The sequence below is a fragment of the Columba livia genome, chromosome 3 (genome assembly GCF_036013475.1).
Source record: "Columba livia isolate bColLiv1 breed racing homer chromosome 3, bColLiv1.pat.W.v2, whole genome shotgun sequence".
In the NCBI taxonomy this organism is placed as follows: Eukaryota; Metazoa; Chordata; class Aves; order Columbiformes; family Columbidae; genus Columba; species Columba livia.
Genome location: NC_088604.1, coordinates 100,414,959 through 100,676,674, shown reverse-complemented (window position 1 = coordinate 100,676,674; position 261,716 = coordinate 100,414,959). Strand labels below are relative to the sequence as shown.

Below are 261,716 nucleotides of genomic sequence, written 5' to 3'. Positions count from 1 at the left end.
GCTTTTGCTATAAAACCAACTAAACCCCTCACCAAATTCTAAAAGTAATCTGTAAAAATAATAAAAAAAAACCCTCCCCTGCACCAAAACCAACATAAAAACAATGTGCCTGAATTTCCATTGCAATATTTTGACATTTTTTTTACAGCTGAGGCTGTAAACATCTTCATAAGTGCTGTTAACACAGTCCATGTTCTGAAAGGCCTTCCGTATGAAAAGTACTTTGGAAGGCACTTGGTGGGTCATATGTCTGTGTCCGGGAGGCCCTTACGTGCTTGTGAAAGGTCATGGATTGTCATTTATTACCTATATTTATAGGTTTTATATATATGTGCCTATATTTCTATGTAAACACACTAAATAGAGTATTTTTAGTTCTGGCTGTGCTAGTTCTGGAGTGATTCAAGAGGTGCCCCCAGCTCCTCAGCGCTGGTTAGCCAACAGTGGAGTTCTCCATGGGTCCGGGAGAACAGCTCTTCCTGTGTAGCTGATGTAGGCACAGGCAGAGAACATCCCCACATTGTACAAGCAGTGCAACTGGGCTCGCTCTTTGCACGTTCAGCATCACGTTGCTCTGAGCAGGCGTGATTTGTCTGTCTGGTATGATGGAGGTTCCCAGCTAGTCCATGGCCCAAAGCCTCCCAAATCCTCGCAAGGGCCTCTGTGACCTCCTGGCTCTCTCTTCACATAGCTGTGGATATTACAGCTGCAAAGGAAATTTCCAGGTCCTTCATTTTCCTGGGAAGAAAATCCAAGATTGGGTTTACTTGGGGTAAACAGACATGGTCTAGCCAGCATGCCAAAACAAGTTTGTTGACAAACTGGATATTAACCCAGTTTGGTTGCTTAGCTCATCGAAATGCGTTCACTTTTATCCCAAATAAGAACAAGGCTGTGTCTGGGGCTCTGCGTGGGGCCTGACTCTGCAACAGTTACTTGGTCAAAACTCTCGATGCAAGCCAGTCGTGGTATGGATTTGTGTACGTGCTTGTGGTCGGAGAGGCGTGTAAAATCAAATGTCTTCTAAATGTGTTTAATGGCACCACTAAGAGAAAGCTTAGAAAGACTTCCTGCCTTAGGATTTGAATATGTTTTGGTCAGTTATTCATAGGATAATGTTGGTTCAGCAGAAATTAAAAGTGTAGTAATGGAATAATTCTTGTTAGCTGAAGATCTGCTTTGCAGTTGTTTTGGCCATAGTTGCTACTGTTATCATCTTCTTTCACATTAATAAGGTCACTCATTCATTTACTAGCTTGTTTTACTTTTGTTCGGTTATTACTACAGGCCTCTCGTTTCCCCGAGTGAAAAAGTGCAGGAACTGAGGAGCTGTGTGGAGGAGAAGGTAACCACAGAGATGGTCCTGTCGTTCCCCAGCTGCTCTCCAAAGAGACAAAACAGACAGTGGGCAATGGGCTGAGTGCCAGAATGGCCTGGAAGAAGGATGCTCCAAACTGTCTGAGGCCTGTGCTAAAATATGCAGAAAGTTATTGCTGCTTCAAACAGCATTAAGTCCTGCTTGGTGCCAGTGTGAGTCAGAGAGCACAAGCAGGGCTCAGTTGGCAGCAGCAGCACAGCTTCTTTGGCTGTGGAGGGGTGCAAACAGCAGGCAGCAAGGGAAAGGCTGTCATTTTGGGAAGGTGGGAACTAGCAGGAGTGTTTTGCTTGGGATCCATGTTTTTAGGGTCTGGAGGAAGCCTTGGTTCTTCATATCAGAAGTGAAAGGGACAGTCTTGTATCAATAGAAAGACTGGGCAATGGTTGAGATCTTTTACCCCAAGCTCTGAGAAACCTGCACAGGCCCGTGCTTGAGCCTGAGTGAGTACCGGGTTGTTTTGTTCCTGGTTAGTTGTTCAGGCAAAGAGAGAGGATGCGGAGTGCACGACTTGAGCTCTTACACCATTGTTATTATTATTCTGAAATGCACTCATTCTCTGCATTTTTTTGCCAGAAATGACATGTTTATTTACGACTAGACAACTTTGTTCAGTGAGGAAACTAAGGTGTCAGTCAGCTTTGTAGGCACTGGTCCCTCCCAAGGGAAGCTCCAGCAGTGAGTCAGCTGCAGCTTCCACGCACACAGGCAGAACAGACTCATTGCTTCGTGCCTTGTCAAAGCCAAGCCCATGTGCCTCCTCCTTCTCCTCCATGAAGCCGGCTGGCGGGTGGTACGCTCGCTTTTCTTTTTGTTTGCAGGGTTGTGCTGGATGAGAGCAGCGCAGCCAGGTGACCACAGAAACCCTGGTCCCTCCAGCCTGGCACAAGTCTCCAGCGCTCCCTCTGGACCCACCTCAGATGATCTGCGGTTCATTTAATGACCTGCTTGAACTTCAGCCCTGTCCACCATCTTAACAGTAACTGAATCCCATCCACAACTGTAATTGCAATTTCAGACACTAACTTGAGTGAAAGCTTTTCCTGCAGTTTTCAAATTGAATACTCAACAGTGAAAGGGTGAGAGGTTCAAAAATACTGCAGGAACAGATGACCATTAAGATGTTAATAAAACAGAGCAAAATCTTGGTCTTTATTGCCTTTCATTGCACCAGGACATGTACTGTATTGTGGAAAATTAAATTAAAGACCTGGCAAATATGCAAGAGTGATGCACCTCCATCTGCATGTAATAAGACTGCAATAGCATTGAGGACTCCTGAGGTCATTACAAACTGCAGATACAGGGCTTCATGGATTATTTACTTTCATGAGGGACACAGGACAAAATTATATATGTACCCTGAATAGATGTAGACTTTGTAAATATATAATTAGTTACAGTCAAGATTCCAGTTTTGCCATAAGAATCATTAGGAAGTACAGTCTTGGTTAAAAGTTAAATAATGTATAATTAGCCCCAAATACCTTAAGCCTTCAAACGAGCTTTTTTTTTTTTTTTTCCATTTTAATAGGAACACATATGTTTTGTGAATACTCTTATGAAGTATATGCAATACATTTAATAGGCCAGAATTTGCCTCAAGTTCAGTTGTACTGAAATTTGTCACTATATGTAGATAAGTTTGTGTCTTCACATTTTCTGGGTAACGATTTTTATAGTTTTGATGCTATTATGAGGAACAACTATAAGAATGTTCATGTAAGAACTTTGTATGAAAACAGTAAATAAAAGCAGAATTTGCCACTGATCAGCCCAGATCTCTGGGAGGAGTATAATAAAATCATAATACAGCTTTGTAGTTCTAGAGCTTTCTTGCACATCCCCAAGGCCTCTAGCATGGTATCAGCCAGTGTATTTTACAGAAGCCAATCTATTTCACCACCTATAGAACAAGTGGGTTGGCAATGGTCTGAAGAATCTAATAAGGACTTTTGCTCCATCCCTAGGTATGGCTTGAAAAAAACAGAAGGGTGTTATAAATCGGTCCTACATTGCTAAAGATCTCTGTACTGGCTCTTCATAATCATTGCTAAAAATAACTAGTTTTGATTGTTTCCTTCAGCTTTGATATCTCATCTTTCTTTTGACGCCCCCAGTTGCTACAGCCACAGCCAACTTCTTCCCACATCTGAAGAGTTTCAGAAAGGAAACTATCAAGCCGCTGTAGCGCTGAGGTACAACCACAATGAAACCTGGGGCAATGGCAACTGCATGAATTTCAGCCCTTGTTTCCATTTGCTGCAGTATTTTTTTTACTGTTGTGGCTTTCAATAGTGGTTTCAAACTTGCTTTAGAAAAAAATCTCATTTTCTTTCTTTCCTTTTTGTAGCTCGAGTTTAGATTAAGTATATTGGCAGAGGAGGTAAGGCTTTAATCATTTTCATGTGTCAGCACTGACCATATATTTTTTGATTTTTTTTTTTTTTTTTTTTAATATTAGCATTCTTAGGCTATGTATTAGAGAGTAATAACAATTAAAACATAGTGTAGCATGTTGGGAATACCTGCAACTTAATGCAATGTCTCAGTATTCCTTTTATGTGAAAAATGTTTACTTGTTACAAAAGCATGTTAAAGAGTAAAATAACTATTTAAAGCAGGTACTTGCGTGATTCCTGTCACAGCTGTATCTGAGCTATCACACAAGACATAATGCACCACTGCACTGGACATGGGAAGCTTCCCTAGCTGGTGCTCAGCTGTAGATCTGAGGAGTGAAGGGACTAAGTGGTCTATCCAGGAACAGAGAGGAAGCCAGGGACAAAGGAGACAGCAGACTCTGTATGAGTAGTCCTTTGGGACCCGCTGGGTACAGATTTAAAACCGGCTTTAGATAACCCCAGGAGATGGGGCAGGATGGCAGAAAGCCTGCAACAAGATGTCTGGTGATCTGCCATTGATCTTCAGAGGGCCATCAGAGACCAGCAGTGGGGGAAGAGTTGGGAAAGGCAATTAACCTAAGTGGTCACAGATGTTCTCACTCTACATATGCCCTCTGCAGACTTCAGTGGTGTGGTTTCTGTGGAAACAGAAACTCTGTGCTAAATGGAGCTGCTCTCCCTGGCAGGATCTAATTTTTTTCCAAAGATGCATTCTACAGTAGCACAACAAGAGCTTGTTGATGCAGAAAGGTGCCAAGCTATCCCACAGCAGCATTGCATATTCTCATGCAAATTAGAACAGCTTTCAGTCCAGTTTTGATAAGAGTTAATCCAATAAATGATTCTGTAACTGTTGCAAAGACCCTGTATGATCCCCAGTTAGTGCCACATCAGTTCCAGCACTCTTTTGTCTCCCGTGTTTAAGATGACCAAGGAAAGAAAGATTTGAACTCAACTTCTGACTGCAAGATTTAAGCATGCGTGTGTGTGCCTGTGTGAGTGAATGTTTTTTACTTATTTAGTACAACTTTCATTTAATCTTTTTGTAATATCTTATTTGGTTAAGATACCTTGTTGAGTGGACTGGCTTTCATTTTTTACTGAGTCATTCTACCACTTCAGAGGCATAAAATGGCTTGGGATGCTGGGTACTTTTTTCTTTTTTTCATCTTCCCCCCTGTTTTGTTTTCTGCTGACTGCACTGAACTGGCAGAACAGCCTTAAAGATAATTGACAAAATGACAGGATAGAATAAAATGTTGGAAGGGAAGAACTGACACAGGCATTCCTGGACTTTTTAACAGTTAAACCACAATGGCCTGTTCAAATGAATGTATTCCTTCCAGAAGAGAAAGTGTATTTTATCCCTCCCACAATTTGTATGTGGAACAAAATGGCAAACAACGGCGTATTGCCGTGAGTCATACTGACTACCTCTTAGAGGAAGCTAAAGACTAAGCTGAAATCCATCCCTGCTTCTCTGAGGTTACTAGGGGCAAAGAAAGGCCATCTGGACCTCCTGTAACAGGCATGAACTGGAGCTGGCAATAACCTTGGCTGCAGTAGCTTCAGCGGTGGATTTAGAAGAACACAGATTCTAGAGGTCTCTTTTAAAGAGTCCTAGGAGGGTGTAAAATGACCTGGGCAGCAGGGCTCACTTTGCATGGACTGAATGACTGCACAAAACCAACACCCTGAAGTCAGGTGCAGGGAGATCAAAGAGGACCTTACTCTGAGTTACGTGGTCACCCCGAGTTGTGATAACCGAGCATACGGGGCTGTAGTCTGACACGAGCGCCCTCATCTTGCAAAACCACATCATCTTGCTTGCCCGGCCTGTGAAAGGAGCATTCCTGGAAACAAATAGGAAAACACAGCAAACAAGAAAAGAAGCACATAGTCGGATTTTACTTTTTAAGTTAGCAAGAGAAGTAAGAAACAATGTCAACCCGATTTCCAGAATGAGCTAAAAATAGACCAAAGAATTTATTTTTAGATGTACCAAGCTATCCAATAACAGCTCAGCTTTACGGCATGTAGGAATAGGATCAAGATTCTGATTTTGGTTATATTGCTGGAAGTTTTCCATTGACTTCAAAGATAATTAGCAGTTTCACCAAAGTAATTTGATCAGAATTTGGCCGTAGATCTATTGTTCCTTGATGTCATGCACTTACACATAAGTTTTAGTGGAAAAGTAATGATTAAAAAAAAAAATGGAAGCGACATACTGATCTACCTCACAGCTTTTTGACATTTAAATGATTTTAAGTGCTTTGAGAGTGAACAGTGCTATATGTATGCTAAGCATTATTATGCATTACATAAATGCATAATATCAGGCACGCTATTTTCATCTTTGCCCACAGCACGATAATGACGTATCCGCAGTGGGATGAAAGGCAACACTATATTTAATAAAGGTTATGGATTATGTTTGTATTTCATGTTTAAGGTGATATGCTGCTTCTGATATCTAGGTCACTGTTCAAATCTGTCAGGGGTTAACCATGGCCAGTTGTTCTGATCTGACACCTGGTATGCTTCTCCTGCTAGAGGAAAAGTTGTTCTTCTCTGTAACTCATCAACTTAGTTTAGAGCCACTGAAAACACTGTGATGATGCCAGTGCTTACAGGGGTGGAAGAAAATGCGAGTCTTTATTCTGAGATAACCTATTCAAAACTCAGCTAAACAGTGTTAGGGATAGTGATGTAAAATCAATTAAGGACATATGGGTAAAATAATGTAAAGTCCAGTACTTTTTCGGAGCATGAAAAAGCTAACTAACATATCTGAGAATAAGATTAGTAAGCTAATGGTTTACTTAAGATAATAGTTCCTTTTCTTTTTTTTTTTTTTTAACAGAGATCTGATAAGGTTGCAACGAAGTATGGGACAAAAGATCTCACTGGAGTACCAAAACATTTTCCAGTATGGTTTGCAAGTCCATCTTTGAGAATACCAAAATCTACTTCAGTTGCAAAACTGAAATATATATTCAAATTTTTCAGGGTAGGTTTGTGTCTCCAGCCTAACTTTTGGCCCTGCTCCTGTGTCGCCAATATTTACCTTCACAGGAGTACATTGAAAATCCACTGTATCAAATCTTAGGGCCTTCTGGTCAGTTTTTATTGAGCTCTTACCAGAAAGAGAACTCGCAGTAGTTCAAATCCTGATGGCTGAAAAGCAGCTGAACACGCACCATTCCCTCTGATTTCCACAGCAGTTCTTGCTGAGTAAGGGCTGGATGCGTCTCCTGCTCCTGCCTCAGAACTGCTGACATGAACAAGTGGGAGGAATATCAAGCTTTGGTGAGGACGGACCTCAGGAGCTGGTCCATTCTTCTTTCACACGAATGGGAGTGTCACAGCGCGCTTTCCTGCCTAATCGGTCTCCACACAGCCTTGCACAACTCAGCCTGTTTTAAGCTTTTAACCAGGGTGTAGGAGTTCAGAAAAAAAAAAAAAAAGGCAAAAAAAACCCCAAACCGAACAACACAAACCACACCTCCCTTCCCCCAAGAAAAATGTAATTGCAAAGATTTGTTTTGATGTAGCATGTACAGTACACTTGAGTCACTGAAAGTGAACCACACATCTGTGTGAGTATTTTTTCTTCTCCTAATTTTCATTCCTAGTTAGCTATGCATTTTATTTACCTCTGAGAGAAAACACTCCAGAGACTGGATCCGACTCCCAAGTGAGGCTCATGATGGAGCTGCCAAGGCCATAATCCCCAGGGATGCAAGACAGCTCCTCTCTGTTGGCCTCACTGGGGCCATCCCAGTATATACCAGCAGACAAACTGGTCCCCACCATTGTTAATGCAGACAGTCCTTTGTGTGACTCACCTTATGGGCCAAAGCAAATGTTAATTCATAGGAACAATATCAAAATAGTGCATGGTGATAGTTTCCACTCCCATTGTAATTGTATTACTAATTATCAGTGCTACTTATTCTTTATAGCACTTGTATTAATAATCTCAGGGAGATCAGGGGCCTAGTGTATTAAAAGCTTCACATGAACAAAAGCCTTGATGTTGTGACATGATTCGTGCTAAAAGCCACACATAAATGCAACTTCAACGTCAAGATCATGGTCCTTGCAAGCTCTAGAGAAGAACAGTCTAAAATTCAAATTATGCAATAAATGGACATAGTAAATAGCAGGGTGAGAATGGAATGCCTAGGGACAAAGCCAAGAAAATGAATGTTCAGTTAGGGTAGGTGGTCCAACAAAATTGACTAATACTTAACAATCACATACTCACTGTAGAGTCACTTACTGTGACCAGCAACAAGTAAAACACTAATGAATGGTGAGAGAAATGTACTGATTGGGCCCCTTAGTATAGACTTAAAATGCCATCAATGAATATGGGAATACCTTGACAAGATGAAAAGTCTCCAGTACTTATACAGCCTCTTTTACTGTGGCACGTGAGTATCTTGCTCATAATGGCCCTCATATTCCGTGCAATTGGAAAGCTTTAGATCAGGTCCACAGCAGCAGGCATCCTTGGGTGTCCTCGCCTGAGTGGCTGAGCCAAACTTCATACTAGCACAGCTGCTGGCGCCATCACCCAGCAGTAGCTCTCCAAGCCTTCTCCATCCCATCCCATCCCATCCCATCCCATCCCATCCCATCCCATCCCATCCCATCCCATCCCATCCCATCCCATCCCATCCCATCCCATCCTTCTCTTCACCTTTGCTCTTGGTTTCCCTGCAACAAGACCACCCCACAGTCTCAGCCATCTTTCCTTCTATTCCCACCAGCATGAGAGATGCAGGAGAGAATGCTGGGATTGCTGGTTCTCAGGGAAAATGCTTTTTGGAGAGAGAAAGAAAGTAAACTCTTACTCTTCCTACTCATCTGCATTTCACTGGTCTTACCAATCCTGCTCCCTTCAGATCTGCTCAATGCACTTTTGCCCATCTGTCTTAAGATTCTTGGGAAATCTTACGCCCTTCACACTAGTGAGAACAGAAGCATGAAAAGAATAAGTGAGGCTATCCAGAAAGTCTACAGTAGCGAGAGACCAAAAAAATAAATTGTCTCACGTGCAGTCTGTTACGCTAGCTATTGAGCCTTTTTTTTTTTTTTTTGGTGAAGCTGTGCTTTCTACCTGTTAATTCAGGCTTCATTGGTCTTTTTTCATTATGTTTTTGGGTCTTGAGTTCAGTAAGAATATGTTTTTGCTTCGTCTGACAATGCTGATCAACAGAATTTTACTTACAAGCATCTCTAGGTAGCACAAAAGTTTTTCAAACATTTGTGCAAATGTTCATCCAGTTCATAAACTGCACAACTGGACCATCTAGAAACCATCGTATGGTTTGGAAAGTTGTGCAGACAGGGGTTAGAAACTGTGCCATATGACAAATCAGGCCCAACTTTAGGCAGCTGGTATTCTAAGCAATCGTCCTAATGCATAGTTCATGAGCAAGCCATTGGCTACAATATGTTTGTGTTAGTCATTCATCAAATAATAATGAGCACCAAAGTCAGGATCCTGTAAATGGATGAATGAGGCTGATTCCTGCACCTTGGTATGAGGAATGTGTCTCGAGGCCCATGTTTATGGAGCTACAAATCTGTTCTTTGATCTCTTACCAATAAGAAGACTGAAGGAATGCTATTTTTGCTGTTAATATTTTGCTTAATGTTAGTCTAGGGAAAGGTCGTTAGTATTCTATAGCTATCAAGTTAGTCCGAAGAGACATGTCATATACATTAAAGAACACAAATCAATAATTAACGTAAAGCCATCCTAATCCTAAAGTCAAATATTAACATCCTCCCTTCCTTTCTTTTCCTCTTTTTTTTTCCCCCTTGGCTTCTGGAAAATTCCTAAAGAACCCAAGGCTGAGAGTAGTAGAATTTTGCCCAGAGATGGCAGAAAAAAAGAGACAGTTACGTGCCTACCTGTCTGTGCCAGATTTCAGGCATATAAGTCCGCAGTAAGCTCAAAAGTTACGTATGCAGGCAAGTGCTTTATGATGTGTCATAATCCTGCAGTTTGCTCTAATCAAGAGAAGGTTCAATACCTAGTACCTATAAAACAAGAAATTTTTGAGACAAAAGGTATTCTCTGGATTAAAGATGCTTCTTTCTAAAAGTCTTAAAAAAAATCCCCTAATTGTCATTTATAGAAACAATTCCATTTATATAATCCTTTAAAATATGCCTATTTAATTGTTTTCAAAATTAAATATTGATAGATCTTGCAGCGTTAACCTTTAGAGCATTTTAAAAGTTGCAATAGTGACACATGTTCAAAGCAATTCCAAATTCCAATTAAAGCAGAACATCACATTAAACAGTAAAGTTGTAAAGATAAATACATGTGCATAATTTATTATGTATAGGCATGAACTTTTTTCCAAATGTCTACACACATCTGAAAATTATACCTGTCACTATATATTTATACTTGTATGCATAATAAACTGCAGACCCATAGATATGCAAGGTACAGGCATATAGATAGTTTAGATACATTCCCAAGGCATCTTCAATTACTAATATTTTTGTCAGTGGGAAGGAACGTGATCTTTCATAACAATGAAGTAATTGTTTATTTTCTCCTTGCCATCTTGTTGCAGGAATTAGACATTTTGGGTTACTTATTACCATGAGATAATTCCTGCCGGTCTGCTGAAGGCACAAGCAGAGCAAAGTGTTTCCTAATTCCCAGAAGGCGTGTGTTATCTCATGGTAACACATGCACACACATTTCAGTGTGACATTTCTTCTTGATACAGGTAAATGGACCTTACTGTATCCAGGATACACTTTTGTGCTTCCCATTAAAATCTCACTTGTGTTTCCCTGCTTGCAAAATACTTTATCAAGCTATATAGTACAGAATAAAAATTTCACAGAGTGCATGTACCACTGTGATTTTAATAAAATCCAGAGGAAAAATTAAACAGAAACATATAACTGCTAAAAAGCAAAAGGGCTGACAGTTAGGTGAGAGTTGCTGTCTTTACTCTTCTGCATGTGGGAATAGATATTGATAATCTCATGCTGCTGATGTGCAACAGTGTGTGTCTAGCTGTCTTATAACATCTTGTGAATATAATGGAAACGTATTATTGCTAAATGTTTTCAGGATGTTGCTGTTTGGGCCTGACTATAACGAGGTTTCCCAACAGCAGTCAGCAAATCAGACGAAGAGCCTTCTGCAAGTCTTCTCCTCCCTGTCTGTCTGTATTTCCCAATGTTCTCAGTCAGGAACGCATCCAGGATGTATCCCAGCTTTCAGCGGGCTCTTTTGACTGCCGGTTCTGCAGTTAGTCGCTTAGAAAGATGGACAAGTCTGTGCGGTGGGCAGCTGTCTTGTATCATGTCAACTGCTCTCTGGACCAGCTCTGACTTATTTTTCCACACATTGGTTTATTCTGAGGCAGAGATTCTCCACGCTGTGAACGTCTGCTCAAGGGAGATGTAAAATCTCCCTTGTACGAGATGCAGGAGAAGGAAACATAGGAAAGGCAAGCCCTCAAATCCATTATTAATTTCTGATTGTAGTCCACTGAGATCATTGTACAATGAATGTGGACATGAGAGGACAGATTAATGATGGAACAGAGAGAGGACAGTGAAAATGACTTACTAATTATTGCACTTGGGGATTTCCTCCAGAAACTGTGATCCTTCCAGATTCCCTCTAGAAGGGAATTTGCAGCTACTGGGCACATACTCTTTGTGTCAATAATTTATTGTATATTGCCAATGAAGCAACACAGCCCTTCCTTTATGTACAATTAGCTATTACACTTGCAAATGAAGTCACGCATATCGCATTATAAATGTGATCTTTAAACCCCAAGTTCTTCCGTGTTATAGAATCATCAACAGAAGAATCTCTTTCTTCTATTAAATGGGGACTCGGATATGGGAAAATTATCCATGGGGATCTCCCATGTACCATAAAAATGATCATGAATCTGGTTATCTTCTAAACACAGCCATAAATCATATTTTCCTTTTTGTTAGTAAAAATCCCCTTGATTAGTTTGAGACATTAGCAGGCAAATTTTTAGCAACAGCTTCTGGTACTTCAAATGCTTTCATTCAAGAAAACGGGGAAAAAGACATTGTTTTTGGGGGAACTGGAGAGGCATGCTGACTCAAACACAGTTAGCTGCAGTAGCAAGACCAACATGAAAAACAGATTTTTTTGTTTGTGGCTTTCTTTTTCCCTCAGGTTGTCTGTGGGACTAGCTCCCCTACAAATGTATTTCTCAAGATGTCATCCTCTGCTTTGCATCTGTTGCATACAGAGCTGAACATGGGCTCTGAAGTTTGAAACTGGATTTTCAGTCAGTTGGAGTATAAGGAAGACTTGGGATTTTGGTTTGGTTTCATATCCCATTACATGGGGTAAAATCCTGGCTGTCTTGAAGTCAGTGGCACAAATCCCACCAGTTTCAAGGGGGCAAGAATGTCTCCCCTTGCAGTTTAGAGGTCAACTACAAAAAAAATAGAATTATGATTCTGACCATACAGTAATTATATTATCTTTATTCTTGTCCATGCTTGTCATGGGTTTAGTTTACTGGATCTATCCATTTCCCTTACTATACATTTATAAAGGTTTCCTTGCCTGCCTCTTTTTGGAGTTCCTGTGATCTGTTCAAGGAGTGTGATCTTCAAATCCAAGAGACAGAAAAACTACTAGGAAGTACATAAGCTTGTGATAAAATGCTGATAGCATTCTGGCATGTAAATCCCAAATCCCGATGGAGTTACAAGACAGATTCCATTTATTTTAATTGTCTCTACATCAGTTCTTTTTAGTGCTTGAGGAGTGCTGGACACTATCAGCTGAGATGTGCCAAAAGTGTTTGTCAGAACAAGTTGGCAATAATCTCTGTAGCTTTTTTTTTTCTTTTAATCAGCATGTCTTCGTCAAATGTTCCTGTCCATATACGGTATGAACTTTTTGCCTTTATTCAGGAATTTCCTTTTCAATTTCTGCTTTTCTTAAGGCAGCCTGTACTGTGACAACAGGAAAAAATTCTGGACTGTGATCCAGTCCCTTGCATTTGTATCTGATAAACAGATGGTTCTGTGAGCCTCAGGCAGTGGAGGAATATCATCACATTTATAGAGTTTTAGTGATAACGCAGATAGTTATTCCAAAACATCATATGTTACACCAATATTTTGCACCAACTGAGTAACGTGGGGTGTTCTGCCAAGGCTCCTCAGTGTGCTTTTTCACAGCTGTGATGCTGTCAGCCCAAAGACAATGCTTGCAGTGAGGAGCCCAGTGCTCCTGCAGACGCTCGGCTGTCTCGAGGCTGTATCTCAGCCAAAAGGCTCCTGGAACATTTTCCAAGGGCTGTGTCCTAATGTATATTGCCTGTGCAAGGTCTTTCTAGTGGGAGGATGGTTTTCAGGATAGCTGCTGGGCTGGCTTATAGTCCCCTCTGGAAGTGTGTGAGGCAGACGCCCCCACTGTAGAACTAGCATTGCATTATTTTCTATGACAGCTATGAGTTTACACATAGATACTGTGTTGCATTACTTTGTTTGCTCAAACCTCATTAAACTATGTGGTGTTTAAACAAATCCAAGCCATGATGGTTTATAGTATCCTCCTTGTTGACCACTGTGTTGACCATGACCTTGTTTGACTGCACGGCATGGTGTTCTGGGAAGACAGCCCCTGGTGTGATGACATGCCTCTTCGTTCTGCATCCACCAAAGGGTGGCCACCACAAAGTACAGGGTCTGGGGGCTTGGAGATTCATGTCCCTGCTTCTTCTCTAGGTGTTATGAAGAAACCAAGCGAGTATTTCAGCAGAGCATTTATCTGCAACAGCTCTGCTCAGCGCGGCACCGCTTCGGGTTCAGTGGTGGGTGCAGCAGGGTACAGATGCCATCCTGGGGTCACCAAAGAGAGTGACCATTGCACAGAAAGGCTAAAAGCGCCACTCACGCCTGCATCAACAGCTGCCATGCACATAGAGCTTCTCTCCAATTGCTACTGCTAATGGAATCATAGAATAATGGGTGTAGCAAGCCAGTTTTGCAATGACTGATCAACAGTGGAGGTTGTTGTTATATAGACATCTGTGATTTTGTGAGAAGGTTGCTGCTATATCACTTAAGAAGACATAGCAATGCAAAGGAGTTTATTAGTTGCACTACGTTTCAAACAGTTTAGAAAAAAATCCTTACTGATAAGTGGGCTTTATCAGGTGTCTATAACAGGTGACGCATTCATATTTTGATTACTAATAATAACAAATATAAGATGACTACAAAAAATTGAATCACATACCCCCAGTAACAGGCTTCTTCTTTGGTGAAGAGGTAATTTATGCAGATCTGAGTTGCTTTCACACCCTTCATGCAAAGATATAATCAGTAAGAATGGTTATTTCCTGAACAATTTTGACATATGTTGGTTTAGAGTTCCGTGTCATTATAGAAAAAACACCTTGTGTTATGCTTCTCTGCTTTCTAAAACTTTTGATCTGTTGGCTGGACAGGAGAAAACAGTGGTCTAATTCTGAACTGTGTGTTTGCAGAGTGCGATGAATACACACTGGAATTGCTGAAGTCAGTAGCAACATCTGTGTAAAAGCTGATGTTTCTTGACATCATGAGTCTGTCATGCTAACTGCCTGATGGCTTTTGCACATTTGTGAGTGTAAGAGAAAGAAGCTGAAGGACTGCTGGGAACAGGAGGTCAAGAGATGCTCTGGACATATGTAAGCCAAAGAAGGTATGTTAGCGAGCTGCCTCATGTGGTCAGAGAAACAGGATCAGGAAAGTGTTGTGCTCCCATTTAGAGACCAGAAAATAGTTGGAGGGAAGGAATGTTGTGTAACCAAGAATATGTGTTCGCATTTGTTCATATTTGGAGTTAACAGCATGGAAGGATATTATGCCAGGTGGTACCACAATGAAGTTTTGCAGCTGAGTGGTATCAGGATATGTTTGTTTTGCAATAAAAAATAACAGAAAATAAATGTAAAAATATAGGTAGCACACTGTTTCTTGAATAACAAGCCCCTGGTGAACTGTGCTTTCGGTAATTAGATAGGTAAGTAATAAAGCAAGCAGATGGTATAAGTTAATTGAATACAAATCAGGACTTCTGCTGGAAAAGTCCGCGAACCACAGACCACAGGTTAAGAATGACCAGTGTAGGTAACGCATTTGTTCTTGTTCACCTTCTGAGGAGTGGGATTGCACAGTGCATGCTGTGGAAGGGCCCTCCAGTTACCCCTGAATGGTGTATCTTCTCCAGATTGCAGCCCTCAGGGATGCAATCGTTAGAGCTGATTACAAAATAAGTTAATCCGTGACATTCCTCCACTGCAGTGCCTGTGTCAGGGCTCTTCTCAGGGCAATGAGCTCCACTTCAGTCCTCTGAGGATTCTCCGGGAAATGCTTTAGGGCCTTCTGTTGGGTTAAGTCCAGTAGTTGCTGGAACAGATCCCTCTCTTGCTCCTTTTTCTTTTTGAGCTGCCTGTTGGCCATTCTGTCTGCGTGCACTGCTTACCGCTTTGGAGGAGCTGTGGCATCAGAAAGCCTGAAGCAGATTTAAAAAAAGAGGAAAGAGTTTAAAACTGTGCATTCTTAATATCAGTCCTCATGCTAAATGCAACAAAACTGCTCCCTTAACACTACCCCATCTTCAGTTCATACTCTGTAGTGAAGCAGTAAACTGTCATACAAAGTGCTTTCGCTTGCTGTAGGTCTTCACGTAGCAAAGACAAGATGCTTTGGAATATGGCAAGACAGGGAGCAATTAGCAGTGATGGGGCTGTGGTGGCTCATGTAAACAGAGGACATCAGTCTGCAGGTTAACAATTCCATTGTACCCCAGGTTCTCTTTGTACAGGAGGATGTTACAGCCTCAGGAATCAGAAAGAAACTTGCAAGGGTCTTGTGCAAGAGAAAGGACTTTGTCACGACAGTGGCTTGGTGGCTTCAGTATTCCTCTCTGCACTGGACTCTTGTGCAATTCTCAGCCCTGTTGGATTGTGCAGCGTTGGCCACTCTCATAAATCTCCCCACTGAATCCCAATGCACACACAAGATCAAAGGAGCTTGCAGCGGGTTTTATGCTGTTTGTTTGGCTGCCTTCAGTGCCTGTGCTGCAGCCTTGGGTGCTTTGCGAATAGATAACCACCACCTAAGATTCAGAGCCTCTGCATGCAATACTTACAAAAAGGTGGTTCAGCTTGTCCTTGGGTAACTCGCCTGCAGCTCTCTAGCTTTGCCTTGTTAGAGCGGCCAGCGCGGTGTATTTATTATTCCCTATTTGCCTTGAAAGTGTTCTCTAATGGTGTCTGCACTCTGGTGGTTCTTCTGAGAGAGACCACAAAGGTCTGTACGAATGCCAGTAAAACCTTATCTCAGAAAAGTCACACTATGGCATAGTTGCTACAGCGCTGGCAGTAACTCTTCTTTAAAATATTGAATAGTAGTAAATTCACACATGATAGTCCAGCCTGGGGGCTTTATATACCCCAAAACTAGCCCCATGGGAAATGCGGACCCCAAATCCTCTAGCTCCTAACCTAAGTCTAGCCTGGGAAACTTGGCAAGTCCCAGCCATAACCACAGCTTGCCAACTCTTCCATACCATGGAGCTGTGTAGGGTGAAGTGGTAGTGACTGTGGCCTATATGTGAGTCCATGAGCTATAGCGACAGTTTTGGGAACTAGAGGTATGGAGAATGTGACCATAACATCCGAGGTTTTTTTGCTAAGTTGTTCCTGATGATAACTAACCTTGCATGACACATCTGCTTGCTGCTTTTCTAGTTTTCATTTAACCTGAGAAAATTTGTTTTAAACTGGAAGACATCACAAGACAATTCAACTTTGCTCCACTGCAAGACTGCAATCCAGCATTTTGTATGGCTGCTTGTGATGGTCACAAGCCACACACTGCAACTTTACAGTCTGCACTTCTGTTAAAAGAGCAGCTAGTTCTGATTTCTTCAGACTGAATATTTGCATGTGTGTAGCAACCTGCTCCCTGCCTGCCTGTGTGAAAATACAGGTTCTGTAATCTTATAAACAGCTATCCACATGTTCAGTGTTTTCTGGAGACTTAAAGCTAAGTGATCAATGCAAGCATCTCCTATTCCAATCCAAAAAGTACAACTTTGCTGTTTTGTTAAAATCACAAATGACCATTATATATTACCCTTTCCCTGTGCAAGTTATAGGGAAATCGGTGGAGGCTGGTGATGAGGTTTCTACCACCATGTTGGACAACCTTGTCCGCAACAGTGGCCTGTTGGGCATTCTCAAGCAGGAAGCAGTAGTATACCAGCACATAGGAACGCTTAATTACATTTTAACATCCATAAAGGGGACATTTCCATCTCTTCTGAAAAAATGAACGGTGACTATCATTCAATGAAGTAATTTGACAAGCACACAGGGTTATGGCAACAAAAAATATTGCAGCAATTATCTTTGCCAGATGATTATTACAGTGGAAGAGAGTGAATTAGGAAGTTGAACAAATTATCACAGAAATATATATCGTAGAACCGTAATTTTCAAGTGGTGTTGTTCTCTTCCAACAGCACCATGTACATAATTTAGCAGAAGAAACTAAGACAAATATAAGCAGTTACTGCTAGAGGTGAGCAACATATCAGTCTCTTAAAAATACCACTGACTGACTTCACATTCCAGAGACTCCACATAGCTTATTCCCTGGATAGTGTTATGAATCATTTACCCATCCCAACATTTTGTTCGAACAACAACTCTACTAGTCATCTGATTTGTCAGACAACTGGATGATGTCAAATTTCTCCTCTGTGTCTCACTTTGTGCCCCCGAGGTTGAGAAAATTGATTTTAAAATGGGATCTATTGTGCCAAATTTCCTGAGCACTTCAAATGAGTACTCTCACTTGGTCATGACTAATGCTCTCTCTGATTCTGAGAACATGTCCATGGCTTGTGCGCTCCCCTTTTGGTTGAATAACAAAGAACCTCCATTCATAGAGACATCTTTCAAGAAACTTCTTGTAAATCAATCACTGACAACTGCATAAGTCAAGTCTTCTTGGTCTTGTCAGTTTTTAATTAAAAAGCAATGAGTGATGACAGACATGAGCAGCACAGCCTGCTTCAGAATGTCCAAATATGTCTGAGGGTGAACACACAGGATGGGTTACTGTGCCACTCACAGAATACCAGCTGAAAATGACCTGCCATGGAGGAATAAAAAACAAACATTAAAAGGCAGATTTTAGTCCTTTGCAATTTGCATGTATGCAAAATGTGCTCTCTAACTTTCTGCCCTAATCAAGGCCTAGATGTAGCCCCAGAACAAACAAGGTGACTGTACTGATTCTTCCGTCATTTGATGGCACGACAACAGCATTCACGTGGTGGTGCTAGCTTACAAGGAGTGAGGGAATGATGGCTTTGTGTTTCCATCCATGTATTCTCATGAAAAGCACTTTTCTTTTTGATTTTAAATTAATTAATTTGCTGGAGGAAGGAAGCCTTGGTTACAAAGCTATCCAGCACCGAGCGTGTCTTTCCCTTCACATCACAATTTTAACCAGCATGTGAGAAGTATTGATACGCATCCTTAGAGGATGCCAGCAGATGTTCATGCAGAGTTAGTGAAGACCCAGAACTGACAATCCAGATGATATAAGGTGAAAGGAAAGGCAATATCATTTGAAGGTTAAATCTTCTCAGGCTGCATTTGAACATCATAAAGAGGGAAAGGGAGAGAGAAAGGACAACTCAGTTTAAAATCATTTATTTCAAGGCAGATAACCTTAAAAATTAAGAGGAGAAACCTAGTGATTTGGGGCTTGTGAAATCTTCTGTCCCTAGACTCGCAACTCATGTAGTTTTCTGCTTGCTCAGGGAGCAGAGATTAAGAGAATTGGACCAGAATCACAAGAAAACTTGAAGCTCATTTGGAGACTTTTTTTATCTTTGACCACAAATATGAAAGTTTACTTTTTTATCATTCAGCTAGTCAGTTCCAGATTACTTAAGATATAGGGGCTTACTGAGGATTTGTAGAAGTCTTTTCAAAAGGATTTTGTTTCTATGCTGTCAAGTAGTTCAGGCTGGCAATTTCAGAATTTCCCACTGGTTTTATTGCTGTTTTATGTCAAGAGGTGTGTCATACAGCTTAATATGAATGTTATTATTTGATGTCCATTAATAATTCAATGTCCTAAGAAAATGCCATGATTTTGTCTATTTTTATCTTTCAATTCTTTGTAGCAATGTCTGAGAGTAAAGTAACTGGAGGAGAGTGGAGAAAAAAAAGCTGTTTTCTTGACTTTATTTTATCCCAGCACGTTGCATAGCTTTTACTTTCTCACTTTTTATGGTATTTCACCTGCACTGCCAGTTAGGGCTCAGTTCTACCCATGGATCCAGCAGTATTGACTACAGCAGATTTGTGGTATTTTATTCCCTGAACCCCGTTTTCCTTGCATTCTGAGTAGATCATGGCCTTAAAATGTAACTTTCTGCCTATTCTTTCACTACAAGAACATCCTTTTAGACTGTGCATGTTTCCAGCAGTGCTTGATGCTTGGTGTACCAAATATATGCAGTGAATATATGTGAGGTATATTACTTGCATGGCCCAGCACATTTTACAGCTTATACTATTTGAGAAATATATTTCACTGTAGGAAAGGCAGAACACAGTATTAAGCAGGCACGTAGATCTTCTGGGAAAGCAAATGAAAATATTAAAAAGAAAGAAAAAAGAGGAGAGAAAAGGTAAAAGACTAAATCAATGCTATGTAGTTAACTGCATAATGATCAATAAAACCCTGCACTTCGCAGAGACAGGCAGGGCAACCACAAGAACACTTACAGAAAAAATTCAATAATTACAGATCAAGAAACGACATGCTTATTCATAACTTTGTCATTACAAATAAGTGATATATTTGTAGGAAGAAGCCAAACATATTACCCTTCTCCCAATAAATTACTTTGCCCCTCTTTAAATAGCCAGTAACTTCCCAGACAGAGAACTACTCGTCCATATCTACCATACTTTATTTTCCTGAGGTTTGCATTATTGCTTAAAAAAAAAAAAATTGAAACATTTTGGCTTGACCCACAGCTTCTAGACTTTTCTGTAACTTGAGGAAAGGATAGTATTATTGTTAAGGCAGCAATTCCCTACCAGTTATCCCAGGCCTCCTTTGGCAGAGAGCTGTAGGGCTTGTTTTCAAAACTGGCTTCTAATTTTTGTTGTGTTTGGTTTTGTTTGCCCAGTTGGAGGCCTGGCCTTTAAAGCCTCCAACTTCATATGAAGTCCATGGGTCCCAGGGCTTTTACTATGTGCAAACCAAGATCAAAATGCTCCTGGAACAACCAGAAATGGCATCTCCTCAGATTAGAAGCCATGCTTGAAAGTCAGGGTTTTAATATCTTTGCAATAATTCAGAATACCGAATTTAGGTGACTGTGGACTTGACTGATGCTATAAGGACCCCAAGGCTCCCATGTGCCAAGCCAGGAGCTTAAAGGTTGGCAATGTGAATATGCAGTCCCCTGTAGAAGGGGATATCCTCCCATCACACAAGGCTATTGTGAGGTTGAACCCTTGCATGCTTTTGAAGTGCTTGGACACTACCATGTGTACATCAACAACAATATATAGAAAAAGTAGAATAGGGCTCTGATGAGCCTTCAGTTATGCCAACTACAGGCACAGAGCAATATGCCACCAATTTCCCCCAACAAAATCCCTTGAATAGGCCCCCATTTAGCTACATGCAGAAATCACAGCAGCATCAATGTCTGCATGGGAGGGATAAGGAATGATGGTGGGTAGCCAAGCAGGAGGTTAATTTATTAATATTAGGGTACTGATTCTCATCCTTTTTCTGTACTTGTTCAAACCAAGAGCATCTCTCCTGAAACTGATGGATTTGCCTCTGTGAAATTCCTTCAGTTAAAATGAAAAAGAGGCTCTGACTGACAGAGACTCTTCTCAGCTTCAGATGCCAGTACATAGGCAATAGATATTGACAGTGAGAAAGAGCTTAAATTTGGTTTAATCCTCTTACTGACTTATTATATGTTCTAGTTAGCTTGATGTCATTTTGGGATATTATCCAAGACTAATAATAATTATGATACTATCGCAGGAAGGTTGGCTTTTACCCTTACAGAGCCCATCACAGCAGCAAGGAGGAGAGAGGAAAGACCCTTAATGACTTTTCCCCATCAATGCAGAGCACAGGCATTCAGGGAAAACTCACTCTGTCTTCTGCAGCACAAACATGCTTTGGATGCAGGTCAAAGAGAGAATAATGGCACTGCCATTGGCTATGACTCTGCCAAATCCCTTCCTGATGCGGGATTTACAAAGGTTATCATAGAGTAGGGAATAATTTCAAAGGACTTCTTTATTGCTATGGCCTGAGGTCAGGGGAATAAACCTTCTGGAGCAGAGGAGGATTCCCTTTACCTTAGGCTATTCACTCTAACTGTGAAAACAGAGCAGAATTGGACCCACCAGTCTCTCCCCTCCAGAGGATCCCCAAAGTCTCTTCTCACAGCACCTAAAGAAAATCAGCTGCTTCTGGAGATGAAAAGATTAGAGCTGAATTTGCCACTACCCAAAGCACATTGTGTAACACTGTGGAGGGAAAAGGCTGGGCCAATATCAGAGGAAATACATGCTCCTATAAAGGCAACGCCAGCAGAGAGAAGCCAGGAACTGATTTCCAAAAAAAAGACAACAAAAAACTGTACAAATAAACTGAACAGGTTTTTTTGTTGTTGGTTTGTTTGTTTGTTTGTTTTTAATTCTCTGGAATCTGTGGTCAGAGTCAAACAGCTTGTCACCTCTTTCAAAATTTTAAAAATTACTTATATTTGTTAGCAGATGGTTATTACTTTTTTTTTTTTTTTTAAGTCAGACATCACCTAAAGCTCAAGCTGGGCAGTTATTATAAATACTGAGCTGTTTTCTTCTTCCTAAAATCAAAGTCTGGGTGCTTCAGAGTAGACACAATTATACTGAGGCAACAAATGGGAAACTCCTGGAGAAGGTGTCTGATGCTAGGAGACCATCCTTGCCAGCAGGACCTCTGCAAGGGGTCTGGCCTCGTCACAGCATTTCTGTTCCCTTTTTTCCCTCAGCCCCTTGTTTCATTGAACTCTGGAGACTGCTGGATCACCATGGCTGGTTGAACTCAGTATATGCCTTTTTTTGCTTTCTAATGGAGATGCCGTGAGCTTGTGTGATCTCTGCATCCTAGGCAGGCCGACATAGTTATGGTTTGTAAATGAAAGAAGGCTGGAAACTTACTTTCTTTGCTGTTAGTCAAATGGCTACAGCACTGTCACTCTGTTTTGATTGTGCTCTACATTCTAACGTTGCAGAAGTGCTCAGAGGCTGATTTCTGGTTTATTGTGGAAGATACCAAAGCCACATTTTTTTCTCATATCCTTTATTCACTTTTCCGGTGTCTTCTTTACGTGACTATCACAACTGCCATCACTCTGCCTAAAAAAACACCCCATCCAGTCAGGAAACAGACTGAAATCCTGGGAGTGGCCACATGGTGCTGTCAGCTTTAACGCACATCCTTCTCATCCGCGTTAAAGCTGAAGATCACGAGGAGCAGATCATCGCGGACCAAGGACAGGGTATGAATGTGCGTGTGCAATCACAGGATTTACCCCTCAGTGGGAATATGAAGCCCATCCCCAGGACATCATTCATTTGGAGTCCTGCCTTTTGATCAGTTAATTAAGACCTACATTTGGATGATGCTAAGTACATCTAAACTCCAAGTAACTTCAACAGAACCTAAGACCAAGCCTTCCAGACACTGAAGACAGAAGGATAACAAGAAAACTCACCTCTGACCAGGTCTCGTTACTTTGTTGATTCCCTGCTCAGAAATGAGCTTGTGACACAGCCTCAGAGCAGATCGTCTACTTGTCTTACATGGTAAGACAGATGCAAAAGAGGGTTTCTGCTGCAGATTCCAGCCCGAGCAGCTCCTTCTTGGAATGGCTTCTGAAAATGAATTTACAGCTTCAAGACTACACCTGCACAGGAGATGCCTGTGGCACTTTTAGGGAATGTGGCTAATTAAATAGGAACAGATTTTCAAAGATTACTTCATCCAAGAAGCGAAAGCTAATAATTATATGGAACATGATGATTACCTGGAACAAGATGATAAAACTGCTAATGTTCCTGTTTATAATATGACTGTGAAGCTTCCCTGTTAAAGCTGCACTGCAATGCATTCCAGTTTATTGTCTAATAGTACAAGGAATAATGCTGGTGGTATTCTGACAGAATCATGCTTTTTTTCCAAATAAAATTCCACCTGGAACTGACATGCTCAAGTAATTCCCATGGTTTTCCATGGGTTATCCTCACTCGGGGGGAAAGAAGGCTTAAGAAGGGAGAACTCTGGCCGCACACAATAAATGTATCCAGGAAGTTTGGCAGATACTGAAAGATTGATCCTTTCTTTACAGGAAAAAGAAAAAAAAAGAAAAAAAATAGGCAGATTTCTATGAGACAGCAAGTTGTGATCAGTGGGGTAGATCTGTGTTCCTTTGCCTTCTCTTTTGTGTGATGAAAATGTGCTGATGCAGTGGCCAGAGCTACCCCTGTCTCCTGGATGTTGTTTTAAATGTAGGGATCTTCCACTGTGTGGGCACAATCCAAAACTATAATACCAGAGATCTTTTGTTCACTGTCAGCTGGGGGTGTGATTGCAGGGTGTGCCTGGTCCACGCATCCAGCCATTATACAGGAAAATATAGCAGTTAAAATGTTGATATTTCATCTATAGTTGCTGAGCTAATTCCTCTGATCTCTCTGTGGCAGAGTCCCAAACTCTGTGCAGGCTCCAGTCTGGTCTCCACACAGCCTTTATGCCTTTTTATTTATATTCACTTTTTTTCCTACATTTCTGTATTTCTTTTAAAGAAACCTGAGATTCTGGAGAACAAAACAGAAGGTCGCAAGAGGTGCCTATGTGTCATACCACGAGCATAGCTCAGTACTAGTGCTGTCTAGACTCAATCACAGTACTCTCTATATTTTACCCATGACCCTCTGCAGAACATGAAATTACGGCTTGTCTCAAGACTAACTCTTTCTCCTGCTTTACTGTCTCCCACATCTTCCCTGAAGCCATTTATAATGACTTCCGCAGGTTGGCTCCAAAAATTTGAAAGCATCTTGGTATCTACTAGCTTAAGTGGCCTCAATGCTGTGGCTGCACACCCATGTGAAACCCCTCAAGTGAACCTGGGCAGTAGGGGTCAGCACCACTGAGGTTTCAATGCATCACTTAGGTCTTTGGAAATTCTTTAATTCTTTCAATTTCCATCAGAAAGTTCACATCTTGAGAGCTAAGTATGACTTGAAAAGGCTTCTTGGACCAGTACTTAAGGCTTTACCTGAGACAGTATCCCAGAATTGGGTTCTATATTTCTATATGGCCTTTAATGTGCCTGTGTAAAATCTCCTACAGGCAAGGATCCAGGATTCTCTGCATTTATAGGGCTGAGCAGCCTATTTCAAGTTAAAAAAAACTTTGATAAGTAATAGCTCTGTTTCAGTTGCTGTTTGTTTTTAACCATTTGTGCAATACCTCAAGCCAATTGGCAGGATTAATAAGTTAATAATGCTATAATAATTAATATCATAAAATTGCTTTACAGGAGGGAAGAGCTAATTAACTACGAAGCATTAATACTCCAACCAAGAGGGAACCCAAGGGAAAAAGTCTATGGTGTAATTAAGAGAGAATACATTTTTATTCCCGCCCTACTGTCTCCCCATTGTCACAGTCACTAATGACTTTTGCTTGGCTTTCTGAAAGGTTTTCTGCTCTCTGTCAACCTGTGCCACACATAAAAATACCCAGAGGTGATTTGTATAATTTTTCTTTCTCAACTTTTTTTTTTTTTTTCTGATGATACCCTGGGTGCAAGCTATGAACTCTCCTCTTCCATTTCCTACTGTGAAACACTTGTGAAGCAGCTTCTTTCTTCCAAGAGAATGGCCGTGCTGGTTAAGATCCAGTCTCCAGCTGTCAGTAACACAGGCACGGCAGGAGAACAGGGCATGCCACAGCAAACCTTGCCATTCGCTACTTTCCCTTCCTACTGTACATCCCACATTTTTCCTGCGAATGTCAGATGACTCACTGATTTATTACAGCCTTTTAATTATTTTTATCTAGTTGGCAGTCAATCTGCTTCAAACCACACTGCATTTTATTCATTTGCCGTTCTCTAGTAACAATCCTCGAGAAACAAACAAACAAAATGACAAATTATAGGCAATTAAGGGGGTAAAAGAAAATAACAAATATGTGCTTGCTTCTATAAAATTCCAGCTGTCTTGAGACAGGGTTTGAAATGAAAGCTTAATGACCTGCTTTTTGTGTTTGGACTTCAACCACCTGCACAGCAAATGTTTGTGAAGGTGCCCCTGAGTGAGGAGCTGGGGAAGGGCACAAGGAGAATTGTCAAAATAAACATCACATAAAGCGAAAATAGCTACCTTCTCACTGTAAAAATATCTCCATGCGAGAGTTTGGGCTCAGTTAACTGATGGCATCCAGGAAACAAATGTTTATAAATGTCTAAACCAGAATTTACAAACATTGAATAGCAGCTTCAGTGAAATAGCCATCAAAAACTAAAACCTTTGTCCAGACAAGAAAAGCTTTAGCTACATCAGTATAATTGAAAGAGTAGAACAAACAAACTAATAAAACCCAACTGTAATACTGAAGCATTTCCACAATATCTAGGTTATTCCTTGGTAAGAAGTATTTTCATGCATCTGCAGCAGTGATTATGTCTGATTTTTCACTTCACAAAAATAAATCACAATAATCAATTGAATTTATCTTAAAAAAGCCCAGGACTCCTTCTACACAGTCCTTAGAAGTTATTAAGTATCCTCCATCTCTGTTTTCTTACTGGAAAGCAATTAGTACAATCCACACACCTGAGTCAGGAGGTTCAGGTCTGAGTCCAACATGGAAAATACAGCTGTGTGGTATCGCCAGGAGAGTACTGTGTCATTAAAGAGTCCATCCTTCAAAGGAGAAGTTAAATCAGGCTCCCTAATTTCTGGATGAACAATCTCATTATTTTCCTGAGAAAACATCTCACTGAGCAATTACAGTTGAGTCTTGTCCAGACTTGTTTTCTATAGGTGGGAATTGATAATACGTGGATGAGGGTGTGGAACGGCCCTTCTTGATGAAGTCTTTCTACATTAATCATTACATGTCTCATACACTACAAAAAGTGTTGATGGAATAGGTTTGGACATACTTTTGAGTTAGAACAAAACCCATGTCACACCACCTCAACTAACATTAGTTTTCATGTTGGTGGTTGTCTGGTATGATGCAATGGAAAATTGCTTATAAAGTTCTGATGCACTGCCAGCTCCCGTGAACTTTATCTGCAGGCAGTAGGGTGTCACAGAACCAGAGCAGCTCCCCAGATCTTGCTACAGACACTTTCTTAGGACAGGAGGATGGGAAGACTAAGATCACCATTGTGAGAGAGGAATTTTCTCACAAAAGGGAGTTTGACTTTGAGGGGTTTGCATCTTTATTTTATTTACCTAAGGTTGGATTTCCTTTGTCACCTTCTGTTAGTCTGTTTAATCCACGTAGGCCAAATTCACCTGTGAGCTTTATAGAGATAGGCAATGCACCGTGATCCCTGTCACTGGGCTAACACTTCATGCAGTGAAAGGTTCCTGCCACCTATTCTGAGTAGCTCCAGCACCTTTCTTTTTTGTCTCATGCTTTGAAATCTGGCAGGAAGAAAGTGATCAGCACAGAAAAATACCTCGTTTTTCTTCTGTGAATTTCTCTTCAGGTGTTGCCACAAAAGAAATGATTGAAAACTTACTATTTCCTCACTCCTGGAGGAATTGCTGAAAGAAAAAGCATTGGCAGCGCATCAAAATCATAGCTGACTACAGATATTCTCAAGAGAGGGATTCACGTACCACCAACGCAGCTGCAAGAACTGATACGGCACTGGCAGTGCCTGGAACCTGCCGGAGCAGATGGAGCAGCAGGTCTGGGAAGGAAGAGCGAGTCCAGGCTTCTCCAGTCATCACCTGGTGGTGTTCACTGCCTGAAAGACACACAGGATCCTCCAAGCTATTGCCTCCCCCATCCTCTCCCCACATTACTCCTTACCACGTCCCTGGAATAGAGTTCTCCTGGTATGGCAGACAGGCTGCAGGCTCTACTGCCTGATACTAGGTCCTTATACCTTTTTATAGAATCTTGCCTATTCTGTGGGCCACAAAAAGCCCAAGCTTCAGTCCAACCCCAAGCTTCTCACTCATTTTACTCTGGGCTGAGTGGTCATTGCCTGAGGGAAGAGCGTTGCAATCTGGCACTTAACCTCTTATCCTGGCCATCAGCCCAACTGGCAGGTCATCTGTAGCAGCCTTGGGAGAGAGCTGGAGTAAGGGTTTGGAGAGGAAATCGTATGAGGAGCAGCTAAAGTAACTTGGTTTGTTCAACCTGGAGAAGAGGAGACTGAGATGAGACCTCATTGTGATTTACAGCTTCCTCACAAGGGGAGGAGGAGGGGCAGGCAACAAACTCTTCTCTTTAGTGACCAATGACAGAATCCGAGGGAATGGCAGGAAGATGAGCCAGGGCAGGTTTAGGTTGGACATTAGAAAAAGGTTCTTCACCTAGAGGGTGCTGGAGCACTGGAACAGGCTTCTCAGGGAGGTGTCACGGCCCCAAGCCTGACAGTGTTCAAGAAGAGACTGGACAATGCCCTCAGACACATGGTGTGAACTGTGGGGTTGTCCTGTGCAGGGACAGGAGTTGGACTCAATGATCCTTGTGGGTCCCTTCCAACACAGGACATGCTATGATTCTATGAATAGGTTTGGGACTAGTGCCAGCTTTCCTTGGTAGGGTCAGGGAGGTAGAAATAGCCTTGTTTGTGGAAGTAACTGAAGGTGGAGCTGATAGTCCCCTCCACTGGGCTGAACAAGTGTCTGTGCAAGATAAGGAGTAACCATGGCTCACGGGGATGTTTGCACCTCCCATCTTGAGCTGCCTTGACACACAGCTCACAAGGTGGCAGGTTCAAAAACCAAACTTTTGACAAGCCCTTTTGTGATATTTCCTTACAATGCTGTTGTTATCATGTGTTATTTCCTGGAGTCCTTACAAAGTGGAAGTACAAAATGGGTAGAAATCCCTTCAAAACAAAGCAAACCAGTGGAATAACAGAGTTCATCTCAGCCACGAGCAGCACAAAAGCCATGGCTTGCTTTATCTTCACAACCCACCCCCCGGGCTTCCCCAGCTTGTCAAGTTTAGTGCAGTTGCACACCTAACAGCTATGCCGAAAGCATGTTCATTTAAACTCTAAAACCAGGAAACAGTTATGCAAAAACTTCTTGCAATATTCACCCAATTCTAGGGCTGCTTTTCTGTATTTATTACAAGGGAAGAAAAACAGGTAGAAAAATCTATGTTGTATGCAATGTTCAATACCATTTTTAAAATGTGGGATTTGAGCCTAAGGAAGCAAGCCACATCTTCTGCTCCTCCTACATTTTTGCAAGATCTGCATGATTCAAGTTCGAGTGTATGGCCAAAAAATAATGCAGATTTGTGAGCCAAATGTAATATCCCCAACTTGCTGGCACAAAGCACCTTTTCCCTGCAGATACTCTACACTGCTTCATCATTTGGCTCTTTATTTTTAGCAGCTTCCAAAACTGATAAAATATCTATTGTTACAAACATTTTTGGATGTACATCTTCAAGGCCTTATGACCATGAAGTCATGCTTGTGTATGTCATTCTTTCCATTAGTGATGAGCTCAAGGTGCTGAGTTTATTTCTGAATCCAGATGGGTATTTGGAGCCTGATTTTTCATCTGGGCACATGATCAGATATATTTCCTGGCTAAACATATATCAATATCTGTATTTTTTGAGTATTCCGAGAAAACTATGGTCAGCTTTATGTTACTACTGAATGGGACGATCAGTATTTCTTTCCATGCAGAGGACAAAATAATGTGTAACTGTAATAAATGAACATAAAAAGCGGAATCCCCATGACCTTTTGAAAGTTTTTGTCTGTTATACATCTGTCTGGGTTTAGCATCTTTTCACACTTCCTTATTTTTAGCTTGAGAAAGACAGAGAAAGTGTTGTCTAGACTGCATCCTTAGAGCTGATTAACTGTTCAGGGGCAAATACACAGCAGGCTGTGGGATGGGAACCTTGTTATGGATTTGCACACTGTCTCCTGCAAAATACTTCATTCCTTTGGGAATCCACAGAGTGCAGACCACTATATTGTGCTACGAAGTTATACTGAAGTTGGTATTCAGGTCTGTTGAGACTGCTCTGGCTCTGCAGCAAGAGCCTGGGCAGTCTCTTGGTTCTTGTCCTTGAATCAAAAGTTGCAGTTCCTAAAATCAGGAAAATGAATGTGTGTGATATTTTCTGCTGTATATATGCCAGGCAAGCTCCCTTTGCCCTCAGCTTCAAAATTTATGACTTGCTGCAGAGTCCTGGTTTCAGCTGCTACCCAGATCAGTGTTTTATCTGGGTAAGAGCTAGCTAGGGACCCAGAACCCTGGGTACAGGGTTTTTTACTTACACCACCAGCAGGGAGCACACCAGCCTTCTGGAGAAAACAGCAGCACACATCTGTAAAATGGTCATAATAATCCTTACTTGTCTCTGGTGTAGGAAGCTTAATCAGCAATTTCAAATCATCTTGAGATCCTCAGAGGGATGGCACATACGCTAGTAGAGTGAGTAATTTGGCGCAAATGTGTTATCACACCTACAACATTATTACCATGCAGATACGCTAGGGCAAATGGAGCAGCGTGTGCCCCAAATGCCGTGGAGACAAATAGCTCTGGAACTGCCCAAATGCCTCTAGCAGAAGAGAGCACACAGCACACAGGCTTTATCATAGCACATACCGATCTATCAGTAGCCCACAACTTTTCGGTCATATAGACAAAAACATCCACAACCACAGGCTTTCTGGCAGCACAGGGATACACCTACAGTACAAAACCTTTCGGGAACCCTTAGGGATACAGCCACAGCCACAACTTACTGGCAACGCACAAAAGATATTTCTATGGTGTGCAGACTTTCTGGCAACACAGCTGCATCCCCAGAGCCTGGTTTCCTGCGAGCAGTGATACACCAATCATACCACATCCCTTAAGGCAGAGAGATGATACAGATGCCTTTGAAAAAGAAAAAGACTTTAAAAAAAGTACACTGGATAACAGGGGCTCTTATTGTTACTTAAGTGCCAACAATGTCAAAAGCTATCTGAGCGTGAGGTGAATGCTCAATGTTAATAAAATACATCCAAACTGAATAGTCTGTACATTCTGCTGAACTGTACAAACCATGAGAACTCTCTGCTCCCGTGGTTTATGTTTCCATCAAGAACCCATAATAATGAAAGCACTAACCTAGCAATCAGCCTTTGGAGTGCAGGCCCTGAGATTGCTCAGCTGGGTGTAGTTTCTTTCTCTAGAAGAGAGCATGTAATGCATTAATCCAGCCAGTGGTACATGGCATGTTAGGGGATGGCCACTCCTCTGTGTGAAATAAACAGCTGGCGTTTGAGTATTTCCTTATTTCTGAGTACTTGACTGTCAAAGCTTATGATGTTTTTTGACATAGGGGAGACAAAAAGTAAGGGATGACTTATTTAATATTATACAACAGATCCAGATTTGTTGTTATTTAGGATTATAGACAGAATAAAATACTCTGGGATTCACTTTAATCTCCACAAGTGAGTAGGACTGTTTGGAAATGTCAATGTTTGTGCTATAGCTGATCCACTGAGGATCACCTAGATCCAGAGCTTTTCTCATGGTGATTGTCATCATGTTACACCCAAGAACTATGCAAAATGGGGTCTGATTTCCAGGTATTTTGCAGGCTGCAGCTAATCTACGTAGAGGAAATGTAAAGGAGTTTTCTGCTACTTTGTGGCTTCTGCTCTCAGCTGGGAGGACAGCCAGGAGGGCTGGAGGCAAGCAGCTGCCAGATTGCTGTTTGTCATCTTGCTCAGTGCAGAGCAGCCATGCGTCTCCTCCAGCACCATGTCCTTCAAGGACTCCAGGAGCGGACAGAGCAGGATATCTCTGCTACGTTCACACCACCAAAGCAGGAGGAGAGTGGAGCTAGCACTCTCTGTGCAGAGGAGAAAATTATCAGAAGTCATTATTAATGGCTTGCCAAGTAGTAAATAAAAATCACTTGAATTTTGTCTATCACGCTGCAATAAAAGACGCCCATTACCCTGCAGGACGTGACTACACAAGGCTTCTGGAGAAATCCAGGTTAGGATGGGGAGTTTCTTGCTCAGGCTTGTCTCCAGCAGCCGTAACTCACCAAGAGTGACTCTGCCTTCTCTCTGGCTCATTGCTATAGCCCAGTGGTCGATTAGCTGCATTGCACACGTTAGTGAGAAGACACTTTTCCTGGAGTATGCCTTCAGGTGTGTGACTGTGTGTCAGGGGTGGCATGTTCTTACGGTTGGTGCAGATTTTTCTGTAGCCGATGCTTATTCACCTTCTGTGGAATGAAAGGCAGGAAAAGGCTCCGTCTGTAGGCACTGAGGAGTCATAGTGCAGAAGAAATGTCCCATGGAGGCTCAAGCATTGCAGATAGAGGACTGTGAAGACCTATATGGTTACAACTGAAGAGTATGTTGCTTCTCTCAAGAGCCTGCATAGACATATATGCCTTGAACCATGAAATAAACCTTTTCAAGTATATTTGACAGGTCTGGAAAATGCCACTTGGCATGACTGCTTGCAGCGCTGTCACTTGTATGAGAAGTTCTACGTGAAGATGAAAATGGAGGTGGATGAAAGGAGACTGCTAAGTGCACTGAGGCACTTACGTCCTGACACCTTCTCTTGGCCTTTATTGATCTTTCTGCTGCACGGTGGCTTTGTGGGGGCACTGACAGCATTCGTTGTGTGCTAGTGGAGCTGGGGAACTGTATTGGTCTTCTCTATGGTAAAACGCTATCAACAGTGTTTACAAAAAAGAAAATAGAGTTCATATATTTCTGGAAAGCTTGTAAAATAAGTTACTAGCACAGCTTGTACTTAATGGCACTGAGAAACAAAAGATGCAATAATAATAATAACAATAATAATAATAAAGTAAGTCTTAAGGCTGGTATCTTGGACAGGAAATTGAAAATGAAATATTTCCAGTTTGTTGGGTTATGCCTAAGTACAGTATGTCTTGCTAGTCTATGTCAGGCTCTATTCCTACTTCAAAGTTTACTTTGATCTTCCTTTATTTACATTAGCCTTTGCCACAGTACTCACAAAGAGTTTTCAATGACTGCTCCGAGTCATGTATTAAACTCTGCTAAGCCAAATTTTAAGTCAGTATTGTGGTGGTGCACATTATCTGGAATAATGATAATACCCTCAGCATTATGAAGTATTATTCTTATTCTTCTATTGCACTCAGATCAGAAATTATACTCGATGGTTGTTCCAGATAATCAGTAACAGTTTCTATCCAAAACTCCCCAAAATTCTGTGAAGGTTGCCTTATTGATCCAAATCTTGTACTCAGTATGGTTTTCACAGAGTATGTTCCCTCAGAATGATACATAATGGTACATAATGAGCAAACTCATAGATTTCTTTGCCCAAGAGAGGTACATAACCGATCGCACTGGGATAACCAGCCAAGTAAGGATCAAGCTAGGCACCAAGCACGGTGTCAGAAAGTGACTCTATCCCGGCAATAGGCATCAGCAAGGCAGAAAATGGGCAGTCTTTGCACCTTTTTCACTTAGGTGTAAGCAACCCATATGTTTGAGGGAAACAGAATATCAAGTTCTAAATGCAGAATCTCTTTTGAATCTCTTAGCCCTCCCTTGCCTGACACCATGGGCCAAGGGCAGAGAGAATGGTGGCTCGCCGGATTGTTCCTGTGGAAATCACAAGAAAATATGGCTTCTCCATATTTCTAAATGTCCTGAGGACAAGGCAGGAAGTTTCAAAGTGTTAGATCTTCATTATTTCATTACTTATAGCCAGGTCTATTTAGGAAGTATCGTAATAATAGCATTGTAACAAGTGTCATGATAAATTAGGTAGCATTTTGCAATGCAAAATTTTTTCCCTGCCTTTGACTTTGGCTGGGTAGTTGAAAGGGTTACATAATGGAGAAGCTAATGAGATGATCAAAGCATTACACCATGAGCTTCATTTTCATTAAAGCCTTCTTAGGCTCCTGTAGAGCAAGGGAATCCTAAATCAAGCAGGTATACCGGCAGAGACAGACAGTGTGAGAGGGCTACGGGTGACTTCAAATGCAGATTTTATTCTGTAATTTACACTAGTCAGAATGCTACAGTAACTATATCGGTCATGTAGGGTGTGGAGCATGAATATTCAACCACATTTTCCAGAAACCAGACAGCTGCTACAGAAGACATTCTGTAAACATGGAGCTTCTCACTCCCATTAAGAATCTGTTGCAATCCAAGTAATGTTCCTAAATTCAATATGCTTAGGAAAACACAGAATTCTTTAGATTAAAAATCTTAGTTTTACTTATGTAGCAATCTACCATGTTTCCATCACCATTTAGAATAACAATAGGAAACTGAGTAATGTGTTCTGCCAGCCACACTGAAGGGTGAAGGGGAGAAAGCCAACCTGACACCTTGCCACATATGCATAGAAGAATGCCTAGGAAAATACACTCTTTTCCATAATGCCATTTTAAGAACAATTGTATTCTTACCAGTTAAAAACAAAAACGTCACATTAATTACTGCAAAATGACCAAATAGTACTAAATCAAGAACGAGAAGCTATGGCAAAATATTTGGATGGTTTTATTTAAAAAGTGAGTTGGAATTACTACTTTATGAGCTGCTGATTTTTCAATTGATTGCATTGTTAAAAATGGAGTGTTAAATGCTACGTAATTTTTATTTGAAATACTGTCGTGTGTGCAAACTGTGAAAGGAATGAACAGACCAGTAGAAATCCAGGAATTTAGATGTGATATTGGACCCTGTTCATTTTTCTATAATTCTCTTAAACTTCCTGTGTCCTAATTTTTCTGTCTTTCAATCTGAGAAAATAATGTATTCTTATTTTAATAAAGCTCCACGAGATCATTATATACAATTTTATTGATAAATACAAACCATTCTAATTTTACATACAGAAAATATGGTCAGTATTTACAGTGAATACGGACAAGTGGTTTTTCACTTCTCCTCTTTACCAACATCACTAACAGAGGATTGGGAGCGATGCTGTGTATAAACAAAAGTCACACCCTTTCTGCTTTCATCGTGTGCTCAAGGGGATGGCATGCACTTTGGTGAAAAGACTCTATTACAGTGAAGTGCTGTAAAAATTAAGCAGAACGAGAGATGACTACGATATTCCAAACTGGAGGTCAAAGGGGAGCGGAACACTTTGCTTTTGTTGCCACTGAAACCACTCTATCAGTAAGGAAAATAAACAAGTGGAGAGATGCAGCTGATGCTGGATATTAGAAGTCTGTGTCTGCTGTGTTGTTCTGGGCTGACTGGTTATAAAATCAGCAGAGCAGCTGGAAAAAGAGACTATAGGAGGTATTGTCTGTGGGAAAGGAGACCGCAAATCCTGCAGAGCACAGAGGCACCACAAATTAAAGAAAGGATGTACTCCTCAAGCTCAGATGGGTACATAAACATTTATAGACTTCAGGATATTCAGATTCCAGATTTGGATGCTCCCCACTGGAAAATCCAGAACATTTTTTTTTTTGGGATCTAAATCCAAACTCCATCAAGCTCATAAAAGCATGAACCAAATGCTTTTTATACTTAAAGGCCTAATCTGCAGTGGCTATAAATCTTTGTAGGTCCATTGATCTCACTGAGAATCTGACCTAGAAGTTTTAATGCTCTATTTTTTCCTAAACATTTGTTTAGGAGATGTTAAGAGCATTATCGGTCATAAACTGAAAATGTCAGAAATGGTTCATTAAAACTCACGGTACTGAAAATTTAATTTTAGAGAGGCATTAGTTGAAAAAATGTAAAGATGAGATCTCTGAGTTTGAGAATGCATTGTAGCCTACAGCAGGCAGGTAATCTCTTTTCTGAGATGTCTTTATTGCATTGGATGAAATTATATTGCTCCTGCTTGTATACATTTTTCTCCTTCAAAACAAAAAAAGCATCACAATGCCCATGAAAACTGAATTGTGCTGTCAGGTCACCATCCCAGGTCGCTGTGATCAACAGGGGTTCTTGGAAAGCAGTATTAATCTGGGAGGCTTTTCCATAGTAGGATCAAAGCTTTGCTGACCTGCCTTGAAATCATCTTGGGATGTACAACTATAAAGCAGCACCAATGTTGTGTTAAGAGCCGTATAAAACAGAAAACCTGTTATCCGGTCTGGGTGAAATGCCAGCCCATTTGGGTATCCCCATGCAGTAAGCCAGCACAGATTCAAAGTAAACTTCAACTGGGGAGAGGTTTAGTCAGAGAAAATACAAAGCTAACAATTCCCAAGCAACAAGCTGAAAAGTTTCAAGGACCTGTGCCAATGAAATGTCCAGCACCATCTTGTGGCATTATCATTAATTCAACCAGTTGGTCTTTCTGCTATGGTAACTACATAACTCCCGTGTTTTCCTCCCCTAAGAGAGCTGATCAGAGATTTCTTGTTATAAAGCAAGCGTACGGCTACAAATCTGCTGACAAAAAGGAAGAGCTTAGGACTAGAAGTGTCATTAAAGATAAGATATGCTCCTCAACTTCAGATGGAAATGTAAACATTTCAACACTTGTCATTATTACTTGAAAAGTACTTAAAAGCTAAAATTAAGGAGTGTTTGTAAAATGCTGTTAAGCAGGAACTAGAAGAGGTGGCATCGCACATACCCAAAGCACGATGGGGCAAAAGGTGAGAACACCAATACCCAGGGTGAGATTTTGCAGCGCCTGCGCCTGTGATCTGGATCCTGCCTTCCCTTGCACTCCAAGGGTCCAGGAGGAGGCTGGGAATCAATCACTCCTTAAAAATAAGCTGGGGAATAATTCTCCTTCTGATGGCCCGGCCAACATTCCATTCTCCGTAGGATGGGATCGACTTTGTGCCAGCTATTAGTGAAACAGAGCTTCTGCCACATTTGCTTACATAGCTGATGCATTACCAGTATCTAAGTCATTGTTCGTAGAGCACTATGCAAGATGTTTTGCACAAATGTGTATATAAAACCACATCATGCTCTCAGCTAAGTTTATAAAATACACCCATGCAGCTTCACAGATTCAGTCCAGAGTTAAACCGGGCCAAAGAATGGAAAGAGTAATTTACAGGAAGTTTTCAATATTCTGTACTAGTATTTCTTCATCTTTCTTTGTTCAAACAACAAAACCACCCAGCTGAATCGCTTTGTTTTCTCCACATCCATGTGTGAATTAAATTCCACTGTGAGGTGCTTGGTTCACAGATGTGAAGGTTTTATCCAATTCAGAGGAAACTCTGAATGCTCCCTCTATTATTGCTTGAAAGTTGGAGTTTCTCTCTCTCTTCTGTCACAGCGCCTCTCAGCTTGTACTCTAAAAGCCTGTATTTACGAATAAGATTTTTAGTTCACTCAGTCTTTGGCCTCTTCTGAGACTGATAAAACATTCCAACTTTAAACAGCACCTGGCAGGGAGATTGTTTCTTTAATACAGTTTGTTGCGGCAGAAGCTGCATTATCATTACCAGATTTATTTCAGGGGTCATTGGATTCTTTGACCTCCACCCACAGCTAGTGCAAACTGGTATAGCTCCACAGACATAATATTTCCTGAGGATCTGGCTACATTTCTGCAGAGTGTTCATAGCTATGCTGCAGGTGTTGCTAATGCAGAATGCACATGTGCGTAAATATCCACGTATTTTTAAAGCCTTTGCTTTAAATTTTGAAGCTCATCCAAATAACTTTTATGACCACTTAAATGGCAAAAAATAAAAAAGGCAAAAGGAGGTAGTACTTTCTCTAATTCTGTAATTATTAGTTAATCAGAAAGCCATGATCATGCCCTGAATTCAAATGATGGAGATGATGTCCTTCTTATAACAAAGACCTGCTCAGGTTATCTAACCTCTGACAGCCGGGAGTGTCCTTGTATTATAGCGGGCTGTACCCTTGCAGCCGGCTGCTGCACTCTCTGGTGTGCCCTTCCCCAGAAACCAAGAATGGGATTTCAAAGGGAATTAAAATGGGTCCTTAGAGTCAGCACTTCAGAGAGTATCCTTCTCCCCTCTGAGACTGCATTCAGAGCCACGGAGGATGCTGCGTCAGAACCTGGAGACACAGAACACAGGGAACCTGTTATGAACTCGCGGTGGCTTGCTCGTGCTCCAGTCACAGCAGTGGTGGATACTGGATAGATGCCTAAAATGCCTCCTAAAGGCTTGATAATTTAGATTTAATGCTTTGTTTTGTAATGGCCTTTTCAAGCCAGGAGTAAATGCAGGTTCTCAAGGTGCACCCTGGCAGTGTTGGCACCTGCAGTCTGGTGCAGCTACTTTTAAAAGAATAAATTAATATTTTGGGATAAAACCAGTTGTTGACCAAAGGTAAATGTACACAGATATTTTTTGACAAAACAAAGTTAATAGATATTGAATTTCAGGTGTACTTGATATTTAGTTTAGCTATCAGTGTACATACTATTTAAGCAAGACAAGGCTGCACTTTGCTGTTAAACTTCAGTCCGTAGCTACTCCTTCTTTACATTTCACAATAAATCAGGTGAAATAGAACTCTGAAATAAGACACATGCAGACACATGATTTGTTGTGAGTGGCCACTGCAAGGTATTTTAAGTCTCAAAGCAAGTGGATAAGATTACTTTACCAGAAACTTGAAATATAGTTGGGAATATATATATTAACCAGATGGGTGCCAGGAAGACTTCTCTGTGCTTTTATAAAAAATTACTTTATGAACAGATGTCTGATCTCTAGCTGAAGGGATTACAGAATAAATAGCAGATTTGTCCTTCTAACTGCAGCTTAGTGAATCATTGGTAATATGTCAAACTTGATGCACATCAATAAATTCACTTGATGTTTAAGTTGTTGGATGCGTTGTTTAGTTTTGGTTTTTGGCAAATGTGATTTCAGTCTGTCAGAAATAAAGTAACCTGAACTACAGCAACAAAGTACCTTGATGTGCATGAAAAAATAAGGAAGAATTATAAAAATTTAGCATAGGCAAAAGCAATTATCTGCTTTAGGCTAGGAGAGCAAAGTGTGGTCTTACTAACTTATGCAGGATAACTAAATGAATTTATATTCAGAAAACAGTGCTAGAGCTATAAAATAATACATAATAATAATGGATAACCTCAGTGAAGAAAAAGTAATAGTTTTATTTGCAAAACTGTTAGAAAAAGATACACTATTCAGTAGTTGATCATTGAAAGAAACGCTTCTGAATGCTTTGAACATGTTTTTAAGAAGTGATTCTCTCTCACCATTGTCTACCTGGTAACTTGACTGTTAGCTTTTAATGGAGGATTACTGAAAATGATTTTTCTGTAAGTTGTTATTCAGCAGCTATGTTGGCCTTTTTAAATTAAAATAAAGACAGGGCATAGACTTTGACAAATTTCTGTAACACAGCTTTCTATCCATTATCTACACAAGCCCACAACTATGCACTAAGGGAAGAGGATGTTTTCTTTCAGACTAGAAATAGGCTGTTTCTGTGGGGCCACTTGGCTCTTCCTGGGAGCAATGCTTGTCCCAGGATACTTTAGAAAGAAGGAATTATGTATAATTTGACAAGGAGCAGGCCCACATAACCTTACAACCAACCTTAATAGAAAAGGCATATGTTTGATTCCTGTGACACTGAAAGGATTAACAGCTGAGATTGAATCCAAACCCCTGTATTAATCCACTGGGCGAGCAGAACAGCAGTATGAGCGCTGGCAGTGCACTGGAGACATTATACTGTCACTGCTCTCTGTGCCTTAAGTCATTTTCAACATCAGCAACTGTGGCACATGGCATGCCCACGCTCCTGCAGGATGTTCCCCCGAAGGATGGGGCAGCTCCTGCTTTCACCTGCTGCAGCATCAGCATGGCTAAGAGGGCTGGTGATCGGAGGCTGCTGACAGTTCCATTTCTATTGCTTGGAAACAATCTGTTGGAGAGGGTCCAGAGGAGGCTGAGATGATCAGAGGGATGGAACACATCTCCTATGAGGACAGGCTGAGAGAGTTGGGGTTGTTCAGCCTGGAGAAGAGAAGGATCTGGGGACACCTTATTGTGGCCTTTCAGTGCTTAAAAGGACCCTATAAGAAAGGTGGGGACAGACTTTTTAGCAGGGCCTGTTGTGATAGGACTAGGGGTATGGTTTTAAACTAAAGGAGAGGAGATTCAGGCTAGACATGAGGAAGAGATTTTTACAATGAGGGTGGTGAAACACTGGCCCAGGTTGCCCAGAGAGGTGGTAGATGTCCCGTCCCTGGATATATTCAAGGCCAGGCTGGACAGGGCTCTGAGCAACCTGATCTGGTTGAAGATGTCCCTGCTCACTGCAGGGGTTTGGATTAGATGAGCTTTGAAGGTCCCTTCCAACCCAAACTGTTCTGTGATTCTATGTTTTAAAACACTTTTCTTCCAATTTCCACACCTCTGGTCTGCCAGGTGGCTCCTTGAGGTGATGTAATAAGGGTGAGGTCCCCTCACCAAGGAGGGGACTTGAGCCCTACTGTGAGCAGGAGAGGACCCTTCATCACCCTTGGCAGTCTAAGCAGCACGGCAGCCTTGTACTCAGGGTGCTACAGCACTGGCCTCCCAGCAACTTCTGAAGCTCCTTGGCTCATTTAGGTGCTCTGAGCCTTCATGCATCCACCTGGGCTCTGCAAGTCTCTGCACCAGCAGATCGGCACCGACTCCTGCCCTGGCTGAGAGAGGGCTGAGGCTAGGAGCCAAGCAAGAGTGAGAGCCCTGCAGCCAGGCTGTGTGTCACCTGCTCTGCAGCGCTTGTCCCCATGAGCTCGGTGCCCATGCTTCAGCTGGGAATGACCCCTCCAGCCCTGTGCAAAGGGGCAGCTGGAGGCAGTCCAGTGGTTCCCATTGTCTTCCTCCCAGTATGACCACCTTCCTCACCACTGGAGCAAGGTGTGCCATAGTTTCTTGATAACATCTGGTGGAATCTTAGTACTAATGTAGACATTTTCATGTAGGATCTTGCTGATGGTGCAGCATTCCTGTGGCAATTTTCAAGTGGAAATTTGTTGATGGGATAATGCTGTTGTGGCATTTTTCTCGTAGGAGTTTGTCGATGATGGAGAGTTTTTGTGGGAGTGATCATGCAGAAATTTGTTTATGGTGAAGCATTACTGTAGAAGGACTGCTGGATTTATTTTGAGGTGCAATGCCGGAGAGGACAATCGTGGTTTGGTACGAGTTCATGAAAACAGGACTCTTGTAAGGGGCTGGTAGGTGCAGAGTAGAGGGCAGAGCTGAGGTTGCCTGCACAGTGCAATGAGACTGGAGTGGTGAGCTAGTGCAGGTGCTTTTCCAAAAGTGAGGAAAGCCAAGACATAGCTGGCTGCTTCAGCCCCTTCTGCCTGGGCTGAGGAAGGCCAGGTGGAGCTGGAGCGTTTCCCCAGCAACTTACTGCTGCAACCACTGTAAGTCTAAACTTCCAGAAATCTGAGAGAAAGCATAAGGTTTGCAGAAACGCCTATTTCTATGTTATACCATCTATTAAACACGCAATGAATGTTCCTCTGCATGGAGTAGATTTGGATAGAAACGGCACTGTTTATTTCAAGAGAGAATTTGAAAATATATTGAAGTTTATTACAGGAGAGGCCACTGTAAAGTATTAAATAAGATCACTTCTTATAGTGCCATTATAATATAATTAAATGAAGTTCAGAAAGACTCTGGTCTTAATTAAAGAAGAGAAAAAGCAACACAACTGTCAGCTTTGAAGTGAAAATGAAATAAATCTTGTCTTTCATGATGTAGGAGAGTCTTTTATTGTAATGTCTTGCCTACTACTTTACTTTGTATAATAGACGCTCAAAGTTCAAAGAAAATCTCACCTAAACCAAAAATAAATTGAATAAACCTGGTGGGTTTTGGTATTCAATGTAAATTACACCCACCTGAGAGAAACATGGGGGCTTGAAACTGGGAGTGGAGAATGTTACAGTCAAGAAGGGTGTCTTCTTTTGAAGAGGTGGGCTGTGCTTTTGGGAATGATGGGGATGTGGTTAGAGCGGCACTCAAAGCTTGCCTCCTATTTAGGGGTGAAGGACAGTGCAGTTGTAGTGGTGGTAAGAAGGATAAGGGCTGTATCCTTTCTGGGAAAGGTGGGCTTTGTCGTTCAGAACAAGTGCAGGTAGACTGAAAATCGATTTTTAGAATAAAGTAGATATATGTTTCCTGGCTCCGGGTTATGCTGAGATAGTTGCCCTGGCTCCTTCTGCACAGTGACCTGATCTGGAACCAGGACGGTGTAAAAGAGCGTGACTGCTGGGGAGTCTGCATCATGATGAGAAATGGATCTATAAGCCCCTTTTTAAATTCAGTTATGCTAGTGCAGTTGGGACCTTTTTCAGCAGGGATTTTCTTCCATGTGGCAGAAAGAGAAACAGTAAAGCGGACTCCCAAAACTCTGGGGTCGCGCAGTCATACTGCATGTTCCCTTGAGGCAGAAGTACCTGTTAGCAATAGAATGGCTGTTCAAAGGCACGGGATGCAACAGGGGCTCTAGAAAACCAATAATTTTACAGTCATTGCAGATAGTTGGGAAAAGTGAGTGGGAAAAGAACATGCAGGCTATTGCTACACTATTTAGATCAATTAAAAAATCCAAACCATAAGTCTACTGCAGTCAGTTCAAAAGACAGATACACTGAACCCCAGAGGAAGACACTGAATTTAGTTGGAATACTAATACAGGTTTGCTTCCCTACCTGGCTAGGGTATTTCTGGTTTCCCTAAGTTAGTCTATTTGCACTGGGTTTATTTTTCCTTCTGTTCTGTTCAGCAAGTGCTTGCCAGTGCCATCAAAAGAAATACAGAAAGGAAATCTCCACTGGAGGACCTCAGGGAGGGGGAAAGCTCCTGTCTCCCTGGGAAGGGGAATAAGTGCAGCTGTGTGATCTTAGTACACCTGTCTTGAATCTTTTAATCTTCCCCAAGCTAAAATAAAAGCCCAGCCTGCCGCCTATAAAGATCATAAGTGAAATTGTCCTTGATTTCTGGGGGATTATGGGGTAGTACCTGGAACAGCCTTGTACAGAGGCAAAAGAGCATTGCTGGCTCTGTTCCTTTTCTAATTCCAGATGAAGAGTGCTTTTCAGCCTTTGCTCGCAGAGGTTCAGCATGTGCTCCCTGGGCTGAGGGAATGTGCTTCATCTACTGGTTTACGTTTGTATGGTGTAGGCTTTTATTCTGCCGGTGGTCTGCAAAACTTAGCATCTCTCACTTTAATCTGATATAATGACCTGACATTTAAGTCACGTTCCCCCTGTCTGCAGAAACATAGCCAGAGAAAGCTCTCCATGACAGGCCAGTGTTAGCAAGAAAGTGCATGTGGGTTTATTCCCTTAGCTGTGAAACAGGTTCAACTAGGACAAAGCAGTTAAAAAAATGAAAGAGTAAGGTTTTAGAGGTCTCCTACAATGAAGGATTTCCAGCTACAGCCTGCCCCTAGAGTGACATCAGTGGAAATTAATTAGTGGATATTTCGTCTGTCTGCCCAAACTATATCTCTACATTCACAGAATCACAGAATGTCAGGGATTGGAAGGGACCTCGAAAGATCATCTAGTCCAATCCCCCTGCTGGAGCAGGAACACCTAGATGAGGTTACACAGGTTAGTTAGGTCAGAGTACCTAAGTAATAATAATATTGTCTAGGAGTGATGATAGACTGCTTTTTTATCCTCACTCAAGCCTTTTTTCAGAAATTACTTGAACAAATTTTGTAGCTAGAGGTGTTGGCGGAGACCATAGGAGAGCAGCCTTGCCCTCAGGCCAGGACCTGCTCCTGAATGAACATATGCTCCCACATACCCCAAGAGGAGCTGGATGTTCCAGGTTTTCATTCTCTGCCTTCTCTGATGTGCAACCAAGCCCAAAACACCTCACAGGAAGCTTTGCCAGGGGAAGAATCCTCTCTACATCCGCTGCAGACCCCCACAAAGCCTGCAGCAGCAGGCGTGTGGCAGCTTAACCTGCATGCAGAAAGGTGTCCACCAGAGAAAGCTCCTGGATCTGGCACAAGGTAACAGGTGTTGATTTATTTATTTTTTTATATATCTATTTTTCTTTATTTAATATTCTCATTCTGTTCCTGTTGTTCTGAATATGAATAACCCATGCTTTTCTTGTTTTGTACTGTATGGTTCCTTAAGGTCTGTTGTATTCTACAAATGCCCACAGGCAGGTACTTGTCTCCTGTTTTCTGTTGAGATGTCCATTGGCTAAAAAGCATTAAAGTTGTTGCTATCTACCATATTCAGATTGAAGGCTTTTCTTTATTTATACAGGAAGTAAGTACCAGCTGTGGTATTGACATCTGGGTGAACCTCTATATGCTATGAAAATCCAGGCGTATTTGTATCCGGATTGCAGGTTGAAGCTTTTATTGGAGAATGCATCATTGTTAATTCCCCACCTGCAGTCTGGTCTCAGTGAAGCTGATAGAGAATTATTCCTAGACAGCCTCAGACTCTACACTGAGAAACTGGTGCAAATAAACATTTCCTTTCAGTTAAAAAAACCCCAAAACTACTATATTGACATTTTCTCTTCTGCTTTCAGCTGAAACAAATTACTACTGCTGCTAATAGCTGTTTCTACAGTCATGAACTAATTTATTTTGTAAAACTAAATGCATATATCAGAAATACAGTTGTTGCTGTCACTGACCTTGGGGTAATATCTGTGTACCAGGGAAAAAAAAATAGTAGTGTATTAGGAAAGAAGACGACTTTAAAAAATATGAGAATAAATAATGAGTTCTTAAATTACCACAGGTCAGTCAGAAATGCTTAAAAGAAAGCAAGATATTTAATGAAGTAATGAATAATTCCTTTAGCAGGTTAGAATGAAAGCGGTACAGGAGCCTGGATCTTCTGATTGTTGGCATATGAAACTATAAGATGTTCTGTTTAAATAGGCTGGTCTTATTAACCATCCACAGAAATGAATGTTAGAAAGGAGACAACACTAGATTGTATTTTGCTGAACTTGAGCTCAGCTCATTCATCCAACAGGAGAGCATATGAATTTCATTGGACTGGCTTATGTCCACCCTCTGTCATCTTCCCCACTAGAAAAACACCTTGCAGCCCCTTTTCTCTGCAGTCCACACTTTCCTTCATCAGCCCCTTTGCATTCCCACTCCAGCTGCAGCTCAACCCAAACCTGAATCCTAACCCTAAAAGTAATAATAATCTGAGGATTATCCTTCAACATAGGCAACCAGTCATCACCCAGAAAAAAGGGGTCTTACAACACAGGTCTCCTTTTGACTGCCTGCTCTAGCCCCCCTGCAGTTATCCCAGCTCTCTCTCTCTCTCAAAACTAAAACTAACTTTTATTTAGGCTGAACCTGTAAAAAAGCCTCCTGGTTATTGTCCAGATTAAAAATTTCTTATGGCACAGTCCTCTCTGCAGCTTACAATTTTCTCCAATGTCCCTTGTGACACGGGTTTTTTTACATATTGGAGATGCAAGTCATCATTGCACTTGACAACTTCTGACTTTCTTTATTTATTTATGAGAAAACTTTTCTATTTCAGTATCTTTAATCAAGCTGGTGTGTTTAGTTAGGGTTTCTGAGAAAAACAATCTGAAACTAAGTAATTGCTTAAGGTCTTATTTTGTGTGTGTGCAGTACACTAATTATTTGTGTATATTCTTCTGAATAATTCTTCCAAAGGAATAGTTGTCCCTGAAGTGCAAAATCACATGATGAAGTAGAACTTCTAGGCAGAATTTGCATCTGAAAATTGCATTACCAAACCAAAAATACTCCCAAAACCTGATAAGGTGAGATTCTGAACTCATAGGGCTAAATGTGGAAGAACGCAGACATTTATTTCCCTATCTTAGTTCTTTTATACTGGCTTGGTTGCACAGATCAGCAGAAACACTGTCTTCAAGAGCGAGAAAGGCATTGAGGTGCTGGAGAGAGTTCAGAGAAGGGCAATGAAGCTGGTGGGGGGTCTGGAGCACAAGTGTGATGAGGAGCGACTGAGGGAACTGGGGCTGTTCAGCCTGGAGAAAAGGAGGCTGAGGGGAGACCTTATTGCTGTCTGCAACTACCTGAAAGGAGGTTGTAGCATGGAGGGCCTTGGTCTCTTCTCCTACGTAGCAAGTGATAGGACAAGAGGAAAAGGCCTCAAGTTGTGCCAGAAGAGGTTTAGATTGGATATTAGGAAAAAATTATTCATGGAAAGGGTTGTGAAGCATTGGAACAGGCTGCTCAGGGAAGTGGTGGAGTCACCATCCCCAGAGGTGTTTAAAAGACACGTAGATGAGGTTCTTAGGGGCATGGTTTAGTGCTACAGTTATGTTATGGTTGGACATGATCTTAACAGTCTCTTCCAACCAAAATGATTCTGTGATTCCTGTGAGTGTCCCTGAATAAGAAGGACTGGGGGGCTCAGCAAGATGGGCTGGGGTGCTACAGCTGGGCCCCAATGGGCAGAAGTCACCAGTGCCCATAGAAGATCTATCAAGTACATGAACTGAAACGGTTCACTCCTTTGCCATACTGATAAATTTTCTTAACAAATGCTGCTCTTCACTTCTGATTCAGGCACGGATTTTTTCAAAGGGTTTGCATCTGCTTTCTCCAAATTAAAATGTGGCCTGCATAAACCAAAGTTTACTGTCAGCTCATTGCTGAGTTTTCTTTCTTTTTAACATAAACAATGAAAAAAAAGTCTGTTGGTATTCCTCTTGTTTAACTTCTTTGTTAATGAGATGCCCCATATCCAACAAGATGTATTAATTAATTTATTTAAATAAATCCAGCAATTAGTAATGGGTGGTAAGCAAAGAGCTTCCAATGGGGAATGTTCTTCTCTAGCTGAAACTGGACTTTCTGAAGAAGCTGCACTGAAGCAAGTGATTTTATTTCAGCAGTGAACTTGATCTACTTATGCACACACTTATAGAAATTTTAATAAGGCCTAAACCTATGCATCTCTGCGCTGCTAAAAGGGCTTTTATTTTCAATGCCTGGAAGGAAAAACTATATTCATTTATTAAAATAGTAAGTTACAGTTTAAATTTTCTGCTATTTTATGTTGGGTGTCTACCACTAGAAAGATATTGTGCAATAACAAATCCCTTGAGTTTTTAATACAACCCAGAAATGTTAAAATTATAACTGCAAGCTGTTTAGTGGTACTTTCTAGGGGACAAGAAGCCAGAAAGGAATACAACATCTTTTATATGCGTTATTTTGGCTATGGTATTAATAACACCTCCTATTTTGTGAGATGAATGGGAGATGCTGCTGCCCTTGCCATCAAAACACTGCTGTGGCCAGAGCAGAATCCATGGGGGCTGTGACCTCCCCACTAGCTTTGAAAAGCCGTTTTCAAAGTGGCTCAGGCACTCCATTATTTTAATATAGGCTTGTCCTGCTTTTCTTCTAGTTGGCGAGAATTTCTGATGCTTATTTAAATGGAATCAGGACCTGTGAATTCTTGGGTCAATCCTGGGTCAACAAGGTAAGTGATGTCCTTTTTTTAACAGAAGACATAACTCAAGCACTTTAAAATCAAGCACCTGTCATCAGAAATGCCAGAATTAATGCTGTGTGTGCACCTTCAATTCTTCCTTTAGGTGCGTGTGTTGCAATACAGCCTATATAATGATGTTCTGCGTTCTCCAGGAGACACTTGTTCTCTCAGATGCACAGACAGAGAATATAGCAGGAATGTGTTTGGGATGAGCTGGTTTCTGTAGGATCCCTCTTACCTCACACGTGAATATTGGTTGGCAGATGATGAGTCATGAGATGTGGGGACAAATGTTCTTGCAGGTCTTGGCTATGATCTTAATTGTGGCATTTCCAGGTATCTGGTGTCTGATTATTTATGTAAAGTAATAACAAAACCAGTTTGTTCTTGATGCTGTTGACTGCACAATTTTTGAAAGAAAACCGAGGTTTCACACATCTGACTCTATGACACTAATGTGGAATGACAGTAGTGACTCTTGAAGCCATTTATTAGATTTCTTGGGCTGTTGAGTTCAACCAGTCAGTAAAGTAATAAGCTATTATATTTTTTAAAAAATTTGTTTTGCATGGCACCTTTAGAGGGAGATCTAACACTTTTTCAGAAAGAAAGTATTTTGACGGCTCAGGCCTGAACTTTCTGCTGTTTAAACAAAAAAATCCAGAGGAGCCAATTAAATGCCTTTTTAGAGTAGCATTTATAGGTAACAGAGCTAAGTGAACAGGCAATTTCATTGGAAAGTGGTGTAGTTAAATGGACAAAAAATAAAGATATACTTCATATACTTGGGAACTGAATGAGCAGGACTTAGCTCAGCTGCCGCAGGATGATCTCCTGGGTCAGGATACACAGGTTTGCTTAGCACTTTAACTAATTGTTAAATCGCCATTGTTGAAAGAGTTGAAACTTTAAAAACCTCCAGAATCCAAGGCCAGTTTTTTGTTTGTTTCCTTTCCCCCCACCCCCAAGATCACAGACATGTGATGAGAACTGAAGGAGAAGATGGACATGAAGGTATTCTGATAAAGAGCGTAAAAGCACAGTATTGATTAAACATCTGCAAACTTAAAAAACAGATTTAAGTGGTTGTATCAGAATTTTACAGTAGAATTCGGTATGTTTATGGAAATTTTAAAAAGCTCTGGGGTTCAGCATTATACTTTTCTAAAAATTTCACTTCTGAATGTTAGAAACGTCAGGTGATTTGAAGAAATGTTTGGTAGGAGTATTTTTGGCATTAGCAGAAATGATAGATTTTAGATGATTGACCATGCTGAAGATGGTTGGAAAGCTGTTCAAATTCTCAAGAAAGCCTGAGTTATGAAAAATAGAGTGTGGAAAATATTAACCTGAAAAGCTAAAACCTTGAAAATTCATAGCTCTCTAGACACCGAGGTTGAATTGAGTGCTGGGCAACATTTCTTTGCTATTGCAGATGCCACAAAGCCCTGGTAGAACTAGGTCATAATGTCCGGAGACCTTATTTAGGATATCTGCTGCCCTCTAACAGCAATATATGGGAATCACATATTGTTTTTTACTAGTAAACTAGAAAACACAGGACCAGATCCTGCTCTGAGCTGCACACCCTCCTGTCACTCCAGGAGCGTGTGCTGCTTCTGTTTCGCTATAGCTTAAAAGGCAAACTGCACTCTGCTTCTGCATATCAGCCATCACTTCTTTGATTTTAATCAGCCATCAGAAATGTAAAGAGATTATCAGTAAATGCGTAGCTTGGAGTCTTCCCTCCAACACCGTCCCACTTTAAAAACAAACAAAAATAACTCTTCTAGGGATTAAAGGTCTTTTGGGTTGATTTTTTTACTCCCTCAGTAGCTCTGGCTCCCGCACACATGCAAAGTCTAGTTGATACTGAGTGAATCACAGCTGTGATTGCACTTACCAAAAAAAAACCCCTGCCAAACTAAATTTCAAAGGCATGTTATCTTCCTGAACCTGTGGAAAAAAATGTAAAGGCTAAGGTATTGATATCCATGCTACAGAACTCAGGAAATCTTCTCCCTACAACTACATGGCTGATATATCAAAAGAATTACTGTAATTTCTGAGATAAGATTGTGAAAAGGTGGCTGTGTTAGCTACTCAGTTTGCTTCTATTTCATGAACGTAATACTCTGATAGACTCTTGAAAAGATAATGGCAAAGATAAAAATGCAGGAAATAAAATTTTCTTCCTGCAACCTATACAAATACAGTTGGATGAAAAGGGGGTTAGTATTTAAAAAAAGTTATTTAAAATTAGTATAACAGGTATATCCAGATTAGATCATCTCTAAACATTTGTTTAAAGCACCAATTCAGAAAGCCATTTATGTAAACACTGTAATTACACTCTCTTTTTGCATGATAAACACACACTCTTCTGGGCAGACAGTTTGAAAGGGGGGAGAGAAACTCCCTGCCAACCTAGTTTCTTTTAAGAATTTATTTTTCATTATATGTAGGCCTTCAAATCTGAAGGAGAGCTCTAGCTAAAATAATGAAGCTGAATAAGACTCATCCAGTATTTCATTTCCAGTTATAGAAACTAAGCAGCTAATGCTAATGGGATTAACTGTTAGCCCACTGGCACACTCGGTGCTTGTGACGCTGGCCAATCTAACAAGCCCATGGCACTATGAAGTTAAATGAATTACATAGAGCTTAAAGCTGGCAGCTGGTCTGTCTCCCTTCTCTATCTAGAGATGGTTTATTTCTCTCAGGAGGCACAAATCATGCAATGTTCATAGTTACAGCCGAGACCTGTACTCCTAACTGTGTTAGCCAGCTCAGCAATACACAGCTGCTTGCTTTGTGCATGCACTACATCATCTCTGAGGCATTTATAGTTGTTCCCTTTCCATATGTCTCTGAACAACAAGATATTGACTTCGGTCTCTCCACTTCTCCGGAGTTACATATAGAAGAAAAGTTAGCAAAATCACACCGAGTGACACATAAAAACAGGATCTAAATTGGTCATATCTTAACAGACACTAATTCTCCATGATTACATAAACAGATGGTTATCTATTGATGCTCTTAATTGGGGATTTAAAAGACAAATTACTATTCGCTTAGCATTTGGGAAAGCATGTTTACAGATCTTTAAGTACACCTTAATAAATGGCATTCTGATTTTGATGTGATTCACTACCATGGTTAGGTGGGAAGATGACAGAGAAAACACTTCAGTAGAAATGTTATGTCTACAGCCTTACCGCAATTTGCAAGTCCAGTCACACCAACCACATTCACACTATTTACAATAATAGGTAGTACCAATCCTGTTTCTGCTCTGGTCATGAATGACCACTGCTATGGATTGAAGAGTCAAGAGGACAAGCAAAGCTTTTTCCTCTCTAAAATATCCATGAGTCTCTTCGAGTGTTAACTGTAGATTTGCAACCTCCTGTGCATGCGTGAATAAGCCTCTGCTACATTAATAATTATTAGGAAGAAAGATTATTCTGATGATGAGAAGAGAAATTCAGTTGTTTCCTGCTAATAGGGTACTACCTCCACAGGGAAAAAGGAAATAATTTAGAGATCAATGTGGAAACAAAAAAGAGAAATTATAGACAGCATTGGGTATCTGTCTGCATCTCTAAGACACACTTTCCTTAGTTTAATCTTCTCTCTTTTTCTTTCATGCTTCTGAATGTATAAAATAATAAAATGAATGTCGTATGGAAAGAATTGTAGTTTGCAGGCTCCAGTTTTGCAGAAACTTTTCAGATACTACCACTACCCTGATCACAGCTGGAAAAGGCTGCTGGCTTACAAACAGCAAATTTCATGGTTGTCAAATAAACACTACAGAAGACTACTGAGATTCAGTGCTGAGCTCCTCTGTTCTTAACCTGTGAAAGAAAACCAAATGTAATGCCAGGCTGTAAAGCTTACTCTGGCACAGCTGAGGTTGAGATTTCTCTCTATGTATAGGAAAATGTGCCTAATAACCACTAACCAGCTATATTTATTTCAGAAAAAAAAATCTCAAAACCAGGCTATACAATGTATTTGTTTAGGATCTGCTTTTTACTCAGCCTGCTTACATCTATGTAGAGAGGCATCTGTGATCACCCCTATTTTCATTCAGTGTTCCGTTCATGTCATCATCTAAGCTATTGCAGAAAACAGCTAGATTCAGGTCTTATAGATCTTACTATAATCACCTTTTAAGCTGGTGGTTGATAGAATGTCAATTTTGTTTTTATCAAAAACGTAGAGAACTGCTTCCAGTGTGAGGGAGCTAGCTGAAGTCATTGCTAGGCCACTCTCCATCACCTTTGCTAAGTCTTGGGAAATGGGAGAGGTGCCTGAGAACTGCATGAAGGCAAATGTCACTCCAGTCTTCAAAAAGGGCAAGAAGGAGGACCTGGGTAACCATAGACCAGTCAGCCTCACCTCTGTCCCTGGAAAAGTGATGGAACAACTTATCCTTGGTGCCATCTCAAGGCATATTAAGGATAAAAGGGTCATTAGGGGCAGTCAACATGGCTTCACTGAAGGGAAGTCATGCTTGACCAATCTCATAGCCTTTTATGAGGACATAACAAGGTGGATAGATGATGGCAAAGCAGTGGATATGGTCTATCTTGATTTCAGTAAAGCATTTGACAGTCTCCCACAGCATCCTCGCAGCTAAACTGAGAAAGTGTGATCTGGATGATCAGGTAGTGAGGTGGACTGTGAACTGGCTGAAGGAAAGAAGCCAGAGAGTTGTGGTCAATGGGGCGGAGTCTAGTTGGAGGCCTGTATCTAGTGGAGTGCCTCAAGAGTTGGTACTGGGACCAGTACTATTCAGTGTATTTATCAGTGACTTGGATGAGGGAATAGAGTGCACTGTCAGCAAGTTTGCTGATGACACCAAGCTGGGAGGAGTGGCTGACATGTCAGAAGGCTGTGCTGCCATCCAGAGACCTGGACAGGCTGGAGAGTTGGGCAGGGAAAAATTTAATGAAATATAACAAGGGCAAGCGTAGAGTCTTGCATCTGGGCAGGAACAAGCCCAGGTTCCAACATAAGTTGGGGAACAACCTGTTAGAGAGCACCATAGGGGAAAGGGACCTGGGGGTCCTGGTGGACAGCAGGATGACCATGAGCCAGCACTGTGCCCTTGTGGCCAGGAAGGCCAATGGCATCTTGGGGTGTATTAGAAAGGGGGTGGTTAGTAGGTCGAGAGAAGTTCTCCTTCCCCTCTACTCTGCCCTGGTGAGACTGCATCTGGAATATTGTGTCCATTTCTGATGGAGTGGAGTATCTCCCATATGTGGAAAGGCTGAGGGATCTGGGTCTTGGAGGAGACTGAGGGGTGACCTCATAAATGTTTATAAGTGTGTAAAGGGTGAGTGTCATGAGGATGGAGCCAGGCTCTTCTTGGTGGCAACCAATGATAGGACAAGGGGCAATGCGTTCAAACTGGAACACAGGAGGTTCCGCTTAAATATGAGAAGAAACTTCTTCTCAGTGAGGGAGACAGAGCACTGGGACAGGCTGCCCAGGGAGGTTGTGGAGTCTCCTTCTCTGGAGACATTCAAAACTCACCTGGATGCCTTCCTGTGTAACCTCATCTGGGTGTTCCTGCTCCAGCAGAGGGATTGGACTAGATGATCTTTCGAGGTCCCTTCCAATTCCTAACATTCTATGTGATTCTGTGATAAAAGAAGGATTATTTGCCTGCAGCGACTTAGGATAGTTTCTGGTTTTGCCCTTCAAGAAAGATGAAAGCAGATGCAAATAAATGAAGCACCTTGCCTAAGCTGTGATAAATCAGTCCCCATTAGAAACAAAACTTGCCCCATCTCTCAAAAGTCTTGGCTAGACACATATATTAAGAGCAAGATAAGACAAACAGTATGTGAAATCAGGGACATTGGAAACTTGTATAGACAGTATAGATACCACTGTCTCACTTTTGCAGTGTCCCTGCATCCCTAGGCTGAGAGAGTTTGGGTTCTTCAGCCTGGAGAAGAGAAGGATCTGAGAAGATCTTATTGCAGCCTTTCAGTGCTTAAAAGAGGCCTATAAGAAAGATGGGTACAGACTTTTTAGCAGGGCCTGTTGCGATAGGACAAGGGGTGATGTTTTTAAACTAAAAGAAGGGAGATTCAGACTAGACATGAGAAAGAGATTTTTAGAATGAGGGTGGTAAAATATTGGAGCAGGTTGCCCAGAGAGGCGGTAGATGCCCCATCCCTGGAGACATTCCAGGCCAGGCTGGACAGGGCTCTGAGCAACCTGATCTGGGTGAAGATGTCCCTGCTCACTGCAGAAGAGTTGGACTAGATGAGCTTTGAAGGTCTCTTCCAACTCAAACTATGCTATGATTCCACTAAATGATCCAGGAGGACCTTCCCCTGCCCTAGAATGGCTTCTCTAGAGAAGTATATGGCAAGAAGCTGAAATATCCAACCAAGACTAAAAGAACCCACTACTCTGAATAGGAGATTTTCCCTTGCTCCAGGGAGTTATGATGGTACCTGGAACCAGCATGATGTGGCTGAATGTGGTGGCTTGATCTATTTTGTAACAAGAACTTCTGAAACCATGTCAAGCTGTTTGGCACCCCCGTCTCCTGTCACACCACGGCGGTTTGAGAGCTCAGGCCCACCTTCTGCTTGCACCTCAGTGATGATTTAATTACCAGCCTTTGTGGGGGGTGATTAGCACTGAAGCTGGTTATGTTAGATAGTGTTTGTGTTAGGTTATTCATAAATTTTTACACAAACCCAATGTTGTACGCACAAACTTTAGGGAAGCGTTTCCCCAGTTTCTTTTGAACACTTGGGTAGAGACTGATGTTCTTTGCTCTTCTGCCGATGATGACAGACAGGTGATCTATGACAGCGTGATTTTTTTGTTTATTAATCACTCTTTATCATTCAGTATATTTGACTTCTCTCTTTAAAAGGAAATTATGTGGGAGAAAATCCAACAAAAATTGTATGTAAGTCTTGTGTAAATTAAGTAAAAAGTCACAGATCTGAAACGCATTGAAGAGAAGTTTGAGAACAGGCTGTAGATTGAAAATTATTAATCCGAACAATTCCAAAAGTACTCAGAAATCAGGCCAGGTTTGCAAAGAGGTTGCAAACTGAACAACTCGGTAGAAAGCTTACTGGATAAGATATTTGCAGCGAACACTTTGGCTACTGGAAAGTATCCAGTTAGATCCACCACGCAGGCTAAATTTCTCAACCCTTCAGTCAGATTTATCAGCCCTAAATCCCCCAGATGGCACTGTGAACTCATCCTCTGAGATGGTAAAATTGCTTTGCTGACATTCAGGTTTTTGCTCATTAAGGATCACAAAGACTAAGCATTCATTCTTCTCTGTGTTTATATCTCTCCCTGATATTTCCCTCAGATCTGTGACATCAAAGTCTCATTGTAATGAATAAAGACGTTGAAAAGATGAACTTCAAATGCAGGAAATGAGTATTTTTTTCCCAGATTGACAGCATGTTAGCAAAGTAGGAATGACACAACATCTATAGGTATGTCAGCTGCATTCTTAACAATACCAAGAAGTCCCTAACTTTCAAGCATCTCTCTAGAGAGTTCTAGCCTGCATACTGAAAACCTGGATATATAACATTCTACGGTGACAATAAATTATTTTTTAAAAATGTACTTTGGTGACGTGAATTATATAAGAAATGCATCTTAGTGGACCCTGCCACTGAATAAACCTATGAGATTTAGATATCTTCCTTTATGGAAAACTCAAAGTAGTACCTGAAAGTTGTCTGAAGATATATTTGTAAACTAAGATCTCTTAAAAAAACTATTGCTGACATTTAAGAGCAGGAGAGAAATGCAACAAATGATTGACTGATAGCCACTACAAGCAAAGCTGCATTGCTGAAAAACAATCACCTTAGTTATTTCTCTTTGCTCTTGTTTTCAATGTTCTGAATGCCAGAAAACTGCTAAGCTTGTTTAGATCCACTCACACATTCATTATAACAAAGAATTATTGGCCTGTCAATTTTAGAGTCTGCGTATTTGATGTTTGAATTCTCATTCATACTGATCTGTCATAACTAGACCAAAAATTCAGTGGGGTACACATATGCTCTATGGCTGGGGGGTGTAACTGGTAGAATCACAGTTGTAGTACAAGGGTTTTTTGGCAACATTCTTCAATATTTGCATACTTTTCTTTTTTCTTTTTTTTTTTTTCTCTAAGACTATTCCAGCCTGTGAGATTATTTGTTGAAATATTCATGCAAAAGTGAGCATAGCTGGGAGTAAGTACTATTGCAGCAAATTAATGACAAACCGTGAATATGCTTCTAAAAACTTGCATATTTTTTGCTTGGCCTTTTTATCTCTAGAAGAATAATGTAAGATATTGAGCCCAATAGCTGATGTACCTTTTCATGGAGTGCTATGATCTGGATTCTAGAGCAATTCAAAATTCTGGATTCTTGGGCAATACAAAGAATGAGATTTAGCCACGCTTAGTTAGCACAGAATGCCCTTACTGGAAGAAAAATTGTTTATGTTCTATGCGTGAATGCAGCAGTGACATTTGCAGAGTTACGAAAAAAATGTGGCAAGTCCCCAGTCACTGTGCGGTCACCCAAAGCTGCTGCAGGCTTGATGTCATGCCAGCCATGGTGGCTCAAAGAGTCAACATAGGTAACAAACCCCTAGGACAGATGACTGAATTATTAAATTCCCTTACTTTTTCCCCCATATTCTTTATCTCCTATTAGAGGTGGCTATGAGGCTGTGTTTAAATCAAGACCGGCAAGAGGTGGAGGTGGCAGATTCTGCAGCAGCACTTTTTGTTTACTTTTTTCATACTATGATAGTGTCCTTGAAGACTCATACATTTGGAGCTTTGCTGTGCTAAGTGATGTACAGCTATGGAGACAGTGCCCTGAAGAACACCTGATTCTCTATTTATCTCTTCCACTTGGGTCACATACATCCCTCCCTCTTTGCTTTCAAAACTCCCCTTTCTGCTTGGACACCTTTTGTTCTCTAGTGCAAATCATAACCGCCTTATTCTTTTATCTTGCTCCTGCCTGCTCTTTGGCTGTAAATTGTCTTCATCAAAACTAATTTAGTTAATTCTCCATTTTAAACCAGGCTGTGGTGCCTGGTCCATGGTTGCTTAGCAACAGCTACCCTCCTCAGGCAGAGATAAAAGGCAGGCAGGGATGCCAGTGTGTCAGTCTGGCCCAGGAAGGCCACAAAAAAAGGAATAAGACAGATTGTCTCCCTCTGGGCTTTGACGCTGCACATCGTACTGCTCCGCGCTGACAGACAGGTCAGAGGGATAGGGTTTGCTTTCATTCCCAGAATGGGCTTTTGGAATAAAAAATACTGGCTCAGGACATGAATTAAGTATGTACAACAGTGTGTGTTTGTATATTTTGGATGCATATATACAGATCTAAACCAGCATGAAGCATGGACCATTAATCACATCCCAACACTTGCAGCTTCACATAAGACCAAAGTGTGCCAAAGGGGAATGTGGGTAACTCTATTACACAGAAATTAGGGGACTAAGTGTTGCAATCTGCAAACAGAAGGCCTAGCATTTTCAAGATGGATATGTAGGATTTATGGTACAGATCCTTTCTGTCCCAAGACTGCCTTCCAAAAATGCAGATGAAACTGTGGTAAGAAAACTTCGGGTGTTTTCAGCATCCTCTCTAGGTATTTGTATGTGGGAATATACCTTAGCTCTCTGTTAAAACAGTGTTTAAACCACATCTTTAGGTGAAAATCAAGAAATGCAAAAGATAAAACTCTGAGTGGGCAGCATCAATCACAAACATTAAATGATGAAAAAAGATTCAGGTTATCTTAAAAATCTTATTGCTTCAAAAATAAAAATCTGGAATATGAATTCAGGATTCATATTATCTAGCATTTGTCTGAAAATTTTCTTTTAATTGAAGGCCAGGATAGTAAACACATTTCTCCAGAAAGATTTGTGAATAAAAATCTCAGGAGTAGTCAAGCCAAGACACTAGTCTTCATGCCTTCCACATTACCTCAAGTTGCAAAGCATGAATTTGGAGAAAGGCACAGCCAGAATCTTTTTAAGATAAGTTCCAGATAAGTTCCAGATGGAGCTGCCTGGAATGTCCTGACTAAGTATGCAAAAAGAAAAAAAGGTTGCTTAAAACCAGACTTAACCCAACTCAGAATGATCAGAAGAGATGTACTGCCTTGCCCTCCCTATCCTCACTCCTATCCTGCCTTTGCTGTGAGTCAGAATATCTAATTTATGGACAAAATTGAAGTAATTTTGAAAAAAATTATGAAATTTCATAAGCTGTCTGTAACAGCAGTAATGAATCTTCACACTTCTAGCCCTGCCCCGGTTCTGCCTTGTGCTTATGTGGGAGCTCAGAACAAAGAATTCGATGCCTTGTCCACTGGATAGAAAGGTCTCTTACACATATCCCAAGATAGATAATTTTGTGACATACCACTCTTTTTTAGATTGTTATATATTTATATTGTATATGTATTTTTCTAAATGTGAAGCTTTGGGAATCGTGGATATTTGGCGTATGTGAGACAGATGTCACTTACTCAGGCCCCTGAGGATGCAGTTCTATGCTCAGCTGTGATTAGACAGCAATGACGAGCTTGGGACAAGCAGGAAGGTGTGACTGAGACTCTCTGTATTCTCTCTGTTCTCTGCATTTTATTGAACACTGATTAATTCTTGTTCCCTCCTCAGGAGTGCTAACTGCATTACTTGGAAGCCACTTACACATGTATTCAATAAGGTGACTGTATCAAGTTGACATTATGATATAGATGTGTCTGCTTTAACTATTATTAAATTGCTGGCTTCATTTTCCCTTCTTATAATATCAAAGACAAAATGCAGGGCTTTGCGTATGATAGTGTAATCACATTCATTTATGCTAACTAGCATGAATGAACGACAGGTGGAGATCATAACTGATGATGAAGAAAGCAGAGTTTTACTCACAGTACTTCACAGATCTGTGGACTGACACTGAGCAAACCACTTAATCTTTCGTTACCTTCATTTCCCCAAGTGAAAATCTGTAACATCCATAATCATGCATTTTTGTAAACTGCATTAATGTCTCCAAAAGACAGGACCTATGTAAATGCAAAGTATTGTTGTAACTGTAAACATATGGTTAATTTTAAATATTAAGCATTTACATGAATGGCTTCAAGAATTTTGCTTAATATTCATGGCAGAAGTTTTTCAAAGTCTTTTTTTTTTAACAGCCTCCCACATAATTATAATGAACATTTAAAAATTAGTGACTATTGAAGAAGGTATAACAAACACACAAAAGGTAATTCAGTAGCCAAAGCGATAACATTAGTTCATCAGGGCTCAACCCTGTCTTGAAATATTAATTTATTTGCTGAATTATTCATTGCCTTATTTTCTGCATTAATTAGTATCTTGGCAGTTTTGTAACTGGACTTCTTTGTGTGCAGTGAACTAGGCAGGGATATGACAGTGTCTTATGCTCTTCACTAGGCTCTGAATAAGAAAATGTTCATAATGTGATGAAAGCATCACTGAATAATGACAAACCAGGTTGTTAATTTTTTGCATACTCTTTATTTATTCACTTGGCATTACTACTGACTTTGCATGTTACACATTATTAAATGTTTTTTTTTTTTTCCCTACAGGTTTTACAAATCTAAAGCATCTACCAAGTCTTTGGCCATTCCTCCATACCAGTTGCTTTCAACCTTTCCCACACTGTGACCTTATTTTCAAAGCACCTCCTTCCCATTGGTACACAGCATGTAATTTTATGTCTGTTCAGAAAAACAGGATTCAACAGCTCTGTAGTGAACAGTTACAGGATTATTCATGTGCTTAAATTCAAACCTAACCCATGTGTTGTGGGTGGAGTCACAGATTTTAAATGTAAAAAACAAAATGTCCCTGCTGTAGCTAAGGGTAAAACTGCTGTTGGGTCTTGATAACTGCAACAAAGTACAACAGCAGAAGACCTTTAAAATTGTCAGCCAGTTTCTTTGAAAATCTGACAGATTCTTCTAGAGTTTATAGCCTGTTACACTCCGTGCCTTCAGGACAGTCCAAATGGATTCCAGTTTGGAATTAAACTTCTCTTAGTAAAAATGTGTCTTAGAAGGTGTTTAAAGACCACTCAAAAAAACTAGACCACAAACCAAACTTTCAGAATGACTTTGACTACTTGCTCTCAATCATTTCTACTTTCTACTATTAAAGACACACACACTGTTATCGACCAAATAAAAGACATCTGTGTGAAAACAAGCAATGGTAGTTTATATACATATAAAAAGCCTGATAAAGTAGGATCCATTAAATAAAAAATTGTGAAGTCCTGTGGACAGGGCAATTGCTATTTCTTCAGGGCCCAGAAAACATCCCCTGGTGCTCTTTTTCCACTGTATAACTACTACTGTGTAACTACTACATTTATACAGTCCTAAAATTACATTTGGCCCTTTGAAGGCAACTGTGAGGCTGATGCGGGCCCTGGTAAAAATGAGTTTGACACCTTGCCGTAAGGGGAGATTTTTGAGGCTGTGGATCAACTGTCAACGCTATAGTGATGGCACTCCACCGCAAATCTCACTCATCATAATTACCGCTGCCATTAAGATGCCTCAGTGTCCAGAAAAAAAATAGAAATTAGTTGACGTTAAGCCCAAACAAAAGCTTTCTATTTGCAACAGCAATTAAGATTTAAAGAAAGCCTACCCTCGTGATCTGTTAAAGGTGTTCCCTGCTCATCAAAGCAACATGGACATTTAGGGCTGTGTTGGTTCATCATTAGGCCTGGATGATAAAATTGTATCAACACCTCACAGCACCTTCCTTTAGATGCAGGCTGGCTGGGAATCATGGAATCACTTTGGTTGGAAAAGACTGTAGGAAACCATCATCTTGCCAATATAATAGGTTCGGGTAGGATCTCTCAGCAAAGCATATTTTATTAATGATTTTGCAAACCCGGGTGTTCTACCTAAAGGCAGACACACAGAATAGGGCAAAAAGCCCCTGCTTATATCCCCCCGAATCCCGGCTGCAAACTCCCTCCCCTGTTCCCCATTGGTTGGGTACTGCAGGGTTTACAGACTACCTGACACCTGCCTCAGTCTTATCTATCTCATTCATCTAATTCTAGCAAGTCACTCCCCTTATTGATTTATTTAAAATATGGATTCCTGGCTCATTGGCTACCCTTCCCCCTAGTTTATTTTTTTAAATACACGAATCAGTATGCATTCTGGGACTAGTTTGAAGAGACTTTGTTTTATACTGAAGATTCCTAGTCAGATGTGTCTCAGTCCTCCCCCGAGCTGGGGTCAGGTACCAGGTTCCCAGTTATAAAAACAACATTCCTCTTTCAATGGCTCTTCACAGAGACCCTTAAGATCACAGAGTCCAACCATAACCTAACTGGCCCTAAACCGTGTCCCTAAGAACCTCATCTACACGTCTTTTAAACACCTCCAGAGATAGTGACTCCAGCACTTCCCTGGGGAGCCTCTTCCAGTGCCTGACAACCCTTTCTGTGAAGAAATGTTTCCTAATATCCAATCTAAACCTCCCCTGGCACAACTTAAGGCCATTTCCTCTCATCCTAGAAGCGGTTTTGGTTTCCCTGCCAAGTACATGCTCATTGTCATCAGTGCAACTCTCACACGCCAATTACTGTCACTGACTGCAGAACGAGTTGGGCTCAAAATGCCAGCACAGGACTTGGCTGCTGTTCTTCCTCCCGGGTCTGTCAAGGCCGGGTGTTCACAGCTGCTCTCCGGTGCTACTGCCCGGGGCCGTGAGCAGAGCCAGCCCGGGGGGGCAAAGAGCAGCTCGCACCCCAGCGGCTCCATCCCCAGGGACAAAACGGACACGCAGGCCACAGTTCTCCTCGGGAATCACGGCAGGGAGGCGGCAGCGCCTGGCACCGCTGATCCCGCTGAAGAGAAGCTGCCAAATTCATGGATACTGTGATTAAGTTATAAAAGATGTACCCATCATTAAGCAATTGACATCAGATAAATGCTTTCTGACCATCTGCAAAACGAAGGGATATTTTTCAAGTTTTAGATCCTTCTGCATGACAAGAGGGAGACAGAAGATTGCGATACATTGTTTAGAAGCAGAGTGCTTAGTTTATATTTAACTAATAATTAAGAGGTGTATTGTAAGTGATAAACTAAACAATTATAGAATCATATAATCATAGAATGTCAGGGATTGGAAGGGACCTCAAAAGGTCATCCAGTCCAATCCTCCTGCCGGAGCAGGAACACCCAGATGAGGTTACACAGGAAGGTGTCCAGGCGGGTTTTGAATGTCTCCAGAGAAAGACTCCATAACCCCCCTGGGCAGCCTGTTCCAGTGCTCTGGCACCCTCACTGAGAAGAAGTTTCTTTTCATATTTAAGTGGAACTGGAACCTCTTGTGTTCCAGTTTGTACCCATTACCCTTGTCTTACCATTGGTTGTTACCAAGAAGAGCCTGGCTCCATCCTTGAGACACTCACCCTTTACATATTTATAAACATTAATGAGGTCACCCCTCAGTCTCCTCCAAGCTAAAGATACCCAGTTCCCTCAGCCTTTATAACTAACATCCTATTATTTCTTAGTATAGATGTACTGTATGTCAAAATTTTCAAAACTTATACCGCATGTGTAACAATAATGCGAATATAAGCAATGCAAGAGCATGCAGTCGCTGGAGCACTTATAGAGGATGATCCCCAGTGTTCCTCAGAGCCGATAAAATAAAGAATGCCACTTAACAGTATAACTGACTCTGCTGTTAAGTTTTATTTCTTCGTCTCACCGCCACCGCCGATCCCGCCGCCTCTCCGCTGGGCCGCTGCTACGCGACCACGAGCAGCCACGTCACTGCCTGGAGGAGAAGGAGGAGCGGGATCCCAGCCCTACCGCCTCGGCCCCGGGCGGACCGAGCCCCGCCGTCACCTCCCGAGCTGCGCCGCGACCGCCGCCCGCACCCCCCTCCAAGTGCTGTGGCGCTCACGCATGCGGCTGCGCATGCGCCCTGCACCGGGTGTCGCGGCGCCGGGCGTGAGGGAAGTCCGGCGAGCGTTTCCGGGTTGGGCGGTGGTGGTACCGGCACCATGTCGTGCGCCCTGGTTCCCTTCGGCCACTTCCAGGACCTGGAGGCGGCCCGCGACTTCCTGTGCCCGCACCGCCGCCAGGGCAGCGCCGCGGCCGGCAGGGAGAGTGGTGAGTCCGCCCCGCGGCGCGGGGGAGCTGGGGGCTCGCTGCGGCCCGGGGGAGCGTGTGTGGGGGTGGCGATGGTGGCCCCGTCCCCCGCGGCCCTTTCAGGGCTCTGTGCGGCGGGAGTCTCGACCCAGCCGGCGACGGCGGCTTCTCCCTGCCCCGGGCCGCAGCGCGGTGGCGGTGCCGGCTGTGGGCCGCTCGGCCCCGCTTTCCTCACCCGCCCTGCCCGCTGCAGGGGGAGCCGGGGACGTGCGGGGCTGACAGCGGGCAGCGGAGCGCTCGGCGTCCTTACTGTGGTAACGGGCTGTGAGGGGGGAAAGTGCCGAAAGTGCTGGAGTGCCGCGACTTCATCGACGAGTTCTGGTTTTCCTGCTGTCTGGAAGTCTCAGGTGTTCGTCTGTTTTCACCTGTCGGTCCTTATCCTGTACCGTGCATGGAAGCTCTTTGCTCACAGACCCTCCGTGGCACAGACTTGGAGATAAAAGTTTGTAATTGTTTCATTAAGAGAGTGTGCAGTTGTCTGAAGATGTTCTAGTACAGTTAACAAATGCTGTGCGTGCAGGTTTGTCCAATAATGCAGAATGCACTTAAACTACACTGAAGATTTAGTTTGGCAGCTTAAATTAAAATGCAATAAATCTTAGAGCAGCTACAGTCCAAAGCTGTGGTCCGGGTTTCCATTGTGTGAGGCAACGCACAGAGCAAACTGAGCTGTCTGGAACAGGAGCGATATTCTCAACAGAGAAGAGGAACCAACAGGTCCGTGCCCAGGATAGAGAGCACAGGGAAGCAAAACACCGGGCTGTATGTTGTTAGTGCTGTACTGTGTTGGTTTTCTGGCAACAGTGTGTAAGGAAAGCGTTTGAAGAGGTTGATGAAAATGCATGTAAAGTCTCCTCCACTGTCAACAGAGTGATGAAAACAAGCAGCAACATGCTTATTTAAAAAGCTTTAGAAGTCTATAAGGGAATTTAAAAAGTGGGCAGATCATAGTATGATTTGGGTTGGAAGGGACCTTTAAAGTCCGTCTAGTCCAACCCCTGCAATGAGCAGGGACATGTTCAAGTAGATCCGGTTGCTCAGAGCCCCGTCCAGCCTGGCCTTGAACACCTGCAGCTTCTCTGGGCAACTTGTTCCAGTGTCTCACCACTTTCATTTGTAAAAAAATTTCTTCCTTGTATCCAAGCTAATTCTACCATCTTTCAGTTTAAACTGTTGGCCCTTGTCCTATCACTATGGATCCTGGTGAAAAGATGGCACAACAATTGTGAAAAAGTTTTAAAAGTACACTATATGTTCAGCTACTTAAGTTTGGTACTTAAACTTCTGTATGCATATTGTTTTATTTTATTATTGCTTTCTTTTTGTGTTCAAGATTGGATTTAATTTATTGTTGAAACACACTTGGAAGAAAGGAGTTCTGGAAGAATTTTATATAGCCAGTCATCTTTGTCCATAACTTTTAGTAGAAAACAGTTATGTGCTGCTACCTGTGCTGCTCGTTTGACTCTAATAATGCTCTAAAAAGTGCACACAGATTTCACGAGACTGTTCTTTTGGTATCATCCATATCTAAAGGAGGGATTCTGAAATGGTTAGGGTCTTGTTAGTGCCTCTTGCATAGTGAAGATAAAAGCAAAAGATTGTAATGTGTTTGTGTTTCTAAAAGTATGTGGTGGAAAAAAATTGAATATTGCTCTCATATTTGGTGGTACATGTGAGAGAAGTTTGTGAAAAATAACTCTTGGATACTTTTGTTGGAGTGGATATAGCAACTGTAAAGAGAGAATACATTTAGTATGTTGTAAAACCACAAAAATGGTAAAGCAAAGAAGATATACGTTCTGAAATGTGCTGTTCTTCCATTTTAATGAGTCGGCTCTATTCTGGAGTATTTTTATATTTGCTTATTCAGTCATCGAGGCAAAGTGTCAGGATGTTACTCATTTAGACTCTTAAAATCTTTTGGATTTATGCCTTTAATTTTTTGATACAGCAGCTGTTTTCATGGTTCAGGGTAAATGAGCATAAATGTAAGTGAGAGTTCCGAAAGTGACTTTTACATGAGATTATAAATTAGTAATTTTGAAGCAGAAATCCTTAGTGTGTTCATCTTTGATGAGGAGAAACACTGTTAAAACTTGCAGAGTTATCTTAAGTGAGAAGTAAGTAAATTGTGGAGGTATCCTAAATTAGAAAAAAAAATGTGTTTGGCTGCTTGGCACTGGAGATTCTTTTCCCCTTAGGCTTGTTCCTCCGAGTCCATGTTGCTGCTGTCTTGTGCCCTGGCCAGCTAAACAGCCAAGCTGCTGCATTGTTTTGAAACTCAGGTTGTGATGAAATGGTAGAGATCCTGCAGTTGCTGCTGATCTCCTGGTCTTGCACTCACAGTTATTGCTCTGGTTGGAAAGACTTTATTCAGTTTTTCATTCTCTCTTTCTTTTTTTTGCCTATATACTGATCCCCTCATTTATCTTGGTAAGCAGCTGACCTGTTACATGGCAGTACAAAATTACTCCCTTTTCTCTTTGTTAATTGTTTTGTACCTTGACTTTTACATTATTCACATAGAAGAACATTTTGCTGTAAATAAAGTCTGAGTGAGGAAGTGCGAGAACTTATGCACCAAGGAAGGAAAAAAATTTTGTCCAGACAAGTTTATTTTGTTTTGTTTTGGTTTTTTTAAAGTGCATATTGCCAAGGCAAATATTTTTAACTAAGCAAAATATAAAGAAATGTTTTATTTTTTAATCAGGGAATGCTTTAGTAAAAACTGTTCCATTGGCAGAACGTACTGTTTTGAACCAGTAGTTTTTCCTGATAAATTCAGCAAGGAAAATGTATACATTTCCTATCACATACAGCTTTTGTACTAAACTTAATATTTATGTCATTGCTTATATATGAATAAACATGGCTTAATAAACACATGTCAAAGTTATAAGTATTTTTTATTTTAAACTGGAGAACTAGCACCTTTTATTTACTTTTTCTGGTTTGTGCATTTCTTTTTAAGTTATGCTGCATTTGTAGGGAAACTTTTTCACTAGTATTTAAACTTTATAGTTGAATGGAAAGTGCTGACTATCTTAGTAAAATTAATGTTTGTTAAATATTTTTACTTAACAAAGAGTATTTAAATTAAGAAATTAATTACTTTTTTTTTTTATGAGTTATAACAATGTTTTAGGTGCTTAGTAGAATTTTCAAAAGCTCATGTCACATTTTGCCTCACAAATGCTTTAGAAAAGGTGCCTGCAGGATCTTCAGTGTGTGGGTTTAAAGGGTTTTTGTTAGAAGCTATAGGTCTTTTTTTTTTTTAAGCTATGGATCAAAGAAGTTCTTTCTGCTGTTTTAGCTTTGGTCACTTTTTCATTCTAACAAAGCTAAAATATTTTGTGTTAGTATATTTGCTACACTAAAATCTATGGTGGTTAATGTAAAAGCATTTTTCTAGATGCACTTTAAATGAAAAGAATTTACTTCCTTCTGAAAATGCAAGAAGTGTGCATTTCTAAATCACTACGTGATACTGTGATCTTAATAAAAGTTCATATGAGTGAAAACTCTGTACCTTCTCACCTAGTCGTGTTTGACATAGCAGCGTACTTCATTTAATTATAGTAAGTAAACCTAGGTTTTCAATTTCAAATTTTATTTGAAAAGGCTTATCAAAGTACTATATAGATTAAAAATACAGATGTAGGTAACTGACTTCAAAAAAATTTACATTTTTGTTCTAAGTGAACTTTATAATTTTTTTTTCCTTCCGTTGAACAGTCAAACGTTTGAAAACATTCAGTTGTAGAAAAAGGTGTTGGAAAGCGTATTATCAACTACCACATCACTTAATCTTTTTCTGTAGCCCAACAAGCCAGTTCTTCAGGTCAGGAAACACTGGAAGAAAGGGTTTGAGACGTTCTCCTTGCTTGTGTTATGCAATCATACGTTAAGATAGCAAATAATGCAATGCTGAAATAACGTAAATGTTCTTAGACTGTTTGAGGTGACGATTGTGAAGCAAAATGTAGCTACTTTTTTACTGTACATACTAGAATAAAAGGTGTTGGGGTAGATCTTGCCTCACGTGACAAATAAAAGCAGTATTATGGAGTAAACTGGTTAAAGATGCTTCATACGGAGTTCTCACTCCTTTATTCTCTAGGAAAAATAAAAAGGGTTTGAATGCTTTTTCATATTTTAATGAACAGGAGTAATAAAGCACATGAATTTAATAGTCTTACACAAATCTTGTGTTAAACCTGAGCTAGTTGTATTTGAACGGCTTTGAAAGCTGCTTTTTCAAATGTGTAAATACTGGGAAAAGAAAGTATTTGCATTACATTTAATTTGACAGCTTGCTGTGTTGAAGGTGTTTTGGGATGCATGTTGGCTACGTCAGAAAACAACTGTAACAGTTAACTCCGTTATACAACTGTCTATAATAAAGCATGCACGTGAATGAAAAAATCCATCTTGTTTGCAAAATGTGGTAAAGCTTCATAAGCACAACAGAATTTTAGCATTAAGACATTAATGGATATTTAACTGAAAAGGGAAGAAAACTGATCAATAAGAACACATAACATTTTTTAGAATCTTTGTAATTTGATTAACTACAGTTGATTTAAAGTGATATGTCTCTTCCTGGGGACTGTGATCTTGAATTGTGTGTTGTTTTAAAACATTTGATGGGCTTGGTGACAGCAGTTCACTGACATAGGTAGGACTGCTGGTAGCTAAACTTTGGGGGTATTAATATGAAATAAAAAAATAGTACTTTTCTGGTGTGCAGATATTTTTAGTTTCCGAATGTGTTTATCTCCCGTTACCTAAATGAAATTAATCAGAAAAAAAACCAAAGCCAAACTTGTTCTTGGGAGTTCCCAAGCAACGATACCTGCATCTGTGATAGCGAGCTGGTCGCTTCAGAGCAGTGCATTGCGCAGCACACAGCTTTGAGATGCTGCTGCTTATTCAGGGGGAAGGAAAAAACCAACCCTCTGACTTGGGAGGTTGCTCGGAGCTATGAGGTGTCACTTTACTGCTTCTTTTGACAGTGGGAATGATGGCTTAAGCCTGGCAGAGAAACTCTTTTCCAAAATCCAGCCCTCTTACACCGACAGCATCTTGAAAAGCGCTCTTCAGCCCAGTTCCACTAAACAACATCTTTGGAGTTGTGCCTACACGCTTTGCTTTATGTGGACGGACTAATTTGATTCAGTAATACAGAAGGCCAGGCTTTTTATTTCAGAGTCACAAACAAGGTTACAAAGAAAAAAGTAAATTACAAAATCAAATTCTAGATAGCATTTAGCATGGGGGTTCTTCTTAACTGTTTCTGTATCTCTCTTATTGAATTTGTTATATTCCTATTGAAGAGTCTTTTGACAAACTCTTTTGTATTGCCTCTTTAATCAGATCCTCCCTCTCCAGATTGCTCTATATAAATCTAATGTTCTTTCAGTTTCCACGTAATATATCGTAAAAATACACACTCTGCCTGCATTGTGTTACATCTGTAATTAGTAATACATCCTGAGATATGGGCAAGACTAAATGACATGCTCTCAACACACATGACAGGACAGTGTCAGAGTACTTTGTCCGGCTTATTTTTGCACCTGATTCTTCTTCTGTTTTAGCACCCCCTTTACTGGGTAGACTTCATTCTTCTTGCTGTAACTTAAGCGGTTGCTTTTATCTGAAAGAAAGCGTAAATATTATGTTTTGTATGTCATCTGTTTGGTTTGTTACTTGTGCTATATAGCATCACAAAACTTTTTTTCCCTGCCCCCCTCCCCATGGTATCTCAAACTTTATTTTTGGAGTTAAGTTTACTACTGTAGGCCATGGAAACTTGCAGCATTACTTTAATGAATCTATGTAGTTGAAAGCAATTTTGAGCATCTAAAGGAAAATAAATTGCTCAAGTGGTTCTTCAGATTAGTGAGCTTAGTTTGAGTGTATTTTTTTTTTTTTCCCACTTATGGATGTCTGAAGTGATAAAGAGCAAACAAATGTAGTGCTACTCTCAAAAGGGGTTTCCTAGTAATGCTGGCAAAACAACATTTTTGTCAGTCCCCATGTTGGAGGAGCTTTGGAAATAAATGGCCTATGATTACTCAATAGCAAGAAGATTCTAAAATGTTTCTAAAATTCCTTGGTCTGAATAGAAAAGAAACTGCTTCTAGTTCTTTGCTAATCATACAATCCAATGGTACCAGAATCATAGTGAATATACATAGAAAAAAATCTGAAACTGTTGAACTTAAATAATAGTGCAAGAAATGATTGCTTATTCATTTTAAAAATTCTTAAAGCATGGGTGGAAAACAAGCTGGAAGATCCCAAACCCAACAAACTACACGCCTGCAGTTAAGTGCCGTACTTTAACCCTGGTGGGCAGCTAAGCCCACATAGCCGCTCACTTGCTTTCCCTACAGTGGGATTGGGAAGACAGTTGTAAAAGTGAGAAAACTTGTGGCTTGAGATAAAGACAGTTTAATAGGTAAAGGCAATAATAGGCTTGTGCATGAGTCAAAACTTTACATATATATATTAAAAAAAAATCTATGGACATAAACTTGTGCACTTTAAAACTATATATTTATGTAGGTAGGGGTAGTTTGACCTTTTTTGGCTTTGGAGGTCCCGTTTTCAACACATGCTTTACTACTTGGGCAAACATAGGCTCTTCTGTGCAAGCCCACCACTCCAGCCATGTCCTCTGGTACCTGCTGCAGAGCTGGAACCTGGAGGTGAGGGCAGGACGGAAAGGCTTCTGTTGCCCAACCCCGGTCGTCACATGGGAAGTGAGGACACTGGCAGTTTTCTGTGCTCAAAAGTATGTTCTGTGAATTGGGGAGGAAGTCTTAAACTGAGTGAAAACACCTTTTGTACAGAATTTGACCTGTTAAATGCCAATTAGACCTTATTGGTATAGAGCTGTTGCTAAAGTTCCTCTCTCTTTTGTTCTTGTCTTTTAAACAAAACATGCTTATTGGTAGAAATTGTTCTTTAGGGTATTGAGTTTGTGATAAATATGCTTGAAATGAATTCTCTTACACATTAACATCAACGCTGCAAATGGGCAGCGTTTAAAGCAGCTCTGATGTTTCAGATGTGCTGATGATGAAGTTTTACTGCTGTGTGCTTCAAATTAAAGAATGAATTGGTTCTTGCAGACCCAGTAGTTTTTATTTTTGTGATGTCTGCAGTAAAGTGAAATCTGGTATATTGCCGCTGCTTAATCAAAATAGGGAGAACTGTTTCCCAGACATCCACTACTGCTCAGAGATGGACATTTGCACAGGAAAGCTTATTTTTTTCCAGTCCCTTGTTGGGAGAAATCAATATGTTACAAGTCAAGAACTCTTTAGGGCTTGTTTTGGTATTGGTTACCTAGATTATGTCTTTCATTTCACAGTGACTAGTTTTGATGTGTAATGTTACTAATGGTAACGGTGGGGTGTTTCTTCAAAATCTTCATTGTAAACAGAACTTGGATCCTTGACCAATCTTATCAGGTTCTGGTGCATGGGAAAGTCTCTGCAAGCTGACAGCTTCTGTAAGATAATTTGTATTTTATTGGGACCTGTGAATAACAGTGTGTTTGAGTTAAAGAATGATAGGTGGAGTATTCCTCTGTTCCTTCTTGTCCATAATTTCAGAGATTAGTTGCCTATTGTTTAATACCTGTCTTCACTAGTCATTGCATAGGTGAAGTGTCTGAATAATATGGATCAGGAAATACTTAAAAAAAAAAATTTAAGAATTAATATGTGGAAGAAAGGAAAGAATGATGCAGGGGCTTGAGAAATATGTATGATTAGTTTATACAGGGCATTCTGTACAATGTGGAGGATGGATATGAAGGAGCAAATTTGTAAACCCTTATAAGCTGGAGGGGATGCTGGCTTTGCAGAGCATGTCACAGTTCTGAAGGATCTCCCCAGCTTAATAAGTGGGATGGTGACTCACTGTTACCTCATTTTTCCATTGTTTTCTGATTAATCTAGCTTCATCCAAGGAAGGTGATGACAGCCATGAAAATGTAGCTGTTTGTGAAGAGGCAGCAAGAATCCTCACAGTTGCAGTTTTATGTTGCGTGTTCCATCTTAGAATTTAAGTAGCTGGTGTTTCTTGGAAAGATTGGTCTGCTCTGTGCTCTAGGGAGGGGATTGGCCCTGACTTTGGTTTTGGATATGATTATGTTCCTCTGTGGGCTGTGGCACACTGACAGATTTCTTTCCTCCATGAATTTTATAGGATGGAGATTTTGTTGCCTTTTGAGATAACAAGACACAACCAGAGGTAGAATTTTGTTAGCTATCTTAAACTAAACATTTAAGTTAGTTAATGTTTTCTTCTTGAGTATTTACCATAATTCTCTTTTATATATTTGTACACTGGAAACACTCTCAACCTCAAATACAAGATGAGATCATGACCCTTGGGAGCTGTTGCAATCAGATCTGTATTTGATGTTGATGAAGTGAAGTAAAACTGGCTGACTTGTTCATTTTGGAGATGGTACAGACCTTTCAGTTTTAACAAGTTATTCAAGGAGTGGGCCTTTTCTACAGTCTTGTGAAATACCTTCTGAACAACATTGGTAGAAAGTTTCTTAGGCTATTTTATTTTTTTAAGTTTTTTGTCTTAATTAGCCATTACACAAGTTTAAAAATCTGCTTAGAGAGAATACAGATTTCTGTTTTGTTGTATTGGATTCTGCCTTTGGTGGTAAAGGAACTAGAGTTTTTAGACCAAATTAAGTGTTGTTGATAGAAACCTTCTCGTTTGTACTGTTTGACCATCCAAAATAGCAAAATCATGCTTGCTTAAAACTAAATTTAAACTAATTTGAGACATGGCATTAAACTAATTTTTACGGTCAAAGTAGCCATGGCACCAGTTAATGAAAAACTTGAAAGAAATCCTTGGAAAACTCTTGAAATCTAATTGATGTTACTACTTCAGGTTTCATGCTTATGCTTCTGGGTGGAATTCAGTGTTTGCTTTTCTACTGAACTACAGTGATATCTAATTAACTTGTTGAAGTTCCCAATGATGGTGGTGTTTGAAAATTGTACATCTTCTACCATGAAATGCCCATGCATAATTGCCCTTTGCATAGGCTTTTAAATTCACATCAAATTCCATATTTTTAGATGAAAGGATTTCAGGTGCTTTTTGTGTAAATTTTTTACATTAACTCTTATAAGACAACTGAGAAGTAGGCCTGTCTCTGTGAATCTCTGTTTTCTCAGGTGTTGGAGGTATTTTGTAAGCTCGTGGTTTCTCTGAGGTTTCTGTATGACAGAATTGAATCTGATCAATGTCTTGTTAATTTTCCTCTGTGGTGTCTTGCTGAACCCTGAGCAGCCCAAGGTCCTTGTGCTCATTTTCCCCCCAGAGGCCACAGTTTCAGCTTCTGCTTTGAGAGTGGTGGTGGTCGATTCTGCGTGATCCTGGGCTTAGGTGTTTTGTCGCAGATGAACTTCCATGTGCTGTCATTCCTGTTAAAATGAACTGGCGTTACTACTGTCTGATTCTGCAATTGACTTAAACCAAAACAAAAGCCACCATTATGGAAAGGAAGATATTTTACTCATCTATAGAAATACTGTTTCTCATGAAATTATGGATATGAGGTTCTCATGGTGTCTTACAGGTCATCTTATGCCAGTTAGTAAAACATCTAGGAGTCATATACATGGAGTCCTGCAGGACTGGAGAGAGACTGCTGTCCCCTTTCCATCTGTAGCTGCCTAATGTGTACAGAATGGGGGTTTTGTTGTCTTTGGGGTTCTAATAATCAGACAAGCTAAAGCTTGCATTTTGCAGTAAGGTCTTAGGTCTCTGTACCCATCAAAGAAGGTTTTTGTCAAATGGACACATAGGGTTTCATGCCTGTGTCCTCACTCTTTGCTTCAACTTGCTGTATAAAACTAGAAACGTGTCTTGGCTCTCTTGAAATGGCTGTGGAGAAACTAAAAAAGACAAATTTGATTGAATAAGTTGTTCTAGTAAACTGTGGAGAAGCCCCGTTGAAGGGTCAGCTATGTATTGTACCAGGCACTGTAAGATGTTAATTGGCCTGAGTTCTAGATGCAGGCTGTCAGAATTAGACACAGGTGGTGTTACATCTGTTTCCAATTTGTACTTAGGTAACATCTTCTACTATGACTTTTCCATAGTGTCAAAAATGAAAGTACAGAGAAGTAAGACACATATTTCAACCACTTCGTGGTTCTTTCTGTAGAACCCCTTTAGTATCTGCCATAAATGAAGTTATAATGCATTGGTGGGGAAAGGAAAACGACCACCAAAAATCCTTTTTGATTGTGTTTTTCCTTGCCTATGCTGTATCCATATGACAAATCTTTTTTTACTAGGCAAATCAACAAGCTGGGAAGATGGTGGCTGGGGAGCCTGGGATGAAGCAGAATTACAAGAACCTGTAAGTTCATATCTCTATCTCTATCTCTATCTATATGAGTTTTCATTGCTATCTTGCTTACTCTAAAACAGTTTTCCACTTGTTTGTGTGTTGCTTTTTCTCTTACGTAGTTATCACCTGGGCAAGAAGGATCTTGACCAGTGTTTTAAATGTGACTGTTTGTTTGTCCCTTGCTCCTGTAATTGTTTCTAAATATAGCTTGGATGTTATCTATTGTTGTAATTATTCCTATTATTGTATTCTGTAGGATTTTTTCTCACTAGAGTATACATACATGTATACATACATGCTGGGAGCATCTTTTTTGTCCTATAGCTAGCCACAGGCAGTAGGGCATGGCAGTGAACTTATAGTAATCTACCAAGTATTAAAATAAATTAAAAACTCCGAAATCCTGAACCACTGACACAGGCGTCTTTCTGATAATCACATAGTACTGCTTTTATGTTGTGTGGCTGTTGTCACAAGAGGGGTCAAAATCTAGTTGCAGGATGGGGCAGCACAGTTGCTTTTTAAAGGGAGGGAAACATCCCTCTGCCCAACTAGTTCACCTAAGAATAACGCAGCCAGTCTGTAATTGTTGGTAAGAATGAGGCTTCTAGTTGACTTGAATAAGATGTTAGGGAAGCTGTGTGTGCAGAAATTGTCCGCATCTGAATGAGTCATCTGAACAGAATTGCTTGATTAATTCCATGTTAGAGAAAGCTAATGGCGTTGAATGAGGAATCCAGACCTGACTCTGCCAATGCCAACAAAACTCTCTTATCTGCTGTCTTTATCTCAGTATGCAGGAATTGTGCCTGAGCAGTTGGGCAGAATCCTTGTAACTCCTTACCTCAGCAGGGAAACAGGTTTTTCAGCTGGGATGACAAGTTGAAATGAGCACGGTGTCTTGCAGGGATGAATCACTAACGCTGATGTCAGGGAACGACAAGCATGAGAAGTTTTAAATAGGAGTATTCAGCTCCACTATAATTGCCATGAAATGAATGTGTTTCTCAGGCCCCATCTTTGTTAAGCGTGCTGTAATGTTTATAACTTCCTTAATGAGGACAAACATTGCTATATTTTCTACTGAAGTTTTTATTTGAAAGAACCATCATCTATTGCTAAATTGAAATTGTCTTAGTTTTCACTCTTTTCTTTAAAATGTCAAACTCTTCTGCCAGGTAGATCATACCCTTCTTGTCAAAGAACCTCTTTCTCCTGGGCTTACATGTTTCCCTCCAAAATTGCTAGTGGTTCCAGGTCGAACTCTTCAGAAAGAAAAACGTGTCATCCACAGCAAACAGGTTGTTCTTTGTAGGAGCATAGAAATACATGAGTCTGTATGTCTGAACACACACCAAAATGAGTGCATCAGTCTAGCACAGAGATGAGAATTATTAGTATAATGTAATAATTAATTCCCATGTTTAATCTTTTAACTGTTCATTGATTTGCATGACAGTGAGTATAAAACTTGTTTTTTTTTCTTGGAATTACTCAAGTCACCTGGACAAGTATCTATTTCATGGAACACAGCAACTTTTGAGAAGGCATTGAAAATTTAAAAAAAGAGGGGAGAAAGTTTTCTTTAGTAAGGTTTTTTTTTATGGAACTGATTAGCTGTTTTGTAGGGATGGTGATGTTGAAATCTTAAGTGCAGATTTTAATGTTCCTTTTGCAAGTTCAGTGCTTTTACTGTTTTAACCCTTAGCTTATTTTTGTTACTAGTATAAGATGGCCATATTTTGTCTTTAGATTTCAGATTCTTTGTTTGTGCATACAGATAATTTTATTTAACTTATTTGTCTGAAATAAAATTCTAATTCCTTTTAATTTTAAAACAAACCTTTAGTTTCTGTTGCTTTTTCCTCGGTTTGAAAAGTGTTGCATTAAAAATTAGTACAAGGCTTTTCTTTGGGTTTTGGCTATGTGTTTTGCACATGATACATTTATCATTTATCTCTGTCATGAGAAGTTGAAGTTGTAATGAGTATCCCAGACAACTTCATCACCTTTTTGTAAAGTCTTGAAAAATACCAGTAATTAGGAAAAAAATGTTACAGAACTTAGCATCCATCAACAGACAAAAATGATATAAAAATTGGTTGTTATCTTGCATAAATCAAGAGATAGTGTGGACAAAGATAGTTAGCAGAATGTTTGTAGTGTGCTAATCTAGACCTCATGGTGGATATACAGGTTATTCTTATGTGCACAAAGTGACCGTTTTCCTTAGGAAAGAAAATAAATACAGTGAATAGCTGATTAAGAGTATGATATGCAAATTCTTCCTATAGTTGTGCTGTGTGTTGTTTGTTTGTGTTGTGGTTAGTTTGGTGTGTTTTCTTCTTCTGGAAGTAAATGTGTATATTTTCAAGTAGATGCAACTTTATTACAATAGAGTAAGTCACACAGATCAGAAAATGATTACGCTGAAGCTGTTGGGTTTTTGTTTTGTTTTGGTTTGTGTTTTTTTTTTTGTTTTGTTTTTGGTTTTTTTTTGTTGTTTGTGTGTGTTTGTTTTTTTTTTTTCTTTCCATTTGTGCATAGCTGCTTTGAGATACTAGAGGATGGAGTAATATTTTGGAGAGCTGGGAGGAGAGGTAGCATTGGGTAGGTGGCTATGGAAGTGGGGGCTGTGGACAAGAGAAGGTGTTTGTATTGCTGTGATCAGGGTAAAAGGATGGAGCCAAGAAAGCAGGGGTCGCATCTCTGAGAGACCTTGCAGCAGCCTGCTCAGAACCTGTTAGCTACTTGCTGCCTTTGCACTATGGTTAGCAGGAGCTACCTTGGTTGTTCTGCAATCAAATATTTGGCTTGTTGTTCCAAGGCAAAAAGATGCAAACTTTTTGCTTTTTTTGCATAACGATGGTATCTAAGTCTTTATGTACCCATCATTAAACTCTTAAAACTTGACACTTCGTAGTTTGAATTTGTTTCTTTGTAATGTTCCTTGGTGTGGAAAGGCATCTGGTACCTATTGGTTGTTACCATGAAGCTTTAGTGTGAATGCCAGCTTAGTTACTTTCTTCATGTGTGAATATATTTACTTAGTGCTGGTCAGTGTATGAACTGGGATAAATTGTTAATTTTGAGTGTGCGTTGTAATGAGAATGACTAAAGAGATTCTTTCCAATCCTTAATCAATAATAAAAAAACCCTTTAAGTCTCATTCTTCTAGTTTCTCTTTGAAAGAGGATTTTGAGGAGTAGCGTTAGTGTTGAGCACTTCTTTGTTTTCTGTTTTGTAAATGCACAGATAGAATTAGTGCACGGTTGATGCATTTCTCATGGCTTTTCATGCAAGTTGGATCTCTAGTGTCTTGCCAAGGAACAGTCCATTCAGTGCTGGTGTTGAGTGCAAGCCAAGTTGTTGTCATGAATCTTGCAAGTTCTGCTATGTTTAGAAATTGTTGTATACATTGACTAAAGCTTTACCTGTAGGAAGAAGAGGAATCTAACTCCAAGAACCAGAGAAGTTACTGGCTTCAGGACTGTGTGTTGTCCTTGTCACCAACAAATGACCTGATGGTAATAGCTAATGAACAGAAAGCAGTCTTTTTAGTGCGTGAGTATACGTTCTCTTAAGTATGTATACTAGTATGCTTAATTGTAGTTAGGACAAGATTTGTTTCTCCCACACCCATCTGCTCCCCCCAAGTCATACCTTCAAGGATTTTTTTTTTAGTACACATGATGCATTTTCTAGGTGCTGGTTGGCAATTAAGTTCTTTTGTCTTCTCAGCTGTATTTTGATCTGAGAAAACAATTTTGTCTTGTATAATTAATATATACTATACCTGGCTGTTTGAGATGCTCAGAGATATTGATATTAATTTTGCTCAATAAGGAAAAGGAAACTTTGTATTAATTTTATCCATTAAGAAATACTTGACCTTATTTTTCTTTTTTTTTCTTGAAAAAAATGGGCCAACTGAGCTAGTCACTTGGCGGAGGCGGTATTGAGCTGGATTGTTCTTGAGATTTCTACATTTGATAGAAAATTGTTCCCCATTTTGAAGAATGTACGCCATTATATTTTACCCTAAAGTAGTGGTCTCAGAACTACTAAAGGTACCTTTAGTAGTAGATGAACACCAATCAGTCAGCCGCTGTATACAAAGGTGGTGTTGCCTGGGGTGCTGGTGCTATTAACAGCTGCAGTTGGTGACACATGAGCATGATGAAAGGAAACCTCTTGATGTGGGGAATATTATACCATTTTAAAACAAAACCAGGCTGTTGAAACTCAGAGTTGCATAATGAGACAGATTGCATTGAGTTGTCATGCTGCATTGGTCATTCCCTGCAGAAATGTGTCTTCCAAAAGCGATACATGCTAGTTGCTGATTTTTCAGCAAAAATGAAAAGATAGCAGTGTTCCTTGGAAAGTTCTCATTGGATCAAGAATAAGGAGGTGATTTAGCTCATCTGCTGGAGAACTGCTTTTGCTGAACTGCACAGTGACCGCTGCACCACACAGTGGCAGAACCCGCCCTGTGTCTCAGGTTTTAGGTGTCAGATACATGGCACACAACACTTTTTTTTTAGTTATCCGCTGGCACCTGGGACATGATTCAACAGTGAAATGGCAGCTGTGCTAGCAGCTTGTGAATAACAAAGTGTAGTGTTTTCTTATTGTGGTTATGATGCAGTGATTAAAAGTTGTCAGATTTAATGTAGGATTCCCATGTCCTTCTTGGTGGTTAAAAATAAAATTGGCTATTTGTTTAAGCTCATCTTCAGTAATTTTCCCGGAAGTAGTTTTCTCTTGCTTAATACTTTTCTCCTAAGGATCCTTATTTAATTAATCAAATCTTTAAAAATCTGATGAAGTAGATATTACTGTATAAATCTTTTAAAATGAAACTAGGCATTTCAGAATTTTAGTAGCATGTTGTTCCATGTAAATTTTTAAGAAAAGAGTTCTTTAGAAAAGTCACTGAAAATGTAGTAGTATTTTTATGGTCTTCAAGGTTTGTAATTGGTACTTAATTCAAGTATGGTAGGATGTATTGCACAAAAGAGCAGGATTAGGAATAGGACTAAATCTGTGAGATGCAAAACATATATAGATGTTTTATAGATGGTGTCTTTATTCCTAACTGCAGCTAAATGGAAGCACAGTGACAAGGGAAAAGAGGAAATGCAATATGCTGTTGGCTGGAGCGGCTCTCTGAATGTTGAAGAAGGGTAGGTGTTGATATGCAGCTGTGATTAAAATGTTGTTTTCACATTTAATATTAGTAGTAAATACTTGTACTCTTTTTCTTTGGTCGTACTTTCATTCAAGTGCATTCCTGGTCTCATGCATTTTAATGTTGAAATCAGAAATGGAATAACCGGGGTGATCAGAAACATTGTCTGCAAAGGTCATTCTTCATGCGTAATGTGCTATCTCGGGACAAGTTCATACAAATTAGCCAAAGTACTTTCTATGCAGATCAGTGTATTTGTATGTAATTTAGACATTTTAATAGATCTATTTATCATGCTGCTTATAAGTTCCTGTTATAAAAGGAAAAAAAGTACCATTTTTGAAAAATCTACTTTTATAGTAGAGGTGAAATTTTGTGAAGGGATGTTGCAACCAAAAATGTCTGAAGTTGTTTTAGAAATACTTCTTTTCATCTTCAAAACCCCAAGCAAATATAAAGTAATGTCTCTGATCAAGGAATGGTTTTGGGCTCCAAGGCATTTAGTGGACTTGGAAAATTTGCTTTGGTCATACATTTGCTATTTATACAATATTTCTGCTTGCTATGCCTTCAAATAACCAGGCAGACATTTCTCGAGTGTCCCATATGGAAGAAGATTTTGCATTTTGTTATGGAGTTTGCAGCCTTGAGTTGCTGTCTGACTTTGAACATGTTCCCTATTGGGTTCAACCTTCTGTTATGCTGCAGGAGGCGTTGACTTAATCAGCCTCTCTCCAATCTGTAAAAATCATAATCCTTTTTCATAAATCTGCTGCTGTCACACATTTGAACTGTTTTACGTGCATCTCTTTTTTTCCCCCATACTACCACTACATCTTTTATTAAAAAAAGGAAAAGAAATTCTGTTTGGGGATGTGTTTCTTACTACTGGTACAGCCCCACGAGACACTATCCTGCGGAACAGGTAGCTTTCTTCAGATAGACACGGTTATATTCACTACCTCTTGATTTAAGGTTTCTGGGTGGTTTTTGTAGGTGAAGGTTTTATTTCTGTGGAACTGTAAATATGGCAATTGGTGTCAGATTGGCAAAAGACTTTTTTTTGTTTTTCTTCTTTTTGCCCAAAGTTGCCTTCAGCTGATAATATTCTGTGGTGGCTAATCTTTGCTATTGGAAGATGAGATTTCACTGAGATACTTAACATTGCTTTGAAGTTGTAATCGAATTGCAACTCATGTCAAACTTGCGTTTAGAACGTGCTTTTTCCGTAATTGTCTGGCCTGATGATTTAATCACTCCTTGGGTATTAGAGGTGACCTGAAATGCAAATACTCAGTGGTACTGTAGGCATTTATACTCTAAGTGCTGTTTGGGATGTTGTTTTGAATTTATATGCTCTTTCATTAAACCTTTTTACTGCTTCTGTTTCCCTAGACAGCGTAAAACTTTCTATTCTGGTACAGTTAAATAACTTTTGATTTGAGATAGGATGGCCTCCTCATCTGCTTGCCTTCTGCATGCTTGGCCTGCCATGCATTAAGCATGCTCGGTTATTGCATTAACTGGAAAGACTGTTAGCTCTTTAAATGCTCTCAAATTATAAAGTGATGAAATGCAATGGATAGAAAATCTACCTTACTGTGCATTGTATTTCAAAAATTTATTTTGATAAGTAAGGTTTGGTTTATTTTTTTTTTTTGAGTGTTTGTTCTTGGTGTATCATTATAGCTACATGAGATTTAACTTCAATCTTTACTGAAGAGTACTGGCAAAGTAATCAGTCTGTGAGTGATGAAAGACAACATTAAGAAGATGTAATTAAGCACTTGTGCAATCTATTTGGGTGCTCTTGAACTTGTGATTGAAAATGTCTTCAAAATGAAACGGTTTTTTTCACCTCCTTAGTATAAATTTGGTAAATTGTGTGCTGCATTAATATATTGTTAAAGTATTAAAATGGTGACTCAGCAATATCTCTTGAGCAAAATTTCAGAATTGGAGAAAAAATATGCTTATTTTATCTTTCTGTTTCTAGTGAATGTGTGAGTAGTGTATTGTGTATCCCGTTGGCAAGTCAGAAGAGGTAAGGATCAATATTCTTATGTGAATACATCTTCAGTCTCCTTACGTTACATTTTTGTATGTCTGCAGCTTTGAGCAGGATTATGTTTTTAACTTTGGTATATCTTTGTGAAACAGGAGTTCCACGGGCCGTCCTGACTGGACCTGCATTGTTGTTGGCTTCACCTCTGGCTATGTTCGTTTTTACACCGAGGTGAGTTTCTCAGCATGGCAGGCCTGCAAGCAAGCTGTTTAATAATAACAACAACAATAATAATAATAATAATAATAATAATAATAATAATACTCTTTCTATAAAACTTGTTTCTGCAGATAGTGCTTTTTGCCTTCCTTAAGAAACGGGACAGAAATGTTCATTCTCATTATTCTTTCTCTTCTAGAGTGGCGTTCTGCTTCTTGCCCAGCTTTTAAATGAAGATCCTGTCCTACAGCTTAAGTGCAGAACCTATGAAATTCCCAGGCATCCTGGTGTCACAGAACAGGTTTTGTCAGATTATTTCAAAAGCGAAGTGGCAGTGTTATGGGGTATGGAAGGGAGTCTTCTCTGTGAATCCTCTATGTCCTTTACCAGTTTTTGATGGGTGGACAATTCCTTAGAACAAGATACTCTGGATTTCTTGTTCTAGAAGTATTTATGCCTGTATAGTTTGAGGATTCCGAATTTCTTTTTATTTTTTGGAGCGTTTAGTTAGCTCTACAGATTTCATTTTTCTCTGTGATAACCTTGCAAAGGAAGGCTTCACTCATTTCTTGTTTATTCACGTACGTGCACAAAATCCAATAATGTATGGATGAAAGGAGAAAATGCAATATGCCAAGAGCTGTATGTACTCATTCATAAGAACTTATTTTAACTATTTAATGGAGAAGATAGCTAAAAATTTAATCAATCTTTGTAAGAGATAGTGTTAGGAACCTGCATGCCATTGTGAGTATTTCTTGCAGAGCTTAAGCTGTTTAATAGAAAAGCCAGCTTTCTTTACTGTTGGCTGAGTTTGCATGCTTTATGAAGAAAACTAATGAAGTTACAGGAGTTTCCAGCTCTGCTTTATAGAAATGCTCAAGTGATTTAGTGTGACATTTGGGATCAGTTTTGAAATACAGAAGCATTAAGGAATTTGAGTCTTGAATTTATATCACCAAATTAGCATTTATGTGCCCAAGTGGTAATTCAGGCACTAATCCAGTTTCAGAATTTGGCTTATAAAACGTTGATACTTGCATTCTAGATAAACCTGTTTTTCTGTGGCCTTCACAAGCTGCTGTAACTTTTGTGTTTTCTCCCTAAGCCATGAAACATATTAAGCAAATGTAAAAGTCATTGAAAGAAGATAAAAATATAAAATTATGTGCCTAAATAACTTTCTTATTCATATATTAGATGGCTTAATACTGAATTTCTGTAGTTTGTCCTTATTCTGTTGCCTGTGGCTTGTTAGATATTAACTCTATGGATGTAATCCTTGTCTTCCTGTAGTTACTGGTATAAAAAGCCTGAAAAGAGGCTGTTATAACAGTAACAGTGATGTTTGTTTGTTTGTTTTGTCTCCCTTCTCTCATTTTCTTGCACAGAATGAAGAACTAAGTATCTTGTATCCAGCAGCAATTGTGACAATTGATGGTTTCAGCCTATTTCAGTCCCTTCGTGCATGTCGCAATCAGGTAGCAAGAGGTATGTTTAAGAGGAAATGTTTATTTCTGACTCCGTTAATACTTTAGGTGAGATGTACTTATGTTTCTTAAATATCAAATCAAGGTGGAATTTGGATCTTCCTTGTTTGTCCATCAATATATTGGCACCTGCTGCATACAAGGAAATTTCTTGTTCCACAGAAAATGTTTTCAGAGCACAAGTTGTCTGAGTAGCATTGACTGTCTTTTACATTCTCCCCATAATACTGTATACTGGTTTTGGCTGCGATAGAGTTAATTTTCTTCATAGTAGCTGATAGGGTGCTGTGTTTTGGATTTGCGATTAAAACAGTGTTGACAACACACGGATGTTGTAGCTGTTGCTCAGGGGTGCTTACACAGCATTGAGGCTTTTTCTGTTTCTCACACTGCCTCACCAGCGAGCAGGCTGGGGGTTCACCACAAGCTGGGAGGGGACACAGCTGGGATGGCTGACCCCAGCTGACCAAAAAGATATCTCACACCATATGATGTCATGCCTGGTGATAAAAGCTGGGAGGAGAGGAGGAGGAAGGGTGGAATATTCAGGGTTCTGGCATTTGACTTCCCAAGTAACCATTGTGCGTGATGGAGCCCTGCTTTGCTGGAAACAGCTCAACTGCCAGCTGATGGGAAGCAATGAATGAATTCCTTGTTTTGCTTTGCTGACATGCAGAGCTTTTGCTTTACCTTGTAAATTGTCTTTATCTCAACCCACAAGTTTTCTCACTTTAATTCTTCCAGTTCCCTTCCCCATCTCAGTAGGAGGGAGTGAGTAGCTGTATGGTGCTTAGCTGCCCATGGGGGTTAACCCGCAGCATACTGCTAAGGTGCTTCTTAGCGTGTCAGGATGGTGATTTTGCTGTCATTGAAATGCGTTTCTTACCAGTAAGGATGTTCTGGGAAGTGATAATGCTGTGATGATGATGCCTGTAATGGTCACTGCTCTTTGTGTTAATGTCTAAGAGCTTTTAATACCTGGTTTGATTGTGCAGCCTTTGATCCGGTTCCTTTAGTATAATGGCTGCTTATACTCTAATTTGGAAACAGGGTCAGTTTTCTGGTGTGAGAAGAGAACCGCATAACAGTACTGTGTGGTAGATTGCGTAAGTGTGGTGCTGTTACTATTCTGCAAGATAAAATATTAAACAGGTGCTGTTGCTGATTTGTTCTCCCAAATTTCTTGATGGTTGTTCTGATTGAACCTCGGATTTGTCAGATTCTTGTTTCATCTACAGCAAGCCACATCAACAGTTATGAGGTAGTGTAGATGGGAAGCACAATGGATTTACCAGCATGACAGCATTAGGAACTGGTGGGACAGCAGCACATTGAAACTAAGGCTTGAATCTTAATGTAGAAGGATGAGTGGTAAAGAACTGAGAAGTTCTACTGTGGTGAGGCAGCTCTTCTCGGAATCGTATGGGGTTAGCCAACAGGAATGGATTGCTCACTTTTTCTTCCAGTTCAGGATGAAGTGGCATAAAATGAAGCTATGTGGTAGTAAATTCAAAATAAGAAATAGCTGTGGGTTTATACAGTGTGAGGTTAAATTGTGGAATTCTTTGCCTGAGGTTGATGTGGATGCTGAAAGCTTCCTTGGGCTCGGAGGGAGAGTGACACATCAGTGGAGAAGGTGGCTCTAGAGGTTTACTGACTGCTTAGAGCTTCCCTCTGGATGAGAAGGACTTCTCAGAAGCTGGTTTAGAAGAGGCATCAGATATATGTCCTTGTTCTAATATTCTTCCCTAGACATTTGGTTTTAGCTTTGCTCAGATCCTGATCTGCCATGCTAAATGGATCCCTGGGTCTATCTCAATGTCTGTTCTTATTCTCTTAATGAAAAGGTAGCATTTCCATCAAACATAAAAGAAGGCAAAACTCCTGTACATCAGAACTTTAAAACTTTATATTTTGTGAATCATGCAACACATACAAAAGGAAACAGACACTATGATGAGAAATATCCATCTATTTTCACAACCAGAACGCACTCAACTCTTTCAATAAGAGATCACCATTTGCAGGGAAATACTTACAGCTAGTTGTAGTATCTGCAACCACAGTGCTGTATCTTCTTTAATTCTTGATTATTTGTATTTGTTGTAATAAGTATTTTGAGGAATTTCAATCACTACCTTAGTTTTGTCACTGTTCTTACCTCATACTGTTATGTACCTGGGGAATGTGCTGACTTTACAAGTAGTTCGACTGAGGGCTTTCCACTTAAACGTGCCCAGACCACAGAGACAAATTGTAGTAGCATTTTAAAATTGTACAGAATATTAAACCATGAACGATTAGTAAAACAAAGAACTCTGCAAGAAGAAAATACAGTTGTGATGGAATATCAGGTGCAGTTTTATTCACTTACTTTTAAAAAACATTTTAATTGCCTTAAGGCAAGTATTTCAAAAGGCCATTTTAGTTCAGCGGGTGTTTAAATGTATGTTGATTTGAAACTAGGTTATTTTTTGGCTTCAGATTGCATTAGGTTTTTTTCCTCTGTTATCCTATTCCTTTGTCTTTGACTCAGTAGGAATTTTTTTTGTTTTATCAACTTTTGTCAGCTGCAGCATCTGGCAATGAGAATGTTCAGCCTCCGCCATTAGCTTATAAGAAATGGGGTTTGCAAGATGTGGATACGATTGTTGACCACGCTAGTATTGGTAAGCATTTCTGTTTTAATTTCAAATATGTGGCTTAAATGAAACTGAATGTTTTCATGCTGTTAATTTTGGTGTGAGAGCACTTAGTGGTACTAGTTGGATAGAAATTAATAGTGGGAGAAGGCTGTCATAGTGAATGGTCTCATAAACCATCATCAAAAATATATTTCACTTTCTCTTCTAGTCTGATTGAACCTCCCCTCTCCACTTGAGAGGGGAAGGGACGTTACAGCTGTAGCTGTCTTGTCCTCTCTTGTTTGGTAAGAAGCAGTGAAGAGAGACTGAATTGGATACTGTTATTTCCCTTTCTGCCAGGTTAAACAACTGTCTGGCAGGCAGGTGGAGACTGGTAGGGGTCTTACCTGAATCTACCACATGGGGAAAACTAGAATTTGAGATTACTCCTTTCCAAAGAAGACAAAGTGACTTCTAGGCTCTCAAAGACTTCTACTCCTTAGGAACCCCCAGGTTGTAGTCAGACAGGCAGATCTGAGGAACAGTAAGCTTCATTTCTTTTCCACCCTTTTCACAAAAGCAGGTAGAAGGTCAGAAGGGGGCTAATGAGGCAGGTGAAGTGAATTCGGTAGATGTGCTTTTGCTGCTGAACTTTGCTTTTTGTTGTTGTGTGTTTTGTGTGTTTTTTTTTTTTTTTTTTTTTTTAATTCTCATCTAAACAAACCAATTATGCTTTATAATTAACCTAATTACATTAGATTATTTCACTGTGTTCTTTGGATTTTCCGTGGTTAAAACTGCTTATTTTCCATCCAGAATGCTGGCTGGTCAGTCAAGAAGGCTGGGATATATTCAGGCTCCTAGAGCAATTGCATGTCTTTGTTCTGAAAGTATAAGTCATTCACTTTATAATGTTTTTGTTAGGCATCATGACACTGTCTCCTTTTGATCAAATGAAGACTGCCTCCAATATAGGTGGATATAATGCAGCTATAAAAAACAACCCACCTGCTATGTCTCAGTATGTTACTGTGGGATCCAATCCTTTCACTGGTTTCTTTTTTGCCCTGGAGGTATGTACTATAAAGCTGACTTACTGAAACTTTAAATAATTAATCCCTCTCTTTTCTGTCTGGGTATTTCTGAAGTGTTCTTGTGTTCATTTTATGCTGACATTTCCCCTTCTTGATCTTCTGAGATTTGGATGATTTGGAGTGAAAGTGATAGTACTGTCCACCACAGGTTCCCGCTAATGAGAAATTTTATTTTCTATCTTAAAATGAAGGTGTTAGACAAGTATTTTAAAATTTTTTTCAGTTGTTCATTTATGCTGATTAAGCAACCCAAAGTTTTTTTAAATTTTATTTTAAATTATGTTGAGATTGTGTAAACATGCATCTTATGGATTTTTTTGGAAGCCTTTAATGTACACACATGGCCTGAGTAAACTGTGGTGATTTCATGTAGTGGAATGACTATTTGTAGAAGAAAACCGCAACTTGATGATAACCTGTAGCACAATTAACATCATCTTCTGTTGTATTGGAGGAGAAAGACGACAATGTAGCTGTGTGTTGTGTACATTCAGGCCCTATGTGTGCGCTGTCCTTATCAGGACCGAAAGTTGATTGAAAATGCTAGAATCGGAATTTTGATTTGTAACTTGTTTTTCCATTATGCTTATGAAAAAAACTGCTTATGTTGATATTTGCAAGGATGCCAAAGCCATACACCAGCTAACTCTCCATGATAAATCATACACAGGGTTTTTTTAACTTCTGTTGCAGACAAACATACTGAGCTACCAGTGACTTGCAGGAGGATTTTGAAATGGTAAAGAGATGTCAGAATGGCTTTTCTGGGGGCAATGAATTAAAATTTTGCAGAGTCTTAAAGCTATGGTTTCTGAGCTGAAAGTCCATAGGAGGCCTGAAAAACTATTCTGCAGTTGAGTTCAGTGTAAGAACTATTTCTTGGCTTTCTAAACACTTTGTTCCTTCATTTCAGGGTGGCTCACAGCTGACTATTTCTTGACTTGCTAAACACGTTGTTCCTTTCTTTCAGGGTAGCTCACAGCCGCTGTTGTCTCATGTTGCCTTAGCAGTTGCAAGTAAACTGACTTCTGCATTATTTAATGCTGCCAGGTAATAAAAAAGGAAATGACACAAAATTTTTTTTGTTGTAGTAGCTGCATAATAGTTTGAGGATTTTTAAGACCATTAATATGATTCTCCTAATGTGTTTTTCTGTTGCAAGTGGCTGGCTTGGTTGGAAGAGTAAACATGAAGAAGAACCTGCCCAAAAACAGAAACCAAAAGTTGAACCTGCAACCCCACTGGCAGTGAGGTAAGCTCTACCTACTGTGTCAATTGCTTTAGAGCTCTTGTGCTTTTAGTTATTGGAATTATTTTGAAAGGTTTACAATTGATGAACATGTTTGTTTTTCTTGATGATAATAGTTTGCAGGTCATTTGTTTTAAGCTTTGTTTCATTTCTGTTTATCATTCTGGACTCAGAATGACTCATCTCTTTCTCTTCCAGTGTGTGGGTTCATTGTTACTATAAAAGAACAGTGCGCAGTTTAATGATAGTAGAAATACATTAATAGAAGTCCTGAAGTTTATCACTGAAGTGCTTCAAAGAACCTTCATGAGGTGTTTGCTGCTTATAGTTTAAAGCCCCTCACAAAAACTAGGAGGTATCTTGCTTCTCTGTTGTGGAGAGGGGTGAATAGGCACAACAGGTTGTAGCCTAATGTTATCAAGAAAGCTGATAAAGGCTAAATTCCTGATTGTTTTTCCTGATTTTTTTTAAAGTATTCTCAAGACTATTCAGCAATAAGAGAGCTTATAAAGTAACCCACTGCTCTGAGATCCTTGCCTGACAACGCATGACAAGGCAATCAGTTATCCTTGTTTCTGAACTTTGGTTTTCAGTAGGACTTTAATAGATCTGTGAGATCAGACAGCACAACCTTTTTCATCATTTGCTCTTAATTTTACCCATACCTTATCTTGCCTTAAAAAAAAAAAAGGAATCTCAGTCCTTATAAGAGACTTTGTTTACTATTTCTGAAGAAAAATAGATACCTAGTATGTTTACTTTTTGTTTGTTTGTTTTTTTTAGGTTTGGACTTCCAGATTCCCGTCGTCATGGTGAAAGAATATGTCTTTCTCCTTGTAACACTTTGGCAGCAGTAACAGATGCTTTTGGAAGGGTTATTTTACTGGATGTTACAAGAGGACTTGCAGTCCGCATGTGGAAAGGTATGACAGTGTATATCAGTATAGCAAATAATATTCTTCAAAACAGTGTGGCTTCTTATGTTCAGACTTAGAATTCCAAGTGGTTTTCCGTTATTAACACAGACTTTACTACATCGCGTTATTACAAATCAAAGGCAGATGGAATAAAAAGTCCATAAGGGTATTGTTGTAGCAATCCCTGAAATTCTGGTATGGCTTATAGAAGAAAACTGTTCTGTTTGCTTTGTATTCAATAGATTTTTAAATTTTTTTTTTCCTCACAGACTGTATCCCAACAGAAAGCTTCTGACCAAATAATTTTTTGGGAAGAACTTTAGCTGTTTTCTCCAAGATTCTTTCTCTCAATAAGGTCTAGCATATTTTATAATTCTGTTGAGGAAAATAAACGGAAGTTTGGAAAATCAGCAACAGGACGTACAACTTGTTAGACTCTTAATTTCACCATGGTGACTGCACAAGAAGAGAGTGCTCAGTCTCTTCTAAACTGAGGTCTTTTGTAAAGCAATACAGATGTTAAGTTCTCAAATTGTAATTATACCTAATGTTACAACACTTCTTATCTTCTCGATTGAATTAAAATTTTGTAGCTTTTTGCGAGATGGAATGTAAGTTTTAAGACCAGGTAGAAAATCTTTAGCTCTTATCTGTCCCCTGCACTACCAATTCAGAAGATTAGTGGTCATGAATGTAGTAGCTAATTCAGTGACATAGCGTTATAGAATCATTTTGGTGGGAAGAGACCCTTAGGAGTCCAAGCATAATGACATGCTGACAGTGTAACAGCAGAATACTCATGTTTCCTCTGTGCATTCTTCTTCTCTCATATTAACTATAATATGTGCTCCTTGATATTCTTGGACATTTTTTTTCCTTCGTTACTGAGAGCTTGATATTTTCTAGGAAGTGCTGTTAGAGTCCCAAACTTTGTTTGGTAGTCTGACACATATTTACAGTTTACCAGCTTTTCCCCAGTAAGGCTGCTGAGATATGAAATTGCTTATATTTTTTAAGCAAAACTGACTGCTGAATGGAATACTTTCGATCCTACCTTTTCTTGTTAATTGAGTTGTGAATACTTCCAACCTTGTCAGTATAATATATATTCTTATAAACTTGTTTTATATGTTAGTATTTCACTTGTGGTTTGGAGCCTTCATTTGTATTTGCTGAACCATTACATAGTTCATTGATGTCATTAGAGCATCTCTGCCTTTCTTGTTTAAGAAGATTTTATGAGGGAAAGTATTTGTGTTACCCAGAGAGAAGTGAGAGAGAAGATTAATATTTTTATTGGGTTACTAGAAATTGCATTTTAATGCTGAAAATATGCGAATAAAAACTTATATCCTATTCAATAGGTTATGCAATTTCCTTCCTTAAATCTTTTTTTTATTGTTTTGAAAAATGAGAAATCTGGGCATTTACTACAGATCTTTCCTCTCTGAAAAGCTTTTGCATTGGTGTAAAGTCCAGAGCACAGACCTGATGAGTTTTGGGTTTTTTGTAGCTTTTCCCAGAAGAACTTGTTTCTCCCCAAAGCTTTGCAGGAGGCTGCATTTGGCTCTGAGGAGTCGTCTGGTGGGCCCAGCTCCCAGTAGATAGACCAGGGACAGGAGTCCTGCTGCTGGCCAGAGTTGCGCAGTTTGAGACACAGTTGATAACAGTTTGCTGCTGGAATAGTACTGAAGTGGGCAGTGATGTCTACCAGTCATGTATTAATTTCTGTACATGAATGAATTTTTGTCTTCTCTTACAAAGGATACCGTGATGCAGAAGTCGGCTGGATACAGACAGTAGAGGACCTCCATGAGAGGGAAACTGAGAAGATGGATTTTTCTCCTTTTGGAAATGCTCAAGGTCCCAGCAGAGTGGCTCAGTTCCTTGTGATCTATGCTCCCAGGAGGGGCATTCTGGAAGTGTGGAGCACGCAGCAGGGGCCTCGGGTTGGAGCCTTCAATGTGGGGAAGTATTGTAGGTAAGGAACAGTTAGCAGGTGGGCACGCGGGCTGTGCTGCCGCAATAAAGCGATTTGTGGATGGTGCCAGTGGTAAAAGTGCAAGGTGCTGTCAGGGACTTCTTGCATTGCCCTCAGTGTTTCTACTGAATGCAGCTGCTTTGTTATTTTATAGAAGGGGATTTTGTCACGTTTCATCACTCTGCAGTCTTTCCTGACAACCACATTTAGCAGTTGTTAAACGTTAGCTTTATAAAATTTCTCTTCTTTTTTTTATTCAGTGTGTGGAAAGGGAAGGTGACTAATTTTGTTCCTCACTGTAAAGGCTGTGTTTTTTGTTGGTTTCAGATTGTTGTATCCTGGTTATAAAATAATGGGTCTAAACAATGTTACCAGCCAGGGCTGGCAGCCCCAGACTTACCAGATATGCCTTGTTGATCCGATCTCTGAAAGTGTAAAAACTGTCCATGTACCTTTCCATTTAGCACTGAGGTAAGGAGCTTTTGTGCTCTGTATAACCAAATTAATTTCATTATTGTTTTTGGAAACAATGTTTTATTTAGAGCAATTCTGCTGTTCCTTTTCAAGTTAAATAGTCCTCTGCTAATAATCTCGTTGGTTTGTATGCATTAGCTTAATTTTTATTTATGTGATATTACCTTAAAGTAGCATAAATAATTAAAAAAAATATATATTATTTCTGAATAAATCACTTTAGCTCTTGTCACTTATAAAATTAAAATTATTTCCCTTCAGTGATAAGAAGAGTGAGCGAGCAAAGGATATGCATCTAGTGAAGAAGCTAAATGCCTTACTCAAAGCTAAAACCTCAGATCCAGGTAGGTTCTCTTGTATAATTTCTTAACATTGTATGTTATCAAATGGTTCCAGTATTACGTGTCCTGTAAGTGTACAAACACAGATATGATTGTGGTGCATTTTGAGAGGTGTATGTGCTATGAATTGTGATCTTCAAGTAGATTGTATTTTTTTATAAGCTACCAGATTTAATTTATATTATACGAGGGTCCAGTATAAGCCTTGTCTGCCGTGTAAATCTTAACTAAACTCTACTTTGAGTGCTTACATAAAAGCTGACCTATTTGCAATCTGTTATGCTGTGTAACAGAATTCATCGTTTAACTCTAGATATACATTACTTACAGCAAGGAGGATATTTCTTAAAAAGACAGGTTTGGAGGAAGAGATGCCACTGAGCTGTTGTTTTGTTTCATTTTGTCCAAGCTTATTTTGGCAACCTTTTTAGTGTCTTCATCTCTATAGCATGAACCCACATGCATCTTAATTGTGGTTCATGTTGACTTGCTTTTCAGAATGCATTTGAAAAATATGAATTAAAGCCATGATTGTCTTTGCAGATTTGATTGAAGCTGAAGCAAAGGAATTAATACTTGATATCAAATACCCTGCTACAAAGAAACAGGTGAATATTTAGAAGACAGTATACTTTAATATTAGAAAAAAAAAGTGTTATCAGGTTAGAGTACTAAATCTTTTTAAATCTTTCAGGTTATGCTATTATTTTTTCTAGAATTACTTGAAACAAATAATTGAGCTGTTTTGGTGGTTTTGGGTTTTTTTACAACATTTCGACTGGAATTAATTTTGACTTGTGACTTCCCCAAGGCATATGGCATAATAAAAGTCAAAATATCAAAAAGAGAGCAGATGTTTCAGTAGGATCAAATTATGCCACAAGTATATGTGAAGACAAAATACAGATGAAAAATCATTGTCAAAGTTGTGCTTTGTTGGCTTACTTTATATGTTTTGACAGTAAAAATAAGTAAATGTTTAATTCTGTTGAACGTCTGCTTAACAGGCTCTGGAAAGTATATTGACAAGTGAACGTGTGCCACTTTCATCTCTTACAAACATCACTCAGACATTAATGGATAATTTAAAAAAACAGGGTAGGTGGATATTTATTTTGCGAATATGGAGAGGCATTTGCACTTCGTCTGCAGTGCTGTAAGGCTATTGTAGAACTATTTTATTCCACAGGGAGACCAGACTTGGCGTGCTTAGTTTTGCTGCTAGATATCTTAGGATGTTGGTTCTACATATATATACTTTTTTAAAATGCAGACTGCAAATAGCTTGCTAGTAAGTATGCTTTGCTATGCTTGCTATGTGCATACTAACTTGTCACGATATTAAAAACCAAACAGACCCAACTGGGATGATTACTTGCATCCAGTAAAACCTTCCTTCAGAAAGAAACTTTCACAGAGTTTTGCCTGTAGAAGTTTTAGTCTGTTCTCTCTCTCCAAGGATGGCAGTAAGCACGTGGTGCTTTAGATCTGCAAATTTTAATATACTGGAAGCACAAAATCCTTATCGCTAAGGATCTGAGCTCTGGCCAGATGCCTGGTATCTTTTCTTGGTAAACTTTGTAGAAGTTGTATTTCACCTTTTGCTAGAGATTCAGAGCCAATGTCAGGAAATGCCGTTACACACTCAAAATCTTGTTTCCAAAAGTCTGAGATTGTTTCTTTGAAATGATACACTTGGATCTTTCTAAATTGGGAGAACCTTCTTTGTACTGGAGGTGATGCCAGTTTGGAGATCCAGCTGGATGTTGATGACCAGAGTGAAGAAGCATGTGCCTGCCCCTTCTTTTGCATGTACTGAGGCTTCTCAGCAATAGAAATCTGTTGTGTTTTTTGTTTGTTGTTGTCACTGGGTTAATTTCAGCTTTTTAGAAGAAGAGGCTTTAGCAATAGGAGTCAAGAAATCCCCAAGGCTGTTGTGTGGAAGTCCTTAATAAACCATCTGTCAATTAGGCTGTGTCCCCTGTCCTACCTCAGTGAGAACCTGACAACAGATTTTTGTCATTTTAAAGCCTTGAGAGGGAATCTTTCTTTCACTTGCATCCAGAGGGTTTGGTTTTTTTCCACTATTTTCTTGAAGTAGGTAGAGTTGATCGAGAGCTTCACATGTGCACTTCTCTACCTAGTTTTGGCCTGGCATTCTAAATCACTAACATTACACATTTCTATTAGAACTAGCAAAGAAAAATGGAAACATGCCCATTTACACTGAAGAGAGATTGACAGAACTCTATACTGTGTTTCCCCGAAAATAAGACCAACCCCAAAAATAAGCCCTAGCATGATTTTTTCAGGATTTTTGAGGATGCTCAAAATGTAAGACCTACTCCAAAAATAAGCCCTAGTTACAGTTCATAAAAAAAGTAAATTTAAATAGCGTCCAGGCAGCTATACATGTAAAAAAGTAAAATTAATTGGCAATAGAAAGCAGCAGGGCAGATAGACCCTTCACCAAGAAAAGCAGACAAGTCCAAGAGAATTGCACTCGAAAAACCCCACAAGACCCAAACCAATAAGGGCTGGCAAGTGCCAGGCTCTCACACACAGATCAGAGAGTTGTGATGATGTTCCAGAATGTGATGACATGACTATATTTGAATAAATGTTGATTTTCTTTTTTGTTCAAGAATAAATGTAAACTGTTGTTCATGGAAAAATAAGACATCCTCTGAAAACAAGCCCTAATGCATCTTTTGGAGCAAAAATTAATATAAGACTTTGTCTTATTTTTGGGGAAACAGGATACTTACTGAGGTCTATTTGAGTTTGTATTTTTCAGCATTAATCTTTTATTGTCATACGTAACATTAATTCCTCACAGTCACAAAAAAGAACAAACTTGGCTGATGTTCCAGCCTTCTAATTTCAGAAGAGTAGCAGTGTATCCTTCTGCTTGTGCTTAGCAGCTAAAAGATAATGTGAAGCAGATCCTTGACTCTGTCAGTACTGTGGTTGTGAAGAAAAGATCAAGCTCTGTGCGTTTCTTTTTTGTTTGTAGGATTTTTAATAGCAGTGTGTCAAAATGTGTAAGGGTTTGGAAGAAGAAGATTGTGTTTAGAAGCTGTTTCAGGTGAAGAAGATATATTCAGAGATATCTTTTGTATAGGAAGCTCCTTTTAGGATCTCTGTAAAATTCTTTATTTTAAAACAAGTACATTGGAATAGTTTTGTTGGGTTTTTTCCAACATTGTGTTGATGTCAGGTTCCTAAATTCTGATTGCTTTAATTGTAAGTGAAATTTGAACGCCAATAGAGACATGAAATTCCTGAGACTAAGATTGTAGAAATACAAAAGGCAGTGTCTTGCAGAGTTGAAATTGAATTGATATCAGTAGATATCAAGCTCTCATGCAAGGAATGTGCTTAAAATATTGGCAAAAAGAGTAAAAATATTATTGTTTGGTATTTTTGATAAATGAAAACATGTTTGAGACTTGGTATATTTCAATTTTTGGCAATCTCTGGTTTGGCCTTAAACCAGTAAAACAGTAAATTTGTCTTTGGTTCCACATCGTCAACCTCTTCAGGTTTAAAAATGAGCCTGATGCCTTTCTCTAGTACTTCTCATAAAAGTAATTCTTTTTTTTATCCTGCTGTGAATGAAATATTATCGTTGCAAGCAGCAGTGCCTCAAAAAATTACCCTGAGCGACATAAATCCTCTGGTTCTGGTGAAGGAGGAGTTTAATGCAGCTGCAAGGTATGTTTCACTATTCTGGGCTATATATTCAAGTTCAAATGTAGTTTTATGTCTCCTCAGAGCTTGAGTGTGTGGATGAAGGACTATTGCAGTTCTGTGCAAACAAGTTAAAGCTGTTACATCTTTATGAACTAGTTAACAAACTAAATTCCCAAAGCATACGGAAAGACACTCCACCCTCGGACAATGTGAGTAAATTCGAAATTCAATTGTCTTATAGAATCGTGTGATTTAAGCATAAAAATAGGTTTTCAGGGCCTCTGATAAAATAAATAGGTAAACAGGCTACCTCTTTTTGTGGCCCGGGACTTTTAAAGAAGTAATTATTTCATAATACCTTTTTTTTTCATATTCAAATGCCTAGTAATTTGCCCACCTAATATTCTTTAGCAGTCACATGAAATTGAGATAGAAGTGCAAATAGAACCAGGATCTCCTCATTTAAGTCCTTTATCCCAAGTACATAGCATTCTTAACTTTGTTTAGTTTTCGAGGACTATTTTTGAGACCAATAGAAATTACAAATTCTGACATTTGCTTGTACATCTGCTTTTACATTTATAAAAGCAATATAGAGTGGTATGATACGGGCTTGTTTGCTTGTTTGGGTGTTTGTTATACTATAACCAGGATCTAAATATGTGAAATGTATGTGCGAAGTCCTTAAAAATGAAGCTGGACAAGGTCTTCATTCGAGCTATATGAATAACTGATTTTGAGATTATTCCATCATTTTGGCCCTTTAAAAATAAAATTTAGTGTCCAAAATGAAATATTTTTACTCTGATGACTTTTGTTTCAGCTTTTACTGTGTTTTGATAAACATCTTTTTGCATTAGTCATGTGTGTTGTGATTTCTGGGGACTTTTGCTCTTAAGGACTTGGCTAAACTGCTTCGACTGGAAGAAAAGGATTTCCATAGACTCCAGACTTTACTGGAGAACTACAAGAAAGAAAACACTCAAACCCCTGTTCAGTTTGCTGGTGAGAAGGATGGTGTATTGTCTGTGAAAATGTTCTTAGAATATTTGGAATATGAGAAGGACATGATTAATGTGAAAAATATGGAAGACGGAGAATATGTGGCTTTAGGTAAGAGATACTGAACTGTTCACCAAATGATTTAAAGACTGATTATAACCTAAGATGGTATGAACATTTATCCTTAATTTGGGGCTTTAACAAGCTGACTTTGCCTTGAGGTAGCGTCTGACAGTGCTAGTGCATCACTCTTGCCTTCAGCCATAGAACAAGTCTTTCTACCTAGATGGATATTAATACAGGCTAACTACATCTGTGGATATAATTATCCTAAAGCCATGTCATCACCGTTCATTCATTTATTAATGCCACTAACTTGGACAGTGGTAATTAGGTTCTTCACAGAGGAGCTGGATGCTGTGGTTCTTTCATGGTCACAGCACCTGAGGAGTTCACTTCATGACAGGACATCTCCCCTGAGAGTGGAGGGGGCTGACTAGGGGCAGCACAGGACCATGAGGTGAGGGAATAAGGACCCCTCATTTGTGGAGTTGAGGAGGTTTTGGACAACATTAATCTGAAATGTTAGGGATGGGGAGAGTGTCTGGAGTGTGTCTTGGTGTGTGCGATGAGGTTACTTTCTGCTTTAGTTTGCAAATCTTTTCTTGACTACCCTCGAGGGGCTCTTGAGAAATAACTAATAAAGGCAGCTTCAGTTAAATCTGTCTCAAAGGCACTGTCTTTCCAGGTGATTTATTTTCTGTGGAAATTTTGGTGCAAAACCAGATTTCTATGCAGAGGTGTTGTATGGTGTTCACTTTGTAGCGTCTTGCTTTTTTTTGGCTTTAATTGTCAGACTTTTGAGAGGAATTGGGGTTGAAAAGTCAGGCAGAAGAGCTTGGCTTTCAGCTGTATGAGGGTCAGAGGCTATTTCTAAGTAATCTTAGAATTTGCATTTCTCTGCTATAGCACCGTACTTGGTTTTAAGAACTGGTGTAGAAGTGCTCTTCTCTCTATGGCCTTGGACAGGGCTCACCAGCAACTTGTACCCCTAAGGGTAAACCGTCAGGGTATCCTGTGGGTGTAACTTGGTTCTTCATATTGTGCTCAGTGGGACCTGATCAGCAGATGATCTTTCATATAAGGGGAGAGGCTGTGGCTTCAGGTATTATATGTAACGTCAACTAAATTTTCCTTCAGGCAGCTTTTTCTTTTGGAAGTGTTTGTGTGGGGAGAGTTCCACAGAAGAAATGTGTCGTGTGTTGGAATCAGCACATTTTAGACCTCAAGGCTTGTTGGTAAGATATTTTTAACATACTTTAAAACTTTGATTTAGTGTTTGGAAAACAAAACATTGAAAAGAAAAATTCTGAGTATATTGACCTTTTGGATTAATGCTGTATTCAGGCTATGTTCAAATACGCCCACATTTAGTTCTTTCGGTGCTTATATTTCCCACTTAAGAGATGTCACCAAAAAAAGAAGAAAATCTTCTAGTAGAAAATGTGGGTAATCTGATAGGAACATTGGAGCATGGACTTAGGGCACAAATAATATAAAATTTTGCAGAACATTTCTTCTACAAAGCAGCAAAAATTGCGACAGTAGTTGATTTCGAGCACTGATACATTTGTTATAATTCCTTTTGCAAGCAAGGAAGTTTAAAAAGAAATAAAAGTAAATGTTTTTGAGTCACTAGTAGTGTTCAGAAAATCGTCTTTATCTTTCATCTGCATGTAATTTTAGTTTTTTGCTACTTTTCTTCCATCCACTACATAATGGTGGAAATACCTATTTCAATATAACTTGTCTGTGCTAAGATTTTCAGCTCTAATATTAATAACTACTAATGTTTACCAATTTGAGATTGCTAACATACTGGTGTTAGCTGGTTGTACCTTCAGAAGAGGGCGTTTCCTAAGATACCTTTCTAAATGAAAGATACGGGTTGCTTAATTTCAAAGTCTGTCATAGAGTGCCTTATGCAATATATTTTTTACTTGCTATGTTCGTATATTAAGGCTTCATGGATATAACATTTCTGTTACATGACACAAAATTTGTTTGAGAAAGTGTTTGCATTAGGTATAGAGTATGCAGTATAGAGTTTCATTCTATTGCTTCAATTCCATGTTATCTTTTTGTTTTCTTTTTCACAGTCACTCCTTCTCAATTTATGGCTTTCCAAGGAAAAAGATATTCTAGACAAACCAGATTCTGTCAGTTGCCTTCACACTATGCTGTCACTTCTCAGCAAAATGAAAGGTGAAATGAGCATTTGGAACACTTTAAACAAAACTGATATTATTAGAAATTTGCTACTCTGACTAGCCTATATTATCAACTTGGGCTTTTTCCCTCCTCACAAATTCTGTCACAGAGCTAAATGTTAATGTTAATGAACCAACTAAACATACAATCAAAATTTGGGGAGTGTCACAGTTAAAGGCCCTGTAGTTTCTACTCTTCGCTAAGTTGACACAGCTCGTGTTTGGCACCAGAAGGTGGCTCTCCAGCTCCTCCTTCTCATTTTTTTGAGTGTATAGTCCTGTCCCCCTCTCTCATGCTGACTGGCTCTGCTTTGAGCTGCTTTAACTTGTTTAGATGCCATTATTCTGGCAACATTTGTATATTGAACATCTCTGTAACTCGAGGGGTACTCTATGAAGTCACCTTGCCATTACTTGGGTAAGTTGTGTAATCAGTAAATACTGATCCTCACACAGAGCTGCTATGGCTGCGTCTGTGCCAGGTTCCTTTATGTCTGGTTCACCATCGGGTACCATTATCAGCTTGAAACTGGAAGCGTGAATAAGCTCCTGCCGCTGTCTCAATAAATTAATTCTGACGAACATGAGGTAGCCTGAAGAGAGCCAGCTTGAGTACATCGAAAATGTGTGGCATCTTGAAATCACGAAAGCAGCTGTCTGTATTATGAAGTGTCATTTTGTAGTATTCCTTAGATCTAGTAATCATGCAGCAGGTTTTACTACCTTGTGATTTAGATCTATTGCCTGCTGTCCACAAATGGAACTTGGAGAATGAATAGTTCACATTCTGCTCTTTATTTTAAATTTGAGTTATAATCTAGAAATTATATGCTACATATTTAGAAAGAGATAACGTAGAGTACTTGGAGATCGCTCCTGATATAAGCTGTATTAGTAAGTGCTGCTTTCAGGGTTGGTTGCTGCTTTACTGTTGTTAACACCCTGTGACAGAGATTTATTTCCCCTCTCCCCCTTGCTCTGCAGTTGCTATAGATGAGTCGTGGGATACGCAGTCGGTTTCCCCCTGGTGGCAGCAAATGCGGTCAGCTTGTGTTCAGTCTGAAAGTAATGCCGCTGCCTTGTTGTCTGCTCACGTTGGACATTCTGTAACTGCGCAGATAATCGACAGCGTGACAGAGAAGAAGGTAAGTCATCTTGGACCTCCCTCTTCTGCAAACTGCTGTCTTCGTGGTGGAATAACATCCTCAGCGTTCATTTGTCGACATTGTAACGTGAGCAATAATATGAATAATATGAATAATATGCTGAGGTGAATGAGTGATATATCAGAATTGTTTACTAAATGTATTTAAATATATGATGGGAACTGTACAGTGAGATTTTCTCTTGATAGCGAGTGATGTTGACAAAGCCTATACAGTTTTCATGTAAGTTTGAGAAGTTCACTGAACTTTGAATGGTAAATCTGTTTTAATGTAGTTGTGATTTTTTTTTTTTAATTATTATTATTATTTTTTTAAATATACTGGTGGATTTTCTTAACATTTCTGTAACTATGCCTTAAGGTGATGGGTGTTTGGTTTTTCTGGCAATAAGTATCTTTTCACAAAGTTGGTATTCAGAATGTCAAACTACACACAGCGTTGCAATTCAAAATGGAAAGTCTTATTCCATTCCAGGCATATGTGTGTTTTACTGCTTGTCTTAACAGATTAGATGGGGTTTAGGTGATGTTCAGTTTAGTAAATAGACTCCTTATTTATAACTAGATTGCCGGGAAGTGTTTTAGTATTTTTGCACATTCATCTTAACTATTGCAATTCTGTGTGTTAAAATTGTCAGCACTGCCCAAATAGGAATGTTGGTGTGTTGCAACATATTATGCTTTACCCATTTGCTCTCTCCTTTGTCACATTTTTTTCTCTTAAGCTCTTAAAAGAATAAAGAACAGCTTTATTTCCCTCAAAATATACCTTCCATGAAGCTGTTTATCTCTTACTCTTCATTTTCCTACCATCCTTTGGCTTGAATCCCAGAAGTGTTAATGGCCAGGCTTCTGAGAACTCTGGAGTTTGCTGTCTTGGTGCACAAAGCTAAAAATCGGATCTGCACCCTACTGGGAAGATTCTTGGGGTTCTTAGTAGGGCATTTGCTGATAAACATGAAAATTATCAAAATAATGCACAGAAGTGTGATGTGGTATGATGCAGTATTTCATGGTGCATGTTTTATACTTTTTAATATGGTAGGAAATTGAAATATTGGTGGCTTAATTGTATATGTAGGGAATGTGTATCTAGTGGAGGATTTAGAATTAAAGTATTTTTTAAGGGATTTTAAAGACTTTTCAACTAAATATGAACTTTGAAATGGAACTATAAGGTGATCTTTCAGGTCCTTTTATTTCCTTATGCTTTGTTTAAGAATCTGTGCATCTTGTGAGCAGTGTGGGATATTAATTGATGGTTGCATGAGAGTTAAATGTGCATGTCTTGAACTAAATTATTCTTTAAAATGGAGTAGCTCTTAGTATACAGCTTTCTGTTTTAATACTATGCAATTTTTTTTTAAACGAAACTTTGCTACTTGAAGTGAGGAGATCTAAACAAGTTCACATGTTCTGTTAGTCTTCCCAAATAACTGTAGGTTCGGACACGGAATCCTGGGAAGCACTTTCCCTTGATAGCGAATATTGGAAGCTTTTGCTGAAACAGTTAGAGGATTGTCTGATACTTCAAACACTGCTGCATAGCAAAGTGAGCAACAGGACAAAAAGAGTTTCTTCACTCCAGACTGAGCCTTTGGGCAGGCTTTCTGTAAAGAAATTGCTCGAAGCTGGAAAAGGTACGTTTTTTTTCCTCTTGGAAAGATGGTTGACTGTCTTCCTAATATCCTTCTGAGCCATCCTTACCTTAATTTATCACAGTATCACAGTATGTTTGGGATTGGAAGGGACCTCAAAAGATCATCTAGTCCAATTCCCCTGCTGGAGCAGGAACACCTAGGTGAGGTCGCACAGGAACATGTCCAGGCGGGTTTTGAATGTCTCCACAGTAGGAGACTCCACAACCCCCCTGGGCAGCCTGTTCCAGTGCTCTGGCACCCTCACTGAGCAGAAGTTTTTTCTCAAATTTAAGTGGAACCTCTTGTGTTCCAGTTTGATCCCATTACCCCTTGTCCTATCATTGTTGGCCACCGAGAAGAGCCTGGCTCCATCCTCATGGCACTCACCCTTTATATATTTATAAACATTGATAAGGTCCCCCCTTAGTCTCCTCTTCTCCAAACTAAAGAGACCCAGCTCCCTCAGCCTTTCTTCATAAGGGAGATGCTCCACTCCCTTAATCATCTTGGTTGCCCTACGCTGGACTCTCTCCAGCAGTTCCCTGTCCTTCTTGAACTGAGGGGCCCAGAACTGGACACAATATTCCAGGTGTGGTCTCACCAGGGCGGAGTAGAGGGGAAGGAGAACCTCTCTTGATCTACTAACCACCCCCCTTCTAATACACCCCAGGATGCCATTGGCCTTCCTGGCCACAAGGGCACAGTGCTGGCTCATGGTCATCCTCTTGTCCACCAGGACCCCCAGGTCCCTTTCCCCTGCACTGCTCTCTAATATGTAATTTCCCAACCTGTACTGGAACCTGGGGTTGTTCCTGCCCAGATGCAGAACTCTACACTTTCCCTTGTTAAATTTCATCAGGTTATTCCCCGCCCAACTCTCCAGCCTGATATACAGTGCACTGGAAATTGTTCTGCTGATTACTTTTCTTAATTAAAAATCAAAGCAAACCACACAGAAGTAACATTTTAAAATTGTTAAAGAGTATTATTGTAAAGACTGCACTGAAAACCTCTAATAAGTTTATTAGGAAGTTTTCTAATTGGCAAAGTTATCCTTATGTGATTAACGGTGCAAGTTAAAACTCCTTTCTCTTCTCTTGCCCTTTGATTCTGAGCCATAAAGCTTCTGGGATGGGCTGTACCTCATGATTTTGTTTTTTTAATGTCCTAGGAGGTATTGCTGACACTGTAGCAAAGTGGGTTTTTAAACAAGGCTTCAGTCCTCTTGTACTGGATTTGGCCCAACACAGGAACAATGCAGATAGTACTAAAGAATCTATGGAAACACATACTAATATCTCTCTTGAGGAACCAGAAGCAGATGCAGGCTTGGAAACAATCCTTGGTAAGAAAATAACATGATTTTTTGAATTCTAAATGTCTGCAGAGAAGTTCTACTTGCTACTGTTGTGAAGTAGCAGAAATTATAGTGGAAGAGGTCTGTCTTGTAACTTCAGATTTTCTTTTTCTAGAGCTGCTGCAACTGGCGTATCGGCAATTTCCATGTAGTCTCAAGGTGGATGTGCTCCACGCCCACTGCTGTTGGGAATATGTCGTGCAGTGGAATAAGGATCCAGAGGTAAAAGAATTTCATTTGTGGGGAGTAATGGTTAAGACCAACTCAATAGAAGCAGTTTCACAAGTTTGTAATGGTTCATAAAGAAGTGTGCTTTGAAAGCATGCTTGTTACAATTTCTCTGTGGTAAGTGACAAGAACAAACTGAATTGAGAAAATGAATACAGGTCCTGAGGCTGAGTTGGCACCTCACCGAGACAGGACAGTTTGTTTCTAAGCTATCAGAGTCTCAGAACTGGAAGTGCGGAAACTGGATTCAAATAAGCAGCATGTAGGAGGATTTTGACTCTATTTTGTGCAAGTACAAAACAGTTTTAAGTACTGCAAAATAGTGATGCACCTTTTCTCAGTGTGCTAAAGCAGACCACAGAATACTAAATTTGTTAGACTAGAATTGATTCCATTTAAAGAGGGAAGAGTTTTCTTGAATATTCTTGGATTCCATCACCACTGCTGGGAATTGTCATAGGAGAAAAGAAAATAAGAAGAAAAATCCTTTTCTGCACTGGTCTTCTGTAGCTTCTCTAAGATTGGAAAATGTCCTAAGTTGATAATAAATTTGAGATTAACACAACTTAGATCTTTGCAACATAACACCTTGCTATAGAATGGAAGATTCCTTTAAGGTTGTTAAAAGCTTACTCCATCATAATGAAATGGAGTAGAGATTAATCCTTCTAGCACAAGTGGATTTTGTATTTGATAAATTACTGTAGTCAGTGGTGGTACCTTTCAGCAAAGGGTATGGTAGCAGTGCACACACTAAAACAAAGCCTTGAAAATAGCGCTGAAATCACAATGTGTTTCATGACTATTGAAACATACTTTATCATGTGCAGGTATGTTTGTCAAAGATGACTGCAATATCAGAATAGCTTCCAAGTTCTATAACTGTCAAAATATTAGCTTTAAAAAAATCTACCCAGGTCCTTTAAGAATTAATATTTTACATTTCAAACAAGTTTTGAATAACATAATAACTTGTTCTTTTGCTTTTTTGTTTTACATAAGGAAGCATGTTTTCTCATTAGGTCTATAGATCATCTAAGATCCATCATTAATGCTCACGTCCAGCATGGTAAGTATGAAGCTATTATTAATCTTTGAAATTATAAAACAGAATAATGACTGTCAACTAATGTGAATGTATGCAGTTCGTAGTAGTGATGAACATTTTGTCTAAAAAAACTGAAACAATCAAAAAATCAAACCACCCCCCCCAAACCAAACCAACCAAACCAAAAACCAAACCCAGAAAAAAAGCCCCAAAACTTTCTGCTGACATTCAAGCTTCTGTTCTTCATGTTAAAACTCAGTTTCGATCAGAAGTGTGAAAATAAGTGGGTTAGATAAAGTTAATGTGTGTAACTAAAAACAATTTAAAATCAAATTGCTCTGAAACTATTTTTTTTACATTTGTATTTAAATAGTGGCACATGCTTCTTGACACTTCATACATTTCATGCATTTCTTGATAACTCTGTTTCAGTGAATGTGCGGATGATTGTCTTTTTTATAGCCTGTGTACGTAAATAAGGAGCACTCTATACCTAAAGCACCAGTCTTCAACCCTCACACTTACTGCCAAAGTTTCTGTGTACCTATGATGTTTAACCCAGTCTGCATAACATAATAATTTTAATGAATTATTAATGGCACTTCTGATTGTATTTGATCACCAAGGTGGTCTCCTCCTGAGAAATCTGAAGTCTAAGTCTGAAGCAGGGAGGATGACTCAAAATTCCTTCGTGTTCCATTCACCATCTTAGTTTAATTCCTCTTCCCCCTTGTTAAAGCACCTTCGTTCTATTGCTTTTCACTCCATACTTTTTAGATCTCCTTTTAATTCACGTGAAGTTTACAAGTTTGTAATGGTTCTAGGTATCGCTCTGATGATGTGGAATACATTCATAGTGAAAAGGCTTTCTTCTGCTACCTATCTAATGGACAAGGTGAGTGCAGTATTGTGACAGTATTTTTGAGGCTGAATTTTTATTATTAACTGAAAAGTGAAACTAGTCTTTTTAAACCGTTGTGTTTGTGGGTTTTTTTTTAATAAGTTTGGAATATCTTTTATTCAAGCATTGAAATCCCTCTGCTTGTTTGATTTATTATGTAGCTAACTTTGGGGATTGATGAAGGAATGCATTTTGTAAAATATGAAATCTGTGGAACGATCAACGATAGGCAGCTTTAAGTAATAGCTGGTCAGGACTGGCTGATGCGTACTGAGGGTTTATATGCAGTGTTAGCTTTTAATTGGTAAATAAAAAGTATTGTGAAACAATTTGAAACTATATATGTGTGTATATAAAATTTTAAGTTAGAAAACAATGAATAAAGTGTTTACACTGTGCCTGTTTCCTTTAAGTTATTGCCGTGAAAGTTTCAGGTTCCCACAAGCAGCAGCTTTACCCAGTGTTGTGATCCAAGTTCTGCATGTGTGAGCTCTTATTCTGCAAAATACGGAACATTTTGTGGATGTTGTTGAGCATTCTTAACTATTGCCAGCATTGTAAATCAGCTTCTGTACTAATGTGCAGCTTGTTCACTAACTGGTTTTGTGTAAATTATTACATCAAGCAAATACCATGTAGTGACAAATTTTGCTCACTTTGAATAGTTCTTTGAGGTCTGTTTGAAGGCTGGGAATTAGGCCTCAGGGTTTGTGTTACAGAAGCAGTAGCACAACTGATCTCTCACCAACTTTCAGAAAAATACGATTTCTAAATCTGTTGGCACTTAATCAGTCCCAAAAGTGACAGCTGAAAGTTGTCTTGAAGTCAGGCTTTGAAACAGCATGATAGGTCACTTGAATTCCAGTTGAAATAATCCCTTAACTCAGGACTCTGGCATCTCACTTGAGCTGTTGTGCAGGTTCTGCCATGGTGGTGTAATCATTACTTTAACTTTTTGTTCTACGGGAGAACTTCCACTGATGAGCGTGTGCTTCATCACGTGCAGCATGTGATTCAGCCTGTAGAAACCGCACCTCATAGTAATATTCCTAAACAGGTTGTGATTTAGGCGTCTCTTCTGAAAAATTCAGATGGGCAAGGCATGAAAACTGTGTGGTAACTTTCTTATTAGACCTTCTGCATTGCAGTGAACGTGCTGGAGCAGTCACTCTGCCCTTGTGCCCTGGTGTTTCTTTCTAATATCACACTTAGTATTATAGCTCTAGTCCTGGATTGTAGAATTCACTGGGGACTTTTTAGTGGCCTTTTGAGATTTGAATGAGGACCTTGGGGGGGCCCTTTTTTCCCATCCTGGGCTTTTAGAAGGATGAACCAAATATTGGCATCAGTGATGTTCATTTCCGAGTTGTGTGATCTGTATCAAATCTTCTGTTGAAAGCGACCTATGCAGTGTGTTGCATTCTGTAGCCATAATGAACTATTTTCTCATTTTATACTAGGAAAATACTAAATAATAATTTAAAATGCCGTATAACAAATACCTTATGATGAAAATTATTTAACTATGCTGATTTTTTTTTTTAACAGGTTGGAAAAGCTCCAAAGGACAGATTGTGCAGAAGGGCAAGTAATACTACTTCTGTCAAAATGGAAATAATAAATAGAAACGCCTTAATTTTAATACCAGTTTGTGATTTGAATTTCAGAAAAAATTTAAAATGCGCCCCTAGAGAAGATGTTACTAATTTTAAGAAATGTAAATCAATCTTTTTCTGACAAAGCAAATTTGAACAGTAGAATAACTTCAAATATTATAGAAGGTAGACTTGAGACTATAATATGACTAATTCCTACTCTTTTTCATGTGTAACTTCATTAGTTAACGTTTTTGGAAGACATCTGATATGCTCAGAAAATAAAACTTACTAAATGTGATTACTTGAGCAATTCAGCCTCCTTTAGAGATACAATATTGTAAATGGCTACATTTAACTTAATTCTTATTTTTTCCCTGTTATTTCCAGTTCTTTGTTGTACTTAAGTGAATATCTGTTTACCTTTAAATAGAATAGGTTAATAAACTGAGCTTACCAATGCGTTTTATGCCAACAACTGTCTTCTCAAATTATACAGAGCTAATAAAAGCCTGTTTCAATTGCAACTGAAACGCTTTAACTCATACTGTTAACAGGACGTAGGTATGGGTGACACTGCAATGACAGCTTTTCTTGGCTGCTGTTCAGATCTTCTGCAAACGTTGCTAGAGGTAAGTTGTTTTATTTCCCGCAGAAAGTAAGGAACTACTTGATTCCGATTTAATTTTAAAGAATACGGTTATACTAATTTCCGTACCATTCAGTTCAGACAAACGTTCATGAGCTTTTAGAAAACATGAAATTTCATTTTGTAATTTTATCGCAGATAAGCAATAAGTTGTTATTAAAGCCGTGTCATTTTGTGTGTGTGACCGCTTCTCTGTGATGCCCTGGCAGGCTGACGTTAGCAGTGATGAAATGCAGGCCCCTGTCTTAGACACCGAAGACGCTTGGATGTCGGTGGAAGGACCAGTATCAATAGTGGAACTCGCCCTTGAGCAGAAACGCATTCACTACCCCCTGGTCGAACACCAGTTTGTGTTATGTATGATCTTGTATGCCATCATGAGGTTTTCTTTGAGGAGCGTCAAGCCTCTTTCGCTGTTTGATAGCAAGGTACGTCTTCTGGAAGCTTGTGTGTGTACATCTTAATATTGCTGTCCTTCCTCTTGGTATCTATAATGCACACTTTCACTCTTTAAACACTCCATGCATAATTTTATGAAGGACATTTACTCCACTGTGGTGCATTAATGAAGTTGTCACTAGAATTCAGGCTGAAACCCAAACTTCGCGCTTGTTCTGGTGAATAAAACATTTGTAGTGACCTCAGGTGCATGAGAATCAGCTCCTTAATGATCAGCTGGCCTGAAAATACTGCATGGGAAGAACATTGAAAAACAGGGTCTTCTGGTTGCTTTGAGAAGTGTCGGATCAAAGAAAACATAAATATTTAAGGTCAGAAATGTTACGTTAGTGTCACTGTTGTACCCGTTATTGCCCAATATTATTCCAGAATTCTGAGCATCTTGAAGAGATTAAAGAGATTGACATTAAAGTGATTGAAGGTTTCAAAGACCATTTCTTACTTTATTTCTAACAACACGGGCCACTATCTAGATGCACACGTTCATCACTGTTGTTTAACATCAGCATTTTTTGGTACCGGTTTCCCTACTCCCTGCTTGGCATTGAGTGTATCACTGCTGGAACGTGGTGGGCTCAAACAAGGGCTACCACATGCCATGGTTCAGCAGTTTACCTAAAATTTGATTAATCCGTACTTCAAGAGACCTTAAATTTGTGGCATCAACTATATCATTAAGTAGTAAAGAAAATGTATTTTTCTATCAGCTACTTTGCATTTTTTCCTACATATTGTGCTTGGCATGTTGGTCTAGAGCCTGGGACCGTGAAATGCACCCCAACGCTCAGCTCCGGTTGGTAGAATATCAGATATCTAATTTAGCAGGCAGGTAGTTTTAAATTTGAAAGCAAATCCTTGACTTGTTATGATTACATGAACAAAAGTTTGTTTCGTTCTGTTCCTTTAACTTGCAATATTGATTTTTGTCCCCTAAGAGAAGATACCATACAAATAAATGTAAAAAATAAGTGGGCTTCTTAGTATTGGATCAAAATGGATTATTTTTATTCCCCAGTATGTCTGAGGCCTGACTTTGGTTCTCAATTTTAGGGCAAAAATGCGTTTTTCAAAGACCTTACTTCAATTCAGCTGCTACCTAGTGGGGATATGGATCCAAATGTGTTATCCATACGACAACAGGTAGGTATAATTTTTGTACTCAAAGTTCTTCAACTGCTAAAATTTCAAATAACACTGAAGTAACTTGACATTTTTGCTTCCAAGTTCTTGGTCAGAGTTGTGAGTGCAGCGGTCCAAACACTATGTTCATCACAGAAGGCCAAAGAAGTCTCAGAAGAGGAATTGTTTCCTTTTGAAAAGGGGAAGAATTGGCCAACTTTGGCTGTGGACCTGGCTCAGTATCTTCAAGTCTCTGAGGATGTGGTCAGAAGGCATTATGCCTGTGAGCTGTATAGTTATGGGATGGATCATCTTGGTGAAGAGGTAATAAAAGCTTTTAGCGATTATAAATCAATACAGCAGTATGTCAGGGATTCTGCTAAAATTACTTTCTCACTTACTTAAGGTGCCTGGAAGGGTTAGGCAAGTATTATCAGGCTCAGAGAAAACCCCCAGGCTGAAAAAGTCAGAGGCTGGAAAAGTACTTTTTCAAGACAGATGATTACCCTCAGTTTTGCTTCTTTCCAACAGGAATCTCTGTATAGCAACTAGTGGAAACACGAGAGGAAGTTACACTACTAGTTTGAACCAGTACAACCTGTTTTATGGTACTGTATTTGGTAGTTTCAGGAATCTGCTTTTTTTGCTTGCAATCTCTTGTTTTCCTAAAAGTTTACCAGTCCTTGGACAAGAAAAATCCCTTCTCTGAGAGGAAAAAAAGCAAATGAGAGATTATATGGAAGTGAGGAATATGTTGCTGCATTGTAAAACAGATGTCATGCTAATCAGTGTGTAAAGTACAGAGTAATTCTCTGCCTTTGTTCACTTTTCTGCTGTTCTGAAGCATTTAATAACGTGTTTTATTACAGTATCAGGTAACACAAGAAACAGTTTCAAAACTATTTGTGCTTTCAGTATTGAGAAACACTTGATACAGCTTCTCAAGCCCCCAGATGAGTTGTGTCGTGCTCAACTGGTTTCTAGTTCCTTCTGTTTTTCTGTTTTCAGGCCTTTCTTCAGGTGACTGACAAAGAAGTGCTGGCATCGCAGCTGCTCGTGCTGGCTGGGCAGAGACTGGCCTTTGCTTTACTTCATACGCAGACAAAGGAGGGGATGGAAGTCCTCGCTAGGCTGCCTCCAACGCTGTGTACTTGGATCAAAGCTATGGTAAGTTAAGCTCGATTTAGGAAAACAGCTTGATTTTTCAGAGGCTTCTGTTCACCAAGACAGAGATTACGTCTGAATGGCCCTTTCTTATTAGTGGAAACAAGAGTTAGTTCTCATTTTTCCTGTTGCTAGTTCTGTTTCATGAATGGTAAAAGCAGTTTTGTGGGTCAATGCATCAGCTTAATTGAGTTAATAAACCTTGGTAATCTGTTTTATACAAGTTTGGGAGGTCTTATATGCAGATGATCACCTGTAAAATTACTCTAATGCCATTTATATAGGATCCTCAGGAACTTCAGAACGTTGAAGTGCCAATCGCAACGACAGCAAAGCTGGTTACCAAGGTCATCGAGCACTTACCGGAGAACCACGGGCAGTACGGCCTGGCCTTGAACCTGATCGAGGCCGTGGAGGCCATCGCATCGTGACAGCGCCGCTCTGCTGTGGATGGAGCACGGCAGTGCGTGATGTTACACAAGGAGGCTGAACCTTACAGAAGTAGTAAACTGTTGTGTGGCTCTTGTTAAAAACACCGCTCCCCATCTCAGAAGGTAATTTTAAATTGGAGTATATTTTAAATTCTGCACTAGTACAAAGATGTTTAGTTTCTAGTACACTTGTCAGTATCTGAAATGCTTGGTTATTTATTTCTGACTTGAGCGCTTTTTGCGGTAGTCTAAATTGGATATATATTTGACAGCAGTTTTAGTCCATTTACAAAATCACATCTTGTGAAATTCTGTATTTCATGCTGGCAGTCACTGCTGCAGTTTCAATGTTCCATGTATGATTTGTTTTTCAAAACAAGCTGTAGAATTAGACCCGAGAAAAACTTCAGTCTCTGAAGTCACCATGTAAAGCCAATGCTGCTTTTTCAGAAGCTCGAGCTGGTGTTGGGCTCAAGCCTTGTAACCGCATTATATGTGACAATGACGACTGCACTAGACGTAGGATGAAACGTGCTGGGGCCTTATGCAAAGGGAGAACAGCCCACACTGAGAAACAGCTTGGGGAGGACAATCCAATTCTCCAGACACAAATACAGACTCAGCTTTTAGTCCGGATCTCCCAATGTTGTCTCTAGGCTGCCGGGCTTCAGCTAAAACTGGATTTACATCCTTCTTTATTACTATGCTCTGCTGAGTTTAAGTAGGTCAAAGAGTGTCTTGCTGTAAGGTTGTTCCCCCATCTTATCACTGTAGAAGACGTAGTATGCTATAAATCTCTGCGTATGTTAACTTGTAGTCAAAAACTGCTTACGTAGTTGACCCAACTTCACTGATGATCTATAGTACTAACTACTTTAGCCTTAAAGAAACCACTTTTATTTACGATACCTACAGGGAATCATATAGTGAGTATCTTCACTCTTGGAGTGGTATTAAACATGATTATCTTTCATCAGTTAGTAATGTTTACTTTCTACCTAAAGGAAGCCAGGAGAGGAAAAATAAAATTGTTGTAAACTGTTTTTGTGTTGAAGTCAGCTGAACTTGCCATCTCGTGACCCGCTTTCATAGTATTCTGCCTGGCTGGAGACAGAATTTGGTCTCACCTTTCTGAAGTATGTGCTGCTGTCATCTAAGGGTTAGACTCCCCCTAAAAAAATGGTTACGGAGGTGGCTTGTCCTACAGCCTCCTTCATGGGTTCAGCATCTGCACTTTAATGTAGCTGATGAAGGCTTCTTGAAATGTTTTGATATTAAATGTGTGGCTTCCTGTAGTGACAGGAGATCACACAGCGTAAATAGCAAGAATTCTAATAAGAGTAAGTGGCCAGCCCTGATCTGTGTTTTGCGTACTTCCATGACTGAGGTTTAAACAGCTGTAGGGGAAAAAGGGGAGAAGGCAAGATCGTACAGGTGGCTTTACTACCTTGCCTGACAGCACTTCAAACTTCTGCAGAAATGAGTATGCCAGAGATTTTGGTCATTATGGAACCTGAGGAAAACCAAAAATGTTTCTTAGTTGCATTTACATTCCTGTATCCTGGTACAGCTGTGTGAAGGATTTTACTGTAACTGAGTATCATGTCAGAGCGGACACACTACACCAATCAAATCTGTAATGTATTGTAAGTAATACTCTGTATATAGTGCTATTTTGTGTCTAATTTGCTGTGGATTTGTGTAAATTGAATAAATAAAATTTGAGGTTTCATTGTGTCTTTCCCTTTTGTTCAGGGAAGGGTGGTCACCACCTTTTCCTCTTCTGTCTACAAGAGCAGACACTCCAGGAGAGAGGACTGGTTCTCTGGGGCTCTGCAGAACTACCTGCTGACAGTATAAGCAGCAATAGCTGTTTTACTGTGGAGTTTCATTAAACAGAGGTGAACTTCAGAAGAAAAGAGGCTGCTAAAAACAAGTAGATCAGTCAGGTATTTTGAACAACCCTTTTTATTAAGCTGAAAAGTGATATACACAATTGGGTATATATACATAAGCTTCCCTCCCCAAATACATGATAATTCTGCTCAGGCTGGGGCGTAAAGCATCTGGTTCTACAGGCTTTGGTACACAAACCTTCTGCTGAGCCGCTGCTTTTGTGTACCTCAGTCCTTATGATTCTGGAGCAGCTTGTGCAGAGCTGTTTCCTCTTCACGTGCTCCCTTTCCCTGCAATGACTTTGAGGCACCGCGGGCAGGGAGCGCTGGAGGAATCAGAAGTGTATCTCCTGCAGCGAGGGCATTTTGCTTTGGCAATTGGTAGGGCTATAACTTTATAGGAAGATTCTTCACGGATATCGCCACCTGTTGAAGAAAGCGTTACTGCTGAGATTGCGTAGGTGGAGTTGGCGTACTCGGATATTCAAACAAAGCCAACAACAAAGTACGCATTAGTGCAGAAAAGAACCAGAGCCTGGCTGGAATAGTTCTCTCACCTTCCAAGTTGATCAGAAAGGTCCCTTTGGTGATGTTTGCATCTGCAGGTGTTTCTTTAGGTAGCTCACTCAGCAGGGTTGTCTGGGAAGCCATCATTATTTCATTCAGCTGTGAAACACTAGAGGTTTCTTCAGCCTGCAGTGCCTAAGGAAGAGAGTTAGTTTTCAGACTTGCAACCTGTTTTTTGTTCCTAGAAAATGCTACAGCAAAAGCAGAATTACTGCGTATGTGACTGCAAGAGCTGCCAGAGCCTTGTCAGCATGAGAGCACACGTTTGTTTACACATGTTAGTGCCTTTGTGTGTCTAAATATAGAATCATTTTGGTTGGAAGAGACCTTCAAGATTACTGAGTCCAACCGTTAACCCAAGATTACTAAACCATGTCCGTAAGAAACCTCATCCACACATATTTTAAACACCTCCAGAGATGGTGATTCCCTGATTTTCTGGAAAGTACAAAGGAGAAGAAAGTTCACAGAAATTAGTATTTTTTGCACAGATAACACTTGGCTTAGTTGCATTTTTTACCTCCATTAATTCAAAGAGCAGTCCAGGCTCAATTACAATGACAGCTTCATATTCCAAAGCGTTCTGGCCAGAGATGGACCCAAGGAAAGAGTCTCTCATTGCACATGCTCCTTCTATAGCTTCCTCGATGCCAGGCTTCTTCCACGCTGAGCTTGCATTAATCCAGCCAGTACGAAACACACCCTCTGAGTCTGGAAAGCAAAGCAAACAAAGGAATTCCTAATTTAGTGTCTTTCTAGTCAAGTGTTTATTACATGAGTGAAAAATAATGGCATTATCTCTGTATTTGTGTTCCTTTTAACTGTGCAGTTAAACAGTGCACTAGAAGAAGTCCTTGGAAATTATGTGTGCTTTACCTTTCTTGTAAGGGAGGTACTGGAAAACCTCCTCCGCCAAGTGAGGAAGAATTGGTGCAAACGATCTGACTACTATGTCTAAAGCCTGTGCTAGCACAGTTTGACACGAACGACGCTTGGGATCTTTTTCTTCTTCACAATAGAGCCTGCAAGACAGAGATCAAAGTGTTTGTTTGTATGTTCATGTTACTGTTCTTGCTCAAGAGCTGTGCTTTGCAGACTGCCATTGAAAGTACAGAAGTCAGGCCTAGCTTGCCTTTCTAAGGAAAGCTTTTCTTAATTGCCATTCCCAGGCAAGCTCTGTGGCACCAGTATGTGACCATTTGCATATTCAGCCACATTCTGTCATAGGAAAGGAGATTTTGTACATGGGATGTTGATTTGCTGCATTCATATTGAAGAGAACGTCCTCAGGGAGCTGAGCCTGCAGCTCTCTTAGCCCTTTGTTCTAGTTGAGCATTAGGGCTTTTTTCTTCTTTTTTTCCCCTTTACTTGCATTCTGGAGAATGAAGATCATAGAATCCCCTGCCTCCTTCCTCCGTCAGACAGCCCTGTCAGGATTTACCAAGCTATCCGTCACATCCTTAGGATTCTTTAGCTGGTTTTTAGATCAGTGAAAGGCAATAGGTTGCCCAATAAGTGCTAAAAGCCCTTCCCAAATCCATATGCACACACTTCTAGGCAGAAATAGACTCAAGAATCTGTCTTTAAGAGCATTTAGTTTTAAATGTGTACACTTGATTACCTTTTCAAATGGTGCAGTACCCCTAGCAGACAGAATACAGAAGCTGAGTGATGACAAAGATGCTCAGCTGAAAGCAGTTTAACTTTCACCTGGGCACTTCAGTGCACTACGGAACGAGACCTAACTGCGAAACGTTCTCAGAGACAGCCGTAGTCACTCAGCTTTTGCCTGGGGAGTTACTACCTCCATCTCAAACTGGTTAACTTGTTTTTTACTCCTTTAAAGGCAGAAGCGATGAACCTACCTGTCTTTGATTATGGTGAAATAAAAGTTAGATAAGTTTCTGGAACAGAACGCTTGCAATAATCGAACAACTTTGCTATAATCATATTCCTTGTATGCTTCCGTAACCTGGAGAGGGAGCAGAGACAGGATCAACTTTCATCCATGGTATACAATGCCAATGAGCTAGAACTTAAGCAAACTGTAACGAGTGACACAAAGTCTGGGAGAATCTTTTAACTAAAAGGTTATTGGAGGGGGAAAAGAAACAAAAAATCTTAATTCAGGTAACAATGAGAACAACAAAATGAAATAATTTCAATTCAAATTTGAGGGGAGAGGACATTAGCAACCCCAGCAACTATGTCCATATTCTCTCCTTCAGCAGAACGCTTATGATTGACAGAAATGACTAATTTTTGGGCTAGAGCAGGCTGCCAAAGCTCTACAAGTTTTGGGTTTGTGGGGTTTTTTGGTTGTTTTTTTGTTTGTTTGTGGAATTTTTTGTTTTGTTTTTATATCCTATTCTAACTATTTCTGAAGACTTCTAATTTGAGGCCTTGGGTGGGGGGAGAGTCGGAAAAACTGGCCCATGTCAAAACCAAGTTAAGAATGTTAAAAACAAAGCCATCCTCTCAAAAGTTGAAATAGGCTTAAGGAAGTGCACATTGCAAACAAACCTTTGTGGTTGTCGTTCGCCTACTTGACACATACTCTTTACTCATACACCTAAAGAATTTGCCTTAGAGGGTATAACCAACGACAAATGTTACACATATATTCATCTGAACACAATTTACCCTTACCTTGCTGCCATAATCTTGCAATAAATGCAGCATGTACTGATCTACTATGTACATCTCTGAAGCAGGGATGGAATCGGTTTCGGGACTGAAGCCAGCCAAGTTTCCCAGCATGAAGCGGAGCGTATTCCGAAGCTGGGAACAAACCAGGCAAATTAAACCTTAACGGTCCACAGTTCAGATGAAACACAAGATGATAATATTATGTACTGAATTAACTGAGGCTGGTTATTTTCCAAAGTACCAAGAAGAACATATGCCAAAAGGACCTATAGAAAAATGGAAAGACTGGCTATTGCCAAAACATGCTGCAAAAAACACTCTTTTCCTTAGTATACTTTATTATTTTATCCACAGATGTAAAGAGCAACAGTACTTGCCTAAATGAATTTGGAAAAGCTTTCTTTACTCTAAAAGCCTTGCAATGAATTCTACTCAGCAAAGAAACCACAAATGTAAAGAGGACCTGTCACTAGAATGAGGAGCATTAGAATATTTGCCTCGTACCTTGTTGATGTCATCTCTTGCAGCATTAAGTACAACGGGCCCGATCAGCACCTCGGTGAAAACATTTGATTCTGCCACCCACCAGCGGAGAACGTCGGCACCGTACGGAGGATCCGTGGTGTGATCCTGGGTAGGGACAGAAAGGCACAGGAGTGAAATTAGTGGGGCTCCTGCCCCACGGCCAGCAGCGCAGTTCCCTGCTGCCAGTGCTGCGGCCACAGCTGTGAGTGTGCCCAGAAGCCACTGGATCTGGGGGCTTAATGGTAATTCTTGCTAAGAGGCTAAAGCCAGGGCTACAATACATACTCACAGCAATTGCCTATGTGCGGGCAGCGCTAGAACTCAGCTGAGATAAACTCACCTTACAGCCTTGAATCCTTTGAATGCTTAACATTAAAATAATCATGTTAATATCTAAAACTACACACTTTTTTTTCCCTTTCAGATTGTTTTTCACCTCATTTTCAACTCTGAAAATGGCTTCTGTCCCTTTTGAAAGAATAGAAACTATTGTGTGTTCTATTGAATCAGATAAGCGAGTCTTTGTGAGGACTGATTCTGTTGTCTAGAGCAGGGGTGTCAAGCTCATTTTCACCAGGGGCCACATCAGCCTCGCGGTTGCCTTCAAAGGGCCCAATATAATTTTAGGACTGTGTAAATGTAACTAATCCTACTAGAGAGTTCCATATCTGCTTAGCAGCCTCAAAAAGAGCAACGGCAGGACTGGGGAGGGGAAAGATTCAGAGCATCACCTGCAGTGCAACCCCCCAACCACAGAACAAAGCAAGTGAGCAGAGCTGTGCATTCACAGCCCAGGCCGGCAGCAGACGGATCGCTCTGGCCGCCGGACTGCCAGGCCCAGCTTGCAGGTTTCTATTAATTTGGAAACAAAGGTTAATTTTTTAATCCACCCCCATCATTCTATGCTCTTAAGTAAAAAGGAACCATTCTACACCTTCTATATAATGCATTTTCTTCTCCCTTAGCACAGAACAAAGGTGGTTTGTAATTTTATTTAGGAGCTACAGCTGAAGCCAAACAACTCAAGGTTTTTACTCCAGCCAAAAGGAAGTGCAGTGTAGCCAAAGTCTAGAAAAGCATTATGGAGTTCTGCTCCAAGACAGCTGCTTGGAGAAAGCCATGCCACAAGACAGCTGCAGAATCTGGTAGTGACAAATTGTAACCACCGATTCTAAGAAACTCAAAGGAGCTTGACTTACTTCGCCTCCATTGATTACTACATCAGGGTCAACCACATTGCCAATAGATTTAGACATCTTCTCCCCTTTCTCACCGAGGGTAAATCCATGAACTACTAGAGTCCTGAAGAAAAAAAATCATGAAAACAAAATCCCAGAAAAAATATCTCTGTTAAGAATATATTTCTAGCGAGGATACTCCTAAGTCAGAACATACAGAAATACTTTATTTTGGTAAGCCCGAGGTTTCATCTGTTGAGTTCGATCAACCATGAATATGCTGCACTACCCTCCGAGTGGTGCATACAACTCTATTTTCCTCATTTAATTTTACCATGCGAGCAACAGATTTTTTGCAGACACCCAGGGCACACGTTTTTCGGATGAATTAAAGATGAAAGTATTATTTACTCTTTAAGCCAATAGGTGTCCAAAAATTGCACACCCTCCTTGCAACTGACCCGCATTCCCATTCCCTGTGCTCTTCATCTTCAAGGCAACAAATAGTCACAGCTCCAGCATAAGACATGTACACAGTGATTCTGAATTCCTTACAGCCTAACATGCAATTCACACGTCTCTGATTGTAAGAGATTTTCCTATGGCATGTCCCATAGAAATTATGTGAGTGAAAGAGATGGCAAAAGAACAGATCTGTATCTGATACTATAACAGCTTATATCTGAATCACTGAGAAAGAAAACGTCTATTAAAATTATGACGGAAAAAAATTAAACAATAAATCCATTACAATCTAACCTGAGAAAAACTTTATACTGAAAACATATGAACATCAATCAGATACTAAGCAACGGCTTGGTTTCTCTTGTTTGCACACTAATGTCCACACTATCAAAAGCATGATATTTAATAAATGAACTAGCAATGTGTTTGCAATCCATTCACTTACTTATACGGTGCTTTTTTCCTTGTGGCCACGCTAGTTAATAGAGAGGATTGAAACCAGCCTCCCAGTTGGTCTTTTCCTTCAAGGTATGTATCTGCTCTTTGCTCTGTACCTTTAAAAACAGAAGATTTTTTTTAAAAAAACCATCAGCCTAAATCTTTAAACAATTAATACACTTAACAGAAAATCTCTGTAAGTAAAAGTTATTCTGCTCTTCAAACCCCATAGATGAGTTGCTTACACAAATGGTGTATGTTTACTTCCAACGTGATACAAGTGATTCATTAGTATCACGATTTTTTTTATATCCAAGAATTGCTGAACTCCAAAATTTAAGAAATAAACTTGCTTTCCCCCAAACAAAATAATACATTTTAAAACAGAGGCTATTGTGCTTAGAGCACGTAATAAGAAGTTCTCAAAATACTTTACTCTTAAACCGACTGAAGGACCCAAGAGAAGACCACATACTTTGGAATTAATAAAATCTGCGCTACCACCTAGAACTCCATCAGTGGGGAATCACTCGGGACACAAGACACAGACGTAACGCGCCTGACCGGCCTGTGTAAGGCAGCAGGGAGTTTTGGAAGAGACCAGGGGGAGCTTTGGCAGTGACTGCAGCTCACCTGTGACAGAACTGACACTTCTGGTGGCTGGAAAGGATTAATACAACGTGGGAAACAGCCTCTCGTGGGAGAGAGGGGCTGGAGGAGCTTAACCAGGCGAAGGCTGAGTAGAAGTGTTATTCCCTATAAAAGAGCAATGTTGGAGAAGAACAGCTGGAGCTGCTGAGCACTGTGGGCATCAGAGAAGGAAACGGGCCGCGGGGCACACGGCGCGGCCCTTCGCCGAGCACACGCTCCAGCACAGCTGCACGCCCGGCCTTCCCCAGGGCCTGCGGCACAGCTTTGATGGTTTGACTGGTGGGAGTCAGTCACCGCACGAACGGCTACAACATGTGTTGACTCAGGTAGTTCCTCCTGGTCCTAAACGAGGTCAGAGTGAGACCAGAATAACGTGGAGCGCACACGACATGCAACTCAAAGCGTACAAACGTGCAACGTTACACACACGTTTGGCCCGAATTAAGCGTTGACTCTAAAAGTTAGTGATGTAATTTTCCAGATACTCAGACAAAAGTTTCTCTAGTCATTTTTTATCTAGTAGCTCCTTTTATGCTCTTTCCTCCAAGGACCCCTGAAACAATGCTTCTTTCTGCTGCTGACACACTGCATTTATTTGTTTAACTTAATGGAAGTTTCGATATTTAGAGCCATCCTGCAATAAAAGGCAGTTCAACATTACAAAGGTCAAGGCCATGCGGCTCCAGCTAGCACGGGAAAAACCTGTGGGTGGGTGTTACAGTTCTTTTACACATTTGCTTATTCCTTCAAGAAAGTCTACAAAGAGCTTGGGTTTACATGGAGAATAAGCAGGGATCAACCTTTGTATTGAAAGATCACAAAAATACTTGTGAGGACAAGATAAAAAAAAAAGGCATTTTTGGTCAAGAAGAAACAGTGAAAAATCTGTAACAATACATTGGTTAATCACACCTGGTTTACTAGCCACTGGTTTTAGAAAGGTGAGCTTCTCATGGAAATGCAAGTAGTTACAACTTAGAGAAGAATTTGAAGATATAAGTGATTACAAACAGCAAACTGTATTGGTCTTTCCTGACAGGAACTGGAGTACATCTGGCAGGCTGGCTCATGTAGCTTACACATTTAATGGACGCCTGAACATGTTATCTCTGTAAAGTACAAACAGGGGCTTTGGATATACAAAACCTTGTAAGTGCTCGTGTAACCCCCCTACCTCATTTCATTAAAGTTGCGATGGTTATATATAAATGAACTCAAACACCGCACACATTTCTTTGCTAATGGAAAAGCATGTCTGACAGCCCAGGAGAGCCTTCTCAGTTGTTTATTTTACACTGAGGTACAGTACATAGGTCATTAAGGAGAATTACAATTACGATTTATGATCCTTCTGGTTCATAACTTTGATCTTACAGACTTTGACTTTTAGATTAAAAGTCTTGTATTTTAATGCCAGGAATGAATCAGCTAAGATAAATTCAAGTCTCTCAGTCAGCACAAAAGTTTAAACACTTAGATAGGTAAGTTGTAAAATACTCACATTCATTCCGTTAAATATTAGCCAATAAGATAGGGGAAAAAAGTTATGATGCTGAAAACCACCATTGTTGCGACACAAAACTATGGGTGAAAAGCTGTGTGACTTTTACCAATGGCACATCACATCCCAGTATGGCCCCGCGTGCCTTTTTATATGAAGTATTTTGAAAAATTATAATCTCAAGTTTGTAGTGCAGATGGAACTTTGCCCATGAAATGTCCAGACCCATAAGAGAATTTTAAGACAAAACAATTCTCTAAAATGGATACTAGAAGGACAGCTACTGAAATAAGCACTGAACACAAACTGAATTTCAAAGAACTAAAAAAAAGTCATAGGCAGCACAGCATTGAGTACATTGAGTAGGCAAAACCAGCAAATGCTTCTGAATCAGATTTTGCTTTCAACATACCTTCTTTTTAGAGGCAGCGTATTAACACCCCTCTACCCCACAGCAGCACTGTGAAAATGAATTTACTCATGTACAAAGTATTCAGACCTAAAATACAACGCTGCATAAAAGAATGTGGAAACAGTTCTTTCAAAAAATAAGAAATAATTAGATTTTTTAAAAAAAGGGATCACATAGCACAGCAATAAATTGTTCAGTGAAAACAGTGTTAGGCAAACAGAGCATTAAGGAAGCAAGTCACATCCCAAAAAACCTTTAGTAGCAGTGGGGTTTTTCAGAGCACGTTGCACTTGTGGATCTGCTCTCGATAGTGCAAGTGGGGCAGTATTTATTTTACAGACAATCTAGTTATATCTGAACATTTTTGGGTTTGTGACTACAGCAGCTGAATCTTTGATCTTCGTGTGTAAGTCGCACCCTCCTGCCTGCCACACAACCGATGTAGAACGGTTTGGTTAATTTGTCATTTAGCTAGAAGTGGGACCTTTGACACACCTCGGCTGGAAAAAGGAAGCCAACCATAATTTAATGAAATAAAAGAGCAACTTTACATCATTTCCATCAGAACTATGACCAGTCTCTGATAGGAAACGCAGCAGGGCAAGTGTTAGAAGTATGACTGTATCCATGCAACCTGTGATTTAGGTCACTGAGCTTGCTGTCACTGAGCAATGCCTTCAACGTGTTAAAAACCCTCATATTGCTGAATATCTCTCTCCTCTTTTTCCTCACCGCTTTCCCAACCTGCCATATTTTTTGAAATGAAATCTGTGAGGCCATCAGCTAAAGGGATGCATTTTATACTCGCTGCATCTCATCTACTAAGCTCAGGCATAGCTAGTCCCAGTCCAGTGAAAACTCAGGCCTAAGCTCTGCAAGCTGCAGAGGCACTGAAGACAAGAACTTATTTTTGAGAGACTGGAAGTGGCAGAGAAACCTGCAACACAGTTTATTCCTGCTGGTTACTAGCAGACAGATCACTCACTTCTAATTTTCAATAACGTGAGTTCATGGTAGAGTGAAACAATTCTAAACATTAGCCATAGCATCGCAGGATGTCCTGAGTTGGAAGAGAATCACAACGATCGTCGAGCCCAACTCCTGGCCCTGCATATGACAACCCCAAAATTCACACCATGTGCCTGAGAACTCACGAGAAGGCAGGTGATAAATGCTGGTATCACTCACCTCCTGCTACAAAATGAACAGGCAGCACTTGACAGGGAGCACGCCAGCTCCCGTGTGCCTCTGTGCTCCAGAAGCTTAAGCCACAGGAAGTTTTTCTTCCCATTGTGACATTCTCTAAGCAACTTTGGATTTCCCTGTGAATTTCATCCATTTTTTTTCATCCCAAGAACACTTTGGAAAAGAATCCCATTGCTTAGCCTGTTTCTAAGCCCTGCCAATTATTTTTATCGACACAGGAAGAAGTTCTGCAAAATTTTTGAACAGATGGAATATATTGGGAAATACAAGAAAAAACTATTAATTCAACAACTTCTCCTGCAAAGTGCATTTTTCATAAAGGGTCGATTAAAACAGTAATTTCATATGCATCACTGAGACTGCACTTCAACTTCTGGCAGTGGCTGGGAGCCTCCATTATAGAGGAGAAAATGTAATGCAACTTTTGTGTCATTTCTGAAGATAAAGAGGCTTATGCTGGTTAGTCCTTCCCCCAACTTTTGAACCAGTCCTGGCAGACAGCACAAGGAGATGCCTTACACACCCCAATTCCAGCAACTTTCATGAAAATAAATTAGATAGACAAGAGAAACTTTCAATGGGTCCACGAAAGAAGAAGTCTGTACTACGGAAGAGCCAACATTTGTTAGACATTACAGAATCTATAAAGGAGCCCTACACAAATTAACAGTGAATGAGGAGATATTAAAGACTATGAACATTAATACATGTAAAGGTCTTCTAGAAAATGACTGTTTGCTGATGGTACTATTGCCTGACCACGTTGCTAAGAAATAAAACCTCTGGTACTAACGTGTTTTACAATTCAACAAGATTGTTATCACGCGATTGTGTACTGAGGGGTTTAAAGTCCAACACACTTGAAGTATGGGACCAGATTCCTCCTTTAGAAAAGACGCCTGACTTCGGACTATCCTCCAGACAAACAGTGTGTATTTTATATATTTCTACACAAATATGTATCTGCTACCTGCTGAGTAGCAACTACTGGCAGCTGGAGCTAAAAATAGCATATAGCAAGTATAAATATTTTAAGTGACAATATACTGCTTTGGTTACTGAAAGTAATCAAAACTGGAAAATATACCTACACTCTTATAATTATAGAAGTTACTTATATTCAGCATCTGGTATCGTTTTTTTTTTTATGCTTCAAATGGCATGCACAAGCACAAACTGAAATTTGTTAACTGAAAATAATTTGAGTTACCAACTAGGAGCAGAGTACCTTGGCCGTTTGAGTCACGAAACTTCTATGCTCAAAACAAGTATGTTCCAATTAGAAGATATATGGTATGACACATAGCAGAATGAGTCAGAATATTAGAAAAACCTCATCTTCAACTATGCTGGAAATGAGTCTGCCAACATTAAACCCTTATCTTTACGAGCAAAAGCAGTAAGAAGTCACGACCAGTTTGCTGCTGGAATAATCTCACTCAGTTTTGCTGCTACCAACATCATCACGGAAAAGTCACATTTTGTTCTCCAAGTATTCTAGAAGAAAGATCAACATTTTAATTCTGTACCTTCCAAAACATGAGCCCAGGAAGTTCCACTGTCAAACCAGATGTCTAGGACATCCTGTCCCTTGACATAATCCAAAACATCACGACCACCAGCCTATTGGAAACACAACTGTTAAATAACGCAAACAGAACACTCTGTATCATCAATGCTTTTTGAAGACAGACCACTCTTGTACAGGGTTTGCTACCAACTTTGTGAGTGAATACCAAATAATTTAGATAATTCTCCACAAGAGTTTTCAGATAATTACTGATGAAAACCCAAAACAGAACAAAGAAAGATGACAAAGAAAACTGAGACAGCAGGCAAGCTAGCACACACGCTGTGGTGTTAAAGAACACAATAAATAAATGGAGAATAAAGAGTTAAGAAGAACTAAATGAAAATTTGAATCTCTTTTAATGACAAAGACTTAGTATATATTTGGGCTCATTATTTGGTTAATTAGGATGTCACTTGCCTCCTGAACTAAAAGAGGGAGGAGGAAGATCTCTGCCCTGAAATAATGGCACAAATCTGATTGTGTGTATTTTGTCATACTTGGATATCACTTTCTGAATATTCCTTTCACAGGACACCTTCTCATGAAGGTACAAGACTGAAAAACACCATGGGACTATATGAAAGTTTTATATTATTTCCCATCACTGAACCATCTTGAGCACTTTCTGTATTTAAAGTAAAAAAATTACCTTTGCTACAGCCTCTTTTGATAATAGTTGTTCAATAGGAAGGGTCCACCATGCATCTGTTCCTTGCTGCTCCACTATTTTGATGACATCTGTGACAGTTTCACTGGGTTAGAAGGAAAAAAGGGGTTTAAGAATTGATGAGTTAATTGTACCTTTCTGCAAGTATCCCAAATCCAAAGTGTTGAAATATACTGATAAACAGATCAAGCTACTTAAACTTGTGATTTTCCAGCTTCTAATACAGACAAGCCTCCAGAGAACTTTCTACCTGTATTAAGAAGACTTCCTATCTTTGCAGGATGGGTAGAGTTGTGTAAAACCCAGACATACAGAAACTTGCATGTATTCCAAACAGCTTTTCCTGCAAATACTCAATAACTGGGACCTCAAAAAGATGCCAGCAGCTTAAAAACTTATAAACTCCCTTTCCCTTGTTATTTCTTGACCTTAGATTTACAGAAACTAAACAACTGCTTCCCACCCCCCCAATATTTGGTCTTTTTGACAACAGGCTTCTTTTCTCCACTGCAAAAAGAGACCTTGAGAACTCCTGCAGAAATGGAGAGTTAGGTAATGGCAGCATTTCGAGTAACATACAAAAATATTCAACTCCTGGTTGTCTGGATCCCCCCTTTTCAGCAATCTATTTTTTAAATTGTAAGAAACATATATATAAATACATTAGTCCCAACAATGTGGGAAACTGAAACTTCTGTACCCAGTAAAGGAATGATGTAAACAACCATTCAACATACACTCTGAAGGCAACATATAAGTTCGTATGGTAGAGCACCAGCCAGGACAAAGGTCCTGAAAAAGTACATACTATGGAAATAAGAAAAATTAAAAAATAAACCAAGCATTTTTTCTGATGTGAACAGGTAACACTACCACAAAGCGTGCACTTCTGTCTACTATTTATGATCCACTCAATCATTGTCCCCAGTAAGTAAGGCTACGGGGAATTAATTTTTAGTATCATTTAATGCCAAGTCTAGACATAAATTAAGATATCTTAAAAAAAAACAACGTAACTCCCCTCCCCCACTTTGTTTTGCTGACTCACAGAACACAATAAAGAGGTGATTTTTAAGACCAATGTTTGGGCATCATTACCTTGAGAACACAAATAGCATATCTAACTTATTTAGCATCATCACTTTGATATTCTGTTTGGACTTCAGCACAATATTTTTTTCTCCACTGCTAAATCAGTTGAGCTGCATCACTATAACATTTAGTGGACTCTAACACACACAGATTATAAGCATGAAAACACAAATTTTCCAAGAAGATATAGAACAAATTATTATTTAATTACATTACATGAGGTGCAACATTAAGAAGAAAATGCAGTTTTGCTCTTCATTCTGGGAATGGAAATGATGGACCAACAGCTTTTTATTAATGAATCAATCATCGAGTAATCAATTTACCTCTCAAAGTATATTCCTGTAGAGCATCCCAGCAGGTTTTCAAGAGAAAAAAATCCCAGTAACCAGTAACACTCCAGCGAACATGCCACCACCATTCTTACTGTTTCAGGCTAAAATGGGTATTGCTCACCTTCCAGTTTCATGATGACAGGACACAATTTATGGCTTTGTAAAATACCTCCTAACATTTATCTTGGTGAAACAACATTTAGGAGCTCTGGTTCTGAATAGTATTGTTTCCTTCCAGAAATATTTGCACAGAAGCCTATTTGCCTATACTTCCAGTTGTGAATTGTTACTTTTCCAAGACAAAAGCAAACTACTCCAGCCATTGCTGGCACACAGCTGATAAGTATCCCTTACATCTTGCCTCCTTTACACTAAATCTCCAAATCCAGAAAGCTTCCCGGAAAAAATTAAAAAAATAAAATCAAATAAGCCAAGGAGAAATTTGTTTCTTAGCCCAGACTAAACTACTCCACTGAATTTTTCTCTCTCTTGCAAGGTCAGTATCTTCCACTGAAGAGGCTTTACACCCAGACCTTCAGCCATGACATAGACCCTACAACTTGTGAATATTAAAATATATATATATATATATATATATATATATAACATTATTTTTCACTCCTTGCCAACAGAAGGCTCCATCTTTGATTCTTCTCAAATAAATTATCAGTGTATTTTTAAAGACAATTACAGATAACTAGTTGGCTTCAAGTTAAAATTTCAAGAGCCCTCCCCACAGTCTCAACGTCTTCCTGGAACTGGCCAAATCTTATCCATGGAAGTCACCAGGAGAAGCCACAATAGCTGAATTAAAAAGAGGATCATTTACCCTAAAACATGCCTATTACCACATAAAATGTTAGTGTGCATGTTGAGTGATTCATGGAAGAAGTCAATCAGTGTTCAGCTAATGGATCTGGCACCAGAGCCAGAATTTTTTTCTAATCAAGAATCATACCCATAACTAGTACAGAAAAGCCACGAGCATGCCCTATAAAGCAAATAGAAAATTTAAACAGGAACTAAGCTTGTCTTCCACTTCACTTTTCCGTATCGCAAACACACTTCAGTGGAGGGACATAAACTCTAGTGGCAAATTCATTTCCAATCTATAGATTTTTAAAGCATTCAACAGGTATTTGTTGACATCAGTGTTTGTAGAGATTTTTAAAAGCTGACAAATGAAGCTACAGACCCAAACTTAACAGCTACCTTGGACAAAATATTGGAATATACTCTTAACAACGTTTTTCAGCAACAGTCTGGGTTCAGTTTGATCACAGCAGCAATCTCAGTTTGTCAGATGTTCTAAGCTTTAAGCAAAGGAAATACGGTGTGAAGTGCCTGCAGCTTTCTGACATTGCAACTGTTACTGGCAGTGACATCTCCATGGAAGAGATAATGACTAAGGTCAAGCCTGTTGCACAAATATTTGGAGAAATTAATAGAGGTGGGGGGGGCACACCTGAAACACTGTGATAGTGCAAACTGTGTGACCTGTGGTGAGGGTGACCTGTGCTCCTTTCCACCAGAGACAGGGACAAGGAGGAAATACAAAACCTTGCTATCAGTCTCTCTTGGGAAACCATCATAAAACGACTGCCTTCATTTACAGTAAGTATTGCCAGTGCCACACAACAGTGCCTACCAGCGCAGAGGCACATTCCTAAAAAACACACTATGCACCGACCTCTTACCAAGCGTATTGCTGTGCAATGCAAACGCTTATATTGTTAACTCATGGAGAGCACAATTTTAAGACACATTTTTGTGACATGCAAACTAACACATACAATTTGCTACGGATAAAATTTTAAGACAACTAGGAGGTCAGATTTTTGTTATCAATCACCTACAAGAAATACGCAGTCAATGACTGTGAAGTCAACTTCCTATTGACCAATATTCTCAAAATTCTATCATAGTTTCAAATCAAGTAAAGAAAAAATTAGCAGTGCAAGCTTCTTTTCCTTATATTCAGTTTCCCTACTGAATATAAGTGAAGATTAACAGGCAAGTGTTTTATACAAGGAGACAGTTAAGACCAAAGATTTCCAGGATACTGTTTCAACAAATACTTTTTCCTCCTACAGTTTGAAAAACCCAAGACGAACAACAAAAAATCCCATTCCTCTAATCTTTTCCCAGGATCCTTATGATTAACTATTACCAAGAGAGAAAGAAGTAACTTTATTTGAGGTACCTGTATTGTAAGGAGGAAGATTTTTGCAAAGTACATTTATGTAAGGTGCAAGTGAAAACCTCCTTTCTCAAATAACTACTCATCACTTTATAATCTGCGGGCTTCACCGTGAGCATGATAATTCCCCGAGTTAGCAATAAACACCATTGTAAAACTTTGCCCTGTGTTCATACGCTATCTGGAAGGACTCGCATTACGTGTCACTCGCTACGTTTTAACACTGCAAGCCCTACGGCAATTCACGCTACCACGACACCAGCCAATCACTCCCGAGTCTGATATTGATTATGCTGAACACTTATTTAATGTGTTAACAGAAATTAGGCAGCATTAAGATATAGTCGTGAAGAGAAGAATACAGTGCCTGATGTTCTCTCAACCTCTTTTCAAAAGGCAGTAAAGAGGGCAAGTTAATCTTCTTTTTTACTTGAACGTTGATACTTCAGCAGTAAGTACTTAGATTAAGACGCTATTGCTTACAAGCCACTAGCCTTAACATTTTAAAAACAAATTAGAGTGTGGGGCAGATCTATTTGAAAAACAGGTTTCGTTTGGTTGGATTTTGTTTTGTGTTTTGTTTGGTTTTTTTGTGGTTTTTTTTTTTTGGTTGGTTGTTTTTTTTACATTAAGTTACTTGTTAATCAAAGTCATAGAGAAGGGGACAAAAGTTCTCAGGCATTAGAATAATCTTTGCAACATTACTTATTATTACGAGTATCTGAACAATGAATTTGTAAAGTCAAAAAGTTATTGCATGAGGTCAGGTTAAAGTTAAGATACATCTCATGGTTTATGACCTGGTTGGAGCTACTACTGGAAATACAAAAAAAATCTCTTGTTTTACATTTGGATCTCTTTCTCTCTTTCACCAGCTACAGAATTTCCTAGAATCAGAACGCTTTCTCAAGAAGTCTACTAAATTCTGAAAGGTGGTAAAAATATACGCATTTATTTGTGCATGTATTCTATTTAATTTTTTTCTCCACTTGCACAGAAAAATCACACAGAGTCTTACCTGTGTACTCTCATAATTCTTACTGAAAACTGCAATAATGGAAAAAATGTTCTCTCTTTTCTCCCATGTAGGTGTTGTTTTGTTGTTTTTTTTTTTTTTTTTTTCTAATTTTAAAATTTGTCATCACAATATGATGTGGTTTGCTCTACAGGAGTAGTTACTTTTACAGTCCTAAAATTACATTCGGCCCTTTGAAGGCAACCATGCGGCTGATGTGGCCCCTGGTGAAAATGAGTCTGACACGCCTGCTCTACAGAAAGGATCCAATTTTCAGTAGTGTATTAAATTTATAACCGTATACAACAGTGTCATATAATCAAATGTGTTTTAGGGCTATGCGGGGCCACAGCAGAAAACAGGAAGACTCACGGGGATCTTGCATCAAACTTGTTGCACACAACATCACAATCTGGCTCTTGGCTTCCAAGTGAGCAAAACGGGATTGTTGGTGTGAGAAAAACATTCTGGTAGAGATGAGCAGGTGCAGCTTGACAGAAAAGCTTTCTGCAGATTTTCACACAACAAATTCAGGGGAAACTCTGACTTAGAGAGGGAAACACAGTGGTTTATTTTAGAGATGGTTTTTTTTAGAAGTCTTTTTACAGGTGATACATTTACAGGATCACTCGAGACTGACCATGGGCGCTCTCAGATGTAACAGCAACTCCATGTGGACTACACTGACTTCCAGTGGAGATGCTGTTACTTTTGATAGCCTCTCAAAAACTCCGGAGCAGCTTCCAGTGAAGGACATTTATCCGGCATTCAAGATAAGAAAACAGCTTATGTTTTGAAATGTAAGTTATTTAATGTTGTTTTAATGACATCAATTATTCACACAATATTAATACGAAACTTCTCCAGTGTTAGAAATATGTCAGCAACCTACTGTGATATGATTGCAAAATGATAATGCAAATATAACAAAATATTTAGGCTTAATAAGAACTGGTGTCCAGGAAAATGACCTATGAATTGACAGACTGCTTTCTAAACTTGCCTGTCATTTCTATAGGCCAATATTCTGCACACTTTCACTACTCTAGTTACAGAAGTCTGCTACAGCTAACTTTTAATATTAAACGTGTGGTTTTACAGTTTTCTTTGCAAATTTCACTTCTACTGCAAAACGTGTTAGAAGTAAGGAGTACCAATTATAAATGAGCATCAGAAGCTGCCAGTCAAATGAAATAAATGTACTTTTCAAGCATATTGGATGTGGTTTTGGTTTTGTTTGTTTGCTTGTTTTCCCTAAATGTCTCTCGACAGATCAACTCTAACCAAACCTGTCATACTGTCCCTTTGTTCATTCACTGACATGCTAGGCCAATACCTACACACAAAGGTCGACTTGTTCAACTATTGCAGAGTTTATCACATCAAAATGCCCCCATTGCCACATATCGTACAACTCCAGTAATAATCTCCCACAGCTCAAGTACTTACAAGAGACATGCTTTTTATACAGGTCACTGGCTTTCAAGGTAATTTTACTGCAACCTAAAGGGATTGCCATGCATGCCTCCTTTCAAATGTGTTCTGTACCAGCTGAGTTAGCTTCTCTATGTTCTGAAGGAGCTACTGCTTCGTAGTGCCCTTCACGTTTGACTGCCAACTGCAAAACTGCTTTTCTGTACACTCTTATTTTGTTGTTAAACAACATATCTAAAAATTTTAAGCAAGAGCAATTAACACACTCAAGCATACTCCGCAAACACACTATGATAAGCATTCCTCAGAAACTGTGATTTTTTTAATGTGAGCATATGCCTCCTTTTTAATACAGTAACAGTTTTTGCAGGTGGAATCATTTAACACCCACAGAGCCTCCATCCCTTTATTTCCTGATGTGCGTCAGCATTATTCAGGTACTATAAACGGCTACGGTTATTGTGGTCTTTTCTCACAGCTACTGCCCACTGTGAAGGAGTCAAAGTACAGATCTGTGCACCCACACACCCAGGGACACTAAGTGAGGCTGAAGACTAACTGCTTAAAGTCCGTTCCCTGCTCTCCACACCCTAAGCCTCACCTACTACAGTACTTGTGTGCTCAGTCAAGCCTCTGCAAAGCATGCTGGTGTCTCTGCAGTGTATTTATTCTGCAACACTACTTCAGTTCATCTCCAGCTATGCAATCTTGTTATCCATAATGAATTTGCACAAACTGCTGTAAGGTTAAGATGTATAAAATGCAGTTACACTAGCATATCTCAAGCCAGAAAACAATTCTGGAAATAAACGATGAATGTGGATCTCCACAATATTATTTTAATGAACTAATCTCTTAGACGATATTCACAATTGAAAACCTCTGTTCCCCAAAAGCAGAACTCTGTTACTCCTCAAAACACAGGAAAGGATCATATTTGTTTAAGGTTTCTTGTTTTAAAGCATAGCTTGGATTTCCTCTGAGTTACATTGTCTGGAATTCCTGAAATGCAGTGTTTGCAATATCTGGATACTATTCACTTAACCAAAAGATGGCAGAGTAAGACTACTATCTGAAGCCTTAGACATATCAAATCATAAAGCTAAATGACGCTTACAATTTTTATGGCTGGTTCTTCAAAAACCCTCTAATTTTATTTCTAAAAATAATGCAGTTATTTATTCTGCAACCGATTTGGTTATTCCATTTCAGATATCTCCTTGTCACTTCTTCAATTGGAGAAAGCTATTTTGACACAGTATCTGTATTATTCAATTTACAGTGCTACCATTACAGTTGCAGTCTATTCTAACTACAACTTGCATTTTACTCCTTGCTTAAACGCAAAGGCCAGTGATTACTGGCAGCCCACTTGAAGATGAGGGATGAAAGCAGCAATTACTATCAAGGGGACTTTTCAGGTAACTTAAGTATCTAAGTAAATTGATTCCTATCACTTACATACAAGTCACCTTCAGCAATGAGTTTCTGATTGTTCTAACTTGTAGGTGAATCAGTTCTGCATATAAACAATGCAAGTAAACCCATGTATTCATACTTAATAGTTAGAAGTTTTATAACATTGTGTAACTGCAGCACAACAGAGAGTGCTCATTCTCTCATTTTTCAGTATACAAAGCTGGACAAATACCTGTTTATCAAGCTCTCTCCTGTGTTCTTCTGATAAAAAACAGGGATTGGAACACCCCAACATCTTTGCCGTGATATACACCAAAACGTCCTTCTGTCCAGCATTTCAAGCATTCTGTTCGCTGCAGACGTAGGAATAACTTTCACTTTTTTCAGCACTTCCTGTAAGGTAGACAGTGAATTGTTGAACACACTTCAGCATTCAGACAAACACTGGTTATGCTACCAGTTAGAAAAGGTACAGGTCTACACTCCCACTCCCAGCATTGAAAAAACGTGTCTTGGGCAACTGCCACTTTTACTTAACCGCATGTGGCTCTTCAATAACATACTTAGTACACTTCCCCACAGAGCAACTAACGCTTTTTTGCCAGCTCTGATTCTTGAGCAGATCCTAAAGTGAGTTATAAATGGCATCAGTAGCTCTATCTGAAGTTTAATAGCTCATTGTGTTTTGGGCTCTTGTCTACTTTGAAACCACATCTTGATACATACTCAATAACCATCATATTTTCCTTCATTCTAGGTAAAGATGAATATGGAATAAATACCTCATGCCCTAATTAGAATGAAATCCCTGCTACCCAAGCCAGCCCAAGCACTGGTCTGAATTTTCTGTGTGAATGTACATAACTGCAAAGAGCACTGCATTAAAACAAAACAAAATAAAAACAAACAAAAAACCCAGACAAAACCAAAACCAAAAATGTTTTAAAGTTATTCAAAATAAGACTGTAGCAAAATTAGTAGGGGAGCAAACAAAGATGTCTGGCCATGCAAGGCTACTGTAATGACAAAGGTAATTTTAATAGTGATAAAATTGTCTCTTCTGACTTAGTTACTTGAAATCTATTTTGGGAAAAAAAGTTCAGTAGCTCCAAGAAATTTATACATCTCATCTCAACACTCTAAACAAATACCTCAGGCAATGTATTTATCCTGAATTGGTTTCAATATTGACCAGAAAACCAACAGCATTCATCACTTCAACACATAACTAACACTTTTCAATCACTCTTTGTAAACCCAAGAGTAGAACATATTCTGGAGTGAGGTGTAGTAAGATTGTTTTGCTGACTTCAAATAGCATCAGCTGTTTTTAAATGCCCCATAAAGAAAGCCAAATTATATACCTGTGCTGCAGCCTTTACACTTGCTGTGTTTACAAACCACTGTTTGCTGGCACGAATGATCATTGGTTTCTTAGTCCTCCAGTCATATGGGTAACTGTGCACATACTTCTCCTCTTTTAACAAACTTCCGGCTGCTTGAAGCATCTGAATGACTGAGAGAAAATATCAGACAAGATTAAAATCCAATTTGAATATACTGCTACTGTTAACCTCAATTCATCCCTTTCCATCATCAACACCCGTACCTCATTCGTATTAAAAATATATTCAGTTCATATGAATGAATCCTCAAAAATATACCTGCAGGAATGCGACTGATCAAGTAACAAATGGCTGAACACCAAATACTCACCAGCTTCATTCCCCTCTTCAAGGACATTCTTGTTTTTAAGTTGAGGACCTGCAGCCTCAGTGAAAAAACCACCTTCATCCACAAGGCAATCCTAAAAATAAGTATGTTAATCAAGTCAATAGAGAACCATGTGGCAATTAATTACCTTTTTGGTATTCAAAAGCCAGTTAAGTACTCTGCAGAGTAACTACTTTCCTGATGAATAGCAAAGTATGTTGTATTTCAGTACACTTCAGACTTAGTTAACTGCAATTCAGTAATCTAGCAGGCAAGTGAATTTTATGTACCAGAAGAAAGGAGCCCCATTATGTTTACAGATATACCACAACTGTCTTACATCAAGTCACTGGTTATTATTTCAATGACTTTTCAAATTGACAGTGAAAAACACAAACAAACAACCCAAGAAAAAACATGCCCCAAAAAACCCCCCGCCAGAAACAGGAGTATAATCAAGTTTTGGAACATCTCAAGAGTCGGTGCTCTAAAAAGGTGAAAAAGTATACCCTGCATCTTCATTTCCATCAAACACAAACTGATCATGCATAACTGAACTGTATTTATGTATATGTTTAAAATCAGCTTTGCTGAAAAATAATAGTACGAATGACCTACATAACCGGTGATTTACAGGTCTGCAAGATACAGCTTTAGAAGACAATTCCGAGCACTGAAAGACAGTGGCTGAGAACTGTTGTCTGTGTTATGCTTTAAAAAACCAAAAACACAGAGAGAGAAAAGAGAAACTGGATTCTATTCTACCACTTCACTGTGAGTATTAATTAGCAGATGGATGAAAACCTTCATCCTTTTATTTTGATTCACACTTCAAGGGTGACTGTGCATTCCTGCAGACCATTAGTGATATTCACACTTATGCGAACGCCTCAAAACATTTTCAAGTTTTACGCACAAATTACAACAATCACATTAAAAGCACATGATCAAAAAGTTGCAGGAAACCAAAACCAAAACGTACTGTGGATAACTGATGGTGGGAAGCCACGCTGTAGTCTTCCATACCATGAGCTGGGGCTGTATGAACTAATCCTGTCCCTTTTGCCATTGTCACGTGATTTGCGGGCAACAGAGGAGAGACTCTGCCAGGAATTGTGGGATGAGCACAAGAACCATCTGCCAAATCTACACCTGGAGGTGGGGGGAAAAAAAAAAGGAGAAGAGAAAACAGAGAAACAATTTGTGCATTCAGATTCTTTTATCAGAGAGAAGAAATAAAATAACTGACCAGCATGACCAGCAAGTGTATGCACAGGATGCTATTCAGATGTCCTACTTCTTTATCTTGTTTGTGGGTCCCCGTCCAACTACTTTCAAATTCTCTGCATTGTTAATCTTGAACAGGTGTTTTGGTTTTTTCTCCTTTGAAGAAAAAGCTTTTCTTCTACCTCAGACAATGGTATTTTGTAGTAGTAACATTCAACCTAGAGACATTCCACACTTGCCCATTCCCTGGCAATCATTATCTCAGTGTTCCAGAAACAGACCTCAAGAATGATTTAATAGGCTAAAATCCTTGAATTTGGCATCTATTCCTAGTTCTGCCACTAAGTACAAATATTATCGTGAACAATTCATTTAAATTCTCTAAATTGCATACAATTAAAGAGAGTACAGTACAAATTAAGCTAGTGATAATTTAAGGTTAAAAAAGAACATTGAAGGAATCTTAGTAGTAAAGCCTTGCTGAAAGTTGAGAATTACATCATGTGACAATATGGCCTTCATTGAATTCTTTCTTCTTAGAAGGAACATGTTTAGAAACTGCAGTCAGTTAGATACACAAATACAGTAAAGTAACAAATATAACTAATAACTAAATATATGAGAAGATAAAAATAAAAGGTTCTAATATTAAACTTCTTTTCAAGAACTCTACTGTTGTATGTTATCTGCAAATCATGTGATTCAAGAAGGCGGAATCTGTGAATCTGTAAAACTACCTTCAGGTAGTTTTATCATTATGTAAATACAAGATCATGAAGCAGAAACAGATTTTTTTTTTCCCCCTCTGAAAAAGAACACGCAGAAAGACACCGAAAGAACCTGAAAAGAAAGTCACAGAAACAGCTTTCTCACCTCCTTTAGATAAGCATATAACCATCACCGAATCACTGATAAATGCAAATGAATAAATTTCACAAATGACAGTTAAATCCCAACTCATGACACTGACTCAGAAGCATTAAGAAATATCACTTTGCAGTTTGTTGGGACACAACTGCTTTAGTTTTTCCATGCAAACAACAGTCACTAGGGTACCTCAACAGTCTTCATGGTTGTGTCTTCATGGTTTTCATTAATAATGAAAAACTTGGAAAGTAACATCAAATAACAAGAGCAGCATGTAGCTAGAGCTATATATTCTGCTACACTAGGTAATTTCAATACTTTTTGTAGAATTTAGCCATCAGGCAGTCAGCAAGCACACTTGTAATTAGCTCCTTGTTCTCGTCAGCAAAAGACGAGAAAGACAAAGCGCATTCAGTGTCATCATTATTTCCATACTGAACAGACTTCTACTCCACGTTTAAGCTTTCAAAGTGTGAATCCAGATTTTTAAAAGTATTTTGAAATCTATAAATGAAAATTCGAGCAACAATACACCAACACTAAGTCTGACTCCTTTTTGTATTATTTCAGTGAACCACGTTCTCAAAATGTAAACAAACTTAATACATGAAAACCGAAGCAGTTTTCAGACACCTACAAGCAGATTTCTGGGCAAACTGACAATATTAAAGCTTACCTTTACAGGTTGACATAACTTCAAACTGTGTATCCAAAATAGCAGCTGTTGATTCAACTCTATCTGCAGCTAGAATGAACTGTTCACCAGTCGTCGTACATTTCACAATTGAGTATCTACAATACAAATATACACTTGTGATACTAAATAATTACAAACACCATAAAGCTACAAATTCTTTAAATGCTCCATCTCTATAAGACAGCAAAATATGGTTTAAGATCTACGTGCCAAATTCACTCTTAAATCTCAAAAGAATTGCAAGATAATGTAACATTAGGAAGAAGAAATAACTTTAAAAAATAAAAATCAAAGCAGAAATCAATATATTACTAGAGCTACAGAGCAAAGCTTACAATTGTGTCACTTAAAATAAAGCAACCTCAAAAAAGATGCCTTAAATAAAATGTAATGACAGTCCAGAATGTTTTAACTTTGCTGAAAGTTACTGATAAGTACTGATGCAGATCACTGAACCAAGTCAGACACATACGCTGAATCCGGCATGTAACAAACTGCTTGATTGGCTGGGACAGTCCAGGGTTGCGTGGTCCAGACCAGCACACTAGCAGGAGATGATCCATCTACAGATGTAAATTAGAAGTACTTTACTCACAATTATAACAACAAATAAAAGCTATTTGTCTCAAAATCGACAGAGAAGTCATACCTATCACAGAGGCCAGCTTAGGTGGTGACTTTAGCAGGGGAAATTTCACATACACGGCACGACTGACATGCTTCTCATTGTATTCAAGCTCTGCTTCAGCCAAGGCTGTTCTGGGTTGATATCAGACATAAGTTAACACAGTTGAACATGAAAAGCTACTGATATCCTTGCTAAAATTTTGCAGACAAAACAGTAAGTTGATTCTTACTTTGTTGAAGGAGACCAGAACACAGGTTTATAGTCCTGATAAATTAAACCCTAAAGAGGAAAGGGAGGGGAAAAAAGAAAGTTAGGAGAATCAAAGCTCACGACAAATCAAAACACATTTCAGCAAGAATTCAACATACCTTATCGTACATTTTATAGAAGACTCTCAGCTGATTTGCTTCATACTTTGGATCAGATGTACGGTAGCAGTTATCCCAATCTGCCATTACACCCCAACGAATGAAGGCAGATTTCTGTTTCTCAATTGCTCTTTCTGAAAATTCTCTGGCTGAAAGAGAATAGTCCCATTAAGCACACGGTTTAGGCCACAAAGATCAAGATAACACCATTTAAAAAGATGCTATTGACATTTTTTAGAAAAGGCCGAGCTGAACATATTGAAATTATGCACCAATTATTGATGTGTATTAACTAGACTATTATTGCTCAAAAAATATATATTTCAGTGTAGTTGTTACATAAAAGGACTGCAAGGAGTGAAAAGATCCAGCAATGGTACTGTTTAACTAAAAATGGGACATACGGCAGACGTGCCTCTAGAACATAAACTTTCTTTTTAAGAAAGAGGGAAAAAATATTCAGTTAAAAAGAGCAATTTCTCAAAATGTAGTTGCAAATAACGTAAAATAAGTAAGAGTGAAAATTCACCACCTGTTGATGCTGATCCAAACATTTTAAAGCAACATGCACGTGAAAACAAGTTAGCCCATTTCATTGCTGCAATTTCAAGCTACAGAAGTTTAAATTGCTCATTATAAATAGTTTTGCAGCTGAATGTTGTTGTCTTTCAATACTTAAGGTATTTGAAATTATTTTTTCAAAAATATTTCCATATAACGCAGACTAACTTTCTCTGAAAGGACCACTCATATAGTTTTGTAGTGCTGTTAAGAGCAGAGTCAATAAATACATCCCTAATTGTGATATTGAGCCAAGCTGTACTGATAAAGTCCACGTTTTCTCACAGAATGGTCAAGGTCAGAGGGGACCTCTGGAAGTCACCTGGTCCCACTCCCTGCTCAAGCAGGAACTCACAGTTTATGAGGAACTTCTTTTTAGCTCCTCAGCAACTTCAGGCTTCAAAACCCAAAAGCATGCTGATCTGATAAATACTGATTTCATACTGCTAGACAGTTATGCAAAGCAGAACTCCAAACCCTCAGTCCTTCTGTTTTTTTAAACACATGGTCAATGCTATGCATGCTCATGACAGAAACAAATCAAGCTTGTGTTCAATTATCCCACTTCATAAGATTACATTGTACTCAGCAAATGCAGTGATCCTAGAAAACGTTACCAACAGCTAATAGGAAAGCACCCACTAAAGTATAAAAGCTATGTGTAAAGCATAAAATTCAAAACACGCTGAGTAGCATATACAAATACCTAAGCCAGCTTTTTCTACAAAGATACTGCCAGTAGTTTACCTTTCTGTCTAATTTCCATTGGTGAAAGATTTTCAGCTCCTCTGACTTCTGACAATGCCTTCAACTCAATTGGCAATCCATGACAATCCCATCCTGGCACATAATGTACTTTATAACCTCTCATCACATAGAAACGATTAGTGATGTCTTTCAAAATCTGAAAAGACACAAGGGTCAGCTACCACTTTAGCTCCCCCGTGTGGAATAGCTACATTACTAATTACAATATTCCTATTTAAAAATAAAAAAAAGGCTGAACGATACACTTACATTTAAGACCGTCTAGTTATGATTTTGCCTTGCCCATCATTTTATATTCTGGCAGAACCTCAAAGAACCTCAGATATCAAAGGAATTTACATCCAGTATAACTGAAAGATGCAGTTTATAAACTTGCAAGACTTGAAGCAAGCAAATTCTACTTGCTTTCATTTTTAAAGCATTGAGTTGCATCTACAGCGTTGGGCTAGTATACATTATTGCTTTTTGATATACGTGATCACCTACCAAAACCTGTCATTTTCAGAAGCCCAAGCTTTAGCACTTGTACCTTAAGAAGCCGTGGGTCACATTTTAGTTTCCCACCTTGTAGTATAATTTAATACTGTCATTCGCAGCACTGCATCTAAATGTATCCAAACACATCTAGGAGTACTATTTCAAAGCTGAAATTTACTTTTTTTAAAACTATCGACATTTAGTCATTGTGGTTCCATTGATAATACCCAGATAAAATAAGTTTTTTTTATCAAACAAACTCACAAAATACTCAAATGAAAAAGGAACAGCAAGGCACAGCTCAAACACACATTACAACAACATTATTACATATGGAAATAAACACTCAGCCAGCGGTGTGTATGTGATCCATTCAACAAACAAATAAATTGTGCATTTCATATTGCTTAGGAACGAAGGCTGGTTCTTCTCTAAAAAAAAGCATTCTCTTTTCACTGAAACATTCAACCTCATAAATAAGCATTCAGCATATAGGTACCATATAATGGTATATGGTATTTTTTCATGGTATGGTATCTGTATCACCATGGTACCATATAGTATCTATGTTAGCGTGCCACTTGCTTTTTAAAAGGCCCATCTTCCAAATGCAAAACACATGAAAGTGCAATTGACTTAAGCGGGAATGGAGAGCAGACAGCACATAAGGGGAAGTATCAAAACAGTATGGTTTGAACAAGTAAATATTTACTTTATTTAACGCATGACCAACATGAGGGTCTCCATTGGCATAAGGTGGCCCATCGTGAAGACAAAATTCCTGCTTTGTTTTCCTTTGCCTTTGCCATGAATACAGTTCCGAAAAACCACATTTCTGTAGAGACAATGAGAAAACACCTAAATCATCACAGGTCTTTGCACTTAAACAACGTCTGTATTTTGGCTAGGTGGTAAAATAATAAAAGAAAATTTAAAAAAAACGTGGAGAGTTAACTTTTCTAACTCTGTAACAGAAAGCATCAGAGGTTCAGAAGTATTAAAAAACTTGTGGATAGGCAGGATACTAAGGCAAACATTATTCTGGCTCTCCATTGTGAGGAGGGTCATTAGTCTTTCTCCAAACAAAACTATAACACACTTTAGAGTATCCAGACTACAACTACCTAACTAAAGATCCCGAGTTCTTCAGCCCTCTTCAGCGAGCACCGGGCGGCCTGGCCGGACGCCCCACACCGCCCGGGCCTACACACGGGGCCCCGCAGCCACCGGCGGGCCCGGACACAAACCTCCGCCCGCCGCTCCCCCGCCTTTCCCGGGCCGGGCCCCACCAGCCCCGGCCGCTACCTGCTGCGTCTCCAGCTCGGTCTGTGGCTGCAGCCGCCCCGGCAGCTGCGCGGGAAAGCGGCTGTGCGGCAGCAGCACCGTGTCCCGGTACTGGGAGTCCTGCCGGCTCTCCGCCGCGGGCTGCTGGCTGTTGGCCTCGGAGGCGGCCGAGCGCACCCAGCCCCAGGCGGCGGCCCCGGCCCGGGCCCGCAGCCCGACCCGCAACCCGGACCGCGCCAGCGGCGGCGCCCGCCAGACCCACAACATCCTCACGGGCTCCCTGCGCTGTGATCTGCTTCCGCCTGCGCTACGGCAAGCGGCGCTGCCGCGACGGGCCGCGGGAAGGGACGCGTCACGCAGCAACGCGTTTTCCTCCCCGCCGCGGAGAGCGGCTGTTGCGGGGCCACCCCACGAGCAGGGCGGGGGAACAGGAGAACGCTTCAGCCTTCCCCAGACCCGGAAGGGCTTGGGGCGTTCCGAGCTTATTTTGTCAAGGCGACGGCGCGGCCCTGACGCGAGAAGCGGCGAGCGCTTCCTGAAGGAGCCGGCGCGGAGGCCGCGGGGCGGGCAGGGAACTCCCGGCTGCGGCGGAGCGTGAACTTCGGCCGCTTCATCACTTGGGAGAGGGAGCGGTCGGGAGGGCTCCCGCTCGTCCCGGAGCCCCGGTGAGCGGTGCGAAGCGGAGAGGAGCGGCAGGGGCCGAGCGATCGCGGGGCCAAGCGCGGCGGGAGCCGGTGAGTCGCTGCGGCACCGCCCGGGGGGCTCTGCCGGCAGCCGCGGGAACCCCGCTTGCCTCGGGCATCGTTCCTTACTACAAACTGAAAAGGCTTCAGAGCACGTCGGTGAAATGAGGCGGCACAAACCCTTTCCCGCTGGAGGTCTGCGGGTGACCCGCAGTGGAACCTGAGCGTTCCCACCCTGCCGGGGAAACGCTGTGTCCTTGCGTTACGCAGGAAAAAAATACCCTTTACTAAGTGTGAGTCAAAGTTTATTGTAAAGAAATCGGGAGCTCTAGTCACCTGGGCTTTGAAGAGGTGAGAGGAAGAAGTCGTAGTTAGCACTGTAAAGGCGTGCTGTGCGTGAGGTCCGTTTTCCCACTTTATCAGCTGAAATGACAAATCTGCAAAATAGATGTTTGTAGAAAAGACACTAAGACAGCGATTTGTTCTGATAAATTAATTATAGCCATCCTGTAATATTTAAATATTGCAAAGTTAAAATGTGTAACAAGAACTAGAGAACTCATTTATTTTAGTATCACGGAATGTCAGGGATTGGAAGGGACCTCGAAGGTCATCTACTCCAATGCCCCTGCTGGAGCAGGAACACCCAGATGAGGTTACACAGGGGGGTTTTGAATGTCTCCAGAGAAGGAGACTCCACAACCCCCCTGGGCAGCCTGTTCCAGTGCTCTGGCACCCTAACCATGAAAAAGTTTCTTCTAGGTACCAAAGCAGACTGATTTGCCAAGTTGAAACCGCTATATTCAACAGTTCGGTTGCTAGGCTAGGAGAAAGGACGTATAGTCTTTGAAGGACAAGTTTTGAAAGTTTTATGCAAATTTAATTTGAGGGATAGTTGCTCTGCAGTCTTTGTAAACGGTACAGTTTTTGTAAGAGTCAAACTTGTTTGTCCAAAGCAAGCAATATATTCTTGAATGTATTGTGGAAGTACACCTTAGACATTGCCCTCATCAGAAAGAACATGCCATGAACTTATAAATAAACTAGCTAAGATCAGAAAGTTATAGTGATGAGAAACTTACGGCCAACTAGCATACATGTTTTTCCAACCAAAAAGCCCCAAAACACCAGAAAATGTGCCACACAGCCCTGTAAAAATCTAGGGCACCTTTTGTGGTAGTAACATACTTTGCACTTCATTGATTAGTTACTCTATGTTGGGGGAAGGTAGTGTTAAACCTCCCATTTCAGTTTCTCTTAATAAATCTTGTTTTTCATAGGAATATTTTAACTTTAAGGTTTGCTTAGAGATTTCAGGTACAGGTTCACTACTGAAAGTAGACTTGTTTGCCCTAAGAATGTCCAAGAAAAAAGTACCAAAGAAACACCTTGGGTCAAACTTCAAGAACATAAGATAGTATTTCTGTATTCTTTTCTGAGTATTTTGGAACTTCATGAAAACATTAAATAAATCAAGGCTTAAAAGCAATTAGGTAAGTTTTAACGTCATTTTACAAAGCAGGATCAAATGTGCAGTAAAAGGTCGGATAAAGAATGAGAAGCTGAGCATAAAATCTTAATTATCTTCTTCTGAGCTCAACTCTTTAACTCAAACTTCCCATCGAATATGCTAATTTATGTACTCCTTCTCAGAAGTACTCATTTTCCAGATATTTTCAGTATGGAATTTACTCCATTCAATTTTCCTTCCTATTAAATTGTTTCACATGATGGTATATACTTAAAATAGTATCTGTTTTCCAATTTGTTATGGCACATATTTGATCTACGGCTTTCAATGGCTTGAGAGGTGCTTTGTGCCACAGGTAGTGTTGCCAAATTTCCTCTGTAACTGTTGTTACCAGTCCAAGATAGCATGTGTGCTTTGGGCAGGGACCTTGGCTGTTTTACAGGACTCCAGAGGACTTTGCCCCCATCCATAAGCAGTAAATAATAATTAACAGTAGCAACCATGCTTTTTCTATATATATAGACAATCATTCCACCCTTTTAGCTTCAGAGATCTTCGGACCTTTAGTTACCTGTACAGTGTTTATAAAACACTGAAAAAGCTTTTAAGCAGCTACATTTGGGATTTTGATATGTCTAACGTTGCTGTTTGCTGTAAACAAACATGAACTTGAGGTCACATCAATACAATCTACAGTAGCTAGCCTTATCACCTCATTAAATGATAATTTACTAAGCAGATTTCTCAAGGAAGAAAGGAAAGGTATCGTGTAATGACCTATTGCCGCTTATGCAACACTTGCGGCAATTGCTGCAAATGTGGATTGTGAGGGAAGCCTAATATTTCATCATCTATGTGGTGATTAATGAGTTCCTCGGTATTTTTTTTCTCTGTCTGCTCAAGTGTTTACTTGGAAGTATATCATACATGTAAGCCCAACGCCAAAAGCATGTAATGTACACAGAGGGACAAAACTGAAGAGAAAATAAAAAGCAATTAGCTCTGTGCTTTAAAGGATACAGCATGGTTATCAATACTTCTTTGTCCTGAGGTAGAGAAAAGCTGGGAGGGATGGACAACTGTGAGCGTGATAGTTATTCTTCTGCTTGGGAACTGAAGTGTTCTGGGGAACAGATATAAAGACGATACAACAGGAAGAATGAGAGGATTTGCGGTGTTGATGGGAGAAAGGAAGATGCAATAGATTTTTTTCAAAGAAATGAAGAGAAGTTAAGGAAATACAGAAAGGACGGTAAAATTTAGAGGAACAGACTTCCACATACAAGCACAGTGTTTGCAGTATCTCCATATCATTAACCTATTTTGTGTCCACAGTTAGACTATCTGCAAAAGCTTATATTCTATTTATGCAAATAAAAATAGTAAGTAAAGTTGCTCTTGTCAGCCTGTCTGGTAGCCTTGTACTTGAATCTGGGCACAAACCAAGTCTGTAGGTTCAGTTTTGAAAAAAAATGAACGTATGTTCAAAATGTACAAAATGAGTTCTGTGTGTAGGCTGCAGTTTTTCTTAATTTTTATGATAAAGAGTTTCTGCTGCTGCTGTTCTTTAATGCCATATTTAATTTTAATGAGAACTAGGTTTACTGTCAGAGACAGCATGAACATTTAAAAAATCTTGTCTAAAAGAACTTTATTTCACTGTGTTTGCATTAGTTGTACTTTTAAGAAAGTCAAAGCTCACTTCATTACTACTCATTGGCAGCAATCCACTTTCCCCTTCCTACTCAGATTAAATAAACTGTATCCCTTTGGGATGTTACGTAAAATATTTTCCTTCTTGTCTTCTCTTGAAGAGAGAAATGTACAAGTTTGCTTTTTGTTTCTTCGCAGCATTCAGCATGGCTTCTCCAGCTCTACTCATGCGTGTGGTCGCCTCTGCATATTCTGTTGCGGAAAAAGCTGCGACAATTGTTAGAAATGTAATGGCTGCAGGAGATCTGGGGATAGTGGAAAAGGTATTACTTTTACTTCATTCCAGTTTAATGTCTCTTATTAACGCTGAATTAGATACAGGTCAAAGTGGTAATTTTGAAGATCAGCAGTTAGGGAGGGAAATACAGTCCATGCAAGTTGCTCAACCTTACTTCTCTGATAAAAGAAATATTCCTTGTTAAAGGAATTAAAAGAGCACTGGAGAAGTGTCTTTTGACCAGTATTTCTAAAGAAGGTTCAGACACTTAGAAGAAACACACCATAACTTTGTCCCAATTCCCCTCACAAAACACAAGCTTTGGATAGCATGGCAGAATTCATAATGTACCCTTCCCATTATTTTCCCTACCTATGTCCTAACACCAGTAGTACAGCTTGAAGTACTGTGCTCATGATTAATTTTGGATTAGGATAAATCAGTGTTTAGTTTCTTAAAACAAAAAAGAACCTTATATTTTATTGTAAATCACTGTTTTCAAAATTAATTTGGAGCTTCATGTTTAATTCTAAATAGAAATGAAACTACAATCATCTGCGTGAAGGTTCTTAATTTGCTGTAAGTTAGTAAGCTGCACTGATAAGGCAGGATCTTTGTTTTGACTACGGTACTAGAATAGGTGGAATTAACTTAACGTTAATTCTAGCTTTACAGCTGTTTTCACAAGATTATGGACTGCATTAAGTGCGTATGTTATTTTTGGCCTTTACATTGGAGTAATTGCTGGTATTTACATTTTTCTAAAGTAAGCCCTTTCAGCCAGTTGTGAAGAGAAGCCTGATCCTTTATGACTTTTATTGTCAGTTCAGACAGTAGATGCAAAAAGAAAGTTCCCTTTTTTCCCCATTTGGTCAGTTATATTCAACACTAAGGAAACATTTCCAAGTTTCTTATTCCCTTTTTTCTAAGCAATTAAATTCATGTGTATGAGGGGAAAAATAATTTTTAAAAATGGAGAACAATGATCTGTGTTTTCAAAAGTAGTTGAATACATAATAGGATTCTCAGACATATAAGTAGAATATACTTTCCCACATAACCTGCTTTTCGGGTCTCGAGAAAACTAATCACCTGCACTACAAGAAAGCCTTAAAATACTTGCATCCAGAGGTACGAAGGAAGCACTGTCTGTACTTTGTTTGATTAGCCAGTTAATTTTAAATGTTTAAGCAAGTTTAATTAAGCTTATTTTTTAAGAGCCCAGAAAGGTTAAGGTAATTTTAACTTAAAGTACATGCTGGCTCTGTTTATTGAAGTTTCACTTTAAAATAATGCAGGTATGTTAATATTTTTCTCAGTACACTGGAAATCCATTGTTCAATCATTATTATTTTCTAATATTAAAAAAAGCAGAAATGATCACATTTTAAGCTCTGTAATCTATTAGGTAAATAATTGTAAATGCCTTATAACAAAAATGATCAAAAGTAACAGCAGATATTGGTTTTAAATAAGACTTGTTATACTTTGTTGTTGTTGTTTAAACAAATACTAGAAACACAGAAAATTAGACCGAAACAGTGACCAACAGAAGAGGCTCCTGTTTGCAGGACTAGCGATCTCAGAATTCCCGCAAGCTTCGTGTCAAAGGTGGCTGGTGAGGAAAGTGAGAGAATGGAAGAGAACCCGTCTGTGCCTCTGCTTTACAGTCCGGAGGGAGGAGGTGCATGAGAGCAGAAAGTGCTCCTTCTCAGCATTCTTCTTCTTCCTGCAGTTACCAAACATCAAGACTAAGTCCAACTGGCCTTATTGAAAGTGTTAGAAAAGCGAGGAAGACAATGGTTTACCTTTTCCATCAACACAATCGACCTTCCATCCGTTTATCTAGATGCGGAAAAATAGTTCAAGGACAGTTAAATTTTTGGCTAGCTCCGCTCCTCCCTCTCCTGATATCCAGAGTTTTCTTTTCCCCAGTCAACTCCAAGTTCTCCATTTGTATTGCTTCTCCTTGAAGTGTTTTTACTCCTCCCCCCAACCCCGATCCCTACAATTGATAGGTAGACATTTTGTCCAGTGATTCGTACATTATTGATGACCATTTTGAAGAACTACTTTATACTGTTTTATTAGGTTGGTGTCCTGGAACAAAGGACATTCTCTGCAATAACTTGATGTTGCCAAGTCTAAAGTCAGTGCTAAATTTGACCCAATTTATTAGGGGATGAGAAGGAAATTTCAAAGAATAATACCAGGTTTCCTAAAAATAAGCAATTGGATAAGGGACAGACTAGGTTTTGAGCATGTAAAATTTAACCCATAACATGATTCTAAAAGGAATATTCCATTCCTATGGCTATTTTCTGTAGCTGAATAAAACAATTTTCATATTGTCACCAAATAAGATACAAGCAGATATAATACAATTTTTGTTTGATTCCTTGGATGAACTTGTTTGCTTAATTCCTGTACTATCGAAAGTACTTCTTACTGAGACTCTGTCTCTGAACCTAAAGGGCTCCTCTGTTCATAGATACATGAAGATCAAGGCAAGAAAGCATTAATAAATTACCCACTTCCAGTATACAGTAGGCTATTGATGTTTAAGAAGAAGTTACTGTAAGCCATCTGGCAACCTGTGTTTGGCTACATCTTTTGGGAAGGCTTTCAGTCATTGTTTCATGTCATCTTGAGACACCAAATCCACTGTTTTCTCTCTAGTATTTTTGCTGGAAAAAAGGTATGGGTGTTACTGTCCAGTTCAATTTCCCTGTTTAGCTTCTTGGCCCTCCTTGGTCCTTCTCTGCTAGACTTTATATTCAGTACAATTGCACCAGTGCAATTGATGGGGACAGACTTTTTAGCAGGGCCTGTTGCGACAGGACAAAGGGTTATGGTTTTAAACTAAAGGAGGTGACGTTCAGGCCAGACATGAGGAAGAAATTTTTTACAATGAGGGTGGTGAAACACTGGCCCAGGTTGCCCAGAGAGGTGGCAGATGCCCCATCGCTGGAGACGTTCAAGACCAGGCTGGATGGGGCTCTGAGCAACCTGATCTGGGTGAAGATGTCCCTGCTCATTGCAGGGGGTTGGACTGGATGAGCTTTGAAGGTCCCTTCCAACCCATACTATTCTGTGATTCTATGAGAAGAACACAGCACATAAATATTGTTCTGATATCATATCTTAGCTCTGCTTTGTCCATTTTTTAGCTTGCCTCTCTCAAGATCACTTACTAGATCGATAATTTAGACTTCTTTTCATTACAAGGTAGATATTCAGAGTGACGTATGAGCCTGGTTGTATTTGCCATATTGAACTGGGTTCTTTTGTTGTCGTTCCTTTGGAATGCACAAAATCCTGTCCTTTCTTTGACAGACTGGAGCCAATGACTTGCAGACCAAAGCTGACCGACTGGTACAAATGAGCATTTGTGCTTCCCTGGCACGGAAGTTTCCCAAGGTGACAATCATAGGAGAAGAAGTAAGTACCAAATTGATTTCATGCTAACAATTTAACTTACTGTAACTTGCAGTGGAATTTGCTTTGGCAGGTTTTAGGAAATGATCTGGGTTTTTTTAAAAAAAAATCATTTCCATCCTATTTTATCTTTCCACTGCATTAGCTTTGTCAAGTAAGCTGCAAGCAAATCCACAGTTCGAAGGCAAATCAAGGTGAGTCCAACATATTTTTCTAATAATTTTGAGAATCCTTTTGTTAGGACCTGCCCGCTGATGATGTAAATGAGGAATTAATAGAAGATGGTCACTCTGAAGAAATACTGATGAAAACTTGTCCTGCTCAGTACACAGGAATTAAAGAGGAAGAGGTAATGTGCTATAGGTGTGTCTTCATGTTATGCACTGTCCCTATTACTTACTGATTTGAGCTAAGAATGTATTAAGAAAAAAGGTTATTTCAGTGTTGTTGATTTTTTCTTTTTTGGTTTGAAAACTGAAATGGCATGAGAATCACATCTCCAGAGCTGGAAATGCTGCATATCTCTGTGTGCAATAGTGGGAAATAGAAATTTGCTTCTAACAACTTGTGATTCAGTTTTATTTGGAAGGAATCTACTTTGGGCATAAAGTAATGTAATTTCCATGTTCAGCTTAAGCTTTCATACTTCTATTAAGATGTTTACTGGGAAGTTCCAGTCAGTTTTTAAGCTTTTTTTTGTGTAAAACTCTATTGTAGCCTTCAGTCATAATGTTAAAAATTTTAATATTTTATTTCCTTACTGTCAGGAAATAAAAGCATTACATTGAAATATATACTTAGGTAATTTACATGATTTGTATTTATTAATTTTTCTTATTTTTAAAGCTTGTAATATGGGTTGATCCCTTGGATGGAACCAAGGAGTATACTGAAGGTAGGCCTCTCTTTTAATTCTGCTGATTCAAAAAAAATTACAGCAATGTAATAAAGCAGCATGTACCTGTAGATGGTTTTATGACAGAATTGATATACAATATTGTTTCGTAAGGTTGATGTTGTTTCTGTACTTTTTGAGTTCTATGGAATTGTTTAATCATTCATTTCAGTTCTGACCAGTATTGAGTATTCCTGATGGGCTACTGAGTGTCCACCAGTTTTCATCATTTCAGGGAGCAAAGGGCTACCTTTGATTGCTGGCAGGTCTTTAAGTTATTAGTCAAACTTACATTTTCACATATACTTTGAATTGAGGGACTAAATCTCCCATTCGCACAGCAATATGCTGAATTATGCATCCTCCTCTTCAAACAACCCAAGTACCACATCTGTATTTGTAGCTCTTTCAAAATAAAACATCTTCCCCTAACTCATAATTCTTTAGTTACGGGAAGAAAATGTTTTCAGCAAAGCCTAATTTAAAATAAAACCTAAAATGAAGGAAAAAAAAAAAAAGAAAAACCTCCAAAACCCGATATGCTGAAACCTCACTTTATCTTCTTGCTGCATCTTTTAGTTGATTAATGTAAAATCTTTTAGGCAGATTTTTTTCCCTTTTTCAGGGAAAGAGATGTACAGCTGTCAACAAGTTGCTATTTTTGAATACCATTAAAGAATTCACACCACAATTATAGAAGAATGTAATAATATACTACTATTTAGTTGTCTATTATTTATAATATAGTTATATTAAGATAATTCTATAAAGGGAATTTTTTTTGCAGACCTGAAGGCTAAATGACTAAAAAAAATTACATCAACCAACCTATTACACCTGAAAAATCATTATTAGTATTTTCATTTTTAAGATACCAACCTGCATACCGACTTGTGGACTTTTATTGAAGGTTTATTTTTATATATATATATATATATATACACTTTATCTTTTTCAAGCTTGACTACATTGATATTATTTCTGTACAGGTCTCCTTGATCACGTAACAGTTCTAATTGGAATTGCTTATGGAGGCAAAGCAATAGCAGGAGTTATTAACCAGCCATACTACAACTACGAGGTATTAAATGCATTGATTTGTTTAAAAGCATTAGATGATTTCTAATTGTCACTTCTAGTTAGCACAGTCTCAACTGAAAAGCAGTGTGTAGTGGAGTTAATGTTGTAATACAAAGTGGTGGTGTTTTTATTGAATGTATAAAATTATGAGTGTTGGTTTCCGGGAACTGAATCTCAGGGACCTACTAACAGCCACACTAAATCCTAAGGCTTGTGTAATGCACTAATACAGCATATATTATGTACGTACTGTACATATTACTACAGTACATACAAAGTACATATTGTAAAACGAGTACAGATTGTTATTTTTGCAGTCTTTGCTAGAAATTCTTTAGTAAATCCATGCAATAGGCGCATTTGTGATGTGTGGTAACTGCCAGAAATACGCAGCCCTAAATAAACCAAGCGTACCTGTCACTGACAGCTGGGTTAGAGTGCATCAGGCCGGGTTTCAGGTGTAAGTCCAACCTACAGGCGTTTACACGTTTGGACATTATTTCAGTACTATCTGTGAGGGGTTGAAAAGCTCTTGAAGCAGTCTGATTAGTGACACTCACTAGAATTTAAAGAAAAATCTGATGTAATGCATATCATCAGCTGATTCTATATGTTCTAGGTGATATCTATGATGAAATGTATAAAATGACAGTAACAATATCTTCACTTAGGGATTGTGCATGAAGTAGAGAAATATACAAATATTAATTTGCCAGTAATTAGACACAGGATATAATGCATCACCACAATGTCACAGATAAGAAAACAGTAAATGATATCATTGCCTTAGAGGGAAAGAGAGCCAATTTCTCACTCTGGGCTCCAGGGTAGTTCTTTTTACGTGCCACTGTTTAAATGTATATCCCAGTAGTAATATTATACTCCTTAATAAGCAAAGTTTTGTCTAGGTACTTCTCTCCACTTGTGCTTTAAATGTTGATCCCTATGATAAGCCATTACCTGGAGCTGTGTACCTTTTTCCTAGGCAGGAGCTAATGCTGTGTTGGGCAGGACAATCTGGGGGGTCCTGGGCATGGGTGCCTTTGGATTTCAGCTCACAGAAGCACCTGCTGGGAAACACATCATTGTTACCACTCGTTCTCACAGCAGTACTCTGGTAAATGACTGCATCAGTGCCCTGAACCCTGACAGTGTCATCAGAGTCGGAGGGGCAGGAAACAAGGTATGAAAACTCCGAATCTTTTTTTGTTGTTGTTGTTGTTGTTGTTGTTGTTGGGACAAAGAAACCTTATTACTTTTAGGAAAAGAAAAATATTTTTTAAAGAAGTAATTTGCTTACTTGCATGAATGTGGTGGAGACTTTGTCCTCCTTCCCCAGCACAACTTCTCTCTTAGCATTCATGCTGCTATAGGGCACAGAGTCAGAATTTGTACAGGTTTATTTGTAACAATGGCCATGCTGGCCATGGCTGAGGTCCATCTTCCCCAATATTATGTTTCTAGAGAAGAAAATAAAAAATAAGACCAGAATGACTAAACGGGAATACAATTTAATCATAATTTTAGGCATTTCCTCCTGTCTATGTTAAGATGGTTTTTGTTCCAACTATCTAGAAGCACATACCAAAGGATAAAACTAGAAGTAAACAGTGATATTTCCTTTGAAAACCTTCTCTGCATACACGGAATACTCATTTGCTACAGTTTTGAAAGCCTAGTTTTGTCATGGTTGTCAAAAACAGACCCTCCAATCTCCTTCTTCCAACAAATGCAAGGCCCAAAATGGCACCAAGACAACATGGATATAGTTTCTACTTTATTTTTGTAGTACTTCCACAAGGTGGGAATTCTTGTTTCTGAAACTAAAACCAGATTTTCATCCTATAGACTGTATCTATAACAATCAAAAATAGATGATGCAGAATGGTAATACGGTATAGCTTTCTAAACCTTAATATAATTTATTGTAATATTAGAAATGGCTGGTGTTCCTTTTCTGACAGTGATCTGATGCCTGTTTCCTGGTGTTATTTTTACCTGTTTCTAAATGCCTAGATCCTTTGCAATGATTGTGACTTTCTCTTCGTAACAGATCATTCAACTTATAGAAGGCAAGGCATCTGCTTATGTGTTTGCCAGTCCTGGATGCAAGAAATGGGATACGTGTGCACCTGAAGCTATTCTACATGCTGTAGGAGGTAAGTTAATAGCATTCAAAATTCCAAGATAAATGAAACTGCATCAATTTAAAGTTATTTATACTTTTTATAGGAAAAACAAAACAACCCCCCCAAAAAAACAACAAACAAAAAACCAAAAAAACCTTCCAAACATGTCTTTGGAAAGAAAAATGACAGTATGTATATATTTTTAAATAGTCACAATTCACTAGGAGTTTGAGCCCTTTGAAATCAACAGTAATTCCAAAGGAGCAGTAAATTATGCTCTGGAAAGCATGAGATGATCTGTTTCGCCCTGGACTAATACAGTCAATAACTGTCAAATGATTGAAAAGCCAAAATCCAAAATTTTTGGTATAGTAATTTCAATATTTTCAAAGCAAATGGCTTTTTTACTCTTTTTTACTCTTTTTTACTCTTTTTTACTCTTTTTTACTCTTTTTTACTCTTTTTTACTCTTTTTTACTCTTTTTTACTCTTTTTTACTCTTTTTTACTCTTTTTTACTCTTTTTTACTCTTTTTTACTCTTTTTTACTATTTCTTTCTATTTCACAGTACCCGTCCTACTAACTGGATATAGTAGTTTATTATTAGTAACATATTATGTAATATGTGGATGTTGAATTATTTAAAACAACCAAAGTAGGCCAAATCATACAGTTGTTCCTCAGATGTACACACTCCAGAATTGAGTCATTCATGCAATTCCGTAAAATTAGTGGTCTTCAGCCAACATAAGCCACTTCACCTTTCTAGGGGGTAAGTGGTTACAAAAGTTACAAGAAGTCTCACTGACAAGAATTTGAATATAAGAATGATTATTTTTATTATAGTATTTCTGCTGTTCATATTGATAGACCTACCACCATATGCTAAAACTGTGGGCTTTGATCTCCCAAATTCTGTCAAGCAAGAATAAAAAGCTTCATAATGACCTTATTTAACTCCTCTGCAGTCTCTACTGTTGATAATTGGGATAGCTTTAAACAGGTTAGCACAAGAAAACCAACCAATCTGGGGCAGCACAGGGCTGTATTTAGCCTCCTTGTTATGCAGGTATCTCGTGGTTAAATTAGCTTGCATAAAGATCTGTGTTGCTCTTGCCAAGTGATTTCTAGAAACTTACTTAAAACCAGCTGGGGTGCTTCTATATTATGTTAGGAGTTCATTGTACAGACTCTGGCTTTTACTTGAACTAAAGATTTTTCTTTCCTTCTTGTCAACCGCCAATGTAAAAACTACTCAGGAAGCATTTTAATTAATCCATAAGAGATATTGTTTTCCTGAAACAATTTAAGTATTCCTGAAAGAAAATAAAACAATTAGTTCTTTCAGTCAATAAAAAACTGTTGTGCTTAGACTGGGAGCAAAGGTATTTCACATGTGAAGACAGCATGTGTATGACAAAGACTGGGGGTTTTTTGTTATATCACTTGTACTAATAAAATAGAATCTCTCTCCCCAACTCCTGTTTGCAAGAATATATTTTTTCTTTTTCAGGCAAGATAACTGATATCCATGGAAATTCATTTCAGTATAACAAGGAAGTGAAACACATGAATTCAGCTGGGGTCCTTGCCACTTTGAGGAATTATGACTATTATGCCAGTCGTATTCCTAACGCTGTTAAACAATCTCTTGTGCCTTAAATCAGCGAAGTGTCTTCATTTGGCCTGCAAGGCTGAGAAAGTGAGCTTGGAGAAGAAGAAAGAAAGAAGATAACCAAGCTTGGAATTTTGTTGTATAGAATCTGAATTGAATTCTTACATTAAGGTGTTCAATAATTTCAAAATTACCTACAGAATCTCTAGGTATATAAGGGATCAGATTGTCTTGCTGTATTTAGAAGACACAGTAACATTTCTTCAACAGTAGTTTTTTATATTCTTTGTGAGTATTCATTCCTCATGTGGTATGACTGTACTTAATTGTGGCATAATTACTGAAAGGGCAAATTATTGAAACTAATTATCAAGGATATACTTATTGAGAATAAAGATATATCCACATCTTCAGCATATAAGGCAGCTGCACAGTGGGGAAGAAATCACCCCACACACACCTGGCCTGCATTCTTAATTGGTAGTGCCTGAGGAAGCTCAATGTAGTATCAATTAAAAGACTCGGGGGGTTGAGTGATACAAAGGTGTCATGGCTGGGCCCTGTTAACAAGGCACATGTACAAGAAGCAGATGGTAGATGCTAGTTTCGGTAGATGCAGGTTTTGAAAATAAGTTATAGTTGCTGTCAATTAAAGAGGATAAATGTTAATTTCTGTCCAAATTCCTAGTTACTGAGCCAGAAATTTGTCTGATGGATGAATGTTGCTCATAATCTCATTATAATATGAAAACACACCTCCATCTCAAAGGATACCTGCCTCCAGCCTACCTTCAAGCATGCGTAGTAAGGTTTTTACCTTAAAAGTTGAAGGGAGGATTACCAAACCAAATAATAGCAAAGGTATGTATGACTAGAGTCACTCAAGCTCCACCTAAACATAGAAAATAGCATAAAATACCCTAACAGCAGAGGAAGGGTGGGGGGAAGACACCATCACTCAGAAGTCAAGGGAACAGTTTAGTAGGACTTTTGGGACCAGTTGATGGGCTGAGCCTATCTCCCCTACCCTCAGGAGGATGCTCTTGGGTAAAATTTGTGCACTTAATTATACCAAGTTTAGACATCAAGATTGTATTTGTAATCACATTAATGGAGCTCTATAGTCATCTTAGAATTTATATAGATATATGGTACCAATACTTTCTTTAAACTAACATTATTTCAACTAAAGTGTGTTTTTGCAACTAAAGTGTGTTTTTGCAAATAGTATTTATCAACAGCATCTGAAAGAACCTGCACCTGTTGGTTTAATAAACCGTTATTTGTGGATCTACTAATGAGAATTTCTCATTGAATGTGCCCACACCTATAGTATATGTTATACTGTTCATGAATCTGTGCAGCACGTAGATTTTATTATACTATTTGTGAATCTGTACAGCACCTAGATTCAATGATTGTGACTGGCCTGCACTATTTGTGCATCTACTTGTGTTAATTCAATGTTAATGTGCTCAGACTTACAGTATGTATTATACTATTTGTGGATCTGTGTGCCAGGCTGGCCATCGAGCATGATCAGACTTATAGTGCTGACTTGCCATTATTTGCATCACTCAGGAGTTCAATCTAGCCACCTTGCATGGGGCTTAACTTCTGCTAAATTAATCATCTTAACGCAACATTATTATACTGCTAATCACACCACCACAGTTAAAAAATCGTCTTAATATTCAGGGCACAAAGTTATCACTTACCTCATTCTATCATCATCAGCCAGTCCATAATGTTAACATGATACTGAATTAAAGCTGCATGTATGGGAACAACGCATGCTTCTAATCCTTTCATCTAGAGCTTACCTCCTCCTTCCTCAAGTGCATGACGAATAAGAGCAAGCAAGACAGATAAGAGCCTTCTTCATATTTTGCCCCATTCTAAGTTTAATCATTCCACATACTGGTTGTGACTGAAGTTTGAACCACACAGCAAGTACAAGATCAATCTCATTTCACTGCCTCAATTATACATAATTCTCAGGTTTATCTTCAGTAGAATTCTTGGATATGCATACTTTAGTATTCACATAAAAATCTGCATGTGAATTTGCAAAACACATGAAGATAAAATGTAGAACGACTTGGACAACACAAAACCTGCCTTAATAAGGCTTGCCATTTAATCATTAAAATACAAAGTACAGAACCCACTTATTTATCTTCATCTATATCTTTATTTTAATCTGAAATTTACTATATGTTTGAAAATTCCCTCACCATAAGCCCCTTTCTAATTCTGCTGTAATTTATCTCTCTGCTTATTTACAGTTACCCCCATGGGAGTGGAAGACACACGGCATACACCAGCTTTTACTGGATGTGCAAAGGCGCTTATGTATGGAAGCACTTTTCATGCTTATAAGAAACCGTAAAACTGCTAAGACAGGAAAATATTAAGGAAAAGTTGAGATAAAATCCAGCAGCAGGAAGCAGGGATAAAAGCCACCACAAAAGGTGCAGTCATGCTCTGGCTATACCACTATGCCCATTGCACAAAACAGCTCTGGGCCACCAATCAAGCATTTGAGAATTTCTCTGCTGGCACATTTGGTGCTATGGTACAATCTATAAAATAGGCTGGGGGAAAAAAAAAGGCGCACAGTGACACTGCATTGTCCTTGTAACAATGTGATATTGAGTGCCTCCTGTGAAAAACTGCTGACGTGGAATTTCTGTAATCCATCCCAAGACTAGTTTGACCCACCGCAAAATGTGTAGTTGTGAGGAATGTGACAAGTAACATTCTACAATGCAGATAGATAGCTTAAACCACTGCACTCAAGGGAGTCAGTATGTTTCACTATTTATTTGTATAATTATATAAAGAAAAGACATTGAAGCTGTCTCTACAGATGTCACCAGACACGTAACTTGAGCGTTTTTACAGTTGACACCTACAAAGCTCTCTAGACAGCTCTGCTCAACCACCGGAGCAGCTGCGAGGGGAGAAGCCCCGACACCAGACGCCGCACACGGCCCCACTGAGGCCAGCGGGGCGCCCAACGGCAGCGCAGCCCCCGCCGGGCACTGCACAGGCCGAGAAAGCCCTGCGCACCGCCCACTAATCACCTCCCACCCGGCTTCGGCCTCACCGGCTCCTCCTGGCGGACTTCAGACCGCGACCGAAAAGCGGCGGCCCCAACCCGGCCGCGGAAGCCCCTAAGGAGCCCAACCAGCAGCAACAGACCCCAGCAAACCGCCCCGACCCTTTCCCACCGGAAGTACAGGACGCGGCACCGCCCCACGCCGGCGGGCGGGGCCTGTGAGCCGGCCCTTGCCGAGCTGGCGGCGCTGGGCGCCCCGCCCTCTCCTTTGGTTCCGGCGGTGGGGATGGCGGCGCTGAGCTTCAGCTTCAACGTGGGGAGCCCCCCGCTCGGTAAGCGCGGGCCGGCCCTCGCCTTTTCCCCCGCCCTCTTCCCCGGGGGGCCCAGGGAGACGCTGTCCCCTCGCCACCCGCCGCGCCGTGCGCGGGGCGCGTGGCCGCCGTGTTGCATCATGTCCTCGCGTGCGGGGACGGTGAGGGGAGGGGAGGCCCGTGTCCGCCCGCCCTTCGGCCCTGCTGCGGGCTGGGGCCGTGTGCCCGCTGCGGCCTGGGCACGGGCGGCCGAGGCGGCCGGCGGGTCCCCGCGGTGCCCCGCTCGCTGAGGGGCACGGCGGGGCTGGTCCCGGCGGGCAGGCCGGCGCTGAGGGGCCGTGTCGCCGCCAGGGACAGGCCCCCGCGGGGTCCCGCCGGCACCTGAGGTGCTGAGGAGGTGCCGGCCCACAAGCCCGGCCGCGTGTCGGGCTCCACAGCGGCCGCTCCGCCGCGCCTGCACGGGCCCGGGCTGCGGGGATCGGGCAGCGCTGGTCCCGCCGCCATGGGGTTGCAGTTCATGTGGCTGTGGGGGCAGCGGTGACAGCTGTCGGCAGTGAGCGGCATCCGCGCCAGAGAAACTGAGTCATAGGTAGACCCCCCTCGGGTGACTTAGCACGGTGAGGCTAAGTTTTCAAGGCAGCCCTGATTCAGATTGCTTGTTGGCGACCTCTGCCCGATTGCTCATCTCTTTTGTTGTCGGTTCTAAGATGCTCCTAAAATTCGGATTGTCTGGGGAACTAGTTCGAAGTTGCGCAGCAAAATCTTGCTTTCTCTGTTGCTCACTGTCCTGTGATGTTATTTTACCTTTAAAAATATGAGGACATCTTTCATTATGCTTTCTGCCATCTGGAAACAGCCTTTTTTATGTATTCCATACCGTTTCTTCATTTTGTTACAACTATTCAAAATACATTCTCTTCCTCTTCTTTGTCTTAGTGTATTCGTTTCTTTTTCCTGCTGTTATGCCCAAATGCATTTCAGAGTTGACTACAACTTGCATGACTACTGATTTAAGGTATAATAGCATATAAATTTTAAATGACATTTCTCATGATACTTGATTATACTGATTTGTTAGAAAAGGCATGATGCAATATGAGCTGTGATTAACGTGGGTTTAGGGGCTTTGGAGTATTTCTTCTCTTGACACAGCCTGGCAAGTGGTACAAGAGATTTAGTTCAGGAGATTGCATAATTGTGTCAGAAATAGTACATATTACAGACGAAACACTTTGGTAAACATTTATGTCAAGAAGAAAAGCACACTCAGCCTACTCATACCTACTTTGCACTATTCATCATGGCTGTGTGCTGGGAAAAGTGTAGTAGCTTTTAATGTCATTAGTATTAATTACATAGCTTGGTGTGCATAATACTTGTAATTTTCAAAGCATTTCCTTGCAAGTTATTAAAGTACTTCCATGTCTAACAAACATATTGCATAAGCAGTGCCATCCTGACTTTCACAGATGGATAACTGAGGGATGAGAAGAACGTTGACTTACTGTTGATAAAAGCTTAATGCCACAAGAAGGGTTTTCAGCTGATCAGAGGTGAGAGCTAGGGAATTCCTAGCTCCAGTGCTTTGTATTTAGGCCAGTGTATTAATAGCTTACAACATTATCTGCCTTGGGGAGTCTGTGCATTGTTCTAGGGAAGATAAAGTGCACGGCACACTATGAAGACTGTAACAGGTTAGATGTCTTTCAAGACCTAAAGTATAGTCCTTTGGCTAGTTTCATTTAAGTAATATTTGCCTATGCAAAAGCTTGGTGTCTTTGTATGTGCTTCTGAGCAAAGCAAAAGAACCCAAGCTCCTCTACTTATGCTCAGCAGGCTGAATCTGGACCAGAGCCAATCCAGAAATACAGCCAAGTTAGCTCAATGCTTTATTTGAGCTACTGTGTCATGCTATAGAGCATCGAGATCGGAGCAGGTTTGCATCAAGCCACTTTGAATAAGGGCAGAACTGTCTTGCAGTTGATAATGTAGCCTAAAAACTTCAATATTTCTTTTATTTCCAGAGGCTGTCCTTTACTGTCACTGGTGAACTACTTAGTCTGAAAACCCTGTATAAGCTTCCTGCACTTTTACATGGATAGAGGTTCTTGGTTTTGAATTGCTAATCTTTTCATAAACATTAAAGCAGGTTAAAAATAGTCTCATCCGTGTTCAGAAAGTACTGATATATGCAGTAATTGATCTCCTTTGTATATGTCAGGGATGGGATGGAGTATGTTACTATACTGTTCAATAATCAAAAGCAATTTGATTATGTTCTCTGTATATATTGGGGGAGAGTACTAATTTGTGCAGTACTCTTAGGAAGCAAAATGTATGGCTGCTGACGCTTGTTGAGCTCACTGCAGGTTGCTGTATGCTGGACATGATCGATTTGAAGCTGTAAGGATTGCCAAGAATAAGAAGCCTCTTGTATATGAGACTGAACATTGATTTCTTCTCTGGGCAATCTTGCTTGAAGGAGCCAGTTCTGTCACCTGGTCCTGTTTCATAAAAAATGCAACTTTTTTTTGCTGCTGCTACGAAAGATATTTGTCCTGGAAGAAAGTTCAGTGTCTTTTTCTCCTGTTTGTTTTTTTTTAAAGGTGCTCTGCTGACAGTGGAGCATGTGAAGAATGATGTTGAAATTTCAGTGGAAGAAGGCACAGAAACCATCCTCCGTGTGTCCGAGTAAGTGACTTTGCATCTCTCCTTCTAGCTTTGGGTCAGCAGTTTTAAAAAATCACATGGTTGTAACATTGACAGTAACCTTTTCAGGTAGGAGGAAGAGAAGAATGCAATTCTATTCATCACTGCATTGCTGATGTCTCTTTGTAGCACAAACAAAACATTTACAATATATCCTAAACTTGATCTTTATGGAAAGAGCTCTAGTATTCTTATTTGCATGCACTTAGGTCTAATTGCTTATGCTGTACCAGTCACTTAATTGTTTAGGTATTTGCCTTTTTGAGGTGACATGGATTATCAAAAGCAAGGCCATTTTCTATTAGGCAAAATTGGTATAGATGATTCCTTGGACTTGTGGAATGAATTTTAAAGGTTTTTATGGCATTATTGTGGGCTCACTGCTGCATTTAAGTGAAAGTTTGATTGTTATCTCAGAAAAGTGCGAATTAACTATGGCATACTATCCAGTGTATGTGTCTGCATCCTATAGAAAGAATCTTGGAAATCTCTGTAAGTCTGTTGTCTGTCCTTCTAAAAATACTTTGCTATTAGAATAAAAATTAGAATAAATATTTTGGTGTTGTTTTTTATGATCTGAGTAGGATCATATGCATATCAGAAATGCAGGACTAATGCTGTTAGTTTGGGGAAGCTACATTCTCATCTTAGATTACATGTCAGGTAAGATACCTGAATATATCAAGAGGAGATATCCTGATAGCTTAAGTGCCACTGACATTAGTGGAAATCTCTGATGTCTGGTATCGACAGTAAGGAGCATATTTTGACCCATAAACATTGCAGTCCTAAGTTACAATTTATGAACACTATGATGAGCTTGGAATTAGTGATTATTTAGTGTTGGTTTTGAATAGTAATAGTTTTTGAAAGAATAGGGGAAAAAGTCTACTGTTCATGGATTTCTTGAAAAACTTGCAATTTTTAAGCTATTTCCATAGAAGATGCTGTTAAAGCCATTGATGTGTCATAAATTGATATTCCTGCATGTCTATAGCATGGTTATAAAAAAAAAAAATAGTATTTTTATGTTGTGTTGCAGAGATTCTGACTTGATCCCCATAAATTAACACTGACTGAGCTTTTCCATTGTCTTCTAATCTCAGGGAAAGAGCTTCTCACTATGTACATATTTCTGCAAAAAATTCAAAGCACAGGATGATTCACAGTCTTCAGTCATAATGATTGTTGTACTGGTTGCAGATACTGCTCTCTGTGTAAAATGTTAGACTTGAACTCAGCTATGAGTTCTTCCCTTACTGTAATCTCTGATTTTACATGTTGTCTTTTGCTGCGTCTACTCATGGCATTGAATTTATAATTTTTGAATTGAAGTAAGACAAATGTGGCAGGTTGTATTTGGACTTAATTGGTACAGTACGAATAATCTTCAGTGTGTGTTATGCACATGTGTGATACAGCATATATAACAGAGTTAATTGGATATTTTTTAGTTGGATGAGTTTTCCCCCTAAATAGTCTTAGTCAGTTTTTTGGTTTCATTTTCTTTTCTCAGTTTAGGCAGCACATGTGTGTATGTACATACCAAAAGGTATATAGGCACACATACACTCCTGTAACAAGTGGGGACGGTTTGAAATAATACAAATCACATTCACCAAGGGGGAATCATTCTTGGCCAATCTCATAGCCAGTCTGATGGTATGACTGGCTGGGTAGATGAGGGGGGAGCAGTGGATGATGTCTACCTTGACACTGTCTCCCATAAAACCCTCACAGGCAAGCTCAGGAAATGTGGGTTGGATGAGTGGACAGTGAGATGGATTGAGAAGTGGCTGGATGGCAAAGCTCAGAGGGTTTTGATCAGTGGTGCACAGTCTTGTTGGAGGTCTGTAGCCAGTGGTGTTCCCTGAGGGTCAGTCCTGGGTCCAGTCTTGTTCAACCTGTTCATCAGTGACCTGGGTGAAGAGACTTGAGTGCACCCTCAGCAAGTTTGCTGATGTTACAAAACTGGGAGGCGTGGTTGATGCACCAAAAGCCCGTGCTGCCATTCAGTGAGATCAGGGCAGCGTGGAGAGTTGAGTGAAGAGCAACCTGATTAAGTTCAATAAAGGCAAGTGTAGGGTCCTGCACCTGGGGATGAATAACCCCAGGCACCAGTACAGATTGGGAGTTGACTTGCTGGAAAGCAGCACTGCAGAGAAGGACCTGGTAGTCCTGGTGGACAACAAGTTAACCATGAGCCAGCACTGTGACCTTGTGGCCAAGAAGGCTGATTGTATCCTGGGCTGCATTAGGAAAAGAGTGACCAGCATATCGAGAGAGGTTCTCCTGCCTCTCTGCTCTGCCCTGCTGTGGTGGGGCCGCATCTGCAGTACTGCGTCCAGTTCTGGGCTCCCCAGTTCAAGAAAGACAAGGAACTATTGGAGGGAGTCCAGTGGAGAGCTACAAAACTGGTCAGGGGACCGGATCATCCTTTATACGAGGAAAGGCTGCTGGAGCTGGGTCTGTTCAGCCTGGAGAAGAGAAGACTGAGAGGGGATCTTATCAATGCTTATAAATATCTCAAGGGTGGGTGTCAAGAGGATGGGACCAGACTCTCTTCAGAGGTGCTCAACAATAGGATAAGGAGCAGTGGGCACAGAGTGAAGCATAGGAAGTTCTGTCTGAATATGAGGAGAAACTTATCTACTTTGGAGGTGTCAGAGCACTGGAACAGGCTGCCCAGAGAAGCTGTGGAGTCTCCTTCTTCTCTGGAGACATTCAAGACCTGCCTGGACACATTCCAGTGCAGTCTACTCTAGGTGAACCTCCTTTGCAGGTGGTTTGGACTGGATGATCTTCAGAGGTCCCTTCTAACCCCAACCATTGGTGATTTGGCAATTCTTGGTTTTGAAATAATACTTTATTTTATTAAATAATTTCATATTACCTTGCCTTCTTGCCACTGCATTGCAAACTGACTCATTTTAGCTGCACTGGAAGTTATCAGAAATGTAAAGCAAAAGCTCTTCTTCTGGGCTTCGGCTATGTATGAATAATATCTAGAATCATGGCTCCATCAAATGGAAGTTTTTTTGTGTTGGTGTCCTCTTGTACCTGGCATTGGATTATGTTTAAGAAGTTATTCCAAACATCAATATTGCATTCATTTTCTCTTGCTCGGTTGTACAATCATTTAAAAAATTGATTCTCTATTTTAAGTCTGTTAAAAGTATATCTGTAACTTGAGAAGCATCAGCTGAACTCATATTCCAACTAATGCTTTTGGTAAATGGATTTCATGGCATCAATTCTGCTGAAGCTGTATTATTTTAGCATGACTTGAAATTTGCTTGGGATATTTCAGACTTTGATTTTTTTTTTTTTTTGTCTGGAAACCATTAGTTCTAATGGCTTGACTTGAATTAGAGGGAACATTTTGTTTGCTATTTTCTGGGTTATATTTTGAATGTGCAGTTAAAATCTGGTGACAAACTTTTCAGCTGAGTAGCTGAAACTTTGCTGTTAGGTACTTAGCTGAAAAGTTTATCCCTAGTTTGAGATTTTATTTTACAGGTTACTTTTGAAGCCTTAGCTTCAAAACTTCGTATGGTAATAGCTCCTAAGCAAACGACTCAGCTAAATGCTGATGCATTATGGAATGTTTTAGTATATCTGCATCTTACCAGATAACAAACTGCAGTACAGCTTTTCTGTTTTGTGTTGTGAGCACATGCATACCTCAGAGTAGTATTACTCTTAGGCAGACGTATCTAACCTTTGCACAGAAACATTCTGCAGTGCTTTTTGCAAATTAATTCACATACTGATTTATTAAAATTGGAGATTCTCTCTGTTTTGTGTGGGTTGTTTTGTTTTGGGTTTGTTTTGCTTTTTTCCTTCTACCATCTTGTCTTCTGCTTCTTGATTATTTCCTGTGGTATTTAATTATGTGGTATTTCATGTCACTTCTGAGAGACAAATACTATTTGCCTATAACATTACATTGTCCATGGTTATTCTTCCTTACTCCTGGAGTTAGCAGGCACTAGTTGCAAAAGGTGGCCTTGATGTTTTGTTACTTTTTCAAAGAAAAAAGGCCAATTAGCACTGTGTTTAGGTAGATTTTTTTTTTTTCTTCAAAGAAAATAAACAACTTTTAAAGCACAGGTAAGCACTCAGAGTAACATTGTCACATTTCATTTACTTATTCAGTTTTGCTTGAGTAATCAATGGTATTTGTTTTAGTGTGAACTAGTGAAAACAATAACAACACATTTCACAGGCTTTTTGTAGATGTAAATACTTTTAAAATGTTTTGTTCTTCTCAGTTTGAAAAAAATACATTAAAATCTGGTAGCAGTGAGAAAATATAAGACATACTTTGTGTATGATAACCTTCCCATTGTGACTTTTGTTCTGAGTCATAACTGAAGGATCTTCTTTATACCAGATCCAAGAAGCAAAAAAAAAAAAATTCAAATGAAGTGTGTTGCTTAAGTTTAGTGCATTTAAGCTAATGAGACTGGCTGATCTATTTGTACTAAAAATGGGACTCATTATAATTATTAATATATCAAGAAGTCTCCTGTACCTTTTCTAGAACTTTCATTCATTTTTGCAAGACTTTTTGAGGTCTATCAAAAATCCTTTAATTTTATAAAGGACATAGTAGGTGTAACAAGAAGTACAGGACAGTGACGGGACAGAACAGAAATGGAACCTCGTACGGACAAATTGAAGTGTAGCATTCAATCCATTAAACTGAGTGGAACAGAACACTTACAGGAACTCTTTTTGTTGATATCAATATTTGTTTAGAAGCAATTTGAACTCTAATTTATAATCTACAGCTATGTGGGACTGTGAAGATGAGTATTATCTAGAGAATTGAGGGTTGTGATGCATCTTTCTTCCAAAACTCATTAGTAAATATTAATGGAAGTGTTCATATTAGATTAATTCGAAGCTAGATTTCTGACAATATGCAGCTTTTTGTAATACTGTATGTAAGGTGAAAAGGGGAAATCGAAACACAGAAAGAAGTATGCTCTTTGGAGAGCCTTTTCCCTCCAGATCTATTGAGAATTTTTAACAGCAGAATGGGAAAAACAAAATCAAATTAGGCTTTTATCTGGAGAAGACTGGATGAAAAACAGAAGTACAGGCAGCCTGTTCAACAGGGCTGTGTGAAATGTGAATTGAGTAAAACTGAGTAACAAATGAACAGGTTTTTCTTCTCTGGTGCCCTTAAAACCATCACTGAGACCTCTTGATTCCTCTAGATTCTCTTCAAAGTCATCCTTCTTATCTGAAAATAAGAGAAAACAAATGTTGATTTAGCTCCTTATATTCTGGAAAATATGTAGCTGAAGTTATACTTATGCATTCTGTCAGATATGGAGGGAGAGTTTTATTCTTTGAAAGAATGATCAGAGTTTTATTCACTTCTGTCTAGCTAAACAAAGTTGTTTCATGTTTAGAAGCTTCTTGTTCCATCTGGTGATACAAAAGCAAGGACTGCTATATTATTTTGCTAGAAACTTTTTATTTTTTTTTTAATTCTGGTGACCTGGTACCTGTTGGTTCACTCAGAAAGTATTTTATGTTTGCTTTACACATGTTTCAGCTATGTGTGTACAATTAAAATTGAACTGGAGGTAGTAATTTAACATACCTTTATTATGCCTCTTTCTTTTTTAAGGCATGTTTCATTTACCGATGTGAATTCAATAGCTCGCTATCTTGCTAGAGTTGCTGGTTCTGCAGGATTGTATGGTTCGAATCTGTTGGAACACACTGAGGTGAGAAGGAATCATTACTGTTTTTTTTTTCCTTTTTCTCATTTTTTCTCCTTTGTTTTGGACTGATATTTTTTTTTAATGTTTATTTGGGTTTAGGAACTTGTGTCTGTTCTTCTGCATTTTAGTGTTAGACTGAGATTCCAACTATGTGGGATGCTGAGAGGGTTTTGTTTTCTTAAGCTTGCTTCTTTTTCTAAAGAAGTGTCATAAATCTGAGCATTGGAAGTGTTGCCTTTTCCCACCCCTGCAACAGCAACTCCTAACCTGACGGTTCACTAATATAAGACAATTCAGGTTGGAAGGTCGTATCTTCACTTTCCTCAGCTCTGTTTCCATCAGTTGCTACCTTGTAACACTTCAGTATAACACCACAAGCACTGTATGGCATTGAAATGCTGAATTAGTATTTGCTGTAATGATGGACAAAACCCTGACCCTGATTCATTTAGTGAGATATGGTGAGACATCGCCACATAGATGGACTGTTCCCTCTGCAAAATCTTGTATTCTCTAACGCTTCCCTAATGGTACCATGAGGGCACCACAGTTTTTGTGCCAGAGAGGGAACTTTGGTCTTCCTTGCTTATACATCTTACAAAAAGTTACTAGGAACTGTGGATATGATATGCAATGAGAGGCAATTCTTCCTGAGTCCAGCTCAGAAGAATCATATGCTGAATTTTAAGTTGGTAGCTGAAACTAACAGATAAATTGAAATTTATTTCCTCTGAAATTGGGGGAGGGACTGAAGGTCAGGTCTTTTTTACAACTGCTTGAAACTAGTAGTAATCTCTCTTCAGCCCTTACAGCTGGTCTCAAGGAAAGTATTGTCTTAGTATATTGCATGTAAGGCATTTAAAACGTAGGTTATCTTGTGGCTACTTAAGCTTTCTGACTAAAAACCTTGGGTTTAAGTTAAGCCCCCAGACCTCTACAAGCACACTTTCAAGACTGACATTTCTGATAAAATACTTCTTTCCACTTCTGCATCTTTTGAAAATAACATTGTACTTTGAGAAGTGCAGTGACAGCTGCATTTGTGGTGCAAATATTTAGGAGCATAACTGCAAATGGCTGAACTGAATTCTGTGGTGGTGTAATTACATCTGTGCCTGCCATATTGGCTTGAATATTGGAAGGATTCCTGCTGCAGTTTACAGAACACTTGCACATGAAATAGGAACAGAGGACTAGAAGAGACAGTCTCTTACACAATTGAGGGATTCCACTTGTAGACAGGGCTACACTATTAACCAAGGGAGTGATTTTTTTTTGTTTTGTTTTGGTGTTTGTTTATGTACTGAGATGCATTTCCTTTCATGGGATAAGACTTTTGCAGAAGAGGGAGGGAAATGAGGTGGGGGAGGGATTTGATTTCTTCAAATCTAAAAGGAGATGAGGCAGAGAAGATAGCGACTGAGGGGAAAATGGTATACTCAGTAGCAGTTCTGGGAAGATCAAATAGGTCACAAAAGTCACCAAAATCTAAATAAAGGACAATGATGATTATTATGTACTATATGTGATAAATAAGTACCTAAGAACTACTGATTATTTTTTTACCAATGGAAATGCCTTCAGTAAGTTGGTATTTTCAGCAGTTAGAATGCATCCCAAAGGAAGAAATTAATTTTAATCATTTAGTATAGTTCTGGGTTTCAGTATATTTTATTTTTAAAGTTATTTAAGTATAAATTATTATTTATTCTCCAATATATTTAATGCTAATATTCCAGCTAATATTTTCTGTTCAGCTATTAAATGGATTGTATATTGCTTCATTTTTTAACAAGCTTATTTCTGCTTGTTAACTTTGACTGTCTTATATCCCTTGAAACTAGATTGACCATTGGCTGGAGTTCAGTGCTACAAAGTTATCTACTACCAGCCAGTTTCTTTCAGCAGTCCAAGAGCTCAATCACTGTCTGTCTTTGAGGACGTACTTGGTTGGAAACTCACTGAGTCTCGCAGACTTGTGTGTCTGGGCTGTGCTAAAAGGTATCAGTGTATGTTCTTGCTTTCATTGGCTTGAAATCTGTGTATACCCGGAGTCCTCAAATTTCTTTTTTGTAGTCGCTAGTAGCAACTCTTAGATGTACACCAGACTATATACTATTGTGCATACTGCTTTGACCTGTGCATTGCTAGGGATGGGAATAGCATAGCTTAAGAAACTCTTACTTTTCTTAAATGGTTGTTATATTTGGAAATTTATAGGCTGTAATTATAGGTGTAACTTACTTATGTGTTAACTGTACGAGTGTCTTTTTGTTACCTACTGCCTAAATATGAAAATTTTCTGTGGCTCAAAATTTTGGATTAAATATTTAAATTATTTTGTAATACAGCGTAAAATTACATACACAGACCTTTCCATGACATTATCTTAGTAAATTTCTTTGGTATTTAGTTTGAATTATTAAAAGACGTGTATGTTACCGTGTGAAATACCTTTCAAAGGTTAAACGAAGCTTTGATGATCTGTTTCTATGGGTTTTGTTTTTATATTCCCTTAGATGTATCTCTAAAATTGATAGCTGTCAGTCTACCATTCAACATAACTGGATTCCTCTTGAAAGTCAACTGCATATTCAAGATTACTAGCTAACATGTTCTGGTATTTTTTCAAAGTTGGTGCTCTTCTGAGAAACCCAAAGGGACTGTACTACTTGGGTTTGTTTATTTTTTTCCCTCCTTTCCTCATCAGAATATTTTTAGTGAAGCTGCGAGCCTTGAAAATTGGACACTGGGATTACAGCCCCTCCAAAATAAAGTGCAGTACTGATACATGCTTCACTTCTGGTGAAGCTTAGAAAACATCAAATGTAGACACACTAGAGGGATATCCTGTATTTCTGTCTTGAAAAAAAAAAGTTGGTATTAATTATGAAGTGGGTGATAAAAAGAAAAATGTATGTTCTTCAGTCCCACCCCACATTCTCCTTTCATGACTCCAAGAAAGAATGCGGTATGTTTTGGGTTTGGAGGGAGTCTTTATATTTAATTTGCTTTAGAAGGACTTGTATCCCCATGACTAAATACCTTTTCAGAAGAGAGCATAAGTAGATTTTTTTAAATCATAATTTGTTTTTGTCCTAAAAATTGCTGTTGCTAATAATTTCATTTTTATAATCTAATAGCTTGAAAAATTATTTGTTTTCTAACAGATAATAACATATGGCAAGAGCAATTGCAGCAAAACAAAGCTCCTGTCCATGCTAAGCGATGGTTTGGCTTTCTTGAGGTACAGCCTGCTTTTCAGTCAGTGGGAGCCAAGTGGGCTTCTGGTACAACAAAGGTTAAAATGGTAAGATATGCTCAGATCCTCTGGAGAGAGTAGTTTTATTTGTGTGAATACAGTATAAGATTTTTTTTTTTTAAGTTAGAGAATTAAAAGGGATTAAGTTAAATGGAATCAGTTATACAGTAAATTCTGTTTTTGAAAACTCTTGTTTAAAGATAAAGCTGTCACTTTCATGTTTAAAAAGGCATGAGTGGATGAGTGGTGTTGTCCCATACTTAAATGTAATCATGTGAACATGGCCCCTCTTAATCAGCACTGCTCTTTAGGTATATTGTTTGCTTTTTCTGAGAGGATTTTGAGATCCTAATAGACCTGCAAAGATTTCAGTCTTCGGTTGATTGAACTTGTTGCTCTCATTCAGGTTAAGAACACTAAGATATAAAAACTTGTCTAGCAACTGTTTTATTCTGTGGAATAAATGAAACTACTTGGTGCAACTTTTCAGGCCTAGATCAAATTTGAAGACAATATAACTTGAAACTCCAGAATTAAACTTGTTTCGGTGTACTAGAAATAACGTGAAAGTTGTGAAGAGATGAATCTGTGGTCCAACGCAGCGGCTCTTTGTTGTCTGGATTGTAAGAAGACCTTGGTGCAGAAGCTATTATCTAGAGTTTCATATCTGATTTACAGCTAATGTAGTCTGTAATTATGTCTGTTAATTTTTAAGGCAACAGAAAAGAAAGCAGATGTCGGGAAGTTTGTTGAGCTTCCTGGTGCAGAGATGGGAAAGGTCATTGTAAGATTTCCTCCTGAAGCAAGTGGGTAAGAAACAAATGCTTTGAGAAGGTTCTATTTGTACTTTTTCTTTCAAAAAAACCCAACGTGTGCTTTGGTGAAGGTGTTAATCAGCTCATCAGACAAGACTTTTAAGCCAGATGAGTATTTAAAGCTTTGTCCACATCTGCGTTGTGGTTTTATGTTTACTTCTTGTCTACAGCTTCATAAAACTGGCTGTTCAGCATCATATGACTTCTGTAGTAGTGTTCTTAATCTGTTAGTCCAGTATAAACTCTTGTTTACATATCATGAGTTATGTATTATGTACATGTATGTGTATAACACATATTTTTCTCACATTATTAGCTCTTAGTGTCTTAATTCTGATGTTTCACTTAAAACACTATTCTTTAGAGACACATTTGAAATTTTTTTTGGAAGTGATTTTCATTTTGTGCATTTGGGCTTTTACATTCAGTTTAAATTGTCAGTAGCTTCTTTGCTTATGTTAAAAATACACAGCAACCACCATTTCAGAAAATTGCACTCTTTTGAATGTGGTAGGTTAAGATTATCTGGTAGCAACTACTGAGTATCATCAACAGTTGGCTTAAGTTAGTCTGTAAATTGCAGTCCTATATTTATATCTATGGTGACACTCTAATTTACAGATTTAGATATTTTTATCAGTTAACTACTGAATTTGTGGTAAAACCCCCATAATCTACTTCTATAAACGTACACTATTTTACCAGATATCCCAGGCTGGATATTTTTTGTTAGACTTAGGTATTGCTTTTCATTTGTTCTCCTTCTCTCACCAAAAAAAAAGGAGTCTAACTGAAGTAGTGCTGATGTATATATTTATTTCTAATTTCCCTTTCAGATATTTGCATATTGGTCATGCCAAAGCTGCTCTGCTGAATCAGCACTACCAAGTTAACTTTAAAGGAAAACTTATTATGAGATTTGATGACACAAATCCAGAAAAAGAGAAAGAAGACTTTGAAAAGGTATGATAAGAGAACAGGGAAATCCATTCACTATATAGCTAATTTAAAGGTAATTGGCATGCAGATCTGCTCTTGCACGCTTTTTTTTCCTCTAGATTTTTATGGTACCAGTATTGCACTTAAGTCTGATGCTTGGAAAACATTTCCATCATCTTTAGCTTAAAAAGCTTAGAGCCCTTTTATTGGTAGTTTATTTCTGCCTTTTTTCTCATGTTTATTTTCCAGTATGTACTCTTGCAATATGCTCTTGGTTTCATTGTATAAACACACCTTAGTTCGTTACAAGTGATGTGTTTCAGCTTTCATCTCTTTTTCTTGTCCTGCCTCTTTCTTCAAGTTGTTTAAGTCTGATCTCATATAATTAAAGGCTGTGAATTAATGATAAGTGCCTGCCTCTCTTTCATGCATGTCATATTATTCTTATGGCTTCCTGGACAATGAAGCATTAAAAACACCACATCTGGCAGGAAGAGGATAGAGGTTTAAGAAAACTAAGTTTCCTGAATATTACAGCATACATTTTAACACCTTGCAGGTTATTCTTGAAGACGTGGCAATGCTGCACATCAAGCCAGACCAGTTTACATATACCTCAGATCACTTTGAAACAATAATGAAATATGCTGAGAAGCTTATTCAAGAAGGGAAGGCATATGTGGATGACACTCCTGCTGAACAAATGAAAGCAGAGCGTGAGCAAAGAATCGAATCTAAACACAGAAATAACTGTAAGACATCTTAAGCTTCTGTCTCACTTCCTTATATTTTTAATTTGGCATCAAGACTTGATTTTTATTAACAAAGATGCGTGAGATAAATAATTGTATATCTCTAAGGTCCTTTTAGGAACTTGTGAGTGTTTAGTGATTTGTTTTACAAGGCTGTAATAAGCATACATTTAGACAGGTGAAGGAAACTTGTGTATGTATGAATTCATCACTATTCATTACCACTTTTAAAAAATTCAAAATATAAAATGTGTGAAAATGAATTTCAGTACCTAAAGAGAGGGGGTGATGTTGCTTTTTGTTACTGCAGTGATAAAACATGATTCTCTATCAACTTCATAATACCATAGAAAATTATTTATTTGTTATTGTTCTTAGGTGTTAATAAGAATCTACAAATGTGGGAAGAAATGAAAAAGGGAACAGAATATGGACAAACTTGTTGTCTACGAGCGAAAATAGATATGAGTAGTAACAATGGATGTATGAGGGATCCAACGCTTTATCGTTGTAAAAACCAGCCTCACCCACGTACTGGAAGTACCTACAAGTATGTCCACTTCCACCATGTGTGCCTTGTGATTTTTGCACTTTTCAGGGTGTTTACTATTCCTTAGTAAAATTACTACATTGTGCATAGAAGTAAGCTTACCCAATTGTTCAAGGCTGTGCTTCAGTGCTTATTTGAAACCTCTGTTTCCAGCTATACAGCTCCCTTTTTGAAAACATTGATTTCACATTTGTATAATAGTAAAGCTATGTCTTTGGGTAGAGGAGTGTTTTTAAGCATGAAAGCTTTGCACATTATTCAATCAACTAATTATTCTTTTTGGCATTTAGGGAAAACAACCCCTATAAGTCAGCATTTTATGTGTTTGAGAAGAGCAGTAGCCGTGTAGGATTATTATTTTTATATTTTTTTTTTAGTTTTGAATATTAAGGCTATGATCAATTAATTTATTGAAGTCTTTCTTTGTTTTAAAAGTGTATTGCCCTCTGGGTCTTTTTATGGAGAATTTGCTGCGTATGTGCTATTTTAGTTTTGACCTGAAAGTTTTCAGGATAGATATAATATATAAATATGAATTATGCTTTGTTTAAATATTTACATGGGAGGACAGTGTTTTTTTTCTTCTGCCCTGCTAATTGAAGCTCTTTTTTTTCTCAGGGTTTATCCCACATATGACTTCGCCTGCCCCATCGTTGACAGTATTGAAGGTGTCACACATGCATTGAGAACAACCGAATACCATGACAGAGATGAACAATTCTACTGGATCATTGAGGCACTGGGCATTAGGAAACCATATATATGGGAGTATAGCCGGCTAAACCTCAACAACACTGTGCTCTCCAAGAGAAAGCTTACGTGGTTTGTCAATGAAGGGCTTGTGGATGGATGGTATGTTTTGTGGTTGTAGTTCAGCATTGTTCCTTTAGATGCTCATGACTGATGCGTACATTCTGTTTTGGACAGCAGTTAGACGTCAAAGCAGCATGAATTAATATTTAAACACTATTTAAGAATATAGATTAATTACACTGGCTTCTGTACGTACCATGTGTCTGTTTACTACTCTACAGCATACATGTTCATATCCTGTAGTAAAGACAAGGTAGCTTATTTTTGGACATTTGTTTTTGCTACTGATGGTACTTACACATTTTCCACTCTGAGTCATCAGAGACATTCCTGAGCAATGCCAGAAGGGGGCCTGAATTGAAAAACTACTGGTCCTATCCATCTAGTCAAATCCATACTACTTTCTTCCTGCCTGCCCTCCCCCCATTCTTTCTTTTCTTTTTTTTCATGTTAACTGGATTTCTGCAGATGGTGCTCAGTGGCCTAGTAGCCCAAGTATTTTCCTAGAAAGGGGGTGAGCTGTGGTTTTACAATTCTGCAAGAAATTTGGAGTCTAGAGAGTCTCCTTTTGTCATTCCCACACTGGGCTAGCTGTTGGAGCAGAGTCTGGAGTTCTCTCCTCATAGTATAGGAGTCTGAAGAAATCCATGGATAATGCTAACCCAGACAACTCCTTGTAGTGTTTTTTCCTGGGCTGGTTTTAGTTATTCTGTGCTCAGCCTATGGGACCACCTTTTTACACAAGTTCCTAGGCTGCCTGGTTGTCTTACTAAGGTTTGCCAAATGTGCTTTTTTTGTTGGTTTTATTTTTCAGTTGTGTCGGAAGCTTGTATTCCTAGCTTATGCATGGAGCCACTCTGCTAGAGCCAAAATGATGATTATTTTTTTTAATTTTATTTCTAGAGGCATAGCTGGTCTTTTGATGACCTGTCCCTTCCCAAGCCTCCCTGTTAGGGCCTCAGCAAGGTTTGACTCATTCCCACCAACACAAACTTTGCATTTCAGATTAGCTCTTATTTCTTGCTTAAGAGAATAAAATCACAGAATTCTATCACATATGTAATTGAGAGATAACATTGTCATTGCCACTCATCTCTTTCTGGTTTCTCTTGAGCAAGAAGGGATCATGACCTATTGTTTCAGGTTTCACTTGTCAAATGCCATTGGAAAGGAAGTAATGTGATAGGGACATAACTTTTGCCTTGCCCATTTTTGAGAGACTTAAGGTTGAATAGATAGAGGAAAAGAACCACATCACTGAGGGATGGCTTCCCTCCCTGGGGTGAAACAGAAGAAAATCTGCACCATACATGTGGTATGAATAAGAGCTCAGTCTTTTCAGTTAGATCTTCTCATCTAGCTCTTAATTCCCACAAGCAAAGGTGAATCTTTCCTGTGTGGCAGTATTAGTGAAATTTTTGATCAGTCTAATAGGTAGAATCTAACATGTGATACTGATGTAACATCTTTTCCTAACAGGGATGACCCAAGATTTCCCACTGTGCGTGGTGTCCTAAGAAGAGGCATGACAGTTGAAGGGCTAAAACAGTTTATTGCTGCTCAGGTGGGTGTTCTCTTCTGATTCTTTAACTCTCATTTGATAAGGACAAGTTTTTGTGAAGTTTCAGCTGAAGTACAACATGCAGAAACACGCAACAACATGCAACAACACACGACAACGTGCAAGACCACACAACACGCTACAACATGCAATGACACATAACATGCAAAACCACACAAGAACGCACATCAACATGCAACACACAGCAAGAACACACAACACCACACAACACACAAGAACACACAACATGCAACACACAAGAACATGTAAGGACACATAACATGCAGCTTGCAACACCACATAGCACCATGCAACACCATGTAACATGCAACAACACCCAAGACCATGCAAGCCATTTTGCAAGCTCAGTGTGTCTTTCTAAACTGTTTTGATGAATGCCAATGGTAGAGGGTTTGTGGTCTTCGAAGGACCTTTTTTAAAATGGGTTTAATAGCTAGAATATTTATATTAACATGGGATTTGTTTGTTTGTTTTTTCCAGGGCTCCTCTCGATCTGTCGTGAATATGGAGTGGGATAAAATTTGGTCCTTTAACAAAAAGGTATGTGCTTACTTGAATTTGTTGCTACTCCTGATCTTCTCTTTCTGGGATATGTAGAGAATCCAGCATTCACTGGAGTGCTTCTCACAACAAGTAGCAGTTGCAATATGTTGCATTTGGCACACTTTCAGGAAAATGGAATGTCCCCCCCCTTTCTAACCCAAACTAGCACTAATCCTATTAATTCTCTTATACCAATACTTACTTGCCTTACTTAGTAGTACGGGGAAAGTTAATGATATTTGCTGTAAATCTGATATGAAAACTGCATTTCATTTTTCTGCTTTCAAGCTGCGAGCTATCTGTAAGAAGGTATTACTTAACGCTTTTTACCTTAGCATATAGCTTACAGTGCTGTAAGCATACAAAGCATAAGCTATCATTTTGCAGCTTCATAGCGCAGTCACATTTGCTTATATAACAGGAGCTCTACAAACCCACTGAAAATGCATTATTCCTAGTTTCAAAGGCTGCCCATTTCTGGTTTGGCTTATTTGTTAATGTAAACACAAATCTTATTCAATTTGAGTCATGTTGGCCACTTTTCCTTTCTGTGGCTAAAGGACTAATGTGTTGGGCATGCTGCCTATGTAGGTAAAGCCAGCACTGCTGATGTTTCTGACCAAATGTCAAAGAAGGAATATTGCATCTTGACATGGCTAGTTGCTTTCTGGCAGCGGATGCTTGGACACTATAATAAGGCGAATTGTTATAATGCTGATTGCATATTTTGTGTGATTGTGGAAACACCTGTTATTTTGCATTGGGATTTCTGCTTGGTTTTGCTTAGATAGTACCCAAATCTGTTCATCTAAGTAGTTATTGCTTGTCTGGCATGTGTCTTTGTATTTCTTCATGTATTTTGCATTTGGTCTGCTACATACACAAAGGTTTATGAATTGGTTCTTTCTGTTGCTGCATAAATAGGACTAAGAATTGGATATTAGACAAAAATCCACAATAGACTGCCGGGGCTTGTTTTTTTAGTTGGCTTTTCAACTAAATTTCTTAGAACTCTGGCTCAACTCCTTGGACAGCACCATATTTATTAGCTAATTTTATTCACATGTATCTGTGCAGATAGTTTGCAATCTGCAATATGAGCAAAACCAGTTGCGTGCGTGAGAGCTCTTATTTTTTATATTATCCTGTAATTATGCTACTGACTTTTTAACATCTGTCATCTGAGGAAGGTTTGGGGGTTTTAACGAGTAAAATAAAGAGCTTGGTAATAACATTGTAAAATTCAATCATTTAGTTATCAAAACACACCTGTATTTTGAGATAAACACACAAGTCCTTTTTTAAAGTGTGTGTCTAACATTTAGGAATCTGACTTCAGTGATTATGAACTTGCAAATGTGTGACTTCTTAAAAGTATGTCATCATATCACCTTACTTGCTAATGTCAAGCAATTAGATGCTAAATAATTTTTTCTAAAATTGCCATGTAGTTTTTCACTTGAGCAGGAATAAACTAAGGAGAAGAAAAGTCACTTTATATTAACAAAAGCAGGTGTTTTCCTTTGTGTTAGTTTCCAGTTACACTGGTAGATCTCTGATACTCCTTTTGGACCTAGACATCTGTTTTGCTTGAATTATGTTTTTAAGCGCTTCTGAACAGTTTGTCAAACCAGTATTTCAGGTGTGAAAAATTCTGTGAAAAACTACATCATTTGAGTTTGAAAATCAACAATGAAGGCATAGGAAAACATTTTAGTGGTATCTTTTAATTGCCAAACTCATGTTGCAGAAATTCTGATGAAGTCAATATTATGGTATTGCCTTATTATAGTATCTAATGTGTCTGTATTAAAAGCACAGACTTAATTGATACTTCCTCTGTAGCCAGGTCTGTCTCTGATTCTGCTGGAATACTGACCTGGAAAATGAGTATGGGATCAGTTCTTGTGGTGCTGCAAAAGGAATGAACTGCACTGCTAAATTATTGCTTTAAATTCAACTACCTAGAGATGAGGTTGTCCAGATGTAATGGTCGATGTGCATAGTAAAACTACTAACAAAGTACATTTTGTTGTCTTTGCTGTGAGGCATTAGCTCATAAATTTGGTTGCTTCTGGTGTCGGTAGGACCCAATCTATAGTTTTTACTCCAAATATTTTAGTAAAGATGGGAAATGGTGAAGTATTACCACTGCTTTCTTAATATTTTCTTCTATAGATTTACATTAAAGTAACATTAAAGCAAACATAAAAATGCAGTAACATAAAGAATACCAGTTACTATTCCTTTTTGGTGGTTGTTGTTTTATACAAAATCTTATTTCTGTCAGTGTCTTATAGTCATGATCCCCCTCATTTGTTTTCTGTAGGTTATAGACCCAGTAGCACCTCGGTACACTGCTTTACTGAAAGATGCAGTGGTCCCAGTAAATATTCCTGAAGCTCAAGAGGAGATGAAAGAAGTGGCTAAACATCCAAAGGTTCTCCCTTTACTCTCTTAATATTCTTGTATTGCAGATCAGTCAGGCTGGAAGTACCTTGGCTTGGAACAGTCAGCAAGGAGAGAGTCCTGCTTTTAATTTGCTCAGACAGCATGAGATAAAACCAAGGTGTATTTTTTTTCACAGAATTGTCAAAAAGTGGGCAACTACTGAATGTGTTTGTTGTGTTAAGCTGATGTGGGAAACTGCTTCTGTATATATATAGAGCACGTATAGACAGTGCATTGAAAGGGCTCTCTTGGGAGTTTTCGGAAGAAGCGAGACATTACAAGTATGGAGTAATGCTCAGACAGTTTATGTTATTGTTTGATGCTAACTTTCACAGAGAAGTTTAATTATAAAATTTTATTCAAGCTTTATGGCTATAATACAGTAGATACTGCTTATTCATGAGAGTGCTGAATGTAGGGGACTTTTAAAAAATAGTTTATAAAATTAGACTTATGTAGAGAAGAATATATGTGTAGAGAAGAAGAATATTAGCATGTTAATTCCACCAATCTCTGGATTTTTTTAATATGACTTTTAAATCTGGATAGCAAACAGTTATTATCAAAAGTTAAGACCTTGCTAATTTGATAGTCTTAGTATCCAGTAAACAGAATAATAAGCTTTAAGAAGCGGTGGATGTTACTGACACAATTCTTTTTTGGAGTTACAATTAGGAAAAATGCTTTCCTTTGAGTGTGGCATCTCAAGTGGTACTTAAGCCTCATTGAAAGCATCCTCTAGATATCACACTTATAAACAAGTGAATATTGTTGAGGTTTTGCATCATTTATTTGTTTTTATTTTGTTGCTCTGAGTGTTCCTGTTGCTATTTCTTCTAAGTGCAAGGTGGACATCTAGTTTGCCTTTTTCCCTGTGGCAGATAAACAAGGAAACAGGTTTTGAGCAGATGCAAGTGAGAATTGTGTCTCTACAAGAGTCAAGAAGTCTGAAGTTTGGTCAGATGCAAGCCAGAATGTTAAAACATTCATATTAAAAATGCTTCCTCCAGTATATAATGAAGAAAGAACTGGCCAGAAGAAACAAATCTCAAAACTCCTGCTCAGTTGAAAAAGTCAGGAGTCCTAGCTGTCTGCTTTTTTTTTTTTAAGGTTTATCTCCATTGTTGAGGTGCTTTAAAGCTGAGTATTTTTAGTGCAATAAACATATATTTCCAGTGCCTATCTTTAAACATCTACGCAGCTGAGAGATGTTCCATATTTGTTTCTGTGTTAAGTATATAAAAAAGCAAAACTTAGATTTATGAAATTATTTTTGAAGGGAATTTGCATAGCAAAATGGAAACTTGAGAAAAACTTACCTAGTTTTTATCTGTAATATCTTAAAGATGTATGAACCTTAAAGAAACAGGGTATGCTGTTGGTCATGTTGGAGCTAGTATTTGATAGGAGATAGGATTTTTTTAGTGTACTGTTAGAGAAACACTTGTGACACTTGTGAACCAGAAACCTGAGAGGCTTGTGGAAGAGTACTGTAGCTTTGTGTTGCTATTGTTGTATGTCTTCTTTCTTCTATGTCTTCTGTGATAATTAAAGCAGTGTTGTGGCACTGCATTAAATTTAGTCAGGCTGTGTAAGTAACAGTGTCTTCTTCCAAATAAAAATCATTATTCACAGAATGCCGATGTTGGGTTGAAACCTGTGTGGTATGGCTCCAGAGTCTTGATCGAGGGTGCAGATGCAGAGACCCTGACAGAGGGAGAGGTGGTTACATTCATAAATTGGGGCAATATTATCATCACTAAATTAAACAGGTAACTAATACTGGGAGAGGAAATGTTTATGTGCTTTTCACCTTTTAAAATATTTTTGTAATAGGTAGATTGAAACAGTAAAATATTCATGGTTGTCCATATATGTCTGTTGTATGATTCAGTTTGTAAATATTTACTTTTATTTATTTTGCTGGTGATCTGAAATCACCAGTCCTGATACTGCGTGTCCCTCTCATCCAGTTTTATTTGCATATCTGTGGTAGTATTTCCACTGTGAAACAGCATTTTCAGACACAAAACCAAAAAAAAATCACAACAAAACAACAGCAAAACCAAACAAAACAAAAAACCCCCACAAAACCAAACCAAAACACATCAACCACCACCCCCACCCACAAAAACAAACAAACCCAGAACTACAGAACACTTAGAATTTTAACAGCTTTCGTGCTGTAATGAATACCTGCTTTTGCCTACTGAAAAACTACACCTATCAAAATTTCAGTTGCCAAACTGTTAAGGTGGGGGAAGGAGGCCATTGCCATCAGACTATCTTTGAAATGGTTGTGTTGAGATGGTGGCAGAATGGGGTGAGCTGGAATAGAGAACATAAAGCAAATAAGGAGGATTGTTTTGATTGTTTTTCCTCATGTTCTTTACTGTCTCTTTATGTTTAAGAAATCACAACTAAAGGAGAACCTTAAGAATGAATATACTTTTCCTGCCTGTCTCCCACACTTCAAAAATGAAATCTGATCACTTGTATTTCAGTGAATCTGTTGATAGAGTGCAGTATAAACTGAGAGCAAATCACTTAGGCTTTACTCTTATTAATTTCAGTTTTCCTGGTAATTTCTGTTTTCTTGTAGAAATTCAAGTGGAAAAATTGTGTCCATTGATGCCAAGTTGAACTTAGAGAATAAGGATTTCAAAAAAACAACTAAGATCACTTGGTTATCAGAAACTCCACGTGCACCACTCATCCCAACTGTCTGTGTAAATTATGAGCATCTGATCACTAAGCCAGTTCTAGGTAAAGATGAAGATTTCAAGCAATATATCAACCAAAACAGCAAGGTGAGTTATCTTCTTGTCCCCTTTATTCTACAAACCTTAATTTTGTGGGTTTTTTTTTGCCATCACTATTTCTAGTTACCTTTTTTAAAAAAACTTAAGATTTCATTTGTCAAACAAGTAAATCATGCTGATATACCTGGTTTCCATTTAACCTCTCATAATTATGAAGTTGAAATTTGACTTATGTTTTTTCTCAGGCATTATCTGACTTTTAAACATCTGTGACCAACAGTTTGAGTTTTTATCTTGTGATATGGCATATTATTGCAAGTACTTGTTCTGCTGCCCCTGGAATTAACTAACATTTCAACACTTCCACAATCAGAAAATCACTGCTATCGGTCAACAGCTCTACTGTATTTCTTACTATTTGTTATGCACTGTTAGATTTGGACTGATTTCTGTTAACACTTACAGCAAGAAGAACTGATGTTAGGTGATCCTTGCCTTAAGGATTTAAAAAAAGGAGACATCATACAACTTCAGAGGAGAGGATTCTTTATTTGTGATCAACCGTATGAGCCAGTGAGGTAAGCTGCCTGAGAGTGGTCTAAGCAGACTTCACAGAATTTTCTTTAGCCTGCTGTATTTTAGCGTTTTCACACATGTATTGGCAAGAGTAAAGTTGCCTCCAAAAACTTTCACCTTTACCATGACCATTCTGTGGAATATTTCTGTGGTCTGGCATCACTTTTAGCTTGTACATTCCTGCTTCTTCAGACAGTCTATAAGGCAAGCACATTGAGCTTCTGGTGTACCCCAGCTAACTTGGACTTAGTAAAGCCATCATGGTTTCCTTCTAATTCCAAATATATACAGAATAAAACAGGCATTTGCCCAGTTTTAGTGTGTGCATGCTATTTAACTGTAACAGTTCTTTAGCAGGCTACCAAGTTACTAAATTACACTGCATTTCAGCATAATACATTAACATTAAAAAAAAAACCACTTGTATGTAACAAATCAGTGCAGATCCCCACTTATGTAAATTTGGGTAACTACAGTGGTGTACAAAGATAAACTTGCAGTTGTGCCAGAACATTTTGTAGAAAGAGTAGAAAATTTGTTTCAATAAATGTTTCATGTTTATCTTGTATTTCCTTTATTGTTGTGTTTTCTGTAAATACTTTTATAGTCCTTACAGCTGTAAAGATGCTCCGTGCATTTTGATTTACATCCCTGATGGACACACTAAGGAAATGCCAACATCTGGGTCAAAAGAGAAGAGCAAAGCTGAAACTGCAAAGAAAGAGGTAAACCTGCTTTTTATAGAAGTTCTATAAAATGTATGACTGTACATCTGTTACTGTACAAGATTATCGTGCTGAATACTTGGCTTTTTTTTTTTTTTAGGCTAGTTCAACTGTAAAAGGAAAATCTGCTCTGCTTGTTGGTGATAATTCTGCTCCAACCTGTACTGTATCTGAAGGTCACCTGGAAATGTACAACCGAGTGTCTGCACAGGGTGATATAGTTCGTGACTTGAAAGCTAAGAAGGCAGCAAAGGAAGATATTGATAAAGCTGTGAAACAGTTGCTGGCCTTGAAAGCAGAATACAAAGAGAAGACAGGCCAGGAGTATAAGCCTGGAAATCCTCCAGCATCTGTAACTGAACAGTCTTCAAAGCCTGAGACCTCTGGTACCCTGGACAGTAAAGCTCTGTATGATAAAGTAGCAGAGCAAGGAGAAGTGGTCCGAAAACTGAAGGCTGAGAAAGCACCTAAGGTGGCTGTTTAATGTTTTTTTTGTTTGCGTTTGCATAGCCTATTGTCCTCTGTCTGTGGAGGTGAATGGGTGCTTATGGTTCCATGTCTTCATGGTGATCATCATTTGGACTGGGCTCTGTTCTGTCAAGACTTGTATTTTCCAGTACTCACCTTTTAGCTAGGCACGTATGACAAAGTTTGTGTTAATATGCATAAAAATGCAGGTAAATCCCTGTGTTTCTTAGACTGCTGCTCTGAAATGTGGACAAGATTCGCCCCACAGCATGAGTTGATTAAGCATCCAGTTCTGGTCCTTGGGGTTGAGATGTCCTGCAGTATGTATGTATTTATTTAACTAAATCTGATCAAATTATATGATTTCATAGGACTGACTTGTTGCTATTTAGACCTTAAAAACAAAACAAAACAAAAACAAAACACAGAAAAGAAAAAAGAAAGTAAAGATCCAAATAATACAGAGATTTTTGAAACCTCTTCCTCTCTGGAGCTGAGTATTGAAAACATAGCTACTAAGAGCTGTTTTCTTTCTGTTCTTTCTAATGCAGAGCAAGAAAAGATGGGAAATAACACACTTTGCCTGCTGGTTAAATACTGTCCATAATAGTGTCTTGGTGGCACCATAAAATATAAATAAATGTGAAGAGCTAAGCTGCTTTATTGTTATAATTCTATTTAGGACTAACAGAGTTGTATATCGCTTAACACAAATTACTTTTTCAAAGCAGGAAAGTAGTAGAGAAAAGTTGTCTGAACAACTCTACTGAATAATTAAGAAAATGGAATAGGTGCACGTAAACTGCCAGTCTTTTCATAGAAGTATTTAAGGTGCACTTTGGAGTCTTACGTCTCTCTGTCTTTGTTCCTCCCTCTCTCTGCCCCTTCCTTTCTCTTTCAGGATGAGATAGGTGCTGCTGTGGAAGTCCTTTTATCCCTAAAGGCAGAATATAAACAACAGACAGGCCAGGAGTACAAACCTGGAAACCCACCTGTGGTCTTTGTCCCTCCTCAGTCTTCTCCTGTTTCTACTCTTCCATCCCCAAGTCCAGTAGACAGCAAAGCTCTGTACAGTAAAGTAGCTGAACAAGGCGAAGTGGTCCGCAAGCTTAAATCGGAGAAAGCTTCAAAGGTGTAATAACAGTGAATACTTCTGAGTGGAACAATGTTTTCAATTTAGGATAAAACCTAATTACAGGTTTTGTGAAACTTGAAGAACAGAATATAAACACGTACTTTCAAATTCCATGAAGTGCTTTTCCAAACTCTCTTAAGCTGATATGACTGATTTAATGAGTTCTGTGATAGTGTGTGGAAAACCTGGAAAATAAACAAGTACTTTTTTTAGTGAGACAAGATGAGGCAAGCAGGATATAGGCAGTAACTTGAAAAAAGGCCCATAACTTAAAAGCTTGAACAGCAATAATAAATTTGGTAGTAATTTGATAGTGGCCAGGGAACCATTCTTTATTCAGAGTCTGAATACATTTTACCACGGAACTCAGAAATGACAACTTATACTAACGAGTTAGCTCTAGGAATTTTAATACAACAGTTCTGTTAGTGCTATTCTAGAAAAGGTTGTGTTATCTTAAGTACTGTGTTGCATCTCTGGTGTTTCTGTCTTTATCTGCAACTGCTGTTTTCCTTTCTTGCTTCAGGAACAAATAGATGAGGCTGTGAAAATTCTTTTAAATCTGAAAGCAGAATATAAACAAAAGACAGGTCAAGAGTACAAGCCTGGAAATCCACCTTCAGCTCCTCCTTGTATACCTTCCACTACACTTCCATCTTCTGTATGCTGCAGTAACTTGGCACCTGGTAGCTTAGTGGATGGCAAAGCACTTTATGATAATGTAGCTCAACAAGGGGAAGTGGTACGCAGACTCAAAGCAGAGAAGGCTCCCAAGGTACTATAGTTAATAGAGAATAAGCAATTGTAATTCTTACCTCATTTTGCCACTGGGGGGACATCTTTCACCAAGTAATGATCAAACAGTGGACTAAGCTCTCTTATGTCCAGGTCATGGCTCAGTCATCAAGCTTGGATGGCCTGATAATGCCACGAGACTATTCTGATGCGGGATACTTTCTTGACTCAGAGATACAAATTCTAAATGTGACTGATGTAGGAAGCCAAATTTAACCTCTTACATCTAGATGAATAGGCACAAGCGTAGCAGATGCCAACCCTGCAGAAGTTTTTAATGCATTCTGCTTTTTCTTGCTGTATTTGGGACAAGTGAAGATAAAAGTATGTAGTGTGCTGCATCAATAGCACAACTCTTCAAAACTTGACAAATTCAGTGATAGCTGTGGAAAAGAACACGAGACAAACCTATATGTTTTCAGGAGCTGCTGTTTTTTTCCACCTATATTTCTGCCTTGTAGAATTGGTTTTGGTGTTGGGTGCTTTCAGATTGTTTGGGGGTTTTGTTTGCTTGTTTTTAAAAAAAGCCCTTTTTAAAAACAGTAAAACAGTTTACTGTATTTTTCCATTGTAGATTCTGCTATTAACAGGTTGTAGCTGACCAGGTGGACTAGAGGAACATTTTGGTACAATATGACAGCTCTCAAATATACTTCTGTACTTGGGGAAGAGCTGTTACTTGAGTCCTCCCCTAATTTTGAAGCACTGTTTATTGCTAGGCGAAAATTTTATTTTCTTAGCCTGAAAATCATGCTTCTAGTCAGTTCTCTCTTTAGTTCTCACCGGTACATCTTCCTATGTGTCCTCCATATAGGATGAAGTAGATGGAGCAGTAAAACTCCTCCTTTCTCTAAAAGCTGACTACAAGGAAAAGACTGGGCAGGACTACAAGCCAGGACATCCACCAGTAGCTCAAGGTGCTTTGCCCCAGGCCTCAAACATGATACTCAGTGGTCCAGACACACCTGAAGCTAAAGCCCTGTTTAGCAAAGTAGCTCTTCAAGGAGATGAAGTTAGGAAATTGAAATCAGAAAAAGCAGAAAAGGTAAAAATGTCCTGTAATATAAAAATGCAATATATATATTTAAAGCTAAAAATCTATTTTAAATTCAGTGTGATTGCGGGAATTAAGAAATGTACATTTAGAATAGGCAGCATTTGAATTCTGAGATGTGAAATGTACTTTTAAAATTATTCCGATCAGATCTGGTCCTTAAAATGTTTATGCATTTAAGTATTGGCTTTTGCATATTGTTTTTCCCCAACACGGTGTGGATGTCCACAATACCATACATATATCCATTTTATTTTTTTGATATAGCCATTTTATTCTGATGTCTGTGTGAATTTATCTTTGTTTTTTTGTTATTCAAGGAAAAGATAGATGCAGCTGTTAAGGAACTTCTTCAGTTGAAGGCTCAGTATAAGTCTGTTGCAGGAGTTGACTATAAACCAATTTCTGCTAGTGGTGCTGATGACAAAGACAAGAAGAAGAAAGAGAAAGAGAACAAGTCTGAAAAGCAGAGTAAGCAACAGAAGCAAAATGATGGCCCAAAAAAAGAACCTTTGCAAGGACAGAGTGGTAATGAACTCTCCTCAAGTGGATCAGGAGAGGGTCAAGGGCCTAAGAAACAAACCAGGTAAAGATGTGATCTTTAATCTATTTGCTAGAGAACTCAACTGTTTACTGCTATTCAGATTTAGAGTTTTACAAGTTTTTCATTTCACTCAGAAGTGTGGACACTTGCAAACTAACTGTGTCAGTTGTACCTCGGCATCCTACTGAGAAAAATTCCACCTAGCCTGTCGAAAAGCATAAAGCAGAGTGCACACTCTGCTGCTCTGGGTGCTATTACTGTCATTGAGAACTTGCTATGTTGCAGTATTTGCTTCTGCAGATGTGCTGCTGTATCTTGCTCAGTGTAAACCTTGGAGGAAAAACCCCCTTACGCTTACTTCATTGTACCAAAATACTTACTGTGAGTACCATGAGCAGTATGTAGCCAAACCACAAGGAATGCACTGCTGGTGGTGGTGGTGTAACTATCCAGTGATGGTTGATGTGCATCCCCTCTCCTGCTTTCACACTGAAAGTTTAGAAGTTTTTCCACAGCATGTATTATGCAGCACAATTTCTTGTCTCAGATACACAAATCACACGTTAGAGACAGAGATGTGGTTAGTTTGTATAGGAAATACGCCAGAAAAATACATTTTTCACCTTTAAAACTTTACTTTTGTCTACTGTCATGTAAGTCTGGTGAGTTTAGCCTTTTTTAGAATCTTGCCATTTTAGTAGCTATCTTTATTTTGGTGGTAGGGTCAGTTTTCTGTCTTGAACAGTGTGACTTTCACATGAATGGTGAATTCAAGTTGCTTAAGTTTCCTGAAATTGTAGCTGCTGGCTAGATAAGAAATGTTTTAAATGAAGACAGCTTGCACGCAGGTCTGGTTAATTTTAGGTTCTTGTTGGCATTGCTTTTTTTAATGCATCATTATGAGGTTCTTCGATGCAACCATGGTGAGAATTAGTAGGTTCAAACAGCAGAAAAGAAACAGGGCTGTTTTTATTAAATACTCTGGTTAGCCAAGGCAAAGAAATGCTGGCAATTCCTGCTTGCCAATATGTACTGAATTGTCAGAAAAAAATTGGGAAAAGTTAACTTAATGAAGTAAAATTAAAATATTCTCTTCCACACCTCACTTTTTCTGCTGCTGCCCCCAAGGAAAAAAAAAGGGTTGGGATAAATTTCACTGCTAAATGCTGTGCAACACATCTGGTTCTTTTCTCATACCATAGGCTGGGTCTAGAAGCTAAAAAAGAAGAAAATCTGGCAGAGTGGTTCTCTCAGGTAAGTATACATCAGTTTGACTTGAATAATTACTACATTTGCCTATGAACCAAAATCTGTTTGGGATTTATATCTTATCTTGTATTTCTGTTTTTTATTGTTTGGTTTTTTGTGCGGGTTTGTTTAATAGAAAACAAAATACTTGCTCTTTCTATTTCTTACATTGCTATCATGGTGTTAAATAGAAGTGCCTGGACTGAAGAGTTCAACATATTTAGGAAGCTGTGAAAAAGATGAGTGTCAACCCACCCATATGTATATAGGACTTTCTCAATTCATGTATGAATTCCTCTTTCGTCAAGAGTGCAAAACTTCACTGAAGTGATCAGAATTTCACAGGCTTGGGAGTTTTAGTTCACCTCAAGATGATGTGTAACAGCAGTTAGCACCTGTTGATAGAGAATGAGTTTGCTGGCTCATGATGTTCAAAACAATCAGAGTAGGGATGAGTAGTTTAGATTAGTCTACTTATGGAAGATTGGAAATAAATATCAGTGGTGTACATTGCCTCTCACTAGTATAATTTTTGCATATGCCCTAAGGATCAAAAATATTTTCTGACATGCGATCGAGATGTTTCTTACAAAAGTGCGGATTTGTTGGTTTCTGGAAATTAGCTACTGTCTCTTGCTTGGATTCATTGGTTTTAGTTAAGTGTTTACATTATTCAGTTCTATTATTAAACTTAATGTTCCTGCTTAACTTTAACTATAGATAACAATGGCGATCTCAAAGCATATCTTTGCTAACTTTTTGAGCGCAAAGACTTCTAAATAGGAGACTTTTCGTGAATCGCATGCTAGACACTTGAATTACTGAATGTTCTTCGTGTGTTAAATTGAAACTTCAATATTTAAATCATCTTTTGAAAGGTGATCACAAAAGCAGAGATGATTGAATACTACGATGTGAGTGGCTGTTATGTTCTTCGTCCTTGGGCTTATGCTATTTGGGAGGCTATCAAGAACTTCTTCGATGCAGAGATCAAGAAACTTGGAGTGGAAAACTGCTACTTCCCCATGTTTGTGTCCCAGGCTGCCCTAGAGAAAGAGAAGACTCACATTGCTGACTTTGCTCCTGAGGTACACTTCAAAACTTTATTTTGATATGAGTACAAGAACACCAAACCACTTACTTACTCTGCAGCTCAGTATGAAAGTAGGGGTTTTTTCAAACTTGTTTTCTTTGATTTTATTTTTTCTTTTATTTTTTTCCTTCCTTTAGGTAGCTTGGGTCACAAGATCTGGGAAAACAGATCTGGCTGAACCTATTGCTGTACGTCCCACAAGTGAAACAGGTAGACCTCTTTTCATGTAGTTGGGCTGTAAAGAAAACAGTTACAGATACAGTGTAACTGACACAAGCATCCCTTTTGAAAAGTGGCAACCCATGTTTTAGAATGTTTTCTGTAACTCCTTACTAAAGTTTCCTCTGACTAATTTAAACAAACATTTTAAGACCCCAGGCTGGATAAGTTTTTAATTGAATCAGCTGTGGGGTAACATCCTGAATTCTTGATGTCAGTGGATTTTTATGTGTTTGCACACTCTAAGCCAGTGACTCAAACATGGTGTCATTAGATACTAAGGTTTGGATCGTACTTTGACCAGCAAAACAAGCAAGCTATTTTGCAGAGACACAGGACAAAGTGAAAGTACTCCCTTCAGTGAAAATATTATGTGTTAAGACAAAAAACATGGTTTAAAGAGAATTAAACATAAAAACAGAGTTCTCACAGCAGGGAATATTAATCTTATATGTAGCAGAAAGAAAAGTTTGGTGTAAACTGGCTGTTATTGTGCAGAGACCCAAAGCTGCTTTCTTTTTACAGTCATGTATCCTGCCTTTGCAAAGTGGGTGCAGTCACACAGGGATCTTCCTATCAAGCTTAATCAGTGGTGCAACATTGTGGTATGTCTATAGATGATTTCTGAGTCACTGTCATATCATAAGTGCAGTCTAGGACAATTATTCCATGTGGACGTAGCGTGATGATACTGATCACAGCACATATTTCGTGGCAAAAGTATGAATGTGGTTTGTGTGATTTGTTTTTCTTTTTTTAATAAAAAGTACTTTTATCAAATGTATATTGTTGATGATATTGTTTAAGTAGAAACCTGTGAATAGTTGACTTTTTATTTAGCATTTTTTAATACTTATTCATAAGCACTATTTTTAACAATAATTTGACACTTCAGTGTTAATCATGGTGTTCAATTTTTTTATTTTGCCCCCTCCAGCGTTGGGAGTTCAAACATCCCCAACCTTTCCTTCGCACTCGTGAGTTTCTTTGGCAAGAAGGTCACACAGCATTTGCAACATATGAAGAAGCAGCAGAGGAGGTAAAAAGCCAATGTGCTGGTGCTTTTGCTTTCACAAGTTACCTTGCTCCATAGCAACACAAACAAATCTTTTTACTAGGATGTGACAGAAATCTGTCTCCTTTTCTTTGGGAGCCCTCATGAAAAATGCCAGGAACCCATTTTTTTCTTTAGATGTAACCTATGTCTGAGGCTTTAGTCTCTTCGAACAATATGGGGAGTTTGAAAAGTGTGATACGTCAAGAATGCTTTCCTTAAGAATTACTTTCCTTAAAAATCCTTAAAAAAAATAAATAATGCATTCACATGTTAACTGCAAGAAATTCTAACACTTCCCGTTGCCCAAAAGACAGATGTTTTATTGTATGTCACAGCATATCTTTATTTGGTTAGCAGATGTTCAGACTTTTAGCTGGAAACTAGAAGTCAATATAGCCATTGGACTGGCATTTCTGGAGTGACTCTTCCTGTTTTCTATCATGGCTTATTGTTGTTGCTATTTATTCATAGAAAATAACAGCCAAAGTTTTAAGCAATTGAAGAAGTCTTGGTTTTTAATCACAATCTTGAGAACGTGTTACATTTTTAAAATTTCAAACTCTGGCATATAAAAATATTTCATGATTTAGCAAATGCAAAATACTGAGTTTTCTTAAGACAGTAAATTCATCGCAGGTGATGCAGATACTTGATCTGTATGCTCAAGTGTACGAAAATCTCCTGGCAATCCCTGTTGTGAAAGGAAGGAAGACAGAGAAGGAGAAGTTTGCTGGGGGTGATTATACAACCACTGTAGAGGCATTTATATCTGCCAGTGGAAGAGCTATCCAGGTATTCATCTAATTTAGAAGAATATTTTTTTCAATAAATACAATAAGGTGAAAGCCTTAAACTGATGCTTGATAGACTTAACTTTCCATTGAATAGGATTTTCTGTGTGCAACTATTTCAGGGAGCAACGTCACATCATCTAGGGCAGAATTTCTCAAAGATGTTTGAAATTGTATTTGAAGACCCCAAGAAACCAGGAGAAAAACAGTTTGCTTATCAGAATTCCTGGGGCATCACAACTCGAACTATTGGTGTAATGACAATGATTCATGGAGATAACATGGGTTTGGTTCTCCCACCTCGAGTAGCCTGTGTTCAGGTGTGTAAAAATATTGTAAACTAACATTTTGTTTCCTTTCCTGTCTTGGAATTCATGGGTATTTCATACTGGGCACCTGGAAGACTTAACATGGGATTAGGAGCTTTCTGATTACAGAGCATGCTGTATAAAGTTAATAGAAATCACTAGAGTATTGCGGTGGACAAGCTCCCTTTAACAGGCCATCTATTTGAAATAATCTTAGCTGTATCGTTTGGATGAAAAGGGAAATGTATCTTTCTGAGAACTTGAAAGAAATTACTGGGATATAGGGCCACAATATTGTTTTTATGTTTTTATAATAACTAGGAGCTATTTTTTTAATAATGTAAAGTACATGTAATTGTATTTCAGGTTGTAATTATTCCCTGTGGTATCACAAATTCCCTGTCTGAAGAGGACAAAGAGGCTTTATTGAAGAAATGCAATGAATATCGTGATAGGCTGCTTAGTGTTAATATCCGTGTACGGGCTGATTTGAGAGACAACTATTCACCTGGCTGGAAATTCAACCATTGGGAACTAAAGGTACATTTCTCTCCAGGAGGTGTTTTGAAGCTTTTATGTGGAGTATGTGTGGGGCATGTTATGCATGCCTTGTATGCTGAAAAAAGTAATAATACAATTAGAAATACTAGGTACTTTTCACCAAGTTTTCATTGTGGAGACAGCTTTTTTTGTATGCCATAAACTAGAATGTTTGTTCAGTTTAAATTGTTTGTCAATAATCGTTTTGAATAGCTTTTTGTGTAGCTTTGCAGGAATAGATACTTCGCCCTTCAGACAGATTTTACTATGTTATCTTTTTAGCAGAAATAAGTGGGGGATAGGGAAGGTGGGGGTAGGGAATCATGTGGAAGCTGTGAACTTGAAGAGATTCCAGAGCACAAAATGCATAGAAAGCTTGGGTAGATCTCTTTGATTCTCCTGTTCACCTGTTGAAGACTGTAGAATGTGTTTAGCTTTCTGATTAGATTTCTCTCGGTGGGGGGAAGAACAAACAAACAAACAAAGCACCAAAATGCTTTTGCACTTACTCTCTTCATTGCCTGTGAAACAATGTTTACGGCTTGGGACACATTAGCAGGATGTAGAGAAAATAAGTTAGACTCAATAGACTTAACTGACTAGTAAAATGGAAACTATCGATCTGATGGTATATGGGAGATGAGAAATTACATGGTTCTTATCACCAATGTTTATGAAGTGTAAAAAGTTTTACATAAATTGAGTGACTATCTATTTTTAGTTAAATTTTCTATGTAGTTAATGTTGATACTAGGGCTGTGTTTAATAGAACTTTTCCTATTTGCCATTCGTGCTGTTGAAAGTGTTCTGTGAAAATAGAATTTAAAAGTATTATTGTATGAACTAGGACATTAAAATGACTATAGAAGTCTTAATCATTCAGAGGTTAAAAATCTGGTTTGCACTGTCTGAGACAGATAACTCCATGTAGTTTCAGTTGTGCTTTAACTGTCTCAGTATTAGTTGCATGTTGACACAGATGGAGTCTCCAAGCTAATGAAGCCAAGTTAGAGCAAGGTGTAATGCACAAGTGAAGAAAGTGCGGATGGGAAAGACAGAAATGCATAAAATTGGTGGAATATATGCTGATTTTTTTCCAAAGAAATGTGAATGTGGTGAAGTGATTCCGTATTAAGACTGGGCTTTAGAACAACCGGGGCGGTGGGGGGGAAAAAAAGAGAAAATGAACTCTTCTGAGAATTGCTTACTCATTATAACTCCTAACTTTTTAAAATGAAGGGAGTTCCAGTCAGGGTTGAAGTGGGACCACGAGATATGAAGAGCCAACAGTTTGTAGCTGTTAGAAGAGACACAGGACAGAAGCTGACCTTTTCTGAACAGGAAGCAGAAGACAGACTGAAGCAGATTTTGGAGGAGATCCATGCTAACCTTTATAACAGGTAAATTGGGAGGAACAGTAAATGGCTGTGCTAATCACAGATGCACTTTACCTGTCAGAATTTCTCACATTATTGGTTCATCTGTGCAGAAAGGCAGGTTAGGCCCATCTTTTGTGATATTTTGTTTTTCTGCTTCTGAAACTTGTTCATATACAGCGATAGAAGTTTCCTACTGTGCTCATGAAACAGAATGTTAAAGGCTGTGAACTTCTTTTAAAAAATACTTCTGTGAGTTTGCATCAAAAAGTGTTAATAAACAAATACATCATAAATAATTAATGGAATAATAATGCACAGGATTAATTCCTGAAATATGCTTTTGGTAGAGAATTTTGAAAGAAACAAAGTTGTCCGAGAAAGTTCAGTGGTAGAAGTTTTGTGTTCAGAAGTGTATTTTAAGACTCTGTGTCCTATTGACTGTCATAGTGTTGTTTTATAAGCAGTCAAATGCTTTTGGAACTGTTATTTGACTGTGTATGCCAAATCCCCTTGAGTGTCTCATTGAAAATTGTTCTTTGTAAGGAGACAGAAAAAGAACATTGTGCTGATCCTGCACCATGGCAGATGAGTTTTCCTACTTTCTTCTGTGGTGATCAAAGTTACTTACAAGCAGAGTATTTTTACCTGGTTAAAAGGCATTATCAAAACATAATTAAAAAAGAAAAATCGGCATCTGTAGCACTTACCTGTTTCTGTCTACAGCTGTTTGGTGTTGAAGTGACATGTGCAACTGTGTGACTTAACAGGGTGAAATGTGCAGCAAACTGGAGAACAGCCCATTGGCAATTAATCAAATTTTATCTCTTTGAGAGCAGGAGCGGTAGAAAGACGTAATGTGATTAGGAAGATTTGAAGGAATATATAGCTTATCTGCATGTAACTTCCTCTTTTGACTGAGTCTGAAAACTTAAGTCGTCTGGCCAGTGAGGTTATGTGCATAAATCTGCACTGACTGATTTCTTTTTTTCCCCTTATTTAGAGCTTCTGAGGACCTAAAAAGTCATATGGTGGTGGCCAATACTATGGAGGACTTTCAGAAAGAGCTTGATTCAGGAAAGGTAAGGAAATTTACTTCATTCTATCCCGTTAAGTACCTTCACACACTTTGCCTTACAAATAATCAGGGGCTAGAACTTTTGAAGCTTATATATAAATATTGTTACAGTTTTTATGGAACTCTCCCCTCATAAGCAGATGAAGCTTCTCCTGTAGAGCTGCACAAAAATTAATTAGCTTTCCTCAAATTTGTAACATATGCTGCTTTCTTCTTCTGCAAAAATACTGTATTTACTAAGTATGACATTTCAGGCTATGACCATTCAAAATGTAGTCCTATGCTAGAGGTGACAGGGTGTCTTGAAGTGATTTACAGTGCTGCAGTTTAGTAAATTGCGTTTAAGTTGTTACATTTTTATCAGAAAGTGCTTTTCAGAGAGATTAATGTAAATATTTTTTTCAAATTAAGATAAACTTACTGTCATTATTCTACTGCAAACAGTGAAAAACATCTGTTAAATCTCGTAATAGGGTTCAAGTAAGAGTTTAAAGTACATACTATTTACGTCAAAGAAGTGTTGCCTTTATGACCTGAGTTGGGTTCATCAAGGATAACTGCAAGTCAGAAACCTCCTTGGGTTGATAGTAATAACTCATAATGTGGATGACTGAGCTCTATTTATCTAGAGATCTGTGAAAAATTCGAAGTTCTGGCAAAGTACCTGAATTTCAGATGAAAGATTAAGTCTTCAGTAGAGAATTGAGCTGCTGCGTCTTTTTCAGAGATCTACTGACAGAATTTTTTAACCCTGAAATTCTGTCACAGACCTCACTGTTCAAGTAGTAGGATTCCCAGGATCAATCATTAAGAATTCATCGTACTTTTGCTAACTTCACAAGTCGTTTTAAGTCATTCTTGGTTAGGCTTGACCTTCCATCACGCTCTTTTCTTGCATTTTTATTGCTCTTAAATTCAATTTCTAATACATTTTAGAGGGATAGTTATGAACTTCAGAGGAGGGACCAATTAAGCATGCTTATGAAGTTGAGGATACAGAGCTTTTAGACATTCTGTGCATAGATACTGGAATAGGTTTACTGCCTCGTTTTCCTCTACAAAACTAAATACAAGTGTGAAATATTCTATTTCCAAACAACTTTCTTCCTGTCTGCAAAGTATCATTTCCTTGGTGCACGTCTCTCTAAAGCATCTGATGATTCTGGTGGTAGATTTGAAAAACAAAAATCTTTAGTCTTTGCTTAACAAATAATTGTGCCCTGCATGGGTGTTCAACTAGTACTACTGCTCTCATGTATTGTGGTTTCAAGATGTGCCATCACATATCTTTCACTTCTGATTTAAACAAGCATTCTGAAACTATGCTTGACTGCCTTCAAGAGCAAGAAACAGTCAAGGACAACATAAGCTTTAAAAAAATCTTCAGATGCAGTAAACATGTATGTAAAAATCAACTGAAATGGAGAGTCAGGCTCCTTGCAAGAGCAGGAATGGAATGTGAAGCTAATTCTGTATTTGTACATGCACATAAATTATGATCATTTAATTGTGATAAAATGGTGTAGAGCCCTCCTTCTCCTCCTACTGCAGAGGTTCCAAATGATTCCCTCTGCCTATGGAGAGGGTAAAATGCCTGGTCTTCAGTGTCCAACACTCGCAGTCATTTGCAGCTACATTCTAGAGAAGACCAAGAGAATCGAACTGTTTGTATTATGTTTAGCACTTTAGTATAATCTAATTCATAGTGTAGTTAAACTTGGAAATGTGAACAAATATTTTCACTTTCCGTATGGGATACTTGCACCATTTTGGTGCTTGGGTTATAGAAGTTTATTACAATTGGCATATCTGAATTGAAAAAAATGACATTGCATCATTTTATGACTGTTTAACTCTCTATCTATATAGATTGTATGGAGGAATTTTTATAGTATATGTATACCCTAATTTACTGAAATTACATTGACTAGTGTTTAAGAATAAAATCTGTAAACTGAAGTATTCCTGCTTAATTCCTCTCACTGTTTTCCCCTAATTATGATTGCAGTGTTGACTATTAGCTCTTTAAAAATGCAGACTGCTTCTCTGTTCTTCTAGGTTGCATGCAAAGTTTAGTTGAAACTGGTAATAATTGCACGGGTATTTAAACAAAGTTACATTTAACTAGCAAAAGATTAATGCAAGAGCAGTATAGTAGAGTGGTAGTAGTTTCTTTTTGCAGTTGCAAGGAAGTGAATCTACGAAGTGAAGTCTAACAAAGGTGTATTCCAGTTCAAGGCAAACTGAGAATTTTGCACTAAGAATGTAAATTTGGTGAAAGAAAGCCACAGATCAGTGAACCTTATTCATAGTTGGGACAGAATTAAAATGATCGTGAAGGCTGAATTTAGGAGCTGTTGTTGCTGTCGGCTAATGGGTGTTCAAATGTGTGTAGGGGGTGTATTCTTAACAGTAATCCTACTTTTTAGTACTATTTTCCACTGTGAAAGTCCATTAAAAAATGAAAAAGATCAGTAAAATGGAATATAAAACTTGGGAAAAGAGATTTGCTACAATAGCTAAGCGTAATATTGAGAAGTCTGTATGAGATTATTATTTCAACTTTACTTTCTCAATTTCATTCAGTTAAGCTAACTGAAGGAAACGGCAGGCAAACGTGCACCACTTTCCACTGTCCCCAAGAAAATGCTGTTGACGGTTGTTTCCTTAAAATATGTAGGTCCTTGTGTTGTTCAGAAAATATGAACATTCATAGCAATGGAATTAAAATGGAAGCTTCATTAGGAAAGCACTGTCTTGCAGTATGTAAGCAAGCATTTGTTCTGCAGTTCGAAAGATTTAAACTTTTCCTGAAAAACAGAGTATTTCAGGGCAAAAAGTATTTATACTTTCCACAGAAGGAAGATACATTGGGTTAAAAAAAAAAACAACAAAGGAGCTATTAAAATTTAATTGTTGCAATTGGAACTTTTTCCACTCTGAGTGTAGGTGAGATCTTAAGGCTTTGGAAGCTTCCAGAGACAAGGATGATTTTTTTAATATGTATAACTGGTTGTTTGGGGGTTATTTTGTTAGTTTTTTATTTATCTTCTTTTCCTCTCTCTTTTCTTCCCCTCACTTCAGATTGTACAAATCCCTTTTTGTGGGGAAATCGAGTGCGAGGATTGGATCAAGAAGACCACTGCCAGGTAAAATACAGCTGAACTGGAAACTCTCAACCAAAATCAAAGTGTTTTGAATATAAAACAGGAATGTAAGATGCCTCTGGATATAACACTGATATATAATCCTCACCCTTGACTCTCGCTGTTCTGCATGATACAGTATATTTACCCAGTTCTGAAACTTTCAGACTAATTTGCCTGCTTTTGAGATATTAGGTCTAATACACTTTATTTTTAGATAAATGTATTTATTTATGAATATGTTTTTATTTCAGGGATCAAGATCTTGAGCCTGGCGCCCCCTCCATGGGAGCAAAAAGCCTCTGCATACCTTTCCAGCCCCTCCGTGAACTACAGTGTGGGGCAAGATGTGTCTGCGGCAAAAACCCTGCCAAGTTTTACACCCTATTTGGTCGTAGTTACTAAATTACTAGTGAAAACACCTTCTCCTTTATCTGTGAATTGAACTTTTTTTAAGAAGACCGAAATAGCCCCCAAACTTAATCAGTTTTGCGACTTTTTAAACGATTCAAAAAAACAAAGCCATAAACCATAACCCCTCTGCTTGTCAGTCTTATGCTAGCAGTAATTCACAGACTTTTCTGTAAACATCCCCAATAATAAACATGTATCGTGAGCTGTAACGTGCTGTGGTTGTTTTTTCTGTGTTGCTCAGTAGGGAGGATGGGTGTCTTTTGCTCAGGTCTCTTTTTCTATTTTGGTGCATGTATTTTCATCTAAACTGAGAAAATGCCTGAAGAGAATGTCGTGAACACTACAGTTTAGTTTACTGGCAGAAACTTTATAGATAAACATCTGTTTTTAATTTTGCCTTCCTATTTTTCAGTTTTTAGTACAGACTTGCTCCTAACTTGTAGGCGTGGTGAATGTTACCATTTTTGAAAAATCCCTGTGCAGTCAGGTGTTTCAAGGAATATTTTCACCCCATTGTGAAATAAGTTTGAAATGCTATCTTAGATTAAATGCCACATTTTTTGCAAGATGCAGGTGAATGTCCTTTTTTGCAAATATTTTGCAAAGACCTGTTTATCTTCTGAAGAGTCATTTTGTAGCTGTCTCTCAGTGATAACTGCAATAAGTAATGCAAAGACAATCTGAAGATATTAAAATTATTAAAAAAATAATAATTAAAATACTTCCACTCTGAGTATAGGATTACCTTAAAATGTGATTGTCATGGCACAAAATAATGTTTGGATGACACATGCTTAATTTGTTCCTTGTTTCTCCTGTCTTTTTGAAGGCTGTCTGCATATAACCCGCTTTCCCTGAGAAGAGTTGAGTGAAAACTTGGCAATTAAAAAGTTGGACCAGTAACATCCTCCCCAAACTCTTTCCAGGACAACACTACTCCCTGCCTGCTTCCAAAACCCTATATTTATTTAGCATCAGTAACCCAAAAGTCTTAAGCATACTATTCCCAGATGTTCACACTTCTCTGCTTTTCAAAAGTATGTGTCATCCAGATTCCTGCGGTCAGTCAAGATGTTGAATCTTAAATTGAACCAGTGGCCTGTCCAGTTTGGGATCATGCACCTTGTGATAGTACCCCAGTTTAACAGAGAAAAGTGCGAAGAGGTTTAAACATGTCAGATCAGCTTGCTTGGAATTGTTGAGCACTTGGAAATTCTCTGTAATATTCCTTGGATGATGATTAGTCCTGAAGTTGCATCAGTTGCATCTTAAAGTTGCTGCAGTTGCATCTTAAAATCACCTACCTTGCATTCACCTGTTTAGGTATTTTCTCGCTATATGGACAAAGTCTTGAGGATAGTAATGACAAAGGATTTAGGGAATGATATGTCAATGCACGTATTCATCTTTCATTCTCAGTTGACACCAGAAGAGTGGCCCTAAGGTCTTTCTGTCCTGGGACATTGCCTGTAGCACTGGCTGGAATGATACTTGGAGAAAGAGCATAAGGAGTAAGACCAAAGGGATATTCTCTCGGCACCAAGCCATGGATGACTGATTGACCTCTGGGGGTCTTGCCTGCTCCCCCACACTCATGCTGAGGGAAGGGGAGAGGCAGGAACCAGCAGCTTCAGTGTCCTCAGGCATAAGAGACAGGAGAGCACCGAGACTCTTTTGACAGAGCAAACCGTATTATTATGAATAGATGAGCACTTTCAGCTCCCATTGAAACACTCTTAACAACATTGATATTTTAAACATGAGATGCAAAAGCTGTTGATAGCACAGTGCAGAACAACGGACAGACAAAACTAAATGCAGTCTCTAACGCTGCTGCGACCTTATCAGTTTGAACAAACAGCCAACCTTCAACCAGTTGACTTGATTAAATTCGTGAGCAAACATGTTGACAACACTGTTCTTAGAAATGAGTTGCTCTCAACCTCCAAATGGGTTTGTTTGAAGCCAGAGGTTTCATGGAAGCCCGGCCCCCTTTTTTTCCCCCCTCTCTGGGTTGATTGGGTTTTGTAATACTTCTCCCCAGCATGTTTCTTCCTGACCGTAGTAGGGCTTGAAGTTGATGGAACACGGATGGCTCCCCCTGCAGATCTCCTTCTGGTGATCTTCCACAGAGCAGAGGCTCACACATGCCTGGGAGAGACATATCTGTCTCAAGTATCCTACCAGAATCATAGAATGCTAGGGATTGGAAGGGACCTCGAAAGATCATCTAGTCCAATCCCCCCGCCGGAGCACAAACACCTAGATGAGGTTACATAGGCACAATCTGAGCTATCTGTAAAGCACGGAGAAACATCTGTACTCTTAATTATACTGGTATAAAAAGCTTTCAGAATATTAATAAATTGCCTCTTGAAGAATAAATATATGAATCAGAGTAAAGCACTACAGTTGATTAAATGATACTGCTTTGTGTTAATACTAGAACTGCAAAGCTCTTGGTGTTCCTCAGTTCTTGTATGCTGATAAATTTGAATTAAATAGCATAGTAAGGTGGGATGTAGTAGAACTGCCTTAGCATGGTGCTGCTGCTTGTGGACAAAACAGCATATTTGAGCATTTTAGCTCTGCTGCAAGGGGATGCTTCGGTGAGCTCCATCTCATGTTTTGCTAATCAAAACCTTATGTAAGTAAGGACTTCTGAGAGCTCTGAAGTTTAACCTTGCTCTGTTCCCATTGCAAGGAGAATAACTCTTAAAAAAATCACACTTTTCATGCTCTGTAGTTCAGCTAATGAAATAATTAATTAGTTGGACTTTAATAAAAGAAGGAAGAAAACGCCATAGAAATAGCCGGAAGAGAATTAACACAGGTGTGAGAGGATGAAGATGAAGAAGAGCAAGTATCAGTTTCAATGTTATAATTAGTTCTAATTCACCCTACCAGGGCTAGTGGTGTTCTTAAAAGGTGCTGGTGTGGAAATCTCAAGAGCTGCAGTCTCTATGTAAACAAGTGACCAAATGTTAAAAATTACATCTGTTGGCAGGCAAGGCTTCTAACAAACTGGACTTTAAACATAAATATTTCGGCTGTCGAAACCCTGTGAGCAAAAGAATAAACGAAAATTGGGGGTGGGTGTTTGCGTTTTTGACCTGAAACTGGTTCGCCTTGGGAAGTCTAAGGCCAGCAGGGACAGTTGGTCAGCTCAGGTTATCAATGTTACTATCTTATCTCTCTATGGCTGTACTGCATGTAATTTCCTTCCGTTTTATCTTGTAACTACCTGTGTGTCTGTATGTACGCACTTGGGCATTTCAGACAAAAACCAGATCACGAACTTTTCGAGGAAGGCACCTGGTTTTATCATCCTTATTGCCCAGTGTGCTGTTAGCAGCTAGATTTCCTTCCCTGGGGTTTGTGAGTGTGCATGAATTCCTCTGCCTACCCTCAAGGCATCAACAGGTACTACAATGAGTGACAAAAAAAAACCAACAACCAGTTACTGCCTCAGGTTCTTACTCTGTTCCAGAACTGGCACCAAGTACAAGCTGGGACTTCTTCAGCTCTTATTTCCCTCTTATTTTCTGGTTGTGTTTCCCCCAAATCTGACTCCTCCTTGCAACTGTATGAGGATTACTTTGGGATTTTGAGATAGGCAGGGTTTTCTAGATGGGTTTATTTTGTGCTTGTTGTTAAAGCTCAGCTTCTGTGTCTACTGAATTTTGTGCCACCCCATAAACACATGTGTAGGTTTGTTGGTGGTTTTCCCTCTCTACTTCTGGTACAGTGAATCTTCTCTGCTTACGGTAATGCCTAGGGGCAAGACAATGCCATTTTGTACTGTAGAGGGAATGCTTTCTTCTGGACTTGAAAATTTGCACATTTAGCAAATGGCCTCCAACTTTGTGCCCTATGTATGGGCAACATTAAAACATACCAAAAGTACAAGCAGCTGAGAGCTCGAGGTTGCTAAAATGGAAGATCGGTTGTCTTCGAAACTTGCTCTATGGACAACGTGTTCAACTACCCGTGCAGGCAGTTCTCATTTAACATCTTCTTAAAAATAATGTAAACCAAACATGGATTAAGAATGTCTTCTTCCACAGGCATGTAGTATTTTCTCAGTACTAAAGTTACCGGCAAACAAATGACCAAAACGGACACTGAAAGAAAGTTTTATGCAAAACAAATGCCTTCTCTAACAGCTTAAAATTCTGTGCCGCCTTCTTATGCTCTCCTGTCTGGGCCCTATTCAGCTTTTTAGGACAGTGCCCTTGGGTAGAGCAGCAAGTGTCGGTGTTCCTAGTAGTCTTCATTGGTTTATTTTTGTTTTCGCAGAGAAAAAAGCCTCCTGAGGGTGGAAACCTTACAGGACTGGAGCCTTCAGCCTGCCTTCACATGATGAACCTTGCTAAACTGCCCTTTAAACTGATTTATTGCTTTATTGCTTCCTATAAAAGTGGCTCCAACATGTGAGCAGCAGTGACAGGTGAAGGGCAGGATCGCAGGCAGCAAGTTGCTTCTCGCACAGCTCTGTCTTGTAGGACCTCAGAGCAAGGGAAAAGAGAGCAAGAGAGATGGGCCGCTACTCGGGCAGGAGCATCAGGCTCATCCTCATGTGCGTGGTGTGCCTTGTGCTTTTCGCGGTTGAGATCTCAGTAGCCTACGTTGGCAATTCTCTCTCCTTAGCTTCCGATGCCTTTGCTGTTCTCTCACACTTGCTCTCCATGATCATCGGTTTGTTTGGTGTTAGGTTCAGTCGCATCAGGTGGCACAAGGCCAGCACTTTCGGCTTCAGCCGGGCAGATGTGCTGGGAGCTTTTGGCAACTCTGTTTTTGCCACCGCTCTGATGTTTAGCATCTTCATTGAGGCAATCAAGAGGTTTATCAATCCGCAGAAGACCGAGAAAGCGCAGCTCGTCCTCATTGTTGGGATTGGAGGTCTGTTCTTCAACGTGTTGAACTATGTTATCTTCATGGACTGCTGTTATTGTCGGGCACCTCAACGAGACACCGAAACAGGTAAATAACCTAATGCAGTTGCTCACCATTCCCAGCCCTCTACAATTCTGCTTAATGACTTTTCTAGAGGTGTTTTACTGCTTCTCTGAGATGGATGAGTAAAACGTTGTTGTTTTCATTGTTCTTTTATTAGCAAGGGTCGTGGATTTTATGTCCGAACCCATACATGTTTCCTGCTTACTCTGTAAGGCTGCTGTCACCACATGTGTTTCTCAGTAAATAATGTTTAAGTAGTGTATGCATTGACTTTGTAAAGAGTACAGTGATCTACAAAGGTATTTTCTCCCTAATCCCCTGGCTGGCCCAATTTAGGTGTACAACCACCCTAAGGAGATACTTTTTAGGAAAGACCTAATCCTGAAATACCAATCATCCACAATCAGTAACTCTTCACACTTTAGTAACTCTGCTGTAATTTTCGCCTAGGACGTGGTTATCTTTTGAGAAGTGTTCACAGTTTGTATGAGACAGAAGTATAGGTAAGGGCGAAAGGAGAGTCTCAGCTTTCCTGGGTTTGGCAGTAAAAGAAGTGGTGTGAGAATACAGAGCTGAGGTTTTCTTTGCTGATGTTTGCTAACCTGGGCTTTAGAGAGCGGCAGGGGAGAAACAGTGATACTCTGCTGCACAAAACTTTTGCAGCAGGTTCTGTTGAGTGCACAGAGCTTCAAACATTCAGTTTCTTTTTCTTAGCATAGGATTTTCAAACCTCTATATTTGAAAGGAGGGATGGGGACTGTGGTTTTATTCTTGCAGAAAATACCTCACTTTATTTGACATAAGATACAAGCATATTCTCTCACGCTGCACATATATACACACATACATACAAACATATTTCTTAAAACCAGAAATATTTCAGTTGGGATAGGAACCAGACACTTGCAAAGTGTTAACTGGGCATCCTGGGGGGAAAGCTGAGAGAACCCATCTAATAAAGCAGCTGCTGCTATGTACAGTTCTAGGTGGGGTAAGCTAAGTCTTACATTTGACTTCCAGCCTGGACAGGGCTTTGGAACTAAAAATTAAAAGTTTATTAGCTTACATTTCAGTGTTTAACATGTTTTCTGTAGGACTTAAAGTGGAAAACATTTCTGTTCATTATTAAAGACACCTTTTTGATGACGGTGAAGCTTTAACACTCAAACCAGATGCACAACTTGTTTTGTCTGCCTGTTTGTTTAGGCATACAACTGTTTAAAATTTGAGCTGCTCTTAGAGACAAAAGTTGCAATGATATGTAAATAGCAGGGGGATTTAATGGGCTTTTATGTTAGGAACTGTCAGCAATTCTTCACAAAATCTTAGTCTCTGTGACAGCTTCTTAGAAGAAAGACAGTTTCATCCTAGAAGAAAACGGTGCCCCCGGGTGAAGTCAGGGAGGAGGAACCCATCAGCACTTAAAAATAAAGGCGGATAGTGTCAGGCAATTAGGGAATTAACTAACATTAATGGCAGCTGTGTGGATAAATGCCATTTTCACTGTGTTTCCAGGATCCTGCTCTTAACAGCTCTTTGCAACAACACAGCCAATCCCTTTCCCTCTGATAGACACGCATCCAGATCCCTGGCAGCTCCACCTGGTTTTCAATTGAATTTCAGTTGCATAAGCCAGAGGTGAATTTTGTGCCACCCCATAAACACATGTGTAGGTTTGTTGGTGGTTTTCCCTCTCTACTTCTGGTACAGTGAATCTTCTCTGCTTACGGTAATGCCTAGAGGCAAGACAATGCCATTTTGTACTGTAGAGGGAATGCTTTCTTCAGGACTTGAATTTATAATCACCACTCAGGTAAAATTTCACATTTATTTCCTCTAATTCTCTCTATATTCAACCTGAGTGAGATATTTATTACGTTTCTTTTAACAGAAATGCTATTCCCCAAATATCTGTACTCTGAGAAGTGTCCTTATACACTTTATATGAATTTTATGTGCATATTAAAAGACATGAAAAAAGAGGGATTCCAACTCTCCCCCTTGTCATCCTTTGTATGAGGAAAATATACTCTTTCTTGGAGATGGAATTTAAGGCAAATTTTCTAGTGTGTCAGCAGCACTAGCAGAAATTTAAGTGCAGGAACACGGTCTCTGAAACCTGGTGGTGTAATCCAGCTGTCCACAGGCAGTCCCCTCAGTGACACCTGAGCAATGTCCCGACATCAGTGATGGTTTGCTGAAGGGGAAAGGTTTGTAGAGCAGCCCTCTACCTCTTAGGCTTTCCTGGGAAGTGGGGGAGCTGCCTTCAAAGCGCTGTTCCCCCGGTAGGGAATGGATTTAAACAGCCCTCTCCTCTCTTGTTTGTATCACTTTGAAAAATACAAAGCAAAAAATAGAGTGGTTCAGTCACCTGGTGCTGAACTGCGGGTGCCGAGTGGGAACATCTACATCCCCTGGAACATATTCTTCTGTGTGTATCAGGGCCACAATTAATCGCGACAGACAATAGTTCATCTTGTTCTTCTGTGGTCTATCACCAGGGGTGGTAAATTAGCTGGTGGGTTTCCTGACTGCTGCTGTGGGCAGGGGCAGAGCCAGCCATGCTGCTGAGATCCCATGGGTGCCAACCCAGCTCTCCCTCCTTTTCCCTTGTTCTGCCTCTGTACTTCTCAGCTCACTGCAACATCCATGCCTCAGCTTCTCGTCTGAGTACAAATATTTTTGTTGAGCAGAAGTTGCCATCCCTGCTTACTCAGGCAGAGCCGATTTCCCTCCTCCAGCCATCGTCTGGGGTTGTTTTTCCTGTCACCCTTTTCTGTCTCTCACCTTTCTTCTTTTTGTTTTGTTTTGTCTTTGTTTTTTAAGGGCTCTTGCTACCCTTTTGTTCTGTGTCCAACTTACTAAGTCTTCATCTACTGCCTTCCCCCTTTGCCTCTCACTCTCATTCAAGTTCCCATCTGTCCCCTCTGCCAGCTGCCAGCACCCACCTCTTCCCACCAGGTTAAATTAAGGTTTCTCTGCCCTCTGGCACCACTTTTGCCTTGACTCAGACAGTGTAGTTGCCCACGCTACATTAGGACTAAGAGGACGGGTCAGCAAGGGGAGGATGTGCCCCTGTTATTTCTTTTGATGCTGGCCCAGAGCAGCTATTACAGGTGTAAAATATTTCTACGCTCTCTAAAGGAATTGTCCTGTGGAAGTGCTTGGGCTGGCTGGGCCATCTATAGCAGTGCAGGGCAGCACAGGCGAGTTATTGCTTTGATTAAAATCCAGGCAATACTTGTTAAAACATAGAAATATTAAAACTTCCCTAAGAAACTTTTGCCAGAAGTTAAAATTCACAAAACGCTTTTCTTACTGTTGATGTTGGAAATGACGGAGCAGGTTTAGTCAGCAATTTCTGACAATTTTGAGGTCTTATATCTTACGCAGAAAGTTTTGGCATGAAAATTAAGAACATGGCAAAGTAATAAGCAGCTGAAAAAAAACAATCAGGCTCTTACAGTAATACCAGACAACTTTAATACTGGCCATACCATTTATAGTCAGCCATAAAAATACAGAAGCCTGTTTTACTGCATACAGATAAACTCACTCTCGTTTGTGTAGTTCAGTGTAATTGTCTCTTCTACTCATTTATATAGTTTCAAACTGGTAGGGGGCCCACAGGTTGAAAAGCACGACATTAGTCTGATTATAGCAATTATCTGATGTTTGTCTTGGGAAAATGAATAAAGATTTAACATGGAGAAAACATTTGTCCTGTTGTCTTGTGATTTGTGCAGGGAGGTGGGAGGGAAGCAGGAAAGGAAGGTGTCGCCCACCCCATCTGATGCTGAGCCACTCACAAAATGGCTGGGCCTGGGACAAACAGCCTGAATCCCCTCATGAGAGACCTCATGGTCTTCGCACAGTCCATAAATTAAATAAAACACATTCTGTGCTAGCAACCAAGTGGCTTGCTTCTGTATTCTGGTAGGTGCAATTTACCAGGCCATGTGTGTGAGCTTTTTATGTGGTAACACTGTTGGGTCTTGTTTCTCCTATCTCAGTGTGCACCAGCAGCCTGTCTCCCAGATAAGAGGTAGCATGGAGGCTGCCAGTCACATATGTGGCAAACATACCTTCTTTATCCTCCTGGACCTTATGCAGAGTGAGGTTGTTTATTCTGAGGCTTGCTGGGAGGCACATCTCTTTTTCCAGGCTTTTGTAAGTAGGAGAGAGTTGGTGGTATATGTGTGTCAATGAAGCAGGATGAGGAGAGGCACTAACTTTAACTGGCTGGGTAACTTGGGAAGGCTTTGTTGCTGTAATATTCTGAAGTCAATTTTCACGTCTGTTGTCACAAATGTGCTGATCCCAAGAGGAACAGAGACCATTTATTGGCCAAAATAAGTGGATAAGTGGCTGCTTGACCTGTTATCTTAAAGCCATAGGCTTTCCCGGGGGAGACCTGGTGAGCTAAAGTGTGCAGGTACTGAAAGGCAGTTGTATTTTTAGCAGCGCCTTCAGCTTCAACAGACCCAACAATCTATGCTGTGGGAGTCAAAAGTGCTCTGGGGATGAGAGATCCAGAACAGAGCGTTTCAGTTTCTTAGGCTGGCAGTGCAAAGAATTTCACGATCACTTAATTCACCTGCATTTAAGAAGGGAAGAATAAGTTCCCTGATCTGAACAGGTTTCTCTCTCAATTATGCTGCTGAAAGGGTGCCAGACTATGCCAGTCTGAGGGTTTTGGGACCTTTCTAAGGAATGGGAAGGAACCGTGGATGTAACAGCTGTAGCAACAAACCTCTGGCTTACTCTGCTTTTCACACTTGAAAAGCATGAAAGCTTTTCCTCAAGATCAGTGTTACTACCTCTATTTTACCTCTCTTTTGAGTATATCATCACCAGGTTGATACTGTTGTTTCCCAAAAGCATTAACTCTTCAATAAACATGCCAATTCATCACCTGGGTGTGTTCATAGACAGGTGATTGCTGAATGTGCAGCACAGGAGTTTACTGGCATCCAACTCCTAAACTATTCCCAGCAAAGTATGTATAAATGATGGGACATATGCCTTATGCAGTTATTTCTGTAAATCCCAGAGGTGTTAATGCCCTGGCATGCAGGTAACCAAACCACGCCCTAACCAAATATTTAGATTTTTCCTGGCTTTGATTTCTACAGCATTACTGGAGGTAATCTTCTCAAACAGAATAAAAAGGCTAAGGGAAACTCTCAAAGTAATTTTAAGTGTTTATCAGATGCCTAAACCTGAACGTGTATCTTTTCTGCAGGTCTTTAGTTTAGTAGTGTACCAAATAATCCTCACCAAACTCTTCCAAAGCTTCTCCAAGCAGCTACCCAAAAAGTAACCAGATCTATGTTAACTTATTAGAGCTGAAGATCTAATCCAGAGTCTGCACGAAAGACAAGAGAGACAGACCATGAAAGTCTATTTAGAAATGTGCTTAACTAAGTTTTCTTTTTTTTTTTTTTTTTAATTTTTAATTTTTAATGCTTTGTTCTCCTGAAAGAAACCTCAGAAGCTAGTTGAAGGAGGAGACATTTTATTTCCCCAATTATCGTCAAGGAGAAAATTTTGCATGAGAACAGGTAAAATCAGAGGTTTTGGGGCTACCATTTGGGAAAAATGAAAAGTACGGAATGGCAATTTTGGCTCTGTAAGTAAAGCAATCAAAGCATCCCTGAGTGGTTTGTGCAGCAGAATAAAAGTAAGATCCAAACTTCTGAACCTAGTTGCCAACAGCGCTAGTACCACTGAACTTTGGGTAAGTGCATTGGCTCTCAACCTTGAACCAATTTCATAGTAAGGGCTCGCTGACTTATATAACAGTATCTGTGGTGAGCTGTAAGGAAATAAAAGGACTGTAAGATAACTGAGTTCAAAGTCATAACCAGTTTCAATACAATAAGGGATATTAAGGCTGATACATTTTATATGTTAACTGCAACTGTTTTATTTGGGTGGCTATTCTGCAGTGAGTTTGCTACAGGCACAGGTTTGCTATCAGCTTCAGTCTAGAAATGCTGCTGGGATAGAAAATGAAGTTTTTGCAGTAGGACTCAATGTAATTTACAGTGATTAAAGCAGTGACTGGCTTTCTCCTCTTCATGTTCTTTGCAATACGCAGCACTGTCTCCCAGCAGGAAAAGCTTATATGGATGTATATGTATGTTTATATATATGGGAAACTTAACAGTATGAAACTTTTAAAAAAGTGAATTATCAAGCAGTTGAAATATTCAGGGAAGCACTATCCAGCTAGTAGAGCAGATCCTGGATCTATTTTAAGGTATGCAAAAGGTTGCTTTATGCTAGATGCTAAGAGCAGGGAATAGTGGTTTGTAACTAACAAACTGAACAACCATCTTAGAATAGGAAAAAAAAAGGAAAAGAAAAAGACATTCCAGGCTAGGAAATAAATAATCCCATAGGTCGGTTGTTTCAGATTGACCTACCAGTGTATTCAAGCCCTCTTTGGAAGGGAATGAAAAATCTGTTCTTTGTGTCCAGCCAGACTGTGGTCTCCTCAAGGGGCAGTTTCAGGACTGTCCTGAAGAGTCACAGCTGCAATTAAAAAAGCCAGGGACGTTCACCTCTGCGCTCTGCCGAGGATGCTGATAAAACTTGCAGCCAGGCTGCTGAACTCCTGCTGGAGGGCTAACTTCTAGGCTTCTGCTCCCTGGATTGAAATGGACCTAATGAAGTGATTTCCCAGCCCTCCCACCCTTTAGCGTTTGCCAAGAGATCCCGTCTTCCTCTCACAGGTACGGTTCTGGGCAAATTTAGAGGGAGATATAAATAAAATGAGCAAACAGCTAGGAACAAAGTAACTGCAAACAGAAGAATCTTTTACTAACCATCTTGCACAATAAGGCTGGTGTTTATTTTGTGGTCAAATTTATCTGTGGCAGAAGCCAACCACATTATTTCAGTTTAGGTTTGCTGTGAATTTGGCCCAGCTTTCCTAATTTAAAGAAAAAAAGCTTCACAAGAGCCATCAGGTCTTGTGGAATGAAGACGGTTTAGGCTTCATACAAGAAGAGAAATGCAAGCTCAAATGTCCATTTTCACCCACCCACTGGATTTCAAGCTCTTACAGCTAGGGATGCCACCTTTAAATGTGAGGTGCCTAGGGTCAGCCTCAGCTTTTTAGTGCAAATATAACATTTTTCACCCCACAGTCTGAAAGAGACAAGACTCCTTTAGCATCATGTGCAGTGGTGTGTGAGCATTTGTTTCTTTCATTATCTAGTTTCATCCAGATCATTCCTGAAATATCTTTTGTAAATCATTTTTATGATGGGTTAAAATGTAATCTCTGCCAGGATTTTGATAAGCAGGATGAAAAATTATCTTTCTTAATGATAGTGTTCAGAATTAGTTATTTGTTTTCAGTATTTTTTTTTACTATTCAAATTCTATAGCACCACAAGGCTATGAGTGATGTTATTTTAATTCTTCATTCTGCAGTGGAAGAACCTTACTGATGTTACTGCTGTTACTGTTGTCTAATATTTCACAGTAACACAGATATTCTATTTGCTGAGGCTGATAATGGCCTCTCTGCAAGGAACAATTAAGTAGATTCTAACCTGTGACCTTAAAAATGGTTAACCTAAGGAGGGTGTGACAGAAAACTGCAAAGCCAAGAGTGACATAGGGAAGGTCAGTAGTTGTTTGTTCTGCCCTCTGATAGAAGAACTAGGATATATCAAATTAAATCCAGGTTGAGCCACGAAGATGATTAAAGGAGTGGAGCATCTCCCTTATGAGGAAAGGCTGAGGGAGCTGGGTCTCTTTAGCTTGGAGAAGAGGAGACTGAGGGGTGACCTCATTAATGTTTACAGATATATAAAGGGTGAGTGTCATGAGGATGGAGCCAGGCTCTTCTCGGTGACAACCAGTGATAGGACAAGGGGCAATGGGTATAAACTGGAACACAGGAGGTTTGATTTAAATTTGAGAAGAAACTTCTTCTCAGTAAGGGTGCCAGAGCACTGGAACAGGCTGCCCAGGGGGGTTGTGGAGTCTCCTTCTCTGGAGACATTCAAAACCCACCTGGACACCTTCCTGTGTAACCTCATCTGGGTGTTCCTGCTCTGGCGAGGGGATGGGACTAGATGATCTTTCCAGGTTCCTTCCAATCCCTGACATTCTGTGATTCTGTGAAAACAAAGAGAAGGAGGTGATTCTTCACACCCTGGGCAGAAGATATGTGGAGCTTGTTGTGAAGCAGTGTTAAGTCTACGTTGGTGAGTGAAAGGCTGGACAAGTGCATGGAACAGCTTTGACAGCTGCTAAATATAGAGATACCTAGCTCAGAAACTCCCCTGAGCTGAAAATACTTGAAGGATGGAAGAGTATTCTGGGGAAGTATCACCTACACTTACCTGGTCTTACTGCTACCTGAGCATTGCTGTATAGCCACAGATGGGGATAGCCCGTTGGCCTGAGGCTCTGACTGGCAGTGGCTAAGTGTTAAAAAATGGTGTGTAGAGAAGCTTAAAAACTTGACACACAGAAATCTCAAAGCTTACAGAAGTGCTTTGCATCTTTGGGGTTCAGAAGGAAAGTTGTTTTGTTTGTAAGAATTTCACCAATTCACAAGAACATTACCAATTTCTTCTCTTGCTTAGGATGAGGAAACTGCAATAACAGCTTTTTGAGTGGTCTTGTAGCTGAAACTAAGGTTGGCAAATAATTCAGAAAACTAAGGTGTTGGACAACCTTTTCTGAACCTCCTAAGAGAAGCTTGTTCAGCTCAGCATAGTTAGAAACAGAGAGACCAGGATATTTAGGCTGATATTTTTAATAGTATGTATCTTACTCAGGGAATCTCAGTACTGGATGAGTAAGTAGAACTGTAACATTATATTGTTGAATGTCTGCGGTCAGAGTAAAACACACTGCAAAGCAATCAAAAGATCTAAGCACACTGCAAAGCAATCAAAACCACAGTTTCTTTCTAACAGGATTTGAGATCAAACTGTCTGATACCACAACTGTGGTGCCTGCAAGGGGGGAAGAGCCTGAATGAAAACCCTCATAACAGGATGGGTGCCTCTGACTTGCAGGATCAAGCCTTTCTTTTGGACTATGTGGAAGAAGATCAAGGTGCGAAAGAGCTACAGGGATTGCATACATTTCATTCTGAAGATTGAGCTAAAACAATTATTCTTGTCATTGAAAACAAGGACTTACTGAACAAGAATGATTAGTGTAGCTTGGTTCAGATCACAGTTTCAGGTGCCATTTGTCTTGAAGTGATAGTGGTACCTGGATGAAGGGGGCCAGGGAGGTTTGTACATGTAGTAGGGTGCATAAGGGCTTGGATTTCCAAGAGGCTTTCTAAGCAGCCATAGTATGAAGGGAAAGGCCCCTGGGTGGATAAATAACTGGTCAGAAGACGTGAAACAGAAAGCAGTAGAGAATGATCTGTTCCATAAAAATGTTTGCTGAACGTTCAGAAGACAGAAAGTGAATCAGCTATGAGGCAGCACTGTGAAAGGAGGGAAGGAGACAGTCAGAACCTTTGCCTCTGTGTAACGATCTGTGGCTGAGCCGTGTGTTGATGACTGTGGAGGTTTGGTTCCCTCATCTCAAAAAGACATGGACAGGAACTGAAAATAGTTCAGAGCTGGACCTCTGATCTCACCCAAGCACAGACGTTGCTCTGCTCCTGTGTCAGCGTGTGGCTTTCAGACCAATGCTGTGTCCTGAGAAGCAGATCGAGATGCATGAGCTTAACAGGCAGGAGGAAGAATCAGTGGATGAGCATACACAGCTTCAGAGCTGAGGCTCTGGACATATATGTGTTGCTGGTGGTTTCTTCAGCGAGTCCTCTGGAATTGTGCTCCATGTCAGAGGACTTAGTCACAGCCTTATTTGCTGAAAATAATATTTCTTTAAAATATTTCTTTATAATATTTCTTTAAAATAGCCATGATATTTCCATGTTTTTGAAGTGAGTCCAGGGCTATAATGTTTTTTTTTTTTTCAAAGAGAATTAATGTATATTTTGCATGGCAGGATTAATGATGTTCCAGCTACTTTACTATACATCTTCCTAATATAAGAACCAATAGAAATTATGTTCAGTTCTATGCAGGTGCAATGAGCTGGGCTTCAGTGAATTTGTTTGATTGCAAGTGAAGTGCCAGGGGCAGAATTTTCTATCATTAATTGTAGTTAAGGATGATACAGTCTGTCATTTTGAAGTTTTTGTACAATAGACTAGTTAAAATTCCTATAACTTTCATATATTTTCATTCTTTTTGGTCTATGTATGTGACACTGCTTTTTATTTGGCCCACCAGTTTGAAGTCTCTCATCGTATGTTGGCAGACGTAATGTTAAAGCTGAAATGTGTGTTGATATAATTCTGCTATATCTGCTCCCACTATTGTGTTTGTCTTTATGTAAGAGTCTTCTCAATGCATTTATTTTTATACATTTTTTAATCTGAATATTGCATGGTACTTCCATTGCTTGGCCATTGAATGTATGAAGGACATGCAAAAGAATCTCCAGTTCAGTGAGATCTGTGCGTTTTGGTCCTTGCAGATACACAGGTGGTGATCCTTGAGTGGCTACTTAAGTCCACTCCAGAGGTTAAGATGCATCTTGGCTTATATGTAAGAAAGGCTTTAGTTGTGTAGACATAATTTAGGTGGAATTGAGAGGCCTCATTTAAAAGATGTATTCAAGCAAGGGACCAAACTCAATTAACAGCAGTAACTATGTGATTGCTTCAGAGTTAAAGAGGAAATTCCTGAGGCACTTTATTAATTTTTGGTTGTAGAGAACAATGCCTTTGGTAGGAGGGACATGATAGTGTCCCCTGGCCAGGCTGCCTTAATATCTAATAGCAATATATGATTTGTCAAGTGTGGTGGCACTTCATGTGGCACTTCAGTTTGTAGTTGCTGAAGCAGCACCTCCAGCACTGGTGTGCCTCTTTCCTAGTGGAAATACTCCAGACTCCCACAAAATATAATTTTAAGGACATTATTTTCCTTAGTTCTTATGCCTTTTATTTAAGTTTATTATTCTTGGGCCCAGTTCTGACTTTCTTTTTCACCTACTTCTGAAGTCAAACACACAAAAAAACCCCTGTGTGATGATCAGTCCAAGTCTAGTCTGGGGCCACTGAAAATCTAGTGACATAAGTAGTTGTTTTTGACAACCCCATTGTTAAGAATGGCTTAATTTCCTGGCACCTCCATTGATTATCTGGTGGCCCCCATCATCTTGAACTGCTGTATTGGTAGTCCAGCTCTATCCTTTTCACATTTGGTTGCAGAGGCACCACTTTCCCAAGAACAGCTGTAACAACAATAACAAAAACCTACAAAAACAAGACAGAGGTTTAGTTATTTACTATGCTGCTTATAGATTTTTCTGTAGGATAAAAAAACAAAACAAAAGTATTAAACTACAGGGTGGTTCAAAAAGATGGACCCAATTTGAAATCACTATATGTCTACATGGTTCTCCTGAATGTGGAGGTGACCTTTTGAATGTGTCAGGGAAGAGGGAGCTGCTTCTGGTATGACTGGACAGGTTAGGAAAGAAAACAAGAAGAAGAGGTGGACCCATGCAGAGATACAGTGATTTCAAATTGGGTCCATCTTTTTGAAACACCCTGAATTGTTCTCATAGGCTGATGAGAGGTTCGTACACCCTCAGGTACTGCTCCGAAATACCTTTGCTCCGAAGTACCTGCTAGCTGCAGGAAATTACCTGCTTCAGTAGATGGCACTCTCGATTTGGCACTTCAGCCCCCAACAAAGCACCGAAGGAGTCGCAATTATCGCATCCTTCACCGCAATTTGGGGTGGTACCCGGCATCCCGGAGAGCTTTTGGCTTTATGACCGGGTGCCTCTGCCTCCCCAGGCAAGCCCCTCTGCAGCCTGCGTGCCAGGTCGGCGCCTCCCCGCGCGTTTTATTTCCCATTCATTTCGTATTTATCTTCGTTTCTAACCACCCCGGAGGGGGCTGCGCAGCGGGACCCCCGCCCGGGGTTCCCCCGGCCCCTCAGCCGGGGGGAGCCCCGCTGGCGGAGCCTCCCCGCGGGGGCAGGGCCGGCGGGCGGGGCCTGGCGCGGCGGGCGGCGGCGTTAAGGGCCGGGGCGGCCGCACTTGTTGCGGGGCCGGCGGTGCTGGCTGCTCGGCGGCTGGGCACGCCCCGGGGCTAGGGAGAGACAGCGGGACCGGCCGCTGCTGCCGGCGCCATGGGCCGGTACTCGGGGAAGACGTGTCGCCTCATCTTCATGCTGGTGCTGACCGGCGGCTTCTTTGTGGCCGAGCTGGTGTCGGGCTACCTGGGCAACTCCATCGCGCTGGTGTCCGACTCCTTCAACATGCTCTCGGACATCATCTCGCTCTGCGTGGGGCTCTCCACAGGGCGCATCGCCCGGCGCAGCAGCCGCGGCCCCCGCGCCACCTACGGCTACAGCCGCGCCGAGGCGGTGGGAGCCCTGTGCAACGCCGTCTTCCTCACCGCCCTCTGCTTCACCATCTTCGTGGAGGCCATCCTCCGCCTCGCCCGGCCCGAGCCCATCGACGACGCCCAGCTGGTGCTCATCGTCGGCACCCTCGGCCTCGCCGTCAACCTCGTGGGGCTCCTCGTCTTCCAGGACTGGGGGGGCGCCTGTTGCCGCCGCCGCCGCCCGCCCGACCCACCGTCCGCCGCCGCCACGACGGGGGAGGCGGATGAAGCAGGTGCCTTTCGGCTGCATCCTTGCCTCACCTCCCCGTCCAGCCTTCCCCTCGTGTCCTGCATCTCTGCCACCCCTTCCACCCCATCCACCCCATCCCTTCTTCCCTCCCCATCCCCTCTCCTCCTCCCGTTTGCCCTTGGGACCCGCCGAGCTGCCAGACCCACCTTCTGGGCCCATTCAGAGCCCCAAGCCCATCCGTGGGCCCCGGGGAATTTCACTGAGCTTACTCAGGCACCCACCACCTCTTTCACCTTGTACTTTACACCGGGCTGCTGGATGTTCCCTCGGGATGGGGGAGGGAGGCATTGCTCACGGAACTGCATGGAAAATGTTTTGGCTTAGCTCTTTTTAATTTTTTTTAGATTTTTTTTCTTCTTGTCATCTTTGAAATAAGTTGGTTTTGAGAAGGATGATGTTTTTTCTGTTTGTAGAACTTATACACAACACAGCGTTTCTTCTTTGAATGCAGGTGATTCACCAAATGACCAAAAAAGCCCTGAAGAGGGGTCTGAGAAGAAAAAAGAGAAAAAGTCTGAAGCCTTGAACATCAGAGGTACAGTATGGGAGTATACTGCTAGTATTATATCCACTTTAAACACTTTCTATTTTTGGTTTTGTTTTTCTTTCCCCCAAGCACCAGTAAGAAATAGAGCAAAAGCCCAGGACTCTTCTATATATGTGGACACAGATATCTTTGGCAGAAAGGTTTTGGTTGTATGAAATAGCATAGATAACAAAATACTTGTGATACTGATTTGGCTCCGAGTGTGCTCACATTTTGATTTTAGTTCTTTAGAAGAGTGCAGCTGAAGTTTTTTGGAAAGGAGGCAAAGTCTAAGGAGGAAAGGAAGCATTAAACCTAAGTCACTATAGGCCTAATAGGAAGGTGAAGTGGGTAGCTATGTGGAGCTGCTTTCAGTGTCACTGCTGTAGTAGTTGAGCAGTTTTCAACTCTCAAATGCTTTTGGGCAGAAAACAGAATTTCTTTAAATCCCAGGGGTGATAACGCTTTGTTGTCAGGACAAGGAAAAAGGGGCTGAAACTGGTGCTTCAGCACAGTGTTTTTCCAGATCCTTGAACTGTGAACCTGTCCCTGAGAGAGTCTGTGACAGGATCCGCCCCTCCGATGTTGTAATTCGGATGATCTCTGGGTACGAGCGGAGTGAGACAGTAGAGCTGCTTGTAGGAATAAATCGACCAAGTGTCTCTCCACCTCTCTGTATAGGTGTTTATCAGCATATGAATTTACATACGTATTCTGAGCAGAGCCAGAAGCACATATCTTTGACTATATTAAACACTGAGTTTGTCCCCAAGGAAGGGGCTGTCAACGCTGAAACAAGATGTTACTTTCAAGCTTCTTGTCACCTACCAGCATCTGATACTCATGCAAAGGTGTGTAAGGTGGCATCACATGAATTCAGTGTAAGAGGTTGACATGGCAGTCAGGTACCTCTTTCGGTTTTTTTACACCTATCATTCAAAAGTGTTTTCAGAGTTACACAAATGTGTCTGGGAGGGAAGATGCTTTGAAAATCAAACCACATGCCAGAGCCGCAACACTTTCCTGAATATCTAGAAATTGCTGTCACTGGATATTATGGCATAACAGTGGTAAGATTATTGGAGCAGGAAAAGCAAACTCACTCTCAGAGGTGGAGGAGAGAAGGATAAGAAACTGATGATTATTACTTTAGAGAAGGCCTTACTTGCCTGAACAACAGTGCTTAGGCATAATGATGCTGGAAACTTTAAAAAATGTCTGAAGGATAAGAAATTTTGTATTGGTTATTTTAATATACATGTCGTCTTTGATTTTTAAAAAGAGTCTTTTTCTCTTAGTGGCCCTATCTTTGCAAAATCTGTTTTTATTGTCCTTACAAATATTCCTTGCTTCTTTAGCCACCGTTACAGATGTGTCTTTAAAATTCTGATTAAAAATCTATGTTTTTTCTTTGCTGCTCTAAGTTAGTTACATAGCTACATTTCATAATCACTTGGCAAGAAATTCTGTATATTATAGAATCGGAGCCACCCTGAAAAAAATGGCTGGACAAAATGGATTGCTAGAGGAACTGCTTCCTTGATTTTAAAAGTAGTAGGAACAGGAATCTGTGTGTTCTGCCTGGCAGGATTAATTATTGTAGTATAAAATTATTCCTTTTACTACTTGAGCATATGCAAAGTAGTTCAGACTTCCCAACACAAGCTGTTGGAAACAATGTGTTACCTATGGTCTTACCATAATGACTTAATTTAATAAAAAATTGTTTTCAGTTCTATCTTATAACTTTTGCAGACCTATAGGAAAATGAGTTCATTTCTGTCTACACCCTCATTGTGATGCCTAACCAAGATGTACATATTAACGATGTTAGTAATATAAAATAGGCATTTTCCAATTGCTGTATTCTCAAATTATAATTTATCAAAATTCTGACATACTTTTTTCTTAATTCAAAAGAAGACTTTCTGAAACATTTTCCTGTGTTTTTTTTTTTTTAAGCTGTGCCCTCTAATTAGTTGCCTTGGCAATTGCATCCTGCCTTTCTTTCTTGTTAGTGCAATAGGTGATAGCCCGTGCTCCTTGGGGATTATTTGGAAGTGAAAAGAAAACACTGCAACACTGTTAGGAGGAGTAAAACCCCCTGGGAATCTGCCAAAGGGGGCAGGACATGTCTCACTCCAGCAGAAAGGGCTGGACTCACTGGAAGTTTGTGCTCTCTTATTTGAGCCAAGTGATTCAGAGGAACTCCAGCGGTTGTTGACTTCAGTTCTTGCACAGATCAATGTTCCTGCACAGAGCTGGCGAGAAACCACAGCACAGGCACAGCTCTAGGTCTAACCCACTGTCCAGCAGCACCAAGGAGTCAAAACCCTTTGTTGTGTTGCTCATGAGTTTCGGAGGGAGCCTTTTGCAGCTTCTCCAGCCCAGAGAAAGTTAGTTATATTGGAGTGGAGGTCCTGAAAGTGCTTGTCATAGAGATGTTAAAATGAATTGGTACATTTTGTCCTATCACGGGGTCCAAATAAAAAGCATTGACAAAGAAATTAATTTTGTCTATTTAGAGATGCTATGAATTAGGCATGGGTTGGAATGAAATCTGAGTCTGAATAGTAAAGACTAACGAAAGTGCAGTGCATTTGAGCAAAGATGGGAAGAGGGAAGATTATGTAAAGTAGTGAAAAAAAGAAGAAAAGAGCTCTTAGATGATTGTAACTTTATAGAAAGAAAACTACTTTGGTCATTGTAGTTGAAAGAGCAACTAAAAATATGTTACTACAAAAGCTGGTTTTGTGTCTTTGCCTTTTGTGCAAAAACGTATCTATAGATGTAAAAAGTGGTACCCATCGTTCCCCTCAATTTAAAGTAGTCCAGGCACATAGTAAACCATGGTGTCCATGTGACTAACTCTCAGACCAGATTCTGGTGTTTTTTGGGGTCTGATGGCTAGTAGTGTTGGTGGGATAGGGTTTAGTATGACTAGTAATCAAGCTTGATGTGAAAATTGGAGATTGGGGATGTTTGGAGCCAGAGGAGTGGGCTTAGGTTCCACTTAGGTACTTTTTCAGCTTTCAATAGTGTCATAGAAGCTGCTAGAGAATAACTGTTACTGGGGGTGGTCTGTGGCTCTCTGAGCTTCCAGGGAAGAACGGATATATTTAGTCATCAATTTTAATTGAGAATTGAGATTTCATGTGCCAGGATCTCTTAATAATCTGCAGGCATTTAAGCAAACACATTTTACGTTGCCATGGCATTGCAGTTGGACTGCAATTGGTAGCACGCCCTACATGTTTAATAATGCATCCCACTTAAGCAGCTGTGGTTCAGAGCTTTTTTGTTCTGAAAGCTGTTATTGAAAACTTTGGTTATGATATTAGTGCTTGGAATATTGAGTTTCTCATGTCAGGTAGAACAGACTTTAAAAATGCAGCTTTACTCTCCTCCCCGCCCCCAAAAAACCCACTAATGAAAATTGTGCCCTTTATTTCAGGTGTTCTTTTGCATGTTATGGGAGATGCACTTGGATCTGTGGTCGTGGTAGTTGCTGCTACAATCTTCCATGTGCTCCCTCTGGGGAATGCTCCGTGTAACTGGCAGTGCTACATTGACCCAAGCCTGACAATAATTATGGTGTTCATCATCTTGTCTTCTGCATTCCCACTTATCAAGGAGACCTCAATTATTTTGTTGCAGATGGTTCCCAAAGGTGTTAATATGCAACTACTGAGTAAGTCAGATTTGTTTTTGAAATGCTATTGATTTTAACGATATATTTAAATGCATATGTTATTTCTGGAATGACATGTTTGGATTATTTACTCATAATAGCTCTAAATTCTCAAGAACCATGAGAAATAGTCACATGCCTGTGTCCTAGCAACATGACTCAAATCTCTCTGGATTAGTTAAAGCATGCATTTTGAGAATGTGGTACTCCAACAATACATAAAAAATACCAGATCTTGAGCTGTTAATGCTTTGTGTGGGGTGTTTGTGGAAGAAACAACATTGAATTACAGTATTTCCCAACCCTGCAGTAGCTTCTTCTAAGAGGTTTCCAAAACAACTTAGAAATTTCCGTGAAGGCTGGTTAATTTTGTAGCTCTCTGGTGTTGTTCACACTGGTTAATTGTGGGGTAACACTGGTTATTTCTGGAATTCCACCATGCTCAGGGCTTAGACAAACCAGAAGATGTGGGTCTTGGCCAAGGAAGTGGTGCTCCAATGTTGCCTCTATGAATGGCTGGTAAAGGGCCATCAGGGAGCCTGAGGGACGGGGTGAACCCGAAGGAAGAGTGGCCTGCTCATGTGGTCATCTGGAAGCTGAGCCCGAGGCAGCTGGGAGTAGACGTATTTTATTAAGTAAAGCTCTTTAAAAAAGATAGTTTGGACACTGCTGCTTTCGGATAAGGTGCTTAATGAGAAACCTAGTAATTGGCCAGTACGCCAAAGCCTCTAATGTCTTTCTCTTCTCTCTTCCAGCTGACAGACTATCTCTTGTACCAGGGGTTAGCAGCCTTCACGAGGTGCATGTTTGGGAGCTCTCAGGTGGGAAGAATATCGCTACTCTTCATGTCAAGTGCCAAACCCCTACTGATTATCAAGATGCTGCTTATAAAATACGGAAGGTTTTCCATGAAGCAGGGATCCATTCGGTGACCATCCAGCCTGAGTACATTGACCACAAGACCTCCCAGCTCCTGTGCAGCTCCCCTTGCATCTCAACAGCTTGTGACTCTCAGCTGTGCTGCAGCCAGCGGGAGCCCCCCCTGGCTAAAACTAACGGCTATGCTGAGAAAAACAACAGTTGCTTTTCTGCACTGCATAAAGACGATGGTTCGAGTAAAAATGATATTGAAATCCCTATCGAGTACCCAGGGGCAGAGGATAGTGTTAAAAACGTGAAAAATTGTGATGTGTCTGCTGACAAAACACGGTTGGGCAGTACACGACTTTAGGCAGTTCCCTCTACTCTGCGTAATGTTTTCATAGAACAAATGTGTCTGGGCTAGGAAGGGGGGTCATCAGTGGTCATGGCTGAAGTTGGTGTGGCAAAAAGATTTCTGTGCTTTAGCTGTAAACCAAAATACACCTAAAAAACCTCGTATCTGAAATAAGGATTAATATTCCCACAAAGGGTATTGCATTCATCTAAGATTTTTTCCAATACAGCCTAACACAGTTCCTGACCAAACTGCATGTGAATTTGTGTTGTTAGCGAGGATTAGGTGTATTGCTGTCTGCACTGGTGCTTGCAGTTCATGGCCAGTGGCACTGGGAATGAAACTCTGGCCTTTTCTGCTGAAGCGAGCTGTTTCGTGGAATCCCGGTGGCGAGTTCACGATGGCACTGGGCTGAAGTACTGTATATTTATAGAGGACTTCAGTAGAGATGCTTTACTGAGCCTTAAAACCCATTGGTGCATAGGCAGTTTGTATTTAACAATAATACTTGTGCTTCGGGCCACTGGGGTTTGTGAATGAAAGTAAGAGTGTTTAAGGGGGAAGGGAAGCACTCAGGAATTTTGACTTGCATTGTTTTCTTGATTGACTCCTGTATTTAGGGACAGAGCAGAAGCTGGTCTTGCTTCTCTACTAGTAATACTGGAGTCTTAGCCTAATCACAGATAAGTATGCTAAAGAATAGACTTCTCATCATGAAAGCAAAGAAATACTTACTAACGTTGCCTGTACTGATTCTAGCAAATGGAAATGCAGGCAGTCATCAAATTACCTTTTATCTTGTTCACCGTTGTGATTGTACAACTCAGTGTTTTTTATTTATTTTTTTTTTCCCCCAACAACGGAAGTCACAATAGCCACGGTCTCAATTCATCATTGTGCAGGATGATTGTATCTTTAACACTGAGAATCTGTCATTATGCATGCCGAATAAATAAGCGAATGTGTTTATTATGAACAGTTAAAATTCTGCAGTTTTATTGTTAAGACATAATTTAATATTGTATTAATTAAGAAAGACCCTTCAAAGTTTTATATACAGTATTATCACTTAGAAGGAGCTTTACAAAAATTACAGGGATTTTTTCCTGGTTTAATCTCAGTTATTCCTTTCTGGATTCTTTGAAACGTCTAAGCCCTCCCCTCTGCCCTGCCCCTCCTCCCCCTGCCCAAAGGTGTATTTCAAAGTGTATTTACTGAAGCAATTCCGTTATCTGTTTGCTCTTTTTGAAGGCATGCAAGGGTGCTCTAAGGAACACAAGGTGACATGTCCTGTCACCAGTGCTGGATTTCAGTCAGGTTTGTCCTCCATGTTTCTGGGAGAGGAGACCCACTACCTAATCCTTAGTGCAGTGCTTAGCCTCACTGGCTAGGCAGATCAGATCCAGAAGCTTTCAAATACATTTTGCTGTCATAATCAGCCTTTCAATTGCCTGTGTGGCCTGGGCAGGCTGTTTTATTCATTTATTCATGGCGAACACTTTTATAAAATAGTAGTGTCTTTACCTCAGTGACACCCTCACAGAAAGGGCAAATTGATTTCCTGCCTGGGCTGGGAAAATACCAGGACCTCCTTGTAAGACTGGCTTGAAAGCAGCCAACTCCTTATTAATAAGGACAATTACATGAATATTTAAATGCACAGCAGGATATTTTTCTGCTCAGAAAAAGGTATTTACTGAAGCAGTGATTACAGGCTGAACAGCACATTTTTAGATTTGTAGTTACCCCTTTTGAACAGATTCTTGGGTGAATTAATATATTTTATAGCCTTCCATCGTGGATTTGTATAATATAAATTAAACTATGCTTTGCTATAATTAAAAGCTTGATCCTCCAGTCTGATTCTGTTGGCAGCAGCAGAAGAGAAAGCAGCAGGATCTTGCTTGGCAGTTATTGCACGACTTAATGTAAATCAGGAAACATGTTAAGAATTGCTCTGTCTTTTAAAAGTGTGTGGCATAAAGTAACACAGCCTTTTCTGTTATTTTTGTCCTTATTTTAATCTACACTGGTGTTTAAATGTCGAGGTTTAGATGTAAATAACGAATATATTTATAGGTTTGTTTGAGAACTGAAATTGAAGGCTCCCAAAATAACAACAAAGTCTGTGGGAGAACTTGCTTCCCAGATGTCCTCCGAAACAAGCACCCTTTCATAATTATGCATTTGTGTCTTAAATCAGGTAATTTTTTTATGTATACATTTTATTAAATGGTTGAAAGATGGAATTGCAGTATTGTTTACTCTGGAATTAGAAAAAACTATTATGTGGAATATTGGGGCATTTGACAAAATGGACCATATTTTCCTTTATCCTTCCAGTGTTTTGTTAAAATGGTGGTTATCTATTTTTTTAAGCTTTTGAAAGTGTTGTAACCTGAAAATACAATGAAGTAACGTTCTTAAACTTTTTTTCTTGTCTCATTGAATGTACTGTAATTGTTGCCTGTAAATAAATAGGAAAATACCAGGGATTATAGAAGTCTTCAGGTTTAGAAAACAATCAGATTTAAAATTTCCTTTAATACTGAAGCAGGCAAACCCAACAGAGCTATGTTACTGATGAGGCGAACCTTGCCTTTTCTGTGTAGTGACTTCCAGGGTTTCTGACCCAGTATCCTTGCCTTACTTGGAGTCCTGCAACAGAATGTTTTCCCCCTGTTTTAAGTGTGTCACAACCAGGCTGTACTGGGTGGCCCCTCTCTACTTCTGTAGAAGACTTAGTTCCAATCAGGGAGTATTTTGTATTGGCTTATTTCCCTTCAGTTCTTGTCTTACCTTTTCTAATTCTCTTGAAGTAGGCTTAACTCATTTTGAAATATTGGATATTTCAGTTTTTGCCCTTATCTTTGGGCACTTGTTCTAAATTCAGTTTTATAGTATATTGCACTGTTGAAAAATCTCTTTTCTGGCCTCTTTAGCTTAATTGCTTTGTTCCCCTCCCCCAATTTAGTAACATGACATTTCTGACAATTGCTGGTTGATTGTGCTACTCTGTCCTCTTCAAGTGCTCCCTTATATTTGCATTGTTACGGCACTCAGGTTCTCTTGCAGTGGTTGCCCATATCTGTCCGTCACTGTCAGTACCAAAAGGAATCTGCTTAAAATAAAGGCGACTTTCAACTGGTTCTCCAGCTTATGCGAAACTCTGATCCATCACCAGTAATACATGTGTCCCAGTTGTTTGACAATAAAATGTTTGCTAGCCTTGCCAGATAGTTTTGGAGTAAATGTGAAATCTGGGATAAATTAATTTGGCATTGAATGCAAAAGCAACTTACTGACTTTAATCAGTCGTGACCTTTTCTTAAAGTGAATCAATTTTTTGTCACCTTTTCATATGTACTACATGTGCCTATTCAATTGTTAATTTTTCCTTCTTCTGTAACTCTCTAAATGCAGGTATTTCCTTTACTCTTCTATGTAAAGAAAAATAACTGATGCTATTTTTAGGAGTATTGCCTTTGTTTTGCCACGTTTTCAGTTGACTTCCTTTTCCTCGTGTTCTACATGATACTTATTTTGACTTGTAGTGCAACCACGTTTTTTTTCCTCCTAATGTTTTTCTTATTCTTTGTGTCTTCAATACAAGCAGTATGGTTTTGCTAGCCTTCTGGTCATGGTGATGTATCTATAATACAGTTTAGAAATACCTCTTTTACACGCTCGTTTAATTTTTGTACTCCATTCAAATTCACCCTGTGTTTTTGCTTTTTTGTTTTTGTGTTTTACTTTACCATTGCAAACCACTTTTTGACCTTTTTCAGTTCTTCGTATTCTTTCTCCTACTCAATTACAATGCTTACTCTCCTGAATGCTCCCTTTTATTCTCAACTTTGAAGGGAATATGCCAGCATCCCAATTTTCCCCAAAGTGAAGTTCACCAGCCAAGCTCTATGGATGGCTTGATGTGAGCTGCTCCAAGGACTGTTTCATGTCCTGTGGTCTGTGCAAAAGTATTGTCCAAGTAGTCATCCTGAGATATAAATATATAGATTTATATATGCTTGAATTCTTTCTAAACACTCCACCTGAACCAACTTTTTAAAGAAGGTTGGTGTCTTAACCCTGAGAAGGTATAATTAAATCAATAGGGTTCATGAGTAATTCATTAACACTTCAAGGGAAAGCTTGGATCACTAATTGGAAAGCAGGTAAAAGGGACATTTCTGATAAGATAATCCAAACGCTATGAAGGTTTGTATAGGTTCTACTACTTACGCTGCTGTACAGTGGAAGCACTTTCTATGTTAAATACTTTATTTGGGCAGCGATACCTTGATATAAGGATGTCACTGTATAAGATTGTTACATTTATGGAGTTGTGTTGCTTAAAAGTTTCCTCCACTTCTTCTGTTAATTGTGTAATTTAAATAATGTGCCAAAATGTAATTTCCATGATTGCTGAATCAGTGAATTGTAAATCTCACTGCGGTTTTACTAACTATTAGTGAAAAAAGACTTAAAAGTTTCATGTACAGTTATATTCTTTATTTTCCAAAGTGAAGTTTGAATGTCTTGTAAATAAAGTGTATTTTTAAATAAACCAGTTGTTCTGAGCTTGATGTATGTAAGCAATATAGAGCTTGTGTCAGTTTGGATAGTTTTAAGACAAGTACAAGTAGAGTCTGTTCTTATCATGTGATCTTGTTAATGCTGCGAATTTTATTATGTATATGGAAGAAAAGGGGACAAACAGTCAAAAGCTTTTCCTCTGCAAGCAGCCTGGTGTTCCCTAACCTGGCGGTGAATTTAGAGCCCATGACTCTGGGGTACCAGACGAGGATCTCGGCTGCAACCGATGGGCTCTCTGCAGAACACAGGTGCTGTGTTGTTGCCTGGCTCTGCTGGGCTCTGCCTGCTTGTGTGGTGTCTGGCTTCTACCCAACATCTCTCCTTCTTTCTCTGGTTTCAGCTACAGATCTGTGTGTGTGTGTAAGGGTGTTGCCACATGGAGAAAGTTGGCTGTGTGTATAACATCAGGCCCAGCAGTGAGAATCTCAAAGCTCTCCTGAGTTTCATGACCTGAACTTGTATGTTAGAGATGAGGCCTAACACTACAAGATGCTGGAGAGCAGCTCTGCAGGGACAGAGCTGGGGCTTCTAGTCAACAGCAAGTTGAACATGAGCCAACAGTGTCCCTGGCAGCCAGGAGGAGCAACTGTGTCCTGGGTGCATCCAGCACAGCATGGCCAGCCGGGCAGGGACGTGATTGTCCCGCTCTGCTCTGCACTGGTGCGGCCTCACCTGGAGCCCTGTGTGCAGTTCTGGGTGACACAGGGTAAAAAGGATATAAAGCTATTAGAGAGTGTCCAGAAGAGGGCTATTAAGTTGGTGAACGGTTTGGAGGGGAAGCCGTATGAGGAGCAGCTAGTTTGTTCAGCCTCGAAAAGACTGAGGGGAGACATCATGGTGGCTACAGCTGGCCCACCAAGGGAGGAGGAGGGGCAGGCGCTGATCTCTTCTCTCTGGTGACCAGTGACAGAACCTGAGGGAATGGCAGGATGATGTGCCAGTGGAGGTTTAGGTTGGACATTAGGAAAAGGCTCTTCACCCAGAGGGTGGTGGACACCGGAACAAACTCCCCAGGGAGGTGTCACGGCCCCAAGCCTGACAGTGTTCAAGAGGAGACTGTACAACGCCCTCAGACACATGGTGTGAATTTTGGGCTTGCCCTATGCAGGGACAAGAGTTGGACTTGATGACCCTTGTGAATCTTTTCCAACTCAGAACATTCTATGATTCTATAAGTTTAGGTACTTCTTTTGGAGCAGCAATCATGGAGGTGCCCCCATACGTTCCTCTCTGCCTAGCACCAATCTCCAGTAATCTGCTGCCTGGGTCCTGTCTCATTGTGTCTGATTCTCCAGTTGCGCACATATCTACACATTTTTGTTAATAATGATCAGCAAGAAGGCAGTAGTAGTTGTGCTTGACTTTTTAAAAAAATATTTTGAGTATGTTCAAATTGCAGAAACTACATAAATGCTTAATGAGAAATTCAATTGAGTTTTGTCTAATATGTTGCCTTTGATCAAGTGCCTGGTTGATGTTCCTCAGCCTGTAGCTGGTGGAGATCCTGTTCTCATCCAAAGTTGTAGTAAGAAGTGGGGAAATAATAGTGGTCACAAATGTGTGATTAAGAGTCTGTTACATGCCCTGGCAAAATTAGAATATAGTTGGTGTGAAGGTAATGAATCTTCCAGTTAGGACAAGGTGGAGGTTCGGTAAAACTGAGAGTAGGAGATGTGCAATGAAATGTCAAGGGAAGTTAATGATGTATTCAGCAGGGGCAAGTAAACCTCTGCCTCTTCAAGGACACAAGCTTTGCCCTCTGATGCAAATATGGAATTTATTATTGAGTCCCAGCTGTTTTATACAGGCAGTTAGTTATTTTGACATAAAATTCTAGATGGAGAGGCATAGTTGTAATGGTTACCATCTGCTCTCCAGAGGAAGTCGCTATAGTAGCCCTGTAAGTTTGTGGCTGGACTTTGCTAAAGTGACATTGCCTGTCTGATGAAAGAAGTACGTGCCTCGGTACACAGAGAGAGCAGTCATTTGAATAACTGTGAAGCGTTATTGATGACTACTATATTAGTAACTTAATTATACCTGGGAATATTCCCAGGCACAGAGACCAACCAGCATAGAAGAGCTTGCATCTATGCTAGTAATATACCATCCACTTCAAAAATGGCTCCATGCTGATGGCCAGGTGAGATTAGGTCCTTGACTCTGGACTGTGCCTGGGAAGGGCTGGTGAGAACAGTAATTGCTGCTTGCTAATACAGGTGATCATGGTTCATCCCCAGTTGCTGTTTGATTTGCCAATACTGATGAGGCTCTCAGTCCCTGAGCTTCTGCGCTGTTTTGCAAGGTAGAATTACCTGCAGATAGAAAAGAAAATGAAGCTCATGGTGGTTTCTTGGGACCTGGGGTTGAAAGGTTTTCTCTCTTTCCACACCTACGCCGTGCTGTATCAGTGCACAGGGTGAGCTGGGAGGGGAAGGGCTGCAGGGTCAGCAGTGTAGTCAGCAGATAACGCTATCGTTGTGGCTGCTTGCGTGGCTCTGAAAACAAAAGGTGTAAGGCAAGTGGCACATTCGATATGGCGTTGAACTTTGCTTTACCTCCTTCCAGTCCTAGTACTTTTTTTTTTTTTTTTTTTCCCCAGCATTCACCCATGTTTAATAAGGCTCTGTGTCTGTTTAACCACATGTCACTGACCACCCTGTGGTGAGGAGATGGAAACAAAACTACAGCAAGAGCCTTCAGGGTACATATGAGAAAATAAACCTGTGAAGACATTATGCAAGTCATTGAAATGACACAGTAGGTTCCCAGTTTTATAAGTAAAGTAAAGTAAAGTAAGTTTTATAAGTAAAGGATTGCATAATTCAAGAGGTAGAAAACAGTCCTTTTTTTCAATATCCACTATAAAAACTGATCTTGTAAAAAGTATCTGATGCAGATGAGCCGATCCACCAAGCTTTAAACAAGGAAGTCTAACAGGCAGTAGGAAATCAGTACAATGAATGCCATGACAACTTGCAGAACAGCACTTGCTTTAATTAGCTATTTCTTTTAAAAATTGCCACGTGAAGTAGGGAACGGTAACCTATCTGCACACCACGGTTTCCTTTGCCCACATTGTTCACAGAAAGTGTTTTCTTACGGCTGGGCTTAAGAGCACAGCAGTGTGAAGGGTCTACCCTGGGACAAAACACCCACCAGCAGTACCTGCAGCTTTTGTGCGGGCTGGTGCACGCTTCAGACTTTTGCACCCAAATGATTTCTGGGACATGGCCATCCAGGGAGCACCTTTCTACTTGTGGACATCTCTGGCACTGTGTAATTTCTAAGAGTGTAAGTGGGTGTTCGGTCAGCCCTAAATTGTCTGGGCGTAGGTTATCAGAGGGGCACAATCAGGGCCCCCAAAATAATTGTGAGCCTTTGCATGGTGCCGAGAGGAGATGCTCTGTAGAACTCGCTGAGGAGGAAGAGGGCCTTTGCTTCTCCCCCAGAGCCACACCAGCTCTGGAGAGGACTTATGGTAGAGCAGATCTTTGCCCTTTCTGCAGCAAAGGGACATCATACATCCCCCAGAACAAAAAACTTCAGCTGCTGTTGAGGTAGGATTTGCTGAGGCTTTTGACAAGGGAAGAGCAGGAACTTGCACAGTTCCCTCGGTGACCCTCAAAACCCCATTCTCTGAGTACCAGCTGTGTTTTCCAGCACGGTTTCTGAGGCCATCCAGAAGTGAGCAGGGGTGTATACGTCTTCTTTCTGCCTCCTACTCCTGGATATTTTTTACATGAAGGGAAGAGGTTTATTTGAAAATATGTTGAGACTCTATTATGGTTTCCCTTGATCCCCATTGTCTCCAGATATGAGCTTTTTATTTTGTTTGCAGTAATTCTAATTTGCCTCTGTGCTTTAGTATCTGAAATAAGAAATCTGATCTTAAGCAACCAGCTCCTTAAACTCACAGTCACAATAATTCCATCTACCCTGACCGTAACACTGGCTCATGTTTAGTGTTAATTTGCTGACACTGTATGAAAAGAAAGGAAAAATCAAAGGTGGAGATCCCAAGGCGTAGCTCTACTTAGGGCTACGAAATTCTATAAATGATTAAATGGATTATGCTTCCTCCTGGTTGTAAAGCAGGGTACTGCTACTACAAGAAGCAAACTGATCATTTTGGGCTAGCGCTTGGGCTGAAATGAAGGCAGTCCCCAAAGACTGCCTTCATCAGATTGAACATCACTGTCCTTGCAGTTCTTTCAGCTTTGCCAGCCCAAGAAGGAAGGGATTCAGCTCCTGATGCAGGAACATGGGAGGAAATTATTTGCTGGTGGAAGCGAGCATAAGTGTGTTTGCTAGAAGATAGTTCTGGCTGTTTTTGCCAGCTGAAAATGTGGCTCTGTGCTCTATTTTTCTCCACGTGGCAGGGAACTGGGCTGCCCGCACAGAAGGGAGGGGTTACATAGCGGCTCAGTGGTCACCTTCAGGGGATGAAAATTTATTTTTCTGGCTACAATGGAGATCTCCAGGAGCCATGGAGAAATAAGGCAATGACTCCCTCTCCTGCTGACAACAGTGCTTGTTCCTGCACATATATATATATGCATTATTTCTGGCCGAAGTCAAAGGCTTCTACTAATTATGTTATATTTGCAACCCCCAACTAAAACTGATGTTAATGTTTCCTTCTGAAAAACAAATACCGTCTCTCTTAGCACTCTGTGTCCTGGCCAAAGAGTAATCATGTGAGGCAGCAGCAACGGGAGACCGAGGGAAACAAAGAGGAGCCCAGCTCACAGAGCTCTTTCAAAGTAGTTGTTCACTTGGCCAAGGAGTTCGGCAACTTGCCTGTGCCTTCTGCGAATCCAGCATCCCTTGTACAGCCCCGTGCCAGCCACTGCATGGGTAATGGTAACCTTCTTTGTATGGGACACACACACACAAAGCAAAAAAACGTCTGGGCCAATGTGGCCTGGGGACAAGGAGCTGTAAGGAAGAGAGGGATGGAGCACGTCCCTCTCGTAGGATGGAGGTTGTTTCCACAGCAAGTGCCAGCAGCAGCTCTGCTGCCTGAAAGACAATCAGCAGAGGGGGGCTGATGGAAAGGAGAAATGTCTTATATTTAACACACACATACGCATATATGCATGCATTTATTTTTTGCACACACACACATATATATACTGACATGTATATGAGTGTACGATGCTAACTATATATGACCATATTTATTACCATTCAGCAAATTGGAGTTTTTGCTTTAGTTACAGTACCATAGAAATAGTGCTTGCTGGGTATCCCTGATACCTTCTCTCTGGTATATCCTTCCTGCTTATCACTTTGAAATTGGACCAGTTCAGTATGTCAGGATTGCATAGCTGCCCTTTAAATAGTGGTGCATCTGCCAGGCAGAAACTGTCAGGGTCTATCAGCAGGGTTTTGTGTGTATTTGGTATATTTTCTGTACCATTAATGAGCACTGCTGTGTGGATACCAGCTGTGTGAGGCAGGTACTGAAGTTGTGTAAAGGGCAGAGGCATAATAAGTGGACTTCCCTTGTTGTGAGGTTCACATGCATTTTCCCTGCTGTGATTGATCTGGGCAGAGAGAAGCAAAAATAGTAATCTTTAAAAGTTAGCTAGTTAGCAAGGAGAAAAGAATGGGACATGGATGACCAAGTATAGCCAGTCCCATGGGGAAAGTCCTCCTGCTTCGTTCAGTGGGTAACTGCTACTGCAGCATGTTTTTCAGTTGGCAACAACAGCCATAATCTGACCAGCTCTTATCACCCCTCCTCAAATGTGCCGGGTAATGCTCCACCCCGGCTCTATCTGGGGGCTCCAAACTCTCGCCCCTCTGATCCTTTTGTTTTCCTTCTACTTGCTCTTCTCAGATACTTTCCCCCTTGCCACCTAGCGCCTCCTTAATCTCCTTTCTTCCTTGTCCATCCATCCAGGGCTGACAATCTCTCCCTTGCCAATGCTGCTGGCCACCTTGGGCTTGCTGTCTTTCTGCTTGGAGTCTTCTTTAGCTTAGTCCCGGAAAAAATTGAAAAGGGAGTGGTTCAGAGTGGCCAGGTCTAAGGCTTCAAAGAGCAGCCAGCTCAAAAACTAGCTCGCTCTTTACGGAACTGCTGCTCAATTTTATGTCTAGACTTGGAGGCTGAAAATACCCTGCTGGTCAATTTGCTGTATTTTATTGAAAACTATCAAGTGGTGTGTTAGAGGTTAGAAAGTTTGAAGATGTGAAAACTTGGCTTGGTTACTGTGGCTAAGCAGAAATGTTTTTTTAATGCTACTGCTACTAACAACAACATGGAAAGGAAAGTCTGTGGTGACTAGTTTCAAGCAATTTAGAGAAGGGGACCAATACAAAGATAGCCTACGATATAGCTACTTAGGGAAAGATTTGTGAACTCTTGAAACTTTTGCGGGAAACCATGTAAATTCAGGGATGTGGGTAGACTGTTTTCCACAGCATCTTTCAGGGTCACACAGTGACACCCAAGACAAAGCTCCCTCCAGCCATTGAGTGCTCTCCCTTTACCAAAGACCACAGATATCCTTAAGACCATCTTTAAGGTTCTGTCCATCACAGCACTGACAAACCCCTCTTCTTTTAAACCTGGTTTTCATCTTGCTTCAGACCAGGCTGTCTAGACTGCAGCTGAATGGGGCTGCCACAAAGCTGACCTGAACTTCACGTGTTCCTTTCTGCTTTTGTCACCTTGGTCTGCTGCCTCCAAACAGCAGCGCGTGGAAAAACCCTGAGCATCTGTCTGATGTGTGATTCTTCTCAAGATATCCAAAGCATTTTAATGAGCTTGCGGTGACTACAAAATTGAGAAGGATGCGCCTGCCTGTGTCTCTTGTTCTCAGTTTATTGTCTGAGGTGGAGAATGGAAGAGGGTATTTTGGGTTCATTTACAATAGAGATTTATATGTGCCCTTTACTCGGCACTATATGCTTTAGCATAAACCTCCTGACCCCCAGAGAACTGTTGCTGTCATGATAACAAGTAGACATTACCAGTTAATGCTTATAATAACGTTTCATGTGGTAAAAGATTTCCAGCATTTACAGCTTTGAACCTGTTATCCTATACCAGATTAATACAACTGTATTTACAAAAGTGATTACAAGGGCACTTCTGTTGAGATAGGCAACTTTTCTTGTATGAATGATTAAACAATTCTGACTAATTTGACTGTCATTACACTTTTTAAGGAAAGAAGTCTAACAGATCTTGAGCAAGGATTCCAGGTGCTTAACCTTTTAACCTGATTAATTTAAAATGAGGTTCTACTGATTTGAAAGACTCGGGATTCTACCTTGACTGAAACCATAGGTATTGCGAGAGCTGTGAGACCGAACCTCATGAACCTCCACGGTGACACTCATCACTGCTACTTGTTTTACCTGTCTGAACCAGTGCCTCTGTCCTCTCAGATTTTTTCTTTAACCCCCTGTCCCTGGGCATTCAATGATAAGACTGTTAATAAGGCTGAATTTTATTTGCCCAGCTGATATTGTAAAGAAACCCTCTGAAGTCTTGTTTGACTATATACTAAGGAGTAAATGTTTAAAAATGATAGTCTGTAGAGAAAGGTCCTGAATTTTATTGCTTTTAACATTACTAATCATTCCTTTACTAGCAGAACACCTGAGAGCAGGTGAAGGTCAGAGCCCTGTTTTGCCAGAGGTTCTAGAAACATAAATGAATGGCACTTCTGAGCCTCAAAAGTTTAAAATACAGAGAAAGTTCTCAAACTTCTTGTTCATTTGGGGATTTTTTTTCTTATGTGAGTTTCACTTTTAGTGGGGTTTGGTGTGACTAGCTATGGTGAAAGGGTTGTCAGGAGCACATGTAACTTCTGCTTCTTGTTTGCTCTGTCTTGACTTCAGATTTAGTGATGTTGAGTCCAGTTATGAGTTAGTACATCAGGTTTTATGCATGTAGCTATATTTTAATCAGTGAACTCATTGACTTTGATTGTTCTATTATATAAATAGCTTAGGCTTAGTAAAGAGACTAAGAAGTCAATGAGCCCGTACTTCAGCTCTGACAAGATTGCTCAGGCTGGCTTCCAGCCCTGATACCTGGGTCAAGCTTCGTGTTTCACCTGTGGATTCAAAAAGGAGGTTATTTGTTCCCTGGTCCCAGGCCTGTGGCAGTTCAGGGATAATACCCTTCTACAGATTTTGGGTTGTCAATATAAATCCTTTAGTGCATTTCAATAAATATTCCATGGAGTCCTACATGAAGGGCAAACACAAGCAGCCAGGAAACAACATTTACTTTTACAGAAACCATGCTGAATTGCAGTTGTCTGGGAGTACAGGCTCTGTACTATCACTTATTATCTGCCTGAACCGGTTCTCTTTTTTCTTATCTGCTTACCACACTGTGTATCCAGAAATCTGCTTTGCATGTTATATGCAGAACAACTTTAACATTTATTTTAAATCATGCGGGTTTCTTAATGAACTAATAATGAGCAACATAGCGTGCCTTTTGGAAGCATGCACCTCTTCTTTTACACTGCCCAGGGACCTTCTGGGTCTGACTCCGGGTTTTGCAATCTGAGGGCTGGGAATCCCAGTACCGTTGCTGAAAGTTTCTAATAGGCCTTGAGCTCTCCAGTCATATAATGGGTCTCAGTAGGACAGTGAAGAGCATCAACAAGACGTGCAACTATACCAAAGCTGGAGAGCTTCTTCGAAGGTGAGATGAAAGAAAAACCTTAAAATAAAGAGCATTCAATTCTCTGATGGCTTGTTTCTCTGCTTTAATGTCATTTGTTGAAGACGAGCATGTTGAAACAAGTGGCAGCTTAGTTTCTATGTCAGAGTAATGCTAGGAGGGTTTTTTGTGAAGACTGCAGGGTTTCTAGACAATAAAAATCTTTGCTACTCCTCTTTTCAGTACAAGACGAACTGGTACACTGTATCTTGCTGCAGGGTGGCAGGAAAGACTCAGTAAGACTCATCTGGTGTGGGTTGACTTGACTGACACAAGGACAAGCTGCTCTCTGGAAAGCCAAACCTCTTCACACCAAGAGAAATTTCCCGAGATGAAAAGAAATAGCAGAGTATCAGCATTTGACAGCTCCCGTTGGACTTGCTTTCCTGATCAGAAACCGCTCAGTGGTGAGAGAAACATAAACTTGCCTTGGTAATTCCCTGTCAGTCTTGCGTGGTGCTTAAAAGGCATGACCCTGTACTTGCTATACAGTTTCAGTCAGACACTCGCATCTCAGAATGAAATAAGCTAGCTTAATGCAAACTGAACCACACCTCAGTTTTTATTCAACAGAAAATATCAGAATGGATTATGATATCACTTTTATCTTAGCGATGTCTTTGGTCACACATGCATCTGTTAGGCCATGATGCATAAAACAACACAACACATGGGATCTGATGCATTTGTCCTTCTGCAGTTGATGTTATAGATTCCCCCTCATCCCCAGGTACTCAAGCTTTCCTTCTTACTAATCTTTTCAAGCTCCAACTGTTGAATGCCTGTGTTTTTCTAGCACTTTCATTGTTCTTTTGACTTACCTTTACTATTAGTATACAGCTTCCTAGGGCTTTTTTCTTTTTTTTTTTTTTTAACTTACGTAGGAACAAACTGAAATGGCAGTGCCCTCTGGGGTCTGGAGCAGAGCAGTGAGGGAGCATCTGACTTGAGCAGAGACCTTTCATGTGTGCCAGCACCTCAGTAGTATGAATGTTTTTTTGATGGTGAATTTCACAGACAGGCAATGAACATGCCTGTTGGACATACACTTTTGACAACAATATTTCCATCCTTACTTCTTTTTGGCTTTCTCTTTATTTTCTTTCACATCTTCACCATCAGGAGCTAGTCTTCTTTTTTCTTTCTTTTTTTTTTTTTTTTTTTTTGTCTGTTTGATCAGCAAATCTTTTATCCTTTGCAGTTTCCCCTGCAGTTTTCTCTCTTCTAAGTTCATCTAGTCACGGTCTTCAAAGTGTTGGGTTCACAACCTTGACAGTTACAGCCTTGGTCAGTGTGAGCAGTATATGCATGTTTTTAGATTTACAAATAACCTCAAGGAACAAGCTGGGATTGTAGGTGGGAATCCCACAGCACCAGCCTCCCAAGCAAGACTTGTTGTGCCATTTACTGATATCCCTCCTACCCATCCCACACCTATACACAAAATCCCCCAGAGGAAGGTGAGATGTCAGTAAAATAGAGGAATTAAGTGGGAAGTCATACTAAATGGTGGGAAGAGTAAGGGCTCAGTCAGCCTTCTTTAGACTTAAAGATCAACATAATCTACAGGGCAATGATGTAAAGGCCTGGCTCTAGGTGTTGCTCTCTTTGCCTTGACGTAAACCAGAGTCGCAAGTCCGACAGATATTGTATTGAGTTAAATTTTTCACTTGCACTGGCTTCATGTTGATATTGCAAATGGAATTAAGCCTGGTTCATGCTGAAATAAATCAGGGGAGAGTCTGTGCCATGGCATCTCAGTAAGAAGTCTAACCTGAAGCACTGTAGATTTAAAATCCTAGTGAGCTTGCTAGGTGCTGGATCATAGTAATCGTTTATGATGACTTGTGTACCTTTGGTATCTACAGGGGGTTGGTTCTTCAGTCACTAATAATTGTTAATAATGAGTCACAGAAGAGGTAGAAAGTGGTGGTCAAAGGTGAGATGAATCGTGCTGCCAGTGAATCTCCATTTTGCTACTGATCCATGTCTTCCTAAGCCTTGGGGCTTTCCTCTTTCAGAAGAAATAGCGATTGTCTGAAAATTAGCTGTGCGAATGGCTTCAGGGGAGTCTGCATTTTTAAACTATCAATGTTTTGTGAACAAAAGCATCCTAAAACCAGCATTTCCTCTCCTCATTGCCAGTCCTAAACGTACTCATGGTTCTATATCCTTACACATTAACCTCACACAGAGTGAGACTTGTAATGCCACATGGTTGACTGCCAGGGCTGTTCCTCCAGCAGTGCAGAGGAGGACCTGCAGTGTGGAGCAGGTGCTGAGGTACCTGGGACCATGACAGCTGCTGTCCCTTTGCCAGGAAGGTCATGGCCTCGTAATATTTCCTTCTTACTCTTCATTTTCATCTCCTTACTAAAGGTGCTGCAGGCCAAATTGTCACCTCTGTCACATTGCCATCTGTAGTACTTTAGCTACAGGAAGGCTCCCTCTGCAGAGGCAATGTCAGATCTTTGCTAACATTAGCCAAATTCAAAGTCTGTCGAAGATCTGAGTTCAACTAAGTCCTTCCAGGGTCTCATACGTCACTGTTTCAGGGATCAGGAGCCAGCTCTATGGGTTTTTGGATGTGGAAAGGACCTCTTGCTGGAGTCCTCACTCATCCTTTAGTTCAAGTCAGTATTTGAGGGGGAAGATATATTTGTTCAAAGCATGGGCAGGTTAATGTGTGCTAAGACCCCCTCCCAAAATAGCAACATTTATTTGTGCTCGGTACAAACAATCCCAAACTTATAAATCCAAATGTTTCAAGGTGCCCAGGGGGGTGGTAGGTGCCCCATCCCTGGAGATATTCAAGGCCTGGAACCCTGGAGACAGGGCTCTGAGCAACCTGATCCAGTTGAAGATGTCTCTGCTTATTGCAGGGGGGTTGGACTAGATGGGCTTTGAAGGTCCCTTCCAACCCAAACTATTCTATGATAACGTGTTGTTGTACAAAAGCAGATGAAGCAGCATACGGGAGGAGATGTGCTGTGCTCCTTTACTGTAAGCTGACTGGCACATTGTCTCAAAGTATTCCTCAAACAAGGAAATTATAATGATTAAAATAGTGACGTTATGCCTAGCTTCAGCTAAAGTGTGCAGCAAAGCTTAAAGAAGTATGCAAAGGAAGATCTTTGCACATTACTGATCTTTCTTGAAACTTCCCTTTCCCCTGAAATATGATTTAAAAACCTACTTAGTGAAATTTCTCCTGCTGAAAGAATATCCTTTGGGGAGTTAATTTGCAGTATTATGAACAATGCCACATATTCATCTAGCAAGCAGAAGTATACAAGATAACTTAATAAAATATTTAGTAGGCCACTGTTATTATTAGTGGGCAATGCTGAAAACAGGCTGTGTTAAAATGTTTCTTATTGAAAGGAAAGCAATGCTGCAGTTATTTCAGATGAACACAACAAATTCAGGTCTGAAAATCTTAAGGAATTGAACAACCAAGGTAATATTTGTCAAATTAGATCTTTGTCTCAAAGAGATAGCCCAAGGGAATACATTTTCTCTTTGCCTTAGGAGACAGTTTTCTTTGAGATTTCTGTCTGTTTATCAGTGAACTCTGATACAGTGTGGAGTTAAAAGCATTTTTAAGATCCATTTCTGCATGATGTCGTTAAAGTTTGGGAGACATAAACAGTTCTAGGAAGGCTATTTTAAATTTGATTGCAGGAGACTAATGATCCTTGTAAATAGATGTAGATTTTTTTTTTGCAGTCATTGTTTTCCTCATTCTAATTTCTGAGAAGGCAGGAGGTTTTAATTCAGTGTCTGCCTTGGAACCCTAAGAGTCTTCCTGAGCTGAGTTGTTTAGTAAAGGGTTAGATATCTCTGGTCGGACATAGTTGTGATAATAGAGGTGACATCAATGTGCAGGGAAGACTGGATTTTAAGAAGGAGCTTCCGAAGGAAGTTAGAGCTCTTACCCAGTAAAAGTGGTAAAATATTCCAAGCAGGACAGACTAAAAAAGAAAAATAGTTCGAAGTCTGGGAAATATCTAAGGAGAAAGATACAAGAAATATTAGTTAAAGGCTATCCCATTTCATTTAATCTGAAACCTTTCCTCCTAAAACTTTTTGAAAACTGATTTTTTCAAAAATTTTTCTTCTTTTGAACTGTCTAACTCTGAGCTAGGAGAAAACTTATCTGTTTCACAAGTCTCAACACAATTAAGAGTTAAAAAATAAACCAGACCAAGGCAACACCCCAAACCCAGTCCCTTTAATTAGAGGTACTTAAAAAATATCTTCTTACAGCCTCTTTAAATTAATTTTTAACTATTTCTTCCCCAATGTGCGTGACAGTCCTTGTTTCTTCTCTGTTCTGTAAACTAGAAGATAGATCAGTTATTATTGTTGGTGCTACTAACAGTTGACACAAAGGTAGCAACACCTGTGACGCAGATGTCCACATGCATTTTTGACATTTGAGTCATTTTAAATAAAAGCGAGAAATATGGCAATTAAAGAGAAGATCACCTAGGGTAATTAACACAGTTTGAACCCAGTAACTTTCATGACTATAATAGGCAGGAATTTTCTAGTGCACTTTCTCCTCTACAGTCGATATATCTGTTTTTCTTTGGAGATTGTTGAAGTATTGCTCGCCAGACCTAAGACATGACCTCTTTCTCTTGCAAGAAGTGGGATGTCCTGGGTACAAATTATGTGCGCCTTCTGATTGCAGGATGAGCCAACACTGCTGAGTCTTCCATGGAGGCTGGGAAGCCAATCATTTAGCTCCTCTTTCTGCCACTGTAGGACATTTCTCTACGTTAAATTTTTCTAGTGTAGTATCAGGGCCGGTTTCAAATGAAATTGATTTTCCTTGCAGAAAGCATTCCTTACTTGCCTAGATAAACACAGAGAATGAATGTACTGTAGCCAGAGGACATGGTGTAGGGATTTGCAGCTAGAATTCAATGTTGCAGAGCCTTTCTCAAAAAACGAGAATGCTACTGTTTGCTGAAAACCAGAAATAAAACAGAGGAAGAACGAGATGCTTTCTACCAAATAGCAAGATACCATGACAAAAACCTCTGCCTACGCAGCAGTTTTCAGATTCAAGTGACGCACATCCTGGAGCCCATTTGTGCAAGTTATCAGAGCAGTCTGGTGACAATGAGTTCGCTTCTTTGCTATCAGCCTTTCCTAGTAGCTGTTGGGTTCACCTTATGGTTTGAGGTCACATATGAGGTAGCTAATAACCCTTTAAGAATTTGCTCTTTGTATGTAAAGATGAATTGTATACCCTGAACTCTCTTAATCTCCGAATGCTATAAATAATTGCATGCCCTTGATGGACACATCGCTTTTGCAAACAAGGCCCATTCAGTTCTCACCTTGAGCAAAGGCCTCTGGGCTACCTGCATCCACAGGCTCTTTTAGTCACCATAGGACAGAGGTCACCTCTGGGCCACCAGCAGCATCCACTCAACCCATTGCTGCCTCCCGTCTGCGTCATTCCCCAGTGCCCTAAATGAGATCAGCCTCTTGCTGTACAGACAAACAAGAAGTAATTTGCTCAAGGGTCAGTCTCAGTCCACACGACTTACCTATTCATCTTATTTTACAGCTGCTTTCCACCAAACTTCTGAGCACAGTTCTGAAAAAAATCCGTAACAATAGCAAACATTTTTTTGGAGTGTCAGATGTTTATACATACATTCATGCTTCTTTGTTAGTTTGGAGCGATTCATGCTCGGGTACATTGTGAGTGTGGTTCTTAGGGGATAAGGGCCATTACCTTATGTTAGAAAGAGAACAGATGGAGGGGAAGAGATAAGCAGGGCCTCTACCCCATCGATGAATGAGGAAACTGGTGCCCAGGAGTTCATGTATTGCTGAAGACCAAAGACCCTGCCTGCAGGGGCTCTCAGCTCCCTCCTCTACTTGGGAACTCTCTGGGTGGGATGTGGGAAGGGAGCACTAGAAACCTCCTTTCTCTCAAATGAAAACTGAAGCCACCAGTGATTTAATGTGGTGGGTGGATTATATTATAAAAACATACAACAACATGAGACTTGCCATGCTTTTATGCCTGTTGGTGGCACTGTGGTTTGTGCAAACTCAAGCCAGCCCAGCTCTGTTGGCAGAGCTGCATGGTGTGGGTGATGGCTGGTCGCTCTGAGGGCACTGTGCTGCCTGCTGCAGTGCCCATACCTGGATCTGAGGCAGTGGCAGGAGGATGTGCCAAGGGAGGTTTAGGTTGGACATGAGGAAAAGGTTCTTCACCCAGAGGGTGCTGGAGCACTGGAACAGGCTCCCCAGGGAGGTGTCACGGCCCCAAGCCTGACAGTGTTCAAGAAGAGACTGGACAATGCCCTCAGACACATGGTGTGAACTGTGGGGTTGTCACATGCAGGGACAGGGTTTGGACTTGATGATCCTTGTGAGTCACTTCCAACTCAGGACATTCTATAATTCTATGCTCTTGGCTTTCTTACCTGACTCCTGGCAATGACAGCAGCAGCCAACTTGAAAGCATGTGAGATTCAGGTGTGATTTGTTGTGAATTTGTGTGGCTGTAAGTGGGCAGGCTCCTTAAACATGGTTTAACATCCAGAAAGTAGAAAGTCTATACTCTTGTGGGATGGATACTCAGGCAGTGAGACTAATTTTTGTGTTTTATGCTTCTTGAAGGAGACTGGGAATTTTACAAGATGAAGAGTTACTGCCAGTTTAGTGAATTTTCATTTCACTCCTGCCTCAATCTTAACTAAATCCCATTTTGTCAGAAAAGCCTTTCATTTCTTTCAGCAGCCTTTAGACATATGTGTTTGTGACATACATATTTGTATGCCACCTTCTCCACTCCCGCCCCCACCCCTGCAATGAACTCTACTTTGTTGCTGGGTTGTAAGGTTAATTTTGTTTTTTTTTTTTTTTTTTTTTACAATGAGGGTGGTGAAACACTGGCCCAGGTGGCCCAGAGAGGTGGTAGATGCCCCATCCCAGGAGACATTCAAGGCCAGGCTGGATGGGGCTCTGAGCAAGCTGATCTGGGTGAAGATGTCCCTGCTCACTGCAGGGGGTTGGACTAGATGACCTCTGAAGGTCCCTTCCAACCCAAACTGTTCTGTGATTCTATTCTATTCTATTCTATTCTATTCTATTCTATTCTATTCTATTCTATTCTATTCTATTCTATTTGTTGCAGATGTAAAATAGCTTGAAGAAATGAGTCGAATAATTCACTCTCATAAATCAAGCAACAAATATGCATCGGATAACTGAGCTGTTGCTGCATCATTAACACTCCACAACAGCACAAAGGCGTGTGGGTGTTCGTAATGGCATGGTTTGATTGTCAGGCATTTGGATGCTTCTGAAGAGATTTGCCCTCTCTGCAGCTGCAGCCCTGTGGAAACGAGCCCTCTAGTGGGCACTTGCAAAATGAGCCGGAGTTGCTGCTTAGCAATGCAGGATGCCCCATAAAGGAACGAATGAATGAAAAAATAGACTAATATTAGGGAAAACCAAAACAAAACAACAAAACAAACCCAACAAAAAGAACTTTTATTCGGACTTTTTTCATTGAAATAATGAGATTGTTCTATGTATCATCATACATATGATCTCTTTTGGAGAAAAAAAAGATCAGAATATTGATGAAGTACCTTCTGAATGTTCAGGAAAAAAAAGTATGTTGTGATTTCTTGCTCAAGGAGAAGGCATGAATATTTTATTGAAATGACTTTTTAATTTTTCATATTTTTTCAGTTAAAGAAATGCAAACAATTTGCAACCAAGAAACCAAGTCAGGCTTTGTGCTCTAATAAACATCACAAACACCACCTGCTTCTGGGCCTGAGACATCATGTGCCTCTCATTACTATGGTTACTCATTACTATCGTTACATCTAATTAAGAGCAAGGCATGAATAGTGGAGCTTGCTGGCCCTGTAACACAAAGGTGTTCTGCTTGTGCATGGAAATGTGTCAAGTGTCTACACAGTGTCTGATGTTTTCTTTCGACGACCTGAAGAAATAATTTGCAATTAACATCTTCTTATGGCTGCTACTGTAAGATGTATTTGCAGAACAACCCATGGTATCCTCTGTAGTGATGGTGGTGGTATATCACTGTGTGCTTTCCTGTAGCATCGGCAGTGTAATCCTGTGTTGCAAGAAGTGCTCTCTTGTGGAAATATAAACCTGACAACTTCTGGCTAAACCTGCAGGTGATCCTGTGCCATCATTGGAGTGTAGGTCCTGTCACCAGCCCCTTGCTCAGCTCACTGGTGAAAAGGGTAGCCCTAGACAGGAGTTATGCTGCTGAAGCCTGGTTCCTTATGGGTTTGTTCTGTATCTCCTTTCATCCTCTCCTGTGTCTAACTCCAGTGCTTCTCCCCCCAGGTCCTTTGTGCCTGTGCCTGTGCCTCCCACTCACTGTGATGCTCACAGGTGCTCCTGTTCCACCAGGAGATCAATGAGAAACCACCTTGTTCCTGACCTGGTGTAAGCTCCTGCTTCAGCCTAGCTGGGTACCTGGCCAAGGGTGGACCTCTTTAAGCTGTTCTCCAAGCCACACAGCCACTTCACTAAGAGCTCCTTTTAAGGTAAGAGTTTCAAATGTTTTTATTTTTGAATGTGTCTGTTTTTAGACTTTTCCACCATTAGGCATTGTGATTTAAATGCTTTAGAATAGAGATATTTAAAGCTTTGACAACAATTGTAACTTTCCTCAATATCGCACACAAAGTTATTATCTTGCAGCATTTTAGTCTGGATTTAAATGATGACTGAACAAAAAGAGTTTGTCATGTTCATGCTTTGCTTGACGAAGTATGAAACCACTGAAATGTATGGAATTAATTCATTCTGGGTATTCCTTGCAGAATAAATGTTTGGATTGTTTGTTCACACCAGTCTTGCATTAGACAAAAGTATCTGTGGAAAACTACTGGTTTTGCAGGTTACTATTAAAATACTCCATCAAGCTTTGACTTCAACACACCAGTAAGACTCCTGAGTGCAGCTCCAGTGATGGTGTTGCTGGTAGTGTTCACCACTCACTTGTCATAGTAGGGAGGATGCTTTTTTAAAAAAAGTTGGGATTTCTTCTCTCTTAGTCAGTGGATGTGTCCCAAGATGAGATGGAAATAAAGGACTTTTCATGCCTGCGTTGACTGCACTTGATGGGAACCATTTTTCCAGAGATTGCACTGAACTGAGCTGCTTATACAAATCCTATGACAGGATATTCCATGTCATGGAGAGCAATACAACAGAAGTTCGAACAGCAAGGAGTCTTACAGTAGGGCAGGTTCACAACTGATTTCTTCTCGTCTCTACTCAGGGGCATCTTGCAGTGATGCTTCCAAATAAAACATGGATAGAAGGTGAAGCAGGTCATTGGTTTTTTTTTAGAGGCTCCTTTGCTGTGTGTGGACAGCTTATTGTGAGTCTTTATTTGGATGTATGTTGTTCTATTAATAAATGTGCGAATTTAGTGAAAATCTTTACCTTTTCCATAGAAGGAACTGGATCAGGTTCTTTACAGACTTGAACCTCTCTTTTAAAGCAGGGTAGATCTGTTATTTTTCTGAAAAAGTGAGCATGATTTGCAGAAAATAGTTCTGTATTTGGGACTCCAATTCAAGGAAACTGAAGCCTAATGCTCTGTCTTGGACTGATCCAGGTAAAGAGAAGTTTAGTGAAGTTTACAATGTATTGCCTGCTTATCTTAAGACTTGCAAAATTTAACTTCTGTGCAAAAATTTCTGAAAACTTCCGTAGTAGTATCAATTGCCATGCTGTACTATGCAACTCTAAGTAATCAACATTAAAATGTTAATTAAAGTAATGTTATGTTTCCACTGAGGAATAGGGTATACAGGCTAATGATGCCCAATCTCTGTTCTTTCAACATTTGTGTTGTATATAGTGTACAGGAAGTGAAAGCAATTTATGCAATTATGTAGGTCTTCGAAGTGATCAGACCTGACAGACCATGGATTTCAAGGGAGTGCTGCCTCAAAGGTACTCTTGGGCAGGGGGTTGATTCCAGCAACTCAAAGAATCCATAGACCACCCTAAAATATATCACCCACAGGGTTTTCCTGCCATTGAGAGTTGTGTGGTGGTGGCTTTTTTTTTTTTTTTTTTTTTTTTTGTAATTGTAGGTCATACCCTTGCAGTGAACTGGGAGCGCAATGCAACCTCGGAACCGGCAATCACAAAACTCTGTACCCTGCCTTTTAAAATCATGTCAACAATGTAAACATCAAATGCTCCCAAGGTTATTATGAAGTGAATCTGATGTGGGGATTTTGAAGCACTGGTAAAGTTTTGGCTTTAAGTACAAAAATCGATTTAGTTCCACATCATTTTCTTTTAGAGCTCCTGGCAAATATTCTCATTGAAGAAGTGTTCATTTGCAAGGTTGAGGATGAAAGGCCGTAATGAATTTCTGGTTGCAGGTGACAATCCAATCTTTGAAAGGTTCACACCACTTGAATGACTGGGGTTTTGAAAAAAAACAGATTTGAAAATAGGAGGCTCAAGACAGGGCAGTTTTGAAGAGCAGCCATGTAGGTAGTTGAAGGAACTTCAGGGAACAGACTCAATTTAGGCTAAATTTTAGCTGAGTAAGGCGTGACTAATACGATTTTTAACAAAGCATTTTTAGAGTCTGTTGAAAACATCTATTTCCCTTGAAGGAAATCAAACTCTTGCAAGTTTTTTTTTACTAATTCTAAAGTAAAGCTCACTGTATTACACTTAGCTTGTGTGATGGGAAACCGTGTGCAATTCATTTTGGAAACCCTGCTAGGATTTAATAATCAGTGAATTGAACTACTCAGGTCATTAAGCATTCAGCTATTCTGCCATCTCAGTGTAAAACTGGGTGCCTGCTTTTTGTGTCAGCTCGGGTGAGTGTGTTGGAGAGCAGAATACAGGATTAATTGGCAAACTAGCATAGACTGAATTACACTAGTGGAAGCTGTAAGTGATTCGGATAGGAAGGCTGGAAGCATTTACTTGGGGATGCAGCAGTGTGGAGAGTGGACATGGTTTATAAATGCATGGGGGCAGGAGGATGTTCTGGAATGTGGTAGTTCTTGGCTGCAGAACAGGTAGAATTCATGCTGTGGTGTTACAAAAAATTATTAAAACTGTGTAACAATATATGTGTGATGTGTGTGTGTTGTGTTTTTTTTTTTTTGTTTGTTTGTTTGTTTGTTTTTCTCCTTCCCCTCAGTGGTTTTGTTTTGGGGTGGGACTTTCACTGATTGCGAGTGTGTCTTAGCAGACTACTGATTAAGGGTGTAGTTGTATTAATTTACTGTGGGACAGACTGTTAAGTAGAGTCTGTAGCAATAGGACAAGAGTAATGGTTTTAAACTAGAAGAGGGTAGGTTCAGACTAGATATGAGGAAGAATTTCTTTATGATAAGGGTGCAGAAGTATTGGCCCAGGTTGCCCAGGGAGGTGGCAGATGCCCAATCCCTGGAGACATTCCAGGCCAGGCTGGAGGGGGCTCTGAGCAACCTGATCTGGTTGAAGATGTCACTGGTCATTGTAGGGGTTGGATTAGATGAGCTTTGAAGGTCCCTTCCAACCCAAACTATTCTGTGATTCTACTTAGGAACCTTTTTGTTGAGGAAGATATTAGCCAACTTCTGTATAGTTGGCAGATGCCATTCAGAAGGTGGTACTGCAGTTGAAGAATGAGCAAAAGTTGTGATTTCTTCTTAGTTCAAGGGCTTATTTTCAGTGTTTGTATGACAATATGGAAGTTCCCCTTTCAAGTTTGCAAGTCCAGCCACAACCACAATATATTAACTCTGCCTATTGCCCATGGAGACTGTTATTCTGCATTTATGCTTTGACAGAAAAGTGGAGAGCATTCCCAAGTCTTTCAAATGAATTTCAGCAACAGACACATATCTCTGTGAGGTGATGAGTATTTTGATGTTCATGGTGCCAAAGCAATCACATGTTAGGGTTTTTTTTTGTTTGTTTGTTTGTTTTAACTGTTTTGGGGACAGTCTAAGTATAATTATGAGTGTTAGCAATACTGAATATTATTGTAAAGTAGACCCTGGGTCGTGTGAGCTCTCTGTGCATTTGCTTGGATATGATTGATATGAGTAGACTTGTACTAGGGAGTGGGTTGCTTCTTTGTTATAGAACTCCTCCCCCCGAATGTGGTGAACAATTGGTTTTCTATTCCTTATAGGCAAAACAATTTATTTTTTTCTAAACAAAAGATACTGGGAATTTTTATTCTTTAGAAAAATCTCAAATAATTGAATTTTTATTCCAAAGTGGAAATTGGTTGTTCTCAACACAAAGCATTTTCCAAGGAGTTTCAACTGGCTTAGGCACAGAAGGGCTGGGAAAAGTTACATTACATATTGTATGTATTCGTAAGATCAGTTTCTCCTGTCTTCTGTTAAACTACACTATAAATGTTAAAATATGTCAAAAAAAGGAAGGATTTGCTACACAACAGATCATGTTAACTTGTCAGGTATGATCACACTGGTCTTTTTTTAAATAGCAAGGTAACACAGATGTCTAGTTCACTGCTAATGCTTGTGCCTGTGACATGATGTTACTCCGAACACTGCTCTACATGAGGCATGTGCATTCCAAGAGACGCATGATGATATTTTAATAGGGGAAAAAAGTTAATTGCCAATGGAGGTGTGGATATAGCTTTCCTAGAAATATGACTGGATGGAGTGCAGTTCAGGAAACTGGGATGTTTTGTATATTTTTATGGGACAGTTGGGTGCAGTTGTGACTAGAATCGAGTGAAAGACTCAGATTTCTTGGCGTTAGCATGGGAAGCTGTACGTGACTCCCTGTCTTCTATCGCTTCAGTTCTGCAGCTTGATCCACATAGTGGCTGAGCAACGTTGTTCTGTGCTGCTTAGTATTGCCCATGTAACACAGAAAGAGCCTGTAATGCAGTCATAGCAGAAGCAGGTTTTGTGTGTGCTTTATTCATATCATGCCAGTGTAAGTTGGGAGATGCAGTGAATAGTCTCTTGTACTGAAGAACAATTCTTACAACTCTTTTTGTCCCCATTACAGGTAAAGAAACGTACATTTTTTACTTGAGTAATAAGGAATACTTTTGAACTTTGAGAGTGGCATTCTATGGTGCAAATTAAAAAAGGGGTAAAAACCCCCCATATATAAGAATTGTTAGTAGAGAGTGTGACTATGGAAAGCTTATCTGGAAACTGCAAAAATTGCATATAGAAAATTCTTCTGCTGGGGTTTGGAGAAATCAGGAGTATAGTAAGTGTGTGTGTATAAGTGTACATACATATAAAAAATATTTCTTCACAGTCTTGAGGGCAGGAAGTAGAAGAAAATCAAAGTGAAACAGAAGTGGACAGCATTTTTCCAGAAACAAGAAACTTCCTATGCTTTTTTCTTTTTTGGAGCAAGTGAAGCATATTATCACACTTTTGTGTTGAATTTGGAAAAAACTCATATCTTCTTCCCACTTTCATTTTAAAGTAGAAAATACTTATGGCATGATTTTGCTCTTGATTTTTATAAAATACGGTATATTTAGATTGTACTTTGGTAAATATGAAAAAAAAGTGTTTTTAAGGCATAGGCACCTGCATAAAGTCTATGTAAAGTGAAGGTGTTGAATATTTTTTTTGAGGGTGCTGGTTTTGTCCATGCATGAATATGTGTGTACATACATATGTAAAAGGTTAATGGATAGTCTGGATTTTCCAATATCTCGCTGTACGTTTTCAAGCATATTTTAAGGCTCAGCACGTCTCTCACATTCTGTCCCAAAGCCATAGAGACGTCTTTGTCCTAGGATGTGTATACGTTTGTGGAGGGTGTGAAGTTTTTTACGATTTCCTTGGCAACCTAACAATATTTACACCACCACAGCTTTCTTATGCAATAAACATTTGCTGTTCAGCTGGCTAGGGCATCCCTGCTCTTCCTTTGAGCTGTGTGACAGTGTTATACCAGATAACGCTTGTGAATTGTCATTTACTGGGCATATGCATGGACAAAGGACCCGTTTGGTCTCTGTAATTTTTTTTATTAATGGAAATGTAAGCAAGAATTCTTTGTGGTCCCATAAAATTTTTGTCAGGGGTGCTTATAGGAAACAGGGAAGATTTCCCTGGCAATATACTAATTCTGTGGCTTTTCTTGCTGCTATTTTATATTTCCCACAAGATGCCTTTTTCCTCATTTGCTGAGGATTGCTTCAGTACTTGGTTCATGCAGCTTTTTCTGCTTTTTGGAGTGAACACTTTGAAATCCAGAAGGTATAGTCAGCATTTGTACCTAAGTACATAATTGAAGGATACATTCAAACAAATGGAGGAAGACGTTCTTGTTCCGAAGAGCCTTTCAGGAGTGCACGTGCCAAGAGCAGGGAGCTCTGAAAATTTCTCTGTCATGTTGCTGGGGATCCAGGCTGGATAACCAGCAGGAGCCTCCTTCCTTCAATGCAGGATGGTACTTCTATTTCTAGTCCCCAGTGGAAACTGCAGACATTAGCAAAGCCTGGAAATGTAAATAAATAATAACTGAAAAAAAAAACCCAAAAAAACCCCAAAACTCACCAACATTATTCTTACTAAAAAAGACTGAGATTGGCTTAGAAATTGGAAAATTACTAGTCAGTGGAGAATTTACTTTTGAGTTTTGTAACAGCTCTTCTCGCCTCCTCTTCTGACCTGGGAATGCTGTTTATTTTATTTTAAATGGTTAATGTAAGCCTGCATTGCAATGTAGCTAACAGCTCCAGAAATTCGGGGGTCTGTTGTGGGTGTCGGTTTGCCCCTGTATCAATATGTATTATTGACCACAGAGTATCAACACAGCCTTGAACTTCTTTCCTTTTTTCTCTTTTTTTTTTTTTTTCCTGCAATAATATCATGCTCTGAGGGAAATGGCAGGAAATCCCACTTCCTGGAGGGGAAATATTTCATTATCTGAGTCACACACACAAGGTGAGGGCTACCTCAGCTGGCAGAGGAGTGATAACCAGGATTGCCACATGCCGCATAAATATCACCATTCTTGGACAAAAGGGCAGAGTGAAGCGTTTGTCAGCTCCAGAGGGACGAAGGCGATGGCCACAGGAGGGCACCAGACCCTCAGGAATGGTGATGTGGCCTGTGTCCTCCCGCCCGGCTACAGCTGCCCTGTGCCAAACGCTTGGAAAGCAAATCTGGAAATAACACGAGGTGGTCAGAGGGGTAAACATGTCCCACAGTCATAACAGTGGATGAACTCAAATTTAACTAGCCTCTGCTCCTACTTCCATGGGTCATTCTTTAATTATCTATGTTGTGTCCATCCAGATTAGGCTGTAAGATCCTTGGGGTAGGGACTTGTCTAAACGATGTATTGCTTTGCACACCTGTGACACTGTGTGAATAATTAACTGCTGTAATTATTGTGCATGTAAAGCACTCTTACTTGACATTGCTGCTGGGCAGCTACTATCATCTGAGTGTAACTCTGTCAACTAGACTAAGACCTTGAATCTTTAACTGGTAGAGGCTAAGCCCTTATTCACTAACATGTTCTATTGCTTTTAAGCGTTTGTAGAAAGAGAACAAAATTTTACTCATTAAACTTTTCCTTAAATGCTTCCAGGGTGAGAGTGGCCGGAGTGGGAGCTAACACTTCTCAGTAGTGAACATCTGGGAGAACCATGCTCTTGCAGAGGGGTAATCGGGGACTAAGGGTTAATGAAGGGAGCTGCCAACAGAGGAGATGTGCGGAAGTAACGTTATATCTAAAATGTGCAGAGATTGAACGGGATTTACACTGCATAAAAGCAACACAGGTGTGTGAGTGCTTGTCTGTGTAGGAAAAAAAAAAAAAAAAAAAAGAAATAAGATTGTATTGAATGAAGAGAATATTAGCATGTTGAAAGTGCCCAGGCGTGATGCCATGGTCGGCCAGGGACCCTGTTGGCATGATACTGGGATCATGCAGAGACCCACCTGGCTTGATGTCGAAGTTGGCCCGGGACCCTGAGGGCATGACCCAGGGGTCATGCCGAAAACCCCCCTGGGCATGATGCTGGGTTAAGCCCGGGACCCTGCCAAATCCCAGGGTCTCAGCATGACCCTGGGGTCATGCCGATGGGGCGCCAGGGGTGTCATCAGCTTAACTCCATCATCACACTGAGTGGGTTCTTGTCATGGCCCTGGGGTCATGTTTGGTGGGTCCTGAGGGGGTCCTGGGTTTGACCCTGGCATCATGCTGAGGGTGTCTTGGCATGACCGCAGGGTCATGCCAATGGGGTCTCTGGTGGGTCCCAGGCTTGACCCTGGCATTCACACAGGGGGAGGCTTGTCATGATCATGTGGTTATGGTGTCTGTGTCCTGGGGGTGTGCCGATGTTGATGCTGGCAACGAGCTTGGGGGAGTTTCAGGTGGGTCCTGGGCAGGTCCTGACCTCATGCTGGGGGTGATTCTTGGCATGACCATCATACCATCAGGGTCCCTGTGGGGTCCCAGGGTTGACCACGGCTTCTCACCAGGGGCATCTCAGCATGACCCTGGAGTCTTGCCAGCAGGTTCCCTGGAGACGCACTTGGACATGACTCTGGGCTCATTCGGAGACCCCAGGCATGATGTCGGGTTCAGCCCAGGACACGCCCAAGATCCTGCCAACATGACCTCGGGTTCATGCTGAGAACCCCCAAGCACACTTCTAGGGTCATTCTGAGACTCCCTCTGGATCCTGCCAGTGTGACCCTGGTGTTGTGTCTAGACCCCCACCCCCCAGGCACGATGTATGGATCAGCCTGTACGTCCACTCCAGGACCCTGCCAGAGTGACCCACAGGTAATGCCAAGATCCTCTCCATGCACTATATGGGGGTTTCCCCAGGACCTCCCCAGCATTTTGCCATGGTCAGCCCAGGACCCTGACAGCATGATCCCGGGGGTCATGCTAAGACCCTGCTGCTGTGATGTTGGGGTCAGACTGGGCACCCCCAGCACCCTGCCGACATGACATGTCATGCAGACACCCTCCCATGGTTTCAGGGAAAGGGTGATGTTTGCTGCAGAAATTCTGCTTTTCCAGCAGGAGCTTGCCTGGCTGTTTCAGGGCTGCAGTTAAGAGCTTGTGACCAGCATTTAGAGAAGTAACCATCCTACTCAGCTGGAAGGGATAATCTGGGGCTGCTGGTCACTGCTGCCTGGGTTACTTCATTTCTTTATGTCTAATGGACAGTGCAACACCTGAACAGCCCACTAACAGGAGGAAACAGCACAGGTCCCCCTCTCCCCAGCTCAGCACCTCAACTGCTTAACTCTACAACTGTGGTCCTCTGATTTCTTCCCCTCATGAGTTTTACCTTCTTGGCTGTCCACTGAGATACCTTCAAGAGGGGAAATGGACTAGGATCTCATCGGGTTTATTCTCTACTTGATGGTGAGGCACAGATTAGGAGGGAGTATCCCACAGATTCACCCCCAGCTTTGGCTGAAGAATCCCTAAGCATGTGTGTTGGTGCCCTTTCACCACCCACGGCTTGGAATAGCATGTTTTGCATGACAGGTCCAGGCAGAGTGGTCTCTTGTGGTACCAAGGAGACTGTGTCTTAGACTCTCAGATATGGCCTCAGGTACTACATCTCATCAGTCATCCTGCAACTACATGGTGCTGTACTGACAATTTTGGCCTGAAGAGGTAATGTGTACATATAAGCACTTGATTCAAAAAAGGCCAAAGAGCCTATTGTTGCAAATTCATACCAAAAAGGTCTTGTGACATTAATGTGCTTTAGCTTTTCAGGTCTTAGAATCATAGAATCATTTTGGTTGGAAGAGACCCTCAAGATCATTCAGTCCAGCTGCTAAACCAACAGGAGCACTAAACTGTGGCCCTAAGAAGCTCATGTCTTTTAAACACCTCCAGGGAAGATGACTCCACTACTTCCCTGGGCAACCTGTTCCAATGCCTGACAACCCTTTACATGAAGAAATTTTTCATAATATCCTCCCCTGGATTAACTTGAGGCCATTTCCTCTGGTTCTATGGCTTTCAACTCAGGAGAAGAGACCAACACCCTCCATGCTACAACCTCCTTTCAGGTAGTTGTAGAGAGAGAGAAAGTCTCCCCTTTAGCCTCCTTTTCAACAGGCTAAACAGCCCCAGTTCCCTCATCTGCTCCTCATCAGACTTGTGCTCCAGACCCTTCAACAAATTATTTGCCCTTCTCTGAACTTCCTCTAGCATCTCAATGTCTTTCCTGTAATGAGGGGCCCAAAACTGAACACAGGATTTGAGGTGGGACCTCACCAGTGCTGAGTACAGGGGGATGATCACTGCCCTTAGTCCCTTTGGCCACAGTGTTCCTGATACAAGCCAGGATGCTGTTGGCCTTTTTTGCTTCCTGGGCACGCTGCTGGATCATGTTCAGCTGGCTGTCCATCAACACCCCCAGGTCCTTCTCCACCAGGCAGCTTTTCTTCTGGGAAGCATGTTAGTGCTCCTCCCACTTTAAAAATGAGGGCTAATTGACTTTCTCCTAAGGGCTACAGCAGGTCATGGCTATGCACAGTACTGAGTTGTGTGCTGTTCTCAGGCTGTGCTGTCCCATGTCAGGGTCCCCTCTGTGTCAAGGCCAGAGGCCAAGCTCTGCAGCTCTCCCCAGCACATCTGCACCTCTATTGAACTCAACAGGATCAAACAGGAGAGCGGAATTTGGTCCTAAATATGGGAAAGATTTAAATGGGTGATTTGAGACACCAGGACAAGAAAGGGATTTCTGAAAAGTAACAAAAGGTTGTGAAATTGCTAAGGGATTAAGTTGTTTGAATCATTGTTCCAGCTCTATTAAAAAAGGTATAAATTCATTTCAATTCTTAGCAGACTTAAGCTGCCAGTTTTTGAGCTTTCACAGCCTTTGATGCGATTCCAGCTTTCTATGATGTAAGTGGATTATTTTTTCCTTAATTCTGAAGAGGCCATTTCCCTCCACACCCCCTCCAGAAAAACATTGCAGCAATCAGACTCTAACCAAACACTGATTTTGACTCATTGTGGATATAACCCACTCTCCACAGTGGTCTATTTCATATACTTTTTTCAAGACTTGAGTGTAAGACGAAGATACCAGTGGTAAACTGCTATTTTAAATAACAATGATCCTAAGCCACACAACGAACCATGCACTCTAGTTCCAAACTTTGTACATAAAGAACAGTTAATCCATCCTTTAAATACAGCCAAGTTTGGGGTGGAATATGGCAGCTTTTTAGCATGCAGAGCAGCAAAGCACAATTTAGGCTGCAGCATGAGGAATAGTTTACCCTACTAAAAGCAAAATGGAAATGTAGACAGGAAGAATGCAATTATGTACCTGGACTTTATCCAAGACACCTGAGCTGACATCTTTACTCAAGCTGAAACAGCCCCAGAACCCTTAAATCAGGGCAAACAGTAGAGACTGTTCACCTTGAGCTGTGGCGGGGACCTCTGGCGGTACCATGGTGCTTCCTGCTGATGTGGATAAGCTGGATCACTGCAGGTGCAAAGGAGGACATCTGTCTATTGAATTATCACTGTTACAGCCTGTACGTTTCTAGCATAGTAATAGCTCTGACTTGAATAATACACTGTGTGAGAATTTCTGAAATCACAGCTCAGGCAAGTATGGCTGAAGATATTGATGTATATTTGGGACCCAAAAAGTATACAGCTTTTAATAGAGTTGCAAGGACAAAGTTTGTATTTTCTCTAATTTGGAGAGGTTGTGCTTCCTTATGGGGCATCAAATATCTTTTAAATTACACTGGTAACTGATGTCCCAAAGGGTCTGGTGGAGCATCCTGGAGGAAGGAGGTGCAGAGAGCTTCTTGTGAGCATTATGGAAGAATGATGATTCTACACTGAGGCTGTATGAGGTTTGACCTTCCTTTCCTGTAACTGGCATACACTGCAATTGTTCTACCATGAGCGAAAACTTGGCTATTGCCCAACCTGAAGAGTGGTTTAATTTTGCATTGGAGCATACTTCTGTAGATTAAGCTTTTGGAGCAGACCATCTCCTTTGCCTTGCATAGCACTAAACATGTACTATCATGGCAGAGATGTGCATAATTTGGGCAAATGTGTCTTTATTATGAGCATGCTCACAGGTGGGCTGAGGATTACCTGCTGCTGCTCTGGCAGGTTTTATTTTTGGTGTATTCTGTGCTATAAGCAACATATTTAGGCTTTCTGTACTAATTGAAAATGTTGCTCCCATGAGCAAAACAGTGGCTCATAAATTTAGATGTTTAGCTTTTATAAACACCTTGTTAGAAGGTTTTATTGAGCAATCATAAACAGTCTCATTCCTTGCGACTCACTAGTGATTCTTCTTTGATTGTTTTACTCTTCCTTAGGATAATTCAGTACACAGGCTGTGAAACTGATACTGCTGTGACAGAGATACATGCCTAATTTTGGAGGTGGCTAAGAATTTGTTCTTGTTTGAAGGAAAATGTTTTCTCTGCATTAGCATTTAATGGAAGAACTAAAATGTTGAACAGATATGATTAACTTCCTATTAGTCCAGACCTAAATTTTACAAACAAGTGAAATCTGGAATGTGGTGCTAAAGTCATGTCCAGCAGCTACTTTTAGGAAGTTTTTCCTTGGGAAAAATGGTTGTTTAATATCCATTGTGCACTAGATGGCACTATTTTATAGTGTGTTTGTCCTTCAACTGAGTTTATTACTTTGCGGGGAAAGTTAGTGCTCAGATAATTATTACATTTGAAATACTGGTAAACAAAATCAACGTCTTCCACAGGATCTGATTATTGTAATTTAAGATATAAATTGGCTCAAAGCAAAATACTGAAACAACACTTGGTTAGGGATTTTGGCCTGGAATCTGGAAGCAGCTGAAGCTTTCAGTCACACTAACTAAAGCAAAATCAAGCAATATTTTTGGGAGGTTTATACGGAATTCGAACCCCCACAACCCTCCTTAACTTCTGGTCTGAGCAGTTCTGGATGCTGTGTGGGAGCACAATGTCAAAGAAACCCTATAGACACACATATATACCCTTGGACACTAACTCACTGCCATCACTGAGTCCTGAAATTGGCATAAAATATACAGTATAAACATACCCTTTCTGACTTTGTAACTTCACTGCTCTCATCTGTAAAATTAGGATTTACCTTTATTTTTTCTCTTAGTAGATTAGGCTGTAAATCGTAGCTATGCTCAGGCTTCTGTTTTTGGGGCTGAGGCCTCATGATTGCTATTACTATGAATAATGCTACCTCTTCCTAATGTATTATGGTCCCAAAATCACAATGCGCTATGTGGGAAACTGTGTCCCAGAACAACACTAGTGTGGTTCTACAGTCCAAGTAGATATTCATTTGAATATTATTGATTTCCCCCAGAAGAATAGTAGACACTAGTTGTCTAAGTGTAGGTGTTATACCTTCTATACCTGGACAAAGAATGATTTTGGGTTGCTCATTACTCTATTGTACACACTTACTGCTCATGTCACTTACAGGGCTGTGAGAAGGCAAGAGTGAGACCAAGCTTTGTTGTGTTTTTTTTTCCCCTGTGACACAGAAAACCTTCTGGTGACTCTGGATTTCCAAGTCACACGCATTTGCAGTCCTTCTAGGGTTTGAAATTGGTAATCCATCAGTGATGGACAAAACCAGCAACACCGTGAGCCACAGAAGTGCTCTTAAGAGCCAGTTTGCAAGCATTTCTGAGGAGGCCAAGATATATTTTGTCTGTAGCAAAAACATTTCAACTTGTTTTTGTTCACTAGATGGCACAAATGCATAAGAGATCGATTTGGAAAAGTTTTATCTGCAGTTTTACAGTTGATGTTGTAAATGTGTAGAGGGTAAATTTGAATGGGTTTCAAGAATGACTCGGGCTCTCAAGTTCATTTTTGAAGAAAGACCCATACTGATATGTTCACTGGGGAAAAGCCAGCACACTGAACCTTAGTCATCTGAGCAATCTGGTGCTTTGAAACGAGCAGCTACATACATGTCCTTCATGTTCATCACCATCCTTCTTTGGTCTTTTCCCAGGGCACAGAACCAGTGGAAGACAATTTTTTCACTATAACAGCACTATTGTAATGATGATAATGCACATTTTTCTTAATTGAGAGGGAAAAACTTTCTTTTTTTCTCAGTTTTTGTATTCTCATGCACTTTTAAAAAACATATTACATGTAGATAATTAGTTATTGGGACTTTATCTCCAACCCTGGCCACATCAGAAGTAGAATCCATTGGCAAAAAAAAGCAGAGTTTTATTAGGAAGATGCATTTCTTGATCCTTCTTTTTCTTTTTCAGAATGGAAAATTATTATCTGAACAGAAATTAATTTACCCATTTCAGTGAGGAAGTGGGATGCGTCAGGGATCCAAAATTGTTTGTAGAACTTTTAAACAACAATAAAAAAGTTCAACAGTGAGAAAAATCCTATGAATTCCAATCATAGAGGAAAAAAGTGAAGAAAACCCCAAATTGAGTAGCAGCAACAGCATGAACTGGGCAGCGTTGAAAGAAATACCAGTAAATGCAACAGATGGTAGCAATGCCATTCCTCACCTGAGGTTTGAGGGAGTGGGGAAGTGGAGGCAAAGTCAGTGGCACAGCCATGGGGACTGACCTGCCTCCCTCCTGCCCACCAGCCATGGGCTTCTCTGAGATCTGCAAGGGTTGGACTGGAGATGGGAACTTGAAAGACTTAATTCGTTGTTTGAGGCTTCTTTTCTGGCTTGGTGATACAGGTTGGCTTCATATGTGTGCTTTTAGAGAGTGCTAGCATAAATCCCAAAGGATCTGTGTCCTCCTTTCTCTGAGGATCTAATTTACTGCTTACGATTTCCACAATTTCACCAAAATGGTATTTTCCACATATAACTTTTTTTTGTTAGGCTTATATTTATATACATATGCATATTTTATTTTCTGGCTTGATAAATTCTTTCTGTTAAGGGATACTGAGCTCTTGGGTTGGTCTCCCTACCTCCACTGCTTAACTTTGAGGACTATGGAAGTGATGTGATTTCAAAGTCAGGGGTGAATGCAAGACCTGCTGACTCATGAGGTTTGTGCTATGAATAAGGAGGGAGCAGGCAGTGGCAGAAAGCCACCACAACCATTAAAATGCAAGTGGAATATTGAAGGTAGGGAGGGCTCAGGCTTTGAAAGTGAGTAACTTAAACATTTTCTTTCCAAACATCTGTAAATTGTTAGTCTGATTTATTCTGAATTACAAAACTGACAGCTTATTTTAAATTTTAGCCATTAGACTTCTCAGCCATTTAAATTAGATACTGCAGCATTGACTTTGTTGGAAAAAGGTACCCCTGATCATTTGGTATATTTGGGTCCTTTACCAATAAATACTGTTTTTTTTCTTACCCTGTGGATAATACCCTTTTACCAGTTTTCAATCCCTTTTGATCAAGTCCTTGAGGCTGTTTGCTCTCTCTCGAGACACTGATATGGTTTTCAGTCCTACGGAAAACACTGTCAGCTCACTTCCTAGGCCAGCCAGGTGAAATAGTGTCTTGGTTTAAAGTGATGTTGCCAAACACTGTAACAAAAGTGGGATGTCCGTGTCTCTGAATGGAATCAGCCAATATAGAAAATTTCAAGACTGAAAGCACCTCTTTACCCACTGTTTCCCCTGCACCAGTGGCATTTTGCTTTTGTCACAGTGTTTCATCAGTGAAACTACTCATTTTTCCTGGAAATCACAAATTCAACTTGTATAAACATTTTCACTTCTAATTTCAAAAAGATTTCAGAAGAAAGGAAATGTGATGGATTATATTGCTACTATTCAGTTTTGTAGCCAATACTCACCGGAGTTCAAATACATGCCTGTGATACTGAGTTTGGTGATCTGACAAGTGAAATAGCTGGACTTGATTTTTTTTTTTTTAAATCTACAGCTGAGCGAGGACTTCAAGGTGGTTCAGATCTGTAGCTTTCCCTGACCATTCCAGCAAATAAATCTAACCCTTAAACTCAGCAAAAATTTAAATCTGAATTTAATTAGACTCATTTCTACCTGAAACTATATGAGGCAAAAGGAGAGTTAAGAGTTTCTATAGGTCATGTTCCTCATCAGTTGATGCACCTATATTTGAATTTCAAGTAGTCTGAATCTGATGAATTTTCCTTGTTTTCAGGCCCACACTATAGAATTTCATATTATTTTATCCCAGGCTATGAAATTCTTCCTTGTTAGCTGAAAACCTTGCAGGTTCTGCTTGAAAGCAGTGTAGCAAGCTCAACAGACCTTTGGATGCATGAGTTAGTTATCTCTAATAAAAGCCTGACCACCCTACAACTGAGCCCAATGTAGGTTGTGGCAATGACACCACAGGGTGTTTCACTTCTAACGATTCCTCTTCTTAGTATCACAAGCATGTTTATGACCCAGACAATTTTTTAGTTGACCATGGCCAGCAGATAACAGATATAAACTCCAGTAGATGACTTGATTTCTGAGTATTGTTGGATTTAGACTTTTTTGTAACAAGCATGCATTAATGTTTCTAGATTCATGCCTCCACTCTGCAGACTTCCCTATATGCTTGAACTTGAAACCATTATGGCCACCACAGCTACATGGGTTTCATCAGGAATAGTCTGACGAGCATCTTGCTGTGTCTAGGCAAGTATTTGGTTAATGACTAAGAGAGCAAAGATCTCCTTCCATCTCTGCCCAACTCCTTTGAATATCTGGCAAAATGTGCATGGATAGATTCCTGAGCAATCCTCCAAGGCAATGGGTATCCCAAAGCTTTCCCAGACCTTCCCCTGTTCTCTCTTGTTGTGACACAAACTTGTTGTTAGACATAGAAGTAATAAGCTACTTCCATCTCATACAAATATAAAAAGTACAGGATAAACGCAATGGAAACCCATGCAAAAAATCCAGTCACAGAAACATGTAAATACAGGTTGAAAAAATGTCTGCCTGTTTAAATTCTCAATACTCTACCATTTGTACAGTGTTTTTGGGGTAATCAACATAGAGGGATTCTGACAAAGAAGAATTACTTTTCACGGGAAGTGTTTAATGACTAGGCATAAATGAAATGCATCAGAAGCACTTGTCCAGCCTGAAAATATTAGGTATGGATAACTTTAATCACCTCTTTTATACAGAATTTTGACTGAATATTTTGCAAGATCAGTTTTTGCCACGTTATTCCTATTTTTTTCCTCCCCCACTCCCCTCTTTCGAAGCTTTTCTTGTACCTTTTCAGCATTGGTGTGCCTTTTTTTTTTGTGTGTGTATGTGTTTTATTTTTTTTTTTTTTTTTTTTTAATATATTTTTTTTACCAACCTTTCTGGAAGCTCAGAGTTTACTTTATGTGCAGTTGTGGGTGAAGTGTGGTATGGATAGGAATCAGGTAACGCAGCTTTATAAGCTACCAAACGTTTTATGGCATTATACCGAGAAACCGTACCTCTGCAGTAAGTGGTGGATGAAAAACACCTCAACAAATCAGAGAGAATCCTAGAAGTTTTGCAGGGAGCGTGAGTGACTTTTCCACATCTCAAGTGTCTGGCTTTCTATTCCTATCAGCCTCCCATCATCTATTCCAGCAGTAAGGGTCTTGCTGGCCTCTGGTGCACTGACAAGATCATGTAACTTAAGAGTTTAGGGAAACCCACAGTAGTTGCTGCAATTTGTTCTTCCAGTTTAACTGATGGCTTGTGAAGTTGGAAATCCTTACCCTGAGCACGATGGATTTTATTTGGAAATTGATCCCAGTGAATAATTAATTTGAAAGAGTTCCTAGAGACCAGACATGTCCAGGGAAACCTATTTAAAGCAAGACTCATCTCAACGTGTGCAGTCAGCACCAGAGATGTGAGAAAGAATCCTTATACAATAAAAAGACTCATGTATATTATACTGTGTGCACAGTCATGCTTAATGATATTCAAAGCCACCTTCTTCCTTTATTTATTTTTTTTAATTCGTACATCGTTCTTCAAGCTGTCTTTGCATGCTCTCTTTCCCATGGCACTTGGCCAAGAAAGAGGACACAGGGGTACCCTATAATGGAAATCCAAGAGGAAAAGGTCAGTCATTCTCAATCTGCGAAAAAGGACTTATCAAACAGTTGTCAGACCATGAGGCTGGAGTGTCTGATGCTAAAGAAGTCTAAAACAGGTCATCACAAGCACCTCACAGCTCTTCTGTAGCAAGTGTGCGGAGGATGTGGGAGGGAGCTGAGCTAGCTGTTCCTTCAGGTCTGAGAGAAAATGTCATCATTCAAAAACATTTTGATAAAGTGTCTTACAGTTCCAGCAAAAACAAAGACAACTGCACGCAGGGTTAAGAATTTCGGATCAGCAAAAGAAAAGGATGCATGGGGATGGTGGAGAGTCAGGAACACAGCTAAAAGATTTTAGAAGAGCTATTCTTAGTCTCCTCTGTGTTCCTAAATGTTTACATAACCGTCCTTTTTTCACGTTTGTGTTCAAAATCTTGCCATCAATGACACAAACCAAAAGGTGTCTGGGAATGTATGTGTGAAGCAGCAGTTGCAGACAGAAATTCTCAAAAGGTTTCAGCACACCAAAGCTAATGCATAGTAGGTAGGACTTTAATACAAGCTGGGTAACTTGAAGATGCAAACAATAATGTGAATAATTAAATCCAGGGAGATCTACATCTGTATCTGAAATGTTCCATCTGCCCTCTTCGTGTGTACAAAAGGCTGAATCATGATGCTGGATCCAAGAAGACATAATCTGGGAAAATTCAAGGCAACAAGTAATCTTCATACTGGCAGTCATCTCCATAGAGAGAACAAAGCAAACTGCAGATGTGAACTCTAGGAGCGTTATGGGCATTTGTGATTTTGATATGGATGCTATGTCTACAGTTCTTCTTAAAGAAAATACTTAGACAACTGAGAGAAATGTTAAACTTAAGTCAGAAGGAGACTTCAAATCCATTTAAGTAGGTACAGTAATACAGATTTCCCCATTAAGGGCAGTTGGTCCTATATTTATATACACTTATTTATATATATTTATTTATACTTAGAGGAGAGGCCTGTTGGCTGGAGTCGGACCTTGCATGACTTCATTCAGGATGGCATTTCCTGGGTTAATCAGGGATAATTTTAGTTTTGTAACACCTAATATTAATTTAGGTTTAGGCAGCAAATACAAAGCTGAGACTATCATAGATTCTTATCTTATTTTTTCAAAGTATCTGTTCATGGCCAAAGGAGAAGGGTTTGGATTAATCCAGGGATGGACTCAAGATGCTGCCAGTCTTGAATCCGGACACACATTTAAAAGCTCCAGTGTGGGGTGGGTGGAGGGCTACTTGGACCATTGTAAATATTTCAAGATGATGAATAAACAAAGGATAGATATTTTGATTTCATTCTATTTCTGTTATCAGCTGCCAATTCTTTACAGTCCCCACCCTAACTCTTAAGGCTAAAGCCAGACTGCAGAACCATTGTAAACCTCCTCCTGACACTCTCAGCTGTGACGATTATTAGACTGAATCAGCCTGCATTGCTGAGCCATGTCTTCCAGCTGAAAGTGTTCATGAGTCACTGCTCATCAAGATACATCTTTAATGTACTCTTGAAGTGAACAATTCATCCATTTGCCACTTGTAGCTGACAGGCATTGTCCTGCATGGGAACATGGGTGATGGAGAGGGAAATTAACTTGAGGACTGTGTTGAGCTGAGCTGTAGTGGATGAGGTGTGCTTCTTGCTTTTCTCCAGTGTTGCTTTGGGATGACCAACCATGGCAATCTTCTCACAGAAGACCTTACATAATGTTTCTTTCAAGTATTGTTGCTGCCTAGGCCACTAGTGAAATTATAGGTAGTGTTTCTTGTTACTAAACCATTCAGGTGCCTTCCTGGAGAAGAGCCACACCCAGAAGTAGTTGAAAAAGAAAGGCAAGAAAAGAAAGAAAAGCTAGAAAGGAAGAACTGGTAAATAAGGAAAGTTTTCATGAGTGTTTTAGGTTTCTGGACTGTATGTTCAAGCATGTCTCTGAGTTGTTTTACAGGACAAGAGAAGCCCATGCTCTGAAGCAGCCAGATGTGAACCAGCTGTAAATTGAGAGTGCTGTCATGGAGCTAGGGCAGTGTTGAACCTGGGGTAATCTAAACCTGACTCTTAGCAGGGCTTGTGTTCACTGCTGGGTTAACTACAACTACCCCATTTCACATTTGGAGCTGGAAGTCTTGGAGAGTGCAAGCAGGGTCACCTTACTTCAGCCCACAAAACACGATGCAGATATGCCCTTCATAGAATCATCAAATAGTTTGGGCTGGAAGAGACGTTCAAAGACCATCTAAGTCCAATTCTCCTGCCATGAGCAGGGACATCTTCAACCAGATCAGGTTGCTCAGAGCCCCATCCAGCCTGGCCTGGAATGTTTCCAGGGATGGGGCATCTACCACCTTTCTGGGCAACTTGTTCCAGTATTTTACCACCCTCATTGTAAAAAATTTCTTCCTCATGTCTAGCTTTAGTTTAAAACCATTACCCCTTGTCCTATCACCCCTGTGCTGGTAAGATATGCTGGCAATCTTTGTTCCACTGGCAGTGCTGGGTTTACTGTCTAGAGTCATCCATCAACACAGATGGACATGCTGCACTTTCTTACTTCCATGGGCGTCTAGGGCATGTATGAAGACCATCCCTGTGTGCAAGGTAGTGTTACACTCAAAATGTTGTTTTGCAGAAAGAAAATGTACCCTGTATGTAATGTCAAATATTATTTGTGTGGCTGAATTGCTAACAGTATGATTAATGCATAATTATTAGTCCAGATCTAACTGTTATAGAAAAGGAAAGTTGAGTGCCATTCTACAAATACCTAAATAATGATACAGTTAAAACTGTAGTATACATATTTCCTTATACCGACCCTTGCTTGGCTGTTTTGCAGACCATTTCTCTGCCTTTTGGGTCCTAAAGTTGATGGCTTTGGTCTGGAAGATGAGTTAGTGTCTCATCAGTGTCTTAAGTCCTACACAGGGAGGAGTATTGAAGTCGTGTTGAAGGCTTTTTCCTCCTAAATTTGAGACCATTTTTAGTTTTTTCTTTTTCTAACATACTTTAACATTTATTTTTTCTTTCGTTAGTCTACAGCTACACATTACACCCATATTTGCTGTTTGAAGCATCTTACATCTATTAGATACTTGTATTTTGTTCACATTATTCCCCCTAATACTAGTTTTACACCTTCATGAAGTCTGAAGGTCTTTTGATTGGAGGGGTGTTTACACCCTAGGGCTTCCAGTGCTGTCTTGTGTCTCCTCTCTGGTCACTCCTCTGCCCTGTGACCTGTGTCTCCACTTGCAAGCTCTCTGCTGACAGACCTTGCTTGTATTCACCTAAACTATGGAGTTATTCTAGACAATATTTCATTCTACTTCATTCATTACTACAGAAGCTACTAGTTACAACTGCCTCTATAAAAATGATGGTTGTACAACATAATTACACAAAGCAAAATAAAATAGGTAAAGCAATCACCACCTGGTCATTAAAAATTTAATTTTACAAGGGAATAATGCTGATAGAAAGCTCTAGGCAGCTGAAACAAGTCCAGACAGGGCTTGCAGAGTTAGTATGAAGCCTGTGGTCTGTTACTAACCATAACAATACTGTATTTACTGAGTTTTGGTGGAGAGGAGTATGAGATGGCTGGTAGTACTGTTCATTTCACCTTGCATGGTCTTTTCCCATTTCGAGTAAAGCAGATGCTTCAGCTACTTTATAGCCGACCCTTCCACTTTCTTCTGAAGGATCTCTGCGTTTCCAGCAGAGCCCTGCAGCCCTCTATAGCCTCATGGGTTATGAGGCATGAAGTGGTGCTGCTCACTGTTGTGGTTCACAGGAATGTGAGAATTCAGGTTTTCTTGCTCTAAAATGTTCAGTTCTTGTGAACTGTAAGGCATCAACTGGTATTTGCTGTTAGCAGCAGAAGGCTTTTGGCAAACTTCTTGTATAAGTTAAGGGACATTTTTCATACACAGGCACACATGTAATGGGCATAAAGCACCGGAGAATTCTGTCTAGGTTGCATACAGATCTATAAATGTGCAGGAATTAGGTTTTCCACCTCAAGGTACATTTTACTTCATTATGTAGGAAAACAGCAAGATCTGTGGCTTTTTATTTTTTTCATTTTCCAGATGTTAGGACACTTAATTTGCACAATTCCTAGAAAATATCCCACTTGCACAAGGAAAGGATAACTCATGACAGCCTCTGCACGCTCCACGTGGGAGGACAGTGCTTGTCTCCTTTCTCTCTTTTCTTTCTCAGGTGTGTGGCTACTTTTCATACATGGGACAGTTCCATTTCTCTGCTCAGTCAGGCACTCAACCATTTTGCCTAATTATATCTGATGTTTTACTCATAGTATTATGCTCTTCTTCAGAGAAAATGAAAAACAGATTGTCCCCTTGGCAGTGGAGAGTAACAAATGTGCTGCATCGAATAGCTGCTAGATGAAAAAGGGCCACAAGCTTCCTCTGTGTCAACCAGTGCTAAGGACACTCTGACAGACAGGAGGCTGCTCTTAGAGATATCCCCTGTTCCCTTGATGTCTAAAAACGCTCTGGAGCAAAGTTAAGCTTATTTTTCTGAGATGGAATTGTGGCTATTGCAGGCAGAGTGTGTTGAAAAATTTCCAGTGGATTTTAAAAAAAGTTATTTCAGCAAATTGTCATTA

The 261,716-nt window shown here is 39.8% G+C and overlaps 5 protein-coding genes and 3 long non-coding RNA genes across 26 annotated transcripts; 6 read left to right on the top strand and 2 right to left on the bottom strand.

Moving 5' to 3' along the window:
• Nucleotides 1–11,496: 11,496 nt before the first annotated feature.
• On the bottom strand, nt 11,497–22,981 carry LOC135579130 (uncharacterized). Its single transcript, XR_010471623.1, has 2 exons — nt 22,664–22,981; nt 11,497–15,346 (listed from the first exon to the last, which is right to left on the bottom strand). It is a non-coding gene; the product is annotated as an uncharacterized LOC135579130 (long non-coding RNA).
• A 20,035-nt stretch (nt 22,982–43,016) lies between these two features.
• LOC110357055 (uncharacterized) lies at nt 43,017–58,533 on the top strand. The gene is made up of 3 exons (XR_010471622.1): nt 43,017–43,159; nt 46,551–46,625; nt 58,311–58,533. It is a non-coding gene; the product is annotated as an uncharacterized LOC110357055 (long non-coding RNA).
• A 3,174-nt stretch (nt 58,534–61,707) lies between these two features.
• RAB3GAP2 (RAB3 GTPase activating non-catalytic protein subunit 2) lies at nt 61,708–110,380 on the top strand. 4 transcript variants are annotated; one of them, XM_005499976.3, is made up of 35 exons: nt 61,708–61,883; nt 72,281–72,345; nt 75,777–75,900; nt 77,444–77,525; nt 79,527–79,574; nt 79,691–79,766; nt 79,954–80,055; nt 81,146–81,245; nt 83,815–83,913; nt 84,793–84,941; nt 85,933–86,012; nt 86,125–86,214; nt 86,995–87,134; nt 88,893–89,109; nt 89,437–89,580; nt 89,845–89,927; nt 90,468–90,532; nt 90,932–91,022; nt 93,702–93,829; nt 94,520–94,733; nt 95,823–95,920; nt 96,782–96,887; nt 97,877–98,037; nt 99,481–99,697; nt 100,869–101,042; nt 101,170–101,276; nt 102,285–102,351; nt 103,155–103,225; nt 104,780–104,815; nt 105,384–105,458; nt 105,685–105,903; nt 106,985–107,074; nt 107,159–107,377; nt 108,062–108,220; nt 108,502–110,380. In XM_005499976.3, the coding sequence occupies exons 1-35, from the start codon at nt 61,775–61,777 to the stop codon at nt 108,646–108,648; spliced, it is 4,152 nt and encodes a 1,383-aa protein (XP_005500033.2). In that variant the 5' UTR covers nt 61,708–61,774; the 3' UTR covers nt 108,649–110,380. The 4 variants fall into 4 exon arrangements, with proteins under 4 accessions (XP_005500033.2, XP_021139844.2, XP_013227267.1 ...); XM_021284169.2 differs by having other exon boundaries at nt 61,718–61,883; nt 83,821–83,913; XM_013371813.3 differs by having other exon boundaries at nt 61,743–61,883; nt 79,954–80,098.
• A 218-nt stretch (nt 110,381–110,598) lies between these two features.
• On the bottom strand, nt 110,599–138,773 carry IARS2 (isoleucyl-tRNA synthetase 2, mitochondrial). The gene is made up of 23 exons (XM_065058515.1): nt 138,482–138,773; nt 137,889–138,011; nt 136,679–136,835; nt 135,371–135,519; nt 135,232–135,281; nt 135,024–135,133; nt 134,847–134,937; nt 134,354–134,469; nt 132,566–132,735; nt 131,587–131,677; nt 131,235–131,386; nt 130,103–130,263; nt 122,358–122,460; nt 121,665–121,758; nt 116,373–116,481; nt 115,484–115,586; nt 114,264–114,389; nt 113,760–113,891; nt 112,976–113,082; nt 111,987–112,132; nt 111,631–111,821; nt 111,101–111,245; nt 110,599–110,969 (listed from the first exon to the last, which is right to left on the bottom strand). The coding sequence occupies exons 1-23, from the start codon at nt 138,725–138,727 to the stop codon at nt 110,818–110,820; spliced, it is 3,024 nt and encodes a 1,007-aa protein (XP_064914587.1). The 5' UTR covers nt 138,728–138,773; the 3' UTR covers nt 110,599–110,817.
• A 191-nt stretch (nt 138,774–138,964) lies between these two features.
• On the top strand, nt 138,965–153,491 carry BPNT1 (3'(2'), 5'-bisphosphate nucleotidase 1). Of its 2 annotated transcripts, XM_065058517.1 has the most exons (9): nt 138,965–139,194; nt 142,466–142,590; nt 145,881–145,985; nt 146,224–146,331; nt 146,829–146,877; nt 147,867–147,958; nt 148,943–149,140; nt 150,011–150,116; nt 151,600–153,491. In XM_065058517.1, the coding sequence occupies exons 2-9, from the start codon at nt 142,474–142,476 to the stop codon at nt 151,746–151,748; spliced, it is 924 nt and encodes a 307-aa protein (XP_064914589.1). In that variant the 5' UTR covers nt 138,965–139,194; nt 142,466–142,473; the 3' UTR covers nt 151,749–153,491. The 2 variants fall into 2 exon arrangements, with proteins under 2 accessions (XP_064914589.1, XP_064914590.1); XM_065058518.1 differs by lacking the exon at nt 142,466–142,590 and having other exon boundaries at nt 139,059–139,194.
• A 1,440-nt stretch (nt 153,492–154,931) lies between these two features.
• Nucleotides 154,932–194,774, top strand: EPRS1 (glutamyl-prolyl-tRNA synthetase 1). 15 transcript variants are annotated; one of them, XM_065058500.1, is made up of 35 exons: nt 154,932–155,097; nt 157,683–157,767; nt 163,433–163,532; nt 165,374–165,530; nt 166,700–166,839; nt 167,507–167,601; nt 168,443–168,569; nt 169,105–169,297; nt 169,676–169,847; nt 170,466–170,699; nt 172,140–172,224; nt 172,723–172,782; nt 173,074–173,094; nt 175,115–175,225; nt 176,872–177,008; nt 177,839–178,046; nt 178,464–178,576; nt 179,191–179,299; nt 179,400–179,771; nt 180,669–180,899; nt 181,429–181,677; nt 182,512–182,742; nt 183,072–183,337; nt 184,498–184,549; nt 185,422–185,631; nt 185,774–185,846; nt 186,381–186,460; nt 186,793–186,894; nt 187,549–187,704; nt 187,826–188,023; nt 188,378–188,551; nt 189,791–189,951; nt 190,931–191,009; nt 194,090–194,154; nt 194,406–194,774. In XM_065058500.1, exons 1-35 carry the CDS (start codon nt 155,052–155,054, stop codon nt 194,554–194,556), a joined length of 5,043 nt encoding a protein of 1,680 aa, XP_064914572.1. In that variant the 5' UTR covers nt 154,932–155,051; the 3' UTR covers nt 194,557–194,774. The 15 variants fall into 15 exon arrangements, with proteins under 15 accessions (XP_064914572.1, XP_064914571.1, XP_064914574.1 ...); XM_065058499.1 differs by having other exon boundaries at nt 179,182–179,299; XM_065058502.1 differs by lacking the exon at nt 173,074–173,094.
• A 16,835-nt stretch (nt 194,775–211,609) lies between these two features.
• On the top strand, nt 211,610–222,240 carry SLC30A10 (solute carrier family 30 member 10). The gene is made up of 4 exons (XM_065058516.1): nt 211,610–212,223; nt 212,692–212,775; nt 216,221–216,457; nt 217,213–222,240. Exons 1-4 carry the CDS (start codon nt 211,734–211,736, stop codon nt 217,686–217,688), a joined length of 1,287 nt encoding a protein of 428 aa, XP_064914588.1. The 5' UTR covers nt 211,610–211,733; the 3' UTR covers nt 217,689–222,240.
• A 16,623-nt stretch (nt 222,241–238,863) lies between these two features.
• On the top strand, nt 238,864–242,398 carry LOC110357051 (uncharacterized). The gene is made up of 4 exons (XR_002410479.2): nt 238,864–239,004; nt 239,338–239,540; nt 240,906–240,963; nt 241,107–242,398. It is a non-coding gene; the product is annotated as an uncharacterized LOC110357051 (long non-coding RNA).
• Nucleotides 242,399–261,716: the final 19,318 nt, after the last annotated feature.

Bases quoted from the DNA above. Each gene is read 5' to 3' on its own strand.
- RAB3GAP2 (XM_005499976.3), top strand. From the start codon at position 61,775: ATGTCGTGCGCCCTGGTTCCCTTCGGCCACTTCCAGGACCTGGAGGCG. The intron at 98,038-99,480 runs GTAAGTCATCTT...ATGTTCTGTTAG, and splicing joins ACAGCGTGACAGAGAAGAAG to TCTTCCCAAATAACTGTAGG. The intron at 105,904-106,984 runs GTACGTCTTCTG...TCTCAATTTTAG, and splicing joins TTTCGCTGTTTGATAGCAAG to GGCAAAAATGCGTTTTTCAA.
- IARS2 (XM_065058515.1), bottom strand. From the start codon at position 138,727: ATGTTGTGGGTCTGGCGGGCGCCGCCGCTGGCGCGGTCCGGGTTGCGG. The intron at 135,134-135,231 runs GTAAGAATCAAC...ATATCAACCCAG, and splicing joins TTCTGGTCTCCTTCAACAAA to AACAGCCTTGGCTGAAGCAG. The intron at 131,387-131,586 runs GTGAGTATTTGG...ATTTTCTCTCAG, and splicing joins TGAAGAGGGGAATGAAGCTG to TCATTCAGATGCTTCAAGCA.
- BPNT1 (XM_065058517.1), top strand. From the start codon at position 142,474: ATGGCTTCTCCAGCTCTACTCATGCGTGTGGTCGCCTCTGCATATTCT. The intron at 145,986-146,223 runs GTAAGTACCAAA...TCCTTTTGTTAG, and splicing joins TGACAATCATAGGAGAAGAA to GACCTGCCCGCTGATGATGT. The intron at 150,117-151,599 runs GTAAGTTAATAG...TTTCTTTTTCAG, and splicing joins TATTCTACATGCTGTAGGAG to GCAAGATAACTGATATCCAT.
- EPRS1 (XM_065058499.1), top strand. From the start codon at position 155,052: ATGGCGGCGCTGAGCTTCAGCTTCAACGTGGGGAGCCCCCCGCTCG. The intron at 163,533-165,373 runs GTGAGAAGGAAT...CCTTGAAACTAG, and splicing joins ATCTGTTGGAACACACTGAG to ATTGACCATTGGCTGGAGTT. The intron at 189,952-190,930 runs GTAAATTGGGAG...CCCCTTATTTAG, and splicing joins CATGCTAACCTTTATAACAG to AGCTTCTGAGGACCTAAAAA.
- SLC30A10 (XM_065058516.1), top strand. From the start codon at position 211,734: ATGGGCCGGTACTCGGGGAAGACGTGTCGCCTCATCTTCATGCTGGTG. The intron at 212,776-216,220 runs GTACAGTATGGG...CCTTTATTTCAG, and splicing joins TGAAGCCTTGAACATCAGAG to GTGTTCTTTTGCATGTTATG. The intron at 216,458-217,212 runs GTAAGTCAGATT...TCTCTCTTCCAG, and splicing joins TGTTAATATGCAACTACTGA to CTGACAGACTATCTCTTGTA.